General features: G+C 39.7%; 4 protein-coding genes and 1 long non-coding RNA gene across 12 annotated transcripts; 3 read left to right on the plus strand and 2 right to left on the minus strand.

Annotated features, from left to right (window-relative positions):
* The first annotated feature begins 8,050 nt into the window (after positions 1 to 8,050).
* Positions 8,051 to 15,809, plus strand: LOC148844909 (Integrase-type DNA-binding superfamily protein). Of its 5 annotated transcripts, none has more exons than XR_016102362.1 (10): positions 8,051 to 8,555; positions 10,613 to 10,695; positions 10,829 to 10,837; positions 10,939 to 11,027; positions 12,655 to 12,728; positions 12,803 to 12,853; positions 13,410 to 13,486; positions 13,728 to 14,356; positions 14,741 to 14,844; positions 15,459 to 15,809. XR_016102362.1 is itself a non-coding variant. In XM_088955426.1 (10 exons), the coding sequence occupies exons 2-10, from the start codon at positions 9,072 to 9,074 to the stop codon at positions 14,792 to 14,794; spliced, it is 1,155 nt and encodes a 384-aa protein (XP_088811552.1). In that variant the 5' UTR covers positions 8,051 to 8,555; positions 9,025 to 9,071; the 3' UTR covers positions 14,795 to 14,899. The 5 variants fall into 5 exon arrangements, 3 of the variants coding, with proteins under 3 accessions (XP_088811552.1, XP_088811549.1, XP_088811550.1); XR_016102363.1 differs by lacking the exon at positions 15,459 to 15,809 and adding an exon at positions 14,494 to 14,611 and having other exon boundaries at positions 14,741 to 14,899; XM_088955426.1 differs by lacking the exon at positions 15,459 to 15,809 and adding an exon at positions 9,025 to 9,160 and having other exon boundaries at positions 14,741 to 14,899.
* Positions 15,810 to 17,014: 1,205 nt separating this feature from the next.
* Positions 17,015 to 161,999, minus strand: ABCA1 (ATP-binding cassette A1). Of its 4 annotated transcripts, XM_088955396.1 has the most exons (41): positions 161,745 to 161,841; positions 161,290 to 161,369; positions 161,031 to 161,202; positions 158,537 to 158,931; positions 150,789 to 150,871; positions 148,789 to 149,005; positions 146,969 to 147,192; positions 146,765 to 146,825; positions 146,505 to 146,591; positions 141,630 to 141,862; positions 141,417 to 141,531; positions 141,241 to 141,330; positions 138,967 to 139,181; positions 138,777 to 138,889; positions 136,069 to 136,175; positions 129,207 to 129,269; positions 115,955 to 116,041; positions 115,341 to 115,439; positions 110,773 to 110,957; positions 108,507 to 108,561; positions 108,332 to 108,403; positions 97,484 to 98,194; positions 97,133 to 97,311; positions 90,993 to 91,203; positions 90,650 to 90,733; positions 81,684 to 81,725; positions 81,494 to 81,590; positions 81,109 to 81,236; positions 80,915 to 81,019; positions 72,740 to 72,886; positions 70,211 to 70,477; positions 69,960 to 70,095; positions 58,041 to 58,120; positions 57,816 to 57,923; positions 57,548 to 57,698; positions 38,182 to 38,318; positions 38,023 to 38,097; positions 37,570 to 37,873; positions 20,992 to 21,125; positions 17,497 to 17,555; positions 17,015 to 17,399 (listed from the first exon to the last, which is right to left on the minus strand). In XM_088955396.1, exons 6-41 carry the CDS (start codon positions 148,876 to 148,878, stop codon positions 17,318 to 17,320), a joined length of 5,133 nt encoding a protein of 1,710 aa, XP_088811522.1. In that variant the 5' UTR covers positions 148,879 to 149,005; positions 150,789 to 150,871; positions 158,537 to 158,931; positions 161,031 to 161,202; positions 161,290 to 161,369; positions 161,745 to 161,841; the 3' UTR covers positions 17,015 to 17,317. The 4 variants fall into 4 exon arrangements, with proteins under 4 accessions (XP_088811522.1, XP_088811521.1, XP_088811520.1 ...); XM_088955395.1 differs by lacking the exon at positions 158,537 to 158,931 and having other exon boundaries at positions 37,603 to 37,873; positions 161,745 to 161,999; XM_088955394.1 differs by lacking the exon at positions 158,537 to 158,931 and having other exon boundaries at positions 161,745 to 161,999.
* Positions 162,000 to 168,553: 6,554 nt separating this feature from the next.
* LOC148844911 (uncharacterized) lies at positions 168,554 to 170,700 on the plus strand. Its single transcript, XR_016102381.1, has 2 exons — positions 168,554 to 168,877; positions 170,415 to 170,700. It is a non-coding gene; the product is annotated as an uncharacterized LOC148844911 (long non-coding RNA).
* A 25,071-nt stretch (positions 170,701 to 195,771) lies between these two features.
* Positions 195,772 to 213,492, plus strand: LOC148844912 (protein TRAUCO-like). Its single transcript, XM_088955098.1, has 2 exons — positions 195,772 to 197,113; positions 212,923 to 213,492. Exons 1-2 carry the CDS (start codon positions 196,039 to 196,041, stop codon positions 213,186 to 213,188), a joined length of 1,341 nt encoding a protein of 446 aa, XP_088811224.1. The 5' UTR covers positions 195,772 to 196,038; the 3' UTR covers positions 213,189 to 213,492.
* A 1,719-nt stretch (positions 213,493 to 215,211) lies between these two features.
* HSFB3 (heat shock transcription factor B3) lies at positions 215,212 to 216,724 on the minus strand. The gene is made up of 2 exons (XM_088955099.1): positions 215,958 to 216,724; positions 215,212 to 215,815 (listed from the first exon to the last, which is right to left on the minus strand). The coding sequence occupies exons 1-2, from the start codon at positions 216,210 to 216,212 to the stop codon at positions 215,369 to 215,371; spliced, it is 702 nt and encodes a 233-aa protein (XP_088811225.1). The 5' UTR covers positions 216,213 to 216,724; the 3' UTR covers positions 215,212 to 215,368.
* Positions 216,725 to 233,244: the final 16,520 nt, after the last annotated feature.

Here is a 233,244-nt window from a genome sequence, read left to right on the forward strand (position 1 = left end):
GCAGAAAGGTTAAGGCTTAGCATTGCCCCAGTATCTTCTCTAATGATAAATTCTTTAGATTTACGTAATGAAATTAAGCAGTGAATATGGTCCTTGATATGGTGGAAAGAGGAAATAAGAACATTTATGTTGAGACAAAAGTAATGCTGAAAATTAGAGTTGCAATTCCGGTTGTTTGATTTAAGGTGTTCCATAACATGGTTTTGTTTTCGAAAACAAAAACAACTGTCACATGGGCAAAAGCATATTGTTTTTGTTTTCAAAGACAAAATCAACCATTTTGTCAAGCATCCCCTAAACTTAATTGGCTCGGGCCTCTTCAAAATTTAACAATTTCTTAACCTAAATCAACCCAAGTTAGGACTGTGGAATCAATGATAACACTCCACACCAGTTATAAAATACATGGAGCCCACACCTATAAATATTCAACCTCAAACTGTGGGCCCTATATATTTTACCACTGTTGCAGTGGTATGAGGCATTATCATTAGTTTCACAGCCCACTACAGAGTGTTTGGCTAATTCAAATTGGACAAAGTTTGAAGTATTGATACATTTACGTATTGTTTGAGGTTGTAGTTCGCACTTTACATATACTATCAAGGTATGCATTTCTTAAGTATATATACCTCACTTATAATCATCTAGATTTATATATAGTATCATTGATATAGTTTTGGGATTGATAGGAGTTTCTTACATGTATCCATGCATATCCTAATTTTTTTCATGATATCCATGTACATCTAAATTATATCCTGATATGTTTCTTAAATTTCCCTTCTTAATTTTTAGTATATATATATTTATACTTTGAACCTTATTTGTAGTCATCAAAAACCTTATTTGTAGGCTCAGTTTGAAAGGAGTTCAAATACAAATATGTAGAGTGCAAAATCTTATATTTTGTATTATCTTGTTTGTATTTGCATGGTACATATTTGTATTTATACTTTTTCCAAACTGAGCCTTATTATTATTGATATATGTATAGAGATTTATTTGAATTTTCCAAATCTATCCATGTTGTATTAATGTGTCCACTGCATCCATGTTTGTAGATATATATTAAAATTATCCCTGTGGTACTCTCTACATTTCTAATACTTATGAAGTTTTGAACCTTGGGGGTGTGGGGTGGTCCCTCATTTATAAAAGAGGTAATACGATCGAGTCTATCTTGTTAATAGAAGAAACCCAACCACCGTGATAATCTTTCATCTGAAGTATTAAAACTAGATTGTCAATGAGCTAGCCCAGTCGAAGGCAATAGTGTCACATTCATTGGAACCCTCCTACAACTTAATGGCTTGAGCTTAACACATAGCTTTATTTGGCCCGTCCTGGAAGTACATAGTTTGATGTTAAGGTTCAGAATTCTTCAACAAAAACAAGGAGGAGCAACCTTGTCATCCGCCATTGAAAAAGGGGAAGTATGTGTGTTCAAGATGGAGCGATTTTTTTTTTCTAAAGCTGCCCTTTTATATATGGGGTGCCAAAGGCCAACCCCAAGGGTCCGGTGCGAACATGTCATTCTTGAATCAGATTTGAAATCCACCCTGTGGCTCTGTCTCTTAAAGCTCGACATTGCACCAGCTGGATACTTCAATATCTATCTCTTGATTGATACTTTGGATTTGCTGGACCAATATTTTGAAAGATTTTGAAAATTGGATTGGATTGGATGGTCGGACTGGTTGATCTGGGAATCGTCTAGGCAATCGGTTCCATTTTTTTTCTTAAAACCACTCTTGGGCCAAAAATCATTGATTTGGTCAGTGACCTGTTGACTTGGGTAATCAAACTGTTGACCTGTTAACACAGGCAATGGTTTTTGGCCATTTTTTTATTTTAATATTTTATTTTTTAAATAAAAATATACCATCGGTTTGAACTGGACGGTCAAACCAGTGGCCAAAGTGGTTCTGGTTTTGGGCAAGGTTCAAAGTATTGTTACGTATTGGTCAATATGTATCATTCCGGGACCCTTCCAATACGCCTATACAATGGATGTATCGGGGGTCTGACCGGTTCAGGGGATGGAGGGGTCCTAGACCGGCTCCCCTGAACCAGTTTTGAAAAACAAAGAAAGTAAAAAAACAAGTATCGAAACGCCTGATACACCCCTACCGGCGTATCGGACATATCAATATTTTGAACCTTGGTTCTGGATCAGTTTTTAAGACATTATGCTGGAGACTAAGAATGGATATATTCTAGGTCTAACACTATTGTCCTTCGATAAAAGGAAAAAAGAATAGAAAAGAGCTAGTCTAAGAAAAAATAAAATAAAATAAAAACTAGACCCAAGAACAAGTTCAATTTTGAGAAATGGAAACCGAACTCCAACCTTCAAGCCAACCGATACAGATAAAAGAGCCTCGGCCGTGCCTGGCCAGGTTTGACATATTTTAGGCTCTGTAGGGTCTGCTAAAATTGGAAACTCAAAATTTTAATAGCTTAATTAAAGAAATCACCTAAGATGATCTTATAAATAAAGATCTATGAGAAGCTATGGGTTTAACCTAGCCACCTAGAAGATTCCTCAGTCATTAGGTTTGACATATTTTAGGCTCTGTAGGGTCCGCTAATATTCAAAACTCAAAAGTTTTAATAGCTTAATTAAAGAAATCACCTAAGATGATTTTACTTGACCCCATGAATAAATCTCTACGAGAAGATATATGGGCTCTAACAAACATAGCCACCTGAATCAGTCATTAAAAGGTTTGAAGTATTTTAGGCTCTGTAGGAACTGCTAATATTCGGAACTCAAACGTTTTAATAGCTTAATTAGAGAAGTCACCTAAAATGATCTTACTTGAATCCATTAATAAAGCTCTACGAGAAGTTACGTGGTCTCTAACAACATAGCCACTTAAGAAGATTCCTCATCATTCATTAAGGTTTGACATATTTTAGGCTCTGTAGGAAAATCAAAAGTTTTAATAGCATAATTAAAGAAGTCACCTAAGATGATCTTACTAGGCTTCATTAATAAAATCCTATGAGAAGCTACATGGTCTCTAACAACATAGCCACCTAAGAAAATTCCTCACCAGTCATTAAGGTTTGACATATTTTAGGCTCTGTAAGGTCTGCTAATATTCTAAACTTCAAGTTTTAATAGCTTAATTTAAAGAAATCACCTAAGATAATCTTACTGGAATTCATTAACAAAATCCTATGAGAAGTTGCATGGTCTCTAACAACATAGCCACCTAAGAAGATTCCTCATCAGTCATTAAGGTCTGCTAATATTCTAAACTTAAAGTTTTAATAAAGAAATCACCTAAGATGATCTTACTTACCCATGAATAAAGCTCTATTGAGAAGCTACGTGGGCTTTAATAACATAGCCACCTAGAAGATTTCTCAGTTATTTAAGGGCATGGTTTTGAAAACTGGACTGGACCAGATGGTCAAGCTGGTTGACCCAGGAACCGGTCATGGGTCTGGGTCCGGTTTTGGACCCCAAAATTGTCCACCCCGGGTTAGAGTGTTGGACTGGATGATTGGACCATTTGACCTAGGAGCCATGTCTAAGGAGTTGTTTTACAACATGAATGTTTTTGTTTTTGGTATGACCACATTAGCAAAAAAAAAGCAAAAATATGTTCTTGAACTTTATTTTTGTTTTCAAAAGGAAAAACAAGTTGGTTTTATTTTAAAAAACAATGCATGTTTTTGGAATCAACAAATAATGATTTTTATAACAAAAACAAATATTCTATTATAGAAATTTTATGATTTTTGTAACATGTCTTTTGTGTTTATGTTTTAAGAAACAAGTTGTTTTCAAATCAAATGGTTTTGATTTATTTTTTGAACCGACAACAAGAAAAGCAATTCACATTGTAGAACACCCCCTAAATTGAAGGAGTCTCCTATTTGTGTCAATGTTTTAAAAACCAACTCAGAGACCAAAAAAAACCTAGAGAACAAACCATTTTTGCTTCTGGGTTGCAAGTTACCGGTTCAATCGTATGGGTTGAATGGGTCAGATTGTGCCACATCATCACTCTATATTATAAGTATATATACAGTTATATACATACATACATGTGTGTATGTGTGTGGAAACACATATTTTATCAATAAATAATATATTATTATATTTTACATGATATATGCATTATTTATATTTTTAATTTATAAGAATGCTAAAAATTACAATTTGAGGCAAAAAATGGTTTTTTGGCAAAAATGGATGGATGTGTCTACAAAGCTTCCTCTCTGACCTTATCTGCCATATGGAGGATTTCAGTGGCCGATCCAGACTGCCCATAGATAGAGGACCCAATGGAAGGACTTTGTGTCCAAGTTTTTGTTCTGGTTTGACAACAAATTGGTTTTAAGAGAAAAACACAGATGCTTTCTTTTGAAAACTGGTTATATGTGTTTTGTTTTCAAAACTGATATCTGGTTATTCAATATCATATTCCCTAAATCATATTATTTTCTGTATTATAAAATTTGTTTTTTGTTTTAAAAACCACCATTTTGATAGTTTCGAACTTTCGATAATATTAATTGATTTTCTGAAATAAATTAATTTGTTTTTTCCTTTTCAAAACAATAACACAATTCAATAATGAATTTTTTTTGCTTTTATGCTGATATGAATACAAAAAATGCCTTTCTAGTTGTAGAAGACCCCTATATTAATCTCGTACCAACCCTATAGTGGCAATTAGCCTAATACTCAATTCAAAATTTAAGGACCTGTTTGATTTACAGTTGAAATTAGAATCAAAATCCTCTAGAATCAGAATCAGAATGGTCCATTCCCATAATCTGTCTGATTTAAATAGGAATGAGAATGAGAATTGGAATCAGCAAGAATGAGATTTTATTCCCAAGGAAGAGGGAGGGAATGGCCATTCCCTCAAATGGGGGAATACTATTTCAACAGAAATGAGAATGTGATTCTGATTCCGCCCAACCAAACAGTTGGAATCAGAATAGCCCATTCCGATTCTGATTCCAGACCTTTATTTATGCGAACCAAATGGGGCCTAACATTTTTTTAATTAAAGATTCACCAGTATAGAGTTTATTTTGAGAATGTGGTAAGGTTTGCTAACCTACCCACTTAACCCCATTCTATGTAAAAAGTCAAATTTCTAGTTAATGACCCTGTACTGAGTACAAGACAGTAGTGAAAGACATTATGCAAATTATGAGTAGTACCAATTTTGTTTGGGACCCATATTATTATTAGGCTTAGGGCCCATTTGGTTCATGGGAATAGAGGTTTGGAATTCAAATCGGAATGGATCAGTATGAGGGAATGACCATTTCCTACTCCTCCCTTGGGTTTGAAATCCCACTCTAGCTGATTCCAGTTCCTGTCAACAAACAGACTTCTGATTCCAACTATGAACCAAATTAACCCTTAGTTTTTCATTTGATTTAGGAAGGTCCATGGAATTTCTTTTCTTTTTCACTTTATCTAATACCACTCAAACCAATGTAACATCATGAAAAAGCCTTTCCATGTGCTGAGTAATTTTTACATTAGAAAACCACATTAGAGATTATTTATTTAATATTTTATACAAGAGATTATTTATTATTTAAGGATATGAACCAACATTCTAATTTGAATCAAGACACCACATTTGTTTGGACATATGGTTCAAAGTATCAATACCCAAGGTATGCACAAATCGAAAATCATGGAGAGTTTTTCCAACTTCCATATTACATCTCTTCCTTCCTCTTCCCTCCCTCTTAGGGGTGTAAATGGATTCTAGATCCCATCCTATTTTGTTGGATTCAGATCTTTGGATCAGATCGGATAAAAAATAGGATCTGATCATAAGTTGGACCAGATTTGGATCATTCCTATCTGATCCGAGAAGATCCAATAACACATCTATGTTATTTAGTTATTTATAAATATATTATTTATATTGTATTTTTGTAAAATTGTTATATTATTATTTTTTTTATAAAAAACATGTATATATATGATGAAAATAATTGAAAAGATACTTATATTTTTTGTTTTTCTTTTTGAAATTATTACATTTTATTTTCCTTTTAATAATTTATTAATTTTTTAAGAAATTTAAATCAGATCGAATTAGATCCGAAAAATTCAACTTTTTCATTGGATTCAAATTGATATCCATATTTACAAGATCCGATTTAATCTTCGAATCAGATCGAATTTAAATATACCCCGACATGACATAAATATGCTCCAATTTTATCTAAAGCAATGGGATACCTTGTGAAAGTTGGAGGCCCTCTAGGTATATAACACTTTGATACTTTTTATTTTTTAACTCGTATGTACTGAGGCCAGTTGAAAAAATAAATTGTAAGATGCCTTGCGTTGTTTGTTACTAGCAGATCGAGCCTTGTCAATTTGATTTTTCTTGTTACAATTGCTGCCTCCCTCTCTCCCAACACAAAGTTCTAGAGCCTCCCGTTACATTGGCATTTTTTGCATAAACGCGCATAAATAAACCCCACCACTTTTGTCTGTTTGACAAGAGGCTGATATGACTAATTATCTAAAACGCATCGGAAGATAAACACCACCCCTCCAAATGATCCAGCTAGCAAACCTGTGAACTTCTATTGCACCAACCACTCAAATTGAACATATGGTTCAGTGGAAGGTGTACACATATAAATACAAATTTGTAGAGTACAAAACCTTGTATTTTATATTATTTTGTATCAATTTATATTGTACATATTTGTATTTGTATTCCTTTTAAACTGAGTCTTAAGAGTTTTTACCACTCAGATCTACATCAGTGCTCTCTTAATCAGGACACAAAATACTAACAATTGCAGTCTTTAGGTCCCATCTTAATTTGCTATGTGATGGATATTCAGAAGATCAGGCCATGAGATAGTAGAAATAGGATTTTTTCCGCCATCCAATATTTCCAATGCACTGTCATAAATTTTGGATTAATCTTCAATGTGAATTGTTTTTCTTGTTGTGGGTCTCGAAAAATGAAAACAAGTAAAAATCAATCGGATTTGAAACTAAGAACATGTCATTAAATTTCTGGTTTGAAAAACATATTTTTTATCATTTGTTATACATCATTGTACTTCCAAACTTGTTTTCATTTAAAAAACCGTCATTTTGATGTTTTGATAAACGAAGCCAACTTATTTCTGCTTTCCAAAAATAGTTGGAATAAGGCATGGATGATGACGATGATGAAAACACAAATTTTCATGTAGCAAAACACCACATTGATGGGAGCCCAGATCTCCTGAAAGCAAAAGCCTAAGGTTAAATTTATTAGGAGATGTTCCCAATGTGTGGCTGGATTCTCATTCTTTTTATAGTGTGTGCAGAGTTTTTGCTTTGAGAGTATCTTGTCACCCATAATGGAGAATCACATTCATACCATTGAAGGTTGGACACATGGATAGTACCTGGCCATCGCCCAATGTTGGGTTCCTATAATGAGAAAATTAATGGATTATGAACCCAATGTTAGCATTTTTTCTCATACTTATCAGCTCAAGATCTACCATTTTACCACATACTCTTAACATATATCCATATATTCTAAGAAGGCCCAGGATTTATGGACCTAAAAATTTGTACCTACGCCCAGAAATTTCTCTAGCGGGCTGGGGTGGGCAATATGGGCTCGGGCAGAAATGATCCAGGTTTTTTATGTGCTAAAAGCATCCAACAGAAAAGGCCCAATAGTGTTGCACAATGACTGGGTGGCAAGGCCCAATAACATCAATGCTTCTCAAAAGAAGACCTCCGGAGCCTAGCCCAGCCCAGCCCAGTACTATTCAGAGATCTCTCCTCGCAGTTTGTGCATGTTAGTTCTCACTTCTTAGCAAGTAAAAGGGAATAATCAAGACTGACAAAGATGCTTGACAGGTGGCCAGCCTGACAAGGTGGCCACGTGGTCATTAGTCATCATAGATAGCCGTTAGGAGCCGGTGGTTATTAGTAGAGAATTTTCTCGAAATTACGGGAACACCCTCAATAATTATTACGTGAAATGAGTCCTAAAAGGGGGACAAAATATTTCAGGCTTCAGCTGTACTTACAGAGAACAATTTAGATTTAACTAGGATGGCTGTTTTAGTAATTTGACACACGAAATCCGTGCTGCCATTGTTCTTCCTGCCTGCCTCCGCACTCTGGAGCGAGGAACGAAGGAAATTTGAATAAAGAAGAGTAAGCTTTCGAGTGTTACTTAACTGCCATTTCTTTCAACTGTGCTTGTTATGATTCGTTTCTCTCTCTCTCTCTCTCTCTCTTTGGATCGCTTTGTTTTAAGAGGGTTGTTTAGTTTCGAGAATTGGAGTTAGGGTTTCGTTTGGATCATGGCTTCTTCTTCTTCCGAGCCTGGATTGAAGGCTGAGGGAGGGGGAGGGGGTGGTGGAGAAACTTCCGAGGCTGTAATGGCGAACGATCAGCTTCTGCTCTATAGGGGATTGAAGAAAGCTAAGAAGGAGCGGCCTTGTACGGCCAAGGAGAGGATCAGCAAAATGCCGCCTTGTGCTGCCGGAAAGAGGAGCTCAAAGTACAGAGGAGTAACCAGGTAAATCAATGGATGGAGAAATAAGTAGTTTTTGGATGTAGATAAATGTAATTGGATCATTATTTATTGAACTTGTTAACTTTTGAACTGTATATTTGGTTAAGAATTCTAAGGTCGAGATTCCATCGATAATTCGGTTCTGGGCATAATAAGTGGATGCTTGAAAGTGGAAGAAAGTAACGGTGTGGGAGACTGACAAATATCGCATGAGAAGAGAAGGAACATTCTTCCTATATATATATATATATATATATATATATATATTTACATAGATCAAGAATTCCTGTGTGTTTTTGAAATACTTCGGGTTTGTTCATTGTAATAACTCAAATGTTCCGGTTTGCTAATTACATTATAATACTATATGGCATAAAAGGAACCCATTCTATTATAGTTACAAGATCAAGATTTTCTGAGTGTTTTAAAAATTTTATCTTTTTTTTGATAGGTTGAAAATGTTTTGATTCAGGAATCGGGGAATACATTGTTTGGGATTTTCAGGAGTGACAGGAAATAATGTGCAGAGCCCAGAACAGTTTCAGTGAACTGAAGTTATGGAGTCTGTTACTACTTTTATTGGAATTCAAGAAGATTGAAGGCATCAGGTGTACTGATAGAAATAAGTTACTATGCTGTGGAGTGAATGTTAGAATTACTTTGGATCTTAACAGCCACAAAACTGTAAAGAAATAATGCAAGTGAATAATACGAAAATGTTTTGTTCTTATTCATGACTTGATCTAAATCTGATAAAAATCTTTGCTGCCTTTAGTTTGGAAAAGTAGTAACCAACTTTGATGGAATCTTCTTTATTTCTTGTCTAAGTTATATTCTTTTTCTTTGCAGCTTGTGCTCTAGTGATAACTTTTGGACCACATGTGCTTTTGTTCATTCCTACTAGTCTATAATTAGTTTTTAGTCTTGTTACTTCTAGATTTTGTATAGTTCATTTTGTTACTTCTAGATTTTGCTTTTTATTGGTTATCATGTTGCAATGTTGCTAATTGTGGTCCTATTTATTACTTGGTTAGTTTCTCCTATACTTTGTTTCTCTATTTAGTTACCTGTTGCCAATCTGTTAGAATTGCCACCTTTTCTCATCCTTAGGAAAATTATTGCATTAGATTTAACAAGGTTGAGGAAGGATGAATGAAGTCATAGAACTAGCTTGTTACTTAAGTGCTCACACGGTCAGAAGTTGGTGGTTGAAGTCTTTTCTATATGCATGCAGATTGCATAAATAAATGTGTGTAAACATGAAATACATATGCTTTAGATCATCATCTTCCATCAATTATACAAACTATATGTGATTATCCATGTGAATCTGTGAATCATTTTCATCATTATGTTCTATTTGGGGCTATATCTTCTGTTCATCTTTGCTCCTTCAAAGTCTTTTTCATTATCCTTGATTTTTGTAATTTTGGTTCATCACTTGTGTGCTTTTTCTCCCCTGGACCTCCATTCAGGAAAAAAAAAAATAATAACCAAAACTTTAAGAAAGAAAAAACACCAACACAAAAAGAGGAGGTCCCAACCTCCCACGAGAAAAAACACCTAAAACATCTAAACTCTCCTATTTAATTTTCTTACTTACAGGAGATATGCCATAGATTTTATCAAATTTCTTCTCTAATAAGTTTTCTATGTGGCTTATGTAATGATATACCATTGCTGATGGATGATTCTAACAAAATATATAGTATGTAATATCATAGTATATACCATGCGGTAGGGAAAACTTTTTACTATGTTGTGCTTAGAAGTTTAACTTATATGCCAGGTTCTCTGTGTGCCTGTTGGCCTAGATTCATTGTTTTTTTATCTGCTTTGGTGCCTAGGCAACAAAACACTTGGCGATATGAAGCTTTGTGGAACTGTGTTTTATCTATACAACTGTGTTTTTTGATCTAAGTTCCTTTTAAACCTATGAGGCTTTGTGGAACTTTGTTTTATCTATACAACTTCTATCATCTTCGTTTACTAGGTTTTCTCATTTAGTATTTCCTTTTGCATGTCCACTGATTGATGATTCTAGCTGTGCAAAATGGCAGGCACAGATGGACTGGGCGATATGAAGCTCACCTTTGGGATAAAAGCACTTGGAATCAGAACCAGAATAAGAAGGGAAAGCAAGGTACATGTGCATTTTTCTGGTTTTCACCCTTCTCTATGCATAATTATGTGTTACAGGGAACAACTACTTCTGAAATATCTGACACTGGTTTATAACTTGTGTGGAAAATGGTGGATGGATGATCATTTGCCAGTTTACTTGGGTAAGTTGGTGAACTATGAAACTTATTTATCTTGAATCTAATTGAACTCAACTTGTATTATTTGGTTTGAGCCCTTTTTATCTTCTGCCTATGTGTTATAGGTGCATATGATGAAGAAGAGGCTGCTGCTAGAGCATATGATCTGGCTGCTCTAAAATATTGGGGTCCTGGGACACTAATTAATTTTCCAGTAAGCTTAATGCAATATTGCCTTTTCCAGTTTTCCAAATCAAATTTTTTTCTAGAGGTGTCTCAATGGAGTCTGATCATTTTCAAGGACAAAGTGCTCTTGTATATAGATAGATGATGTGGCAAATCTGGACTATCCATCTGGAAGAGGAGTCTAGATTGGTTATGCAGATGGTGTCCATGTTGAAACCCCTAAACCTGTTGGTTTCTCTTTCCCTACAAATAGAAGTTCAATACCCAGATCTTCTGAGAACAAGGAGAAAAAGAATTCCCTTTTGCCATGTTTGGGAAGCCATTTCCTCCAAGTGAAAGCAATGGATCTTTACTGGTGCTAATCTACTTATGGTCCTTTGCCTAATTTGCAATGCTTATAGTAGAGGACCTAGGTCATGGTATTGGTTGATCTTTCCTATACATGTGGCCTTGCTCCTATTTGTGGGCTTGATGACCAAATGGGTGGTAGTTGAAATGTTGGATTTCATGTCTTTGCCACCTATTTGGGATCTTTTACATAGACTGGTTTCCTATGTGTGGCCAGACAAGCAGGATACCTTATATGGTGACAAAGGCAAGGACATTTTGGTCCTAGATGCTTCATTGGCATTAGCCTAATGTTTCAGCATGATTTGACAACTATGAGTGATCTCTCCTTCTCGTGGGAGGTTGAGGTTGTAAGCTTCACACTGTTCCTATAAAGAAGAAATTAAGCAGAACCAGGTGGTGTCATATAGGTACATTCCTTGGCTTGATATCTCAACAATCCTTGGTATTCCCTATATTGGCCAGTCTATACATTGTAGTAGGGGTAGTCTTGGCATTATCCTCCCTAGTTGTTGGACTTTCCAGGGACATTATCAAGTTGCCCAGATAGCAAAAACTCCATGCCACGGTGCAGTCAAAGGCTACATGTGCTGGCTTCCTTCCATGTTGAATTGGGTCAAGAAGTGTTGAGGAGTGGTGAAAACTTCTAGGTCATTCATTTTTGGATGAGTTATGGGTCAATTGACCTGTAAGTTGTGGTTGAGGGCTAGGTGGTCTAGGCCTGGTTTGAGATCTCATGGTCTGAGACCCCTGAAAGGCAAATTGGCAGATGGATGCTGGGGTCGCACTTGTCATATGAGGAGAGGGTAAGGTGGCTGAACAGTTTGACCCCTTTTGTCCAACTGCTTGCATTCCAAGTACAAAATGCAGACTGTTGAGGCAGCCTATAGTACATTTTCTTTACTAATTACAATGGTACACTTTATCTGCTGTTATATGTTCCTCAGTTCTTATTAACTCGTTGATTACATTTTAAAGTCTCAGGATATTAAGTTTAGTTTTACTTTCTAATTATGAGGTTCTGACCATAGACTTCCTTTTGACAACTGAATTTTGGTATTTTTTTATCAACATTTATTATTGGTTTTCTTTTTGTATGCATCTTTTAACAACTTTCTACCTTACCAATTTCAAAATAATAATAATAATAATAATAATAATAATAATAATAATAATAATATATTATTATTATTATTATTATTATTATTATTATTATTATTATTATTATTATTATTATTATTACATGTTGGCTTGTCAATGATTTCTCATTATGTAAATTACATGTATTTTGTAACTCTATGATGCAGGTTACTGATTATTCAAGAGATCTTGATGAGATGCAGCATGTTTCAAGAGAAGAATATCTTGCATCTCTCAGAAGGTTTGCCAATATATTGCATCTTAGATACTCAATTGGATCTGTCATTGCTGATATTAGATGATCACTGTTTGCAGGAAAAGTAGTGGTTTCTCAAGAGGAATCTCTAAATATCGTGGACTCTCTAGGTATGTTTTCATCCATGAATTTTTGTATATATAGGTGGCTTGCCAAAAAGAGATAAGAGGGCATTTGTATGTATGGAAATATATGGATAGATGAGACTCCTTGGAGCATGTGGATCCTGGAAGTTCATTGCCTCACATTCATGGAACACTATCAAGTTATAGTATTACCATTAATCAGAACTTTTGGAAGCTATTTCTCATTACATGTTTCCACTGCAATAATTACCTGTTATTCATTGAATAATTACTTCCTTTTGGTGCAAATACGAATTTATTTTAAGCTGATAAAAAAAATATGAATCTATTTTATAAAATGTTTACCAGGAAATTAGTTTTATCTGTTGGCATGCTTGATAATGCCAAATATACTTGGTCATCAAAACAAGTAAATTATCATCGGAAAGGAAAATGGAAGAAAAAGTTTACTTGATAATAATACATGGTATTTTTTTTTTTCTGGTGTTGATGCTTTTGTCTTTTTAGATCATGGATACCTGAAAATATGTAACATACTATTTTTACAATATCATGTTTACTACATTTTCCTTTATTTTAGGCCACCACAAAGCAGTCAATGGGAGTCATCCTTTGGCCGTATGGTTGGGCCTGATTATCTTAACAGCATACACTATGGTAAGTGCTCAACTATGTTAAATCAAGGTTCATATCTCTTAATTACCCAAATTCATGTCTCTTATTTGCTTTTACCCAAACAGCCAAGATTTATTAATGAAATAAAATATTTCAGTTGTTGGGGAATCCATACATATGTGAGGTCTTTGTTGACAATATATGCTGCCTTTGAACATTATATGCTGCCTTTTTTCACCTTCTAAATTGTTTACTTATCAGTTGATCTCTTTCTTGTAAAAAGGTACAGGTGAAGATGCAACAACAGAGAGTGAATATGCAGGTGGTTTTTCCATTGAGAGAAAAATTGATCTGACAAATTGCATCAAGTGGTGGGGCCCCAATAAAATCCGTCGTCCAGAATCTCTCTCTAAATCTTTAGAAGAAACAAGACATGGTGGTTCAGAAGATATTGGCAATGAGCTTAAAACATTAGAATGGACCATCAAACCTACTGAGCCATACCAATTGCCTCTTCTGGGCCTATCCTGTGAAGGCAAAAAGCATAAAGGGTCTCCAGTATCAGCATTGAGCATCTTGTCACGCTCTGCTGCCTATAAGAGTTTGCAAGAGAAAGCATCAAAAAGGAAGGACAACAATGACAATGATGAAAATGAGAACAACATCAACAACAGGAAAATGGATTATGGAAAGGCAATAGAGAAACCGACAAGTGGTGAGGGTGGGAGTGACAGGACAGCAATCACATTAGGCATGAGTGGGTTGCCACTTCATAGAAATTTGTACCCATTGACTCCTTTCCTTTCTGCACCAATTCTTACCAACTACAATGCCGTTGAGCCTATAGCAGACCCCATTCTTTGGACATCACTTGTTCCCATCTTACCAACTGGAATTTCTCGCCCTACAGAGGTTAGTATCCCAGCTATTTAGCTGTTGCTTTAATTTGGTAATTTGGTTACTTGGAAAGATGAAAAACAACAATAATTATCTTCATCTTAAGAACACAAGTTTTGGAAGTAATAAAAACCATTTCTATTTATTTGAAGATGCCAGGGAAAGGTATTAAATGATGAGACACCCAAGTTACAGGGCTCTTTGACAATGCAAGGCTAGAGCTAATGTTAGGTGGAGAGTACAAACCCCTGTGCACAGTTGAGATGAGGGGTATCCTCAATTGTTTTAGTATGATAGTTTCCTTTATGCATGAAGTGTCGTTCTATGCTGCTACTTCAAGGTGTAAATATGCTTCCCGTCAATTTATTTTGTAACAAAAATATATTATCCATATTGCAGGTTACCAAATCTGAGGCAGATCCAACATATACTCTCTTTCATCCAGGGGAATAAATGATGTTAAGTTTACTGAGTCACTGTAGCTACATATCTCCTTTTTGTATGTAAGTAAATTTTATCCATATTGCATAGAATTATTTCAGCCCATGTTGCATAAAATGATTCCAGTGTTGCGTCTGAACTAGAAGTCACGATGGTGTGTTTGTAAATTGTAAGGCATACCCAAAAAACCACAAATCTCTATCCTTAGCATCGCTCATACCAATGAACAATCCAACCAAATTGCTCAGTTTTACTCCGTTTAACATTGCACTTCCAGTAAGCAAGTTGGATGAATTTGCAGGCCAATAAATCAAAATTAAGGCATGGCCCACATACATACACATGCACTAACGCGCACACACACACACACACAAATAAAGAAAAGTATTAATTGTAACAGAAATATCATAATGGGGCCTTACAAAACTAACTTATTTCAATTTCCAAATCCTGTTAGAACTCTGAAGTTTGAACTGTGTAGTAGTAGGATGGATGACTTCCTGTGGAACAGGGTCATAAACACAAATAGATCAATACCCCTCACCCCAAATAGACCACACACACAATAGAAAAAAGGGGGAAATAAGAAAGATAGGATTATTATAAACACATATAACAAATCAATGCCCATCACGCCCTGCCTTAAACTTTTTGATAGTATCTTCTTTTTTAACAGGAACAAAAGGTTTTTCTTCACTTAGAGATTTCGAACAATCGGTGACAACGCTGAGGCCTCCTTTAGCCTCACGAAGACAACAGGCACCTTTGGTTCTTTAAGATACACATGTACTAGAGATGTCCTTCCCAAACAGCAGCTCCTTTTCTGCATCTTCTAAATAGGAAGCGAAGAACTTGAAAATATGGAAAAAAGCCGGAAGTAATTCTATAAGATTTACTGACTTGTTTGTGCCTAGTTAAGGGCTGAAGAACTATTGATAGAAGTATGCATTCATGTAATCATGTTGTTCTTCATTCAATGCATTGTATTAATTTGTTGTAAGATTAAAATATCGATGCAATTGTCTTACATATTGGAATCAATGTATCGAGATACATTTGGATACACCAATACAAAGTTTTTTTTAACAAAAAACTTTAAAATGATGAATGCTTAAAAAATAAAAAATAAATAAATGTTTTTATTGGGTTGTGTTAAAGCTATCGAAACATCTTTTTTATGTTTCCTCCAATGCCCAAGCATTTTTTCCACCTAATGATGCCTTACTGTTAAAAAACACTATGAAAATGTTTTTCATCATCTTCTCGTTTTTTTCAAGGGAGATGCACAAAACGTTTATTAAATAAACGACAATGCAACTAAACAGCCCCTATGTAGATATCGTCCATGAACACTCCCTATTTGGAGCATCTCATCCTACTCCGCTCTTTTTCATCTATTGCATCTTAATGAAATGGAGAATATACTGTTTTTATCTTTTTTTTTTGATAAATGAATATACTGTTTTTGTCTTTAAAAAACAAAATTCTTGGATTTTGATGCTTAAACATATATTGGTATATACAGGGAAACTGGTTTCAAAACCATGCAGGTTGTGGTTTCTTTTTCTAAGGCAAAATTTTTGTTAATGGAAGAGGGCGAGTTTCAGTTTCCCTCGCAAAAAGAATGATTACAAAAAGTAGGAGTGGAAACAAGTAAACATGGATACAACAGAGAACAAATCACGCTCCACTGACAAAAAAAACCCAATTCTTAATTATTTTAGCCATATTTTGATATAAAATAATTTTAAAAGACAATCTGCAATCTTTCGCCTTTTGATAATATTTTTGCATTTTTACTGAAGGATCAAACCAGATGCTCAAACTGTTTGGTCCATAACCCACTTAACCAAAACAATTTTGTATGCGACCCAAGTCTGACATTAGAAAGGGGTTCTGAACCTATCTCAACCATAATGCGAGTCTGTGACATTGATTTGATTGCAGCTTTTAAATGCTGTTTCTGCTTGAGTCACCAAGAAATTCAAGCCCGATTGACGGGTCAGTTATCCAATAAAGATGGTGTTTGGTATTGATGTAGCTTTTGGAAGAAACGGTACCAACTCAGTATTGGAAATGCGTTTAACAGAAAAACGCCTAAAAAGCTATTTGGTTGAGCCGTTTACGGCTCTCAAAAATCGTGTAAACCATTTATTTAAAAAACATCAATTTTGATGTTTTTCATTTTCAAGACTGATTTTCACTGTTTAGCGTTGAAGTGTAAAAAAATCGTACAAAACGTTTATCTTATAAATGCCATCGATAAAAAGCAACATCAAAATATCCTTTCAAGCAATTCAGTCATCAGGATTTGCTTATCAGGCCACAATGAGGAAAAATTTACTTTTAACGTGCGAAGAGCTTTTGATTTATATGAACTGTTCAACCATTTACAAATGACTTACAAAAAACTGAGGTGGACTATAATTTCCCCAGATGATAAGACGATGCCAGTGGTGAATGGTGATTAATCGTACATCATTGACTTGCTGCAAACTGACATCACCTTTCTCTGTTTAAGTGAACGACTGTACATTATGGGTTTGCGGCAAAATGGTTAAAAATGGTTTCAAGTGTTGATTGGCTAATGCTGTATTCAGCCACTCCGAGTCTACTCCTGAAGATATCAAATGGAGTTTAGGTAAAAGTAAAGAGATGACTGATAAAACTAGAAAAATTATGGCAAGAATATCAAAGAAATTAATGTATTGCACCTGTTTCGCTCCAGGTGTCCAAAAATATCAGCTAGCGAGGAATCCTCTCCATATGGCAACTGTAATAACATTTTGGATCAAATAAAGCCACATTGAAGTAAGCAGACGCAAATTTGTGTTTTTTCTCAACTAACCACCATAAACTGGCACAATATGATTCAATGTAACACACTACTGCAGTAATTTCTTTCTAATTATAAGTTCATAAAATGAAATAATTGAATATAATGCAAAAAGTTAAAGTTACTAAGGCTCTTTCTAAAAAGTATAGATACAAATATGTACAGTGCAAATACATACAAAATAATACAAAATACAAGGTTTTGCACTCTACATATTTGTACTTGTACTCTTTCCAAACTGAGCCAAAGGTATGCAATATTTAATAGAAAGGCCATTTAATTTGCAATTCATTAAACTATAAAGTAGGATTACAAGAAATGCCTCTAAACAAGATTGAAAACGTCTAGTTAGGCACTAAATTCCCATGAAAATGATAATTAATTAGCAGAAGCTTATCTATACTAATATTAAAAGTGTGAATGAGGTTTAGATTATGAAATTGTTTTGACTAAAATACTCTAACTCTATAAACTTGGGCTCCAATTTGAGCTAATACTTCTATTAAATTCGTTAAATCTTATATTTAAGGTATTAAGTCTCATTTACTTTCATTAAATCTTATATTTCAAGCACATTAAATAAATGAGCTTTGTGGACTTTTCTTGACTAAAACACCCACCCCTAATTATGAATTTAATTTCTTTAATTATGTAGGCAAAAAATGTAATTTAAAGTACTATCACTTTCCACTTCATTAAATTTCCTCTCATTAGGGTATTAACCCTCATTCCCTCACCTCAGATACTTTATTTGAAGTAATTTTGTTTCTCACAAATAAATTCTGCAAAGTAAATCTATATCTAATATTTTTAATAATGTGAAACCTATGTTCAAAACCAACATGAAAAATAATTAAAAAAACTACCCTTTTGCCTAATTGGCAAGTAAATAGTTCAACCATCGACATCAAAGGGGTCAACCAATGTTCTCATAGTTAAATGATGAAACTCTAAAAACAAATATAAATATAAATATTACAAAAATTATAAAAAAATACGAAAAAAAATTTAGGGCACATCTCTAATATAATATATTTATCGTATCAAACAACATTAAGCATGCTAAATAAAAATATTTTTATTCGATGGAAATGAAACGCAAGATCTAAAACTAACCCAAAAATGAAACCATTTTCCTATTCAAGTGGTGGGTCAATGATTCAACCTTTTTTAGGTCAAATGGATCAACCCGTGATGTCATAAATGAATAATAAAAATTAAAAAAAGATATACACAAAATTTATTAAAAACATAGAAATTTTGTAAAAAAGAAAGAAACATTTGGATGCATCTTTAATATTATGTATTCATCATATTAAACAAAAAAGAAAACTGTTTTTACATCTAATTAATGGTCAATGATTCATAGGGAGGCAAATTAGGTGGACTTAACACAAGCTTGAATCGACCTAGCTCGTAATTTTAGACAGGCTACTTGACTTGGGCCTAAGCCTAGGTTCAAAAGTTTGTGCTCTTTTATTTTTCGAGTTGGGCCCAAACCTATCCCTTAGGTAGCTAAAACCAAATCTGATTATATACATAAAATCATAAATACATATATAGCACATATTTGCATACATGCATGTATATACAATTATACACATACATTTTATGTCAAATTTTGTCATAATTATATAATAAAAACTCAAAAAATAGATAGAAATAAAAAATAAAAAGAACACTAAATTTTCTCAATAAAATTTGTGTACATCTGTAATACCATATATTTATCATACTAAACAAAAATAAATATGATAAATAAGAAGTATCTTTATTAACAATGAAAATGAAATATAAAATCTAAATAGACCAGCACACCCATGCTTTTATTACTTATCCTTTTTAAATGCTTCTAATAAGGATATTGGAATTATTAATACTATCTGAAATTACCAGTGCAACACACGTGCGCATTTACCAATAGTTCATAAAAATGTTATAGATAAATAGAAACCATGAAAACATTAGTAACATGTCTACGATTTGGACAGAACTGCAGAAATGATAAATAAACATCACTAGTAGCACTCGTTATACAACAAAAATATAAAAGACTAAATACAAGATATATCATATTATGTTCCTAAACTTATCTGACACTTTATACTGATTAAAAAAATAAACTTGTCTGGCACTGTAAACCAATGTTGTCAGTCTCAGAACAGATAAAAAACTGGAATTCTTACTGGATCATGGGTTTTATAATTAAGTGGCTGTTAACCCATTCAAACCATGAAAACCATCATTTAATTGGGACCTAGAAAGGTCACTCATTCAAGAGATCACGAGGTCAACTATACAGAACTATACAATTAGAGCTGTAAAGTGGGCCGGCCCACCCACGGCAGGCATGGCCCATATACACACACAGATCTCTCTCTCTCTCTCTCTCTCTCTCTATATATATATATATATATATATAAATTTTTATTTTCAATTTTATTATACTATTTTATTCCAATTTTATTGTATTTTTTTTTTCAATTTTATTTTATTATTTCATGTATAAACAATTGTATACATCAAAATTCATATGGATTTTTTTTTTCAATTTCTTGTTTATCTTATTACTTTATTTTAACATTTTCATTATTTATTTTTCAAAATTTCTAAAAAACTGCCCATGACCCAGCCCGACCCAGCATGATCCACCTGGGCTTGTGCTGCGGGCCATGCTAGGTTTCCCTTTTGAGGGGTTTCAGGCTAGGCAGGCACGGCCCACCCAAGACCTTAGATAATCGCAACGAACATTGGGTAATGCCCCTTGGTTATGCAACATTTATTCGTGTATAAATTAGAGTTTAAAGTAGTTTTGTTCAAAATCGGAACCCCTCAAAAGGGAAGGCTACTGGATATGGAACCACAGGCATTTTTAAACCAAGCGGCCACTTTCAGACTTGAACCCATGTTGTCACGCTTCTAAGTCTGCAATTTTACCATTGCACCAAGCAATGAGCCCTATAAATAAATGTTCCATAACCATGAGAAAAAAAAGAGTAAAACATCCTCCATCTTATAGATATCCTATAAAAAGATTTGTTTCTATTCAGTATATTCTTGATCAAGAAAATGAAATCTAAGCCAAAGTATGATGATGTTGTACATTAAAAGTTACAAAAAGTTAGCTGTCACCTATGATAACCAGAGAAATCTGTACATGCCTAGCGAACCGCTATCAGACAAGATATGTATCCAATGACACTGGATATTGCATGGACAAGCTTGAACAAATGTTGTCATGCTAGTTGGCCTGAGATTTTACTATTACACCAAGCAATTGCCCCTAGGTTGTCATGAAGATGTTGGATGTAATAATGGAACATTTAAAACAATCACCTCAAAACATAACCATATACAGTTGCATCATTTTTACCTGATATTTAATACTCAGCCCGTTGCACCCATGCAATGTTGCTCCAGGAAATGAAGATAAAATAAACGAATCAATTTTGGAAAACTTTTCCTTTGCCAACCACCATTCTGAAAATATCAGCAATGGAATGCCACCTGTATAGAAACACAAAAACTAAGCCAATAATGTATTGAGACATTAAATAGAAAGAACAATCCAAGAAGACCCTCAAAGAACAATATCACGATATTCAGTATTTTATTTTTGTGAGCATAACAGCATGTAATAACTTCCCTCATGTACAATCTACAACACTTCAGCTATCAGTTTAACAGTACTGAGGGTAGGAAAAGGAAACCAGTAGAACAATATATTGTCTTCAGGTATAAATGTATGCGGTAAGTACAAAGCAATATCTTAAAACTTGGAGCAGACTCGTTGGTTAGACCTTCTGAAGTTTTAACTGGATATGCTGATCTATGAATAGGCCCCCTCTATGGCTCAATCCAACTTAGAGTTAGGACATAGATAAAAAACCAGATTGAACCATAAACTTTCTGATAGCATGAACAAACTACTAGCAGATTTGTAACTACATCTATTTTAATTTCTTTGTAAACTAATCCGATGTCTTGAAAGTAACATCATTGGACTTCGGCTTGACCTGAACTCTACGATTTGCTTTTCTTTTTCAATTGGCAATATATCATCCCTTCCCCACAGAGAAATCAGCACTAGTTCACTGCTACTTCAAACATACAATCAGTAAAGAAAGCATTCTAATTGATATAGAGGGCAGGATAAGTGAGAACAGGAAACAATGAAACCTAGATTAAATTCATTTTGGCAACCGGTGAACCAAAGCTTTGAAACTCATATTGGCTTGTCTGATTGAACCAGGTTAGACATGAATCAGGACCTTTCCAGGTCAGAAATATGAACGACCAGAAATATATTTAAAACCCATTAACTTATGTCAAACCAACAGTTGAACTGTGAACCATCCAACCAGTTTAACTATTCCAGTATTTTTTCATAGTTTCTCTTGACAGTGTGGCCGGCCAGAAATAAGAGGAAGAGAAGAGAAGAGAAGAAGAAGAGAGAAGGGAGAAGAGAAGAGAAGGGATTGGCAATTTAACAGTGCTGGCGGCGCCAGCTTTTATTATAATATATATAGGGCAGCAGAAATAAGAAGGGAAAAGACCCTTGTGCCCCTGCTATAAGTGAGTACAATAACAGACATAACAGAAGTAAAAAAAAAAAAATAGAAATAAAAAACGCTTTAACTAGCCAAGCAAACCCTAACACCAACAACTAAATTATTTCAACACTCCCCCTCAAGTTGGAGCATAGATGTCAATCATGCCCAACTTGTCACACAAATCTTTGTGTGGCACATGATGAAGACCTTTGGTGAAGATATCTGCAAGTTGTTCTTCTGAGCTGACTGTAAAGAACACTGATGTGGGCCCCACAGCTGTGGTCCCACTGTAGAATGTACCTAGTCATCCTAGGGTTAGCTGATGGTCAATCTGTTATTCTAGTTGTTATTTATATTTTAGTTTTATATTGTTTTGTGTTATGTAAATACCAAGGGCAGATGTGTCCTTTCATGTAACTAGCATAACCTATAAATATTAAATAGAAGTGGCAGCGGCAGAATATTGAGATTATGTCCTTCCCTTCAAATCTTGTGTTCTACTGCTCTCTCACTACTCTTTCTCCTCTTTCCTCTATCCTTTCTCTCCTTTTTCGAACCTGAAATTTATTAGTGCTCAAGACTGATAGCAGTCTTGAACATCTACATGGTATCAGAGCAAAGTTAGGGTTTCTCATGTGAGTCTAGTACCAGCCGACCACATGAGAATCTCCTAGGACTGGAAGCTGAAAAGATGGAGTTCGCAGATTGATTCTTGGAGATCACCAAAAGGTTTAGCAGCTATTGAAGGCTTGTCACGGTTGTAGAGTGTTGGTGGTCAGGAAGAACCAGAGAAGACTAGGGTTCAGGTAACCTTGGAAGGCAGCGAACAGTTTTTTCTTGTAAATTATTTACTTTCTAAGAGAAGTTCTATCAGAGAAGATAGTTTGGACCTATCTGGAGAGGGCGGCCGAACCATTCTAGGGTTTTCTCCCTTCTATTCTCTAGGGTTTTACAGCAAACCCTACTGTTGGGCCGAACTGCCTTAGCTTTGTTTCTCTCTACTCTAGGGTTTGAAAGTGATCTTGCGGCAAGCCCTAGTGTTAGACTGAACCTTGCGATCTACCTGGAGCTGTCCTCAAGTTTTTTGTTAGCACTGATCAGATTTTAGGGTTTCATATTAACCCTATTGCAAATCTATCTGTACGGTACTGATTGAAATGTGCAACTGAAATGTTCACTTTAAGGACTGATTAAAACCCTAAATCTGCCAAGCATATCAGACCTACTTCTAAGCTGTTTTTTCATATCCTTTTGGGGTTTTCGAACTCTCTTAAGGGGTGAGAACTGTACGGACAGCTGCTGTTGTGTTTGCTAGTTGGTTTCAGATCAGAGTTATACTAGTTTTGTGCACATACACTGTGAATACAGATCGGTCCTACACTGTTTTGATTGTGATTGGTAGTCCAAGTTCTGTTTTTGAGACTTGACCGAGATGGAGTTTAAAAATCAGGCAGAAGGCAGCTTTGGGAACATCAGTTATGGTAGTGTTTCTGAGACGGGTGGTCAGATTACAACCGTAAAGTTTGATGGATCAAACTATTTGGAATGGGCCCCATCAGCCGTGATGGCTATTGGGGGAAGAGGTAAATTAGGGTACCTCTTGGGAGATGTGAAAGAACCCCCCAAGGGAGACCCTACGTATACCAAGTGGATCCAAGAAAACTACTTGGTTATGACATGGCTGTGTAATTCTATGCAGCCTCATATTAGCCGAAATTACTTGTGGGCAAAGACAGCTAAAGAGATATGGGATGTTATGAAAGAAACTTATTCCCAACCCCTTAATGTTTCCAAAGCATATGAATTGAAATGTGAAGTGAAAAACCTTAAACAAGGAGAGAAACCGATTTCAATATACTTCTCTACCTTGCAGTCCCTGTGGCGTGAGATTGATCACTTAGAGACTCTTCAGGGGGAGAGTAGTGAGAGTGGGGCAGTTCCTTTACCTATTCCATTGGGTGATGAGAGCTGCAATGGTGAGGGTGGTCAGAGGGATCAGGAGTTGAGGGTCTATCAGAGGCGGTGCAGGCAGGTTGATCCCGATCATCAGCAGTCCAGGCCAGCTCCAATCTCATCTACAACTCCAAGTCCAGGTATTACAATCCCAGGGCCCACAAAGACTTCCTCTATTGTTGCCATTTCACCTCCTACATATGACCTTGACCTTCCAATTGCTGTCCGTAAAGGGAAACGACATTGTACCACATCTACAGCCCACTGTATTTCCCAGTTTTTATCCTATGATCGCCTATCTCCTACCTACAGGTCCTACCTTAGTTCCGTTTCCAATGTCTCTATTCCAAGAATAGTGCAAGAAGCCCTATTCGTCCCGGAATGGAAAGATGCAATGCAGGTTGAGATGGATGCCCTGTTGAAAAATAACACCTAGGAGGTAGTTGATCTGCCCAAAAGAAAGAAACCAGTTGGCTGCAGATGGGTATTTACTGTGAAGCATAATGCAGATGGATCCATTGAGAGGTATAAAGCTCGGTTAGTTGCAAAAGGGTTCACCTAGACTTATGGCATAGATTACTTGGAGACCTTTGCCCCGGTAGCCAAGATGACCACCATTCGAGTTCTATTATCCCTTGCAGCAAGTCACACTTGGACTTTATACCAAATGGACGTGAAAAATGCTTTTCTGAATGGAAACCTGCAGGAAGAGGTTTACATGCGTTTGCCTCCTGGATTCTATGATGTAGAAACAGGTAAGAAGGTCTGCCGGCTCAACAAGGCTTTGTATGGTTTGAAGTAGTCACCTAGGGCTTGGTTCGATAGATTCAGACTAGCCCTTGTGAAGTTTGGTTACGTACAGGCCCAATCAGATCATACTCTATTCATCAAGAGGGTAGAGTCTTCCTTGACACTACTGGCAATATATGTTGATGATATTGTGGTGATAGGGAATGATAGCCATGAGGTTGAGTCCCTCAAACAACTCCATCAAGAATTTGAGGTGAAAGACCTTGGTGTATTCTGGTATTTTTTGGGTATTGAGGTTGCTAGATCCAAATAGGGGATCTTTATTTCTCAAAGGAAATATGTCCTAGACTTGTTGGCAGAAACTGGAAAGTTAGGTGTCAAGCCTGCGGATACACCCATTGAACAGAACCACAGGATTAGTGCAGAGAGTGGGGAGCCTCTTGAAGACAAGGTTATGTTCCAGCGGTTGGTAGGAAAGCTCCTATATCTCTACCTCAATTGGCCAAATATTACTTATGTTGTTAGTGTTGTCAGCCAGTACATGCATTCTCCTAGAACCACACATCTTCTTGCGGCAAAAAGAATTTTAGCCTACTTGAAGAGATGCTCGGGTAGGGGTATACTGTTCAAGAACAATAACCACATGAAGGTGGAAGTCTATGCGAATGCCGATTGGGCTGGGAGTGTTGATGACAGAAGGTCTACCTCAGGATATTGTGCCCTTGTGGGAGGTAACCTTGTCTCTTGGAGAAGTAAGAAACAAAGCGTTGTCTCCCGATCTAGTGCTGAAGTAGAATACATGTCCATGGCTAACGGAGTGGCTGAAATCCTATGGCTAAGATCTCTACTTGAGGAGTTGGGTATTGAGTATGAGAAGCCCCTGATGCTGTATTGTGATAATCAAGCAGCTACTAATATAGCACATAATCCAATGCAGCATGACAGAACCAAACACATTGAAGTTGACCGACATTTTTTACAAGAGAGGGTCTCATCTCAAGAAGTATGCCTCCCTTACATCACATCCAGTATGCAACTAGCAAATATCCTCACTAAAGCCGTATCAAGAAAGAAGCTAGAGGCGGATCTATCCAAGTTGGGAATGATAAACATTTACTCTCAACTTGAGGGGGAGTGTAGAGAACACTTATGTGGGCCCCGCAGCTGTGGTCCCACTCTGTCCATAGGGTAGAATGTACCTAGTTATCCTAGGGTTAGCTGATGGTCAATCCATTATTCTAGTTGTTATTTATATTTCAGTTTTATATTGTTTTCTGTGTTATGTAAATACCAAGGGCAGATGTGTCCTTTCATGTAACTAGCATAACCTACAAATATTAAATAGAAGTGGCAGCGGCAGAATATTGAGATTTTGTCCTTCCTATCAAATCTTGTGTTCTATTGCTCTCTCACTACTCTTTCTCCTCTTTCCTCTATCCTTTCTCTCATTTTTCGAACCTGAAATTTATTAGTGCTCAAGACTGATAGCAGTTTTGAACATCTACACTGACATATGGAGTACACACTTCTCCATTTACAAGTTTCTCTCTAATAAAATGCTTGTCCAACTCAATGTGTTTCATCTTATCATGCAGGACTGTATTAGCAGCAATATTGATGGCAGCTTTATTGTCATAGTAGAGTGACATAGGATTGCTCACCGCAAAACCCAGTTCACCTAACAAATTTCTTATCCACATGATTTCAGCAACCCCATGAGACATCACTCTATACTCTGCTTCAGCACTAGATCTAGCCACCACACGTTTTTTACTTCTCCATGTGACAAGGTTTCCTCCTACAAAGGCACAATGCCCACTGGTAGACTTTCTGTCATTGACTACTCCTGTCCAATCTGCATCAGTATATACTTCCACCTTTAAGTGACCATGTTTCTGGAACAACAAACCAGCTACGGGAAAATTCTTGAGGTATCTCAGGATCCTCTCTACAGCTTCAAAGTGAGTTGTCCTAGGATTGTGCATGAACTGACTAAGAACACCCACTGCATAAGCAATATCAGGCCTGGTCATAGAAAAATACAAAAGTCTCCCTACGAGTCTCTGGAACTTCTTCACATCTTTTAAAAACTCTCCCTGACTGTCTCCCAGATGATGATTAGATTCAATTGGTAAGTCAATTGGTTTTACCCCCAACTTGCCTGTATCTTCTAGTAGATCTAGTACATATTTCCGTTGGGAAATAAAGATGCCCTTGTGAGAGTGGGCAACTTCAATTCCAAGGAAATAATGTAAGGGGCCTAGATCTTTCACCTCAAATTGAGTGGCTAAGAATTTTTTTTGGTCTCCATATTTCAGCCTCCCAATCTCCTGTGATCACTATGTCATCCACATACACAATAAGAGCTGCAATTTTCTCTTTACCTCTTTTCACAAATAGAGTGTGATCTGACTGGCATTGTTTGAACCCCATCTGTTGAACTGCTAAATGGAACTTACTAAACCAAGCCCGAGGTGATTGTTTCAACCCATATAAAGATTTTTTTAACCTGCACACCTTTTGTTCACCGTCTTTGGCACAAAATCCTGGAGGTTGGGTTATGTACACTTCCTCTTCCAAGTCACCATTCGAGAAAGCATTTTTGATGTCCAATTGGTGAAGTTCCTAGTCAAGATTTGCTGCCAATGAAAGAAGGATCCTGATAGAGTTCATCTTGGCTACTGGAGCAAAATTCGCTGCATAGTCCACTCCATATACCTGTGTAAAGCCTCTTGCTACCAGTCTAGCCTTGTACCTTTCAACAGTTCCATCGGCCTTGTGTTTCACTGTGAACACCCACTTGCAACTCACTGGTTCCTTCCCTTTAGGAAGGTCCACTAGCTCCCAAATGCCATTTTTGTTTAAAGCATCAATTTCTTCCTACATTGCATTTGTCCATTTAGGTTTAGATAAAGCTTCTGCCACATTCTTAGGAACGGGGACATTGTCCACAGAAGAGAGGAATGCATGGAATGAAGGTGAAACATGATCATAGGACACAAAATTAGAGATAGGATGATTAGTGGTACAAGACCTAACACCCTTTCTCTTAGCAATAAGAATATCAAGATCATTGATGACAGGTGAATCAACATTTAAAGGAACAAACATATCAATAGGAGCAAGTGTACCTAGCTGATGAGACGGATCTGCCTCTGGTGAATCCGACGATGTTGGTTGCATAGTGTCAGGTTCCACGGCTCTTGAACTCTGCTAGCTTTTATGGCGACGATGAATAACCCAAAATGGAGGAAGATTGGGTAAAGGAGGTAGTTGAGTTTAAGCCGCCTGTTTCTCCTCAACCCTACTCTCCCCCTGAGGAGAAGCCGAGAAAAAAGGTTGATTCTCAAAGAATGATACATCAATGGAGACATAGTACTTGCGAGAGGTAGGATCATAGCAACGATACCCCTTTTGAGATAAAGGGTAACCAAGAAAAACACAGGGAATAGCCCGAGGATCAAGTTTACCTCGAGTAGGGGACAGGTTATGGACAAAGCAACGACACCCAAAAACACGCATCAGAATGGTGGACACCGGAGCTGTAGGAAACAAAAGCTGATGTGGGGCCTTATACTCTAGTAACCGAGAGGGCATGCGGTTGATGATGTATGTAGCACACAAGACTGCATCCATCTAAAAACGTTTTGGCACATTCATATGAATTAATAAGCCACGGGCTACTTCGAGAAGGTGACGGTTCTTTCGTCAGCAACACCATTTTGTTGGGGTGTCCTGGCACAAGAGCTTCGCTGAAGTGCCCCACTCAAAGCAAAAAACTCTGTGAGATCACTATGGAAGTATTCCTTCGCATTGTCGGACTAGAAGATATGGATTTCCGTTTGGAACTAAGTGAACACCATTCGTTGAAAGTCTTTCACAATTTCTGGCACTTCACCTTGAGATTGCATAGGGTAAACCCAAGTGTATCTAGAATAATCATCAATCAAGGTAATGAAGTACTTATATCCTGTCTCAGTGAGTAGAGTAACAGGGCCCCAAACATCAGAATAAACAATATGAAATGGAAATTCAGATCTTTTATTTTGCAAAGGTAAAGAACTTCTACAATGTTTACTCAATTGACATGTCTAACACTGTAACTGACTCACTGACAAGGACTCAAACAACTTTGGAAACATAACTTTTAATGACTCAAAAGAAAGATGACCTAGACGACTATGCCATAAATAGGCTTGACTCTCACTTGACAAACTCATGAACTCTGTAGCCACAAGACCAGCTTTATTCTCCAACACGTAGAGACCATCCACCATGCTTTATCAATCGTCTTCCCCGAGGCCAAATCCTGAAACACACATGAAGACGGAAAAAAAGTGACTGAACAATTCGAGTGAGTTATACTACTAATGGACAGCAAATTAATAGGTAATTTCGGAACATGCAGTACATTAGGAAGGGTAAGGCCAAGTGGGAGAGGTATGGTGCCTCGGCCAGCTATGGTAGAAAAAGAACCATAAGCTAGTCTCACCTTATCTCTCCCTGAGGGAAGGTTATATGTATGAAATAAATTTGACTTACCGGTCATGTGGTTTGAGGCTTCGGAGTCAATAACCCAAGGAGAATCAGTGGTATGAGATGACACATGGAAGGCAGTGGTAGCATTACCTGATGTAGACGCAAAAGAGGTAGAGGGAGTAGGACCAGAATCTATCTGGCGGAGAGTCCTACCATACAATTCCAAATGTTCACAAAAGGAGTTGATAATTTCTTCCTTAGGGTTAGAACTGGGATGCCTCTCCTGAGTTACCAAAGGACTAGTCTCTATCGACGCCATATTAGCTGAGTTATACTTTTTCTGATTCTGCTGGCTTGGTTTCTTGCCCTGATCAGGTGTTGACTTCTTACCCAAATCCTGTGCCCATTTAGGTTTTCCATGGAGATCCCAACATGTATCTCTCGTGTGTCATGTCTTCTGGCAGTGAGTGCACCAAAGTTTACTCTTATCATCTGTTTTTTTTCTTAGAGCCACCTTTTTTAAAAACACCTCCGACATTTGTATCTGAATTTCGTCGGACAGCTAGGGCAACTGACTCCCCTTCTACACAATTCATCACACTTCTTCTACTCTCTTCTGACTGCACTAAGGCATACACCTCCTGAACTGATGGCAAGTCTTTACTACCCAAGATCTGCACCATGATGGACTCATGTGAAGGATTCAGCCCTAGGAGAAAGGCAAAGACTCGTTGCTGAGATACAAGTGACTTATACGCCTTTGCATCTTCATCACACTTCCAATTCACATTCTGATAGTGATCAAGTTTCTTTTACTCGCAGCCGCCTCTTCTTCTACTCGCAGTTAACTCTCTCATCCTTCTTTCTTTTTTTTTGGTTGCTGCAAAGAAACCCTAGGGTTGGTCGTAAAACACAGCTAGACCTACATCTAGGGCTTCCCTTGGTTGTAGGGCCCAAGGGGAGGTAGACCCAAAGGCTGATGCCCTAATAGACGCAGTACAACAGACTGTAGCCATTCGGCTAAGATAGATCTGTGTAGAACAGATCTAGGCGGAAGGACTAATCTTAGCAGTCCTAGAACTGTTCGTGGGTGAGGTTATAACCTGCGATAGCAGTGCTTAGCACACAGTAGAAGCCAACACAGCAAGTTGCAGGTTGCGGCAGCAGTGATTAGAACACAATAGAAGGTAGCACAACAGAGTATGATCTGTGACAGCAGTGATTAGGGCACAGTGTGCAGCGTAGTACTCGGTGTTTCAGCTCTGTGTCGGGTTCTCAGGACTGAGTTTACAGTGCAGCAAGTTCCGTAAGTGTGAAACAGTTCACTATATATTGCGTTTATTGTTTTGACATTTACGAGTAAGTGAAGAAGTCTTCCATATCCGGGGAAGTGTCTTCTAGAGATGTTAGGGCTTGTGGGAGATCTCCTAATCTGGAGAATCCAAATCTACACAGTCTACAGATCACAAGTGTGTTGTTGGATGAGTACAACTTCAGGGAATGGTCTGTCTCAGCCTTGCTTTTCATCACATCCCGGGAACGCACTGGTTACTTGGACGGGCAGAAGAAGGAACCAGAAGTGGAGAGTGCTGAATATGCAGCTTGGCACAAGGAGAATGCTACAGTTATGTCCTGGCTACTTGCCTCAATGACTCCAAAAGTAGCTAGGACTGTTCAACATTTCTCCACGGCTGCCAAGATATGGGAAAAAGTTTCTAAAACCTATGGGCAGAAAAAGAATAATGCCAGAATTTACAGACTGAATCAAGACATTGCTGCCTTGAGGCAGGGAGATATGCTTGTTGCAACATATTTTGCTACACCAGAAGGACTATGGGAAGAGTTAGATCACCACCTTATTATTGATTGGGAGAGTGCCGGAGACAAGGAAAAGCATGACAAACAAATTGAAGAGGGTAGAACATTTAAGTTTCTGGCTGGCTTAGATCCTATATATGAGAGCATAAGGTCCCAAATTCTAGGAAGGGATGAAAGCCAGACTTACATCATGTTTACTACCTTGTGAGGAATGAAGAGGTGAGAAGAAAAGAGATGCAGGTTGATACTCAAACGAAACTAGCTGAACAGTCTGTGGAGCATTCGGCCCTAATCTCTACAAATCAAAGGGAAAATAGGCACTCTGACAAGAGACATCTGAAGTGCACCCACTGTGGAGGGGAAAGGCATGTGAAAGAGACCTGTTGGGTTCTCCATCCGCATCTAAAGCCAGCTGCATTGAGAAAAGATAAGAAGCATCTGAAGGGTCAATCTGCAAGTGTAAATCTAGCTACGGGTCAAAGTGATGATGGTTCAAAACACTCATCTACAGTTACTTCCTCTTCCATGGGACATACTACTAATTCCCCCCGAACCGGGTCCTTGGGTTTTACTGCCGATGAGGTAGAGGTACTTAGCCGGGCCCTAGCCCGTCTAAGGACCAACTCTCTTCCATCCTCCTCCCTTGCCAGATCAGGTATTGTCTCTGCCTTTAGTGCAACTAGTACTATTGATCCTGTCTCTTGGATTATTGATTCTGGTGCAACTAACCACATGACACACATGTCTTCTCTATTTTCTTCCTATCATTTAATGTCTGGTCAAGATAAAATGAGGGCTGCTGATGGTTCTCTCTCTACCATCTCTGGGAAAGGATTGGTTGACCTAAGCAAGGACCTCTCACTCAAATTTGTCTTGCATGTCCCCAATCTTTCTTCAAATTTCTTATCTGTTTCAAAACTTACCAAAAATTTGAATTGTAGCATAACCTTTTTCCCTACTCATTGTGTCTTTCAAGACAGATTGACGAAGAGAACGATTGGGAGCGATCATGAGTATGGAGGTCTCTACTACCTTGATGTAGACATCAGTTCGGCCTTGCAAACATCTGCTAGTTGTAGTCAGTCCAATGTGGAGTCAATAGCTAGGTTACATCTGTGGCATGCTAGGCTAGGTCATTTACCTTTTTCATCTTTGGAAGTGTTGTTTCCAGAATTATTCAAAGGTGTTTCAAGTCAAGAGTTAGTTTGTGAAGTCTGTCAACTATCAAAGCAATGTAGAACTGTTTATTCAACTTCGAGTAATGAAATTCGAGCTTCTTTTGACTTAGTCCACTCTGATGTTTGGGGCCCCTCTCCTATTATTTCTGTTGATGGCTTTCGATTCTTTATCAGTTTTATTGATCACTATTCTCGATGTACATGGATCTACTTATTAAAAGCACGAGAAGAAGTGCCGTGGGTAACCATGACATTTTGCAAAATGATTGAAACACAATTTGGTACGAAGGTCAAACAATTCAGGTCAGATAATGCTGTTGAATACTTTGAAAGGTCCTTGAATCTGTTTATGGAGGATGCTGGAATGATTCATCAGTCATCTTGTGCTAGTACCCCCAACAGAATGGGATTGCTGAGCGCAAGAATAGGCACCTATTGGAGACTGCTCGAGCCTTACTATTTCAGCACAAAGTTCCAAAAACCTATTGGTCTCAAGCAATCTTTACTGCATCATATCTGATAAATCGAACGCCATCCAAGGTATTGGGGATGAAAACTCCTTTCTCTGTTCTTTGCCCTCATCTTTCTGACTTTTCTCTTCCACCGAGAGTCTTTGGTTGTGTATGCTTTATACATGTCAAGGATCCGAAGAAGACCAAATTGGATCCTAGGGCTACAAAGGGAATCTTTTTGGGGTACTCTCCTACTCAGAAGGGATACAAGTGTTATGATCCAGTCACCAAGAAAAATATGTCACAAAGGATGTGGTATTCTTTTTTCTGCTATATCCCTATCCCTATTTATTTGTTTATTTGTTCCCGCATATTCTGATCTTTCTAATGATCTAGATTCATGTCATGATCTGTAAGTAAAGTATAAGAAAAGGAGTAAAGAAAGAAAAAAAGAGTTTTTTCCATTGATTATCAACCGATTTGGCAATAACCAAAGGATAGTAATCCATGTCGCCTAGCAGCACGACGCTTGTATTGCTCTCCCACAACCCCGTTTTCACAGTTTAGGCTGCTCCCATTTTGCTCGCCGCTACTACGGGAATCGCTTTTGCTTTCTTTTCCTCTAGCTACTAAGATGTTTCAGTTTGCCAGGTTGTCTCTTGCCTGCCCATGGATTCAGTAGTAGTTTGAAAGGTTGACCTATTCGGGAATCTTCGGATCTATGCTTATTTTCAACTCCCCGAAGCATTTCGTCGCTTACTACGCCCTTCCTTGTCTCTGGATACCATGAATTCACAGTCAATAGTTAATGGTTCCAACTTGCTCTGAGTTTTTCATTCTGTGACTGAAAATCCACATTTATTTTCTCTTTCAATAGAAAAGAAAAAGGGAAGTTTTTAGGCATTGTATGTTTTGAGATACTATACAATACAATCAATCGAAGGTAGGTCGAACAGAACACGTGTGTACCACCTTTCGAAGGAACAGGAAAAATTACAGTACATAATATATATTATTTCTTAGAATTCTATTATTTCTTATATAATAAATATAGGGTAAATAACCGGAGTTTTGGCCCTGATTAGGGAAGGACCTGAGAAACTTTCTAGTTATGAATCGGGTATAGAACCAATGGGCGATGCTTGGTTACAATTCCGAATCCGTTATTATATGTTTGCTCTAGTTTTTGTTGTTTTTGATGTTGAAACTGAGTCTCAATCTTATTTTCATTCTTCCCAGAATCCTCTTCAGGGGGAGACTAGTGGGATGGAAGAGGATTCTTCTGTTTCCCCATTCTTTGTACCTCTCTCGACCTCAGACCTTCCATCTTCTCCTCCTGATCCACCTAGTTGTGGTATCCCGGGTGAATCTAGTGAGGCTCTCATTGTACCAGCTACTACTAGTGATGTTGCAAATATCACTGAAGACTCCAGCAGGCTGCAAAGAGATCAGAATCACCTACAACAGAAGGAAGAAGGGTCCTCTAACGCATGACAACAACCAATTGGACTCGGATCAACCTGTCTCAGAAACTCAAGGTAATCCTATCAGTTCCTCTGACTTCGATCTTCCTATTGCCCTTCGTAAGTTTACTCGTTCTTGTACTATCAGACACCCCATTGCTGATTTTGTGTCTTACTCACATTTGTGTCCTCGCTATTGTTCTTTTGTGTCTGCTCTCTCTTCTGTGCATGTTCCTACCATGTATTCTGAGGCAGTATCTGACCCAAAATGGAAAGAGACTATGGACGAAGAAATGAAGGCCTTAATGAAAGTAAGGACTTAGGAATTAGTGGATCTACCAGAAGGGAAAGGCACTGTTGGATGCAAGTGGGTGTTCACTATGAAGCATAGGGAGGACGGGTCCATTGAGAGGTACAAGGCTAGACTGGTAGCAAAAGGGTTTACTCAAAAAGAAGGGATTAACTACAAAGAAACTTTTGCTCCGGTGGCAAAACTCAAAACAATCCGAGTTCTATTATCATTAGCTGCAAATTTTTCATGGGAGCTACATCAGTTGGATGTGAAGAATGCTTTCTTGAATGGCGACCTGCATAAAGAGGTGTTCATGGATCCTCCACCAGGTTATGGTTTTGGCAAGAAGGTATGTAGACTAAAAAAGGCCCTATACGGCCTTAAGCAGTCCCCTCGAGCTTGGTTTGAGAAGCTATGTGGGTCATGAAGAAAGGGGGTTACACTCAAAGTGGGGCAGATCATACCCTATTCATAAGGAAGGGAAATGGCAAACTTACGACACTTATTGTCTATGTGGATGATATGGTAATTACAGGGGATGATCAGGAAGAGATTAAAAGACTAAAGGAGGGTTTGGTTGCTGAATTTGAGATCAAAGACCTGGGCCAACTGAGATACTTTCTTGGGATTGAAGTTGCAAGGTCCAAAGAGGGCATCTATATATGTCAACGGAAATACATCCTTGATCTTCTTCAAGAGACAGGCATGATGGGGTGTAGGCCAGCAGATACTCCAATAGAACAGAATCATGGTCTACAAGAGTCAGTAGGAGAGGACTACCTTGATAAAGAAAGATACCAAAAGCTGGTGGGGAAGTTGATTTACCTGTCCCACATTCGCCCTGACATTGCTTATGCTGTACATGTTGTCAGTCAGTTCATGCACACTCCTAAAATTCCTCACATGAAAGCTGTGGAAAGGATCCTCAGATATTTGAAGTCTTGCCCGGGGAAAGGGATTCTGTTCAGGATAAACAGTAAAATTGAAGTTGAAGGATATACTGATGCAGATTGGGTTGGTTCTGTTGGGGACAGGAAGTCTACTTCTAGGTACTACACCTTTGTTGGAGGAAATGTAGTTACATGGAGTAAAAAACAGAATGTGGTTGTTAGATCTAGTGCAGAGGCCGAATACCGAGCCATGGCTCATGGTGTTGCTGAACTTTTATGGCTTAGGATCCTGCTTGGTGAACTTGGAATAAAGATTGAGTGTCCTCTCAGGTTGTACTGTGACAACAAGGCTGCCATCAACATTGCAAATAACTCAGTGCAACATGATAGAACGAAACATATTGAGATAGACCACCACTTTGTTAGAGAAAGAATTGTCTCAGGAGAACTCTGCATTCCTTATACTCCCTCCGAGATGCAGATTGCAGATGTTCTGACTAAAGGGCTAGCTACAGTGAAATCTGTGGACTTACTTGGCAAGCTAAACATGATTGACATCCATGCTTAGCTTGAGGGGGAGTGTTGGTTCGGCTGTCTTAATTTGTATGTTTATCTTTGTTGGGTCTTAAGTCATTAGTTATTGGGCCTTAGTTACTGGGCCTAATCTTATTTAGTGTTTATTTTGACTAGGTGTCCCATCACTAATCAGGGGCATTCTTGTCTGTTCATGTAACATTATGTAATGTCCTTATATATAGTAGATTAGGGCTGGCTGAGGATGATTCTGCAACCCATCTCATATCTTCTTCTTCTTCTCTACTTCTTCTCACATTCGACAGCCCTATTTCAGCAAACAGGCAATATTCGACAGATTTCAGACCTGTACTGTTTAACAGTCCTAACCTACCAGCCTTCCAGAATGTCTAAGAACATTAATCAGCAGGAGAGATCCTTAACACTTATAATCAAGCCAAATAATTGAGATAACAGGTCATCCTTGACCTACAGTTGCCTTAACACAGGAACAGGATCACACGATCCCAAAAAGCAAAGGTATAAAGATCTGACAGCATTCAGCAGCCCAGATTCATTTGGTTTTTTCACTTGGTACACGACCAAGGAGGGTAAGGAAGAGAAAAAAGGAAGGATTGTACCAGTTGTAGATCTGTTTTCCTCAGTCCAGATTCAGATCTCTGTTCTGCCCAGATTCAGCAAGTTGGAAGAGTGAAGTCTGTTCGATCTGTTCTCTCAGTGAAGTTTGTTCGATTTGTTCTCTCAGTCAGTATTCCTGCTCTGATACCATCTTGACAGTGTGGCCGGCCAGAAATAAGAGGAAGAGAAGAGAAGAGAAGAAGAAGAGAGAAGGGAGAAGAGAAGAAGAGAGAAGGGAGAAGAGAAGAGAAGGGATTGGCAATGTAACAGTGCTGGCGGCGCCAGCTTTTATTATAATATATATAGGGCGGCAGAAATAAGAAGGGAAAAGACCCTTGTGCCCCTGCTATAAGTAAGTACAATAACAGACATAACAGAAGTAAAAAAAATAGAAATAAAAAACGCTTTAACTAGCCAAACAGACCCTAACACCAACAACTAAATTATTTCAACAGTTTCATTATATAATTATCAATTTATTTTAGTGTTCTGCTGATGTAATGATCACCTGGTAGTCCATTTAGGAGACTCCATGCAAAACAGCCTTTATAAAGGGCTGTGAATTTCTAAAAGGCAATAAGATCTAAATCCAACTTCTGTTCTCTGTCACAAATTCAACTGGATACCACATCAGTGACCTGGTCATGTAAATATTTTGAGGAATTTGGTACATTAAATAGAAATTAATTGATGTGTTGACTTCTTGAAAACCTGATTCAGTGAGAAATTGGTCTTAATGTTCACCAATTCTTTCTCCAAATTATTGTCTTATAATCCATGACATTTATATCATATATGTCAGGTAAAATAAATTATATACAGAGCTTCCCTAACTAAAAGTGATGGAAACATTGCAAAATCTAGTTTATATTATCAGACACATCCAGCATTGATCAACTTTTAAAATACTTGGAAATAACAAAATAGCTATTAGAGAAGAATTTAAATGAAGGTGTACAGGATGAAAATACCATCACGTTTTAGTTGCTCTGATAATTGCTCACCAAACACACTATCAGTAACATGTATAGAAGATAAAAGCGCCATTATTCTTTCTTCATTCCCAAGCCAGTGTCCAATTATCATAATCATCTCTTGTGACAAGCTAATCTCCGCCACCGAAACATTTTCTGGTGTTATGGAGTCAATTGCTCCAATGCAGACTTCAAGGTCACTCAATATGCTTCTTGAATGGCATTGAACCTCAAAAAGCTTATCTTGAATTCTTCGGCACAGTTTCTCCAACTCTGTAGAACTGACCTCAGTAGGCTTCACCTAAATGAATGAACAGAGTTTTTTTTTTTTCTTGAGAAAGAAAATGTATAGTGTATGAACATTATATCTAAACATAACTTATCAAAAAAAAAAAAAACACTATCAAAACACATGAACAAAATAATAGTATAACCAGAGTCATTTAATACCTCTAGCTCAAGATGATTCCCAAAACGTGTTTTCAGATGCTGGGGACTTCCAATGCATCGAAGCCTACCGCCAACCTTCAAGTTTCATAATGAGAGAATGACCTTGTCAATATTTAATACCCTTGATCTAGGCTTATGCATATCAATGTAATGCCATACCATTATTCCAATCCGCGTACACAAGGCCTGAGCTTCATTCATGCTATGAGTAGTCAGAATAACTGCTGTCTTCCCCAGTCTGGTTGAAAGGCGGGATATCACTTCCCACATAAATCGTTTGGCAATGGGATCCATACCTATAGTTTATGAGTAACAGTAGAGAAACGATGTTCAACTCCTCAATAGAGAATGATTTCATCATGTGAAGAAGGAAAACTTATGCCTAATTGCTTATTGCCATAATAACTCAACATGCTAGGTGTTAGTGTGTTACTGTTCAGTTTCCTGCAACTTAAATATGCAAGCAGGATTTTCATTTATATCAAGCCAAATTTTTGTAGTTCAATAAAGTGAAAGTAACAGATGGCCTAAAATTGATCATAGCAGTCCATTTGAGATTCTAAAAACCCAACTCTGAGAATTGGTTTCATTAACATGTTTACTGATCTTGGTATTCCAACAGTATAATGTTCCAATAGCACCACGCCTTTGAATGGCAGAAACTACTAACTCAAGCATTTTTTTTTGTGAATAATGAGAAGTTTTATTAATAGAATTATAAGAGGTACACAGAGAAGGTTCCCAAAAAGAGGCGAGAGATGCAGCCTCAGATCAAAACAAAGAATTACAGCTTAGCCCAAAACATCTGATTCCTATGCACCCCTTGTTTAGCTAGTGAGTCTGCTAACCCATTTGCAGATCTTTCCCATTGGAAATGGACAGACATGTTTGTAGTTAACCATCTGAATCTTCATAAAACCCCCCAATAGGACCAGGCTACTGTTTCTGGCTCTTTTAACCATTGGATCACCAGCTTGGAATCATCTTCAATTAAGAGCTGTTCACAATTCAGCTCCTTGTAACACTGCTTGAATTTCTGCATTAACTGAATCCCCTACTCCTATAGGGCCAGAAAATAGAGTGATAATTAACCCTTCTGCATTTCTAAACACTCCCCCAATACCAGAGGTTCCTGGATTGCCTAGGCTGCTGCCATCAAAGTTGAGCTTAATGATACCTTCTTCAGGAGGTTTCCATTCTACAAGCGGCTTACCATCAAAGTTGAGCTTCCCAATTTCTCAATAAGTCATCAAAGGACAATGGAGACAAGAGTTCCAAAGTCTGCACCCAGTTGATGGCTCTATTAAGAAAGCATTCCCAAACATTGACCTCATTCCTTTCCTTCTCATAAAAATTTCTGGAATTTCTTTCCTCCCAGACAGTCCAAACCAGTGCAGCTCTAACACACCTCCACATTACTCTACCTCTTTTCTTAGGCCACCTGAGGGTTGTAGGTTCAAATAGATCACTAATTTGCATCGACATTGTCCACCTGCACCCAAAAAGACTAAATATCTTTTCCAGAGACCTGCAACAAAAGGACAGGATATTATTAGATGGTAGCAACTTTCTCCATTTGCTTTGCAGAGGACACACCAATTGGGGGATATTTGTAGGAAACTGTGGACCCCAGATTAGTTTACTCGTGGAACAGCATAGATTTAATTAAGTCTTGATTAGGATTAGCTTTCCTAGTAGGATTAGTTTCAATCTTATCTTATCTTATCTTATCTCATCTTGCCATTTAAACATTTAGTCATAATACAATTATGAAAGCATGTATATAAATTCAAAGGGTGGGGTGGCTGTTTAACACAATCAACCACTCTCTTCTCCTAAAACCCTTCCACGAGTTCTTCTCCATCTCTCTTCTTCTCTTCTAATTTTCTTTTATTTTCCGTTCAAATCTGTAGACTTGTACGACTACTTGGTATCAGAGCTTGGATTAGAGATTCTCATGTGAGTTTGATCCAGCCGACCACATGAGAGTTGCCTAGGGCTGGAAGAATAGAGAAAGCTCTCTTCGGCTGATTCTTGGAGGTTATCTACAGCAGCAGTCCAAAGATTGGATCGTATCTTTGATAACAAGGAAGAATCAGAGGAAGAGAACAGGATCAAGATCAATAGAGGTGGCGATCAGAATTTCAAAGGATTTCTGTTCGATCAGTACTAGAGGTTGTGATCAGAATTTCAGAGTATTTCTGTTCAAGATCAGAATTTCCCCTTCAAGATTAGAGGATCAAGATCAGTTCTTGATCAAGACTAGAGGTGGCAATCAGAATTTCAGAAGATTTCTGGTTCAAGATCAGTTTTTTTTCTCTTCAAGACTGAGAGAGACGATCAAAACTCCAGAAGTTTTCATCAAGATCAGAGCTTTTCAGAATTTTCTGGTAAGTTTTTCAATCTTTCTTAAGATCGGCAGTAAGAATACCTTGATATAAGAGGTACGGAAAAAACTCTAGAAGATTTCTGTTAGGCCTTTTTAGGGTTTAAGAGAAAATCCTCAAGTTTCAGGGCTGTTATTGCTTCAGGACTTGTCTCCCTCAATTTCTTTGCTCTCTGGAAGATCCAGTAGAGCTGTTTCAGCAGGACTGTTACAACAGAACTGTTACAGTTTTTTTACTGCTATCAGTCTCAATAGGCCGACTGTCACAGAAATTAGGGCTTCTTTTACTACTATTACCTGCTGCAGACCTAGTAGGCTGACTGGTACAGTTACAACTGTAAAGTTTGATGGTTCAAACTACTTAGAGTGGGCCCAAATCAGCCATGATGGACATTGGGGGAAGAGGAAAGCTGAACTACTTGTTGGGGGATGTGAAGGAACCAACTAAGGAGGATCTCACTTATGCTAGGTGGATTCAGGAAAATTATTTGGTGATGACATGGCTGTGCAACTCCATGCAACCACACATCAGCCGAAATTACTTATGGGCAAAAACAGCTAAAGAAATATGGGATGTTGTGAAAGAAACCTACTCTCAGCCCCTTAATGTTGCTAGGGCTTATGAGCTGAAATGGGAAGTTAGAAATCCCAGACAAGGAGAGAAACAAGTCTCTGTTTATTTTTCAACCCTAAAATCTCTGTGGCATGAAATTGACCATCTTGAGACAATAGAATGGGAAAGTCAGAGAGATGCACAGACTAAAAGAAGACAAGTTGAAACTAACAAAGTATTTGAGTTCCTAGCTGGTTTAAATTCTGAGTATGATATTATAAGACAACAGCTGTTGACAAGAGAGGGTGTGACTTTGTCTCAGGCCTATTCCCTAGTGCACAGAGAGGAGACCAGGAGAAAGGTTATATTGCAGCAGCAGCCTTTCGAATCTGCCCTGGCAGCAATTAAACCCATGTCTGGGGGAGATAAGGAAAGGGATATGAAGAAAGAGGCTAAGAAGGACCTAGTGTGTGAAGATTGCAAGAAACCTAAACACACTAAAGACACTTGTTGGAAGTTGCATCCACACCTAGTTCCAGCAAAACTCTGAAACAAAAAGGAGAATGCTAATATGGCTGTTAACACTAATAGTGCAGCCTCAAGAGGCACTCCTCTAGACACCCTAGCTGCTGTCCGAGCTATTCTGAAACAGTTGGAAAGTGAAGTTAGTAACTCAATATCATCTCCTCAGCCACCATTAGCTCCTTCAACCTCATATTTTGCTCAATCAGGTAATCGGGCCTCAGCTTATCATGCTTCAGCTTCAGGTAATACAGAACATTATTGGATAATAGATTCAAGAGCATCTGACCATATGACGGGCTTGCCATCACTTTTTTCTACCTATCATTTGTCTTTTGGCAAAGACAAATTGTCCATTGCTGATGGATCCCTTGTCCCTATTTCTGGCAAAGGAGACGTCAAGTTGTCTAATGCCATTTCCCTATCCTCCGTCTTGCATGTTCCTAAGCTTAATACTAACTTGCTTTCAGTTAGTGCTCAATAACCTTTTTTCCTGATCGATGTGCTTTTCAGGATCTGGAGGCAAGGAAGGTGATTGGGACTAGCTGTGAGATGAATGGAATCTACCTACTTGGAGGAAGTGCTCATTAGGAAGATAGTGAAACTAAGAAATCCTTCATTTCTCAGTCTATTGATCAGGTGATGCTTTGGCATAATAGGATGGGTCATTCATCCTTTTAGGCCTTGAAAAGTTTGTTTCCTAGTTTATTTGAATCTGTCCAAATGCCTAATTTGAAATGTGAGAGTTGTGAGCTTGCAAAACATTGTAGGACAACCTATTCGTTAAGTAATAACATGAGCAATATTCCTTTTGAAATTGTGCATATTGATGTTTGGGGACCCTATCATACCACTGCCATGGGGGGGAGGGTACAGATATTTTCTATTATTTGTTGATGATTATACTCAGTTTTCCTGGGTTTACCTTATGCGTTCTCGAGATGAGGTCCTAGCATTAACCCAGGTCTTTAATAAAATGATTTTAACCCAATTTGGGGTCAAAATTAAAGTTTTTAGATCCGATAATGCAAAAGAATATTTTGCAAACCCATTAGCCTCCTACCTGCTTGACCATGGGATTATCCATCAGAGTACCTGCCCACATACATCACACCAGAATGGGGTTGCTGAAAGAAAGAATAGATACATACTGGAGGTAGCCAGAGGCATTATATTTACCTCAAATGTGCCTATACGTTACTCGGGGGATGTTGTTCTTACAACAGTATATCTCATCAATCAGATTCCCTCACGGGCTCTTGACATGAAATCTCCATTTACCCTTCTATACCCTGATTAAGAATTGTTCACCATTCCACTTAAAACCTTTGGTTGCACTTGCTTCGTTCAGATCCTTGGCCCTCATCGTTCCAAATTTGATCCTAAGGCCTCCAAAATGTATTTTCCTTGGTTATGCACAAATTCAAAAGAGATATTGCTGTTATGAACTCACTTCTGGAAAAATATTTGTCTCAATGGATATCAATTTTTTTGAGGATAAACCCTATTATCCACGGGTTTCTCCTCAGGGGGAGAATAGTGAGGCTGGGATTAGCACATTAGAAGTTCCTTTACCAATCCCATTAAGTGAAGGGTGTAATGGGGAAGGTTGTCAAAGGTGCAGGGAAATGAGAGTCTATCACAAACGATGGAGAAGGTTGATTTCGGACATCAACAATCCGGGCTAGTCCCAGCCCCCTCTGCAAATCCAGATCCTGATACCACAGTAGCCCCAATTCCTTCTGCAGATCCAAATCTAGGTACCACAAATACCATAGATGAAAGACATCCTGTCATGGAGCCTTCACCTTCATTAGATGATCTTGACCTTCCCATAGCAGTCCATAAGGGCAAGCGTTGTTGCGCCACATCCACAGCTCACTGCATTTCTCAGTTCTTGTCCTATGATCATTTGTCTTCCTCCTACAAGTCTTTTCTTGCATCCATTGCGAATATTTCTATTCCCAGAACAATACAAGAAGCATTGGCAGTACCAGAATGGAAAGATGCAATAAAAGTAGAAATGGATGCCCTCATTAGAAACAATACCTGGGAAATAGTTGATCAGCCCAAAGGAAAGAAACCAGTTGGATGTAGATGGGTATTCACTGTGAAACATAATGCTGATGGTTCTGTTGAAAGGTATAAGGCCCGATTAGTTGCAAAAGGATTTACTCAGACATATGGTATTGACTACTTAGAAACTTTTGCACTAGTAGCAAAGATGACCACTATCAAAGTCCTATTATCTCTTGTAGCTAGTTACTCTTGGCTGCCATTAATATGGCTCATAATCCAGTACACCACGACAGAACTAAGCATATTGAAGTGGACCGGCACTTTATCAGAGAAAGGGTTACATCTCAAGAAGTATGCCTTCCCTACATCACCTCCGACATGCAGCTTACAAACCTTCTCACCAAGGCTGTTTCAAGGAAGAAATTAGAGGAAGATCTGTGCAAGTTGGGAATGACAAAATCTACTCCCAACTTGAGGGGGAGTGTAGGAAACTGTGGACCCCACATTAGTGTACTCATGGGACAGCATAGATTTAATTAAGTCTTGATTAGGATTAGCTTTCCTAGTAGGATTAGTTTTAATCTTATCTTATCTTTCCATGTAAGCATTAAGTCCTATTACAATTATGAAAGAATGTATATAAATTCAAAGGGTGGGGTGGCTGTTTAACACAACCAACTATTCTCTTCTCCTAAAACCCTTCAACGAGTTCTTCTCTATCTCTTTTCTTCTCTTCTCCTCTTCTCTTCTAATTTTCTTTTATTTTCTGTTCAAATCTGTATTCTTGTATGACTACTATATTGAGACAAGGTCGTCTTCTTTGCAGGTTGTCCTAAGTGTTTAGTTTCTCAAGAGAGGCCTCCCAACAGAGAGCTCCCACTATAGGAGGAATGGGTTTAGACTAAACCTCTTTGCATTGGAAAGACTGAGAGTTAGGGTCAAAACACAAGGAGGAGAAGAATGAGGAACAAGAGAAGGTACCCAAAGAGTTAGGGGACCAAATATGTGCATCTAGTTAAAAGGGTCCAAGGAAATAAGATCAAGCAGGCTAAGTAACTGTTCGGTCTAGTCAAGCTCAAAATCTCTCAAATCTCTCCTGAAACCCAAATCCCGGCTAAAGCCAGAAAACAAAGAGAACGAGACAAACCTTTGAACTGGTTCATTTTTAAAGCAAGAGAGGGAATACAAGGAAAAATGTCCTTGAGGGTTGAGTTACCAATCCATAAATCCTCCAATAAAAGAACCCTATCCCTGGTACGAACATCATGCCTGATTAAGTTTAAGAATTGGGGAAGAATGCCACAGATTGCTTTCCAAAGAGAGTTCAACGTAGCCCTTTGAGAAATGCCAGCATCCCAACCATTGCCTTCTGCTCCATGTATACTCCCTACAACTTTGAGCCAAAGTCTTTCCTTTTCCAAAGCCATTTACCCAATGGTGCTGAACTTTTCTTCCCTAGGTTAACCAATCCTAGACCCCCTTGCTCCTTTCTCTTGCATATTAATTCCCATCTAACCAAATGATCCTTCCTTCTCCGGGCTCCCATAAAATGTCCCTCATCATCTTCTCTACTTTCACCACCTCCCTTTGTGGCATCCTAAAAGTAGAAAGGAAGCAAATTCGGAGGTTTGCTAGGGTGAATTGGATTAAAGTGTTTCGACCCCCAAGGGACACAACTTCTTTTCCAAGCCACAAGTTTCCTAAAACAACTTTCCACCACAAGGTTCCAAAAACTTCCCTCCCTAGGATTGACTCTTAAAGGTAAACCCAAATATCTCAAAGGCCAACTAGATGTCAAACAACCTAATGCCTCAGCTATCTCACCCAATTCCTCCTCCAAATTCAGCCCCACTACACAACTCTTTGAAGGTTGATTTTTAACTTTGACACAACCTCAGACAGTTTTATCACCCCTTTCAAATTCCTTGCTAACCGAGGGTCCCCAGACTCGCAAAACAGGATAGTTGTCATATGCAAATTGTAGATGTGTAACAATAGCACCCTCTCTTCCAACCCTCCAGCCTCAAATCAAATTCCGCTCTCAAGATAAGTCTGCTGAAAACATCTGCTATCAAGGTAAAAAGGAAGGGAGAGAGGGGATTACCTTGTCTCAGTCCTCTAATAGCTGGAAAAAAATCTCTAACCACTCCGTTAACCAGCACCGAATAATGAGCAGCTGCCAAACAACCTTCAATCCAACCACACCACCTCTATCTCCAAAACCAAAATTTCTCAAAGTTTCTTTCCCCTTCTACTGATGTCCTCTATACATTCGTTAGCTATTAGGACTTGATCAGTGATTTGTCTACCTTGGAGGAAAGTCCCTTGTAATTACTTATAGTAAGAGAGATAAGGAAAGAATTTGGGTAAATTCATGCTACGTCTATGCCATATAGACTTCATTACAAAAAAAGAATTCAGAATGCTGACTAATCTACCCAAGAGAAGTCACTAATAGAAACACTACAATGAATGGTCCCTACATAGAAAACAACAAGTTCAACATCACTCATGCTGGAGATTTGAAATGGAGAATGCCTCTATTTCTGATCTCTCATTTGAATTCTTGGGAGATGGCCACCATAAAAGTAGGGGACTTGGCAAACTCAATCAGCTGGATGTTGAAGCCTCAGAGTGGCCCTTGGTGACTGTCTTATCTTTTGAAAATCAAGGGAGATTACACTTGCAGATTCTCTGCAATATTAGCATTGGGTAGATCCCTAGGAAATTTAGTTCTGTAGCTGATGGGCTTGCCAAGTATGGTTTAGTGTTTTTTTTTTTTTATTTATGTTTTATTTTTTTAGGGTGATAATCCACTGCCTTTGTAATCTTTGGGCAGGACTCTAATACTTGTATACCTTGTACAACCTATGATGTACATTTGTCTTTCAAGAAAGAAAATAGCCACCTTAAAAGCTTTAATAACTCAGTTATGGGTCATTGGTAAAATGGCATAGTCTTTTCTCCCACATCGATTTGAGGTCAGATAGAATCCATAGGTTAAATTTAATAAAATTTGAAGTGGTATTATCCAGGGGATTGGAAATTCAGTTTCACTGGGTGAAGAGAACTGCAAATGCCTTTGCAGATAATTTGGCAAAGCAAGGAGTGGGAAGGGACCAAATGTTTTGGGATAATTTGTAATTTTCTTTTCTTGTTCTGTTGGGGAGAGTTAAATCATTTTATCTCTCCCCGGAGTGCTGTATGTAATCTTGTTTCTTATTAGTATTATGAGTTTCTGTTATTGATAAAAAAAAAATAAAATTGAAATGGTATTAAGGTGGTTTCTATATCCAAAGCTTATAGGTTCAGCTATGGTAGAGAACAGAAATAAAACTCCTCCATTGGAATAGCATGGAATACTTTGCAAGACATGTCAACCTCTACTTATAGACTAATAAGAAACAAAAAAAAAAGCAATTTTCTCTTTGACTTTGACCATGACCTGCCCTACCCAAAAATCAGTCATCTGCCTTTAGTTGAAGTACTTCCAGTTGTCTGACCGAGCTGAAAATTTACATTATTAAGCATTAAGCACTATAAGTGTACTTCACCTCCTCTAATTTTCAGCCAAATCACCCAAGGTTTGCCATCTGACCTCTTTTCTGGCTGATGGTGCATTCTGCAGGTCTGTCATCTGACCTCTTTTCCTCAATTTCTTCCTTTAAGACTTGCTGAAAACCTTCTTGTATCAGTTGGGCTCAGAAAGGACCATTCTGAACTTATAAACTTCACCTTTCCAGCTGTAAAAATTCAAACATACAGGCCCATCCAGCATTTCCACCTCCTAACTATGACTGAGAAGGTGGTCATTCTCAGCATAACATCAATTATAATTGACTATTTAGCGAACCTCGAAGCTAAGCATTTCAATGAATGACAATGTTGGACTCAACAACATAACATTTCATTTATTTAGGTCCCAAGTTCCTTCAATTCCATCCTCTTATAGCATTTCTAGAGGAGTGATGAGGAGAAATCTGCATTGTGGAAACTTCAAATTGTATTTATTCTGGTGTTTGTTTGAGGTTTCAGCCTTTTTTCCTTTGTTGCAGGATCTATGAACTTTAGATTTCCTATTCTCCTTATTAATAAAGTTTAGAAATGGACATAATAATCCTTGCATTCTAAAGTAATTTATTACAAGTACAAAACAGTATTTACAAGAAATTAGACTATTGTACAAATATATTTCTAGAAATAAGGAACAAATAGTAAAGTGATGTTAGTCATATGCTGATTAGAATGCAAATACTTGTGGCAATGAGAAATTCCAACTGAGGAAACTACATTACTCAGTTACTATCTGAAAATGGAAGGTCAATTCCTTGTTTCTCCATTTTCTAATGACATTAAAAGTTGCTCTTTTAGAAATTTTCTATAAGACTCTGTAATCAATATAAAAAAGAAAGGAGATGGAAAGTCTGAGAACATTCTGTATTTTCAAGAATCTGGCAGCCATGTCTGTCCCCATATGACTATCTGAGTAGGTTAATAGGCATTCATTCTCAAGTTAATTCATGGCTTATTAATGTTCACTGTGGAGATGTATGAGAGCAGCTTTTTCCTGGACAGTTTGGGAAGAAATAAATCAAAGAATTCCTCTGAAAAAGAAAGAAGGATGTCATCATAAAAACAATAACTATTAGGGTGGTTCATTGGGTCAAGACTATGAGAACCTTTGAAGGTATTTCAGCAGGAGATATTATCAAGAATTGCAAAGAAGTGGATTGTTCAGCTCCTCTTAAATCTGTGACTAGTCCAGTTTGGTCCCCTCCAGTTGTTGGGTTTACAAAGCTGAATTTTGATGGAAGTAGTGAGCGCAACCCAGGCCCTTCAGGTATAGGAGGAGTATATAGGGATGAGGAAGGAAAAATTATTGCTATGTATTTCGGTCCCATTGGAGTAGGAATCAGTCTTGAATCCGAAAGTAAAAGAAAGATTTCAGATGGAGAAAAGAAGAAGAAAAGAGGGAGAAAGCAGAAGCACACGAAGGGTTTTAGAAAAGGAGAGAGAGGGTCGAATAGAATCAATCTGCCGACCCACTCTTAATATTTATATATTTGTTTACATGGAAAATAAACTAATAATAAAGCTGAAATAACAAGCTGTAACAACAAAACTGAAATAACTACCAACCAACACTGACATAACTAACAAAGAATGCATGCTGTGCTGCCATACGAACACAGTGGGGACCACATCAGTGTTCTCTACACTCCCCCTCAAGTTGGGAATAGATATTTGTCATTCCCAACTTGCATAGGTCTGCCTCTAACTTCTTCCTTGGAACAGCCTTGGTGAGAAGATCTACGAGCTGCATGCTGGAGGTGATATACGGGAGACACACTTCTTGAGATGAAACCCTTTCTCTGACAAAATGTCGATCAACTTCGATATGCTTAGTTCTGTCATGCTGTACCGGATTGTGAGCTATATTAATAGCAGCCTGATTATCACAAGCTATGTTAATAGCAGCCTGATTATCACAATACAGCATTAAGGGCTTCTCATAATCAATACCCAACTCTTCAAGTAATGACTTCAGCCATAGGATTTCAGCCACACCATTAGCCATCGATCTATATTCAACTTCAGCACTAGAGCGAGAAGCAACACTTTGTTTCTTACTCCTCCAAGAGACAAGGTTACCTCCTACAAGGGCACAATATCCAGAAGTAGACCTCTTGTCATCAGCACTCCCAGCCCAATCAGCATCTATATAGACTTCTATCTTCATTAATCATTATTCTTGAATAATATACCCCTACCTGGACATCTCTTCAAGTATGCTAATATTCTCTCAACTGCAAGGAAGTGAGTAGTTCTAGGAGAATGCATGTATTGACTGATAACGCTGACTGCATAACTGATGTCTGCTCGTGTGAGACAAAGATATAGGAGTTTTCCAACCAGCCGTTGGAACATAGCTTTGTCTTCAAGAGGCTCTCCACCCTCTACACTGATCTTGTGATTCTGTTCAATGGGTGTATCTGCAGGCTTAACACCCAACTTTCTAGTTTCTGCTAACAGATCTAGAACATAATTCCTTTGAGAAATAAAGATCCCGTGTTTGGATAGATCCCTCTCCAACAAAAAGACTTCTTATCTTCATGATCTTTCCAATGAGAACTCTCTCCAACCAGATAGATCCCATTCGTCTCACGGCCAATCCCAATCACCTTCCTTGTCTCCAAGTCCTGAAAAACACATCGGTCAAGGAAGGTTACTGAACAGTTCTGATGTTTGGTAATACTACTGAGTGAAAGCAAGTTAGTATCAAGCTTAGGAACATGCAAAACTGAGGATAAGGAAATGGTATTAGACAACTTGATGTCTCCCTTGCCAGAAATGGAAACAAGGGAACCATCAGCAATGGACACTTTATCTCTACCAGAAGATAAGTGATAGGTAGTGAACAGTGATGGCAAACTATTCATATGGTCAGATGCACCTAAGTCTATTACCCAACAATGTTCAGTGTTACCTGGAGCTGAAGCATGGTAAGCTGAGGTCCGAGTACCTGAATGAGCAAAGGCTGATGTGGAAGGAGCTAATGATGATTGAGATGACTGAGCTGAATTCCCAACCTCCTTTTCCAACTTTGTTAGGGCAGCCCGAACAGCAGTTAAGGTGTCTAGAGGCGTGCCTTTTGTGTCCGATGAGGATGCAGAATCGGTATTAACAGCCATATGAGCATTACCCCTTTTGTTCCTCAGTTTTGCTGGGACTAGATGAGGGTGCCGTTTCCAACATGTGTCTTTAGTATGCTTAGGTTTCTTGCAATGTCCACACACTAGATCCCGCTTATCTTCCTTCTTCATATCCCTTTCAGTATCACCCCCAGACTTAGGATTAACCGCTGCCAAGGCTGGTGGGAAGGGCTGATGCTGCATCATAACCTTCCTCCTGGTCTCTTCACTATTGCACCAATGAGTAGGCTTGAGAAAAGGTCACACTGTCCCTTGTTAGTATCTGCTGTCTCACAATACCATAATCAGAATTCAAACCAGCCAGGAATTCAAAATCCCTATTAGTCTCAACTTACTTTCTATGAGTCGGCATCCTTTTGACTTTCCCACTCAAGTGTTTCCAGATAGTCAATTTCATGCCATAGAGATTTCAAAGTAGAGAAGTAAACGGTGACTGGTTTCTCTCCTTGCTTGAGGGTATTAACCTCACACTTCAATTCATAGGCCCTAGCAACATTAAGGGGTTGGGAGTAGGTCTCTTTCATGACCTCCCAGATCTCCTTGGCAATTTTTTCCCACAAATAGTTTTGGCTAATATGTGGCTGCATAGAGTTGCACAGCCATGTCATAACCAAGTAGTTCTCCTCAATCCACTTGGTATACATTTGGTCTTCCTTGGATGGTTCTTTCACATCTCCCAATAGATAGCTAAGTTTTCCTCTACCCCCAATAGCCATCATGGCTGATTGGGCCCATTCTAAGTAGTTGGATCCATCAAACCTCACAGTTGTAATCTGAAATGCAGTCTCAAACATATTACCAGAATTGCTAGTGATCAAAGGCTTTTAAAGCTATTGTAATAGAAAACAACACTTAAACAACTGATAACAGCCAGCCTAGGTCTTCCACAAACAAGGGGAAAACAGAATTCTGCATGAACTCGGTTCAGATCAAATCTGAAACCAATCGACAGTTCTGAGTGTAAGCAGTCCAATTCTTGATAAAGGTTCTCACCCCCAAAAACAGGTTTTGAAGCTGAAACAAGTCTAGAACTCACTTAGAAAACAATCTGGAATACTGAAACAGATTAGGAATTACCCAAAAGGTGAAAAATATCAGGTTTGATTGTAGGGTTAAGGAAAACTTGGAGAAATCTTTGTGAGAACAAAAACAATTCTCAGCCGCACCTTCCAAATAGGTCCACAGTCAAGTCTAGTCGTAGGGTTAAGAACAAACCCTAGAAAAAAACCAAAGAACTCTGATCGCCTCTGAGAAAATAAGGGAAAGCTCAACCGCTCCTTCTAGATAAGTCCAACCTATCTTTGACTGATGACAGTCTCAAGAAAAGATAAAAAACTTACCCAGAAAACTCTGATCACCACCTTCAATCTTCGCCTGAACCCTAATATTGATCCTTTTAACCTTCTCTGATTCTTCCTGATTACCAAAACACTCTCCAAGCCTCTACAAGCCTTTGGACAGCTGCTAAACCCTTCTAGTAACCTCCAAGAATCAACTAATGAATAGTTTGTAGAGAAGATGGGCCGAATGGCCCATAGGTTGTTTATTCTTTCTTGTTATTTATGTTTTTCTATAATGGGCCTTATTCTGGGCCCATCCTGTCTATATTAAGTTCATTGTAAATTCGCCCAACTAAGGGCCTCCTTGTAATTATTGAAATATATCTTAATAAAATAGTGTTAGAGTGCTGAGTGAGGGTAGGTTCAAAACTCTTATTCTCAGACCCTCATTGCCGAACTCTCAAGCTCTCCTCTCTTTAGTTTTCTTCATGGTATCAAGGCATACCTGAACTTCAATATTCTAGGGCTGGAAGCTTAGGCTCGTATTGCTTGATTCTTGGAGGTCATTGGAAGTGCCCAAGACTAGAATCTCTTGGAGAAGTGGTTCGGTGGCCAGGAAGAATTAGAGAAAAAAAGGAAGGGGACAAATCGGTTCTGTTTTGAAGCTCGAACTGTAAGTTGTGCTCAGTTTTTTGGTTGTTCTGTATTGCTTTCGGCTGTGTTTGGACTGTTGAAGTGTCCGAAAATCTCTGGTTGTTCTGTATTACTCTCGGCTGTGTTTGGACTGTTGAAGTGTCCGAAAATATCTGGTTGTTCTGTACTACCTTCGGCTGCCATTGAATCTGGTTTAACCCAGAAATTTCTGGGCTGTTTTTTCTCCTTCTTGGACTGTCAAAACTACCGAAACATCCTTGTAACAAGGTTGTGGATTGTTTTATATTTGGTTGTTTTGGGGAGGTTGTACGAACTGTTCTTGAGGTCCTTTTTTTCTTTTTGACAGTGGGGTTGTCTCTATTGCCCACACTGTGTTTGTAAAAAGGGCTATTTCAGCAATACCAAGTGGTATTTACCTTGAAGTCCAGATCTGAAAAGGTACTTCGGCTGAATGCCTAGAAGTTTTTGTTTACTTCTTGAAGGCTGAACTCAGTGTATTGCGTTCTTGTGGTCGGCTGAACTCAGTGTGTTACCTTCTTGTGGTTGGCTGAACTCTGTTCTTGCTTGTCCTCATTCAGTATACTTGTAGAAGTCATCTGAAATCATATTTGGAGTGTTTACATGATGTACTCCTCAGAGTTTGAAAACAAAAGTGGTACTGAATATGGACTGGTTCAGGGGACTCCAAGTGATTCCTTATTGACTGTGGCCATAGTTAAACTAGATGGAACTAATTACCTAGCATGGTCACAATCAGTAAAGATTCATGTATGTAGTAAAGGAAAGTGGGGGTTCATTTCTGGGAGTAAGAAGGCTCCCCCAGAAGATGATCCATCCTACGAGAAGTGAATGCAAGAAAATTACACTATCATTGGGTGGCTTGTGAACTCAATGCAGCCACAAATCAACCAACACTACCTATGGATGAATTCAGCAAAAGAAATTTGGGACAGTGTTGCAGAAACCTATTCCCAAAAACTCAATGTGGCCCGAGCATATAAATTGAGAAGTGATGTAAAGATTTAAGGCAAGGGGAGAAACCTCTATATGTATATTTCTCAACCCTGAAGTCCCTATGGCAAGAGATTGACCTAATAGAAGCTGTAACTTGGGACACCACCAATGATGCAGAGACCTACAGAAAATTGGTTGAAAGGAACAAGGTATTTGAGTTCTTAACTGGACTAAACCCAGAATATGATATCACAAAACAGAATATTCTTTCTAAGGAGTGTGTCTCTGTCACAAGCTTATGCATTGGTTGAAAGAATGGTAGGATCCATTTAATGGATGCCAAGAAGGGTGCGGAATGGGGGGCGAATTTCAAAAAAATTTCCTACCTTCTTCCAACTGGGAATCATATTCCCTAAATTTAGAATACATTATTCAAGGATCCTACTTGAACCATAAACAAACCAGATCTGAACCAAAAGGAAACAGGAAGGATTATACATGATCCGAAGAAATAATATCACCCAAAGTTGGTGTTCACGCCCAAAGAAGTGACCATGATCCGCTCCTGCTAAAGATGACACAGCTGTGGATGGAACGGAACCAGCAGGGTGTGTCCTACACACTGGATTCTTCACAAGAACCCTCTGGAAACCTTGAACACCGAATCCTAGTGTCTTTCTTGCAAGACTATTGTCAAGAACTGCTTTCTTGACTTCCTGTTGCTGCAAAGATCAAATCTTCCAACAGGTAGTGGCAGCGGCTGAAGGAGGAGAAGTCCAGGGACGAAGAGGGCAGAATTGTCTCTTCTCTCTGGAGTCTATGAGAGATCAAATCTCAGATTGCAGGATGTGTTTCTTGCTTACTCAAACCCCCTAGTTCGAAATCTGATATTTCTGCTAGGGTTTTCTCCTCTTTCTTCTTGATTAAGAAACCTCCCAATATTTTGGGAGTTATCCCAATCCAAATCAGTATTTGGATAGAGGTTAATCTTAATCCTATCTGCAGATTAAGTTAGTTAACTCCTGATCTTATCAGGAGGTTACCAGATTCAAATCTAATTTGAATTTGGTCTCTTAGAGTGGAAAAGGTCAAAGACCCAATCCTTTTACTAACACTAATCTCAGATTCGCCCTATGAACTGGTGATCATATCAGCCCAGTTTGAAATGGGCTTTTGGCCCATGAAGTGTTCAGTGTTTAACTAGTTTCCAACATGTTGCCCAGTTGGGCTTCTTTGTATGGCGTGGGACCCAAGCATTGATCTACACACCAGCCACATGGGTTCGGCCCAGCCTTTATTACAAGGCCCAGCCGAATTCACTGAAAGACTCAGTGACCCCCTTGAGCCCATCACATGGACCTTATAGGCCCAACACTTACATTAAGTGGTCCCTGGGCCAAGCCATCTTATAAAAACCCAGGGACTGTGGGCAGGTGCAAGATTAGCCCATCAGGTAATATCCTAAATGGTCTTACACTTAACCTCTCAGCCCTTAATGATCAAGCACTGCCCGACAAGAGAAGACCTCTCCCTCGGCTGCAAGGAATAGTGCCGCACTCTCTACTCACATGGATCCCGGGAATTAAAACCTTTTGCAAATCTTTTGAAACCGTACATATACATATATATATATATCTTATTTTGCAAAACAAAATTCCAACGATTGAAATCAACTGCCAGCAGTTTGGTTTCCATTATAGAGAGTGCATTACCGATCATTACCATTGTTCGACAAAGGGACTGATCCTGTCACTATGACCACTCACTCAGATGAATTCTCAGACTGCCCCAACATGTCCAGGTTTTGACCCCCACTAAGGATCTCACTGATTGACACATCAAAGACAGCCCGATCCTGTCACTATGACCACTCACTCAGATGAATTCTCAAACTACCCCAACATGTCCAGGTTTTGACCCCCACTAAGGATCTCACTGATTGACACATCAAAGACAACCCGATCCGACACCTAGTGATGTGTCATAATCAAGTCTAGGGGTCAGGTGTAACTTTCCAGTTTTGCCCATCTATCTCCAAAGTCTAGGGCAATACTAGAAATCTGGTCCGGTTCAAGGGTTCAAGCAATCCCATACTGCATGTGCCTTAGGTCTTACCCTGATGGCCGAAACAAGCCATCCCAACACTTGGTGGCACACCAGTATCAGCCTTGGCAGGATAAATCTCCCCAGACTTATCCAATGGCTGTGAACATTTAAAACTAACACAAGTTTCTATAAGTGTCCAGTTTTAGGGTCTTACATAGAATTATACCAAACAACATGAATCAAACATGCACTTTAATTTATTTCCACTAAATAACAAAAGTACATCAAATCCGATTGAAGCTAAGGGCATACAAGACTGTCTAACATTGGTAAGTAGTGAAGAGAGCAGAAGGGCTGTCCAAGTTCAAGGAGCTGATATTAATGATCACTTTGCCAATATGGGGATTAAACCCAAAGGGAATACTAGAACTTCTGGTGGCACAGGAAAGAAAGAAGTTATATGTGAGTACTACAAGAAGCCGAAGCACACCAAAGACAAGTGCTGAAAATTACATCCTAATCTTGTTCCCATTCAGTTTCAGAAAAAACATGATAGTAAAAGATCAGGAAGTGCAAATGTAGCTGTTGGGCCAGATAGTGAAGAGATGTCTGCTTCTGCACAATTGGTAGCCATGAGAGCATAATATGAAAAGTTTGGGAAGATGATCAGTCAGCTGAGTGATGTGACCTCTCCTTTCCAACCCTTCAGGAAATCCTACTACTTCAGCATTTGCTCATTCAGGTATAAGGGCTTCTTCCAATCATGCTACCACTTCAGATAATCTCAAGATACCTTAGAGTTGAATATGACAAGCCAATGATGTTGTACTGTGATAATCAGGCTGCCATCAACATTGCTCACAACCCAGTGCAACATGATAGAACCAAGCATATTGAAGTTGATCGAAACTTCATTAGGGAAAGGGTCTCTTAGAGTGAAGTGTGTCTTCCTTTCATCACATCTGAAGGACAGTTGATAGATTTTCTCACCAAAGGCATTCCCAAGGCAAAACTTCAGCATGATACCAGCAAGCTTGGCATGATTGACATCTATGCTTAGCATGAGGGGGAGTGTAGAGAAGATGGGCCGAATGGCCCATAGGTTGTTTATTCTTTCTTGTTATTTATGTTTTTCTGCAATGGGCCTTATTCTAGGCCCATCTTGTCTATATTAAGTTCTTTGTAAATTCTTGCCCAACTAAGGGCCTCCTTGTAATTATTCAAATATATCTTAATAAAATAGTGTTAGGGTGTTGAGTGAGGGTAGGTTCGAAACTCTCATTCTCAGACCCTCATTGCCGAACTCTCAAGCTCTCCTCTCTTCAGTTTTCTTCACAGTTCTTTCTAAGCTTCCAGCCCTAGGCAATTCTCATGTGGTCGGTTGGATTAGACACACATGAGGAACCCTAGATTGGCTCTAATACCAAGTAGTCGATCAAGACTACAATCAGTCTTGAATCCAAAAGTAAAAGAAAGACTTCAGATGGAGAAAAGAAGAAGAAAAGAGGGAGAAAGCAGAAGCACACGAAGGGTTTTAGAAAAGGAGAGAGGGTCGAATAGAATGAATCTTCTGACCCACTCTTAATATTTATATGTTTACTAATTGTAATAAAAAGGCTGAATTGCCCTTAATGCTTACATGGCAAATAAACTAATAATAAAGCTGAAATAACAAGTTGTAACAACAAAACTGAAACAACTACCAACTAACACTGACATAACTAACAAAGAATACATGCTGTGCTGCCATACGAACACAGTGGGGACCACAGCCATGGGGTCCACATCAGTGTTCTCTACATAGGGGATTCCCTAAGAACTGAGGTAATGGCGGTTTTGAAAGGGATAAAGAGAGCAAAGGAATTAAATATCAGAAAATTGGTTGTGGAAGGTGACTCAATGTTGATCATTGGCTGGCTGTAAAAGGAAGAGAAAGGGATATGGAAGTTTTCAAATGAGAAAAAGAGGTTTAAATGGCCGACCCAGGACATGGAGATTAAGCTTCAGTGGATTAAGAGAAGTGCAAACTCCTTTGTGGATGCACTTTCTAAACAAGGGGTACGAAGGGTCAGTCTCTGTTGGGCAATGTTGTATTATAAGTTTATTCTCAGGGAGGGTTAAGAGATTTTACTCCTCCCCTTGCTTTGTTATGTTTGCTCCCCTTTTTATTAGTTTTAATAAAATTTCAGTTAATTATCCAAAAAAAAAATAGAAATTATTGTAGTAGAAATATATTAGAAATATAATACTGGCAGAGCCTAAATGTAAGTTCATAAAATGTCCATATAATCAAGCATGACATGTCAAAAGCAACATTATGGTTTGCTTTAGAAACAAATTGAGATATTAAACATCATTAAAATTTTCTCTAAAAAGCAATAATTAGTGAGGACAAGACCTGTAGATGGCTCATCGAGAATAACTATAGGAGGATTTCCAATCATAGCAATTGCAACAGATAGTTTGCGTTTGTTTCCTCCACTAAGAGAAAATGATGGTTTGTTAGAATGCTTGAACAAATCAAATTCCACCAACTTTTCCATGACAACCTGCCCAGTCAGATGGATGTCATTATAAATATGGGAAAGATAGAAGAAATTCTGTTGGTGTAAGCATTTTACGATAAGGATGAGATTAGCAAAATATTAGGTTTTGGTATTCCATACATCTTTCATTCTGTTTTCTGAAACTCCTTTAATTCTTGCATAAAGCTCAAGATGCTCTTGGACTGTTAGAAACTCCAGCAGCGCATCAAATTGTGGGCAGTAACCAATCTGGGCATGTAAAACACAATAGGATCATTTGATCTAGGTTTCATCCTAATGTTTTTAAATAATGATTAATGACCATGTCATTGCAAAAATAAATGGAGTGATGACGTTAAAAAATACATGTCGACGAGCAGTCTTGGGCTTTGAACATATATCATTGCCAAAAATATAAGCAGTTCCATCTGTTGGACACTCTTCCCCTGTATGCAACATTCAGAAAAATATTAGAAGCAAATAAAATTTTATAATGGATAATTCTGATTACAAAAATCTAAAAATCCCATACTTGTCTAATGATGTGAGAATTTTCAACAGTTATATATAATATGTATTAAGAAAGAATTAATATCCTCTTTCCAAATTTAGAAGACTAATGCTTCTGCTTAGCAGGTGGACCTTGGCACAATGGTTGGGTTGCTCCGTTGCGACCTCAGTTACCAGGATTCAAATTTTGGAAACAGCTTCTCTGTGTATTTGTAGGGGGTAAGGCTGCATACATCTGTCCCTCCCCAGACTCCACATTGGTGGAAGCCTCATGCACTGGGCTGCCTTTTTTATGTTTCTGCTGAGCACACCCCAGATTTATAGCCATTTATAGTCTTCTTTGACTTGGAAGTTGGAACCTCTAATGCATATAACCACTTGGATGGGTTGAAAGAGGTCCTTTATATGGTGGTGGGTCCCACTCAGATCGCTTTTGTACATGGGCGTCAGATTTTGGATGGGATTCTGATTGCAAGCAAATGTGTGGATGCAAGGATAAGAAGTGGGGAAGGTGGAGTAATTTGCAAAATGGATTTGGAAGGCATATGATCATGTAGAATGGGGTTTCTTGGAGGAAGTGCTAAGTAGGATGGGTTTTGGGGAAAAATGGAGAAGTTGGATGTTTGTGTGCATCTCATCAGTATCCTTTTCAAATTTGGTTAATGGAGTGTCAACAAAATTCCTTGAGGCTTCAAGGGGTTTGAGGCAGGGGATCCTTTATCCCCCTTTCTATTTGCCCTAGTAGTGGAAGTATCGAATAGAGTAGAAGTAGATACAGGTTTGTCGGCTAGTTTCAAGATTGGATTTGCTAGTTTAGCCATTTCTCATCTTCAATATTTTTATGACACTTTGATCTTCATGGATGCATCTGTAGAACAAGCTTACAACTTGAGAGGAATCCTCAAAAGCTTCCAATTGCTCTTGGGGTTAAAAATCAACCTAAGTTTGATGATTGGGGTGGAAGATATTCAGCAGGCCTGTTTGGAGGAATGTGCTGGGGCTTTAGGATGCCTCATTGGGGAGTTCTCTTTATCATATCTTGGGCTCCCCATTGGGGCTAGGGCAGCAGCTCCACATGTTTGGAAACCTGTTATTGATCACATTGAACAAAGGTTGGCAGGTTGGAAAGGAAAATACCTCTCCTTTGGGGGAAAAATCACTTTAATAGTGTGTTCTATCCATTACCCATTTACTACTTGTCTTATTTTCAAAAAAAATAAAAAATTTATTACTTGTCTTTGCTTTAGGCTCCAGCTTCGGTTCAAGAAGAAATTGAAAAATTACAGAGACTTTCTTTGGAATCTAAAGGTGGAGAAAAAGAAATACCATTTGGTGAGTTGGAACCTGGTTTGTAGGGCGAAGAAGGATGGGGGATTGGGAGTGAGAAGGGTGGGAACTTTTAATAAGGCCTTGTTGGGGAAATGGGTTTGGAGGTTTGGTAAAGAGAGGGAAACACTCTATGGAGAAGGATGGTGGCCTGAAAATATGGAGTGGTGAATTTTGGGTGGGATGTGAGGGAAATTTGATCTACTTATGGAGTGAGTTCTGGAAAGGGATCATGAAATTTAACTCTTTGATTCAGCCTTTTCTTTTATTGGAAGATGGGGAATGATTCAAGTGTGAGATTTTGGGAGGATAACTGGATTGGGGTTGAAAAGTTGTGTGAGCTATGTCCTAAGCTTTACAGTCTAAGTAAGAAGGGTGTACCTATTTCTCAATGCTAAATTTTGCAATGGGGCAGTGGTGTGGTGTCCTGAATTCAGAAGACCTCTGTTGAATTGGGAGACAGAGGAATGTGTGGGGCTGTTGGAGAAGCTTCAAGAGGTGGAAGTAAACCCATCACCTTCCAGATGCTAGATGGTGGAAAGAAAATAGAAACGGAAGATTTTCTGTCAAGTCTCTACATAATGCTCTGTCCAGAAATCAGGTAGAGCCTAATTCAGTTAAAGGGGTTTAGGGGAAGTCAGTTCCCCCAAGGGTGGTGGCTTTTGCTTGGCTCATTTCAATGGGAAGTATCCGTAGAGGAGATGGGCCGAATGGCCCATAGACTGTCACTTCATGTTATGTTATGTTTCTCTCTGTTATGGGCCTTATTCTGGGCACATACTCTGTAGTGTTCTGTTTTTGTATTTTTCTGCCCACTCAAGGGCCTCTCTGTAATTTATCAAAGATTAACTTAATAAAAGAATATTAGAGTGTTAGAGGGAGGTTAAGTTCGAACTCCTCATCCTCTAACTCTCCTTGCCGCAGTTCTCTCTCTCTCACTTCTTCTCTAATCTTCTCTAATCTTCTCTTGTTAGTTTTTATGGTTTTCTAGCACGGTCTCATACTTCTAGGACTGTTTTTCAACTTGGTATCAGAGCGGGTCGTTACTTGACGTGTCCCTCATGTGGTTCTAGTTCAGCCAACTGCTTGAGGAGGTTCTAGGGCTGAATGTTTACAGTCATTCGCCTGGTTCTTGGAGGTCATTGGAGGGTGCCCAAGTTTCTATACACTTGGAGAAGGGTTCGGTGACCAGGAGGAATCAGGGAGCAAGTTTTTTCAGCCTGATTTGAAATCAGAGAAAAGGGATTTCGAAGCTAGCTCAGAGAGCAAAGAGTTCGGCCTGGTTTGAAGTTCAAACCAAAGATACTGTAAGTTGTTTTCTCAGTTCTTTGCTGAGTTATTTTTTGTTATTTGGGAGGACTGTTAAAACATTCAAAGCACCCCTCCATTCGGCCCACTATTGCTGGACTGATTTCTGGGTTATTCTGGAAGTGTTGTTCGGCTGTTATTGGGCTTCCAAACTGAAAGAAGGGTAGGATCCATCTAATGGACGCCATAAAGGTTGCGGAATGGGTGGGCGAATTTCAAAAATTTCCTACCTTCTCCCAACTGGGAATCATATTCCCTAAGTTTAGAATACAATATTCAAGGATCCTACTTGAACCATAATCAAACCAGATATGTACCAAAAGATAAATGGGAAGAATATACCTGATCCGGAGAAGCAGTATCTCCCAAAGTTGGTGTTCACGCCCAAAGAATGCTCCAAGATCCGTTCCTGCTGAAGATGACACAGCTGTGGATGGAACAGAACCAGCAGGGTGCGTCCTACACACTGGATCCTTCACAAGAATCCTCTGGAAACACTAAACACTGAATCCTTTTAGTCTTTGTTGCAAGACTAATGTCAAGAACAGATTTCTTGACTTTCCTTTTCTGCAAAGATCTAATCTTGCAAAAAATATGGCGGCAGCAGGAGGAGAACTCTAAAGGCGAAAGGGCTGAACTGCCTTTTTCCTTTTTTTTGGAGTATGAATGAGATCCTATCTCTTCAAGGTGGTTCGAAATCTGATATTTTCTCTTTCTTAGTTAGGGTTTTTCCTCCTTTCTTCTTGATTAAGAATCCTCCTAATTAGGAGTTATCCCAATCCAAATCAGTATTTGGATAGGGGATAATCTTAATCCTGTCTGCAGATAAAGTTAGCTTACTCCTGATCTTATCAGGAGGTTACCAGATTCAAATCTAATTTGAATTTGGTCTCTTATAGTGGAAAAGGTCAAAGACCCAATCCTTTTACTAACACTAATCTCAGATTCGCCCTATGAACTGGTGATCATATCAGCCCAGTTTGAAATGGGCTTTTGGCCCATGAAGTGTTCAGTGTCTAATTACTTTCCAATCTGCTGCCCAGTTGGGCTTCTTTGTATGGCGTGGGACCCAAGCATTGATCTACACACCAGTCACATGGGTTCGGCCCAGCCTCTAAAACAAGGCCCAGCCGAATTCACTGAAAAACTCAATGAACCCCTTGAGTCCATCATATGGACCCTATGGGCCCAACACTTACAATAAGTGGTCCCTGGGCCAAGCCATCTTATAAAAACCCAGGGACTGTGGGCAGGTGCAAGATTAGCCCATCAGGTATTATCCTCAATGGTCTTACACTTAACCTCTCAGCCCTTAATGATCAAGCACTGCCCGACAAGAGAGGACCTCTCCCTCGGCTGCAAGGAACAGTGCCGCACTCTCCTCTCACATGGATCCCGGGAATTAAAACCATTTGCAAACAATTCGAAACCGTACATATATATATAAATATATTAATTTTGCAAAACAAAATTCCAACGATTGAAATCAACTGCCGACAGTTTGGTTTCCATCAGAGAGAGTGCATTCCCGATCATTACCCTTTGTCCGACAAAGTGGCTGATTCTGTCACTATGATCACCCACTCAGATGAATTCTCAAACTGCCCCAACATACCCAGGTTTTGATCCCCGCTAAGGATCTCACTGATTGGCATATCAAAGGCAGTCTGATCCAACACCTAGTGAAATGTCATAATCGAGTCTAGGGGTCAGGTGTAACTTTTCAGTTTTGCCCATCTATCTCCAAGGTCCAGGGCAATACTGGAAATTTGGTCCGGTTCAAGGATTCAAGTAATCCCATACTGCATGTGCCTCGGGTCTTACCCTGATGGCTGAGACAGGCCATCCCAACACTTGGTGGCACACCAGCATCAGCCTTGGCAGGATAAATCTCCCCAGACTTATCCAACGGCTGTGAACATTTAAAACTAGCACGAGTCTCTATAAATGTCCAGTTTTAGGGTTTTACACAGAATTAAACCAAACAATATGAATCAAACATGCACTTTATTTATTTCCACTAAATAACAAAAGTACATCAAATCAGATTGAAGCTAAGGGCATACAAAACTGTCTAACACAAACTGCTGAAAAACTGATTTAAATTAAGTGGTACAAGCCTCTACTTTAGTTCAGCTGCTTCTTGGACCTAGACAAAGTGTTCTTGAAGTGATTTCTGCTTGTTAACAGTGAAGTGTTGACTGTTGCATACATAGTGTTTGTAAAAGGTCCTCTTAGGTACTATGGACTGTTTCTTTGTTCTCCTTGGGAAATTATTGTTGGGAACCAAGAATACATATTGTTTGGAAGCCTGTTGATTGTTCCTTGAAGGCTGAACCAGGGTTTCTTCTCTTTGAAAGTGCTGCCACCGAACTTGGTTCTCACGGCTGTCAGTTCTGAACTGAGTTAGTGTGTTGCTGTGTTTGCTATTATTTCAACTCAATCTGAGTTCTTTGAAGTCAGATCACTTTTAAAGGCTTGCCGAAACCCTAATTGAAGTTGTTATATAATGGACTACTCAGAAATTGAGAACAAGAGCACTGCTGAATATGGACATAATTCGGGAACTACAATTGATTCCTTGTTGGTTGTAACTACAGTTAAATTGGATGGAACCAATTATTTGGCCTGGTCACAATCCGTAAAAATTCATATTTGCAGTAGAGGAAAGTGGGGGTTTATCTCTGGGAGCAAAAAAGCTCCCCCAGAGGAGGATCCCTCCTATGAGAAATGGGTGTAGGAGAATTACATAGTGATTGGGTGGCTTGTGAGCTCAATGCAGCCACAGATTATCCAACATTACCTGTGGATGAACTCGGCTAAAGAAATCTGGGATAGTGCTGCAGAAACTTACTCCCAGAAGTTGAATGTTGCCAGAGCCTACAAATTGAGAAGTGATGTGAAGAATCTAAGGCAGGGGGAGAAGTCACTTGCAGCATACTTCTCAACCCTGAAATCTCTATGGCAAGAGATTGATTTGATAGAGGTTGTGACATGGGATACCCCCAAGGATGCTGAAACATATAGGAAATTGGTTGAAAGGAATAGGGTCTTTGAGTTCTTGACAGGCCTGAACTCTAAATACGACATTACAAAGCAAAACATCTTGTCCAAGGAAGATGTTTCATTGTCACAAGCATATACTTTGGTTAGCAGTGAAGAAAGTAGGAGGCAAGTGCAGGTTCAAGGAGTCGGTATCAATGATCATTTTGCAAATATGAGAATTAAACCCAAAGGGGTTACAGGAGCTCACAGTGGCACAGGAAGGAAGGAAGTGGTGTGTGAATATTGTAAGAAGCCGAAACACACAAAGGACAAGTGCTGGAAATTGCATCCCAATCTTGTACCTATCAGATTCCAGAAGAAGATTGATAGTAGAAAGATAGGAAGTGCACATGCAACCACAAGCACAGATATAGAGGTTGAGCCTACCAGTGCACAGTTGGCAGCCATGAAAGCTGATTATGAGAAGTTTGGAAAGATGATCAGCCAACTTGAAGGTGTAACTTCATCATCCATCCCTTCTAGAAGTCCAACCACCATTGCATTTGCTCACTGAGGTATAAGGGCTTCCGCTAACCATGCATCCACCTCAGGTAATCACAAAACCCCTTGGATCATAGACTCAGGTGCTTCTGATCACATGACCAACCTTTCCACTTTGTTTGTTTCATATGATTTACTTCCTGGTCGTGACAAAATCACCTTAGCTGATGGTTCTCTTGCCCCTATTTCTGGCAAGGGAATTGTCAAGGCAACAGACTCCTTACTCTTATCTTCCACTCTTCATGTGTCTAAATTAAATACCAACTTATTATCTGTAAGTAGCCTGACCAAGTCATTGAATTGTTGTGTAACCTTTTTCCCTTCTCACTGTGTCTTTCAGGACCTGAAGTCTTAGAAGGTGATTGGGAGTGGCCATGAAGCGAATGGAATATACTTGCTCGACACGCATGGCCAATGCTTTGATCATCCCAAGAATGTTGCTTTTGGTTCTACTTTTTCAGAGTCTGTTAGTCAAATTATGTTGAGTCATTGTCGGTTGGGTCATTTACCTTTTTCTGCTTTAAGCCATTTGTTTCCAAAACTGTTTAAGGGAGTCAGTGTGTCCAGTCTCAATTGTGAGTCCTGTCAGTTGTCAAAGCATTATAGAAAAAATTACCCTGTGAGCAATAAAAGATCATCTTTTCCTTTTCATATTGTGCACTCTGATGTGTGGGGGCCTTACCACTTATCCTCTATGGGGGGTTATAGATATTTTATCTTATTTATTGATGACTTTTCTAGATTCACTTGGATATACTTAATGAAATCCTGGGATGAAGTCCCAAAACTTGTGAGGCAATTTCGTGAGCTTGTTTTAACTCAATTTGATACCAGAATTAAGGTTTTCAGATCTGACAATGCAAAAGAGTATTTTGAGAAGAGTTTATCCTTGTATCTCTTTGACATGGGGGTTATTCATCAAAAATCCTGTGTTAAAACCCCTAAACAAAATGGAGTTGCTGAGAGAAAAAATAGACATATTGTTGAAGTTGCAAGGAGCCTTTTGTTTGCCTCACATGTTCCCACAAGATTTTGGGGTGATGCTATACTTACTGCTACCTATCTCATAAACCGTATGCCATCCAGGGTTTTAGGGTTTAAATCCCCCTTCTGTCTTCTTCATCCAGACAAAGATCTCTTCCCAATTCCTCTTCATGTGTTTGGTTGTACCTGCTATGTTCACATTCCAAATGTGCAGAGACATAAGTTTGAACCGAAAGCCCACAAATGCATCTTCCTTGGTTACTCCCCCACACAAAAGGGTTATTGTTGTTTTGATCCAAAGACAGGCACCCGACATGTCTCTATAGATGTTACCTTTGATGAACTTTCTCCTTTTTATGGTTCCTCTCAGGAAGGACATTGTCCACAGGGGGAGAGTATGTCACAAGTTTTTGCCCTTCCTCTTCCTGTCCCAGTTGAATCTCTTGACAAACCTGTATCCTCACCAAATGAATCAAAGGAGGATCAATCACTTCATACATCATGTCCTAGTGCCCCTATTTCTTTACCTCCTCGTCCTACCATAATCCGAAAGTGTATTAAAGGCAGAGATCCAGGAATGAGCAAGTAGTTTCCCTTACAACAGATGAGGCTCATACATTCCCAATCACAGATGAGATAACAGGTACTGCTTCAGCTCCTTTGGAATCATCCTTCCCAGACCTTGATGTCCCCATTGCTGTTAGGAAAGGGAAGCGGAAGTGTACTGCACACTGCATTTCCAAACACCTTTCTTATGACCTGCTTTCTCCTTCATACTTTGCCTATCTCTCTTCTGTTGCTTCTAACCCCATTCCTAGGTCTGTCTCAGAAGCCCTTGGGATTCCAGAATGGAGAGATGCCATGGAGATCAAAATGGATGCTCTACATGCAAATGATACTTGGGAGGTGGTGGATTTGCCTTAAGGGAATGATCCAATTGGGTGCAAGTGAGTTTTTGCCATTAAATACAGGGCTGATGGAACTATGGAGAGGTACAAGGCCAGACTTGTTGCAAAAGGCTACACACAGACATATGGGATTGACTACCTGGAGACTTTTGCCCCTGTTGCCAAGATGACATCTGTGAGGGTTCTTTTATCTCTGGCAGTTCACTTTGATTGGCCTCTCTATCAGTTAGATGTAAAGAATGCATTTCCGAATGGTGACTTACATGAGGAGGTCTACATGTGTCTTCCTCCAGGGATGTATGGGAAAGATATGCAAGGAAAGGTATGTAAAATGAAGAAATCACTTTATGGTCTCAAACAATCTCCTAGAGCCTGGTTTGAGAGATTTAGAACTGCACTTGTTAAATTCGGCTATGTTCAGACACAGTCAGATCATACTCTGTTTGTGAAGAAAAGTAGTGGTCTCAAACAATCTCCTAGAACCTGGTTTGAGAGATTTAGAACTGCACTTGTTAAATTCGGCTATGTTCAGACACAGTCAGATCATACTCTGTTTGTGAAGAAAAGTAGATCTCTAGCAGTGTATCTCATTGTGTATGTTGATGACATTATAGTGACTGGTGATGATGTCTCAGGCATTCTGGCCCTTAAGTCTTTCCTCTGTACAGAATTTGAGATTAAGGATCTGGGGGAGTTGAAATACTTCCTTGGCATAGAAGTTGCTAGATCCAAGGATGGGACTCTTATTTCCCAAAGGAAATATGTTCTTGATTTGTTGTCTGAAACTGGAAAACTGGGTGCAAGACCAGCTACAACTCCCATTGATATGAGTCACAAACTTTCAGCTTCGGATGAAACTTTGTTGGAAGACAAAGGGGTCTTTCAGAGACTTCTTGGGAAGCTTCTGTACCTGGGCATGACTAGGCCAAATATTGCGTATGCTGTCAGTTGCATTAGCCAGTTCATACATGCTCCTAGAGATACTCATATGGCAACAGCATAACGGATTTTGTGTTATCTGAAAGGCTCTCCAGGGAAAGGAATTCTATTTACCAAGCATAATCATCTGAAACTTGAAGCCTATACTGATGCTGATTGGGCTGGAAATTATGATGATAGAAGATCTACTTCAGGGTATTGCAGTCTGGTGGCTGGTAATGTTGTCTCTTGGAGGAGTAAGAAACAATCTGTTGTGGCCCGATCCTTGGCAGAAGCAGAGTATAGAGCCATGGCACATGAAGTCTCGGAATTGTTGTGGCTAAGGTCCTTAATAGAAGAACTTGGGATTGATCATGACAAACCCATGATGTTGTACTATGATAATCAGGCTGCCACAACATTGCTCACAACCCGGTATAACATGATCGAACCAAACATATTGAAGTTGATCGACACTTTATTCGAGAAAGAGTCCTCCGAAGAAGTGTGTCTTCCATTCATTACTTCTGAAGGACAATTGGCAGACTTTCTCACCAAGGGCATTACCAAGGGAAGGCTTCATCATGACACTGGCAAGCAGGGCATGATTAACATCTATGCTCAGCTTGAGGGGGAGTGTAGAGGAGATGGGCCGAATGGCCCATACACTGTCACTTCATGTTATATTATGTTTCTCTCTGTTATGGGCCTTATTCTGGGCCCATACTCTGTAGTGTTCTGTTTTTGTATTTTTCTTCCCACTCAAGGGCCTCTCTGTAATTTATCAAAAATTAACTTAATAAAAGAGTATTAGAGTGTTAGAGGGAGGTTAAGTTCGAACTCCTCATCCTCTAACTCTCCTTGCTGCAGTTCTCTCTCCCTCTCTTCTTCTCTAATCTTCTCTTGTTAGTTTTTCTGGTTTTCTAGCACAGTCCCATACTTCTAGGATTGTTTTTCAACTGCATCCTTAGCGGTGTCAACGGTATTCGAAAATCCAATTTCGAATTCAAGATTCGACATAATCGAATCAAATTCAGATAATTCGAATATCTAATTGGTCAAATTCGAATATTCAGAAGACCTCTGTTGAATTGGGAGACAGAGGAATGTATGGGGCTGTTGGAGAAGCTTCAAGAGGTGGAAGTGAACCCATCACCTTCCAGATGCTATATGGTGGAAAGAAAATAGAAACGGAAGATTTTCTGTCAAGTCTCTATATAATGCTCTGTCCAGAAATCAGGTAGAGCCTAATTCAGTTAAAGGGGTTTAGGGGAAGTCAGTTCCCCCAAGGGTGGAGGCTTTTGCTTGGCTCATTTCAATGGGAAGTATCCTTAGCGGTGTCAACGGTATTCGAAAATCCGATTTCGAATTCGAGATTCGACATAATTGAATCAAATTTGGATAATTCGAATATCTAATTGGTCAAATTCGAATATCCTTTTCATACTGAATAGCTAATTGGATTCAAATTTGGATATGACCTAATTCGATTCAATAAATATCTGAATTTGACCGATTATTTAATTCTTATATATAATATATGAAATATTTAAATGATTTATATAATTTATATATAAAGTAATTAAATTATATAAATAATTTATATATTTATATACTTTATATAAATAAAATATTTATGTTATATATTTATTAATTACCCTAAAATAATTAATTGGTCGAATTCGAATTCAAATTGAATCGAATAGTTGGATATTTAATCGAATTTGAATTCGAATATTAATTTTCAATATCCGTCGGATATCGAATCGAATTCGAATATTGCCTTATTTTATTCGAATTCGATCCGTTTACACCCCTAAGTATCCTGACTCAAGACAATCTAAAAAAAGAAAGGCCATCAGTTTTCTAGTAGAAGCCCGCTTTGCTTGTCTGAAGAGGAACCTATCCTTCACCTACTGGTGCACCGCAGATTCATTAGGAGTATTTGGGCCTATTTTTTCAAGCTGTTGAACATGGATGGATGGGATCCTAGTGATTGTATGGAGATATTTGGCTGCTGGACGAGGGTGAATGGAAGCATCAAAATAAAAATCATCTGGAGCTGTATTTCTTTTGCTATATGCTGGGAAGCCTGGGAGGAAAGAAATAAGAGAATATTCGAATGGAAATCGAGAAGCAACAAAGAGTTAGGGGTTGCAATCAGTTCAAGGATTGTAGGGTGGGTTTTAGTTTTGCTAGAATTCAAAGGATTAAGCAAAGCAAATTTCGGAGATGACTTCTGGAACACTTTGAATGTTCAAGTCTAATTGTAATCTTTTTGTTTCTTCTTTGGCTCTCCTTTGTAAGAGTTGGGGTGACTTCTTGTCACCAAAACATTGTATTTTTTCTGACCGATTGAATGATTGTTTTCTTTATTGATCTTCAAATATATATATATATATATATATATATGACTATATGTATGTATGTATGTATGTATGTATATACGTAACCACTTGGAACAGCAATTTTCTATGTGCACGGCTAAAACTATGTTAGACTAACCCTCATTTCATCACCTATAGAGATTATATCTAGGTTTCCATGAAAGCCTCTAAATTCTAATTCTATCTTAGTCCTGCTTCTCATCTATATTGATATCATAAAATCCTTAACACTCATTTTATGGGTGTGTTATTTCTTGATTACCCCAAACCCCATTCCATACAACATTGTTGTTCCTGTAGCCATCTTATAAAAATCATCAAAAACAAAAAAATATATATATATTTGTGAGACACTTTTACTTGATGGAGAAAAAAAATAATAAGAAATCTCATAATACCAGATAACATTGATAAGGTGGTAGTTTTCCCAGCTCCATTTGTTCCTAGAAAACCAAAGCATTCTCCTTCTTGAACAGAGAAACTTAATGAATGAACTGCAACTTTTTCAGTCTGATTCCTTCCTCCAGGATAGACCTGAAATTGGAATTAGAGATTGGCTACATCACATGAAAAGTTATATCACAAAATCAGAAGGAAGATGCTCCAATTTGATAAAAAGTTTAGTTACATAAACCACAAAATAAAGTACCTTCCGAAGATTTTGCAAGTAGATTATAGCATTTTCAGCAGAACCAGAAAGCACTCTGTGTCGTTCAGCCTGCACATCTACATCTTCATCAACATCAAAAGCAGAAACTTGAGATGATGATGAATTCAGAAAGGGTTCTAAAAGACTCTGGGAAGTGCCATCAGGGTGATTTCTAAAAATCCTCCACCATTTCTTCATTGTGTAAGATGTTAACTTGTGAGGAGGCAAGAGTTCAAGCCCAATTGTGAAAATGAAGTAAACAATACTCTGTTGCAGATGACAAAATTTGAAAGAGATAGATTTAATTCATTGTATGCAAGTAAGAAAATATGACAATGTTGAAACAGATTGTAAATATCAAATGTTAGACTACAACAGATGACATAGAAGGTATCTAATTCCAATTTCGTAGGCAGACATACCAATATAGGTATTAACTGACACCATATAGTTTGGAAGTGAATTAGTTAAGTTGAGCTGACATACAATATGGGTATTGAATCTAACAATATGTGCATGGACACTATGTACTGATACCAAATTGCAATTATTTTTACTTTTTTTCATTGCTTTGTGTTAATATAAATTGATATTAAGCATTAAAGACTGATGTGCGGAAAAATCAATATGCTTTTATGCAGTAGTCAACTTTGTCATATATCCTCCATTTGTCTTGATATTCCTTTACTGAATTGTACCACAGCATGTTGATTCAATTGAAACTAAAAAATCAGTTAAACATTTTATGCAAATCTCTCATTTTTTTATTGATAGTCATACAGTAATATCTTTAACCACAATAGTTCACAAGCACCCAAAGCCATGGCATGGCATGCAGCTTCTGCACTAGATCTTGTCATCACTAATTGCTTATTACTCCTCCAAGCATCCAGATGTGGAGCCCTAGGAGAGTGCATAAACTAGCTCAATAGATTTGTAAGAGAGATAATATTAACTTCCCTGTAAGTTGTTGAAATCTTCCCACATACTAAACAGGCTCTCCACTACAGTCATCTAACTTCAAATTCAGATCCATGGGTATACCTATTGGTCTTGTTCCAAGCTTTCTTGTTTCTTGTAGAGGGCTTAATTCTCTGGAAAATAAAAATGTCCTCTTTTGATATGGATAAGAAATATTTTAGAGGACCTAGAGACTATCCCATTACACGATAAGGATGGTAGCGGCTTCTCTCTTCTTCCTTACAAAGAGTGTATGATAGGCATGACTTTACTAAATCCTCACTTTTTAACAATATGACTCCCCAAACTAGAACCTTAGAGACTGCTTCAGCACATAAATTGCTTTCTTTAACCTTCACACTTGCCTTCCTGATTAGGAAGAGTCACTTTTAGGAAGAACAGACATCTTCTTTCTTCCTTTAATTTGCATACAGTGATATGTACTTTATATCAAGTAAATGAAGTGGCCAAGCTTTGTTCACTGAGAGAGTATAATTCTGATGGTATTCATTTTGGCTATTGGAAAGAATCCCTTCTCATAATCAATTTCATAAGTTCGAGTGCGACAATACCTTGTACCTATTCATAGAACAATTGGGCTTCTTTTTGATAGTAAAAGCTCATTTATAGCATATTGATATCTTAGCAACAAGGAGAGAAACCAGATCCAAGTACCATTCTTGATGAGAGATTTCTTAGTCATTGCCTTGTTTTACTTGGGGTGACACAAAGCAACACCGATAATGGATGGTAGGGGTGCAACTTGGTGTGGATTATCTGGTTAGCCTGAACCCATTCCAAAAACGTCAGGTTGTATTAAAGGGTTAGGGTTTAAAAACGTGAATCCGGCTTTGGGTTAGGTTAGGGATGAGGCCTTGAGCAACCCAACCCAACCTGAACCCAAGAGAAAGGCCCTTGAGCATTCACATTCATTAACAAAAATGGCCAGATTTCCACATACTAAATTGCCAGTGGGGATTCAGCCCCATATTTCCTCTCTTCCTCTTCTTTCATAGTTTCGTTAAAGAACCAATCATCCAAATACCCCCCCCCCCCAATATATTTTAGGTAGTTCCAAAGCCACATATGTTATAAAGTTATTAACAGGAATCCCTCCTATCCCTTTAAGAGTCTAAGAGGTTAACTCTTACAATGCTAGTGCATTGCATGTCCATGTAGATATTTTACATTGTACAAAAATATCAAATTTTACATAAGAAGCAAGGGGTAAAATCAATAATGTGCAAGTTTTTTTAATAATATAGCATTCCAACATTAAAAAAATAAAGGAGGCACACTATATAATCTCGCATCTGTAATTGCAGTATATTACCAAACAAACACAAACTGGAAGATATAGAATTCAAGAAACTAATCTAGTTAGCCAACCTAAAATAAAATTATATGTCTTGTTTAGAACAGTATGGTTTCATATCAGGCACACTGATTGTTCCTCAACCACTAGTTAGATGGGAGAGATATATTATGTTGTTGGTACCTATCTAATCTATCTATGAAAGAACAAAAGAGGAAAAAAGACATGCACAATGTACAAGATCAAGACAGCACCTCAACACCTAAATAACAGATAGAAGCACCAGTCACATTCCAGTTAAGAATTCCATCATCAGATCCATGTTTAAATCCTTGTCGTCGAAGAGCCAATGAAGCAAGCCCATCCGCAAAACAGAACCCTGGTGATAATCTAAAAAAGTTCTGCCATAAATTATACAAATATCAGTAAAAGAGGTTATGCATTTGAAGATTAATGAATGATTGTAGCAGTTGAGGCAGCTAGGCAATGTTAAGGCATTATGACATGGCAGGGTAAATTCATGTTAAGATGACAAGGCATTGTCTAGGTGAGAAAAATGAATAAATAAACGTGTAACAATATATAAGATTATCATAATGTATAATTATATGTAAATTGTAAAATATTAAACTGCAAATTGAATTACAAAATGGTTAAATGAAAACTTACACTTGATTTTCATTAAAAGACAAGATTTTTGAATAACCTCCCTGGTTCAAAATGAGGTATACACAATCATATTAATAGCCGTGGGGAGGGGAATAAAGAGTTTTTTGTACTAAGGTTTTGATATCTATACCACCCAACTAGTTTGTTTGCTTAGGTGGTAGGCCTCCGAAATTCCTACGCAATCTTTAATTACACTGCTTTGTAGTATCTTCAAGGGAAAAGAAATAACAACGTTGAGATGTGATTAAGACTAGGCCCTAGGGAATCCCTAACTTCTGGAGAGAACTTTAGCAGTATTTTTAAATATGCGCCTTTTGCTTAAAAGGTCCAAAAATCCTCTAATAGCTTAAAAGGTCCAAATTTGGAGGGAGAATATATGCTGATAAGTACTACAAAAAAGGAATACAAGCTGATAAGTTTGTATCCTTCGGTATCTAATGTGACACTTTTGTTAGTAGTCATTTCTCTACAAATGTTCATACCTTATATTTTACAATCTTCTCCTTGCTTACTAGAAATGAAATAGGTAATCATCATCGGAAGCTGATTTTGAAAATAATATGGAATTGGATTCAAATGAAGGATATATTGACAAGAGAGGTATCTATATGTGGATATTAATCTCTCAGTGGAGGGTGTCTTGTCCTCACCCTCACTTTTCAGTTTCATACTGATTAGAGATACTTGGCATGCCTCAGATTGCACCACATGGCATGGACCAGATCAAATCCTAGCCACACATCACCAACTGCTTCCAACCACTCCTAAGGCAAGGTTAGCCTTAAAAGGGGGCACTCACTTCAAGGTAAAGATCTAGATTACCATTCTCGACTATTAAGGACTAAACTCTAAGCTCTCGTCTCTTGCCTGGTCCGACCCCTCTCTAACTAACTTGACTGTTAAGAGTCTCCGTCCCTAGGATAACACCTAGGGCCTCTAACGTGTGTTCTTCTCTTATTTACAGGTTGGACCAATCGGCCTTGGACACTAAGGAAATTACCTTGTTGCCCTCGGTCCCATATATGGTAGAAACAATCGGTGTCGTCTGTGGGAACGTTTTCAAGACTTCCCTTAAAAACAACATAACTTAATCCACCAAGTTTCCGACATGGCTGATAAGCAAGACAATACTCCTAACACTCAGAACTTAGTTATGATGGACCAATTCAAGTTGGTCCTAGACAGGCTGGATAACCTAGCCCAGTAGTTAGACGAGGTAGAGCATCCGACCGGAGGCTGCCCACAAGGTGGCTTCCTCGTCAGGAGCCAGGGACAATATAGTGGGCGATCCACCCATACGCTACGGGGCCAACACCTAGTCAGCCAGGGGAAGGCCAACCCCTCAGAATCCAACAACAGTAGCCAATGGGCTAGCAAGCCCCCGTCAAAGACCTCTTTTCTCCCCAACCCGAGAGGTGAACTTGTGGGGTCCCACGTCAACTGTAAGGACCACGATCACCACCATCGTCGTGCAAAGAGCAACCGGGATGACAACGGGCGCTTTGGCCACTACAATCCTCCTTCGAGGGCTGAAGGCCGACGCTACACCTCTCCCCCACCAATGTCTGACCTTCACGATCTCATTAACAATTGCTGAGCTCGCAAGGCTCAAGAGGTACCAATATCTAAGTACTTCAGGAACAAGGCCAACCCGTCCCACGTGAAAGAGAACCTAGACAAGGTCAAGGTCCTGATTGACCGACGTCTTGGTGACATTTAGGCGCAAAAAGGCGCCATTCAAGATCAGATCTGACAGGTGAAGGTGGGCTGAGGTGATGCCTCCACCAATTAGAACCTCTCATCTACCCAAATGGAGGCCTTCACCGACTCCATCACCTCGGAGCCATTCCCACCTAACTTTAAGCCTCCCACCTTAGAGACCTATGATAGGAGCACAAGTCCGGACGACCACTTGAAGAGCTTCAGAGCCCTCATGCTCCTCTACGGGTACTCCGATGCCTTGATGTGCCGAGCCTTCCAAGCCACCTTCAAGGGAGCAGCACGTAGATGGTTCTCCACACACCCCCCTCGGTCCGTCAACTCTTGGGACCAGTTTGCAGATCTCTTTCTCTCCCACTTCGTCAGCAGTCGACGATGCCAAAAGACCGTCGTCTCCCTAACGTCCATCAAGTAGAAGCGCAAGGAAAACCTTCGGGCATACATGGACCGATTCAACCAAGTGGAGCTTGAAGGGGCCTTGACCCCTCGGTCTCTATGCATGCAGCCATTAGCGGCCTCCAACCCGACCCTTAGTTGGTCCATCTCCAAGACACCGCCCAAGAATAAAGCCAAGTTCTTGAAGAAAGTCCAAAAATGCATCGCCACCGAGGAGACCGAAGCCAACAAGTTCTCCAGGAACTAGAGGCCGAGGCTAGCCAAGGGGTCACCTACAAGAAAATGAAGGAAAGGGATGGTCACGACCACAACCACATCAGGAAAGACAATGAGAAGAAGCTGTCGATTCCTTCCTTCAACAAATACACACCACCAAGCTCTACCTGAATGCATATACTAATGCAAGTAGGGAAAGAGGAATACGTGAAATGGCCGGCTAAGTTGAAGAGGAACCCTAAAAGAGATAACCCCAAGAAGTATTGCAAGTACCACCGCGACACCAATCAAGATACCGAGGACTGCTACAAACTCAAGAACAAGATCGAGTCCCTCATCCACCGCGGGCGCCTGAAGGAGTATGTCGGGGGCGATGCCGGTGCCTCGTCCTCACAGCAACAGCAACAAGCCAGGACCCAGGCCCGTCACCCCCTAGCTGGAGTCATTTAAGTCATCATTGGGGGCTCGGCCTCAGGTGGAGCATCTGCCTTGGCCCGGAAGGCATATGCCAAGCAGTACAACATCCAAAGCCCAATGCCTAAAAGGCCTTGGCCAAAAGACTCCATCTCCTCCGACGACAACCTGCAAAGGGTCTCACTACCCATGACGTGTGTTGGTGGTGTCTATGACCATCACCAACTACATGGTGAAGAGAATCCTCTTGGACAGCAACTCTTCGGCCAACATCTTGTTCTATGACACATTTGAGAAGATAAAGTTGACGCCAGATTGATTGCAACCTATGGACATGCCACTAGTCAGGTTCTCCGGAGCAGTCATCAAGACTGAAGGAAAGATAACCCTACCAGTCAGAGTAGGAACCACGCCTCAGCAAGTCATGGCTGGGTTCTTGGTTGTGAAGATAAGCTCCCCATATAATGCCATCATAGGGAGGCCAGCCCTTCATGCACTCAAGGCGGACATCTCATCCTATCATCTCACCATGAAGTTCCCCAGCGAGCATGGCGTGGGAGTAGTCAAGGGGAACCAACAAGCGACCAGACAATGCTACGTCGCAGCACTAAAAGGCGAGAATAAAGAAGCCTTATTATTGGAAGGGCTTGACCTCAGGGATGAACCAGCGACCCGAGGCCAACTGGTTGAGGACCTCATCTCAATTCCCCTGACAAAGCTGAGCCCAAGAAGTGTTAGATAGTGTACGCTCTTAGCTCCGATCACATTGATGTATAGATACATTTATTGTAAGTGAATAAAGTACATTATTGTTTCATGTTGTCATTGGTATGTTTCTATGAAATTACCCCTTAAACTGGACGCGTATGAGACTCCTATTAGTTTAGAATGTTCTCAGCCATTGGATAGACTTGTGGAGTTTATCCTGCCAAGGCTGACACTAGCGTGCTACTAAAGAAGTTTGAGCAATTTGTCTCAGCTGCTAGGGTTAGACCCGAAGCACATGTAATGTGTGTTTGATTGAAGCACTAAACCCGGACCACTTTCGAGTTATGCCCTGGACCTTGGAGACTGATGGAAAAAATTGGAAAGTTACACATAACCCCTAGACTTGATTATGGTACTCCACTAGGTGTCGGATCGGGCTATCTTTAATATGCCAATCATTGAGATCCTTTGGGGGTCAAAACCTGGGCATGTTGGGGCAGTCTGAGAATTCACTTGAGTGTGTGGTCATAGTGATAGGATCAGCCCCTTCGTCGGACAAAGTGAATGATCGGGACTGCACTCTCTCTGATGGAAACCTAAACTGCCGGTAGTGGATTTCAACCATGTTTAAGATTTGTTTTGCAAAATATATTTATATGTATATATATATATATATATATATATATATATATATATATATATATATTATGTTTTAAGAAAAGTGTTTGCAAAAGGATTTAATTCCTGTGATCCATCTGAGCAGAGAGTGCGACACTGCACCTTGCAGTCAGGGGAGAGGTCCTTCCCTGTTGGGCAGTGTTTGATCATTATGGGCTGAGAGGTTAAGTGTAAGAAACCATTAAGGACTAATTACCAGATGGGCTATATCTTACTTAAGTCCATTATTCTTGGGTTTTCATAGGATGGCTGGATTCAAGGATCATTTAATAGTAAATGTTGGGCCCATTTGAGCCCATAGTGATGAGCTTAGGGGTTCACTGCATTTGGTAGTGAATTCAGCCAGGCCTTTTCACAGAGGCTGGGCCGAACCCATGTGGGCTTATGTGAGGTCATTGTTGGGGTCCCATCCCATACAAATTAAACCTAAGTAGGCCAGCAACACTCTTGGGTTGTGAGCCATACATCCAATGGGCCTAAAGCCCATGATTAATATCATTAATCAAGATGTCACATGACTGCTTAAGCTGTCATGTGACATGGGGTGAATCTAGGTTTGGATCTGGGTAATGGAGCACCTAATCTTATAAGATAAGGTCTATCTCTAAAGAGAGTCCAAATCTGATTTGGACCTGGATTATCTCCTAATTAGATTAGGAAATAGCTCCATAAGAGATTATAAAAGAGGAGGGGGCGGACCAGTCCAAGACAGCTTCATATTTTTGCAATTTATGGTCCTCTCTGCACCCTTGTCTCCTAGTTTTCTCCCAGTTCGACTACAACTTGGGACTGATAAAGATCAGTTCTTTCTCTCTGATTTTTGCAAGAAAAATTCAGAGAAATCTCATGCTCACCTCCCTAGTTCGATCCAAGGTGTTGGATTGTAGTTTTGCTCAAAACTGCATTGTTGAACTGGCTTCACTCCAAGCTGCGCCATCTTCAGTGGAAGTTGGTTTTGGGATTTGATTTGGGCGTGAACTACCACTTTGGGAGCTACATTTGTGGAATCCGTATTAGGTATACATCTCCCTCTTGTTTGGTTTCAAATCTGATCCGGTTTCAGTGCAAGATCGATCCTAGAACAATGCAGTTTTTCTAAAACTGGGAATACGATTCCCGAAAGGTTGAAAGAAAATTTTTGAAATTTCACCCAATCATCCAACATGGTTTGGCCATCCATATGATGGACTCCACCTTCCTTCAAGAAGGCGGAACGAGTCAGGTCACGCAAGACACTTTCTGAACTGGCTAAGCGTAGACCCGAGCTGTAGGCCAGTTCAGAAAAAGAAGAGGAACTTTGCACCAAAGCGTTGGAAAGCCATTGGAGAGGAGGTGGATAAGTTACTCGACGTCGGCTTCATCTGAGAGATCTCAACAAGGCCTACCCCAAAAACAGCTTTCCTTTGCCGAGGATTGGCCACCTCATCAACGCCACCACAGGGTACGAGTTGTTAAGCTTCATGAACGCTTTCACCGTGTACAACTAGATCAAGATGCACCCCGGTGAGGAGGAGAAGACCTCATTCATCACCGAGCACAGCACCTACTGCTACAAAGTGATGCCTTTTGAACTGGAGAATGCCAGGGCCACCTACCAATGGCTAGTGAATAAGATATTCAAGGACCAGATGGGGAGGAACGTCGAGGCCTACGTCGACGACATGGTGGTGAAAAGCCTAAAGGCTAGCTAGCACACCTCGGACCTCGGCTAGACCTTTGAGGTGCTAAGGAAGCACAACATTAAATTGAACCCCAACAAGTGTGCCTTTTGCATCACCTCGGGCAAGTTTTTGAGCTTTGTGGTCACCCAACGAGGCATAAAGGCCAACCCCGAGAAAATACAAGCCATACTTGTCATGGAGCCCCCTTGGTCCATCAAGGAAACTCAAAGACTCGTTGGTCGAGTCGCAACCCTCAATCGATTCATGTCTAAGTCAGCCGACCGCCGCATACCTTTCTTCTGAGCTTTCAAGAAGCTCAAGGACTTCCAATGGATTGAAGAGTGTTGGAAAACCTTTGACGAATTGAAGTTCTACCTCACGTCGCCTCCTTTGCTCATGTGGCCCCTCCTAGGAGAGACCCTATTCTTATACCTCTCAACCGGGGACGAGGCCGTCAACTCAATTCTAGTATGATAAGACAAAGGAATTCAGAGGCCAGTTTATTATATCAACAAGGTCCTTTGTGATGCCGAGACCAAGTAACTGAGGCCCTACTTCTAGGCTCACAGCATCTCGGTACTGACCAACCAACCCCTCAAGTCAGTGCTCTGCAAACCTAAGACCTCGAGTTGGCTAACCAAGTGGGCCGTCGAGCTATCAGAGTTTGACTTACACTATCAGTCGAGGCCTGCAATAAAAGCACAAGCGTTGGCAGACTTCTTGGTCAAATGCACTTTCAGTCGTGCCCCCAGCCAGGCCCCCGAAGAGGATGAGAGGCCTCGGCCTACTTGGATTTTGTTCATGGATGGATCCTCCAATGCCAAAGGAAGTGGAGCCGGCCTCATATTCCCACCCCAAACAACAAGTTGGAATATGCGTTGCGGTTCAACTTCCCTACCTCCAACAATGAAGCCGAGTACGAGGCCTTGAAGCGAAGGTGAACTAGGCATGCGCCTTTTGAAAGTGTTGTGTCTGGGGCCTAGGCAAGGTGAATACCTTAAAATGTGCCTCATCTATGCACCTAGGCACACTTTTTAAATCAATGGGTTTTATGAGGTTTGGTGTAGTTGATAGAGAATGTAATGGACTTCATTGCAGAAAATTCAGTTTCCAGCTTGGCTGCAGCTGAAGCTCTGTAGATATTATGAAAGGAGTGATCCTAGCAAAAACTTGCTTTAAATAATACAATTTTGGAGACTGATAGCAAAGTATTGGGTAAATTCCCTTGTAGGATGCCCTGTTTAAGTATAGTTTATTCTTTGTGATGTCTTATAGATGGTTAAAAACTGGGGTATTATTTTTGAAACAGCTACATGTCCTGTAAAAGCTTCTCATATTGTTAACGGTATGAGTGTCGTTAATCAAAGGGAGTTTTGTGGAAACCCTCCAATTTGGTCTTGCTACTCTGTCAGTGTAATTGTGTGTTTGTTTGTCACTTTTTCTTAATAAAATATTTTCTTCAAGCAAAAAAAAAAACGGTTTAAAGGGGAAAAGGGTAGAAGAAACACACAGAGACTAGTCAACATGAATAATAATATTAATATTAATATTAATAACAACACCACCAACAACAACAATAATAACAATAACAATAATAGGGAATTTACTGTAGGCCTAATCTTTTCTTTTCTTTTCTTTTATGGTAAGCACTCTGACTCTTTGTTTTCTTTGTCTTTTTTTTTCCTTCTAGGGGTGTTAACAAAGCAGTAAAAGACTAGTGGCATAATTATGTAAACAGCAATTCTTGGATATAGAGGTTCTCTTTCTCAACCTTACACAGCAGACAAATTAATATGCTTCTGTAGATACCCAACCCAAAATAATAGTAAATTTTAAATATATGACAAAAATTATTTGAAAAAGACAAAGGAAATATATGTAAGAGTCATAAGAGAAAACTAACATTCAGTGTCACACTAAACTACAGTCATAAATGCAATGATTCTAAAATGTTTTAAGTAAACTAACCTTAAGAAACAAGTTTGCATGTTCAGTTGCTGGAATAAGCCCCATTATGAATGAAATAACCATGAGAATGAGTCCAGTAAACAGGTGTACCAAAAGAACCACATTCTGCAATAATTTTAGATTTGTTAGCATGCCCATGAGGGTGTGAAGTAGGAGGTGTCACAATTATATGGGAAAAGAAAAGGAAGTGCAACCTGCGCAATAGAGTGCTCAGAAAAGAAAAAAGTGAGACAATATGTTGATGCTGCGATTGCTAATCCATATTCTAGAAACAAGAAGATAGTTGGCAAGAAACAACCATTTCCTATGAACTGATCCAGACCTATAGACAAAAAGTAAACCCATGAATTCCCTTTGTTCTCTTGGTTAAACTATCAAATAAGGTTTAAACATAACCATGAGAAAGTTGGTCAAAAGATGTTGCGATACAGAAAGGAAGTAGCTACTATAATGTAATAATTCTGATAACATCAAACAAAATGAACTACAATCATCAGGTCAGTCTGACAAGCACCAAGAATACAAGATGATTGAAAGAACTGCAATATTCTGGAGAGAAAGTCTAGTTAAATTGTATACCAAATATGTAAAAGAGAATTATAGCGAAGGATGAAGGAAACAAGAAGCTGATAAAGTCCCATATGTACGTGGAAGTCCAATATGACAGTACAGACACCTGAGGAGATATTAATCTTGATTAATACAACAATATAAAATAATATAAGAACTATCCTTGAGAACATATAATTCTTTAAATGAGAAAACATACCCCACTAATAAGTTGCTGATGCTTTGCTTTTACTTCACGTTCCTGCATCAATTAATACCATATACTACTATGCATTAAATTTACTAACACGCCAACTATGATACAAGATCACTACACAGTAAACTTGTAATAGAAAATATTTTAGTTATCTTAAACTATACAATGTATGTCCAGCTTGAGCTAAATTTATGAAATAATATTTGCAACCAACATAATATGTAATTAACAACATACATTTCTTCACTAGAGCAAAAAGAAGCACATTACCTTTATTAAATCAAATTAAATATTTCAAAGAAAAACCCTAAGCACAACATAAGAATAGCAGGATGCCTGTATTAGGAATTCCTGTATCAACCCTAAGCACAACCCAATCAGTTAGCCAATATCCTTATAAAAGGAGTTCCTGTTCCTCATCATGTTGAACTTTGTAACAAGTTCAGAATGATTGATATGTATAACCCAACTTGAAGGGGGACTCCAAAAAAAAAAGAAGCGGGACTATGGGCACAAATCCTAGATTCCTAAGTTGTGAGGTGAAAGAGTGACCCCTAAATTACCTTAGCCTACTGTTGGGAGGAAACCCAAGAGCAGAGAGTTTCTGGAAACCTATCCTAGAAATATTTTGTAAAAAACTGGCTATGTAGAAAAGGAGCTATATTTCTTTAGGGAGAAGAACAACTCTAATTAAATCCACTCTAGCAAATTTACCTAATTATTACCTATCCACCTTTAGGATCCTGGTCAAAATAGCTAAGCAGTTAGAGAAGATTATGAGGGACTACCTTTTGGAACCGGGGGAGGAAAGAAAGGGTCACTTGATAAAATGGGAGCAGGTATGTAAATCAAAGGAATACAGCGCTACTAGGAAAGTGGCTCTGGAGATTCCCCCTAGATGGAGATAGGTTGTGGCACACAGTCATTGAAAGCATACATAGTTTAGGGGAGAATGTCTGGGATGCAAAGATGGACTCTTACACTTCTTCAAAATCACTGTGGAAAGAAATAATAGAGGTACTCCCTTTATTCTTAAACTCCATTTGCTTTCATGTGGGATGTGGGAGTAAAGTCCTCTTTTTGGGTAGGTGGCATGCCCCTTTGCCAACAATTTCCAATCCTCTATTCCCTGACAACTTACAAGTTTGAGTCTGTCTTCAAGTTTGGTGCTTTATCCCCAACAGGGATTAACTGTGACTTTGGTTTCAAGAGGAGCCTAAGGGAAAATGAATGTGAGTCACTCATTTCTTTGTTGTCCTCTTTGAAGTCTGCTTACTTGGACCAAACACACCTGATGCTAGGGTTGGGATCCCCTCCCTTGCTGGCTTGTTCTCTTGTACTTCCTTCTTTAATCTTTTAGTCCGCCCCAACTCCGCAGGATTATCTTTTCCAGTGAAGAAAATTTGGTATAAACCTATCCCACCTAATACAAGCTTTGTGTTGAGAAGTATTCCTTGGTAAAAAAAACACATATGACATGCTACAGAAAAGGAGGCCAAACACTTGCCTTTCTCCTCATATGTGTGTTCATTGTAAGGCTAGTGATTAAGCCTTGCCTCACTTATTAATCTTCTGTCCTCTTGTGGTTTTCCTTTCGGAATATTTCTGTTCTCTCTTTGGTTGCAGATGGACCCCCCCCCCCCCCTCAGTAAGAAGTGATAAACCTTTTCAACCCCAATTTCCTGAGACCCAAGGAAAAGAGAGGGAAAATCATGTGGAGGATTTTAAGAGCTGCCTTGGTTTGGAGAGTTTGGGAGGAAAGAAACAGCAGAATTTTCAATGAGAAAAGCAGGTCCAGGGAGGAGATTGTGGAAGCTATTTCAGTGAGAACTGCTCTCTGGGTAAAAACATTGGAAATGTTCAAAGTCTTTTCAGTTAATAATATTATAAGAGCTTGGTATGAAGTGGCATAATTAGATAGATGCACTGAAGAGGTGAGGATGGAATGGAAGCCCCCAACTGTAAACAAACTGAAGCTAAACTTTGATGGTAGCTCTATGAGCAACACAGGAAGAGCAGGTATTAAAGTTATCAGAGACCATCAAGGTTCAATGGTGGTTTTGTGTTCAGGACCAATCGGCATGGGAGATTTGATAAATGCAGAAACTTTGGCATTGTTACAAGAAATAAGAAAAGCACGGCAGCTTGGCATTAGAGATTTGGAAGTGGAAGGTGACTCACAACTAGTGATCAATTGGGCAAAGCATCACAAGGCAGCACCTTGGAAATACAAAATGCTCTCAGGGAAATTGATGTTATTGCAAAGCAATTGAATTCACAGTTCAGCTGGGTGAGAAGGTCTGCAAATAGGGTAGCAGATGTATTAGCCAAACAGGGAGTTGATGGGCAAAACCTTTTTTGGGCAAACTTGTAAAATGTTACCAACGGGTGCTTGTATTTTCAACAATTGTATTATCCTTAATTTTCATCTTTAAAGAAATTATTTGCTGATCAAAAAAAAAAAAAAGATTGAAGGGGGACTAGTGGAGGGGGGGGAGGGGGGGTAGTTCAGTCTTTTCCCCTCTTGTTATGGTTGCCTATTATAGGGACTACCACCCACTTACTTTTTGTTAGAATGTTAGAGTGATGTTCGGCGGATAAGAGTTCTTATTAGCCCATTCTTATGTTTAACTTATCTTGTAACTAGGCTTGTGTTAATGGGCCTGGGCCTAATCCTGTTTAATGATTTAGGTCATCTGGGTGTCCCATCACTAATCAGAGGCATCCCAGTAATTTCTTGTACCTTGTACCATATTCATCTATAAATAAAGGACTGGTCGACTGGATAGAATAGTTCGACATTCTCTTCAGTTCTGTGGTTCTCTTCTCCTCCTTGCTACTTCGAGTATAGCTCTTCAGATTACATGGTATCAGAGCATTAGCTCCTTCCTGTTTCAGCAGGCGTACTCTTTTCTCTTGCTGTCCTTTCATCTTCTCTCTTCCTTTTCTGGGTTGCTGCAGTGAAAACCTAGGAGTGTAAGAGAGTAAAGCAAGTTCGAACCTAGGGTTTCTCTTGGTTGTAGGACTCAAGGGAAGTAAGACCCAGAGAGGTCTGTATAGGACAGACCTGGTTGAGGGCTGATTCAGCAGTCCTAGCACTAGCCGAGAGGGGGAGAACTTCCTCTACAGTTACAGCTTCGTGCTCCAGCAAGACTTGTGCAGAACAAGTGGTAAAGACTTAGCTCCTTCAACTTCAGTTGCAGTCTTGATGCATCAGAACAAGTGGTAAAGACTTAGCTCCTTTAGCTTCAGTTGCAGTTTCGGTGCATCAGCCTCTACAGTTGCAGTCTTAGTGCATCAACAAGACTCTTACAGAACTGCGGCAACTTCAGTTACAGATTTTCTTCAGGTCGGTTATCAGCCCTACTCTTGGACTGAACTGGTTCAGTTACAGACCTTTACCTTTTACCAGAACTGCGGCAACTTTTACCAACACTGTGAACTGGTTCAGTTACAAACCTCTACTTGCTACTGTACCCGTACTGTGAACTGACCAATTTGGCCAGTCCTTAACAGAATCACCTATAGTACTGTGAACAACTCTTGGACTGAAGTTAGGATGTCCTCACTATCCGGTGAAGTTTCCTCTAGAGATAACAGACCTGTTACAAGGTCCTCAAACCTGGAAAACCCTAATCTGCACAGCTTGCAGATTACAAGTGTGCTGCTAGATGAGTATAACTTCAAAGAGTGGTCTGTCTCAGCAATGCTGTTCATTACCTCTCGTGACCTCACAGGCTATTTGGATGGAGACAAGAAACAACCAGAAATTGGCAGTCCTGAATACACCGTGTGGTGCAAGGAAAATGCCACAGTCATGTCTTGGTTGCTGGCCTCTATGACTCCTATGGTGGCCAGAACTGTTCATCACTTCCCCACAGCTGCTAAAATTTGGGAGAAAGTATCTAAGACATATGGCCAGAAAAAGAACAATGCTAGAATCTACAGGCTGAACCAAGACATTGCAGCCCTAAGGCAAGGAGACATGTCCGTGGCAACCGACTTTGCAACACTAGAAGGCCTCTGGGAAGAGCTTGACCACCATTTGATCTTGGATTGGGAAAATGCTAATGATAAGGGGAGGCATGATAAGCAGATTGAGGAGGGCAGAGCCTTCAAGTTTCTGGCGGGTCTTGACCCTGTATATGAAGGTATAAGGTCACAGATTCTAGGGAGAGATGAATTACCTGAGCTTCACCATGTCTACTACCTGGTGAGGAATGAAGAAGTAAGGAGAAAGGAGATGCAAGTTGACTTCCAGACACAGTCAACAGAACTACCTAGAGAACATTCAGCCTTAGTCTCCACTAAGGGGAATAGATTTTCAGACAAGAAGTCCCTCAAGTGTACACATTGTGGTGGTGAGAAACACACAAAGGAGAAATGTTGGGTCCTGTACCCTCATCTGAAGCCAGCTGCTCTGAGAAAGGACAAAAGGCAATATAAGGGCCACACAGCAAGTGGGAATCTTGCCACCAACAACAGTAGTGACAACTCACAGAGTATTCAGACAGTGTCATCTTCCACCGCAAGGCAGGCTGCCGACTCCTCTGGACCAAGTACTTTGGGCTTCACAGCTAGTGAGGTAGAGGTTCTCAGCCGGGCATTAGCCCGTCTGAAGAACAATTCTTTAGCTTCCACCTCTCTTGCCAAATCAGGTACAACCTCTGCATTTAGTGCATCTAGTTCCATTAATTCTACCTCTTGGGTGATTGATTCAGGAGCCACTGACCATATGACACATATGTCCTCCTTATTCTCCACATATCATCTGTTGTCTGGCCAGGATAAGATGAGAGTAGCTGATGGGTCCCTCTCCACCATCTCTGGAAAGGGGGTGGTTGACCTAAGCAAGGATCTCTCTCTTAAATCAGTCCTACATGTTCCTAGTCTTACCTCAAATCTGTTGTCTGTTTCAAAGCTTACAAAAAACTTGAACTGTAGTATAACTTTCTTTCCTTCTCATTGTGTCTTCCAGGACAGATTGACGAGGAGAACGATTGGGAGTGGTCATGAGTATGGGGGCCTCTACTATTTTGATGAAGATGTCAGCTCAGCCTTGCAAGCTTCTACTACTAGTCCGGAAAGTGTGGAGTCAATAGCTAGGCTGCACTTGTGGCATGCTAGGCTAGGTCATTTGTCTTTTTCTTCCTTAGCAATGTTGTTTCCCGAATTATGTAAGGGCATTCTGAGTCAGAGTTTAATTTGTGATGTGTGTCAAATGTCAAAACAATGTAGATCAATGTATCCAATTTCTAGTAATGAAATTCAAACCCCTTTTGATTTGGTTCATTCTGATATTTGGGGTCCTTCACCCATTGTTTCCATTGATGGCTTCCATTACTTTATCAGTTTTATTGACCATTATTCTCGGTGCACTTGGATTTATCTGTTGAAAGGACGTGAAGAAGTTCCCCGGATAACTATGATGTTTTGCAAGATGGTTGAAACACAATTTGATAAAAAGATCAAGCAATTCCGTTCAGACAATGCAGCTGAATACTTTGAAAGATTCCTGAACTCATTCATGGAAGATGCAGGCATGTTACATCAATCATCATGTGCTTACACCCCTCAGCAAAATGGGGTCGCTGAGCGCAAGAACAGGCATCTATTGGAGACAGCTCGAGCCCTTCTTTTCCAGCACAATGTGCCCAAGCAATATTGGTCTCAAGCTATTCTTACTGCATCTTACCTGATAAATCGGATGCCATCTAAGGTACTGGGTATGAAGATCCCTTTCTCTGTTTTGTGTCCCACTCTTCCAGAATTTCCTCTTCCCCCGCGGGTTTTTGGTTGTACATGCTTCATACATGTGAAAGATCCAAAGAAGACCAAGCTGGATCCTAAGGCTACAAAGGGAATATTTTTGGGGTACTCTCCTGCGCAGAAGGGGTATAAGTGTTATGATCCTGTCTCCAAGAAAAAATATGTCACTAGGGATGTAGTCTTTTTTGAGTCTCAACCCTATTTCCAGTCTTCTCAGAATCCTCTTCAGGGGGAGAGTAGTGGGTTGGAAGGGGATTCTCATTCTCCCTTCTTTTTTGTTCCCATTTCATCACCTTCCACTACTACTAGCTGTAACATTCCGGGTCAACCTAGTGAGACTTCCACTGAGCCAGTTGCTTCTCTAGATTCGGCTGATGCTCCTGAAGGTTCCAATAAACAAGAAAAAGAGATACTTACATACAGTAGAAGGAAGAAGGCCCCTCAACCTCATGACTGCAACCAGTTGAACTCAGATCAATCTGTCTCTGCAATCCAAGGTAATTCTGATTCACTCAATTCAGATTTGGATCTTCCTATTGCTCTCCGTAAGCCTGTACGTTCTTGCACCACTCGGCATCCCATAGCCGATTATGTTTCTTACTCACACTTATCCCCTGCCTATCATTCCTTTGTGTCTTCCCTTTCCTCTGTATGTGTCCCTTTCAGGTATTCAGAGGCGGCATCTGATCCGAGGTGGAAAGAAGCCATGAATGAGGAGATGAAAGCCCTAATGAAAGCAAGGACATGGAAATTGGTGGACCTGCCAGAAGGGAAAGGCACTGTTGGGTGCAAGTGGGTATTCACAGTAAAGCACAGGGAAGATGGGTCAATTGAGAGGTACAAGGCCAGACTTGTGGCAAAGGGATTTACACAAAAGGAAGGAATTGACTACAAGGAAACCTTTGCCCCAGTAGCAAAGCTCAACACAATCAGGGTTCTACTGTCACTAGCAGCAAAATTCTCTTGGGAACTTCATCAGCTGGATGTGAAGAATGCCATCCTAAATGGTGATCTTCATGAAGAGGTATTCATGGAACCCCCACCTGGATATGATGTTGGAAAGAAGGTATGTAAACTAAGGAAAGCATTATATGGTTTGAAGCAATCTCCCCGGGCATGGTTTGAGAGACTTTGTTTGGCCATGAAGAAAGTAGGGTACACTCAGAGCAGTGCAAATCATACATTGTTTACAAGGAGACAGGATGACAAACTTACAGCACTCATTGTGTATGTGGATGATATGGTGATTACTGGAAATGATGTGAAAGAGATGAAGAGGCTGAAGGAGTTCTTAGCTTCAGAATTTGAGATCAAAGACCTGGGAAATCTGAGATACTTTCTTGGAATTGAAGTTGCTAGATCAAGAGAAGGAATCTACATATGTCAAATAAAGTATGTGCTAGATCTCCTATAAGAAACAGGCATGATGGGGTGCAGGCCAGCAGACACTCCAATAGAACCAAGCCATGGATTACAAGAATCAATGGGTGAGGAATACTGTGATAAGGAAAGGTACCAAAAGTTGGTAGGAAAACTGATATGCTTATCCCTTACTCGGCCAAATATTGCCTATGCAGTGCATGTTGTCAGTCAATTCATGCACTCACCAAAGGCCCCTCATATGAGAGCAGTGGAAAGAATCCTCAGATACTTGAAAACTTGCCCAGGGAAAGGAATTCTATTCAGAAAAAACAGCAGACTTGAAATTGAAGCCTACACTGATGCTGATTGGGCTGGGTCCGTTGGAGACAGAAAATCAACCTCAGGTTACTGTACATTCTTGGGAGGAAACCTAGTCACATGGCGTAGTAAGAAGCAGAATGTTGTGGCTAGATCAAGTGCAGAAGCAGAATACCGGGCTATGGCACACGGAGTTGCTGAACTCTTATGGCTCAGGACTCTCCTTAATGAGCTTGGTATCAAGACTGAGGGTCCTCTCAAGCTGTATTGTGATAATAAAGCTGCTATCAACATTGCCAACAATCCTGTGCAGCATGACAGGACAAAACATATTGAAATTGATCGACACTTTGTCAGAGAGAGAATTATTTCAGGAGAACTTTGTGTACCTTATACTCCATCAGAGATGCAGATTGCAGATGTATTAACTAAAGGGCTGGCATCAACGAAGTTCAGGGACATACTTGGCAAGCTAAACATGATTGATATTCATGCTTAGCTTGAGGGGGAGTGTTAGAATGTTAGAGTGATGTTCGACTGATAAGAGTTCTTATTAGCCCATTCTTATGTTTAACTTATCTTGTAACTGGGCTTGTGTTAATGGGCCTGGGCCTAATCCTGTTTAATGATTTAAGTCATCTGGGTGTCCCATCACTAATCAGGGGCATCCCAGTAATTTCTTGTACCTTGTACCATATTCATCTATAAATAAAGGACTGGTCGGCTGGATAGAACAATTCGACATTCTCTTCAGTTCTGTGGTTCTCTTCTCCTCCTTGCTACTTCGAGTATAGCTCTTCAGATTACACTTTTGAATCTCCAAATCATTCTTTTCTCTTGTCTATTTTCTCTTCCACTTACAAGATTATCCTAACCCCCTAGAAAAATATAAGACTTCTTCCAAGTTGCTACCTTCTTAGAAAACCTATCCATAATTGCATCCAAAAAGGCTATGGATTTGGGTTCCTCCTAGCGGCAAGCCTAAGTACCATAATTGACAAAAAAAAACCTGTTTATTAGACTAATTTTGGTTTTCTGGTTTTAACTTTGGATTCTGAAAGAAATACTATGCTTCCCTGACTTCAAAAAGTTGTTCAACTTACCTGGATTTAGACCAACTGGATTCCTTCAGATTAATTGTGAAACTTACAAAATAGTAGCAAGGATTATATTATATTTCTACTCTGTAAATAGAAGTCAAAGGTTGAAGTGCAGTACTTGCATGAAACAAGGAAATGAACAGCCATGTCTTTCACACCCAAAAAAAAATATTAAATCTTCTCTGGAAAAATCAAAATCAGCTATTTATTTCCAATCACTAAGGCAATACACTCTTAATTGCATGAAACCAGCAAGATATGCAATCAAATGAACAGGGTAGCCACTCTTAATGATAAATTTGCACACATAAACAAGAACAATACATTACAAACCATAGTAGTAACCTAGGATGAAATGGTGAATGGACAAATTGAATGACAGAATATCAAAATGTATCAATCTTTCGCTAAAAGACATACCTTAACAATGGACACTGCAAAAGAGGCAGGAATGAAGGAGAAGGCAATATTAACAATAATTGCAGCAGAGAATGCATCAAGATCCTACAAAAATGTTGATGAAACAACAAACTTTGAAATTTTTAAGATTTACATTTATAACTAGTGATAAAAGTTTCCAAAATGAAATGAAGCTTAACAACAGTTTGAAATAAATACATTTTACATATTAGGGAACTCATCTTCTGGTTATCCTCTCTGTAACCTAGATTTATTGTATTATCTTGCTCACAAATATATGAAAGGAATGACAATACAGAATTAGTTAAAAGTTGTAAACATAAATGTAAAGATAGTAGCATACATGACGCTGTGCATGCTGACTCTTTGTCATTGGCAATGGATGATTGCGTGTCTGAAGCCTCATACTTCCATTACGAGCTGAAAGCCTTAAAATTGCAGCATTCATCAAATTTATATAGGTAGGAGCTGCATGCTGGCAAGAACTGTTGTGAAGTACAGTATATCCTAAACTTCCATCAGCATTCTCATCATCCATAACAATTGCCCCATACCTACAAATAAATACAGAAAAAAAAAATGAAAGAGAATGTATTACCACCCTATCACTATAAATGAGATAATTTAAATAAAATAGCAATTTCATAAACTTCAAGCACAAACTTTACCAGATAAAGAGGTCTTACATTGGGTGTTAAAAGTTCTCAATCATAAAAAGTCTTTGATACAGGTCAAGTGGGAGACTCTTCATGCGAAAAATAAAATGTAAGATTCAAAATGAAGAATTTTTGTTTTTATCACCTCACATGAAAATAAGTGTGTAAAATTTTCATAAGTGGTGAGACTATCAATCATTTCCATATTTCCTGTGGCTATGCTACTGATACTTGAAAATGCTTTACCACTTGTTTTTTCAGAAAAAGGTGATTGTGTTGTATTAGATATCAAGAAGTACAGTATATGAAGGGATGTATAAAGTATCATAAAAGCAATAACGAGCAGCTCCACTGATGCAAAAACTATGTAGGCACAGATCTGTCATAATACAAAAATGCTCTCTGTAGAGATAATGGGCCTTAATTTCTTTATTTTTCTTTAAGTATTGTTTATGACTTGTGTTAGTAGGTAGTGGGCCTGTTTTTCTTTTTTTATTGTCGTATTTAGTGATGGATGGCCTACTAAGGACACTCATGTAATTGTCCTTATTTTTTACAACAAAAGAATAAAACAGATCATTTTGGGCTGAGTAGAGATTAGAACTCTCTCACTTCTTCCTTCCCTTTCTTCCTCTTCTTCCTCTACATTTCTCTCTCCCATCTTCTTCAATCTTCTTCTTCTCTTCTGTTTTTTCCCTTCTTTAATTCAGATTATTGCAGGTGGGATCTACAACTTGTTATCAAAGCGGCGCTCCAGCCTTCTCTTCTCTTCTTCTTAATCCCATACACAAGTTGTATGGAAAGTTGATTGGTTAATTGGTAAACAAGTATCCAGCCCACTTAGAGGAGGTTTCTGGAGAAGATTGCAGTGCTGGTTTGGGGCCCAAAGCAGGTTCTTGGAGAGTTTCCCGAAAACCCTAGCTAATTGGAGAGCCTTTTGATTACAGGGTATAGAGGGAGTCTAGAAGTGGCGCTTGGAGATAAATTAGAAGCATTCTAACTATCTTTGAGATCGACCGAAGTTGGAAAGGTTTCTGAAGCCTTTGGTAGGAGTGGCTAGACTTTCTCCCTTTCTCCTGTTTAACGGGTCTGGTGAAAACCCTAATTTGGTTGTTTGAAGAGCAGTTTTTGAATTAGGACAGTAAGTCTTGACTCTGGAATTTTTCGGGTGATGCAGTTCTTACAGTGGTTTTCTTGGTTAATTGGGTGCATTCTCATGTTCTTGGATATAGCACTCCATTCATCCTTCTTTTTCTTAAGGGGGAGATGTTCCATATTCCTCTAAGAGTGTTTAGATGTGTATGCTTTGTCCATGTTCTTGGTCCTCACTACTCAAAGTTCGACCCTAAGGCGAGAAGTGTGTCTTCCTTGAGCATGCAGGAAATCAGAAGGGGTATAGTTGCTATGACCTAGTCTCTGGGAGTCGGTGTGTTACTATAGATGTCACCTTTTTTGAGTTCACATCTTTTTTTGTAGAGGGTTCTTCATCTTCTTAGGGTGGAGTGTTTTGGGGAAGGAAGTGAGCATTCTATACCACTTCCAGTTCCAGCCCCTTTGTCCACTCCAGTGTCTAACCCACCTATTTCACCCACTTTAGAACCTCCCTTGCATCCTGTTTCTCAGTGTTTTACACGACAGTGCCTATGACTACATAGGGAGGTTGATTCCAAAACATAGGAACCCACATCACTCCCTATCGGCGCATCAGAGATTCTAGGTTCGACTGACACTGACCCAGATATGCCCCTTCCTTCCTCTGATGGTTTAGTTCTTATTGATACTGCTACCCTTGCTCCTAACCCCATTGCAGATGACCTTGATCTTCCTATTGCACTCAAAAAAGGAAAGAGAAAGTGTACTGCTCATTGCATCTCACACTATCTTTCCTACAATGGATTATCTCCTTCCTATCGAGCCTTCATTCCCTCCCTCAACTTCGTGTCTATACCCAAGGGTGTTTGTGAGGCTCTCTCCAAACCTGAGTGGAAGGCAGCTATGTACGAGGAAATGAAAGCCTTGATAAGAATCAGACGTGAGAGATTGTGGATCTATCAGAAGGCAAGGAGACAGTTGAATGCAGATGGGTTTATATAGTGAAATACAAGGCTGATGGGAGTATAGAAAGGTTTAAGGCGAGGCTGGTTGCAAAAGGGTACACACAGACTTATGGCATAGATTACTTGGAAACTTTTGCACTAGTGGCAAAGATGAGCTCAGTCCAGATTCTTCTATCACTAGCAGCTACGTACTTTTGGCCACTCTTCCAAATTGATGTGAAGAATGCTTTTCTCAATGAGGATTTGCAAGAGGAGGTGTATATGAATCTTCCTGCTAGTTTCTACTTTCTACAATGATGTGGAAAAGAGAAAGGTATGCAGGTTGAAGAAGTCTCTATAATGGTTTGAAGCAATCACCTAGAGCTTGGTTTGACAGGTTTAGTGCATTGGTTGTATTTGGATATACTCAAACTCAATCTGATCACACATGCTTGTGAAGAGGAGGGGGTCACTGGTGTCAGTTTTGATAGTGTATGTGGATGACATTATGGTTACAGGAAATGATTTGAGTGAGATTGATGCCTTGAAGAAAAAATTGCACAATTAGTTTGAAATTAAGGATCTTGGGGAGTTGAAGTACTTTCTGGGTATGTGGATGACATTATAGTTATAGGAAATGATTTGAGTGAGATTGATGCCTTGAAGAAAAATTTGCACAATGAGTTTGAAGTTAAGGATCTTGGGGAGTTGAAGTACTTTCTGGGCATTGATGTGGCAAGGTCCAAGCATGGGATCTTCATCTCACAGAGAAAGTATGTTCCAGGCCTACTATAGGAGACGGGGAAACTTGGGGCAAAGGCAGATGATACACCTATTGATCAAAACCACAGTACAAATGTTTCAAAAGGTGGACTAGTGAAGGATGTTGGGAGGTATAAGTGATTAGTGAGGCGATTGCTATACTTACGTATGACACGACCAGACATCTCTTATGCAGTGAGTGTGGTGAGTCAATACATGCATGCCCCACGAGTTCAGCATTGGGAGGCTATTAACAGGGTACTTTCCTATTTGAAGGGACACCCAAGTAGATGCATATTGTTTTCTAACCATGGACAATTGAAGTTAGAGGCTTACAAAGATGCTAATTGGGTAGGGTGTCTAGATGACAGGAGATCTACATCAAGAGTTTGCACTCTTTTTGGAGGTAATCTAGTTTCATGGAAGAGTAAGAAACATACAGTTGTGGCAAGGTCAAGTGCAAAAGCTGAATACAGAGCCATGGCACATGGTGTTTCAAAGCTCCTATGGATCTATTCCTTGTTAGGTGAGACTAGGATTGAGGCATAAGAACCTATTGTGCTATATTGTGACAATCAAGCAGCAATTAACATTGCCCACAACCCAGTTCAGCATAATAGGACGAAGCACATTGAAGAGGACAGACATTTTATAAGGGAAAGGGTGACCTTCGGAGAAGTTTACTTTCCATAGCTTGCATTTGACTTGCAGCTTGTTGATGTTCTTACAAAAGGTGTTGCAAGAAACAAGCTGGAGAGTTTATTCCCAACTGAGGGGGATGGTTGAGTTGTGGGCCGATTTTATTTGTTTTTTATTTGCATAACTTAGTTAGGTAGTTGTCGGGCCTTAGGCCCATTAGTTTACATTTAAGTTAAGTGTGACTTTTCAGCTTCTTACAAGTAGCCGACTTACTAAGGGCACACTTCTACTTGTACACTCTTTATTTATGAGTATATAATCTAATGGAAGGGGTAGCCAGATTAGATTTTTGGCTTCTCCTCCATTCTCTTCTATCTCTCTTCTCTCTCTTTCTAGCAGAAACCTTTTCTTCTCTTCTTTCTCTTCTTTCTCTTCTTTCTTTTACAGATTTTATATCAAAACAAGTTATCAAAACTTTTCTACTGAACCACTTCTTGTTATTGCACTAACTCTTGGCCGACCACTTTTCTAGAAAGGACCATACCTTTTGTAGTCTGTATGGAAAAGAAGATGATAGATCAAGGTTATTGTCTACTAACACCTGATAATCCCCTCTTTTCACATAGCCATTTAAGTCGCTACATGGGTTTTCCCCTTCAATTCTATCGCCACATGTAGTTGAAACATTCCCCATCCCTTTAAGATTTTCAAACCGCTTCCATCTGGAAGTCTTGAGACTTGCATAGGTCTATCTTTTTTAATTAATGAACTTAAATCCATAGATGGCCTTTCGTCTTCAACATGACAACGCTCTGGTCAACATCCTTTCAACTTCCCTACCCCTTTAGCTTCCTTAGAGAAGAAGTTAACAAGGAATTTGAAAATACCCACCAATTGAATGCCATGTGGCTGCAGGCTAGCCACACATACATTTCAACCTCGAGTTGTTCCTTCCACATATGCAACTCTACTGTTGAAAAAACCCAGACTTTGAAGCAACATCCATCATCCATCATGTAGAACTTCTACCACTCACATATTACTCTCCAAGCTGTCCCTAACCACTCAATTAACTGCAAACCACAGCTTTTTTAGATGCAAGGAGCTCACCAATACAAACCACTACACATCTCCCCTATCATTCTAAACAACTCCGGAGGGTGAAAGGAAGCCCTACAAGACCTACTTCAACAACTTTCAGCTGATGATGAATCTGAACCATGTTTGCTTCCGGATGCCAACCTAATAACAAGAGAGTGTCTGCTTAAAACGGTTTCAAATTGACTTCTCTATACAGTTTTCTTAGCCAGGACTTTCTAAACTTCCAACCAACTTAGTTGAATCTTCCCTTTGGAGACTACTATCGTCACACTCCAATCTCCATACTTTGTACCAAGGCTTTTGGCCTCGGAATACTTATAGCACAGCCCTCCCCATTCTTCTCAAACCCATCCTTCCTCGAGCCAAGTCTTGAAATTTCAAGTCCGAAACCCTCTATATCAAACCCAAGAAACATATCCACCCAGTTGACCTCCAGCCCTCAGGGATACAAATGGTCTAATGTTCACACATTTCTCCAAATTCCATAACACTTGGGAATCTCCCTTCCCTTTTTTTTCTTGGCGAAAAACTCCTCTTACCTCGATCATACTCTTTTTCCCAAACCCTATTTCTGTAGAAATGCACTGCCCCATCGATAAAATCTTTGAGCCACTCTGCTTCGTTTTTGTTTATATATATGGGCAGTCCAATGCACGACGCTCCTACCAATGTGGGGTCTGGGGAGGGACAGATGTATGCAGCCTTACCCCTGCACATATGGAGGCTATTCCCAAGATTTAACCTCTGGTTGCAATGGAGCAACCCAACCGTTGCGCCAAGGCCCACCCTCATTTTTGTTTATATAAATAGAAATCCACAATTCAAATTGTTATGTTCATAAACATAAGGACGAAATTTTGACTCAAACTACTTCACAAGGAACCAGTTTGCGTTCACCTAGTGATTTGAGAAACCATGTGTAGTTGTATTTTTCAGGGAATATTTACCAAGGGAAATTTTTTAGGCCTGCAGTAGTACACTTTTGGATGGTGTTTTGTGTATCTTATTATGTTTTTTTTATTAACCAGATATGTTTTCATATTCCATTTGGAATTGGTTAACGTTCTCCAAAAACTTGCATTATTAGCATTTTAACCTTTGTCTTACAGACAGAAAAATAAACTGGGGAAGAAAAAAGATTTGAAGACCATGAATAGTGAAATCCTACAAAGGTGAAAGACAAACCATCTTGCAATTTTGACAAATGGAAAAATTTTTAACAGATATTAGAACCTTCAACAGAATAAATAGATTAAGAATACTAGGTGCCAGAATTCAAGATAACACACCTTGACTGATATGATTCATTCAAGCTAGTCATTAAAAATCCACTCATAGAAATAAGAATTGGGCCCAATATTGGTCCAGCAACTTCAATAGCGTCAACAAGAGCCTTATCAGAATTGGGGAATTTGTATGAACTTGGTTTGAACCTCTGAATCCAACCCCCTTCCACATATTGTGCAACCTGCAAGTTGATGACACTTTAGGTTGGAAAAATCATCAGAAAAGACCTACAATAATTTCAATGATGATGAATGTGGAAGAGAATTCCACAACGATAATGGCATCATGCATCAAACAAGATCAGAAAATTTATAGAAAACAAATTGTGCAAAAGTCAACTAAGATCAACAAACCTTTCTTGCAAGAGGCCAAGACAAATCAAAAGGAATTGGACCTCCACCACCCCCACCTCGTAACAGAGGGTTAAAATGTGACGTTGTGAATGTCACAGACTGCTGATCAGGATGTGGCTTAAGCTTGAGGAAAAGAAGTCCAAAAAGCAAGAAAACAGCAGGAATAAACAGTTGGAAAACAATTGTTCTACGGTCTCTGCGAGCAGATATTACCCTCTTTATGATAAGAGCTTTAGAATGCTGCCAGAATGTAGATTTTGTGATAAAACAAAAGCTACAGCATTGCATACTTAAGAAGCCTATGAAACTGAAAACTGTAGCAAGAATCAAGAAACATGCTCTGACAATTGTACTACACATTGTTCCAAGAATCTTAACGAAATTTCCACAGGGTATTTTGGAACTTAAGGTTTTTGATTGAAGATGCTGATGGCAGGCATTAGAAACCACAGAATTAGAACTGACAAGATCCGTATTCCGCTCAATATGCTCAATTTTGTCAATGTCACATCCAGCAACTCTCAGGAAGACCTCCTCCAAAGTTGTGACTGAGATACCATAACTCTCAATGCCTAGACAACACACTTCATCAATAGAACTTGTTTCAGAGATATTGGCTGGTCTTCTCATACAACTTTCAATCTCACGGAACATACTTTCAAAGGAAGATGAGGATGCTATCGGAAGTCTGAAGGAAACCTCTGTACCAACCTGAAATGTTAGACAATACTGTTAGCAATTCTAATAACCAAAAAATGAACAAAAAAAGAAGTAAAAGAAGATCAACATTAATTGCATGAAAGTAGAATGAGATCATCCTGGTTAAATAATTGTACAAACAGAATCAGTTACATTAATCTCAAATCATATCAAAATCAAAAGATTATTATTTTGGTAAAAGAAAATATCCCAAGCAAATAGAAACAAAGTGGCTAAGACAGTGCAGGTCACAGACCGTATATTATCATGAAATTCCTTTATGCCCAAGACTATCACAATTCTAACCAACCATATCAAACAGATATTTTGATGAGCGCCCCAAAAAAGGAGGGAAATGTAAATATTTTCTTAATTTCTTTGTTTTCTTTTCTTTTTCTTTTGTAGTTGGATCCCAAATAGTTGTTTGAGGTAGCTTTGAAATCAAATTGGATCCAGAGGTATTTTCATCATTTTATAATTTACATTCTGGTCGGGGGCAATTCGGTGCACCTTTGTTAGGTTTTGGTCCTTTAGGTGTTTTGTAACTGAAGTTCTTTCTTTATTTTATTTTATTTTTTTTTTGTGGGGGAGGGAGAGAGGGGGGTTGTTTTATCTTTTAAGTTATTTTTGTTCTTAAGGCTGTGTTTGGTTGCAGTGCAATTTTATTTGCACCAGTACAAATGCATGGAAGTACAACCGAAAAAAATGCAAATTCTTGCTTGATTTTGTTTTGGGTTTTACTCTATTCTGTTTCATGTCTTAATATACTTCATTTGTACTGCAATAAAAAAAAAAAAGCTAAATTTCGAAACAAGAATAGGTCAGAATTTACACTCAGATCATTTGCACTGCCATAGCTTTGCATCAGTGCAAATGTATTTGCTTTACAGCCAAACACAGCCTAAGGAGTTGTTATTTGTAAGGGGGGTTCTAGGGGATATTGGTTGGCTTCTCCAACGAGTCATTGAGTCTTGTAAAAGAGATGGGGGTTACTTCTGTGGGGTCACTTTGGTTCTTTCTCTTTTATTTGAGTTGTAGTTCAACCCTAGGTAGGATTTTCAAGTATTGGGAGCTTGGATTTTGAGGAGTCAACGCATTGGGCACCTTCCGATCCCTCTATCATTGTGTCAGCAAAAGAGGCCAACTTGATGCCATTATTAGTGTAGTAGAACAATTCCAAGAGAAGTTCTACATCTGGTTCAATTCTGAAATCCATGAAAATTTAGTTTGTGGTTTTCAGCTCTCTATTACTTTGCTTACTGTTTTTCACTTAAAAGTACTGTTTGTATTTTGTTTGCTTGCCCACATCATATTTAGTGAATATAAGGACTTCCAGTTCTACATTTGCTCATTCAGGTATACGGGCTTCTGCCAATCATGCAACTATCTCAAGTAATCGTAGGATCCCTTGGATAATTGATTCTAGTGCTTCTGACCATATGACCAGTCTTTCCACCTTGTTTATTTCTTATGATTTGCTTCTTGGCCGTGATAAAATCACCCTAGCCGATGGCTCTCTTGCTCCTATCTCTGGCAAGAGAATCATCAAGGCTATAGGTTATCTGTTACTTCCTTCTGCTCTTCATGTACCCAAACTAAATACAAATTTGTTAACTGTAAGCAACCTAACCAAGTCTTTGAATTGAAATGCAACCTTTTTTTCCTTCCAATTGTGTTTTTCAGGATCTGGAGTCTCAGAAAGTGATTGGGAGTGACCATGAGACGAATGGAATATATCTGCTGGATACTCCTGGACAGAACCAAGGACAACCTGGGAAAACTGCCTTTGGATATACATCTAAGAATCTATCATTCGTGTCATGTTATGTCATTTTCGTTTGGGTCATCTTTCTTTTACTACATTGAGTCATTTATTCCAAGAACTATTTAAGGGAATTAATTTGTCCAATCTTCATTGTGAGTCTTGTTAGTTGTCAAAACATTGTAGAAGCAGTTACCATTTGAATAATAAAAGATCTTTTTCTCCATTCCATATTGTGCACTCTGATGCGTGAGGGCCTTACCACTTACCCTATATGGGTGGCTACAAATATTTTATCTTGTTCATTGACGATTTTTCACGATATACTTGGATATTTTTTATAAAGTCCCGTGATGAAGTTCCCAGACTTGTGAAGCAGTTCCATGAATTTGTTCTAACCAAATTTGATACTAGAATCAAAATTTTCAGATCTGACAATGCAAAAGAATATTTTGAGAAAAACCTAACCTGTTATCTCACTGATTTGGGGGTTATTCGCCAAAGTTCCTATGTTAGGACTCCAGAACAGAATGGAGTCACTGTAAGAAAAAACTGGCATATTGTTGAAGTTGCAAGAAGTATCCTGTTTGCCTCACAAGTCCCTACAAGATTTTGGGGGGATGCTATCTTCACTGCAACCTACCTAATCAACCGTATGCCATCCAAAGTGTTGGGTTTTAAGTCTCCTTTCAGTCTTCTTCATTCGAGAAAAGACCTTTTTCCTATTCCACTCCGTGTATTTGGCTACACTTATTATGTACACATTCCAAGTACCCAAAGACATAAATTTGAACCAAAGGCCTACAAGTGCATTTTCTCAATGGATGTCACCTTTGATGAGTCGTCTTCTTTCTATGATCCTTCTCAGGAAAGACATTGTCCAAAGGGGGAGAATTTGTCACAGTTGTTTGCTCTCCCCCTTCCTGTGCCAGTTGAGTCTTTTTTTGAGCCTCTTTCTACCTCAAATGAGTCAAGGGAGGAACAGTCATCTCATTCTCATTCCAATATTCCTATTCCTCCGTCGTTACCTCCTTGTCCTCTCTTTAATCCCAGGCTATACCAATGGCAGAGAACTAGAAGTGGGCAAATTGTTTCCTCTACACCACATGAGACTCCTACACTTCTAGTCACAAAAGAGACAACAGGTACTGATACAGTCCCTTTGGAGCCATCCTTCCCAAACCTTGATGTCCCTATTGCTATCAGGAAAGGTAAAAGGAAGTGTACTGCACATTGCATTTCCAAACACCTTTCTTATAGTTTGCTCTCTCCTTCATATTTTGGCTATTTTTTCTTTTTTTTGATGAATAATAATAAGTTTATTGATTCAGAAGCAACTTTAGAGTGAGTTCATACATCATCCCAACGAGAGGCACGAGCTGCAACCCCTCCTTGAATCTTACAAGTAAACTAGGAAAGAAAAAAAAGAATCACAACTGAGCCCAAAATAAATCTTCCCTATTTACCCCTTGCTTAGCTAACACATCTGACAAAGTATTTGCTGATATCCCCACCCACTGTACAATGACCAACATATTCCTCGTCAACCAACTAAATTTCTTCATTTCATTCTTGTATCGCCACATAGCCTCTTCAGAATTTTTCAACCAACCCACCACCACTTTGGAATCCCCCTCGATTATTAGGTGTTGTACCACAAGCTGGTTTGCAAATTGCAGCCCTAGTACAGCAGCTAAAAGTTCTACCCTGATGGAGTTCCCAATTCCCAAGGGACCTAAGTAGAGCAACAAAATCTCTCCCTTCTCATTTCTCCAAGCACCCCCCCACTCCGGATAATCCTGGATTACCCATGCTACTTCCATCAAAGTTCAACATTATTGAGCCTTCGGGTGGAGGAGACCAACTTGTAATTGATTTGTCCTTTAAAGATGAGCACCTTGCTACTGCTGACCAATTTCTCCAAAGGTCATTAAAGGAGAATTGATGGAATATTTCCAAGGTCTTCAGCCAATGTATTGCCCTGCTTAACACATAGTCTTTCAAATCTTGGTTGTTCCTTTCCTTGTCTTGAAAAATTCTGAGATTCCTTTCTTTTCAAAGAGTCCAAGTCAAAACAGCACGAGCACATCTCCACATAATTCTCCCTATTTTTGTAGGCCAATAGAAGGTAGAATTGTTGAAGAGCATGTGAACTTCTACTGGTAGACTTCAACTACCCCCAAACAATGAAAGTAGCCAAGCCCAAAGGTCTGCAAAAAAGGGACAAGATACTAGTAGATGGTAACAATCCTCACGTGAGCTCTACAGAGGATACGCCAATTAGGAGAAATACAGAGAAAAGGTCTTCTCTTTTGTAGGTTGTCTAAAGTGTTTACTTTCCCATGGAATACTTCCCAACAAAAAGCCATAATTTTTGGGGGGACTGGCCTACACCAAATTTCTTTTGATGGAAAGGGTTGGTTAGTAGAAAGTTGAGAGATGGACTTGAAGAAAGAAGCACAAGAGAATGTTCCATTGGGTCTAGGAGTCCAAACTCTCTTATCTGGCTTGGAGGGATCCAAACAAACCTGATTAAGACAACCAAGCAAAATAGAAAGAGACTCAATTTCAGCATCCCTAAGTCCTCTACGAAACCCAAAATCCCAAGTAGGATCTAAGGGTGTTCCCAAAGGTGAAACAAATTTTGAAACCACCTCCTTTTTGTACAAAGAAATAGAAAAAAGCGAAGGGAACAAGTCCTTTAACGGTGAGTCTCCTACCCAAATATCCTCCCAAAAAAGAACAGAGTTGCCAGAACAAACTTACCTGATAAAATTGAGGAATTGAGGAATTGAGGAAGGGTGTTGTGAACTTCCACGGTGCTGCTAGGTTAGCTTGCCTTGATACACCAGCATCCCATCCAGTCTCTGACCTCCCATGAATGCTTCCCACCACCTCATGCCACAATCTCTCTCTTTCCAAAGGCCATCTCCACAACCATTTCCCTAACAGAGCTTGATTCTTTCCAATAACCCTCCCAATTCCTAATCCCCCCTCTTCTTTACTTCTGCACACAATTTCCCAATTAACCAAGTGATCATTTTTTTCTTGTCCCGACTCCCATAAGAAGTCTCTCATCAACTTCTCTAATTTCCTAGCTTCCCTAACTGGTATCCTAAAGACAGACAAATAATAGGTAGTTAAGTTAGCCAAGGTAGCTCTTATCAGGGTAATTCTCCCTCCTAAAGAGATATAGCTCCTCTTCCATGAGGCTAATCTCTTCTCAAACTTTTCTATCACTAGGGTCCAAAATCTACTCTCCCGAGGATTTGCCCCTAAAGGAAGCCCTAAATATGAAATAGGCCAAGTAGAGGTGGAACACTCAAGACACTCCGCAATAGCCTCGACCTCCCCTACCTCCAAATTTATGCCCGCTATGCAGCTCTTTTCCAGATTTATTCTCAAATTAGAGACACTTTCAAATCCTTTTACTATCTCCTTTAGGTTTGCCACCTTTTCACTAAGACCTTCTTCACAAAAAATCATTAGGTCATCTGCAAACTGAAGGTGGGTGACGGGGACTTGGTGTCTCTTTATTCTCCAACCCCTAATGGCATCTTTGCTGTCAGCCTTAGTAATGATCCTACTAATCACATCAGCTACTAAGGTAAAAAGGAAGGGTGAAAGTGGACCCCCTTGCCTGACACCCCTGCAAGATGGAAAAAGGTCTCTCACCGTACCATTTACCAGAATAGAGTAGTGACAAGTATTGATACACCCAAAGATCCAACTACACCACTTGTCCCCAAGTCCACAGTTTTGCATAACCTCCAATAGAAACTTCCAGTCCACCAAATCATAGGCCTTTTCAAGATCCAAATTACAAATGAATCCTCTCTTACTAGACCTTTTCATTTCCTCCACACACTCATTCGCAATTAAGATCTGATATGTTATTTGTCGCCCTTGAATGAAAGCCCCCTGGGTTTCACTAATGATGGTAGGGAGGACTGTTTTGATCCTCAATGAGAGCACTTTAGCCAGAATTTTATAGATGCTTGTCACCAGACTAATAGGCCTATAATCTTTTGGGTGGTTGGCATCATTCTTCTTAGGCATCAAGGCCAAAAAGGTGGCATTAATTCCAGGGCCTATAGTGTGATTGTCTGCAAATTCCTTAAAGACTTCAGCTAGATCCTCTTTCAACACCTCCCAACAATCTTGATAAAAACCCATTGTAAAGCCATCTGGACCCGGAGCCTTGGATCTATCCATTAGAAAAACAGCTTTCTTAATCTCTTCTTCCTCGAAATCCCTTTCCAGCCACCTTGCCACTCCATCAATTCTTGGCCAATCTACCCTTTCCATGACCGTCCTCTCTCTCAAAGGCCTTCTATAAATCGATTTGAAGTGGTCCACAAATTTTTTGGCTATGTCATCTTGGTTGGTAAACACCTCCTCTCCTATCTCTAGCTTGGTCACAAAATTCTTTCTTCGTCTCCCATTTGCCAAATCATGGAAGAATCTAGTGTTCCCATTGCGTTCCTTAATCCACTTGTGTCTAGATTTTTGTCTCCAACTGATTTCTTCCCTCAATAACACCTCTTCCAAATCATTTTTTAATTGTCTCCTTAACACTCTGTCCTCCTCAGTCAGCCCATTATGAGATTCCTTACATCCAAGTTCTCTATTCGAGAGATTAGGCCCAATTTTTGCTCCTCAATTCTACCAAACTGATATCTATTCCACTCTTTTATTTTGGCTCTCAACCTTTTTAATTTCTTGTGAAACTTGATCCCCTTCCATCTTACTCCCCTCTCCTCACCCCACCACTCCTTCACTTTTTTCACAAAATCCGGATGGGTAAGCCACATATTTTCAAATCTAAAAGGTTTGGGTCCTATAGGAAAAGACTCAGTACCTATTTGGATAGGACAGTGATCGGAGGTGACCCTGGGTAACGCCCTAACAACCAAGTTTTCCAAACTATTCTCCTAGGCAAGGTTAAATAAGAATCTATCCAACTTCGAACACAAAGGGGTTCCGGAAGATTGGACCAAGTGTAACTGGCTTGCAGCAGAGGTATTTCCTTCAAATCATAATCCTCAATAAAACCATTAAATTTCCTCATGCTTGTTGAGATTACCTGTTGGGGATTACTGGTTTCATCAGAGAATCTAATGACGTTAAAATCCCTGCCCAGGCACCAAAGACCATCCCATAGCCCCTTGATTGCATATAGTTCCTCCCACATCTCATTCCTCTCTCTATAGGATTAGGGCCATAAACATTGGTTAAAACCCATACACACCCATTCTCTACATTCTTGCACTTAATGGAAACTGAGAATCTGCATATCAATTCTTCCACTACTTCCACCACATCCTCCCTCCACAGTGTTACAATCCCCCCCGAGGCTCCCCAAGAAGGAGACGAGTTCCAACCTAAACCTCTAGACCACCAAATACTCCTCACCCATCTCCCATCTAATTCCATCAATTTGGATTCTTGTAGCAGCACAATCTCAGGTTTTTCCCTTCGGAGTAGGTCTTTGATCACCATTCTCTTCCTTGCACTCCCTAACCCTCTTACATTCCAGCTAATAATTTTCATCAACACAAAGTAGCAAAAGAACCCAAGAAGAGGCCATATTCTCCTTATTTTAGGCCCTTCCTCCTATCCCCTCTACCACTGAATTCTAAATCCCCCTCAATGTCTGAAATTAGCCTTTCCACTTCAGATCTTTTTTTCTTATTTGTTCCTTCCCCCCCCCCCCTTCCTAATACAGCAGTCATCCTCTTTCTTTTCTCCATCCTTTCCAGCCAATGTCTGAGGAAGAATTTTACCCTGCTCACACTTATTTTGGCTACAGCATCTTTCTCCGAGTCCTTCCTTTTTATTTTGTTCCTCCATCATTGTACAGATGAACTCCCAAATTCTGTCCGCCTCCTCCTTACTACTTCCTTCCAACACCCTCTCTCCTCCTTCGACTATCACCCTCTCTCTTGCATCAGAACCTCCAGGATGGGAAAATGGAATATCTGTTACAGGCAGAGCAAACAAGTCAGTACCTAAAACCCAATACCCAATACCTAGGTCAGTGTCAGAAATTCTTACTATTCCAGAATGGAGGGATGCTATGAGAACGAAAATTGATGCCCTGCATGAGAATGACACTTGGGAAGTAGTTGATTTACTTGAAGGGAATGAACCACTGGCCTGTAAGTGGGTTTTCACCATTAAATATCATGTTGATGGCACCATTGAAAGGTACAAAGCTGGGCTGGTTGCAAAAGGTTATATACAAACATATGGGATTGACTATTTGGAGACCTTTACTCCTGTTGCAAAGATGACCTCTGCAAGAGTTCTGCTATCTTTAGCTGCACATTCAGATTGGTCGTTTTACGAGTTGGATGTAAAAAATGCATTCCTGAATGGAGAGTTACATGAGGAGGTCTCTATGTCTCTTCTTCTGGGGATGTATGACACAGATATGGAGGGAAAAGTATGCAAGCTGAAGAAATCTCTTTATGGACTTAAACAGTCACCTAGGGCATGGTTTGAAAGGTTTAGAGCTGCCCTTGTTAACTTTGGCTATATATAGACTCAGTTTAATCATACCCTCTTTATGAAGAGGAGAAACTCTTTGGCAGTATATCTTATTGTCTATGTTAATGATATAATCGACTGGTAATGATGTAACAAGGATTAATTATCTTAAATATTTCCTTCATACAGAGTTTGAGATCAAAGATCTAGGGGAATTGAGATATTTTCTTGGCATAGAAGTTGCTCGATCTAAGGATGGGATCCTTATCTCTCAACGAAAGTATGCTCTTGACTTGCTCACTAAAACAGGGAAGATAGGTGCTAGACCAAATGCTACTCCTATTGATGTGAGTCATAAACTTTCTGCCTCAGATGGAGTATTGTTGAAAGATAAGGGAGTCTTCTAGAGGTTACTTGGGAAGCTGCTCTATCTGTTCATGACTTGGCCAAACATTGCACATGCTATCAGCTGCATTAGTCAGTTCATGCATGCTCCTAGGGACACTCACATGGCAGCAGCAGAATGATCGGTGTTATTTAAAGGGTTCTCCTAGAAAGGGAATTCTATTTGCTAAGCATGGTCATATGAAACTAGAGGCTTACACAGATGCTAATTGGGCCGAAAACATTGATGATAGAAGATCAACTTCTGGTACTATAGCTTGGTGGCTTGTTTCTTGGAGACGCAAGAAACAATTAGCTGTTGATAGATCTTCAACCGAAGCTGAATAAAGAGCCATGGCTCATGGAGTTTCTGAACTATTGTGGCTTCGATTCTTGATGGAGAAACTGGGTTTTGAGTATGATAAGCCATTAATGTTAATAATCAGGTTGCCATCAACAATGCTCACAATCCAGTGCAACATGACAGAACCAAACATATTGAAGTTGACAGACATTTTATACGAGAAAGAGTGGCTTCTGGAGAAGTTTGTCTACCATTTATCTCTACTGAAGGACAGTTAGTTGATTTCCTTACCAAGAGCATCCCCAAGGCTAAACTTCAGCATGATACTGGCATGCTTGGCATGATTGACATCTATGCTCAGTTTGAGGGGGAGTGTAGAGAAGATGGGCTGAATGGCTCATAGACTGTTGTATTATTTCTTTTCTTTATGTTCTTTGTTGTAATGGGCCTCAACATGGGCCTTTCTTATGTTATGTCTTTTTTAAATTATTCACCCAATTAAGGGCCTCTCTGTAAATTACTGAAATTAAGTTAATGAAAAGGAGTTAGGGTGTAAGAGGAGATTAGATTCGAAAATCTCTCTCTGAACCCTTAGTGTTGCCACCTTCTTCTTCCTCTTCTCTCTTCTTGATTCTCTGTTTCTGCTGTTTTTTATCACTTTTCTGCACCTTTTCAAACAGTCTATTTATTTCAGAAGGTTGTTTTTCTTCTGTAACAAAAGAAACTTCGCTTGAATGATGAATTTCCACAGGCTGGTATCTTAGATGTGGAAGCATAGGTTGAAGTAAAAAGGATGCTCATGCATCCACCACTTCAACTACAAAATGTGGAAATTTACATTCAGCTTCTTCTTGCCATATTATTCAGAAGGAAATATGTCATCCAGAAGATAATATGCATCAGATATAAATGGCAGCAAGCCAGCAATTTATGAATGCTGAAAATCAAGAAGCTCTTTATTAGGTATTAGGCTTTTTTGCCACTTCATCTGTTCAAAGTACATGTTTAGAGAAAACCCTACAAGACCAACTATAAAAACCTTCATCCCTTTCAGCATCCATTATCCAATAGTTTACTTCCAGATTTTAAACATTCTCACATTATAAAGAGCAAAATATGCAAGCACCTGATAGAGAAAAAATAATTAACTAGATAAATATTAAAACTGACAAAAGAAACTAATGAGAACATAATGAAAGATGAATACATCGCTCAAGCGTGTTGCATCTGGAACATGACGATAAACAACGTCAGCAGCTACAGAAGCACAAGCTGATGTCTGAAGAATTCAGGGAAAGGCATATCAGTCATCATCAGTTAAATATTATAATAAAACCTACTCAAGGAATTTCATGGTGAAAGATATCAAAACATGAGCAAACCTTGACCAAAGTAAGAGTATAACCAACACCATACTGATGCTTCAGGAAAAGAGAACTGCGCCAACAGGAAAATGATAACTGAGAAATAGATGCCATGGATTTAATAAATCCAAAAGAAAAACAATTAGAACATCCTATTAGTGGAAAAGCTAGTTAAAAGTAAGCAAATTGTAACACTCAAAAACACAAAAATAACCTCCTTTTTGCCCAAAGTATTACAGGAAGCAAAATGAAGAACAAAGAGCAACCCAATCTGTTACTGTTTTTCCAAATGTCAATTCCTTCGAGGCAATCCAACCCTAGCCTTCAGGGGTCATGAAATTTTTTTCTAGTCTGCTATCTCTATCTTTCTTTCTTTCTTTCTTCTTTGCAAGTAATTTAAGGACAATGCAATCTCACACAGCAATGTGTACATCAATCCACTAGAACCATGGGGGATTGAAAGCAGAGAACAAAGAAGAAAAGCAAGAGCATCAGTCAAAGAAATTGTCAGGCAATTTTTTGTAAAATCCCCAGACCAGTTTGAAAGATCCCATATTTTAAACACATCTACTGGATCCTCTGGAATATTGTATTCTGCTGCTTTTTTGTTTGAAAGAAGATAAAGCACATATTGTTTTATACTAGTAAATGCGCATGTGCATTTGCATGTGATAATTTCAGAAAACAAAAAGAATTCCAGTACCCTTATCAATAATCCATGAGACTAAAATAAGTAATCAAAGCATGATGTGATGTGGATTTAAATTCTTTATTCCATTTCCACTGTTAATAAAAATACTTCTTATTTATCATATTTATTGTTTTTTAATATGATAGATATTTCATATTAGAGATGTGCACAACTTTTATCAACAACTTTTTGTATTTTTGTATTTTATTTCTTTCTATTTTTGAGTTTTTATTATTTAATTATGGCACCATTTGTTGACCCATTTTACCCAAACAACTGGACGGTGACCAACCACTTAGATGGAAAAACAGTTTGTTTCCAAGTTGTATTTTTATTCCATTTTGATCATTAAGAAAAATAGTTCTCATTTATCACACTTACTGTTGTTTAATATGATGAATACATAATATAAGAGATGTACCCAAATGGGTTGAACCATCAATTACCTTACCCATTTGACCAAAATGGGTTGAACTATTGACTCACCACCTGAATAGAAAATGTATCATTTGATTATGACATCTTATTTTATAATACTTATTTTCGTTTAATATGACAAATATAAAATATTAGAGATGTGATCATGGACTGACCCATTTAACTTGACAGTTGAACTACTAACTTGCCACTCAGATGGAAGAAATGTCTAATTTTCAGGTTGGATTTAAACACATAGGTTTTGCATTGTCAAAATTATTGGATATAAGTTAATTAGTAGAACGATTCCATTCCCTTTAGATAGTAAAGGAAGAACAAAAAAATGACGCAACCCCACTCCTTCGGAAAATGATCCTGCCTGAACCCCAAAAAAATCTTTGAGAATAATTACAATGTATTACATTAATGGCTCACAAGTTCCTCCTAATTTCTGTTAAAATAAATCCACTTCATAAGCATAAACTCCTTCTGCAACTATGCCTCACCCGTAATGAACAAACTGGTATCATTGCAGACTCGGTGTATGATCCCATCATGGTCTTTTTAGGATGCTCCAACTTCATATCATTATCTGATCAACTTATGTTAATAACAAGGTTTGCTTTAATAAACAAAAAAAAAATCCAAGCAAATTCCTATATGTCAGCACTTAGTACATGGTTTTCCAAGAGCACAAGTATAAGTAGATTCGAATTCTGCTCATATCACTCTTTAATTTTTTACCAATGTAAACTCTTAATTAGCACCCACCCTTTTTTCTTCAAAAAAAATGAATTTAGAAAGTTTGTTGTTGAATAGTTTTATTATCCTTTAGCATTATGAAGATTTTCATATAGATAGGATAGGAGTAGGAAAGTTGTAAGAGAATTGAAGAAAAGTGAAAAAAGGGAAAGATTTGGCATCCCAAGGCATTGGTACTTATTTAAATAAGAGCAGGAGATGTCTCCCATACACACAAATATATGGAGCATGCTTTGGTTTCCTTACATTGTTTTTCTTTATTTTATTTTTTCCTTCTTTTTCTTGAGTAGGGTGGAATAATTCACATGTAAAACATATAGCATGCATGATGCTAACATATTTGACTAAGAATGGAGTTAAGTTTAAGTATATGCTTCTTTTATTAATTAAGAGAAAAGTTAAAATGGAAAGAACCTTCCACAGCATCTCAAAGAGCCATTAGCCATTATAGCAATCCGATCTCCTAGCACATCAGCCTCATCCATAGAGTGTGTTGTCAATAAAATTATCCTCCCCTTTTTTATCTTCTTGATCAATTGCCATGTCGAACGCATTGAATATGGATCCATTCCACTAGTAGGCTCATCAAGAATAATAACCTGAAAAAATGCAATGACAAATGCCTCAATAAATGTCAACAAAAATGAACTTTGGGCTTTAAGCAGATGTGACATGGATAAAGAATTAACAGGAAAATGGTTTTCGAGGTTTGCTTTTGAGAGAGATTCCCTTTGGATAAAAGAGATAGTAAGTATGAGTTAGGCACGGAATGGAATTCTAGAGAGGTGCATTGTGCATTCCTCTTATATGTTTGGATCTATAAAGGAATTATAAAATTTCACACAGTTTCCTTCATTGCTTATTGTACTAAATTTCTAGTTGGGAATGGTAGATTGAGATAAATCACTCCAACATAACTGTCAGTCAATGCTTTGAGATAAGGTTCCTAGGTGGTTGAGTGTTCAGGTTTTAAAGGCCGGAAAAGAAGTTTTAAGAATGCATTTATCTGTTTTATAGGTAGGCAGAGTTGAAGAATAATTCACGTAAAGCTGAATGTAGGGTCTAGATGCTGAAAGAGTGTTTGGTTAACAAATTTACTGTTAGGTCTTTGTATGAAGTGCATGTTAGAAATCAAGTAAAGCGTTTTTTTTTTTTTTTTGTATTCTTTTTGAAGAAGATAAGTATTATATTAAAATAAATAAGAAGAAAGTATACAAGAGTATACAAGAAGAAGCAACCAACAATCAAGTAGAGCAATTTGATTTCAAAAAAGTTTGGGGAAATCCTATACTTCCTAGAGTTAAGCTTTTATGTGGTTATTATCAATGAATAGTATTCTGATCCTTATTCATCTAAAATCAAGAGGATTTCAGTTGGCTAATCAATACATCATGTACAGGAACTATGAAGATTTGATCCATTTATTTAGCTAATGCAAGGTGTTTATCTCAATTGGGTCATTCTTCTTTTAACTGTTCATAAGACTGCCGGTAATGCCATCAGCAGCAACGTTGTAATTTCAATGTCACCATCAATATCGATTGGTAAGAAAGCTAGGGAATTGTGGAGTGCAGTTTTATTTTCAATTCATTGCAGTATATGGAGGGAGAAAAAATAGAAGGGTTTTCTTTTTTTTGATAAAAAAGAGTTGAGTTGCTAACTCATCTAGGGTTTTCTTAGTTAGATCCTTCTGTTTAATTCTTTATCAAGCCAACCCCGGCTTCCCTAACAAGGCTATTTGGGACACTGTTGTACCCTCCAGTATTTCCATTTTATCCTGGATTGCCACATAGGGGAAATGTTTTGCCACTGACAATTTAAATAGAAGAGAGATGGCACCGGACTCCACCACCTGCACCCTCAGTCAGTCAATGAGGGACAAAGTGGAAAGAGATGAGGGAGGTAAGGAGAAGGAAGAAGGTGAGAAGACTAATGAAAAAGAGAAGGAAGATTCTGTGGCTGATTTTGTAGGAAACTGGGGAGACTGAAAAATCTAAATGAATTAAAAGTCTTTCTGAGAAGAAAGGATGAAGGAAAGGTGAGGAAAAGGAAGTTAAATGAAGCTGAAAGATTAAAACTTGATGTAGAAGGGGAAAGGGAATTTAGAGAGAGAAGGGGGAGGAGCAGAGGGAACAAATAGAGGGTAGAGTAAAAGGGGCTGATTGTTAGGTGAAATGAAGATTTTAAGTTGGAATGTAAGAGGGCTGGAGAATGTAAGAAAGAGGACTATAATAAAGGTAGTATTAAGGAAAGAACGCCCAGATGTAGTGATTTTCCAGGAATCTAAATTGGCAGAATTTGACTCAAGGTGAGCTAAAAGTGTATGGGAAGCCAAGGGGAATTAATTGGGTAAGGTGTCCATCTTGGGGGACATCAGGAGGCATGGTGACCTTGTGGAAACAGGAGGCAATAGAAGGAATTAAAGAACTTATTGGAAACTTTATTGTTTCCATTAAGTTTAGACAGAGGTCAAATGGATTTGAATGGGTGTTGACAAATATATATGGCCCAAATGGATACAAAGAAAGACAGGGGATGTGAGAGGAAATTGGAAGACATTAGAGGACTTTGGGAAGGACCATGGTGCATAGGTGGAGACTTCAATGTTATTACTTTTATAGAAGATACTAACAAATTGAGGCAAAGAATCAATACAAGCATGAGGAAATTTAAAACCTTTATAAACAATTTTGAGATAAAAGAAGTGCCTCTCCTGCATTATAACTATACCAATTCCAACCTTCAGACTACTCCCATATGTTCTAAACTTGACAGGTTTTTTTACCAAAAAAAAACTTGACAGATTTTTGTTCACTACAGATTGGGAGGAACATTGCAAAACCATGATTTCCAGGGCTTTTCCTAGGGTAACATCTAATCATTACCCTATTACTATTACTAAAGAGTTGGGTAGTAGAGGTTCAGCCCTGTTCAGATTTGAGAACATGTGGTTGTCTCACCCTAGATTTGTCGAGAAGGTAAAAGACGGGTGGAACAACAACAACTCAAGGGTAAATTGGTAGGGAATGAAGTTCTTTGGAAATTAAAGGAATTAAAAGCCAAGATAAAAGAATGGAGCATCCAACAGTTTGGAAGGATTAAGAGAGGAAACAAGAGATTATTAGTCAAATTGAGGATTTGGATGCCAAGGAAGAGGAAGTGACATTTAAGGAAGGGGATAAGGAGATGAGACGGGCCTTGAGGAAGCAATTGGAGGATCTTTTGTTTGAATAAGAATTAGTTGGAAGAAGGAGAAATTCATATAGAATTGGAGATTAATACAGTGACTCACAACATTTGGAGATTGCAAGGGCATTTGTGAAACATTTTAAATCCATATACAGGAGACCCCTAGAGAATTAATTGTAGTTATATGGATTGGATTGGCCCAAATTATTTGAGGAGTTGAAGTTATGGATTGAAAGGAGTATTGATCTAGAGGAAATAAAGGAAGCAATATTCTCTATGAATAGATCTAAGTACCGGGTCTAGATGGTTTTACAATGGCTTTTTATCAAGATTGTTGGGACATTCTTAATCTCATGTACTTTTGCTTTTGCTATTTGAGATTGGTTCTTTTCTTTGTTTGGTTGCTGGTGGACTCCCCCTCCAAGTGTACAAGGTTTGTTTGCTTCTTCCTTTGTTAGGTGGTCAAAGAAGATGGACAGTGTAATGTGGACATGTGTACGAGCTGCTATTTATTAGACAATATGGGAAGAAAGAAAGTCATGAATTTTTACTGAAAAGGGAAGAAGTAAAGAAGCAATAATTGATGTTGCAACTATCAAAGTGATGTAATGGGTAAAATCATTAGAGCTGTTTAAAGATATATCTACAGAGGTATTTATTAGAAACTGGAAGTGGCTAATTCAGCCCCTAAATTTATCAAATTCAACTTTGATGGGAGCAGTCAAGGTAATCTAGGACCTTCAGGTATTGGAGGAACCTTTAGATATGAGGAAGGGAAAGTTATTGTGCTGTATTCCGGACCTATTTGGGTGAGGGGTTCTCTTAGAGCTGAAATCATGGCAGTATTGGACGGGCCAAGGAAGGCTAAGGAATTGAATGTACAACAGATTATTCCAGAAAGAGACTAATGTGGTTATAGAAAGGTTGCAAAAGGAAAAGAGAAGAATATGGATATTTGCTAATGAAAAGAGGGAGCACAAATGGTTAACTCAGGGAGTAGAAATTCAGATTCAATGGGTAAAGAGAAGTGCCAACTCATATGCGGATGTACTTGCTAAGCAAGGGGTGGGAAGGGAACAAATGTTCTGAGCAGTATTGTAACCTGTTTTTTCTTTCTTGGGGAGGGTTAAGAGAGTTTACCTCTCCCCATAGCTTTCTGTTGTACCATGCTTATTTTTCATATTAATAAAATGTAATGTTATTGATCCAAAAAAATCAGCAAACCATTTGCTCCCGTAGGGCCTGTTACATAGAGAATTTTCCCTTTTGTCATTATATGGGCTATATTGAGGAAAAGGAATTGTAGGATTTTAGAGAAAAGATGCAAATCTACTGAAGTTCTCAAGAGCCAGGAATGAGTAGGAATTGTCTCTTCCTGACACTATATGCACAAAGGCTTAAGAGGAGTAAGATCTTGCTTGTTCTTTGATGATCGATCCTTACTCAGTCTTAGCTGATCATCCTTTGTTTTTCCAAAATGATTTTATTGACTTGGGCTGTGCCGTGCATGGCATGAGGTAGGAATTGTCTCTTCCTGACACTATATGCACAAAGGCTTAAGAGAAGTAAGATCTTGCTTGTTCTTTGATGATCGGTCCTTACTCAGTCTTAGCTGATCATCCTTCGTTTTTCCAAAATGATTTTATTGACTTGGGCTGTTCCATGCATGGCCTCTACATGTACATGGGTAGGAGATAACAATTGCGTATGATTCCATTAAATCATTCTTCATGATTAATAATATTTCCACATTTTCTTCAAAAAAAAACATCATAAAAGAAAATGCCGTGTACCTTACTATTTCCTATGAGTGCAATTCCAAGAGACAGTTTTCTCTTCATGCCACCAGAAAGGGAACTTACAACTGTGTTGACTTTATCTGCCAAACCCACCTGACAACGGTATCATCAGTATAAACTTATTAAAAGAGATAAAACAAAAAAATAAATAAAAGCTTGCAGGATTGAAGAGCAAAAGAAAAGAAAATATTGGGTCATTGAAATTGTTTAATTAACAAAAACTTCTTGAAGATAATATGCTTCTAATTAAGTCCACAGACTGAGTAAGAATTTTCTTCCCCAAGGCATGCATATCCATGTGCAAGGCATGTATATTTATGTATCAGTGAGGCAATTTATACAAAACACTACCATATCAAATAAATAAATAAATAGTACCAATATAAATTATTGACTCTAAATAACTTCTACTGAGTTCAAATATTCAACCCACCCATCAATTATTTGGTTGCCTAAATTATCAACAGAAGGGATTTCACTGTTTAGTACATACTAGCAAAGGGGCCTGTAGTCAACTCATCTCAACCAAACTTCATCCAATGCACACACATTTTAAACCACAGCAATATTTCATGGAATAATTGGTTACACAAGTACTACAAACTTACTTCATCAATCATTTCAGTCACAATGTTGTCCAATGACCCTTCATCACCCCCCTTCAAAATGGCAAATATTTCCAAATGTTCCTTGACCTGTAAGGTACAATTTCTTATGTAGATTTAGTGTCACTATACAAATAAAGTGCTACCAGAATCACACATAATGCAAGCCAACCCAAGAGAAAATACCTATTAACAAATTAGAGAAGAAAAGTAGAAGAGAAAGAAGACAATGAAGGGGAAACACTGATGACAGTACCACTATGGCAAAAAAAACAAAAATTTTTATTGCAAAACCCTATAGACACCAATGCATGCTCAAATCTAATTTTATAACCTTTTAATAACTGTAGTCCCCAAACAAGTTACAGGACAATTAAAAACTTGCTAAGACAGACAAACATAATTTAAGTCCTGTTGTGGGACCCAAAAAAAGTAACACCAATAATCCACTAGCCTGGAAAAAGATACCAAATCAACCCCAAAGCAATGAAATTAAATATGAAGACATTAAAGGCTGGTACAAGACTGGACAAAAGGTCAATTGTTCCTCTTTCCTAACAAAATGTGACCACACATATATGTTAGGAGAGCAAAAGTAGTGCAAACAACAGGTGAGAATGTTCATGATCAAAGATGAACCCAAAATTCCACATGTTAACCAGCCACTATTCAATCATCTACAGAACTAATTCAGCCATCTAATGGGATAAAACTATTGTCAGAGTTATATTTCTTTAGTGTTCATTTAAAACTGAACCATTGTAATTTTGACTTTTTTGAACTTGATTACTTATTTAGAGACCTTTTTATTTCCGTTGTCATGAGTGGCATGGGAGAAGAGAGGAAAGAAGAGAATTATGGAAAGATAAAGAAAAATTGGGACTACGAACCAAAGCAAATCTATCTGTCTCAAATGAGACTATGAGAGAGATGCTTTATACTACAAAATAGTCCTCAATGGGGAAAATATTACATTAAAATCCCTGATTATGAATTTTCTTCCTAAATTACCCTCTTTCATCATACATAATAGAGCTTCAACACTCCAACAATTTCATATTTTAGGGCATTAGGAGATTTAAATAAGCTCTAACACAAGATATCCAATGACCAAGTTCCATAAATACAACAAACTGTCCAACTTAAGATGAGCTTCGACAACTGATTTGTATGGTTGGCAGATATATGGTTACCATAATATAAGGTAGTAAAATTGCAACCACCAGGATGGAGACTCTAAACTTGTGAATAAAATTGCAACCATAAGATAAGATATGGTTAACGTAAGACAGTTGTGAATAACTTTTGTACCAATAACATAAACCCTTTTCGAATGAAAAAGATAAAGAAAGTCAAAAAAATACAGAAACAAAAAAGAAATAGAAACTTGTGAATAATTTTTCTCAAACAAATTATCGTCTTCCTCATTGCTGTGTACAGACAAAAATTGTCATTGTTTCATCCTAATTTTATAACTATGAATCTTATTGTCCCTTTGATTGATTTTTAGATGCTTTCAAGTGGTATTATAGTAAGGTTCTTGTCCATTTGAATTCACATTGATACCCAAGAACGAGATACATGCCCCCAACAGTACATTCATGACTCAAAGTACTGAGGACACTACAATGTTGAGGGTAGGACTTCGATGGAGGATTCTCCAGGCTGTGGTAGTCCATAGATTATGTTGCTGAGTACTTTTTTTATAGATTATATATTACGCTGCTGATTGGAGAAGAATAGAATCTTTGAGAACAATGGTAGGGACAGAAAAGCTAATGAAAATGAATATAAAATTTATAGGTCTGGCAATCAAAGGGGACAACAGTAGAGACAGCAAAGCCCATTAGATACATGCTCCACACAGTATACTCATGACTCAAAGAACAACTCAGGATGCTACAATGTGCAATGCGAGTGATAGGTACAAGATGTGCAATGGTGGTGAAGATCTAAGATAATGCAGCAACAAATCAATAGTTAATCACAATTGGAGCCTTGCAAACCTTGGTGGATGGGCAAAATTACTTCTTCTAATGACAAAGCCAAACGAAATCAAGAGAATCTATGGACATGTAGAGTATCAAAACATATACAGAAGATTGATATTGTTAGTGTAGGGGTATTTCTGTCTTTATACTTATGTTGAGGTTTATGATCTGTAATATTATATTAGAACTAGTGTCCCTCACTTAAATAAGGGCACATGTGTCTTTTCCATTATGTTAGTAATATAAAACATGTCTGGCCGAATGGGAGATGTGATCTTTCCATAATTCGAACCAAACTTTTCTTCTCGACTTTTCTCCTCCTTTCTCTCTCTCTTTCTTTCTTCCTTCTTCTTCTCTCTTCTTGGCTGTTATCAGACTAACAGAACTCAAAGGCAGGCCGAATTATAATATGGTATCAGAGCACAACAAAGCAACTCGGATCTGCCCAGATTTCTGTTTTCTGCGCACTCAATCTAGGGTTTTCCCTTGATTTCTCTGCCACCGATTGGAGATAAGGGAAAGGGCTGAAAAGGAGTGGTCGCCCTCTTCCCTTGGAGGTTTCTATGCCTCCAGTTGTGCTGTTCATGGTCGGTTGCTGTGGTTTCTAAGAAGCCCTCCCCTAATCGATGAAGAGAAGAGGGCTGATTCATGTGGTGCAGTGGGTGTCTTGTGTGGACAGATTTTCTTCTTGTGTGATTTGTTTTTCGGGTGATGAGGTAAGAGATTCCTATGCATATTTTTGTTATGAATCAAATAGGAAGTATGTTTCAGAACGTATGATGGGATTTCAGACTGTAGTGTGCTAGGGTTTATGCTGCTTTTTATGTGATTCGAAGGGGGAGTGGTTCTCATATAGTGGTGATTTCAGGTAGTCGTAGGGTAGGGTTTGTGGTGTAAAGAGTGCAACCTTTAGCAATAACAAGTGCTGAAACCAGTGTGATCAGTGTGATCAAGTAGTATGCAGTGTGCCGAATTCAGTAATAACAGAATTCAGCAATGGGAGATAATAGTGATAGCAAATCTAATGTGATGATACCTACTGACTACCTGAATGTTCAAATGACCCCCATTAAACTAAATGGAGAGAATTATGTACATTGGGCTAAATCTGTAAAAGTTTTTCTGAAGGCAAAGAAGAAGGTGAAACACATAAGGGAGGAGAAACCCTCCACTGATTCTCATGAGTATGAAGACTGGGAACAAGAGGATGCACAGATTATCACGTGGTTATGGAACAGTATGGAACCCAAGATTAGTGTAAATTTCATGTTTCTTGACACTGCCAAAGATGTGTGGGACCAGGCTAAGAAGTTGTATTTTGGTCAAGACAATACAACCAGAGTATATCAGATGTATCAGGAATACTTTAATCTACAACAGGGCAATCAGAGTCTGGAGGAGTACTATGCTAGTATGAGAAACATTCGTAATGAGTTGAATGTTTATCACCCCCTCACTTCTGAGGTCAAAATTCAGCAACAACAGAGAGAACAGCTTGATGTGACTCGATTTTTGGTGGGCTGAAATCTGAGTATGAACCAGTTCGGGCTCAGATACTAGGAGGGTCAGCTCTCCCTTCCTTAGAAGAGGTGTTTGCTCGACTTCGGAGGACTTCCATTGGATCTACTGAGAACTCTAATGTCTCTAATAGATCAGCCTTTGCAGTGTCAAGGAGTCGTGGTGTTAGAGGTGGAGCTTGAGGAGCTCAGTCTGGCCGTGGTGGTAGCAGTGGCCCGTTATATGGCCGGAGTGATGGTGGTGGACCTACATATAACCGTCGTGGTGGTCGTATTGGAGGTAGAGATTCATGGGGAGCCCGTGGCAGAGGACGTGGCTCGGGTCCGAGGAGATGTACTCATTGTGGTATAGATGGACATACCATTAATTATTGCTATGACTTGCATGGTCCACCCTCAACTTGGGCCAATCATGCCCTAACTAGTGATACCAGTTTCAGACAAGAGAATCGTTTAGCTGATCAGATGCCTCCTACATCCACAGATGTTCCTGGGAAGGAGATGGTGAGTGTTCCCCGTGATGAGTATGAGAGGTTTGTCCAATCCACATCTCAGCAGAACACGGCTACTTTCGCACACTCAGGCATCGCTTGTTTGGCATCCACACCCAATCCCTAGATTATTGACTCTAGAGCCTCCGATCACATGACTGGAACTCCAGGTGTGTTTTCTTCCCTCTCTCATTGCTCAACATCACAATCTGTTACCCTTGCTAATGGTTCCACATCCTCGATTTGTGGTGTTGGCAATGTTAACTTGACCCCCTTATCTTTATCCTCAGTTTTGTATGTCCCTAAATTTCCGTTTAACCTTATGTCTGTTAGTAAGTTGACCAAGTCACTCAATTGCTCTATTACTTTTTACCCTTCTATGTGTGTTTTTCAGGATCTCAAGACAGGGATGAAGATTGGTGGAGGGCATGAAGCCGGTGGATTGCATTATCTTGACGATGGTGGAAGAACATCAACAGCTCTCCAGTCATCCCTCTCTCCTCTCTAGTGGCACTATCGATTTGGTCATCCTTCACTGAAAGTTTTGAAATCTTTGATTCCTTCGTTGAGTCAACTTTTTGTTTTAGATTGTGAGTCGTGTCAGTTGGAGAAACACCATCGTGTTCCCCTTAGTCCTAGGGTTGATAATCGTGTGTCGAGTCCTTTTTCTTTAGTTCATTCAAATGTTTGGGGTCCTTATAAAGTGATGTCATACGATGGATATATATATTTTGTCATTTTTGTTGAAGATTTTTCAAGGATGACGTGGCTCTATTTAATGAAAGAAAGAAGTGAATTGTTTACCATCTTCCAAAAATTTTATGCTGAGATTTGCAATCAATTTGGTGTTCACATTAAAATTTTTCGTTTTGATAATGGTCGTGAATATTTATCTTCATCATTTATAGAATACTTGGACCAACATGGCATTATACATCAAACCTCATGTACCTACACCCCACAACAAAAAGGGGTGGCTGAGAGAAAGAATCGTCATCTTTTCGAAACAGCACGACCCCTCATGCATCTTGGTTGTCACAATACAGTCTCATAGGTTTATCCATGTGAAACCCAAGTTCTTGTAGAAGATTCCTCAACCACACTAACTCACAGGTAGTATGTGCCATGGCCCTATACTCAGCTTCAGCACTACTTCTGGCCACAACCGTCTGCTTTTTACTCTTCCACGTCACAAGATTTCCTCCAAGAAATGTGCAATAGCCCGTAGTAGATCTTCTATCATTCACTGAGCCTGCCCAGTCTGCATCTGTATACCCCACTACTTCAAGTTTTCCTCCTGGTTTATACAATAGTCCACGGCCTGGAGCTCCTTTCAGATACCTCACAATTCTAAGAATTGCATCCCAGTGAGGTATACGAGGGTCCTGCATGAATTGGCTCACCACACTGACTGCAAAGGATATGTCGGGTCTCGTGATAGTTAGATAGTTCAGCTTCCCCACTAGTCGTCTATACCTTCCAGGATCTTCAAATACTTCTCCTATATCACTGCTCAACTTAACATTTGGTTCCATAGGGGTCTCAGCCGGTTTTGCACCTAACAGTCATGTTTCTTCCAATAGATCAAGAACATATTTTCTTTGGCACAGATTTACACCTTGTTTTGACCTGGCAACCTCTATTCCCAAGAAATATTTCAATGTTCCAAGATCTTTTGTTTGGAAATGGTTTTGCAAAAATACCTTTAATTTGCCAATCCCCAATTTATCACTGCCAGTAATGACAATATCATCCACATAGACCACTAATAGAATCTTCCCAGCTTCTGAGTCATAGTTGAACACTGAGTGATCTACCTGGCACTGCTTCATTCCAAAACTCTTCACCACTTCACTGAACTTCCCAAACCAAGCACGCGGCGATTGTTTCAACCCATAAATTGCCTTTTTCAATCGGCATACCTTACCATCCTCCCCCTGAGCAACAAACCCAGGTGGTTGCTCCATATATACCTCCTCCACAAGATCACCATGGAGAAAGGCATTCTTGATATCAAGCTGAAACAGAGGCCAATCATACATAATTTCCAGGGAAATTAGTACACGAACAGAACCAATCTTAGCCACCGGAGAGAATGTCCCCATGTAGTCTACTCCATACAACTGGGAGTAACCTTTAGCAACAAGTCTGGCCTTCAGACGCTCTACACTACCATCTGGCAAGTATTTCACAGTATACACCCATTTACATCCCACAGCATGCTTACCAGGTGGGAGAGTAGTAAGTTCCCATGTTTGAGTATGTTGAAGAGCAGAAAGTTCCTCCTCCATTGCCTGCCGCCAATCAGGTGAACTGAGAGCTTCTTGGACATTGTTAGGTATGGAAATAGAGGATAAAGGGGAAACAAACTAGCGATGTGATGTAGAAAGACGAGATAATGAAACAAAATTGGAAATGGGATGGAGGGTAGAACTGCGTTTACCTTTCCGTAAGGCAATGGGTAGATCAAGGTTTGAGGGTTCAACAATAGGAGCCATGAGAGGATCCGCAGATGAGGTAGAAACTGGAGGAGGGGCCGGTGCCGTTCGACGTGTATACACTTGCCGGATTGGTGGACGTTCGGTGGTGATCTGCATGGGATGAGGTGATGAGTCTACTCCAACAACAACATCTGGAACTGGATCACTGACAGGGAGAGGAAGAGGAAGTGCGGGTGGAGACGAGGGTGCTTCAGGACTTGAGAAGAAGGGGACTGACTCAAAAAATGTGACATCAGGACAGACATAGCACTTCCGGGTAATGGGATTATAACACTTGTACCCTTTCTGAGTCCGTGAGTAGCCAAGGAAGACACATTTAATTGAGCGTGCATCTAGCTTGTCTATTCCAGGGCTCAGATTGTGGACAAAGCACACACAACCAAAGACACGAGGAATTAATGGGAATGGAGATAAAGTGGGAAACAAGATAGAGAAGGGGGACCGACCATGAAGAATGAAGGAGGGCATCCGATTAATGAGAAAACATGCAGTGAGTACAGCATCACTCCAAAAACGTTTAGGAACATTCATGTGGTGAAGAATAGACCGAGCAGTTTCAAGAAGCTGACGGTTCTTCCGTTCAGCTACCCCATTTTGTTGAGGGGTGTATGCACATGATGTCTGATGAATAATGCCATGCTGTTCTAAATACTGTTGAAATGAAGTAAGAAAGTATTCACGACCATTATCTGAACGGAGAATTTTGATTGGAACACCAAATTGTGTGAGTATTTCAGCATGGAATTTTTGAAAAATAGAAAACAATTCACTTCTTTCTTTCATTAAGTAAATCCATGTCATTCTTGAACAATCATCAATAAAGGAGACAATACTTGTACCCATTATAAGACTCTATTTTGATTGGACCCCAAACATCTGAATGAACCAAAGAAAAAGGACTCAACATACGACTCTCAACTCTTGGACTGAAGGACACACGACGATGTTTCCCAAACTGACATGACTCACATTGCAAAACTGACAAATGACTCAATGACGGGACCAAAATCTTGAGAGCCTTGAGAGATGGATGTCCCAGTCGGCAATGCCATTGTAGAGGAGTAAGCGAAGTCTGAAGAGCAATTGAAGATCCACCACCGTCAAGATAGTACAGTCCACCAGCTTCATGCCCCCCACCAATCTTCTTCCCCGTCTTGAGATCCTGAAAAACACAGGTGGAAGGAAAGAAGGTAACGGAACAGTTAAGAGCTTTGGTTATTTTACTAACAGACATAAGATTGAATGGAAACTTAGAGACATATAAAACAGATGATAAGGGCACAGGAGCCATGTCAATATTACCAACACCACATATGGGAGATGAGGACCCATTGGCAAGTGTAACAGTTTGTGATGTGGAGGTTTCAGAGAGAGAAGAGAACACACCTGGAGTCCCGGTCATATGATCTGAGGCTCCAGAGTCAATAATCCAGGGAGAGGTTTTAGATGACATGCAAGCAATACTTGATTGGGCAAGTGTGGCAGTGGTATGCTGTGAAGTAGTTTGAAGGAACCGTTCATACTCATCACGCGGTACGCTCACCATTTCCCTCCCAGAGGTAGATGTAGATGTGGGATGAGTTCGGTCTGCCGGTTTACTGTCACAGATATAAACCTCACCCGCTACAGCATGATTAGCCCATTTAGAGGGAGGGCCAAGTAGATCATAACAGAAATTCACTGTGTGTCCCTCTCTACCACAATGAGTGCATTTCCTTGTAGAGTTATTCTTCCCTCTGCCACGACCTCCCCCTGAGTCACGACCACCCCGACTAATCATGGAACTGCCACGGCCTCCTCGGGGAGCATGACCTCCCCCTCTTGTACTATATCCAACCCCTCGAGCTGTCACAAGTGCTGATCTATCAAACTGTGTGGAGTTCTCTGTCTGTCCCAAAGAAATTCTACGAAGCCTTGAGAATACTTCCTCAAGTGTAGGAAGAGTAGAGCCCCCCAATATTTGGGCTCTAACTGGTTCATATTCCGACTTCAGCCCCACTAAAAATCTTGTAGCATCTAGTTGCTCCCTTTGTTGTTGCTGAACTTTAATATCTGGAGTAAGGGGGTGATAGACATTGAGTTCATTCCTTATATTCTTCATGTTGGCATAGTACTCTTCTAGTGTTTTGGTTCCTTGTTGTAAATCAAAATACTCCTGATAAAGCTGATACACTCTTGTTGTGTTATCTTGTCCAGAATATAGCTTCTTAGCATGCTCCCATATATCCTTAGCCGTATCAAGAAACATGAAGTTGGCACTAATTTTAGGTTCCATACTATTCCACAGCCAAATCATGATTTGAGCATCTTCTTGCTCCCAATCATCAAACCCTGGAGAGTCCTCCGATGGCTTTTCATCTCTTACATGCTTTACTTTCTTCTTTGCCTTGAGAAACACTTCCACTGATTTGGCCCATGGAACATAGTTCTCCCCATTCAGCTTAATTGAGGTCATTTGTACCCCTAGGTAGTCGGAGGAAATTACCACATTAGGTTTCTGATCATTGTAGCCATCTCCTATTGCTGCCATTGTACTCTTTCACAGTTGCCTCTAACCTTACTTCTCAGCTACAAGCTGATTGATGTTGTTCACAGTTTGATACTTCAACACCTATTGCAGTCCCTAAACACAACAGTGGGAGCACACACTTGTTCTTCTTTACACTACTGCTGACTTCACACACCTACGACCCACATAAGCATCACAAGCACCACAACACAACAGTAGGCCCTCTTACAACCACTCAATAAAAAAAAATTGCGCATCACAAGCACCACAACACAGTCAAACTGCTACACCCAGTTCAGATTTGTTTAACACACTCAAGAGGGCATTACATGACCACAAGGAGCTTGGCAAGGTCACTGCATTCCACCTTACACCACTCGGCCACCTACAGCAGCCCTAACACCACTCAACAACTCACAGCAGCCCTACACCATTCGGCTACTGCACACACAGCCCTTTTTAGGGCAACAATGAACCTAGTTCTCTAGGTTCTAATCAGTACTAACTGATTCTTGAAGGGTTCCTACCCAGAAATACCAGCAACACAAGAGGACTAAATAACCAACCTTCCTTTGAGAGTATCAGCCAACCATTCACTGCTGAAATCACCTTCCTTGATGAAGAAAACTGTGCGCAGCAGAGAACAACGAACTGTGATGTCTCAGACCTAGGGCGAACCAGCTCTCTCCATTAACCAACTAGAAACGAAGAGGAGGGTGTCACGAACACAGCTGAGATGCTTTGCAAGCGGAAGCAGGTCAGAAACCTTGCTCTGATACCATGTTTTGGAGCAGCTACAGTAGTCCGAACCAGTGAAGAAGGAAGAAGAAGATGAGGAAGAAGACAAGAGAAAGAGAGAACAGGAGGGTTTAGTCGAACTGATTAGACTCCCATTCAGTCGACCCCCTTGTGTTTATTAGGTTCTAATTACACTTACAAAGACTAAACTGCCCTCACTTAAGTGTGGGGCAGAGTACTCTAATAAAACAGCCACATAAGCAAAGTACTTAACTGACATAAGATTACTAAATTACCCTTATTCGGCTCACTCTAACAACATGAATGTTCCCAAACCCTTTTGGAGTGATGCAGTGTTTACTTCTTGCTTCTTCATTAATCGGATGCCCACGTCTATTCTTGATGGTCATTCCCCATTCACTACCTTGTTTCCCACCTTGTCTCTGTTTCCTCTTTCTCCTCGAGTTTTTGGGTGTGTCTACTTCATCCATAATCTGGGCCCCGGGAAGGACAAGTTAGATGCACGATCCATTAAGTGCATCTTCCTTGGCTATTCCCAGACCCAGAAAGGGTATAAGTGTTACCATCCTAGTTCTCGATGTTCCTTTGTGTGTGTTGATGTTACCTTCTTTGAGTCTACTCCATTTTCCTTGGGGTCCGGTGATGCTTCTTCCCCCTCATCACCTCCCCCTCTTCCATTTCCAATTGTCGATTATGTTCCCCTTGTTCCAGTCGTGACCAAGTCCTTGCCTCGAGTGCCACCACATATTGAACGCCCACCTATCCAACAAGTGTATACACATCGCGCACATGTACCGACTGCTACTCGTCCAGCTCCATCACCGTCAACAGATCCGGCAGTTGTCTCCACACCAACCCTAAACCTAGTATCTAATCTTGATCTTCCCATTGCCTTGCGGAAAGGTAAACGCACTTGTACCCTTCATCCTATTTCTAATTATGTTTCACTCACTCACCTTTCCGCTTCCCATCGCCAGTTTATCTCTTTGTTATCCTCAGTTGTTGTCCCTAAGGATGTCCAGGAAGCCTTTGCCTCTCTAGGGTGGTGTTGTGCAATGGAAGAAGAACTCTCAGCTCTAATTCATAATCATACTTGGGACCTCACCACTCTTTCTCTTGGGAAGCAGGCTGTCGGTTGTAAGTGGGTTTATACTGTTAAGTATTTACCTGATGGTAGTGTTGAGCGCCTTAGAGCTCGATTGGTTGCAAAAGGGTACTACCAAACCTATGGTATTGACTACACAGAGACCTTCTCCCCAGTTGCTAAGATAGGTTCGGTTCGTGTTGTGATCTCTCTTGCTGCTATGTATGATTGGCCCCTCTATCAGCTTGATATCAAGAATGCTTTTTTGCATGGTGATTTGCTCGAGGAGGTCTACATGGAGCAACCACCGGGGTTTGTTGCTCGGGGGAGGATGGTAAGGTATGCAGACTAAAGAAGGCTATATATGGGCTTAAACAGTCTCCTCAAGCATGGTTTGGTAGGTTCAGTGAGGTGGTAAAGAAGTTTGGTATGAAACAGTGCCAAGTTGATCCTTCCGTCTTCAGCCATGACTCTCAGGCAGGAAAAATCCTATTGGTGGTGTATGTAGATGATATTGTTATTACCGGGAATGATAAAATGGGCATTGATAGGTTGAAGACTTCTCTACAAGAACATTTTCAAACAAAGGACCTTGGTAAATTGAAATATTTCTTGGGGATAGAAGTAGCAAGGTATTAATTTGTGCCAGAGGAAATATGTGCTTGATTTGCTGGAGGAAACAGGTTTGTTAGGTGCTAAACCAATTAAAACACCTATGGAAACAAATACTAGGCTGAGTAGTGATATGGGTGAAGTGTTTGAAGACCCTGGCAGATACTGGCAACTTGTAGGTAAGCTGAACTACCTAACCATTACCCGGCCAGATATTTCATTTGCAGTTAGTGTGGTAAGTCAGTTCATGCAGAAACCTCTGGTTCCTCATTGGGATGCGGTTCTAAGAATTGTGAGGTATTTAAAAGGGGCCCTTGGTCATGGTTTGATATACAAAAGTGGTGGAAAACTTGAAATAGAAGGGTATACTGATGCTGACTGGGCTGGTTCTATGTCTGATAAGAGGTCTACCACAGGCTATTGCACTTTTCTTGGGGGTAATCTGGTGACATAGAAAAGTAAGAAACAGACAGTCGTGGCGAGAAGCAAGGCAGAGGCAGAATATAAAGCTATGGCACATACTAGTTGTGAATTAGTGTGGCTAAGGAACCTTCTACAAGAGATAGGATACAATATTAACACTCCAATGAAGCTCTATTATGACAATCAGGTTGCAGTTCATATTTCTTCTAATCCGGTATTTCATGAAAGAACCAAGCACATAGAGGTTCACTGTCACTTTGTGAGAAAGAAGGTGCTGAATGGAGTGATAGACACTGCATACGTTAACACAAGGAACCAGTGGGCAGACTTATTTACAAAAGGGTTGAGCCGGGGAAGAGTGGACTACATATGTAACAAGCTGGGATTATATGATATATACTCAACAACTTGAGGGGGAGTGTTAGTGTAGGGGTATTTCTGTCTTTATACTTATGTTGAGGTTGTTGATCTGTAATATTATATTAGAACTAGTGTCCCTCACTTAAATAAGGGCACATGTGTCTTTTCCATTATGTTAGTAATATAAAACATGTCTGGCCGAATGGGAGATGTGATCTTTCCATAATTCGAACCAGACTTTTCTTCTCTCCTTTTCTCCTCCTTCCTCTCTCTCTCTCTCTCTCTCTCTCTCTCTCTCTTCTTTCTTCTTCTCTCTTCTTGGCTGTTATCAGACTAACATAACTCAAAGGCAGGCCGAATTATAATAGATATAAATGTATTTTGGCTATTGTCAAAACCTCAAGTGTCTTCCAAAGAGAAAAAAAAAGGAAACTATACCATGAAGTTAAAAGACTCACATAGCAAACTGAAAATATAAACTTTGGTTGAAATAACATGGAATGTAATAAAACATTAAGAAGCATTAAGAAGAAAACTACATCGATGTCAGAATGTCACAAACAAAAACAAAAAACATTTTGCTTAGAGTACCAGCAGAAGTGCTGATTTCTTAAGTCCTATTCGGGTTTTACTTACAATCAAAAGTATAATTAACATAGATCAAGAAAATTGTCTAAAAAAGAAAAATAAGTTGGAAAAAAGTGGCTCGTATGACTACTCCATCCACAATTAAGATCACAAACCAGAATTTTCAATAAATAATAAAAATATGAAACACAAATAGAGGCACCATTAACTACTACTAAACCCTCCAGTAATATTCAACAAAAGAAAATTTTAGTGAAATCCATCAAAAAACTTAAACATGGAACTTCACCTTCTCAATTTTAACTTTGAAGCAAAAGAAAACAGGTAAAACTCCAAAGGCCTCTACCTAGTTAGCATAATAAAAAAATAATAATAACTGATACAGAATCAAACATAAGTCAGAACCAAAAAACTGCTTACAGTAAGCTCTGGAAAGAGAATATCATGTTGCGGGCATATGCCCAAACTCCTCCGTATCTCATCCTACAGCACAAATATTAATTGTTAATAAAACTAAGAAGGAACCCAATTCTTCAAGAAAACTATACATGACAAAAAATAAATTAAAGAGAGAGAGAGAGAGAGCATTTGTGCATACTAATTCCAATATACATATTGTGGTATTACAATAAAAATCATCTTTTATAATAAAAAGAAAATTCATTAATAGAAAAAGATAGAAGAGATAAACAAAGATAATAACGCATCACCAATCCAAATATGAACAGCCAACATCCCATCCCACTTTCTAATCAGAGTGTCTACACCATATAAAATGCCCACCAAAAAGAGAAAAAAGAACCTATACAACCAACAATCAAGATCCTATCAGACATTCCTTTTCCCGACACACTCCAAAAACCCTCCAAACTCCAACTCTACCAATCAAACTTCCCTCCTAGCAAACAGCTGTGCACCAGACTCATATCTCCTTTTTTCTTCCTTGCACCTCCTCTCCCCAACCTGCTAGTTCAATCTTGTCTTAATAGAGTTCAAGCTCTTCAATTCTCCTTCTCTTCTAAGTCACCAAACACCTATTAAGGACCTCAGTTTAGAGTTTAGACAACCAATTGGGGGTGATAGCTCATCAAATGGTGAAGCCAGCTAAGGAATGTATCTGTCAGATATGATGGCCCCAGGTGTACTGTGCAATTTCACATATGCTTCAGCCACTTGGATGGCACTGTATAGGTGGGATAGGGCTACAAAATGCCCGTATTTAGTTAACCGATCCACAACAACTGAGTGTGATAGGTTTGTGGCGATCTTATGGACAGACTGATGGAAGCCCTTGTGGCTCCTAGAACACATCTAAGAACTGCTTCTGTGAGGTTTACAATTGGGTGCCATAGGGGGCATTACAGGTTTCCTGTTGAGAGCTAGACTAGGTGAGGCCCATAGGGTCCAGGTCATGACTCATGAACACAGGTTGCTGAGACTGATGTCCGGTCTTGATAAGGGCCTGAATGCTTTCAGATCGGGAACACCTTGGCCCATTTCCCTTCAAGTAAGATGGATTCCCATTTAAGTAGAATTCCATGGTCATGTTCTCCCAGTTTGTGCAACCATTGCACCCCTAAGATCACATCAGCCCCTGAGAACTGTAGTGGGTACAAGTCCACCTCAAACAAGTTTATTTGTATTTTCAATTGAAACCCCTTACATAGGCCATCACAAGCAATTCGGCCTCCATTGGCACCTGGACTAAAAAAGGTTAAGAGTGGTGAACTGCCAATCCTAGTTGTTTAGAGAGTAATTATGTCACAAGAATAAGCAAGCTACTGCTATCAATAAAAGCTAACACCAGTCGATCCATAAGAACCCACTTAATTCATATTGCCTAAGAAGAGATTTTTTTTTTTGATAAATGAATGGTAATTTATTCAAAGGAAACAAAGTGATGCTTACAATACAGACTGCCCAAAGAGAGGCACGAGCTAGTTCCTCTCCTCAACAACAACAAGGTACTACATTAGGCTCGGAAATGAAAGTTTACAGAGCTGCCCAGAATAAATGTTCCCTTGATACCCCTTGCTTAGCTAACCCATCCACTATGGCATTAGCTGTTCTACCCACCCACTGAGAACCAACAGTCATGTTCCTTGAAAACCACTTAACTTTCCTCATAATGTCCCTGTAGCACCAAATAACTGAATCTGGATTTTTTAACCAACCCACAACAACTTTGGAATCTCCTTCAATAAGAAAATTCTGAACTCCTAACTGATCTGCAATCTGAATGCCTTGTACCGCCGCTAGAAGCTCAGCTCTAATAGTCTCCTATACCCACGGAGCCTGAGAATAAAGCTAAGATATTTCTGTCTTTATCTCTCAGTACCCCTCCTATCCCTGATGGACCTGGATTTCCTTGGATGCTACCATCAAAATTCAGCTTTGTCCAGCCTTCAGAAGGAGGCACCCACACAGCTGGTACCCTGCTCTTCCTAGTACTGCTACTAGCCATAACTATCCAATTCCTCCATTTGTCATCAAAGGAGTATATTTTAAAGGATTCCAATGATCTAAGCCAATGGATTGCCCTGGTCAAAATGCAATCCTTTATGTTCTGAATATTTCTCTCATTCTCTTGGAAAATCCTCGCATTTCTTTCTTCCCCAATTGTCCACAGAGCAGCAGCTCTAATGCATCTCCACATTGTTTTACCAATCTTTGTGGGCCACACAAAGAAGGAAGGGTCAAAGAGATGATCTACAGTTGTAGCCAAATTCCACCTGCACCCAAACAAGGCAAAGATCCAGCTCCAAATAGCATTAGAAAAAGAACAGGTTAAAAGTAAGTGAGAGAAATCCTCACCATTAGCCCTGCAAATTACACACCAATTAGGAGACAAGCACATGGAAAGCCTTCTCTTCTGCAGTAGGTCTGAAGTGTTGATTTTCCCATAGAACACCTCCCAGCAGAAAATAATAATTTTAGGAAGTACAGGTCTAGATCAGATCTCCTTAGTTGGAAAACCCAACTATCCCAAGGAAGAGCAAAGGGACTCAAAGAAGGAGGCACACGTGAAGTAACCTTTTGGATTAGGGGACCAAATTCTTACATAAGATCCGAGAGGGTCCAGACAAACACTTCCAAGTAGTGACAAAAGGTCCGAAACACAAGAAAGCTCATGATTCCTCAAGCCCCGACGAAACCCAAAGTCCCAATTCAGAGAGGAAGGAAAAACAGATGTTGGAAGAAAGTGTGAGATTGCTTTATTCTTGTAACAAGAAAGGGAATAAAGAGAAGGGAAACTGTCCTTCAGGGCAGAACTGCCCACCTAGATGTCTTCCCAAAATAATACATAAGTACCAGAATTGACATCATACCTGATAAAGTTGAGGGAAAAAGAGAGGATACTCTGAATTGCTTTCCAAGGAGTTGCCAACGTGGCTCGACGAGATACACCAGCATCCCATCCATTTCGCGAACTGCCATGTATTCTTTATCACCTCATGCCACAGCCTCTCCTGTTCTAAGGGCCACCTCCACAACCATTTACCTAAGAGAGCTCTATTCTTCAAAACTAAATTCCCTAATCCCTTCCATTTACCTAAGAGAGCTTTATTCTTCAAAACTAAATTGCCTAAGGAGAGATTTTGCCTATTAAGGCCTGTAAAGAAATTTCAGGAACCCCCATCCACATTAACTCACCATCACCCTCCTTTTTTATGGGTTTTTAGGCCCAATTGGGCATTCATGTATGAGTCTTCCTTCTCAAGTAAGTAGACCTATTAGGCCTTGCACTTGTACCCAGGCCCAAACTTGTCATCACAATTGTAGCATAAGCCCTTCACCCTACGATATTGCATCTCAACCCGATGAGACATTTAAAGGGTATAGTGAGTTGGGCTGCTCCCTTTGGGTTGTTTGGAGTTTGGACCTATATGGTCTGATCTCAAACCAGGGTTTTTAAGTATTGGTTCAACCGGTCAGGTGAGCTTCTTGGCCCGGTTCAACTTTTCTTCCTATAGTTGAGCTAGGCCAGTTGTTGCCATGATAATGGTCGGCCTCCAGGCCTTCACTTCCAGTCCGATCTCCTCCTTCACCACACCTCCCCAAATAAAATTCCCCACCAAGGCCTTCTCAAACCAATCGGAAACCTTAATTGATATTTTCTCAAATTCAACCAGGTCTTCCTTCACCATCCCCATTTGTCTAAGTTTTGACAAAAGCTCATCAAAGTCCTCATAGGTTGTTGGTCCAAATCTAGCACAGAATGCCTTTTGTAAAATCAGCCCAACTACATTGGGGATTAGATGATCTAAACTACTGGCATCTCCTTCTAGGTAAATGGAAGCCCCCGAGACTCCTTGATATCCCAAAGTCTGATGGTATAAATATTTCTCTAATTTGAGTATCTAGGACAGAGGGTCCTTGCCTGAGAAATAGGCAAAGTCAAGTTTGACGAACTTGACAAGTGTTCTTAGGTTTTGTTTGCGGCCCTCACTACAAGAAGCCTCTTACTCATTCCCATGGCTTGCCATCAAAGAAAACTTCTCGAGCTAAGTCATCACTGCCACCAAAGCCACCTTAATCTCCTTCATGTCCCCTTCAAACCAAGCAAGCTAACCTCAAGTTGGTCAACCCTGTCCTCGATTGTCAACACCATAGTGTTCAACATGGTGGCTTTGATACCAAATGATGGGTTACTACCCACTAACAAGTGCTCCTTCGAGGATAGCACACCTCCTACAAAAAAAAGGAAGATGGAAAGGAAAATGCTTGTATTTATGCCCTCATAGGGATCTCTCCCATTTATACTTTTTATTGCAAAGTTGCAAATCGCAACTAACTTTTGATTCCCATGTGCAGGTCTCAACAGATTAGTTGATGTGGTGTGAGAATCTTCTAGTGTATACTCAGCCGTAGGATGTTGACCAGTGCTTCTAATGCTCAATCATTGTAGCTTTCTCCCCATCCAGTATCAGGACTCCTTTGGAATGGACCTAGGCTTCTAGGTTGGCTGATGGGATCCTAACACATTGCTTCGACCACCTATTGTTGTTGTTGAATTCTTTCAACCATATCATCCAGTCTAAGTTGTCCAAAAAAACTGGAGTCCTCAAAATTTTTTAAAATTCCCTTCCGTTCTCCTCGGATATTAGTGGGATGAAGATAAGGAAAAAAGTTCTATGGAGATGCACAAGAGCTGCTATAAGTTGGATAGTTACGGAAGAAAGGAATCAAAGGGTATTCCAGGATAAGGAAAGGAGTTTAAGTGCAATTCTGGAGGTTGTTACAATTAGAGTGATGCAATCGGTGAAATCCCTAAAAATGTTTGAGGATATTCCAATAGGGCTGCTATTGAATAGCCGGGAGGAAGTGACCGAATCAGCTCCAAGGAAAGTTGTCTTTACTCCATTGTGGTCTCGACTAGCTGAAGGGTGTCAACGAACGTAAAAAATAGAATAACAAATCAAGAAGAAATAGAGAAAACACCAAGATATAGCATGGTTCAGCTCAGTAGCCTACATCCACGGGAAGAGAGGGAAAAATATCCACTATGAGAACAAGAGATACATGGATGACCTCTCTATAGACTCACAACAAAATATCCACTCTCACTCAACCCTAATCCCACAACCAATGGCTTAAATAAGCAAAAGACCCAATTATATCAGAATTTCACATAGGCCCCTCTTCCTCCCATAAATACATACAAGTCCCTAGAATTTATCAACATTACAAATATACCCTTGTAACCTCCAGCACCCTCCCCAAAAGAAAACCCAAACACAACCAAATACAATAAATCTCTCTACAAAGGGTTTATAAAGTTAAATTTTGATGGAATCAATGAAGGTAATTCCGGGCCTTCAGGTATTGGAGGTGTATTCAGGAATGAGGGAGGACAAGTCTTGGCTTTATTTTCTGAGTCATTGAAGGTGACTCTAAGATAGTTATTGGCTGGTTGGAAAAAAAGAAGAGAATGGACCATGGGAATATGCAAATGAAAAAAAGAAGTTCAAATGGCTTTCAAGGGGTATGGTAGTGAGACATCAGTGGGTTAAAATGAGCGCTAACTCCTTTGTAGATGCCTTAGCTAAACAGGGGTGAGAAGGGCTCAATCTTTGCGGGCTACTGGGCTTGCTTGTAATTGTTTGTGCTTTTGTTTCTGTTGTCCTTGGGGAGGATTGAGAGAGCTTACCCATCCTCTTGGAGGTTGTAATTGTTGTTTTCTTTAACTATTAATAAAATTTCTGTTATTTATCAAAAAAAAAGATGGTGTTACACTACTTCTTCACTCCCATCCCATATATTTTCCCATCAACCCTTTTCCATACTACACCTTGCTCCACCCCAAAGTAACATAACAATTTACGTAGCAATGCAATAGTCATTTGCCCAAAAAATCATAAAGACCACAAATTGAATTGAAAAGTTCTGGGTAAGGTAAATGCAAATGTCGCTTTGAAGATTGTCCAATGGAAATCTAGCAATTGTGCGTTTCATGACCAATCAAAACTAGAATCCTTTTTGCCTTTTCTAATTCCATCAAGTATGGTATGGTTTCCTGCAAGAGTGTAAGATTATGAGAAGATCTTGGTTCTATGACTTCTATCAATGATCTCTTGTAAGAGTATAGTATTTATTTTTTGTGTTCCACCATACGAAATCATACCTGGATGGAGTGGGGATATCTGAGTCGTACTGGAAGACCATTATTTCAGGATAATATATTATTTCTTGTTTTTTGTTATAAATTTGCAGTTTTTTTCCATCTCTGTTTTATTTTCAAGTTGACAAACAAATATGAAAAGGATATATTAATAATGTGGAGAAGGAAAAGAATACAAGAAAGCAGGGACAGCAGAAGAAAAACAACTTTCAGGCCAGCATTACATCCACCCACCAGAACACCCCATCCCCCTCTTAGCCCATTGGAAAATCTTGGAACCCATTGGGACAATATGTTCACTCTGAAAGCCAAGACTGTGGCCTCTATAATATGAAACCATAAGTACCAAGATCCATCAGATTTATAGCATAGCCACAAACCAACTATAATTAACTGGATTGTAAACTTGATTTGATCCATTCACAGTCCTAATCATGGATGCCTGAAGAAATAACTATATGAACCATCAACCATGTTTGACCATAGAATTCATATATGGATAAACCATCAACCATATTTGATCATAGAAGTCATGTATGGATAACATGCAGCACAAAAACTAGTAATTTAGAAAAAGATTATTTGACAAGATTTAATAGGCACTTATATACCGGGGCAATTAACAAGGAGAAAAGTAAGCTTTCAAAAGATAAAATATACCATGTCAGTTAGGATATTCTTTCCAAAAACCAAAGCATCCCCTGAAGTAGGAGGCAAAAGGCCAACAAGCATAGAAATGGTTGTGCTTTTGCCAGCTCCATTGTGCCCTTCAAAGTAAAACAATCTAATCAGTGCAACCAATGCAAATAAAAAGGATAGAAATCTTATGTCATTTTTTTGGTAATAAATAAAAAAGAAAATTTTATTAAAGAAAAGAAAGGCAAATACAAGCAGGTAATAAGATATCACCCATAAAATTTCAAAGCCCAAGACCCATATGTCAGTCTCACCTTATCTCTCCCAAAGAGGAGGTTATATGCCTGAAATAAAGTTGATTTACCAGTCATGTGGTTTGAAGCTCTAGAGTCAATGATCCAAGGGGAATCAGATGTATGAGATGACACATGGAAAGTAGTGGCAGTGTTACCTGATGTAGACGCAAAGTAGGTAGAAGGAGTAGGGTCAAAATCAATGTGGCAAAGTGTCCTACCATATAATTCCAAGTGGTCACGAAAAGAGTTGATGATCTCTTCCTTGGGGTCAAAACTAGAGTGTCACTCTTGGAGTACCATGGGACCAATCTCTTGAGATGCCACATTTGCTAAGTTATATTTCTTCTGACTCTGCTGGGTTGGCTTCTTACCCGGATCAGATGCTGATTTCTTACTTAATTCTTGAGCCCATTTAGGCTTGCCATGGAGTTTCCAACATGTGTCTCTAGTGTGCCTGGACTTCTAATAGTGAGTGCACCAAAGCTTGTCTTTGTCATCCACTCTCTTCTGTGAATCACCCTTTTTAAAAGAGCCTCCAACATTTAAATTTCTACCTCCTCAGATTGCTAGTGCAACCAGCTCCCCCTCTGTACAATTCATCACACTTCTTCTACTCTCTTCAGACTGAACTAAGGCATAAATTTCCTAAACTGAAGGTAAGTTCTTACTTCCTAAGCTTTATACTATCATGGACTCATATGTAGGATTCAGCCCCAAAAGAAAAGCAAATACCGTTGTTGGGAAACAAGTGACTTGTAGGCCTTTGCATCTTCATCACACACCCGATTCACATTTTGGTAATGATCTAATTCCTTCCAGATTGATGTCAGATCTGAGTAGTACACAAAGAGACTCCTCTCCCCTACTTGCAAGTGGAGGATTCAACTTGTAATTGGTAAATCTTCGCATAGTGCCTCTGCTCTGAATAGGTAGATTTGGCTTGTTTCCATATTTCACAAGCTGTTTCAACCGACATAAATGTCTTTCTTACTTGTGGCAGCATGGAAACCAATAGCCATGACATCACCATACTATTTTCTTGGTCCCATCTGCCATGTTCAGCACTTCCAGTCTTTGATTCCTTCACTTAACCATTAATATACCCTATTTACCCTCTAGCAGTAATGTAAAGTTTAATTCCCCTAGACCATTCAAGGTAGTTTAATCCATCAAAGGGGATTATAGAAAGAAACTCATATCCATCCCCCCATTCATTCCATTTTGACCTCCTGAAGTCCCAGAAGTTGTGGAATTCTCAAAGGACATGATTCAAACACTTTTCAGTTTCAACACGCACCTTATGATCCCTCTAGAAGCGCACCAAAGATGCAGCCCACATGCACACACTGCAATCTGGACACAATCTGAATACAGACCAGCTTTAATTCTCCAAAAAGAAAAAGATTTTAGGTTGATTTTAGTGTTGTACTGCCTTAACAGTCACAATTCAACAACTTCTAGACCATCCAAACACATCGACTACCAGGAGGGGTCATAAAATAGTACCATCACACCATAAAGGTTAAAAAACAGGTCATCCACGACCTACAGGTTTTCTGTTTTCAGGTATGGGATCACACGATCCACAAAAAAGAGATTAGAACCTCACAACTTCACTGACGGCATTCAGCAGTATTGATTCATTTGTTTCTTTCTTGGTACACGACCAAGAGAAAAGAAAAAATAAAAAAAAAAGAACAAGTTTGTACCAGTCGTAGGTCAGCCTTTCTGATCTCAGTTGAAGAAGGCAGCAAGATAAGGAAGAGAGAACTTGTTTGATCTGCTCTCAGACCTAGTAGAACCGCTCTGTTACCATATTAGCAGAAGAGGAGCGGAGAAATAAGTAAGAAGAAAAGGGAGAAGAGAAGAGAAAGGTTTTGGAGTCTTCAAATCTGGCTGGCGGCGCCAGATTACATTATCATATATAGGGTGACTTTAATTAAAAGGGAAAAGACCCTTATGCCCCTGTTGTAGTTAAGAGTACATAAACAATGATAAAAAAACTATTTTAACTAGACCAAACAGACCCTCACTCAGCAGAATACAAACATAAAAAAATAAACATTCCAACAGGATGCAAATAGTTTGTCTAGAAGTTCTAAAGGATTGTTTGGAATACATCCATTTGGGTAATATGTGGGGCTGATGACTCCAATTAATAAAGTCAGTGGAGATTTAATATCAAATTAAATATTAATCATTGATAATAGTTAAAAGAACAAGATTTTTTTATCAGAAAAAAGAACAAGAAATTTATTAATTTGTGTCCTGAAAAAAAGGGAATGGATAGACATGGAAACTCAAACAAATTATCATCACTTACTAGTTAATGAACAAATTGCATCAACTCGAAAAGAAATGCAGTTAAAGAGTCACCTAATAACAAGCATAAGAAATGGAATCTATCCATCACAGAAACAATGTTAGTAAGCATACCCAGAAGAGCAAGAATCTGATTTTCGTATAAGGTAAGCTGTAATGAGTTCACAGCACAACATTTGCCCTTTTCAGTAACGTATACCTTATGCAGATTCCTGATTTGAATACATCTGCAAAACAAGTAATATGTATCAAAGGTAAGAAAGATGAACATCCAAACATGGAAGTCATAAAAATCAATACATACCTTCCATCAAGCTCTTGTTGTTTCATATCCAAGCTTATTGCTTCAATAGTAGGCATAGAAATATCATTAAACATGACACCATTATTGCAAAACTTATTGTTTACTTTAACCCCTAGACCAGATGCATCATCTTGCATCATGCTTTTCTTCTGCCGGTACCGACTCTTGAATAAAAAGTTCCATGGATAATGAACTCCATTCTCCCTAGGAAGTACCTGATTTGAAAATACAAATATTCCAAAGTTTCTCCATGTACAAAGAAGATATGAAGCATGAATAGAAATTTCCTTTCTTTTTTAATGCATATATCAAATTTATTGAAAGAAAAGAAAAGAAGTTAGAAATTACATATCAAAAAAAAAGGAAAGTAATTAGAAACATGTAAACAAAAGAAAATTTAACCAATCCAAAATAGACAAAACCAAACAAAAGAAATGGACATAAAGAGTCCAAAAGTTTTGAACTTCCAACTCTAAAGTAGCATATGAGTATATGACTAAACCTAATAAAAGTAATTTCTGTTACTGATCAGAAAAAAGTAGCGTAGAACTAAATGCTTTGAAAACTTATTCATGACAGACAACAACCTGATTAACAGTCATTTTGTAATAGCTTTTTCTATTAATAATGAGGATTCAGTCAAGATCAAAGTAGGAAAATTACAGAAAACAAAAACAAATAACAGAAAAATCAGACAAAAAACAATGAAGTTTGAACATGATCAGCAATGCTAGAGGATCATGCCAAAGAATACAAGCAGAAATTCTCTGGGTTACAGGATCTCCTAATTCTTTGGCAGATACCCCAGCTCGTAAAGGGGTGGGTAGAAAATATCTGTGTTGGGAGAAATATTCATTGGGTTAAATTTGTGTCAACTGTGGGGCTCTTAATGGAGCACAGGAATGGAAATATGTTAAGCTACTATGGGTCCTTGTTCTTGTACAGAAACATGTACTCCTTGTACATACAGCATCGTTTTCTATTTTCAGAATAAAATTCGACTTTGCTGATCAAAAAAAATAAACAATATTACAAGGCCAAGTCCAAGCAAACATGACAATTCTGACTCGGACATATTAAGAAATATAGTAAGACAACCACCAGAAAACCCAACAACCTTGCATGTCTAGAACATAAGATAAAATAAAAGGCCCACATCCAGATAAAGGAGAGTCATGTAAGTGGTAGCAAACGTAAAAACTGTTAGCCAATTCAATATGAACAAAAGGACTAGGTTGTGGTGATGGTAAAACTTAGTTTTAGGCTTATAACCTTAGTTTCTTTGCTTTGTTTAATGATTTGGAACAAGGTAATAATTTAAAAAGGTGTACCTATGCTTCTTTTGTCATTTTATAAAATATCATTCCATATTATTACATGTTTTATAATGTTTCCACCATGTCTATAACTTTTACAATATTTCCATACGTTCTGACATTTGACATGTTTCCTAAATCTAGATGACCAACAATTCTACTGACACTGACATTTTAAACCTTGGGTGGAGGTTGGAAATACCACTAATTTTTTAAGTTGAGAAAGCCGTTTGGAGGTGGAGGAAGATTCACAGGCAGTCATTGAGCGGATAATCAGAGAAAATATTCTAAAAACATAATAGACAGAAGAAGTCTATTTGTGGTGAATAGATATGAACTATTTGCTCATTCCCCTGCACTTATGGTTAGCCCTCCCCTCCAGTCTTTCCATGTACCCCTGTTAGTCTTCGGAAGTCATTTCATTTTTATCCTTTTCAAAGAATAGTTTCATAGATAGACTTCCATGGAGTTGTAAAACATAACCAGGTGCTGAACTGAACCCAGGTTCAATGGTAAAAGGTTTTAAAGATTTCATACAGTTACCCATCAAGTAAAAAAATTCATACAGTTGGATAACTTGGATAGTTTGCATTGGATGTCAATTATTATCCTCTGGCTTATTCTGAATAAACATTCGCCAGATTATTTATAAAGTTGTTCAACAAAGCCATACAAAAGGCCATTACTCAATGTTGGTCCCAGTTATCTGAGGTCTTAGGAAGGGTGGACTGGATCAGAAGCCTACACAGGGAGGCTGCTCCTTGGATATATTCCAAGAGACTGAAAAAGCTGGCCAAACTAGACAATTTGAATTTCTGATTACTGTACTAAAGGAAAATACTTTCAGCCCTGTGCATCATAGAGAATTCCCTTCCAAAGACAAGGAAGAATTGGCTCCAGACATCATGATGAAAGCATAAGCACGTGAAAAAGAAAAAGAAAAGCATGAAAGAAATACCTTATCCAGGTATAGACCAATTGCGCAGTATAAAATTGAATCAAGTAACATCATAATGAGAGAAACCAAAAAGTTAACTCCAGATGATGCCTACAGGACCATTGAACAGAAAGTTTAGAAAATAGAAATAACAGAGGAAAAGAACTGTGAAAACAAGATCATATGTAAAGATGTACCCGCCATATATTGCTCCAACGAACTCCAACATGAGCACGCTCATAATCAGCAAAATTAACCGTCCCAAGAGCAAATGCAGTAGGTGAAAGCAAAGAAGCAATAACTTTTAATATCCTAAGGCAGAGACTCTCCATATGAGTACTAATTGAAGCATAGAACTTTTAAGTACAAAAAAGAAATTTTAAGAAATTTGTATTAACATGAGTACTAACATAGGGACATCTGGATCATTGACTGTATAATAAGGGAAGAAGGCTCCAAGGAAAGCAAGCGTCCCAACTGCAACAGCTGTCTTTGCTCGAGTGAAGAATGTAGAGATCAAAAAGGAAAGCATGATTGCACTGAGTCCAAACAAAAAGAAGTACATGAAAACCACCGACTTATCACTATACTTGAAAAGGCTCCCCATTGTACTGATTGTTATGACACCAGAAGAAATGGCAAACTGTAAAATGAAGCAAAGTATGGAAAAGAAAAATGAAAACCCCATCAAAATGTCCTGAAATATAAACAAAACCTGAAAAAAAAAAATCATTGCAATATAACAACCAATGTAGAAGGAAGCAAAGCATGGAAAGGGAAATCACATCCCCCCTAAAATTTTATAAAATGGAATGAAAACCAGGAATTTATTATATTACAGTTAACAGCATACATGTGAGATCATAAACATCCTTGTCAGAAAAGACAACCCAAAAGAATATGATCTTATTAAGAAAATGATAAGTTTAGGGCTCATATTCTGGGTGCAATGCCAAGCTGAAACATATTCAATAGTCAGATGTGTCGAGAGTGGGAAAAAATAATATGTTCAAGAATTGCCACCACTAGCATGTGTTATTTCTGATTTCCAATAATGGTATGTCAAGCATTATTGATTATAATAGAATAACAATAGGTGCCTTTTTTACAATAGTTGCTTTGAACATTTTTAGTATGCCAAAGTTCCTGTAGTTCTTCATGATATCAGTTGTAGGATGAAAAATCCCATTATAAGATTTGTCATAAAGATTAGACCTATAAATGAACAGGAAACTATAGCCATTACAATAAAAATCTTAGTTTAACAAGAAATGGTAATTTTCCTTCCTCCAAATGAATAAGCAGCAGAGTACTTCAGAAGGCTTGAAGAATAATTACTTTGATGCTGTTGAGGAACAACCCTCCAAATAAGATCAAGAGATCAGCTCTTGGGGCTTGTGGCAATGCAAAAGTGACAATTCACAAATGGAAGATGTTAGTGTGATTATGACAATATTCTGAAGACCAGACCCACCAAACTGCTTGCACAAGAACCAGGCCCCAATACAGTTCAATGAAAACCAGCAGGTTCAAACAACTTTTATATTGAAACATCCAGTTAAACGGGAAAAATAAACGAAGTGGGCTCCTTTTCACTTCTATGCTGGATTAAGTTCTGAAACTAATACAAATAGTGGGAGTTTCTATTGAGGAAAGACAAACAAAGGGTGCAAGTCGGGTACCCAATTTGAAGAACTTACATTGCATTGGTACCCGATTTGAAGAATTTACAATGCATTGGTACCCAATTTAAAGAATTTACATTGCATTGGGCCCGAGTTTTTGGGCAGGCTAATCAAATTTGACTAAAAGCACAGCCCAAACCCACCCAAATTGCACCCCTATAACAAACAGAAGACAATGAAAGGCTCATCCTCTTTGCTCTTTGTTAGACAGTTTTGTATGCCCTTAGCTTCAATCAAAATTGATGTACTTTATGCGTTTATTGTAAATGAATAAAAGTGCATATTTGATTCATGTTCCCTTGGTATGTTTCTGTGTAATACCCTTAAACTGGACACTTATTGAGACTCGTGTTAGTTTAGAATGTTCACAGCCAGTGGGTCGGTCTGGGGAGACCTATCCTGACAAGGCTAACACTGTGGTGCCACCAAGTCGGTTCGGGTGGCTTGTCTCAGCTACCGAGGTGAGACCCTAGGCACATACAGTGTGGGATTAATTGAATCTTTGAACTAGACCAGATTTCCAATATTGCCCTGGACCTTGGAGATTGATGGGCAAAACTGAAAAGTTACACCCGACCCCTAGATTCGATTATGATACTGCACTAGGTGTCGGACCGGGCTGTCTTTGATGTACCAATCAGTGAGATCCTTAGCGGGGGTCAAAACCTGGGTATGTTGGGACAATCCGAGAATTCATCTGAGTGGGTGATCATAGTGACAGGATCAGCCCCTTTGTCGGACAAAGGTAATGATCGGGGATGCACTCTCACTGTTGGAAACCAAGACTGCCGGCAGTCGATTTCAACCGTTGAGATTTGTTTTGCAAAGTATATTTTATATGAGATATAAAAGTATATATATTATGGTTTCTAAAATGTTTGCAAAGGTTTTAATTCCCGGGATCCATATAAGTGGAGAGTGCAACACTGTTCCTTGCAGTCGAGGGAGAGGTCCTCTCTTGTCGGGCAGTGTATGATCATTAAGGGCTGAGAGGTTAAGTGTAAGACCATTGAGGATAATACCCGATGGGCTAATCTTGCATCTGCCCACAGTCCCTGGGTGTTACAAGGTGGCTTGGCCCAGGGACCACTTAGGGTAAGTGTTGGGCCCATAGAGCCCATTCGATGGGTTTCAGAGGGTGCACTGTCTTTAACAGTGTATTCGACCAGGCCTTGTAACAAAGGCTGGGCCGAACCCATGTGGTTGATGTGTAGATCAATGCTTGGGTCCCACGCCATACAAGGAAGCCCAACTGGGCAGCAGTTAGGAAGGTTAAGTGAGCACATAAGCTTAATGGGCCTAAAGCCCATTTCGAACTGGGCTATTTATTTAGTTAATTAAAGGGACGAATTCTGAGATGGATTAACAGATAGGATAGGGTCTTAATCCTATCCACTCAGAGAGTCAAGATCTGAATGTGATTCAGATCTAGAAACCTCCTAATGGGATTAGGAGAAAGTTAATCTAATCTGCAAATAAGATAAGGGTTTATCCTTATCACTAGAAGAACTAATGGGATTAGAAGCCGATCTTTTAAGTTAATAAAAGAATGAGGGGGCAGCAGCCTTTAGGAGATATACATCAGATCCTCTTTAGTGCTGAAATCAAGAAGAGAGAATTCTGCACCCTGCGAATACTCTCTTGCCGCCTCCCTGTTCTTGCCGCCCTATTTGCCAGTTTGATCTCCAGTTGTGGGAGAAGTCAAGATTGGATCTTGACATCAGCTCTTTGAGAAATGATTGAAAAGGAAGCTGTGCTCACGTACCATTCTACTGATTCTTGCGAATGACAGAGTTCTTGGGGAAGAACACTGCTGATTCTGCTCCATCCTGCATTGTGCCATCTTCAGTGGGAGCAGTCTTTGGATCCTTCCTTGGGCGTGAACACCTTTGTTGGGAGATATTACTTCTCCGTATCAGGTATAATTCTTTCATATTCCTTTTGGTTCAGATCTGGTTCAGTTTAAGGTTCAAGAATGATCATTGAAAATATGATTTTCCAAATAGGGAATGTGATTCCCAATTGAAGGGAGAGAAAAATTTTTGAAATTCGCCCCCTTATTCCGCAATCTTTGGGCGTCCATGGGATGGATCTCTCATCCCTTCACTCTTTCCCTCTGCCCCTTTTCTCTTTCTTGTTCCTCCTTGGTGTAAACTTCCTGTACACTTTTGTCTCAAGTTTAAGTTGTTATAAATCAAATAAAAAGTACAAGTGATAGCAAACAAGGCCAGAGACATTTTAATTTTAAAATTTAGGAGGCAGCTATATTAGAGGGACACTTCAAAATGGATGTCATAGCAATGTATCAAACTATCAATGTCAGACATGTGGACACCAACACCAAGAATGACACTTTCTTTTTATCAGTAACAGAAGATTCATTAATTAAGAATAAAAATACAGAGGAGAGGAGTTAAAATATCTTAACTCCCCAAAACAGTCAAAAATACACCCAAAATAAAGAGAACAATTACAACTGAGAGTCTGAGACCAAAAAAACAGAACTCCTATTGACCCCTCCCTAGCTAAGCCATCTGCAAATGAATTTGCACTTCTCTTTACCCATTTGCATCAAATTTCAATGTCCTTAGTCAGCCTTGAGGAGACTCTTTTTTTTCACATCTATAATATCTCACTAAAGAATTCCAAAATCTTAGGGTAGAATTGGACATTGATTCATTGAATGAGAAATTTATAATGTTTCACAATTTAGTGCAATCAACTTTTATTGGTTTAGTGTTGTTTGCATTAACATAACCTTTTTTCCCTTTTTCATTAATTATTCCACTATCCATGTAATATAAAAGATATATCATTCAAAATATAACTTCAAACTAGAGAACAGTAGCCAAGTCCCTGAATCCTTTTTTTCAAGATCGCCAAGTTTGACACCACATACCCAGGTCAGGTTCCATCATTTGTACTAGTATCCATGTAACAAAGCAAAAGAAACTAAGATCATACAACAAGAAAGGGGAAAGCAGGTCATAGAATGTAGGGTTGACCAAAGTCCTGAAAAAAAAAATTCTTTAAGAGAAAGTATATAGCATTAAAAGAGAGGAAAAATAGTACAAGAGAATGCTCAATGAGGAGCGAACATGCAAAAAAGACAAAGACCCAAGAACACCTAAGCCACAACCAGGACCAACGGCAGATAACAACCGTGACACTCAAGAACCAAAAAAAGACATTAGCCATGCTGGGACACCGAAAACAAGCCAAAAAAAGGGCCAAGCCGGGTCCCCCCTACTCAGGCCCAAGGAGGCAAGGAACAACCCTCCAAAAGAGAAGTTAAAGCAAGACACTTTCCCCCCTAACCCTGCCACGAGAGGTAATGGAAATACTCCTTGGTGTTACTGAAATCATGCCCTCTCTCATAGAACTCTGCCAAAATCCTGAAAAAATTTACTTATCTAAATTCGAGAATATGAAAATATATTAGTCATGAAATTGTATGATAATTTCAATTTCTGCATCTAGTTATATTTGTATGGACCCACATCCCCTTTTCGTATATGAATACTCGCTAATAGAAGTTACAAGTATCTAATATGAAGAACAACAAAAAAGGCAAAAAAAAACGCAACAGGAGAACTTTACCTGGAAAAAATATGTAATAAACCAAGAAAGATAGAATATCTCCTCTTTCAAGCCCATCATATAAAGACCTTCTTTAATCTTCTGTTCCTGAAACACAATAATTTGAGATATATAAATAATAAAAGCTGATGGTACAAAGACAATGATTAATAAATTTTAACATCTCAAAAAAATGTGAAAGCAAAACTCTAAATAGTTAGCTATGTTAACATATACTATTAAAAAATCACTTATATTTTATCTCATACTCATTACCAAACCTTCTCAAACACAGAATAGCTGATCAGACGAGAAATTGGGTAGAGAAATCCTAAAAGGTACCTGTAAATAACAATTTATTGCAACCAAAATAACTCATTAGAAATTAGAGGCTCATAAACATAGATTTTTATTCCACAAAATAATGCAACATTGCTGAAAAAATCAATGAAAGTGCAGGGATATGAAAGTTCAAAGTTACATACAGTACACCCATAACCTTCTTGATGATGAATTGAAACTCATCATCAGTGTATGCCCGAGTGGGAAATGGAGCAATCCTTATGTTTGAAGGACTAAATTGTGTCCAGGGAAGCTTGACAGAGGCAGTTCCAGATGAATTTAAAGACGGTTCGTTGTCTTCCAGGGCAATTTTAGCTTCATCTTGTTGAGAAGCAAATATAATAAATGAATCTATTACCTGCTGTAGCTGCAATAAGAATTAAAGTTGAAATGAAATTAAAATAAAACAATAAGTTGTCAAATCACTACCTGAAATACAGATTCAAACTTTTAAGAGTCACCACTTAATAATGTCATCATTAAATTCTATTCTAGAACTGATATAAACAGTTTTAAGCTAGATTTTGCAATTTAACCAAGCTATAAAGAATCAGATTAGAGAAGCTCTGCAAATTAAAATTTTATTTACATCATGTAGCAATTTTGTCAGGCTTGATTTAATAGATTTGAAAAGCAGTCAAGAAGACTGGATGTGTCCAAAAGAATGTCCATCATACACTCTTTGTTACACATGCAAATAAATTTACAACCACTCTAATTGTTTATTTTGGAACTAAAACTTCTTTCTGTTGCTAATACATATACAGACACACCATAGTTTTCAAAGTGCCAAGACAAGGCTAGGCAATAGAGACGCCTTGTGGCCTAGCCACCTAGGTGGGCACTTAGGCATCACCTAAGCAATAGGATTTTTGTTAATAAAACCCTAGGGTAATTCGCTATATTCCATAGCAAGCAGTCTTTCACTATTAGTTATCTATAATCTTCATAAAATATATAAACTTCATTGAAAACATAGAAAATCAACATAATCATGAAAAAAAAAAAAAAGTAAGAAAGAAAAGAAATTTCAGAAAATAGAGGGGTTGAGCCTCTATATTTCGTCCTAGGAAAAGAAGAAAAGAAAAGAAAGGATGAAAGAAGATGAAGAAGAAAATCAATATGTGTTGATTGGATAAAATCTTGAGCTCTTCCATGCTCATTGGTTCAGGTTTTGAAGTCTTTGAGTGTTCAAGACAGTATACATCTTGCTTGAACCCTAACAAATAAGAAAAATAATAAAAAGAAAATAGTATTTTAACTTAAACTGAATAAGTTAGTTTAATAATGTCTGTTTTATTATTATAATATCAGAAAGCTAAGAATATTGAAGTATCCAAGAGCACCGTGTAAAAAATATCATGGTGATTAAGCGAGCCGACCCTCCATGAGTGCATTGTCGCCTACATGTCACTTTACATGTTAAGCTACCTCGTTATTACCTGATTTCCAATGGTTAGGTAGTATATCCTTGAGGTAGTCTAATTTTTCCTATGATTATAGGTTGTTCTTGTATACCAAAACTAACTCTTTCATTAATAAAATTCTTTCAGTTCACTTATCAAGAAAAAAGTATATTAAGGGTCTGTTCGTTTCCTCTTAACTCTTATCTCTTAAGAGAAATCTTTTAACTTTAAGAGAAAATTGGTTGTTCATTTCCTCTTATCTCTTATCTCTTAAAGTGCAATCATACAACTTTTTGTTTTCCAATGATACCCCCAAAAAGGCAAACAAAAACTCTCATATATGGGATCAAAATGGATATTTGATAGTTTTCAGAATTCAGAACAACATTCTCTGCATTCAGAGTTTAGAGGAAAGAAAGTTTCACCAATACCAATATACCTCTTAATGTAATTATTACACTTTCAAATGTCAGACTTCAGAACAAATGAACAGGCCCTAAAACTAAAACTCTTTAGATCATCAGCCAAAAAAGAGGGGAAGAGAGAAGAGATCATACGGTCAGAAAACCACTGAATCCATACTGAAGAGTTGGTACAGTGTCAACACCCAATTCCAAATCATTGAGATAGGGTCCATTGGTGTCCATGATAGTTTTGACATCAGGAAATCCTGAAAAAGCCCATGAATGGTTAAGGCGTATACTGTAGTCAAATAATTGAGGGCCTTGTTCATGAAATATAATTGCTCCTTTGATTTTAGGATTTGAACAGTTCCTGGACAAAGAGGAAAAAATGTCCTTTAGCTCTCTCCCTGCGTCAAGTTCTACATCATCAACCTCCACAGAAATACAATAATGTGCATATTAAAATGTTCAGAGTCAAAAAATTGCAGAAAGAATAACTGTACGGCTATGGTGTAATTAATACTGTTTCTAAGGTTGACAAATAGGAAAAGTATTTAAAAAAAATTAATAGTAGCTCATCAGGCAAATTTATCAAACAAAGGAAAAGAAGGTACCAAGAGATAAATAGTGCATGGGCACCCCAAAAAATTCTAAGGGCTAGACCCATTGCTAATCCACCCAAGAAATCTTAATAGCCTACAAATACAGAATACAATCCTAGGAACATTTAAAAGTTAAAATTTGATGCTTATGGTTTGTCTTTCTTATGGTCTTGTTTCTAGTATACTGATGTACTGCTTTTTTATAATTAAGAAATTTCATTTAAAAGACAAATGGTACATTTACGGCTAAGAGTTTTTATCCCTCCCCTTTCTTATTGTACTAAAGTTCCTCTTTTTTAATGAAATTAAAATTGATTGGCAGATTTTTAAGTTCTTCCTTGCTTATTGGTTCAGGTTTTTGAGGGTTCAAGACAGCACACACCAATATGTGTGTTGATTGAACCCTAACAAATAAGAAAATAATAAAAAGAAACTAGTATGTAAACTCACAAAACGAATACTTTAGTTTAATAATATCTATTTAATTATTATAATATCAAAAAAGCAACAAATATGAAAGCATTTCATAGAAGGCATGTACTAACTAGGTAGGCGATTAAGCAAGGCAACCATCCATGGGCACCTTGTCGCCTAAACATCACCTACGCAGGTGCCTAGGCATCACCTTGACAACTATACCATAGTTTAGAATGTCAATACATTTCCTAATATTTTCACAACATATGTCTATTTCCAGGAGTATAGATAAGAATTATAACTAGAATTAGCATATTCCCCAATGAAAATTACTGGTAATATCCGGAGGAACACATGAGAAGGTATTATAACATGATGAGTTGACAACAATATTGTAAAAAAAGTGGAGCAGCAGTCACCTAATGGAAACGATGACCACTTTGAGCCAGCTTGATATACTTTTTGAAACATTTTGCATATTCTGAGTTTAAATTTTGTTTGAACTTACTTTTACAAGACAACTTTGCAGCATTTGTTTTTGTCTATTAACCTAGCTTCTTGGTTTTGTTTGATGGTTTGGAACAATATAATAATTTAAACGGATCTATCTATATTGTTTATCATTTCATAAAATATCATTGCATATTTCAACATATTTTGCAATGTTTCCTCAATGTCTATAATTTTTACAGCACTTCTGAAGCTTCCTTAAATGTTTCCTATATTTTCACAACCGACATTTCCATCAACATTGACATTTTAAACCTTGCACATAGAAAAGGTAGAACAATTGGAGAACATCCTTGGATGGGGGATCAAGCTTCCTGGTTAGACACCCTTATTTAAAGCAAAATCTTTCCCAATTAAATTGCTCCTACAAAAAGTACCTTAGGGGTGGGGGTGGGGATAAGTGCCTTGAAAAAGGATTATCAACACAAATAGGGTTATAAAAAAAACAATTAGATTCCAAGGGAAAGGTAAAGAATAATCACCCTCGTCGTCTCTTACAACTCCCAATCCCAAGACAGGAAAAGGAGGTAAAAGAGTAAAATCTTGCTTAATTATTTCAAGCTTAATGTGATTATGACACTGAAAGAATAAAGAGCATTCAAAATTGAAAGAAAGATGGCTTACTTGTCTTCATTACTAGCGCCATAAAGATCTGAACGTATATATGTTTCCAGCTCTAGCTCATCTTGGTAAACCCTGGCAACCGTCTGTATAATAGGGGGAGAAGCACCTTTTAATAAATTATACATCATTTTTATGAAATAAATTATGCATTGCCAAAGTGTTATTCCAAGATTTCTTTATCTTTTTTTCATGAAAAAGAATATCTTAAGGACCATACATCCAGTTCCACACCTCTCTCATGAGCAACAGAATCTTTCATTAACAAAGGACAATGTTGTGTACAATACTAAGAATTTAATAACAAAAAAGGTCCACTCCACAAGTGGACTAGTTGAGTGACTAGACTTAGAGTCTTGGACTTTCTTCTAACACTAATTTGCCCTTGGTTTTCCAAGTTAAGGCTGTTTGGATGGAACAATACCATTTCCCACCCAAAATTAGGGCATTCTGTGGGGAGGCAATACACAAGAAAATTAACACTTGTAAGGTTTTTTCTTGCTTTTATTTATCAGTGCTGTTCTTTTTTTTTTCATCTTTTATTAGGTTACAAGATCATTTTTGCAAAAGAAAACCTGCTGAAACAGAAGCAGTCATTAGCTACCTCTCACATGAGGATTGCCCTTCGCAGTCCAACAAAAAATAATCCACAACAGGAGGAAAACATTCTACTTTGTTTTCAAAGCTAATTTCTCCTTTTCTATGAGTTTGTATAATCCCTTCAGAGGCAATTCAAGACAAGGGAAAGAAGGGGAATGGAATCTATTTATATATCAATATAGATGGACTTTTTTTTAACAATCTATCTATCAATATAGATAGACTAGTTGTTGGAAAACGTGGGGTTCAGATCTGAAAATAGAATTGTATATATTCCTAGGATTGTGGAAGGATTGATTTAGAAAGTTTTTTTCCTTCTATTTCTTTCTTTCTATTTTTGTACTTTCTATTTTCTCTTCTTTCTATTTTTTCTTCTTTCTATTTTCTTTTCTTTCTATTTTTCTTTCTTTCTATTTATTGCAGCAGCTTACTGTTAAAATACGCCCATTGGCAATAGAATGAAATATATCAGTATTCTACCATTCCAAAACATGGTATCAGAGCTCTAGGTTTGTCAACCTTGAGATTTTTTCGGCCTTCATTGCCAGTTTTTTGTGTTTTTCTCTTTTGGCCTTCAGTGTTGATCTGTAACCAGAAGTGTTCCTTTATTCTCCTTTCCTGCTGGCCTTATTTGTCCTCCATTAACAATGTCCAACATGACTGCAACGAGTGCTCCCGTCCAAACCGATGAAGGAGCAACAAATTCTCATCCTCACACTGGTGATTTGCAGAATATTCAGGCAACATATAGACTGAATGGCCAGAATTACTTGAAGTGGTCACAACTAGTGTGTACCTATTTGAAGGGAAAAGGAAAAATTAGTCACCTCCTTGGAACAGGACCAAGGTCGGGCAAGCCAAATTTTGATGCTTGGGACGAAGAGGACTCCATGATTATGTCATGGTTGTGGAGTTCAATGACACCCGAGATCAGTGATACTTGTATGTTTCTTCCCTCTGCAAAGGCTATTTGGGATGCTGTCCGACAAACCTATTCCAAAGCCCATGATGCTGCTCGTGTCTATGAGGTCAAAGTGAAGACTATGGCGGCCAAACAAGGGAGCAGGAGTGTTATAGAGTATGCAAATCTGCTGCAAAATTTATGGCATGAGCTTGATCATTATCGGGTTCTTGAGACAAAGTGCGCAAATGATGCTGTGATCTTGAAGAATTTTATTGAAAGAGATAGGGTGTATGATTTTTTGGTCGGACTGAATGCTGAATTTGATCAGGTCCGAATACAAATTCTTGGCAAAGAAGAAGTGCCTTCATTAAATGAAGTCATAGCCCTTGTCAGAGTTGAGGAAAGCCGCTGTGGAATCATGCTTGAGCCTAAAGATCCCGAAGGCTCAGCCATGGTGGCAAGGGGAGGAAGTTACAGTGGTTCAAAGGGTGAGAACAATCTGGCTCGTGACACAACCACCCGTGACTCTAACAATAACCTCTGGTGCACCTATCGCAAGAAGCCCAGACACACGAAAGATCGGTGCTGGAAACTTCATGGGAAACCTCCCACATCCATCAAGGAATGGGGAAATTGAGGAGTTTCAAAAGGAGTTCAACAGGCCCATAATGTCTCCACAACCCCGCAGCAAGAACACTCTCTCAGGTGAGTCTTTATCTCTAGGATTACATGCCTCGACTAGTGTTTTTCCATGGATTCTTGATTCTGGAGCTACTGACCACATGACACCCTCTTCACTACATTTTCTCACCTATACACCCTATCCTAGTAATAGAAAATTTTCTGTTGTTGATGGTTCTTTCACCACAGTGGCAGGGATTGGGAATATTCAAATTACTCCACCCCTATTACTTAAAAATGTGCTTCATGTTCCTAAGTTATCCACTAGCCTTATCTCTATACATAAACTCACCCAGGATGTGAACTGCAATGTTGTGTTCTTCCCTTCTTACTGTGTATTTCAGGACCAGGTTTCGGGAAAGAAGATTGGACTTGCTAAGGAAAAAGATGGACTCTACTACCTTGAAGCAACCAGCAAATCATCTCACACTGTTATGCATGTCACACACGAGTCATTCTTATCTACCTCCAATAAAGATTTAATTTGGCGTCATCATTTCCGTTTTGGTCATCCTTCATTTCCTATTTTAAAAACAATGCTTCCTTCCTTGTTTAAAGGAATTGATGTTGAAACCTTTCATTGTGATGTTTGTGAACTTGCTAAGCACAAAAGGGTTTCTTTCCCAATCAGCAATAAAAGATCTTCAACTCCTTTTTATTTGATTCATTTGGATATATGGGGCCCTTCTCAAATTCCCAACGTTACTGGTTCCAGATGGTTCGTCACCTTTATTGATGATTGCACTAGGGTCACATGGATTTTTCTTCTTAAGTCTAAATCTGATGTGGGTACGACTCTTCCCAACTTTCATAACATGGTCCAAACTCAGTTTGGTGTGAGAATTAAAAGGTTCCGATCTAATAATGCTACACATTATTTTAATCAGAATTTGTCCCCATTTTTTCAGAAAGAAGGCATTGTGCATGAATCCACCTATGTTAACAGTCCCAACAGAATGGGGTAACTGAGAGAAAAAATGGCCATCTTTTGCAAACCACCCGAGCCTTTCTCTTTCAAAATCAGGTGCCAAAACAATATTGGGGGGAAGTTGTCCTTACTGTTGCCTACACCATAAATAGACTACCATCTAAAGTTCTTGACAACCGAAGCCCAATACAAGTCCTTTCTCAATTTTACCCTGATATTCGAGCCTCAAATAATCTCACACTAAGAATTTTTGGCTGCACTGCCTTTGTTCATGTCCATAACAAGGGAAAATTAGACCCACGAGCAATCAAGTGTGTCTTCTTGGGATATTCCCCAATTCAGAAAGGTTATAAATGTTATCATCCAGCCACCAGAAAATTCTACACCTCCATCGATGTCACATTTAAGGAAGGAAAATCTTTTTTCACTCAACCTTATCTTCAGGGGGAGCCCTCATTAATGGAAGATAAGGCCTCGGATCTACTCTCCCTAGATGTATTACCCTCCTCACAGACATTCAATCATCAAGAATCACATCTCTCTAAGTCACATTCCTCTGAGCCCCACATTGAACCAAATTCGAACACTATTAACCCCACGAATGATGTGCATCATAATGTGAGATATATGCAGGTTTACTCTAGGAGGAAAAATCCAGATCCTCAACCTGTGCAAGTCCAAGATTCAACTCCTAATCCTAGAACTGAGGGATGCTTAGATCCTGAACCTACACCTTCACAGTCTGAGTATGAGTATGACCTACCTATTGCACTGAGAAAAGGAACCAGAGAATGTACCAAACGCCCATCGTACCCTTTAGCCAAATATGTATCATTCCAAAGATTCTCTAAATCCCATAAAAGTTTTCTAGCCAGCCTTAACACCATTCCAATTCCTAATGCTCTAGCCGAGGCACTTTCTAATAAGGAGTGGGAAAAAGCCATGAGAGTGGAAATGGAGGCATTAGAAAAGAACAACACATGGGAAGTTGTGGATCTACCAAGAAACAAGAAGACAGTAGGTTGTAAATGGGTGTTCACAATTAAGTACAAATCTGATGGGTCATTAGAAAGGTACAAAGCACGCCTGGTAGCCAAGGGATACACACAGACTTATGGGGTAGATTATCAGGAGACTTTTGCCCCAGTAGCTAAAATGAATACAGTAAGGGTGTTACTGTTGTTGGCTGCTAACTATAATTGGGATTTGCAACAGTTTGATGTAAAAAATGTGTTTCTCCATGGTGATCTAGAAGATGAGATATACATGGACATTCCACCGGGTTTTGGAGAAAGCATTGAAGGGAACAAAGTTTGTCAGTTGAAGAAAGCACTATACGGTCTCAAACAATCTCCGAGAGCATGGTTTGGAAGGTTTACGAAGGTAATGTTGAAACAGGTTACAAGCAAAGTCAAGGTGACCACACATTGTTTATCAAACACACAGCCTCAAGGGGAGTTACTGTACAATTAGTCTATGTGGATGATATAATCGTTACTAGGAATGATAAAAAGGAGAACGGAGCATTGAAAAACTGCCTTGCCAAAGAATTTGAGATAAAAGACTTGGAGAGACTAAAGTATTTTCTCAGAATTGAAGTTGCTCATTCTAAACAAGGCATCTTTATCTCTCAACAAAAGTATGTTGTTGATATTTTGAGAGAAACGGGAAATATGGCATGTAAACCAGCTTCCACGCCTATAGATCCCAATCATAAACTTGGAGAAGCAAACGAGAATGCAAATGTAGACAAGGAGATGTTCCAAAGACTAGTTGGAAAACTCATTTATCTTGCACATACACGACCGGATATTGCATATGCTATAAGTGTAATAAGTCAGTTTATGCATAATCCTAAAGAAGTCCATCTGCAGGCTGCTCATCGAATTCTGCACTACATGAAAGCCATCCAGGAAAAGGAATTTTATTCAGAAGAAATGGAGGACTGACTCTTGAAGCATATACGGATGCCGGTTATGTAGGATCTCCAGTAGATGGACGGTCCACTTTTGGTTATTGTACCTTCTTAGGAGGAAACTTAGTCACTTTGAGGAGTAAGAAGCAAAATGTAGTGGCTCGGTCAAGTGCAAAGGCAGAATTCAGGGCTATGGCACAAGGAGTGTGTGAATTACTCTGGTTTTAGAAGACCTGAAGATTCCACGAGAAGATCCTATAAAACTATATTGTGACAACAAGTCAGCCATCAATATTGCTCACAATCCTGTTCAACATGACGGGACAAAGCACATCGAAATTGACCGACACTTTATAAAAGAGAAACTGGACAGCAAGTTGATTTGCACTCCCTATGTGTCTACAAAAGGACAACTGGCCGATGTACTTACTAAAGGGCTCAATAGTACAGACTTTCGGAGAATTATAGCCAAGCTGGGAACGGAGGATCTCTATTCACCAGCTTGAGGGGGAGTGTTGGAAAACGTGGGGTTCAGATCTGAAAATAGAATTGTATATATTCCTAGGATTGTGAAAGGATTGATTTAGAAAGTTTTTTCTTTCTATTTCTTTCTTTCTATTTTCTCTTCTTTCTATTTTTTCTTCTTTCTATTTTCTTTTCTTTCTATTTATTGCAGCAGCTTACCGTATAAATATGCCCATTTGCAATAGAATGAAATATATCAGTATTCTACCATTCCAAAACACTAGCAAGTGCACATGTGCCTTGAATGTGGCGTTTTTTTTATGATGATAATGATGATAGTAAATAATATATTTCCAAAATTTTCTACAATTTTTTATATTTCTGTCTATAAAAATTAATCTTATTTGTCACATTTATTTTTGTTTAATATGATAAGTATACAATATTAGAGATGTGCCCAAATGTTTTCTACAAAGTTTTTTGTAATTTTTATACTTTTATATGTTATTTTTTTATTTTCTATTATTATTTAATTATGGCATCAAGGGTTCACACATTTTGACCCAAAAGGTTGAATTGTTGACTCACCACCAAACAAGAAAAAAACTCCATTTTTGGGTTGGTTTTAAATTTATAATTTATTTGCATCATCAATAAAAATATTATTCTTTGTCACACTTAATTTTCTTTAATATGGTTAATTAATATAAAATTCAATGAAAAAATGGGAGTTAATACCCTAAATATAAGACTTAATGACAAGGAATTGAATGAGGAGAAATGTATTAGTTCAAACTACATTTTATATGCCCTCACAATTAGAGAGAGACCAAATTCAAAAATAGGGGAATTCAGTGAATGTAAATGGGAGCTAGCACCTTAAATATATGACATAATGAAAGGGATTTGAACGAGGAGGAAAATGGTTGTTCAAATTACATTCTGTCCTTACAATTAGAGAGGGACCAAATTCAAAAATTGGGGTATTTTAGTCAAACAAAAGTTCCAAACTCTCATTCACACTTTTAATAATAGTATAAATATAGATATAGATATGATTAGTTTTTTTCGAAAAAAAGGAAAGGTAAAAACATTCTTAAAAAGAAAGAGAGTTTGCAAGAGGTATACAAGAAAAAAGAAGACAGCAATGAATAGGAGCCTAAACTAGGGGTGCTCACGGTTCGGTTAACCAAACCATGGGCCTAATTTTAAAACTGAACTGGGGTAACCGGTTTTTGCAAAAACCGGTAACCGAAACTGATCAGTTAATCGGTTGACCGGTTTGGTTCACCATTGGTTCGGTTTGTTAGTTTTTTGGGTTTTTTATATTTACAATATATATTATAAAAAATATATATATAATAAAAAACTAAAAATATTTTATATATAATGCATATTTACTAATTTATAATATAAAATATATATATAATATACATAAATATATAGAAATATATGTCTATCAGTCGGTTCGATTAACTGCCGGTTTTCTATATTGGTAAACCAAAACCAAACCAGTACCTTCAGTTTTTTTAATAACAATCCAACTGGTTTGGTTTTGGTCATTTTTCGGTTCGGTTTTTCTTGCTCACCCCTGGCCCAGACTAAGAAAAAGAAACAAAATCTCAGGCCCAATCCCGAGCCTATCAAACCTCAGCACCTAAGACCAACAACCTAAAAGGAAAACAGCCAGCAAACCACTCACACCCTGCCAAACCAGAAATGCAAAAGAAACTCCAAAAAAGTAGAACCCAACCCAAAGTTTCAGGCTGCAGAATTTCGACCTTTTCTGCCTTGGCTCATGCCACAAATACAACAGGCACCTCTGTTACAAATCAACACCACCACACATCACCATAAAATTTATGCCAAGATATTTGACTTTCTGCAACCAGAAAGACAGTCTAGGCCATTTGATAAGTAACCAGAGTCACTACTGCTGTCTGAAAATTTCTCCAAACATATCTCTTTCTTCTTTGCGTTGGAGCAGACCTCTTGGTCCATGATCTCCATAGACCTGAACCACTCCCTCGCAAAATCCTCTCCATAGGAAAAGAGACACCAAGCACTTTCCTGAAATTCATCCTGAGCCATTGGTAATTAGGCCCAGTAGGCCCACGTCTTGCGAGCCATGCAGCCCATGCCCCCTACGTGACAGAACGACACTCAATTAACACCCAGACTCACATTAGTTGAGTTCAAATAGAACTCAACTACTCTATGTACCAAAATACGATTAACTAAAAATAATACAATCATACCACTGAATCTGGTGTATTGATTGGTTTCTCTCTCAAGCTCTGGTTCTTTATTGTATCAGAGCATCAGGAAACATCCATGGCATCTGAATCTTCAATTGATACTGCATCCCTCAATGGTACATCCACTCAACTGGCCTGTGCATCATTAAGTTCAACAGTAATGTTGAACGTTCCTGCTATCACCACCAAGCTGGATGGAAACAACTATATGCTGTGGAAGCTCCAGTTCATCCCCAGAACGACAGAACTCAACATGGAATATCCACCATCAGCCCACTATGATAGCAACTGACTGGTCAAAGGGTTCCCTCCTCCACCACTCCCTCTAAAGAGTCAGCCAACAAGGGCAAGACTCAATCTGCTTCAACTCAGAAGGATACGCCTTACAAAGGTACCTGTCAAATTTGCAAAACTCAAGTATGCTCAGCCTTGTATTGTAAAGAAGATTTAATGAAAGTATTAAACCTAAATTTCCTGTGGCCCATACTGCTAATGTTTCTACCTCAGATGTTGACAGAGTGCAGTACCCGGATTCCAGGGCCACTAATCACATTACCTCAGCCCATGATAAACTGAAGTTCCATAATGAATATCATGGGCCAGAGCAATTTCATGTTGGAGAAGGAACAGGTTTGAAAATTAAAAATACTGGTTTTTCTTTCTTATCTACTCCATCATGTGATTTTGTTCTGTGCAATTTGTTGCATATTCCTCAAATTTCAAAGAACTTGATATCTGTACACCAGTTTGTTACTAACAACAATGTGTTGTTTGAGCTTCACCCCTCTGTTTTCTATGTGAAGGACTGGATCACAGAAACAACTCTCCCATAGGGTGTGAGTAAGAACGGACTCTATCAACTACCAGAGCAGCCAGCAAGTTTGCAATTAAATAAAGTAGCGTTTTCCACTTCGGCCAATGTTGATGACAGATCCAGTTTCAACATCTGGCACCAAGTTAGAATTGTGTTCATCTTGTCAACTTGGGAAAGGTCATTGCCTTCCTTACCGTCAGAATCAGTCTAAAGTTACTGCTCCATTAGATGATTAGAGTTAATTGTATCCAATGTATGGGGTTCTTCCCCTGTACCGTCCACTTCAGGATTCAAATATTATATTCATTTTATGGATTGTTTTAGTCGGTTTACATGGATATTTCCATTGATGCAAAAACATGAGGCTCCCCACACTTTAATCTTGTTCAAAACGCAAGTTGAATATCCATTTGGCACCAAAATTAAATGTTCCAATCTGATGGTGGAGAGTATTGCAAATTCTCTCCCTTTCTTGTTCAACATGGCATCATATACCAGCTCTTCTGCCCTCATATGCCACAACAAAACAAGACGGCAGAAAGAAAACACAGATACCTCATTATTCTTCTTGCAAATGCTTCTATGCCGCAGTCATACTGGTTTGATGCATTTAGTACAGCTGCATTCCTTATTAACCGACTACCCAATCAAGTGTTTGGTTTCAAATCCCCATGGTCCTTTTGCCATCAACACTCCACCCACCGTCCCAGTGCTACCATCCTTGCAGAAACCCACCTTCAGCCTCCACCATCTCCCACATTTCTTCCCTCCATGAGACACCCCTATCAGGTGTCCCTTTCCACCACTGGAGATGCCCTCAACCTTCAACCTCTCCTGGACTGCACCATCTTCATTTAGAACCACCTACTAAGTCTCAGATTCTCTCCATCTTTGCATACCCACCCCTTGAGCAACCTTAGCCTTGGACCGGAATTTGTAAGAAGAGTGAAAATCAAACAGGGAGCCTAGCCTTCCACCACCACTCTGACCACAAAAGTGACACCTTCAACCTCAGAATCATTAATTTGGCCCAAATTAAAAGATGAAGAGAATCAACCCACCTCCAAACCAGGTTCACTGCTAAAATGTCCATGAAACTGCTCAAGATGCCTCTAAGTTCTTTAAAAGCCATCCAGGACCAGACTTGAAAGAGAACGCCAATTAAACAGACTCACCACTTCCAATAGTAGTCCACCCCAACCAACATCTCAGATGAGGAGCTCCACTGCTGCAGCTTGATACAACACCCATTGAGACAGGGTGGGCAGGATTTTGAGAACCCTAAGCACTTCTAGCTCAGATTCCTACATGAAGAGAAATCTCCCTCTGGCCAAAGAACACACCGCCAGTCTTGTATGGCAGTTCCAGCAAACAGTAACCCACTCTTCCACCCTATGTGGCTCAAGGCAATCACCATCCATCTCGCCTACAAGATGTCAACAGAGGAAAGATTCTCCTTCCACCACTCCGCACCCCTGTACCAAAACTCTAATCTCACCATTAATAACTCTTACCCTCGCCTTGCCTTCCTCAGATAAACCCAATTTTGCCATAGCTCCATGGATGGAGAACATTCAAGAACCATGTAATCCAATCAATAATGTGAAAAACCTACCGAGGAAACAAAATAGAGAAAAGGAAATAAAAAAGAGAGGAAAAGGAAGAGCCAATTAAATGTACCTTTAGGAGAGGAAACCTTAGAGACAATAAATCAAGCATTGTCCTCGTCTCAACTGTGTCCGGTGCAAAGGCCAGATACTCACCCTTAGCCATTAATAATCCAAGAATCTGATTGAAACTAGGAGAAATATCACCTTTACCCACTTCTACAAACATCCCCCTCCGAATGTACCTGAACTCATAATACAACACCATAGCAACATTACATATAGAAAAAAAAAAACATGAAAGGTGAGGCAGCGGGTTGTGGATGGCATACGGTTGTGCGGGATGAATCTGCGTATCAACTCTGGTTCTTACTACAATTAGCAACAGCATGACTACAGTCGGAAGTATAAGCTGCATAAGAAAAAAAAAGTTTTCAAACTTCCTCCTACTTCAGTGACAAAGTTTATCAGACGTAGTGCCAAATTTTCGGTAAGAAACATATAAAAAATTCAACTTCCAACAATTCTAAAACGCATCATTCAATTTCCCGCCAAATTCACAAGCATGAACAACACCAGAAACCAATAATACATCCCTTGATAACTGATGACTAAACACGAGAAAACATCAATAACCTGTAAAGTAACAGGTGCAATTATCTCGAATTAATTAAGTTCCATGATGATCATCATCATCACCATCAAAACAAAAGATCACCATCCCACAGAACAAGCGTGAAAGAAGGCATGATATGATAGCAATAAACATCCAGAGCCAGTTTCTGACCTCGGCCAAAGTAACATAAGGATGACGTATCTTGAGAAGCCAGTTCTTCCGAAGCATGGCTACCAACTGTCGCCTGAAAGTCCCCATCTCCACCCCCAAAGCCCTAAACCCAGAAGACAAAAAACCAGGGAGAGCCTCTGTTTCAGGGTTTCAGAGTTTTATTCTTCAAAGACAATCAGAGGAGGTGGCTGAGGGGGGCAGCATCTCATTCAAGTCAAGACACTTGGAAAGAAGAGGAGGCTGAATGGAAAAGACACTCAAAATCGATGGCCACAGATAAAAAAAAAAAACGAGGCAAATGAACTAACCACCAAGGACGTCCACTCTAACTCCCAACAAATTTCTCTGCAATTTATCGTGTTCTGAGATATCAAAAGAAAAGTTGGCGTAAAAAAATCATCTGAGTCATGATACCGTAAACAAAATACAAAAGTCCCGGTTCCGGGTACTGTTATCATTAGAAGGTGGTCCAGTGGCCCCGTACCCGGATTGTTGGTCCAAGTACGGTGATGGCGCCCTCCTTTGAAGACCATGGTCTTTGGCCACGCAGAGTCCAAACAATCTCAGTCAGAGAAAAAAACAAGGGCTCGAGAAAGAGAACCTTGGATGATGGAAAAGCAGGACCCATGACCAGTCAGTGGGCCCATCACTTCCCATCTATCCTAGATTAGATGATCAGGGTCCAGTCCACCATTTCAATGGTCCTACTCCCACATTGAAAATCTAATAGGCCAATGATTGGCTTAAATCCCAAATGTGTATCTTGAAGTAAAAAAAAAAAAAGTAAGAACTCTGGAAATGATACAAGTGCAGATGGTTTAGAGATATCCAATTAGGCTAAGTTGTTTGGTGTAGGCCCTCTTTAGTATCTATGACATGGTGGGCGATATCCATTGACATTAGAAACTAACCCAATTGGCACCTTCTTGTATCATCTGAGTAGATGATTTTTCTGTCAACCAAACAATGCTTAAAAAGCAAAATAGGTAAAGATTCCAAACTTAATGGCAGATCAAATTCAAGGTATTATTGGTGTATGATAGATTATTTTAGGAACAATAAATATAGTTACTTCAATGCCCACGCTTCCATCATTCAGCAAATAAAAGTCACTGAAATGTTGAATGGAATGCTATTTTTTTTAATGGGATCTTTCTTTATTTATTTATAGTACACCATCTAAATAATCCACAAGCTTCTAGTGGGACATCAACCCTACTGAGTATCCTAAATTGGTAATCTATGAAACTATTCATATTTGAATTATCATTTCAGGGTTTGATTAATATAAATGAGATAACCATGACACCCAAATGAATTTAATTCATCTATCAAACTTAGCCTATTTGGCATTCCTTGACATCATAGCTCATTCTATTGTTTGAGTAGAATAGTAATGAAGGAAAACAAAGCCATGGTGATCATTTCAGATATACATAAATTATAAGCAAAGAATAGATTAATTTCTTTGATTTCCACTCACCTAAGCCAATCAACTCTTCTATATTCTATGTCGCAGGAAAGAAAAAAAATATATATATAGTCATATTTATTTGATAAGCTATTTTGAATAGAGTATTTCTCACATATTTGTTAACTTTCAAATAATTCAAAAATTAAGGAATATTTGTATTTGCAATTTGAACTGCATTCATCCCACTTATATTTTTGGCCCCCACCTGGACCACCCATGTTTATTAGATTTTACCCCCCGCCCCCAAAAAAGAAAAAATTCATCATGGCTTGCTTCACTCTTTCCAACTAAAAGCCAATTCCAACTTTGTTTTCAATAACACAATCTGAAACTTTGATCAGTAGTTTTCTTTGATAAGCCAGGGAATACGGGAACAAAATTAATGAGCATGGTGGACTAGTAGTTTTCTTTCTTGTCTACCTAAAACAGGTAAAGATCAAAATCAGAATAGTCCAACCTGTATTGGTGCAATTCATCTCATAATCCTTAGTTCCCATGTTGTATCTCTAATGAGCAACCGATTTCATAAGTAGTGCCACAAATGGATCAAATCATAAGATATATACCTAGATCCAATTTGATTTTTTTTTCTTGAATTTGAACTGAATATTATTCATAAGATTTAAATCGCCATGCTAAATAACATTAAGCCTGCTTTTGGAAATGATGCAAACATGTATAGTGTAAAACAGCTCATATAAAATGCAAAATCGAGTTAGTTTTGCATTGACAAATTTACCTCCTTACCAAACAGGCATTTAGTTGTAGAGGATGCAAGCATGAATTCCAATAAAGCATCTGTTTTTTTTTATTTTATCAAAAGCTCACTTGAATGCAAATTTACTTCTTTTCTATTGATGTACTTTTACATCTTATTATCAATGTAAATATGCATTGGTCTGTCATTTATCAATGTATAAATGTAATATTGTCAAACACATGCAAAAGTGAACCAGAGTGCAAATTTACCCTGAACCGGGATTTACACTCCAATGCATAAATGTCATTTGTCATTTATCAATGCATATATGTGAATAAAAACATAAAATGTGAATGCTTAAATATTATTGAATCAGATCAGATTGAACAGATTCATATTCATTACAATCATAATTAAACAAATCAAATCCAGATAGCCTTAAAGCTGATTGTACCTGAATTCAAATTTGAATCAGACAAACAGGTACGACTTTGCAGTCATATTAATGTGTGTATATTGGCCTAAAGCCCTTTCTTTTTTGGGTAAATTATTTATACCTCCCCTAGGGTTTTGATCAAATAATAAGACCTCCCCTCATCTTTACCTATCAACCTACGCCTATATAGTCTGGGATTAAGTTGCTTTTACCACCTCTCCATTAACATACCTCCAGTTTTAATAATTCGAGTGCCCCTCTGAAGTATACTGTCCATTCTGTAAAGATAAAAATGAAATAGCCCCACATATTTTCTTTACATGCTCTTTCACAAGGGCGGTTTGGTGCAAGGCACAGGTGCGACTAAACCCAAATGACATTAATGAGGAAGAGGAAGTCTACATGAGACTATTCATTTTATTGGGAAAGACTGCATCATACTATATTTTCTTTAGAGAGCCAAAAATGATCTGGTTTTTTACCACAAAAACACCACCCTAAGGGACATCATCATTTGAATGTGGACGTATCAATCCACTCAAGGACCGTGCATCGAAACCGTAAGGTATAGCACCTCAATGAACGCCACAAGGAACACTCTTACCTCACTTCAAATTGATGGGTTGTATGACTTACTCTCAGGTCTTGCAAGACGAGCTTTCATCATCAAATGCCATGGCGGAGGCACAACTCTTGCTGAAGGAGAACTATGTTAGGCCATCGACAGTTATGATGTGGAATTCTGAGCTTTAATCTTAGGGTTAAAACCAGCCAACCAACTCAAGATATCTAGGATAATGATACACAGTGACTCATTGCAGTTTATCGACTTTTTGTAGGATAAAGGTCGACCAAAGAAATGGATAGAACAACTACATTGTGCACAACTGATAAGACTTTTATTTACTTTTGAACAACTAGATTTTGTACATATAAAAAGAAACTACAACAAGGCTGCTCATACGCTAGCCTATCTAGCATGCAAAGGCGAGGTTAAGATAGCTTACAACCCACTGTTATCTTCATCTGTACAGCTATCTTTACATTAATGAACTGTTGGCTGCTTAAAAAAAATAATAATTCGAGTGTTTAGATAACATTTGGAACTTTACAAAATCCCACTCGACCTATTTTATAAACCATCTTGTATTTTATATAGATAAAATATCCTTATTTTATACTTTTTAAGGGACATTTGTTTGCCACAAGATTATGGTGGGAATGAAAAATTAAAAGAATAAATTAAATTAACTGAAATAAAATAAATAAAAAAGTTGAGATGGCAAAAAGTGTATTCATTGTATATAAATGGGGGTACTTTGATCAACCAACTACTTTCTGTTAAAAATTCCAAACTCAATTTTTAAAAAAGTTGGCTTAAAACAAGAATTACTTTTGCTACACGTCAGGGGCCGCCATCATAAAGACTAGCTAAGTTAAAACCAGCTTGAAACATAAGCTATGGTGTGCTTTTGATGTATAACACATACATTTGGTTGGTGGATCCAGTACAGGAAAAAAAAATAAAGCCATACATTTTCACCTCTCCCAATTTCTCCTTTGATGTATAACATATCCCCTACATTTTCACCTCTCCCAATTTCTCCTTTGACATTTAGCAGAAATTATACAAACAAACCCTTCCATTGGATTGATATGGGGAAGCTGATGGGAATTGATAATGCCATACTTCTAGATACTTCAATTTGTCCATGGATGACAACATTTAAGCGTCTTTTGACCAAAATACCCTACAAAAGCTCTTTTTGAGGCAAATATTTTTGTAGGTATTTCAGTCACCAAACACTCTAAGATTGTCTTAGGTTCCATTTGGGAAAATGCAAATACAAATATACATGGTCCATGAAAATGACAACATTTGTATTTATCTTGAATGTATTTATATTTCCAATCTTCCCAAATGGAGTCTTATGGACGAATTGGAAATTGGAAGTGTTTAAAAGCATGATATTGTCATTTCAATTAAGTTCTTAGGCTCAGTTTAAAAGGAGTATAAATACAAATATGTAGGGTGCAAAATATTGTATTTTGTATTATTTTGCATGCATTTGTACTGTATATATTTGTATTTATACTCTAAGGCTCAGTTTGGAATATAAAACCTTGTATTTTATATATATTTATACCATACATATTTGCATTTATACTCTTTCCAAAAGAGTACAAATACAAATTTATTTGCATTTGTACTTTTTTCAAAAGAATACAAATGCAAATTTATTTGCATTACAACCAAACACAGCCTTACAAAGGTACCCAAAAAAAAAACTTTAAAATGAATCCAGGTCCAACCCGCTCCATTTAATGTATGTAGCATTGTAATGCCCGTGATTTTATTAAATAGGGCCATACCCTCTGAGTCCTTGTGCCCACGCACGGGCTTAAAATACAGACGAGAAATAACAATTGGCTACAATTACATTGCCGGATAAATTGAAAAACAAAAAACGACAAGCAGAAGCAAATAAGCAAAAGCTTCCATTTGGGCCTTCTGAAAAACAAATAAAAAGAGCTCCTATCTGCTTCCATGTGGCCCTTGAAGAAAAGGATCTCACCTCATTGTGCTTAAATGCAACTTCACAAAATATCTTAAATATTTCTGTCGCTCTCCCATCAATAGTTTTCAACTTTCACCTCCTGTGCCCAATTTTGGAATAAAAAATTCTTAATTATTCTTTAATCAGTCTATTAACTGAGTTCAAATCAATTCCCTACAAAACTTCCCCCTACAACGTCTCACACCACATTTTCACCCGTGAATTGGAAACATCTGCCAATAATAATACAGGAATGATAATATCATCGTTGAAAAATATTTTCCATCGCGGGGATGTATTGTGGGAAGTTGTGAGTGCCTGATTCGATCTCCTATTAACTTAATACAACGAAAGGTATATGGCCCAGGGCAAGGTGGGCCCAGACGCCCTAAGGATAAGATGTGCTTATTGTACGCGTGTTAGTTTCTCGATGGCCGATATATTATTAAACGGTGAACTGCGAATATTCTGGGCATAAACGAAACAAAGCCGGTCCACTCGTGGGCCTTGGCCACGCAAAAGATAAAAGGAAGGAAAAAAATGGCCCAAAAGGGGCCCACTTAGCACTTCGAGGAAACTAAGTTTGGATTTGGAGGATATTTGTCTGTTTGGAAGGTGACAAATAGGTAAGCCGTCGGTGATGGATATGCAATCACCGGATTCTTGCTCGCCCAAATTCACAGTCCCAACAAGCTATGGCAGCCATGCATTGGAAATATCTTTCTTATCTTTCATGGCGAGATGCACCCGGTGCACGGCTGTAATGCTTTGCCGGGATGTGGTTGGGATAGTGTGTTGGAATTAGAACCGGATTCTTGTATTTCAACTTCTGTGGAAAGTTTATATGGCGACCGTTGTGGCAGACTGGCTGCCATTGCCTTCGCGTGGCCATCAACGTAGACAACACGCTATGCTATTAGAGAGAGAGAGAGAGAAGAGGGGGCTTAAAAAAATAATATAGAGAGAGAAGGGAGGTCAAGGAAAGTCCCAAAGTAGGAAACCAAATTTATTCCCATTATTCTTTAATGTTTTTGTTAAGGGTCTATTTGTGGGGTTTAATATATTATTAGTGGGACAATATAGGCAGTTTTCTATTGTAAAAGCTGTAATGGTACTGCTTATATTATTTTTAAATTCTAATAATAACTAACTTTTCTGCAGTTTATTAAAACCTAACTTTTAGATGGTGGATAGGTGGTCAAAATAAGAGAGCAATTATATATGGTTGTTATGATGAGGGCATTCTTATTGTACGAAGCCTCTCTATTATTTAATTTATGTATATATTATTTGGTTCTTTTGTGTGAAATTAGCTTTATTGGGATTCATTCTCAACCACTTTATTTATCCTTATCTTGAATTATGAGCAAGGATCGCTTTTTTTTCCTGTTAAATCATGGAGCACCCTAAAAAATTTCATGAGATGATAAAATTATGGGTTGGGGCACTTGGGGTCCGGATGAGCTGAAGACAATAATTTACAACGCGGGCTGGTCACCCAACTGCGTTGTAACACGTAAGCACCCCATTTTAACGTTTGAAGTTAACGGAAGAGAAACTCCTCCCTCCGTTACTTTTAATATTTCTTTTAAATTAAATAAAAATAAATAAATAAATAACCCCACTTCCTCTTCTTTCCTATTCCCCGTTATTTTTCTAAGGAGACAAAATCCTTTTTAAACTGAATGAGAAAAACTAAGCATTGAAGCTGGTACCGACGACCAACAATAGATTTCCAACAAGCGACATCCGACGTTGGACGTAAAGCAACATCGACGATTGAATCCAACCCGGTTTTTCAACACCAAACTCTCTCATTTTTTTCTTTAGCTGCAAATCTTTCTGAGGGGAGCTTAAAAACGAAGAGTTGAAGCCGGCACCGGCGGTTGACTATTGGTTTCCGACAACCGATGACCGATATCCAACATCGAACGAAAAGCAGCACAAACATCTGAATCCAACCGGGTTTGTCAACATGCACACCAAGCCCTCTCATTTTGTCACAAATCTTTCTGAAGCTAAGTTATTCACAGTGATTATAGTACAGGGTTTTTGCAAAAACTTAGGCCTAGAAACAACAAATCTAACTATTGTCTTTGAAAATAAAATCTGGTTGAGTGAGCAAACCATTACAGAGAGACCTAAAAACTAATTCTGATTCCAAGAGCAAGCCATTACAGAGAGAACAATCTAACTGTTGTGTTAGAGAGGTCCAACCTAAATAGAAAACCTTGCTCAAAAAGTTAGAAACAGAGTCATATCTAGTTATTGACCCCTAATTCCCTTTTCACTCTCTCCTTGTCTTCTCTTTTTCTTTCTTTTCTTTTTTTTTTTCACACTTCATAGCCGTAATAAAAATTTGCAATATTTGATTTTATATGATGGATTTTCTACTATTGTATAGCCACATGAATGTTCTTGTTGATGCAAGAAATGAATAAAAGTTTAGGACTGATTATCTGTAAAAGTTATAAGGAATTTGGTATTCTATCTTTTATTGTAAAGATCATTTTTTTCCCATCATGGACATAGAGAAAAGGTTGATCGATAATATTCTTTTTTTTTTTTTGTATTTTTTACTCATAGGTAGGGTAAAGATTGAAAGCAACAAATAAACCCTCTTTGATTTTTTATTGTTGATTAAAAGAATATATACATATATGATACATGAAAAGATTGTATTTAATATATAAAATTGTTATGCTTTACAAAAAACAAATAAAAATTTCTTTGTATTGGTATTCTGTTTATTGATATATTATTATTATATATTTCTTATATCTATAAATATTTAATAAATTATGTACATGCTTTTTTGCTATTTTAGTCTAGGCTAGAAAACAGAAATGTACTTTGGCAATTTGACTTTATAAAAAAGTACAAAAACAAAAACAAATCACCTCAATTTTGATAGAGTTATTGGCCATTGAATTTCTAAAACCTTTTCAAAAATAGCTATGCGGAAGTTGAATACAAAGAGGACTTAATTGATATAAGTTGAGTTCCAGAAAAAATTAAATCATTTTAGAATCTGAAAATGCAGACTTTTCTTCTTAAAATCTAAAATGATCTCTTAAATTTATCCTTATATTCAATAGAAAATGCACAATAGGATCATTTCATTGCAGGTTGCGTCTTAACATTCCATTCGATTTATATAAGTTAATCATATCTAAGCTATATCAGTCACCTAATGGTATTTTTTTTTTATGATTAATTACCACCTGAGCATTTATCAAGATTTTCTCCATTTTAATTTCAAAAATTCCCTAAAAGGGCCTTCTTTTGGGATGTAGTTCGGGTGATGGTGCCAACTTGAAATCTCAATTTTTAATTATTGCATGTAATTGATTCACTAAATTTAGTGAAATATATATGGATTATGAATTTTATAGTGTATTTGTTATTAGAATAGGAATGAGTTTCAATCCATATGTTATATACTTGTCAAGATGATTTATATCATCATTGCTTGTCTTAACTTGCATTTTTGTGTATGTAGGAAAAACAAAATCAATGCAAATATTTTGAATGGATTGTTCCAAACAATGATTCAGATGAAGCTACTTCGTTGCAAACTATGAAAAAAATCCAAGAAAATTGTGTTAGAGAGCTCGATAAACTAGTAGCTGATTTGGATAAGCATGCTAAATAATTGTTGTGTTTGAAGTTTTGTGATCAATTATTTGTTGAAGGGTTGAAACCATGTTCATATTAAAAATTATAGTTGTAATTGGTTTTTTGCTATTGGTGTGTTATTTAGATTTATGTTGGATATGTTTTTGCTATTGTTTGGACCTCCTAATTCTTGTTCTCATTTACTATAAAAAAATTATACTAAGGGTGCCCCTCAAAATGGCAAGTGACAATAAAAGTTCAACAATTCAACCTATTATCAATGTAGGAATATTATTATGTTCCTTCCCAAAACTACTAAACCCCCAACTCTTTAGTATTCATTGATTCGTTCCTATTATTATTAGGGAGACATAGGTATGAGTAATATTTGCAATAATAAATGATTAACAAAGCTTGGTCTAACGTGAATAGGACCACATATACCATGGTCTATTTCCAAGCAAGTTGTAAAGATGACACTTTTCCCGTTGAGGTTGTATTTGTGTAAGAAGTTAAGAAATTGCAAGTGGGTCCATTCAAACCACTTAAACAAGGTATGCTTGAGCCATTTGAGGAGACCATGCTTCAATGGTGCATACTTTCATATGTGGTCCCACATTTTTGCATGTCATGATGTTTAAAAGGGGAATAGTAACCTTTTAAGTTTGAGCCAATAGCTGAGTAACAATGCAATCTATTCAACCTTAGCAAAATTTTGTTTCGAGAGGTTGTAGCCCAACATTTGCAGGATATTGTTCCAAATTTTCATTTAAATGTATAATTATGTGTAAGGAAACATTGTTCTCTAGTATAGATAAAAGTCAACTAAGGAACTCCCTTAGCAGAAAAAAAAAATCCATAAAAAAAATAATGTATGAAAATACCCTAACTCGTTCTCAATTGACCAAATTGTGGGTGAAAAGAAAAGTGGTTTCCTTCACCAATGAAGAACCAAGAATTAGTACAAATGACATGGTCTATGCCAAAATCTTCATTTTATGATAGCTTTTGTTCCAGAATTTGCAACTAAATAGTTGAGATAACTAATAGCTATAAGAAATTGAATATCCAATCCATTGATGAGTTCAGCCTACCCTTACCATGACTTGACACCAGCATCGGTGATTATGTCATTTTTTTGTCACAAATTCCTGATTCGAATATTTTTTATATTAGAAATATCTCAGGTGTTGAATTGATCCAATCTTACAGAATTTATTATCAATCATCATGTTGATATCGATCTCTTTATTAAACGTTTGTGCTGCTTTTCGTTCCATGTTAGATATTGACCGTCGTTTGTTAGAAATCGATAGTCAACCGCCGATGCTGGATTCAACTCTTCGTTTTTAAGTTCCCCTAAGAAAGATTTATGGCCAAAAAAATGAGAGGGTTTGGTGTTGGCAAACTGGGTTGGATTCAGTCATCGGTGTTGTTTTACGTCTGATGTCGGATGTCGGTTGTTGGAAATCGACCGACAGAGTCGTTGTGACCAACTTCAACTCTTCGTTTTTCACATTAGGCTTAAAAAGGGTTTTGTCTCTTCAGAAAAAATAAGTTAATATCCGAGAACAGGGAAGAAGAGGAAGTGGGGTTATTTATTTATTTATTTTTGATTAATTTAAAATAGATAGTAAAAGTAACGGAGAGGAGAGCTTCTCTTCCGTTAACTTCAAGCATTAAAGTGGGGTGCTTACGTGTTACAACACGGTGAGGTGACCAGCCCACGTTGTAAATTGTTGTCTTCAGCTCATCCGGACCCGGGCACTTGTGGCTTAAAAACTACAGACAGCATGAGGTCAAGCTAACTCTATGCTAGGTATCCATTTCTTTTTGTGAGAGTGAGCATCTTGGGTTTGGGGACACAGCACAAGTAGTCAAAGTACTTGGCCCGCCCATGTCTTGGTGCAAGCATCTATTGGATTTTATTTGTTTTAGTGGACCTTGAATTGCTTTTCAGGGTTTTGGATTTGTAAATCCATGCTACTGACTGTTACAGGGGTTGGAACTGGAAAATACTAGGTTGGCCCTAAAGTCTGGAACTAGAAAAAGGATAAATTACAAGGACCCCTCTTGTATTATAGGGTTAGTGATAATATCCCTTCAATTTTCATTTATAACAAAGACTCCTCAGTTTTCACTTTGTGATAAATATCTCTCTGACCAAATGCATTAAATTATTAAAATATTCATCTAAATTTTTTCTTTTCCTCAATCCTTTTTTTTCTATTAAACCCTAAATGACCAAAAATACCTCCATTTTCTCTAAACAAAATCAACTAAAATAATAAGAATCATTTCACTAGTATAGGAACAAGTTTTTTTTTTTTTAATTTTTGATTCATTCTACTCACATGAATGTTTCTCTTCATCTTAAAATATAAAAATTATCCACTCATTTCTCGAATAAATCAAGAGAAAAGCCAACCAAACAAACTCATAAATTTATATCTATTAGAAAGAAACCTCTTCCATTTCATTTGGAAATTGAGAGGACTTTAATGTTATATTTAGAAAATTTATTGAATCATAAATCAGTCAAATAAATAAAAAATTATAGATTAAAATTTAAAAAAAAAATTAAATAAATAAATGAGAATCTTTTTCGAAGTTTAACTAATGGAACTTTAAAGAAGGGGGCATTTGTCACAAAGCAACAATTTACAGTGGTCTTTGTTGCAAATGAAATTTCAGTAGGGTATTGTTACTAACCAAGGGGGTTTTTATAATTTACCTAAAAAACATCTCGATACTAGAGTTACACTGAAACTAATGTTAGAAATTGTCAAAGTGGGGTCGTTTCTAGCTCAGCCTAGCCCATAATTTTATATTATATATGGGTGATTATCTTATAGGCACATGCATTACATCTATACAAGTTAAGGGTAAATATATAAGTCACAGTTATATAATTAAATTTAACTTTTATGATTTACACCAAAACCAAGCAATTATCCATTTTATAATAGTATAGATTATAAAGGATAAAAGACTTGGACCTTCTTGATATTTTTCTTAGATACTAAAACCTCCCATCTTCTTTTCAAATTGGACAAAGACTCCCATTTTAGTTGATATCAACTTTTATATCTCATATAAAATATATTTTGCAAAACAAATCTCAATGATAGAAATCGACTACCGTCAATCTTGGTTTCCATTAGTGAGAGTGCATCCCCAGTCATTACCTTTGTCCGACAAAGGGGCTAATCCTATCACTATGATTACTCACTCAGGTGAATTCTCAGATTGCCCCAACATACCCAGGTTTGACCCCCGCTAAGGATCTCACTGATTGGTACATCAAAGACAGCCCAATCCGACACATAGTGTAGTATCATTATTGAGTCAAGGGGTCGGGTGTAACTTTCCAGTTTCGCCCATTAATCTCAAGGTTCATGGCAATACTGGAAATCTGGTCTGGTTCAAAAATTCAATTAATCATACACTGCATGTGCCTTGGGTCTCACCCTGGCGGCTGAGACAGGCCACCCCAACCGCCTTGGTAACACATCAGTGTCAGCCTTATCAAGATAGGTCTCCCCAGACCGACCCACTGGCTGTGAACATTCTAAACTAACACGAGTCTCATTAAGTGTCTAGTTTAAGGGTATTACACAGAAACATACCAAATGAACATGAATCAAATATGTACTTTATTCATTTACAATAAACTCATAATGTGCATCATTCTGATTGAAGCTAAGGGCATACAAAAATTGTCTAACAGGCACTCCGATGCTTAAGTCAACAAGCTGGAGTTTTTTTTTAGAGATATGAAACAAGAGAGAAAGCTAGAGAGCTTGAATGCTAAATCGTGTATACCTTATATATAGGCAGGCTACCATGAACCTCACGAAACGCATATGAAATCTTCGGCTCATCTAGTTCGGAGGTGATTTCATGCCTGGAGGTGAACTTCGTGCAAGCAGGTAATGTTTATCCAATCCCGCCCAAAGTGGGCAGGGTGATAACCAGCTCTTCCAATGTAGTGTCGTGATCTCGGGGAATTCGGAGGTGATAGTTTTCTTAAGTGGGAGGTCACTCAGCACACCATGCAGGTCACTAACCGGAGTGAGGTCAGATTGGTGGAAGTAGGTTGCCTCTTATGTCGACCTGAGGTCCTACAAAGCTGTTTGCAGTTCGACTTATTGGGGTGGTGTCGAGGTCGCTAATGTGTCTAAAGTGGTATGCTTATGTGGTGTCGAGTTGATACTATGTTGTTCTACAATGCCACGTGTTACAATATCATTGGAAGACCAAATTACCCCTCATCAATTTTCCCCCACTGCCAAGTCCAGCATGGTCACTCCGACGAGGGAGTAGTTTTAACCCGAGGTGATTTGGTCTGATTTTCGTCCTCATTCGCGGTCTGACCAATGGCTCGAGATCGGGTTGGTTTGGTCAATCTGGGCTAGGCACAAGGTAGCATATTGGGGATGCGCGGACATAAAATGCACGCTAAAGTAATTTCTCCTTAGAATACGAATCGTCGCACCCTTGCAAATCGTTAGATCCAACAGATCTCACTCGTCCATAGTTTGGTTCATCTATCTATAAATAGGACCCTTAGGGTCCCATTTCTCTCATCCTTATCTTTGGAGTTGTGGTGAGATCACGGAGCTTGGCATTGTTGGAGTGATTGGTGTTGTCAGCGAGGTCGATTATTCGTCTAGGTGAGTCATCTCTCTTAGTTTTGTTTCATTCATAATGTCTAATAGTGAGTCTGGGGGAGAGAGGGGTCCATCCTTCCAGGCCAAGGAAGGGACCTTGACTCAAGACCGATGAGGTAAAAGGGTCTCATCTTCACTTAACGCTAAAGCATCAGATCAGTTTGGTCCCATCGAGCTCTCTACTAAGAACGTCTATGAGCTCACAACTCGATATAAGATTCCGAATCAGTTTGGATATTCCCTTCCCCTTGGGTAGTACCTATGGGAACACAAGGAAGATGAGGTTGTTGTCTTCAAGGAGGCCCTAAAAGCGGGTCTTCAGTTCCCCCTTCATCCACTTGACCTCAAGGTGTTGAACTATTATAACATTAGCTTAGGCCGGTTTCATCCCAACTCCATTAGGACCCTAGTCGGCACCATCTCCTTTTGTCACCACATCGGCTTCCCCTAGATATTAAGACCTTCACCGACATATGCCACATAAAGAAAAACCCCTCTAGTACTTCCGAGATGTACAATTATTACTTGTCCTACTGTCCTGGGTGTAAGCTGCAAAACGACTTCCCCTTTAAAATACCAGCCTGGAAGAAGAAGTATTTATTCCATGACCAAAGTAGCAGATGGATATTCTTGATGACTTGGAAGTTGTAGGGGGACATGCTACACTTTGGTGACTTGCTCTTCCGACATTGTTTGCTACTCCCAGGTTCATCTCCTGACCTCTTCCGCTTGTCACTCAGCTCCAATCGGGATCTGAGCACTTCTTTGGCCTTCGTAAACTTGGCCTCTTGGTTGAGGAGCCCCTTCATAGAAGCCGAAGGGTTTAACTTGACCTCCTAGCGCAAGTCAGGATGATGGATGTCGTTGATCGCTATGGTGAACTGGATGATTAAGTTGATGCTGGGAATGTGAAGTCGCTCCAGGTTGAATCGTTTGATGTAACCTCAGAGCTTCTCGTTAGGTTGTTGGGTGACATTCAACAAACAGGTCACCGATTTCGAGCACTACTTACTCGCCACGAAGTGCGTAGTAAATAGGTTTGAGAACTGATTCCAACTTTTAATGAAGCCCGTGGCCAACCTCGAATACCACATCTGAATTGTGCCCCAAAAGGTAGTCGGAAAGGCCATGCAAAGGCCCACATCGTTTGCCCCGTGTAACTACATCAGGTCTTGAAAGTTGTAAAGGTAGTCAACCGGGTTGATCATCCTGTAATAGGATTCCAAGCTAGAGGCCTTGAAGTCTTTCGAACATGGGGCCATGAGGATCTCAACAACCAGTGATGAAGTTCGGGACACTAGCTATGCATATGAGATGTTGATCTGACTCACCTCCTCCTTCTCTTTCTGTTTCCTTTTTGTCTCCTTGTTGTCATTCGGAGCGAGGAAACTCCTTCCTGTGGCGTGGTGTGTGCATCTGCGGCTCCTTCTCAGTGACCCTTTGGTCGAGCTGGTGGCCTCGATCCCGATCTGTACTGTGGCCTGGCTCAATTCCTCAACCAGGACCTGGTTTTGGTTGTCATAGCAACAAGGTGGTTTAGGTACCAGGTTTTGGTTCTGGTTACCGGGTTGGGCTGCTAGTTCTAGTTGCTAGCGATATACCTAGCAGCCTAATCTCGTTGGTGTTGTTGTTGTTGTTGCATCCTTGCTAGGGTGGAAAATCGTCCTTCTCATGTCCTCATCTGTAGGTCTATCCCATGGATGTACTACATCCATTCATTGAACTGGTGCCAATCAATCTCAACAAGACCACTAAGGGTTCGATTGGTGGAAGAGGCGTGTTCACGTTGGGTAGAGGAAAGTTGGGATTCTACATGATGGGGACACCTGGTAGGGTCAAGGGCACGGTAAACTGCCCAATAGTCATAGAGGAGATCTCGGGGTGCAATGCAGGTTGGTCCTACCCCCCTTTGACTAAGTTGTTATTGACAGAGTTGTTGACTGGGGTGTTGCTTGAAGATGCCATTGAAGATGTACTTGGAAAAGTAAGTGTGAGAGTATGGCTTTTGTGTAGCGTTTCCCATAGAAGATACCAATTAATGGTGTGCGATCTGGTAACTCCCCATTGGAGGACAACTCGGGCACCGGACTAGGTAGGTCGCTTGGTTGAGCTGCAAAGAAAAAGAAAAGATCTGAGTACCTAGGCTACTTTACCCAGTGTGGGCACTTTGATGCTTAAGTTAGTTAACTAGAGTTTTTTCTGAGAGCTAGGAAGCAAGAGAGAGCTAGAGAGCTTGAATGTTAAATCACACATACCTTATGAGGTTGGAGGTGAGGACCTTATATAGGCAGGCTGTTGTGAGCCTCATGAAATGCGCCCAGGATCTTTGGTCCATTCAGTTCGGAGGTGGTTTCACACTTGGAGATGGACTCCATGCAAGCAGGTACTTTTTATCTAATCCCGCATTAAGCGGGCGGGGTGATAACCATCTCTTCCAACGGACATGCAAGCAGGACCGTTCGGTTCGGAGGTGATAGTCTGCTTAAGGGAGAGGTCGCTTAGCACACCATGCAGGTCGCTAACCAGAGTGAGTTCAGATTGGTGAAAGTAGGTTGCCTATTATGTCGACCTAAGGTCCTGCTAAGCTATTTGCAATTTGGCCTACCGGGGTAGTCTCAAGGTTGCTGAAGTGTCCAAAGTGCTACGGTTACGTGGTGTCAAGGTGTCACTCTGTTGTTTTACAATGCCATGTGTTGCGATATCATTGGAGGACCAAATTTCCCCTCATCATTAAGGATGGAGATGCAATAGGAAGAGTGAGAGCAGTGTATAAAATGCCTAAACTAGTGTCATTACCTATGAGAAATTGCTCAGGACCATGTCGCCACTATAAATCCATAGATTCTTTAGAACGGATGTAACATGGGAAATCGGCTTCAATGCTCACACCGTTTGTACAATACCTTGCACTAAAAATATCTCCCCATAAAAAAAATACAAGTATAAAGATATTTTTAATGCACGGTGTAAAAGGCTGTGCGAATGGAGTAAGCACAATCATATGAGCACTAAAGCCAATCTCGTAACATGACCGGTGGCACCGGATTTAGGGTACCACAATTTGTCATTGGTTATGGCACATCCCACATTGTATACAAATGGTGTCTTGGGTTCATATTTGATACTTTTATCAAATCTACCACTGTGTGTAAGAGCAGATGGTTTAGTTTCTAACATATTTGACATGGAGCACCTTTTATATCTGTGTTGGGTTTGAGGACATTGGCTTATAGGTACCTTTGCACCATCATAAGATTGTGAAGTGTATTCAATGGATGTTTTCTTGTTGGATTGTGTTCTGACTATAGTGTTGTCGGAGATGGATTCCACCTTAGGTATAAAATGTATTCTTTCAAGTTTGATATCTTGATTGAGCAAGAGAGACCTTGAAGTTTGTTAAAGCTGAGAGAACCAACCCATGTTGTTATTGATGTTGCTCGATCCGAGGTCACAGACAGATAATCCTGCCAACTGGGCGGAGCCAAGGTGGAAGGATGAAGCCACGCTCCAAGATTTGAAACCAAGAAAGTGGTCAAAGGCCCGAGGAGTTATCCCCGGGTAGGTACTCCAACGCTTAAGTCAATCGAGAAAAGTGGGCGGTTGGGCCGAGTAGTTAGAGAACGATGCTGATCCGAGCAGAGTAATGGTATGGAAGCCAAAAGTTGGATCCCTTACCCTGAGCAGGATGTAACTTTGTATAGCCGAAGATCCATGTCCTAGTTAATTCAGGCTTTCGGGGTTGTCGAGATGAGGTTACCGGCCAAGGTCTTTGGGATACGACTTAATCCCAGTGGAGTTGTCCTCATCCATACGATGATTTCATGTCTTGGTCACACTTATCTTTGTGACATGGTGCCGACGTAGCTGAGGTGATGAGGTGGTTGTGGAGGTGACATGTGGCACCCGGGGCCAGCTTAAACATAACCCAAATAGTTATAGCGATGGTAAAGGCTTTATAGTCAAGTACAAGGCCACTAATGTGCTCGAGGATCAATTTAGAAAGAATATAAATACAATATATATATATATATATATATATATATATATATATATATATATATATATATATATATATATATATATATATATATATATATACAAATTAATACAAAATAAAAGGTTTTGTACTCTACATATTTGTATTCGTACACCTTCTAAAGGGACCCAAAGAATAATTCAGACTCAAAAAGAGTGCCCAAGACTACCATCCATGAACTGGTTAAGCCAACAATTTAGAGCTAGTGATTACCAATTGTGTGTTCGGTTATGTGCTTAGTTTGAGAAGAGTACAAATGCAAATATGTATGGTATAAATACATACAAAATACAAGATTTTGCACTCTACATATTTGTATCTATACTTCCTTTCAAACTGAGCCTATGCAATTCATTCCTTAGTTGCATCATTTTTGATGCCGCACCCTACCACTCGTGCCATGACTGGCTCTGTTAATGAAGAAAAGAATTAGCTGAGCTAAAATTAATCTTGAACCTCCCATGAAGTATGCTTGGCTTTTCACTTTTGGGGGAGGTTGAGTTGATAGTACTTGAAAATACTTCAAGAGATATTGTGGAAGTTAAGAATATGAACTGATGGAGGACGATTTGGCTCTACCCCATGAACCTAGGACACATGCGCATAACCTGGCTTGGTGAACAGTCTAGCCAAGCAGCATGATCCCGACTCGGCATGGAGGAAACGCCAAGTCAAAGAAAGTCAACTTGTCGAGGGCTAATACCTCGGTGAGTCAATCCCCCACCTAGCTCGGAGAGCCCGGGCTCTCTTCTAAGGGACGCCAAGCTTTTACCCACTTGGGAAGGAGCACCTCGGTGCTTCGAGGCAGGGACCCATATGCTCTGAGGCACCTCGATTTGTGGCAGCTTAGCGAGCCGCATGAGGGAAGGTAGGAAGATCTCCTGCCCGACCGCCGTGCCAGACAAATATGGTGACAACAGTCATGTCCCTCGTCAAGCAGAGTCATGCCTGCCACCTTTAGAAGGTGTCCTACACTTGACAGACACGTACCTAGTGGTGACGGCCCAGCGCGTGCCTCCTCAGCCCTGTCAATAACGGCTGTGGCAGGTTGGCAATGACGGTTATACCCGCCCTGTCAGAGGCCAACGGAGAGAGGTAATGGATTTCTGCTATAAGGAGTTTAGCATCAAGGCGAGAGGGGGATTCATCTATGGTACACGCGCTATTTCCACTCTTAGTCTTCATCTTCCTCCTTGCTTCTCCTACCAAGTACTAACTTAATCATTGGAGTGTTCCCGCCGGGTAACTCCCTCTGGGAATTTTCTTCTCAGGTATCTTCCAGGAGCCATGTGAGCGTCAGGTAGGAATGACTGGATCGCGTTGCATCATTTGACGCTATCTATGGGAAACGCTTCGGAAAGCCTTTCTCAAAACTTTCACATCTTTTTACTCTCCAAAAACTCAATGCTCATGGTATCCTCAAGCAATATCGGGCGAAGCATGGAGATGAATAACTCCAGGGAATAGCCCCAGTTTCCTACTGTATGCGTTAGACAGTTCACTGTCTCCCTCTCAGCGGACAGGATCCCTGGTTTGGACGTGCTTCTTGCAGGGGCACCCGTCGTTGCTCCACTCCCTACCACAGCCGAAGAAACCTTCACTGAACCCTCGATTGTGCCCCCAGCGGCCAGCCCGAACTAGTTGGAAGATTTGGTGCAGTGCATGCGGACCATGCAGGCTCAAATGCAGCAATTTTAACAGTTTCAGATCTATCAATAGCACGTGCTACACCAGGTCTCCTAGTACCAGTATCAACAGCAATTCCCTCAACTGACCCAACCTCAGCTTCAGCAGTCGCAGCTCCCTCCTCGACACCCGGCCTCACAGCAAGCCAGGTCTCACCGCTAGGAGGAGCACCTTTCTCACCAAGGAGAGGCCCCCCAGAACCCTCCTAGGAGCCAGACCTCCTCCCGTAGTAGACACGGAAGAATAGCCACTCTGGCCTCACCGTGGGTAGTCAGGTTGGGAGGACTCCAGCTCGCCAGGTCCACGCTTCCTCAGCCCTCGAAACCCGATACCCCATTCCTAGAGAACCGGTTCGAGATCCTAGTCACAGGCTCCAAGCTGGATCCCTTTGTCCACATCCAGCACCAGCGGCCTGAGCTACTTTCGGCACACACCATTCCTGACAGCATGGAGGTGAGAAGCACCAATGCCAAGCTTGCCAAGAAGCATAGACGCCGCCGCCGAGCTCGTCGATCTGCCACCCACGACCTGCCCGAGCTCGGGGGCAAACAAGAGGTAAGCTTGGGCGAAGCCAAGGCACCCCTCCTTTCAATCATGTCTCCCCAATCTCCTGAGCTCCTAGCAGTCCCAATGCCTAAAGACTTCAAGCTCCCCCCTCTTGACAAGTATGACTGGTCGTTCAACCCAAACGATCACGTGGACGCCTTTCAGTCGTAGATGCACCTGGCGAGAGCTAGTGAGTCGTGCATGTGCATGGCCTTCTCCACCACTTTTAGAGGAGCAGCCCATACATGGTACCGGAACTTGGCACTTGGATCGAAAAGAAGTTGGGCGCAATTCGCGCAAGCCTTCGCGTCCCACTTCGTTACTAGCAAGCGGTGTCTGCGAACTGAAGAAAGTCTCCTCAGCATAGTGTAGAGAGAGGGAGAATCCATTTGAAGTTACATCAAGCGGTTCAACGATAGATGTATGCAGATGTCACGCCTGGACCTCGTCGTACACCTTGCAGCAGCTAAGAAGGGCGTGACACACAAAGAGTTTAAGTGGCACATGGTCGTCAACCAACCAGCGACCATAACCGAGTTCCTGAAGCTTGCGGACAGGTTCATAGCCACCGAAGAGGAGATCAACCAAAAGGGTGAGGGCGCGCCCTTAAAAAGGAAGAGAGAAGGAGAGCTTTTCAGCCAATGGGACAACCGAAAGAAAAAGGACACAGCTCGAGGCGCAAAGCTGGGTCAGCTTTTCCGACCTCCTATAGCGGACCGAGCTTATTACACCCCACTGAACCTGAAGCAGGCTAAAATCTTGATGGCAATCAAGGACGCCCCGTACGTGAAGTGGCCACCCCATCTGAGGGGTCATCCCAATTAAAGAAATAAGAATCTGTATTGCACTTTTCACAAAGATCACGGTCACAGTACCGAGAGTTGTAAAAACCTTTGCGACGAGATAGAGGATCTCATCCGTCGCGGATATCTAAGAAACATTGTACAGAATAATAATAATAGTAATAAAACTGGTCGGCAAGGGGAGCACGGTAAGGATGCCCCCAAGTCCAATGGCAGGCCGGTTGAGCAAATGTAGAGGCAGCCTCCGGAGGAGAGGCCAGTTCGGGAAACCATCCACATGGTAGTGGGAGGTTCGGTCGTTGCGGGTTGCACTTCAGCGGCAACTTGGACGTCGGTTCGTGAGGCCACCCGGGACGAGAAGAACCCCCCAAAGCGGTTGAGAACAAAAGAGCCAATTTTCTTCACATAAGATGATGCGCGAGGAGTCCACTACCCCCATGATGACCCACTCATAATAAAGCTAAGAATCAACGACTTCGATGTTAGGCGCATACTCGTCGACTCAGGTAGCTCAGTTGACATCCTCTTTAAAGTTGCGTTTGACCAGCTCCAGTTGCAGAGAGGCGACCTGAAGTCTACAGACACTCCTTTGGTAGGCTTCAGCGGAGAAGAAGTCTGGCCCCTTGGGAAAATAACAGTACTTGTGGAAGTCGGCACGTGGCCTTGTATGGTCAGATTCAAGCATGACTTCCAGATGATCGTGACCCCCTCCCCTTACAAGGCCATAATAGGTCGATCAATCATCCATGTCCTACGGGCGGTGGTCTTCACTTACCATTTGGCTATGAAGTTTCCAACAAACTTTGGTGTGGAGTTAGCGTGGGGCGACCAGCTTGAATCCCGTAAGTGCTATGTCACCGCCCTGAAGGCAAAAATCAAGGTAGCTAATGACCTCGAGCTGGAGCGGCCTATGGAGCAAGGCAAAGAATGAGCCGCACACACAGAAGAAATAGTCGCAATTTCGACCTCAGCAGCAGACCCAGCTCGGATGCTTCAGATCGACGCTTCCATCCAGGAACCTCTATGAACTCATAACTCACAAGCTGAATATTGATCCTGTAGTTAGGCCCGTTAGAGAGAAGAAACGCAACCTAGCCCCGAAGCGGTGGAAAGTGGCCGACGAGGAGGTCGAAAAGTTCCTTGCAGCTGACTTCATAAGAGAAGTCCACTACCCGAGCTGGGTAGCCAACCCCGTCCTGGTAAAGAAGGCCAACGACACGTGGCGCATGTGCGTCGACTACACCGAACTGAACCGGGCTTGCCCAAAAGACTGCTTCCCTCTCCCCAGAATCGACCGCTTGGTGGATGCGACCTCAGGGCAAGAGTTGCTAAGTTTCTTGAATGCTTATTCGGGCTATAACCAAATCAAGATAGATCCGGCGGACGAAGAAAAGACTGCCTTCATCACGGAATTCGGCCTATACTGTTACAAGGTTATGCCCTTCGAATTGAAAAACACAGGGGCAAATAAGTTGTTTGCGTCGTTAATCGGCAGAAAAGTAGAATGCTATGTAGACGACATGGTCGTCAAAACTCAACTCTCATATGAATTAACACAAGATTTGCATTTTGTTTTTGAAATTCTGCATAAATTTAATATGAGATTGAACCCAAACAAGTGTGTGTTTGGTGTGACCTCGGGCAAGTTCCTAGGATACATCGTTAACCAGCGTGACATCGAAGCCAACCCGGATAAGATTAAGATCATTTTAGATATGAGACCACCCTGGAAGCTGAAGGAGGTTCAGAGGTTGAATGGCCGCATAGACACCTTGAGCCGCTTCATGTCTAAATCGGCGGACCGCTATCAACAGATCTTTAAGGCAATTAAGAGCAAAGGGTTCGAATGGACCCAAGATTGCCAGCTCGCGTTCGAAAAGCTGAAGAAATATCTCGCTAGTGTGTCGACCTTAACCCGGCCCGGGGATGGCGATGTTTTAGAACTTTACCTCTCAGTGTACGACGAAGTGGTCAATTTGGTACTAATAAAGGAAATAGATCGGGTCCAATGACCCATCTATTATGTTAGAAAGGTATTGCAGGGAGCAAAAACGAGATAACCAGAGATGGAAAAGATAGCATACGCACTGATAATCGCAGCTCAGAAGCTCTGCCCGTACTTCCAAGCTCATACTGTTATTGTTCTCACTGACAAACCTCTGAGGCAAGTATTGCTTAAGCCCGAGGTCTCTGGTCGTTTGACGAAGTGGGCCGTTGAGCTCAGCGAATATGGCCTCCAGTACAAGCTGCGAACTGCCATTAAGTCCCAAGCCTTAGCAGATTCATAGCCAAATGCACATTCAGCTCCGAAGTCCCCAGGCCGGTTGAGCACAAGGCTCCCAGCTCGGGTGAGCCTGAAGTTCCCAGGTCGGTTGAGTCCGAACCCTGTGAGGTAGTTGCCAGTGTGGCATCTCTCCTAGCTCGGCCAACCGCGATCAGGAGCCCTGAATCCTTCACGTAGATGGCTCCTCGAACCAGCAGGACAGCAGAGCCGGAATAGTTCTACACGGCCCAAGCGGCACGAAACTGGATTACACGCTACGCTTCGAGTTCGCGACGTCTAACAATGAAGCAGAGTACGAGGCGTTAATAGCTAGACTAGCCCTAGCTAGAGAAGCAAAAGTAAAGCACATTGTTATCTGCAACGACTCCCTGCTCGTGGTTAACCAGGTCACCGGTGAGTATGAAGCTCGTGAGCCAACCATGATTGCCTACTTGACCAAAGTTAGAGAGGCCCTACTCGACTTCTAGTCACACTTCATTAGACAAATCCCTAGGTCGGAGAAAGCTGAGGCTGATGCCCTATCCAAGTTTGCCAGCACTAGTGACATCACCGTGAGAACCGTGTACATAGAGGACCTGTCTCGGCTTAGCATTCTCAGGGGGGCAGAGGAGGTCTCTCCCATCGTTCAAGTAGAGCCGAGCTGGATTGACCTGCTCGCTAGCTTCTTGCTACACGAGACCCTCCCTGCAGATCGCAATGTAGCCAGAAGGGTGTAGCGCTAGGCAGCCAAATACGTCATGATAGACGAAAGGCTATGCAGGAGATCCTACATGCTCCCCTATCTGCATTGCTTGCGGCCTATCGAAGCCGAACTTGTACTCTGTGACACTCATGAGGGGTTGTGCGGTGAGCACTTGGGGGGCAGTGCCCTTGCCCAGAAAGCACTTCGACAAGGGTATTATTGGCCAATAATGAAGGCATATGCCATTGAACTCGTTAGAAAATGTGACAAATGCCAGCGACATGCCAATATTCACCACCAACCCGCTGTCGATCTCAAGTATCTCACCAGTCCGTGGCCCTTTGCACAGTGGGGCATCGATCTACTCGGGCCATTCCCGCCAGCAACGGGTGGAAGGAAGTTCTTAATGGTAGCAATGGACTATTTTACCAAGTGGGTAGAAGGTAAACCCATCGTAACGATCACAACCCGAAATGTCCAAAACTTCTTTTGGAAAAACATCGTATGCCGCTTCAGATTACCTCGTGTATTGATTTTCGACAATGGCAAACAGTTCGAAGACAACAAAAATCCAAGGCTGGTGCCAAGACATGGGAATCCGATAGAAATTTACTTTAGTCGCACACCCTCAAGCAAACAGTCAGGCAGAAGTAACAAATAGAGTCATCCTCTGCGGATTAAAGGCACGGTTGGACTGAACTAAAGGATTGTGGGCAAATGAACTACCCAGTGTTCTATGAGCATACCGGACCACGGAGAAGACCGCTACGAGAGAAACACCCTTCAATCTCACTTACAACACTGAAGCAGTAATCCCTGCAGAGATCGAAGTGCCTACGCTATGACTAGAAGAATATAGTGATCAAACGAACGAAGATGAGTTATGCACCAACCTCGATCTACTCGACGTAGTAAGGGACCTCACGTACATCAGGACCGCAGCCTACCAACAAAGAGTAGCTCGGTACTATAACGATAGGGTCAAGAGGTGGAAACTCTGTGTTGGCGACCTGGTCCTTCATAAAGTTATGGTACTTGAGCCTGGCGCTGGCAAGCTCGGGTCCAACTGGGAAGGTCCCTACCGAGTGAAGCGAGTGCTCGGGGAAGGATCGTACGAGCTCGAGACCCTTGAAGGGAAACAAGTACCTCGGGCATGGAATATTGTCAACTTAAGACAATACTATCTGTAGCAACTGAGTAGGCCATGGACCGCTCCCAAAGCCCAAGGGCAAAAATGCCGAGCTAACATGACCTTGACACAATAAGACCCGGTCGCCTTTGAGGGACGGGCAAACATCAAAAATAGACTATCACCCCCAACCTAAGGGCAAAAAACGCCGACTTGACATGACCTCGGCACAACAAGACCCAGTCGCCTCTATGGCATGGGCAGACTCCGAGAGTGGGCCACGATCCACTCCTCCAGCCTAAGGGCTAGAACGCCGAGATAATGAAAAGACCTCGGAAGCATACAATATCTAGTTCTCACATCGGCATAGGCTAAATGCTTGCAATACCTAAGGCACAGGCACTTCGGCCAGGAACCCTATGACGGATAGCCCTCCCTGGCATGCAACAAGTTAAATCCGTAAGAGACAACCAATGCCAACTTAACCTGGGTGCAGACAAGTTGGGAATGTACCCTACTATGTCACTCACCTCGGTGTACACAAGGCTACCCCTACTAAGTGTCGGAATACAGTTCGGGACCACGATAGTTGAGGAACCCACACTCCGGGTAATCGGCCTAGTAGTCTAACAGTTCAGAGTAAGACAACCACTTCGGCAAGTAAAAGAAAATTGCGCAAGTATTTGGCGAAACATGTTCTTCATTATATAGGCTCCACTACACTACATAAATACGTTCAATACAAAAGAGAGGGAAATCGAGCTCACAGGCCCAGAATACAAGGAGCGCCTGACTACTTGGGAGGCTCATCGGCCTTACTCGGGGTTTCTTCAGAGGTTTCCTCAGAAGAATCAGTCAGATCGGTGGCGTCAGCCTCCCCGTTGCTGCCATCGTCTTCAGAGTCTAAGTCATACGCGGCCTAACATGCTATGTCATCTGTGATGTTGAAAGAAGTGAAGATCGGGGTAGGTATGCCTTATCCACCATCGGCTGAGCTTGAACCCCCTGCGATAGGCCTATGACATTACGTTATCGAACCTCGAGGACTTGATGTAGTCGATGACGGACTGAACCTTGGTCTGTTTCAGAGCATCATGAAAGATTTTCGTCTTCTCCTCGATATAGACCTTGAGAGACTCCACCTCGCGCTCTAGGGCCTCCTTGGTTCCCTTGAGGGTCTACATCTCAAGCTGCGAAGCCTTCTGGGCCATTTTGAGGCTTTCCGCCTCGAGTTTTAGGGCTTCTTGACCAACTCAAAGCCCGTTCACCTTTGCCTTCAGTCTGTCTCGTTCCCAGGCCAGCTCCTCCTTCTCTAGTGCCAAGGTGTCGTTCAGACTTTTCTGGACGGCGGCAACACTCTCCAATTGATGGACCTTGTTCTGTGTTTCCTTCAGCTCGGCATGGGCCACACGGGATGACTCCTTAGTAGCCAAAGTGTGCCTCAGGTGTTTATCAGATAGGAAAGTTAAGGCATGCACGACGGTGTTCGCCTAACAGAAGGAAACTAGTCAGCAAAAAAAAAAAAAAGGAAGGGGAGAAAGTAGAGAAGTGAGATAAAGTGTTTGCTCACAAAAAATGAACTTACCACCATGATGTGGTTAGCCGTGCGACCTCCGAGCTGACTTGGAGAGAGTTCGGCCCAGTTCATGACTTCTGCATTGATGACGCTCCTCTTACTTCGGTCGAGGCTGACCTCGGGATCCAAGATGGACTCTTCCTGTTTGGTCCCCGAGCTAGATGCCGCGACGTCTGCAGTATGCTGAGCCGACCCCTCTGTAGCCTCAGTGGTCGCCTTAGCTGAGCTCGGGGCCTCAACAGTAACCCCCGCTGGCTCATTCTCCAACCCCCTCGCAGTCTCAGGTCTTTGGGGTGGAAAGTCACTCTCCAGATCTATCACCAGACACTGTTGAGCCCGGTCTCAGGGGCAGGAGCCTGGGAATGATCCTGTTCGGGGAGGGAGCCCTCGGTGACTCCACACGAACCCTTTTGGCGACCTTCTTTGCGGTCTGCTTCTTCCTCCTCTTCATTTGGTTAAGGAGCTGGGTAGCCGTGATTCTCTCTTCTTTGTCCATGGGGTCTACAACAAAGTTGGCGTTAGTAAATCCAAAAATGACAAGTAGATAAAAACAAAGTGCTAAAAGATAAAAATAGACCTACTTGAGCTCAAACCGGCCTGAGCGAGCTTCTCTTCGGTGATGTATTCTCGATGATCGAGCTCAGCCTGAGCCCACGAGTGGAAGGTCTCCCATGTCTGTTGGTTGAGGGCGATGCTGGTCGCCTGGGTAGCCACCCTCCAGCTGGTAAGGAAGGGCCATCTTGTGCTGGTCCGGACCACAAAGTAGTACCGCTTCCAAGCCGGGACCTTGCTCGGGAACTTATGCAGTAGCTTAAAGCCTGAGCGATGAGATAAGTAGTAGACCTGACCATGCTCAGGGGGAGCGCTAGAGGCGCTCTTTTTTATCAGCAGTATGGAGCATAGTATGTCCACATCCAAAGAGAACACCTCAGGGATAAGGGGATGAAGAGGGAGATGAAGCCCGCCAATGAGCTGTTCCCTGAAATTCACGACCTCATCTGAACCGTGCTCCTAGGGGAAATTATCGATGGGAAGGCTGTAGCCGTACTCAGAAGGAAGGTTGAACTGTTGGATGAGGTCTCAAAGCCTCTTTGGTGTCAGAGTAGAGGGACCGAACTGGTCCGGCACCCGACCTCGATGGGAGGTGGACGCCAACTTACCCGAAGCTACCCATGCTTCGCGGACAGGTCGGGCCGGGGAAGGGTCACCATGACCCAAAGTGCCCACCTCGGGCTCATCCAAGAAGCTGCTCTCGCTAGACATAAGGAGGACGGGCTAAGAAAAGAAGAAAGAAAAGGAAAGGAACGACTTAGAGACTCACCTGAAATAGGCGAAAACGAGCTGAAAAGACCCGAGCTAGAGACTTCAAACGCAAACTCAAAGCGAAAGATACTTAGCAACGAAAAGAATGCCAGAACCCCACTATTTATAAACGCAGGGCCCGGTGACCAACAGTCAAGATTGGATCACTCCAACGGACCTCAAAGAAACCGGCTGTGGGGCTCCCGACGTGAATTTAATTTAGTGCATTTTCTGACGTCCGCGCAGCATAAAGTGCCTGACGTCCACACGTGAGTTGCACGAGACATGGGTTTTTTCCCGTAAAGAACCAAATGCCCGACCGGTCCAGCCATTGAATCGCCTAGCACTGCAGTGTGAGTAACCGAGCCAAATCCGCCGGCGAACCATGAACTCCCCGCATTGGGGCCCCCCGTCCCTAGCACGGGGAGTGGGGGGCAATTGATGGAGGATGATTTAGCTCAACCCCATGAACCCAAGACACATGCGCATGACCTAGCTTGGTGAACAGTCTAGCCTAGCAGCACGATCCCAATTCGGCATGGAGGAAACGCCAAGTCAAAGACAGTCAACTCGTCGAGGGCTAATACCTCGGTGAGTTAGTCCTCCGCCTAGCTTGGAGAGCCCGGGCTCTCTTCTATGGGACGCCAAGCTTTTACCCACCTGGGAAGGAGCACCTCGGTGCTTCGAGGCAGGGACCCATCTGCCCTGAGGCACCCCAGTTTGTGGCAGCTCGGCGAGCCGCATGAGGGAAGGCAGGAAGATCTCCTGCCCGATCGCCGCACCAGACAAATTTGGTGACAACAGCCGTGTCCCTTGTCAGGCAGCGTCATGCCCGCCACCTTTAGAAGGTGTCCTACACCTGACAGACACGTACCCAGCGGTGACGGCCCCATGCGTGCCACCTTAGCCCTACCAATAACGGTTGCGGCAGGTTGGCAGTGACAGTTATACCCGCCCTGTCAAAGGCCGACGAAGAGGTAACAGATTTCTGCTATAGGGAGTTTAGCATCAAGGTGAGAGGGGGATTCATCTATGGTATACGCGCTATCTCCACTCTTAGTCTTCATCTTCTTCTCCTACCAAGTATTAACTTAATCATCGGAGTGTTCCCGCTGGGTAACTCCCTCCGGGAATTTTCTTCTTCTCAGGTATCTTCTAGGAGCCTCGTGAGCATCAGGTAGGAGTGACCGGATCGCGCTGCATCATGAACCATCAAAATAACCCATGAGATTTCGTCCATTGATTGGGACCTCCATACAAGATACTTGAGGTCATCTAGTTTGATAGTAATAATTGGCACAAAGTTGGTCCAAATGAGATAGAGGAAGCTTGAAAGTAGGAAGAGAGGAGAGACATGTTTGAGTGAATGTCACCAAGATGTTTGGTGAGTGAGGTTGTGTGTATATTGATTTGTATAACATTACAATGAATTTGAAATACGAATAAAAATTTAAATTACAAATTTGAACGCACAACATGGATAAGTAATATTAGCTAGTAGTTTGGTCAAAGAGATTTGGATGGCTTTATCAATTTGGCTGCATAGATAGGAGTTGATTCTTGATGGATCTTATGGAACTAAAATGAACCTAGGAGACAATTTAAACCTAATTTTAGGTAGCATTTGACTCTTTTTGTGTGAGGCCTTTGGCTGGTTGTAGCGGAGACTTGGGATTCGTTAACACCTTCACCAGGAACTTGGGAAAAATACCTCTTTGTGTCTTTGTGTAGCATTCATTTGATTCTATTCATGGTTAGCCTGCACTATGAGTTTAGTTGATTGGTTGAAAGAGTTAAAAGTTAGCACGACATACCATGAGCAAATTGAAGAACTAAAACTCTCTACTCCTCTAAGTCTATAACTCCTTAAGATAAATACAAGTCAAATTAAGACAATGAATAAATGAAGGCCAAAAGTCAATTAGTGGTAGAGGTCTTGTATGAAAGTGAATTAGGAAGACAGAAATTAGAAACAAATAACCAATGCCATAAAAATGGAGAGTTAGGGTATGCATGTACATAGTCTTAGTGAAGAATCAAAAGAAAAGCCTAATTAAGTTACTACAAATAGATATTAGCCAAAACACCAAACCTATGACACTTTATCACAAAGTGGTCTTCTTGGGGGAGGGGGTTGGAAGAGGAAACTCTCCCAAATTAGTCTTCCACTTATTTGTTCATCTTTCAAATAGAGGACACCAAATACATTGACACAATCAAATTAAGATATAATCTGATTCAGGATGTCATTTTAGTAGAACCTAACCAATTGAACAGGTGGGGTTGATGCGAAAGACATCATTGCTGCAGTCATTAAAACTGTCTTTGGTTTGAAGAAAAAAGTAGGGAAAGGTAAGGGAACCTTTACAAAGCTTGTATAGGTTTCCTTATCTTTCCATTACTTTCCTTATTTTTTCCTTCAAACCAAACATAGACTAAACCTCCCTTGCTTACCAACTGAAGGTGTTTTTAGCTTTGGCATGGATCTAGGTTTGCAAGTCGGGTAGGTTGGGCCGAGTTTATTGTCAATCCAAGCCCAACCCTAAAATTTGGGATTAAGGCCCAAACCTGAACTGAGCTCGAGGTCAAGCCCGATTTTCCCAGCCTGCCCTATAACTTGATGCACTTGGGTTGGGCTCGGGCTCAGGCTCGGGCCGGACTCAGGTTGGTCAATGAACCCACTCTAAAATTATACATATATAAATGTATTTATGTAAATATATATACAAATATTTATGTATGTATGTATGTATGTATGTAAATATGTATGCAAAATATCTATACAAATATATATAAAAATATGTATATATATATATATATATATATATATATATATATATATTATGCAACATTTACATATATACACATATATGTATAAATGTATATAATTGGGCCGGGCTCGGGCCGGGTTCGGGCTACCTAAGGGCTAGGCCCGAGCCCAACCCGAACAATAGAAAAGCCCGATTTCTTGGGCCCGAGCCTAGCTTGAAGACCGAACATCCAAGCCCAACCCATGTAAAATTCCGGGTTGGGCCCGAGCCCAGGCCAAACTCGGGTTGGTCAATGAACCCACTCTAAAATGATACATATATAAATGTATTTATGCAAATATATATACAAATATTTATGTATGTATGTAAATATGTATGGAAAATATCTATACAAATGTTATATATATATATGTAAATATGTATGCAACATTTACATATATACACATATGTATAATTGTATATAATTGGGTCGAGCTCAGGCTGGCTTTGGGCTACCTAAGGGCTAGGCCCGACCCTAACTCGAAAAACAGAAAAGCCTAATTTCCTGGACCCAAGCCTAGCACGAGGATAGAAAATCCAAGCCCAACTAATGTAAAATTCTGAGTTGGGCCTGGGCCTGGGCAGACTCGGGTTGGTCAATGAACCCATTCTAAAATTACACATATATAAATATATTTATGCAAATATATATACAAATATTTATGTATATATGTATGTAAATATGCATGCAAAATATCTATACAAATGTTATATATACAAATATGTATGTATATATATGTAAATATATATGCAACATTTACATATATACACATATATGTATAAATGTATATAATTGGGCCGGGTTCGAGATAGGCCCGAGTCTAGCCCAAAAAATAGAAAAGCCCAATTTCTTGGGCCCGAGCCCAGCCTGAGAACCGAAAATCCAAGCCCAATGTGTGTAAAATTCTGGGTTGGGCCCGTTCGGGCTCAAGCTAGGTCCACCCAAGTTGCACCCTACATGAACCATGACAAAAGGAGACAAAATTTATTAGCCCTAAATCCAATTGTTTCTAGACAAGAGCTGAATTTCCACAATAAAACATAATATGATAATACATCATATTGGCCCCTTCTGTATTTTCAAAGCCAGTGCCCTATATCCAATAATGCTACCCTAAGAAAGCTATTATGCATGTTTCCAATTGACTAGAGTTATCATGCACTCAGTGCCCTATATCCAATAATGCTATCCTAAGGAAGCTATCATGCATGTTTCCAATTGACTAGAGCTATCATGCACCTTTCCAAGGGGCAACAACAAGATGTTACTGTTGGCTTTATGAAATTCTCTTTTCAGTTTGGAAAGAATATAAGAACAAATTTATACTGAACCAATATATACAAAATACAAGGTTTTGCGTTCTATATATTTGTATTTGTGTTCTTTCAAATTGATATATAAAATGCAGAATCTTATATTTTGTATTTTTAAACCTATATTTTCTAGTAAGAGATTTTACAACACTGCACTTGGCAAAAAAAAAACAAGGCCAGGGCATGTTATTTGAGAATATACATGCATGAATATAATTCATAAGTAATTTTCTTTTGGAAAGACACTAAATAGTGCCCCCCTTCATTTTTCTACATTTTCCCCTTTCTCATTTGATGGAGTACTGTATTATCCACCTCCTTCTCAGCCACAAAATAATAATCAGTACTCATGAGGCGTCTCTTTCTCCAATTTTTATTTTTAAAAAAATCAAAGATGGAAATAATGGCCCTGATAAAACGAGGAAAATAGCATTTAATTTCATAAATAGAATTACATTTCATCAGAAACTTGGACCCGATAAAATGGGGCACTTTGGACCAGGTTAGCAATACATGTTTATCATGAAGCTAACCAAGCCCCGGATTGGATGATTCATGTAGCTTTCAGTAATGCGGACTCGACGCCTCCAATCCTTAGTGGTCTTTCACGTTTATTTGTTTTTGTGATTTGTGGACGTGCTGTCCCCCATCTTGTATAATACCATCTTATTTTTATAAAAAAAAATGTGCAATCTCATGAGTAAAAAGTGTTATAATGATTTTGCACCCTTAAACTGAGCCTCTAACGTAATAACCACTGATTTAGATTAGTCTATTTGATTTCTTATCTTATATTAAAAAATGCACAATGTGATGAGAGAGAATTTGGCCTTCCAATGATATTGTGAAACATGGTACCTCGAAATAAATAGGTGACATCTGGAATCATTTTGGCAATAATTTGTCTTAGCCAAGTTGATGATGTCCCACTTGGCAACCTGTCCCTGGCGTGAACTGGTGGCCTGGCCCTGGCACAACCTGACGACCTGCGAGATGTGTTTGTCGACAAATTCGGCATGCATATCCTAACACTCCCATGATCCTTGAAAATTGGCCCACGTGCCTAATGATCCGGAGGGTGGTCAATGTGCAACGCAGTTGCCTTTGAGAATCTCGGACCACTTAGGCGATCTCTCTGAAATCTCAAATGCGGTGCGTGAAGCCCACGCCAAACAACGCCTATGTAAAGGCACCAACCCTAATGGCAGGGGGGAGTAAGCACATTTAGCTCTCATACTTTATGATTTTTAGATCACAGTCTACTATGAGAGTATTGACTTAAGCATCAAAGCGACCTCACAGGGATAGCCACCCCGGGTCCTCTAACATTGGTTCCTCGCAGGTCCCTAAAGAACTACGAAGCTTAACAATCAATCCAGCTTGCCACCAGCCAGTTCGACACTCTAGTAAGTTCAGCAACTAATAGGTAGCTCGATACTTTGGCCAACTCGGCACCTATAGGCGGCTCGGCCCAGTCAGCTCGTCACCTAACCTGCCTAGCTCGACCTAGTCAGTTTGGCACCTAACCTGCCTATCTTGGCCCAGTTAATTCGGCACCTAATCTGCCCCCAGATCAGACCAAATGACGAGGTACTTAGCACAAAAAATTGATACTTCAAAAAAAAATTGATTCATCACAATGTATATGATCTTATACCATACACAATGTTTTGCACTGAACATATTTGTGGGGCTATTAATGGGTTAGATATTGGTTTAAGCCGACCCAGTCCAATATGAGTTCATTACAAATGGATATGGTCCAATCCAATCAGAAATATCTTGGTCTGGGCTGATCCAATTCAATATGTTTTATTGGACCATCCAATCTGTTCAAATTGATTTTAATTCAGATTGGGTCCAACCAAACCTGATCCGTTGAAATCCCTACTCTTATTTTCTATCAATTGACCAGATATTGGTTCAATCCAACCTAGTCCAATATAAATTCATTACAAATGGACCAGGTCCAATCTAACCAATAAATACATAGGACCATTAAGTCTAGACTGGTCCAATTTAGTATGTCTTATTGAACCGTCCAGCCCTTTCAGATTGGTTTTGATTTAAATGGTTCCAACCTAAACCTGGTTCGTTGACACCCCTGCATATTTTTATTTGCACTCTTCCCAAGTGGAGCCTAGGTAACGATCTTCTCTCTCAAATTTTATGATTATAAGTTATATCCCATTATATAATCAATGATATAACCAATGAATGTAGTTCCTACTAGTTTCAATTGATTTGGGACCGGGGCTGGATCTCCCTCCCTTCACCCTCCCCATCCTCCACTGCCATCATATATCTACTCAAACTGATCCAAGCCCATGTCTCTTCATCAGCCCAAGAGTTAGCCCACCCATTGTCACTTTATTTATGATCAAGCCCATTTGAGACAATAGGTAAAAGTCCATTTGACAAGTCCAGAGTCCATACGAAAGCATCCCAGCCCACTCTGCGCATTGCTCGAATGTCGAGTCCCTTTTGGTATCGTCTTCCTCGCATTCCTCCCTGCTGGAGGGGTGGAGAGGCAGGATAGGAACCCCAACCCTGAGAACTAAAAAAAGGAACGAACTTTAATGGCATTGTTGGATCATAAACCCTAAGAGTTAACAAACCCCTCGTAGTCCTTCGCCGTCGCTCTTCTCATCCTCTATCGCCTTTATTATGGAAAGCTTGAGAGCCACTTACAGAGACGACGACGACGACGATGACGATGATTGGAACAATAACGGAAATATCGATCAAGACCAAGAGGCCATTGCTCCAGCCACCATCACTACCACCGGCGACGACGCCACCGCCACCACCACTTCTCCTCTTGAAGATAACAAGGAAAACGGCGTAAAAGAATTACATGACAACTCCGAAGAGCTCTCCGAAGATGAAATCTCTGACGGTGACAACGAAAATGAAGAACCCCGACAAAAACATCCCCAAGGGCAAGAACCAGAACAACAATCACCAAAGCGCACTGCAGCTTCAGACGAAGACGAGAATCCCCCAACGAAGAAACAAAAACCCCTCTCTTCCTTGAATTCTCCAGCTCCCGAAACAATGCCACCGGAACAAGCAGCACCAAAAGCAACGCCACCTGCCCAGCCAACGGCTGCTGCACCAACGACGGCGGTGAAGAAGCCGAAGAAGAAAAACAACAATGTTTGGACGAAATCGACACGGAAGTCGAAAAAGAAGAGCAAAACCAATGCCCATAATGTTGCTAATGAAGACACTGTTCTAATAACACCAATTGCCCGGTTCCCTGACAAGAATGACGATACCCCTGAAATGAAAATTTGTCTTTCCAAGGTTTACAAGGCAGAGAAAGTTGAACTAAGTGATGATAGGTTATCTGCGGGGAGCACCAAAGGGTACCGGATGGTTAGGTCAACTAGGGGGGTTGTGGAGGGGGCGTGGTATTTCGAAATTAAGGTTGTAATGCTTGGCGAAACAGGGCACACGAGGCTCGGGTGGTCGACAGAGAAGGGGGATTTGCAGGCACCAGTGGGGTATGATGGGAACAGTTTTGGTTATAGAGATATTGATGGGAGTAAGATACACAAGGCCCTGAGGGAGAAGTATGGAGAAGAGGGGTATATTGAAGGTGATGTTATTGGTTTCTATATTAATTTGCCAGAAGGGAGTTTATATGCACCAAAGCCACTGCAATTGGTCTGGTATAAGGGACAAAGGTATGCATATACTCCTGATGGGAAGGAGGATCCGCCCAAAGTTGTACCAGGTGCGTGTCAGTGAATATATATGCCTTTTCTATAATGTGGGTGTTTCTGTTCTCAACTATTTGTTATTTGTGTAACGTTTGTTGTTGTCTTTGTCTTATGATATGACCTGAAATAATGATGAACTTGGGGGATCCATTTATGTTATTCTAATGTACATTTAGAATTTAGAATCCCTTTGTGTTTTCTTTGCTTATTTTAGAGGGGAGGAGTAGGGTCAGGTTGTCATGAGGAAATATATATTTCAAAATTGTAACTAATGAATGGATGAAAAGGAGAGAAAAAGGTTTAATCCATATTTGTGTGTCCAAAGCAACTCTGAACAGCAACTGGTGATTGACTATATGGTAGAAAGCACTGCTCTGTCATTTGGAATTTATCAGAAAGCATCCTTCTGGAGAAAGTTGCCAACAGATCATGTCATTTTAATAGATGCAATGAACAGTTTGGGAGACTGATGCAGAAAACATGTTATCTTATGGAAGTTGCCACACTAGTTAACTAGTTATACTTAATACTTATCAAGGTGCAGGGCAACTAGGATGTTTTGGGCAGATAAATGAGTAACAAAGAAGTTGGCCCCTACTCCACTGAAAATTAAGGCTTTTAGTTAGGGAGTGATGCATAAGAAAATCAACACCTGTGATATGCTTCAATTCAATGCAAGAGGCCAAGTTGGGCTCTTTTACTGCCTTGTTTAGGATTTGGTTAAATATCGCTATAGGATATTGAACAGTTTTGATGCAAACTGGTGCACACCTCCAACGAAGAGGGATAGAGTAAGGACTATTTGCGAAGAAAGAATTGCAAGGATTTTTCAGATAAACAATATGAAGGCAGAGCTGTAATTGACATAATCTCCATAAGAGTTGCACACTGGGTAAGTACCTTGGTGGAGTTCAAGTTCTTCACCATGGTTGACATTGTAGGAGATTGGTTAGCAGTGACATCCTCTTTCAAAGTGAAGGATATTCTGACTGAAAGGGCAACCCTTGCCAATCAAGTATATGAATTGTTAGAGATCATGATGGTGCAATTTTGTATGTCTACTCTGGCCCAACAAGATGGGGGGATTCCACTACAGCTGAGCTCTTTTCTTTGCTGCTAGGCCTAAAAATAGCAAGAACTCTACTGATAAAAAAAAATAAAAAAAAGCAAGAACTCTTGATTGTGATAATTGGAAATTGAAGGAGATTTAGATGTTGTTAAAGGATGAATGGAAGGAAATAGAGGGGGTCCATAGAAGTACTAGTACACCTTAAGAGAGGTTAGATAACTGATGGCATTCCTGAACCTTCTGTTTTGTTGGATTAGAAGATCAACAAATGGTCTGGCAGACTTGTGGATAAGGTATGTTGCTTCGAGGGAAGGGATATACTTGGATACAACACTTCTAGAGTAGAGAATTAAGAGTACATAGGAGGATCTGCAGTATGCAGTCCAAGGGTTTGAAATTTGTATCAAATATTGCAATATTTACATTTCATCATCAATAACAGTTTCAAGGACCAATCAAGAAAGAAAAGATAAGTAAAACAGAAGTTTGGGTTGAGGCTTTAGGGTATAACTGGATGGGGTAAAAATTTAGAAGTTTCCCATCTGCAGTTTGCTAATAATACCGATCTTTTCTTCCTGTGATGGTTACTAGATGATTCACAATCTTAAAGGCATCATAGATTGTTTTGAGTTATTTCTTTTGATCAGTTGTAGGCTGTTTTGTCTTGGCATCGGGGTTAAAAGGATCATGTAGCCGGCCCCATATGGTTGGGATAAGGCATGGATGATGATGATGAAGTACCTAAGCTAAGCTGCTGGTTTGTAGCAGAATGTGAGTGAAAAATCAGAGCAGTGGCAATAGAAAAAAGAAGAGAGAAAAAAGAAAGACAGAATAAGGAACTATATCAACCTGGACAAGAAGAATAAGCTGCAACTAAACTTTCATCTTATTTCTTATTCATCTTCCCAAATGACTATAATGCATCTCTTATTTACATTTTGGAGTTAATGTGCATGTCATTATCATCGTTGTAATCATCAAGACATATTCTTGTCCTGACTATATAGGGAGTTAATGTGCATGTAACTTCCTAAGTTTTGTTACTTATTTAGACATTACTTATCAATTGAGCAGTTTTCTTAACACTTTTAACCTATTTAGAAGTTACTTAGCAGTTAGCAAGTAACTTTCTTGATGCTTGCCATTTATTTAGAAATTACTTGAGAATAAGTGTGTTTTTATCATGGATTCAATACTTTATTTCTTCCTTAAAGATTTACTTGATATGAGCATATCAAGAAAAAGAAAGAAAGATTTACTTCATAGGAGAGTAACTTCTTTTGACTTTTTGACTATTAAATTAATGAAGTAATAAAATTATCAAATAAATTAATGAAATGAAAAAACATGTTGCACTCCATTTTAAATACAAATAGCATGATAATAACCCATACAGGACTTAGCCCAAGTACTACTGAACTTCCCTACAACTCTATTTGATAAATTAGTCTCTATAAATTTTAACAATCTAGATAACTCAATTGAAAGGTACTATCTGGGTTTCCCATTGGAACCATGTTGAGGGCCCGGGAATAGGATCTCGTCACGGGTCGGCCCACGGGGAAAACCTCCTGTTTTCCCTTGTTCCTTCCTGCTCGTGATGAACCTATCTTGGCACCTTCGGTGATTTGTCCAAGAGATCACCAACTCTCCTAATTCACTCTTGATTGAATAATTTGATATCTCATTCAATAATGGGGTCTCCTTAAATAGGAGATTACATGAGTCCTAATCAAAGGGAGTCTCCTTGCTGAATAGGGAGACTTCCAGTTTTATCTTGCTAAGGATAAGATAAGCTAATCCTAATCTGATAAGCTACTAACAAGATAAGATAAGCTAAGCTAATCCTAATCTGATAAGCTATTAGCAAGATAAGATAAGAGATAAGAACAATAAGATAAGAACAAGCAAAATGAGCTAATTTAATCTAGATAAGGCTACTGTTGCCGAACTGGGTAGGATGAGCATCACTGAATCCTTGCTGCTGCTGGCGGTGGGCCCGGGGCCTGTTGCTGCCGGCGGCAATGGTACGTCTTCCCGAGGAAGGCGTCCATAACATTACTCCCCTCCTGGACTACGAGCTTGTCCTCAAGCTCGAAAGCTGGATATGTGGCTTGAAACTTTGCCAATAGGATCCATGTGGCTTCTGTTGGTGGTAGATCACACCATTCCACCAAGACTTCAAGGATTCCACGATTAAAACGAGAGCGGGTGACAGTTTTAGGCCGGGGGACCGGTTTGCCATCTTTCAAGGGTGGCAGGGAGGGAACTTGGTTTGGGGGAACACCCGTAAATGGTTTCAGCAAGGAGATGTGGAAGACATCATGAATTCGGCTAGTCTCTAGCAATTCCAGCTGGTAGGCCACACTGCCAATCCGTCGCAGAGCCTTGTAGGGCCCATAGTACTTAGGGGCCAGCTTCGGGGCAGCCTTGTGGCGCAAGGAGCGCTGCCGGTAGGACTGGAGCTTCAACCAAACAAATTGTCCTGGATCGAACGACAGTTCCCAGTGGTGCTTATCATAGTGGAGCTTCATGCGGAGTTGGGCCTGATGTAAGCGAATGCGGACGTCGGCGAGGAGGGCGTCGCGGTCCTGTAAGGAGTGATCGATTGCATCCAAGCGAGTAGATCCAGGCTCGTAGGACAGCAAGCGGGGAGGATCCCTGTCGTAAACGACGCGAAAGGGAGTCATGCTGAGGGAGGAATGGTAGGCTGTGTTGTAGCAGTACTCGGCCCAAGGAAGCCATTCCAACCACCGTCGAGGTTGATCGCCTACGAAACAGCGGAGATACATCTCGATAGTGCGGTTAACCACTTTTGTCTGACCGTCGGTTTGTGGCCGGTAAGCTAATGAGTAGGCCAGGGTGGTGCCGTGTAGTCGAAATAACTCTTTCCAGAAGGCACTAGTGAAGACCGAGTCTCTATCGCTGACGATGGATTCCGGCAACCCATGTAAGCGAAAGATATGTGTAAAGAAGGCGAGGGAAACCGAAGTGGCACTGTACGGGTGTGATAGAGGAATGAAGTGCGTGTATTTAGAGAAGCGGTCGACTACCACAAAGAGAACTGATTTTCCCCTTACCTTGGGAAGTCCCTCAATGAAGTCCATGGAGATGTCAGCCCAGATCTGCGATGGGATGGAAAGGGGCTGAAGGAGGCCTGCCGGGTGTAGGTTTTCCCATTTGTGCTGTTGGCATGTGGAGCAATTCTGGACAAAATCTCGAATAGAAGTCTTCATACCTTGCCAATGGAAATCAGTCTGGACGCGGTATAGTGTTTTTTGAATGCCCTCGTGGGTGGAGTTATGGATGCTGGTGATGATGGTGGGAATCAGCGGGCAGTCTGTTGGAAGATGGACTCGTCCCTTATACATTACCAACCCGTCATGAAGTGACCAATCGGGGTCGGCCGTGCTGGTTTGGATCTTCTGCAGTAAAAGCGACCATTCTGGGGACTGTGGTGCTGCCTTCTTAATGTCGTCAAACAGAAAGATCCGAGGTTGGGAAATGCTACATAGAACCATCACGTCTTCTTCTCACCTAGACAAGGCATCAGCTACGCGATTAGAGGATCCCGCTTTATATTCCACCCGGAAGTCAAACCCGAGCAGTTTGCTAACCCAATGCTGCTGAGGGGAAGTGGTGAGAGGCTGCTCTAACAGGTATTTGAGGCTGTAATGATCAGTTTTGACGATGAACGACCGCCCCCACAAATACGGCCTCCAGTGCTGGATGGCTTGGGCAAGGCCGATTAGTTCGCGCTCATAGGCTGGAAGCTTCAGATGCCGGTCAGCTAATCTGCTGCTGAAGAAGGTGATCGGGTGCCCTTGCTGCTGTAGTACGGCCCCGATACCCACTCCGGAAGCATCGCACTCGACTGTAAATTCGAGGGCGAAATTAGGTAATTGTAGGACAGGGGTTGAAGACAGTGCATTTCGCAGTGACAGAAAAGCTTCATCAGCTGCGTCGTCCCACCGGAAGGAGTTTCTCTTCAACAGGTTGGTTAACGGGGCTGCCAACACTCCATAGTTCTGTACAAATTTGCGGTAGTAACCCGTTTAACCGAGGAACCCGCGTAAGGCCTTGGCGGATTGAGGTTTGGGCCATTTTGTTATAGCCTGAATCTTGGAACTATCAACTGTTACACCCTGCCCATGGATGATGTGGCCGAGGTAAAGAACCTGTCGCTCCCCGAAGGAGCACTTGGACCGTTTCAGGAATAAGCTGTGTTGGCGTAGGAGTACGAAAACGGTCCTCAGATGGTGGACATGCTCTACCCATGATTTGCTGTAAACGAGGATATCATCAAAGAAAACTAAAACAAATTTGCGTAGATGGGGCTGGAATACCTCGTTCATTAGTGACTGAAATGTAGATGGTGCATTGGAGAGTCCGAATTGCATGACTAAAAATTTGAAGTGGCCATGGTGGGTGCGAAAAGCAGTTTTCTTCACGTCACCGGGAGCCATGCGAACTTGGAAATATCCGGACCTAAGGTCCAACTTAGAGAAATACTGGGCACCATGCAACTCATCCAGCAGTTCGTCAACAACGGGAATAGGGAGCTTATCTTTGATCGTCCGGTCATTGAGTTCTCTATAGTCAACACAGAACCTCCACGTTCCATCCTGCTTCGCCACCAACAGAACCGGCGAAGAGAAGGGGGAGTGACTTTTGCGTATGATCCCTTGGTTCAGCATCGCTGTACATTGTTTTTCTATCTCATCCTTCTGTAAGTGAGGGTAGCGATAAGGCCTAACAACGACTGGTGCTGAACCTGCCACCAAAGGAATACGATGGTCGCAAGCTCGGGAAGGGGGAAGGCCCTTCGGTTCCTGGAACAGATCTGAAAACTCAGCGAGAAGTTTTTCCATGGCTGCTGGTTCTGTCTGGAGTGCATGAACCTGCGGTGTCTTTTCTTTAACCCTGCAACCGTGCCATGAAACTTGCTTGCCATTCAGATGGAAGGTCATGGTGAGCGCGCTGAAGTCCCACAAAATCGGGCCTAGGGTAATTAACCATTTGACCCCAAGAACAATATCGAACCCATCCAATGAGAGTACAAATAAATCAACAAGAATTAGTTCAGAATTGACCTGTACTGGGATGCCCTTACAAATCCCTGGACTGTGAACTTTTTCACCATTTGCGACGGCTACCTGTAGTCGCGGCCGGAGTTCCATTGGTAGTTTTAACTGCAGGGCTGCATGTTCACTTATGAAGTTGTGTGTGGTCCCTGAATCGACGAGAATGCGCACCGGCTGACCTGCGATCTGTGCCTGTAACTGCATGGTCTGAGAGGTTTTAATACCGGTGATCGCATGGAGAGAGATCTCTGGTTCGAATGTGACGGGTTCCCCTTCCTCCTCCTCTTGCTCATTTATGAGAAGGCAAAAAAGCCTCTTGCATCTCTGTTATCACAGTTGAAACATTGACCTCTCGCTTGGCGCTCTGCCATTTCTGCCCTGGTCAAGCGCTTGATGGGAGGAGTGACCATGTTACTGCCTGTACTTGTCACTGCTCTAGAGGTGGTGGTCGTGGGAGGCTTCATTTCCCGGCTGGTAGCAGAAGAGGGGGTCGTTGCTGCTGGTCTTGGAGGTACCCACGAGTTCGGTGGACGACCCACATTAAAGATTCCGCGGCTGAGCTGCAGCTTGCGCTCAAATGCGCGGGCTAAGTTCATGGCTGTGACCAAATTTGGGGGATTCTGCATCTCGACATCCACTCGCAGGGGTTCTGCTAACCCTGCTGTGAACATATCGACTTGCTGGTCTGGTCGCACGGAGGATGCCCTCGCGAGGAGGGTTTGGAACTGTCGCTGGTATTCAGCAATTGTTCCGGTCTGTTTAAGGTTAATTAGCTCGCCCAGTGGGTTGCTGGTCAATGGGGGTCCGAACCGAAGAAGGCAATAGGATTTAAACTGGGGCCAACTGAGCCCGGGTTCTTCTTGCTCTAACCGATAAAACCAAAGCTGTGCTTCTTCTGTTAAATGAAAGGCGGCTAGGCTTACCTTGTCCTGGTCATTTGTCCGTTGATTCCGGAAGAACTGCTCGCAGCGATACAGCCAACCTAGGGGGTCTCCGTTGCCGTTGTACGATGGGAACTCCAGCCTGCTGTACTTGGGGATGATGGTTGCTCCATGGCCGACGGACTGCTGTTCGCCGGAAGACTCTGGCAGATCTGGTTGGCGGTCGTTAGCTGCTGTCCCTCCGTCAGAGTTCCTTTCCCTGCTGGAAAGAAACATCTCCATTAGTCGTCACAGTTCTCGCACTTCACCTTTGATCTCACGAACTTCGGAGCTGGTCTCCACGAGTTGATGCTCGAGGTCGTGGACCCTGGAAGGCAGCTGTTCCAGATCTCCCATGACGCCTTGCTCTGATACCAAGTTGTTGAGGGCCCAGGAATAGGATCTCGTCACGGGTCGGCCCACGGGGAAAACCTCCTGTTTTCCCTTGTTCCTTCCTGCTCGTGATGAACCTATCTTGGCACCTTCGGTGATTTGTTCAAGAGATCACCAACTCTCCTAACTCACTCTTGACTGAATAATTTGATATCTCATTCAATAATGGGGTCTCCTTAAATAGGGGATTACAAGAGTCCTAATCAAAGGAAGTCTCCTTGCTGAATAGGGAGACTTCCAGTTTTATCTTGCTAAGGATAAGATAAGCTAATCCTAATCTGATAAGCTACTAACAAGATAAGATAAGCTAAGCTAATCCTAATCTGATAAGCTATTAACAAGATAAGATAAGAGATAAGAACAATAAGATAAGAACAAGCAAAATGAGCTAATCTAATCTAGATAAGGCTGCTGTTGCCGAACTGGGTAGGATGAGCATCACTGAATCCTTGCTGCTGCTGGCGGTGGGCCCGGGGCCTGTTGCTGCCGGCGGCGATGGTACGTCTTCCCGAGGAAGGCGTCCATAACAAACCATGTCAGCCCCATAAGCTTCTCCCCGTTCCAAAATTGCTTCTCTGCGTATCTTACTCCAAGGCTGCATAATTTTCCCTTTTGGATTGACCCTTTGATATTTAACATTCTGGTGTTTGGATTTGAAACAGTGCAGAAAGAAATTAGTGGCTTTGGAAATGATATCCTGTTGCTTGGAAACATTATGATCTGCCCCTGCCTTTTCCAGTCTACCTCTCCAAGACCCCAGATATCTGGGACCAATATCGGGTAATGGCCTTTTGGCCCTACTTTTTCTTGTTACATCAAATATGATGTGGGTATCTGAGAAAGAATAAGGTTCTCAAAGGGCATTTTGTTGGGTTAGAGTTAGACTGCCCTGTTTCAGCATTTCCATAGGTTCTTTTTCATTTATAGTCATGAGGGAAACACTATATCGAGTTGCTTTCCTTATTTGTTTTGGATTTATCTTTGTACTTTGGTTTCCAGAGGGGCCTGCAAGAGTTAAAAAGATGGAAGTGTAGGTGTCACGTGTATTATTTTTACTGAACATCTTAAAGAGATTATTATATTCCATTATGATCTTTGTCATAGGTATAGGTGCTAAGGCCCACTGCAACGGTGAAATAGGGTGTTTGGAAGGTCAATGCTTATTCTTAGCTGTTAATAAAAACTTTGTTGTTACAACTACCTTGGCCTTGGATCCTTCTCAGCTCCATCAATGACAGAAGTCACAAAGCCCTATGAAACTTTTTCTTTTTTGTCAGTAAAAGGGCTTCTATTAAAAATCAAAGAAGTCAGTCACAGGTACAAAAAACAGTACAAAAATAGTACAGAAGGACCCAAAAAAGTCACAACCAGTCTTCATTGAAGACTAACCCAACCAGATGGTCTTTTCATATTCAATCTTCCCATGAATCTTACCTTCTTGTCTCTGACGGTAAAGATTATTAATATTAACAGGAGTTAAAGTTTTGAATGGTCAAAATTAGCATAAGTTTGACCTGGCTTCAGAAGAGGGTTCCTTATTGTAATAGAGTGAAAATCTTTTTTATTAGTCCTTTGGAGAACCATACACTATCTAGATTGAGTTTGTTCCCTTATTAACTAAGTACCTACTTCCTTTGGAGATGGGAATTACCACCAATGCTTGTGATTTTGCCTTTACTTTCATTCCAGAACTGCAATCATTTCAATGACCTTATATTCTTTATTCTTTTGACATTTATTATAAAAGCTATAAGAGGATATTGTTGGGATATTGGCCTTTGTCAAGGACTTTGACTCAGGTTTTCTTCTCTTTGGGCTTCACAAGGATTGTGGTTGAGGTCTTGAGTGTGATTCCCATATGTTGGTTGGGTGAGGGATGTTCCTTTGTTGGTTGAAGGCTTAGACACTGTATTTCATTGACCAAGTCAGTTGGCTCCAAAATTATTTAGAATCCTTGACAAGTGCATGATCTGATCTAATCTCTTCCCTCAAGTGTCTTAAAGAACCTTTCCTTGCAGCTCCCTTGTTAGAAGACTCTCCACAACAATTTTGGAGTGTTGGAATCTAAATGATCCTATACCATTTTGTTCTTTATGCAAGAGCTCAGTATTAATGTTTTATTTTTATTTTTATTTTTGAGAAAAAGGAAACTTTCATTAAAAGAGGGAAGGATATACAAGATGTATATGAGAATGATCAATCAGAAGCAAAACAAAAAACGAAACAAAAAACCTTCCCAACCCATTAAAGAGGAATCTCTATATTGCTGTACAAAAAGTCCCTGCCCACCCCAGATTTCGCATGAGCATCTGCTACTGAGTTCAAATTCCTTGGAATCCACCTGAAGACACAATGGATCTGAGATTGAATAACCCTGATTTCATTGATCTGATGAGAGAATCTCCAAGGCCCCTCCTGCTGATTTAGCATCCAACTTATGACCACCTTTGAATCAGCTTTCAACACAGCGAAAAGATGTTCAAAGATTTTACACATCTCAGCCCCGTCAGCAAGGCCTGTACCTCAGCTTCAACAGCTTCAGCCTCTCCAATGGGACCACTGTAGGCCCAAACTTGAGTGCCTAGAGACGTGAAAATTCTACCACCTATACCAGCCTGACCTCTGTGATTAAGTCTACTATAGCAGCTGCCATCAAACTGGAGGATGAAGTCTGTAGGTCTGAGGGTCACAGGAAAAGTGAGAACTCTTTCTAAACTTGAAGAACTCAGAATCAGCCCCAAGTTTCTTTCTAGGTCTCCCATTGAGATGCCTCTGAACAAACTGGACACCTTCATCCAAGAGTTAATTCGAAAAAGCACCCTTCCTTTTAGCTCATCCAGGGGAGAATACTTATCTTCAAAAATTCTTTTGTTGCATTCCTCCCAAATACACCAGCAAACTGCATGGATGATCACCCTTCCGTAGAGAGCACCTCTTTTACTTGAGGTACATCCAGGCCATTGTAAGAGAAGGTCAGACACAGAATTGGTCCAGTGAAAACTACCTCTATAAAAGGTGTCCAAAAAGAATTGCCACAGGCTTCTGGCAGGGGCGGAGCCAGAAATTTTTTATGAGGGGGGCCAAAACCTAAAGTGGAAAGGGGGAGGTGGGGGGGAATAAGTATGAATGGACCCATGGGGGGGGGGCAACCATTGGGGTGGGGAGTTTGGGAGGGGGATTTTACATGGAAAACTCTATTCCAAGTGAAGAATTCTGGACCATAGGGGGGCCATGGCTCCCCCGGGTCCCCCCTAGCTCCGCCCTTGGCTTCTGGCTACTTCACAATTTATAAGGAAGTGACCACATGACTTCCCATCTTTCATGCACATAACACAGATATGAGGAGCAATATAAAGGTTTCCTTTTCTCTTTCTTAGGATCATACCACAAGTATTAATGCTGCTAGAATAAGCCTCCCAAACAAAGAAGCACACTCTTGGGGGAACAGCAGAAAGCCAAATCTTTCTATGCGGGGAAGGGGGTTAGTAGTCCCAGAAGTCAACACACTGTAGAAGGATTTAGTGGAGAACAAGCCATCCAGAGAAGGCTCCCAGATTCTTTTGTCCTGAGTCAAATGGGGGGGGGAAGACAACTAAAAGAGAGGACAGCAAGGAAGAGATATCTTGAGTTTCGGAATCTGTCAAGGCTCTCTGGAAGTTAAAATTAAAAGAGAGGCCATTGTCTCCTCTGAAGATAACTGAAGAGCCAGAGGCCTGTTTTTCACGGGTAAGACTAAAAAGGAGAGGGTAGGAAAAACAGAGAGGTTGCTGGCCCAACCACAGATCAGTCCAGAACTTGATACTAGAGCCACTGCCTAGTCTAAAACGTAAAAAAGGAGAAAACAGATCAAGGAGGGAAGAGATACCTTTCCAGGGGCTGCGAAGAGAGAAACGAGAAGAGAACTGATAGGAGTCCCATCCATTCCTGCTCCTTCCATACTTGCATATGATAACAGTAGCCCAAAGAGAAGATTGTTCCAAAGGGAATCTCCACAGCCACTTCCCCAGGAGAGCATAATTTCTTTCTAGAATATGACCTAGCCCCAATCCTCCTTCCTTCTTTGATTTGCAGACTTCTTCCCACTTCACCAAGTGATTTCTTTTCTTGCCTCCCCCATCCCATAGAAAGTCCCTTTCCAGGGGCTGTGAAGGCCGAAGGGATCACTATTAATGTTGATAACCTTCTCATTGCTTTCCTTCTTAAATAATAAAGAAACCTTGTAATGTCTGAGAAACTCAGCTAAGATAAAGGGCATGTGACAAGGTTTGGACACGTTTTCTTCTTCCACTTTATTAGGTTTTTATGACGATGTCTAAAATAGATTCTATATTATTGATGGTTACTTACCAAATGAAATTTGTTCAGTCATGAAACATTTAGTCTTCTATTAAGTAGTTTCATAATCATAGGTATCTTAGGTCCTGCTATAGGGCCAGATAAGATGATCAGCACTCATGTTTATGTACATATTGATGTGCGAATGCAAAGCTTCATTAGATAAAAGTTCAGTACAGGGACACAGTTTCCATCCATTGTGCTATATTTTTCTTGATTCATCCTTAGCAACCCAGGTCCATCATGGATTAGAAGGGTTTTTCAAGAACAATAATGACTTTGGGTCTAGAACTATCATTATCTATTTCCTAGCTGAGAGTTTTAGAAGAGATGATTCTAGAAATTAGCTTTATTAGGTTATCTTTGTACCTAGTCAAGGGTACACATTTCTTCTCTAATTCTGTATAGAGGAGCCAATTGAACTCATTGAATAGTTGTAGATATTTGTGGACCACTCTGTAATTGCAAATTTATCACTACACAGTAGCCAAATACATTTTTATCCAAGAAAAGAACCCAAAACAGGCAAAGTCATGTTTAGGATTAGACATGTTCTATCCTAACTCCCTATGTGTTGTTTAGATACTCATTTCTTATTCAATCCACCAATGACCCTCCACCCTGATGTACATGTGCTCACACACACACACACACATTTCACCTCTCCTGCATCCTCTGCCTCTGTCTTTTTTTGATCATCAACACAAGAAAATTTTATTATTAATTATAAAAAGGAGTACAAAAGGAGTTGTAGCAAAGATTAAGCCCAAAGCCACTTTCAATATTTACAAAACAGCCCAAAACATGGACTGTCTCTGAATTCCATGTTTAGCTAGCCCATCTGCCACACTATTTGCAGATCTTCTAACCCACTTCACTTGGATTATCATATCCTTATTCCTTAGAAACCTGCTTGAAACGTCTGAATTCATTCTTTAACTGCCATATTACTTCTTCCCCCCCTTTTCAGCCAGTCCACAACAATTTTGGAATCACCTTCAATAATTAATTTGTCGATCCCTAATTCTTTAGCTTTCTCCACCCCATATATAGCTGCCAACAGTTCTGATTCACCACATCTCCATGCTGAATAGATCCCAAAAACATAGCGACAATATTTCTATTTTCCTCCTTGATGATCCCACCAATACCCGAAGGTCCAGGATTGTCCATGCAGCTGCCATCAAAATTTAATTTCTTCCATCCAGCACATGGAGGTGACCAAACCTCAGTTGTTTTTTGTCTTCTAGATGATGAGTGAGCAATTGATCCCCATGAGCTAAAAATTTTTCAACTTTAAAGACTGCAAAAAGCCTTAAGGTTTTCACCCAATGTGTTTGTCTTCAAAGATTCTTAAGTTCCTTTCTTCCCAAATTGTCCATCTCACTGCTGCTCTAGTGCATCTCCCCAAAATCCTGCCTCTTCTTTTAGAGCAACTAAATAGATTAGAGTTAAATAATCCTTCCAAACTATCAGGAGAGAGCCGCCTGCAACAAAAAAAAAAAAAAAAAGAACTCCCAAATAGAGATGGCAAAAGGACAGGAGATTAGAAGATGAAAAGCAGTCTCACCATGCAACTTACATAAGGAGCACCAGTTAGGGGACAAGCACCAGTTTGGTCTCTTTCTTTGGAGCATATCACATGTATTAATAGAACCGTGGAACGCTTCCCAACAGAGAGCATTGACCTTTGGAGTAATAGGCCGGGACCACACTTCCATAACATGGAAAGATTGAGGCTGGGAGGTAGCAACAAGAGAGTTTAAAAAGGATTTGCAACAGTGATTTAAAAGGCATGCCTAGGCACACAAGCGAGGCGCATTTTATGGTAGGCGCCTCACCCAGGTCCTAGGTGTGCCTGATGCGCCTTATGCCTTGGCCTAGGCATGCGCCTTTTGAAAATTGTATGCTTTTTTGCCTTTCTTTGAACCTAGCAGCTGGGCTGGGTTTTTTCTGAACCTAGTGCATCTCCCCTATTTGCTAATGTTGTTCATTCATTCATCTTAATAAAATATCTTCTTAAAAGGCAAATAAAATTATAAAATCATTATTTTTGTGTGAGAAAAAAGAATTTAAGACCCTAACATCTTGTTTGAGCTTACCTCGAGTGGCGTGGCACAAAGGCAACTCATAGAATTAGGAATGTAATATGTTTTACATCACATTAGCTACTTGAAGTAATGCAATTGAAGAAAAGAGGGATTGTGGGCTTTACATGCTTGAAAATGTTTTATATGTTTGATTTTATTTTTAAATTTTCATTTAAATATGCTTTACATGTTATGTTTATGTATTTTAATTTTAGATAATAGGTTTTTTAAAACCATTAATTTTAAAAATTAAGTTTGTATTTCTTATTAATATTATGTTTACTATTTTTTTTAATTTTTTTTTGCATTTTTTGATTTTTTTAGCAAGTCTTTTTTTTGGTGTTTTTGCGCCTTGCTTCAAAAAGGCGTGCGCCTTGTCTTGCGCCTCTCACCTCGGGTGCAAGTTGGCCCTTGCAACTTTTTTGCGCCTTGTGCTTTTAAAACACTGATTTGCAAAAATAAACACCAAAATGATTAAGTGCCCACACTTTGGAATCTGAACCACCACCCCCCTTAGATCACTGAATTCAACATGCTAAGCAAAGCAGAAACACTGGGAATTTCCGACTCTGAAGATTTCCAGTAAAGCCCAGATTCCAATTCAAGCCTGATTGGGAAGAGGGCGAGCTGATAAAACTCTACCTCTGTCTATTTCTCAACATTTATTTTATTCCTCTGCCCCATTTTTAGCATTGCCATTGCCAATGGCTTAAGTCATCATTTGTTTCCTCTTGATAATAGATATCCCCATCCCTAATCATCCCATCTTCTTCAAACTCATGCAATCTGTCCATTTTGTCTCAAAATTATCTCTTTCACTCTGTTGGTGGGGTGTCCCCCCATCCCCATGCCATAAAACCAAATATTAGTCAATCTGATCAAAATTTCTTGTTTTCTATTATAGATCCCAAGGTTGAGAGTTCCCCGTGAAGAATTCTCTAGAGCTCCAAATATACTAGATCTTTTAGATGTACTCAACAGCATTTTTCTTGGAGCTATGGTGTTCCCAGACATGACTATTGGAAGCCTCATTGTTCACTTGTGCATGAATTCCATACCATTTTGCCTTCAGTTTCTGTACTTGTGGGAAAATTCTATGCCCAATGATTTCTGACATTTTATGTGGTGTTTGCTTTCTAGCGATTCAGTAGTAGGTGAATTATGTATGGCATGGCACTAGGGAATTTCAATTTTCAATCTTGTGCAAACCTGCTGTGGGCCTTATGAAAGAAAGTGCTACGGTTTCTGGTCACATTTGGTGTGGGATAGTTCATGTTCATCCTTTTTGTGCTATGCGAGCAGTTCAGTTAATACCTAAAAACTGTGGACAATGTGATATTTTGTATTGAAATCTATGATGCATGAAATTCTCTCTACTAGGTAGGGGAAAACCTAGCCAATACACCTTTAGCCAGGTCATTGTGGCATCCATTCCCATGCAACATGTCTTGAGTTTGGACCCGGGATTGACTTCATTTATGAAGTTCCCTAAATGTAATGCCAAGATTTGGTGTTCCTATGAGTCACAGTGCCTTGTGCTGGGGTCAGCCTGGTCTGGTTGGTATGAGTAGATTTTTTTTTTGACCAATGACAGAATTCATCTTATTAAAGGACAAGATTTTGATCTTGTGGCATAATTGGGATCAACCAATCTGCGCTGGGTGTTCACCTACCAAAAGAAGGGTAGAGGAAAACCTGTTTCTGGTCTATATTGCTGAGGTACCTTGCTGCCACTGCAATGATACCTGCTTTCTTCACATTCACACCAGGGAAAGGTCTTTGCAGAAAGTTTCCCAATAATTGGTGAGGATTGTTGAACTTATTCCTACTTAGGACTTATCCTCTCAAGGTTGCTGAATAATGGATTTAACTGATTCTAGTGGCTTCGTTTGGATGCTCTTTCTTTAAAATATATCTTTTTCTGCTGTACAGGAAGTGAGATATCTTTCTTTAAGAACGGGGTATGCCAAGGTGTTGCCTTCAATGATCTTCACGGAGGATGCTACTACCCTGCTGCTTCGATGTATACACTCCCCAACCAACCTAATTGTGTGGTCAAGTTTAATTTTGGCCCTGATTTTGAGTTCTTTCCCCAGGAGTTTGATGGCCGTCCAATACCCAGACCCATGATTGAAGTTCCTTATCATGGGTTTGACAACAAAGTTGGAAATGGTGGGTCCACCGAAAAGAAACAGTAGCAAAATCAATTTAAAACCAATTTTCTCTTGTTCTTGTTGCAAGTGGATAATGCTAAGGTGGGGAAGGATTCATGCAACTAATCTCTTTTAACTTTTTTCTGGTTTATTTATTGGCTGATGAACAAATGAGACTGCTGTAAAATGATGAAATTTTCTCCGGGAAAAGGGATTTGCATTTGAAGGTTAAGGGTTACTTCAAATAGACCAGAAATGTTGCCATTTGTTATTGTGTTTTTATGAACTTTTAGCTTGTAAACTTGTTCAATTCATTTTCACATATTGATGTGAAACTTCTTTCCCCGTATTTTCTGTTACCAGTTTCTTTTCTCTTGTCCTTCTATCCTGACACAGTTTCTCTTACTAGAATCAATTGTAATAAAAATGAAATAGATGTTTTTGTGTTTGTTGAAAGAATGAAATAAGAATTAAGTAGTCTGCATTTTTGGACACGCCCAAGAATTATGGAATTCAGTGACACAAGAATTAATGACCTACCTAAACAAAAGACTATCACATGTTGTATTAATTGGTCAAATTTCAAACAACCTCTGCAATTGCAAGATGACTTCAAGAAACAGAAAAAATTGACATTCTAAATGGGGTGAAGGAATCAAGGAAATATCAAATGGGTATTTTGATAAGATAATTACTCTTGAATGAAAAGAACCAACTGCTAAGTCTGCTATTAAATGCGAATTCCCAACAACTTTCGCAGTACCATCCGTCCTTGTGGCTCTTGGTCCAAAGGAAAACATCTAAGGCTTAGGCTAGTTCAATTCATCTTCACTTTCAAACATGAATAGTTTTTATTGAAAAGTAGAACCAGATGCGAAAACCGCTAGTTGCCAACAACTTAGACAAAAAGAAGAAAAAGAAAACTGATAATCTACTATATGCGTAGGCGTAGGTTATAGCTACTAGCATCTTGGTTCTTAATTGATGTAATGGGATTTTTTTATTTGCCTGGAGTAAGCATGTACTGAAATGGGATGTTCATCGCCTTTCGGACAGCTACTGCAACACGACTCACATTAGAAATTGTAAGTTGATTAATGCTCATGGGGATCACATTGCTAAATGCCTGAATGTGTTTCGTTTTCTGTTTCACAAGCCTGCATCTGCTGAAAGGAAAAGGCGTGCTGCGAATACTCTGAAAGCATGGCATGCAGCTGAACATTGCCTATACTTATATGTTAAATTTATAGGAAGATGTTTCCGATGTGCAGCTGGATGATGTGTTGTTCTCAGTGTGTTCACATGATTTTTGCTTTCAGCATGTTTTAGTCTCTTTGTTTGTCTCCAACGATCATCTCGGGGAAACATTCAATTCATTGAGTATTGGTTAAAATAATAACAATTTTTTTTTCTAAATTGATATTTAATTTGATCCATTTGAGGTTCCGCTTAACACGGTCTTTTCTTCTTATCAGCTTCTAAATTCAGTTATTCTCACGTTGTAATGGTCCTCATTGACCATAGACTTGCTTTTGTTTTGCCATCGTCTAGTCTTTGGTCATGTTCAAATTTATCTATCAAATTAAAGTTGGCGTCTGATTATTTCATCATTTCTTCCTTCGTAACTTGCAATTTGTTCTAACATCTACTGTCAGCTCCCATGTTGATATGATCCTATCTTGGTTCTTCTCAATTCTTTACAAATTCTTTCCCTGATATAATGATAACAAGATCATAAACCGCCAATTATCTAGCTAGTCCTTGCAAGGAAAAATCTTGTGAATTTTACTAATTTGGCTGGCTCAGCCGGATTAGAGCATGCATGGCTACGAAGATAATGCCCCCATCTCTCTTTCATCCAGTTTGAACATTCCATCATTTACAGTGTAAACTGTAAAAAAGGGAAAAAAAGGAGATGAAATTATATATCCAAGAAATTATCAGCAAATTGGGTTGATGCAATTGTTTGGTTAGTAGGTCGGAATGATGATAAGTCCATCATCATCTATAATGAATCATTCTCTTCTGGGTCCCGAAACCTTGTTCATCTGAGAAGAATCAGAAGATATATAATAAAGAGAGAACAGTAATTTTCTTTTTAAAATTAATTGTTTAAGCATATATACATGTAGCAGCTAGCTAGCCTCTAAAGATTCAATAGCCTATGATCAAAATGTCTAGAGCCACTTGATTCAAGCGGCTTCAATCTTTACAGTATAATTGTCTCATTTGCAGGATTGAGACAACAAGACAAGGATGCTTTCACTGAGCTCTGCTCTCTTTCTCTTCTCCACTGGAACCCCCAGCCTTACTCCGAACAACTTGGGCCTTTCATCCTCTTCTGTGTTCTCCGAACTCGTGTAATGAGCAACCAAATCGAGAAGCTCCTTGCACTTGTTCTTCATTCTCACCAGTTCACTGTTTAAGATATTATTCTCCCTTTTCAGCCGCTTGTTTTCATCGAAGAGGCTGCTGTAACCAGACGACGAAGACGTCGATGCCGAGCCTCGCTCTTCGTCGGACTCCTGTGGTACAGTTTGGATCGGTGCAATAGGATGAACCTTGCTTGCCCATGCTTTTTTTCGACGTATCTCACACAGTAGCTCCCTTTGGCCCCTCCTGAACATTCCATTGTAGAACTCCCACCGGCTCGTCACCACTTTCCGGAACCCCTGTAAACAATTATAGAAGTGAGTTTTTAATGGTTTCTGTTAATTCAGGGAAGAAAACAAAAGAGCCTTCTGCTTTTGATCTACTCTGCAACTATATCATCGATATTGGCGGGTTGGTCAAGGAGTTTGTAGCGTAGCTTACATAAGTATTGAGTTGTCGGACAAAGCTCGAGAAGTTGCTGTGCTTGAAGAGGGTTGGAAGGAGGTCTCTTGCGAACTCAGCTGGATGCCAAACGACGAAGGCCGTCCCGTCGGCGTTCCACGAAATTATGCCGTCGGTCGCCGGATCCTCGACGAGCATGTAAGTTTTCAGCAAGAAGGGTGGTGGAGAGGACTTCCTGGCATATTCTAACAGATCCTTATCACACTCATGCTCCACAGGAATTGGCTGAGACATGGTGATTTCCTTTTAGTTGCAGACAAAACAAATTGATCAAAGAAACAAAAACCTCAAAAAGAACAGTACTAAGAAGGAGAAAGAGAAAGAGTTTCTGCAAAAGAGGAGAAGAGAAGAAGGGCAGTTAAGAACTCCCAGCCCCAACAATAGAAACCCAACACGATTCCACAGTTCATGAGAAATGCAGGGCTCCTTTGTCTTGCGAAGAAGAAATGGTTGAAACGTCTGCACCAAGCCCACGTATTCTTATATATAGAGAGAGAAGCACTGAACCAGATGAACAAAGTTTCTAGACTCTCTGGTCATTCTTATTCATTATGTTATAGCGTAGTATCTCTACCATACACGCCATGCACACTCTTGTTCCCCCTTCACTGTAACCGTTTGATTTCACATCTGGTGACATGATAAATTGACAATTCCTTTGAAAATCTCCAAACTTCAAATATTCCATCGACAACACAAATGGCCAGACTTCAGTTCATCAGTGTCAGCTGGTTTTGGAAGGCTCCGGTTTGATAGACATGAGATGTATCTCTTATTATCAATGAGTCGGGTAAATGGGCCGGTCAAGTCAAATCCAGGTCCATGGGTCTACATCCCCCACTTCCTACACTAAGGGCTAACTTTGGTTGTGCTTGAAAATAAGTAATTATTTTGGACCCATCAATAAGTGATTATTTGAAACCCATATTATTTGAAAAACCCAAATTTTGGGCTTATTTTTAAGTGTTTATTTCCTTTCTTGCTGGCTACTGTTGATACGTAAACAGGGTAAGTCCCAGAATAAATGTGGTTTTAAGCCCTAATATGATACTATCGGCTCTCACCACCATTTGGAGAAGAGTTATTAAATAGTTGCTGAAAAAAGTGTTGTAATGTATCAATAAAAAAATGATTTACAGCCACTAGGGGAAGACTTTACCAACCCCCAACCTTATACTGCCCTGTTTAAAATAAGTGATTTTTCACAGAATACTTATAAACACTTATTAGAATAACTCATTTTTAAGTACTTATTGAATAAGCATTTATTTTTCAAATAAGTACTCCCAATTAAACTCCCGCCGAAAATCATAATAATTAGATAATACTAATAGATATGATTAAGCCAATCCGGTTCGGATGGGCTAAACTAAACCTGTACCCGGAAATGCAAAAAGTTGGCGGCATGTAATGTACATTATCTTAATCTATAAGGTGTGCTGGTCTAATCTGACATTCTTTATTGTTTGATTGTTTGATTGGATATATATAACGTGCTCATGTCTCTCACTTCTTTTGTCTGATTTCTTCTTGAATGATCTGAGGCCTTGGTTTATTTTTTCTTACCAGAGAAATGACTTTTTGACTTCTGTGCTTTCCTGTCCATTCGTTGTCTAATTTTCTCCATATAATAACTTCTCACAAATCACAGTTGAGAATGAAAGAGGGTTGTCGTTTCCATCTTTTTTTTCTCTAGATTGGGCCAACAGTAAGTAAAGGGGGTGATGAGTTGGGGAGAAAAATGCAGTGAAGGTAGACGTTTGGAAGGTTGTGAGTTTTGACTGATGTTTCTTTCTGGGTTGGGCAGCTGAACTTTCTTGAATCTTAACTGGTATGGGTCCTCCTTTCTTTTTCATTGTGGGTTTGTCTTTTTAAGGGCTTGTGTGAAAAGTTTTGCCAGCTGTACAATTTATGACCTTAAGCCAGAGTCATGTTTCTTTGTAGAGTTCGTCATCCAAATCCAAGTGCTAAATGGGCTGGGCTTGGATTAAGAGTGTCAATCCACCGGTTTTGGGTTAGATTTGTCTAAATCAAAATCAATTTGGACGGATTAGATTGACCAATAAGACATGTTGAATTGGACCAATTGACAATTAATATTGGTCCAAAGTTTTTTTTTTTTTTTTTTTTTTTTAATTGGATTAGACCTTATCCATCCACAATGGATTTATATTGGATTGGGTCGGATTGATCGGATATCTAATCTATTAATAGAAGATAAGAATACAGGTGTAAATTGACCAAAATTGATTGGAACCAATCTAAATTAGATATCCGATCCAAACATTGAACTGGACTAGTCTAAAATGGTTGGAAGTATTCATTGGATTGGATTGGACCTGGCCCATTACATGAAATGGATTAATATCCGGTCCTATTGGCACCCCTAGCTTGGATGGGTCGTTCATCGTGTGGGCCAATTTTGGACTGACTAGTTATAAATATCTAGTCTAAAGTCCAAACCAAGGCGTAATTAAGCAAGTCCTTTTCAGATGTGCTAGCGGGTCTGAGATAGAAAATCAGTCTGATGCTAGAAGAACACTGGTGGGTCTGTCAAATGGAGATCGTAACATGGGGGGCCCCTGCATTGGTAGGTGTACTCGGAAGCCATTGAAAGTTTTTGGTGTAAATTCCTGGAAGAAGGGCCTTCTTGAGAGGGGTATAGCAGAGTAGAAGTTTTGTCTTGAGAGGAGGCCCAGAAGGGCAAAGGATTCCCTGCAGAAAAAAAAAAAAATTCTCTCTCAACTTTCTGGTTCATCTCTCTTATTTTCTATCAAAAACTTTTCAAAAAAAAACATGGCATTGATATTTCAGCCAAGATTCTTGTTTCTGAGTGCCACCCTCCTTTCCAGGCAAGTTTACACCCTCTTGCATGTGGTCGAGGAAGCATATTCCACACCCTGTTTAATTATTTCAAAGACGAGTGATTAGGGTGCATTCCATTTTTGATGAACTGGTCACATCCCTGTGAAGAGATCAAGGGGTGAAAATTGGGTTAGAAATTTGTTAAACTTTCAATGGGTCTAAACCCTAACTTAAGTTCGATGTAGTTAAAATTCTTCAAAGTCAGACAACCTAACTTGTAGGCTTGTAGCGCTATCTGTATGTATCACAAAAGTCAATATATAGGGGTGCTTTTGAATTTGACAACTTATGGTTAGGGTCATGCATGCATTCTTTATCAAAAGTGGGTATAGCCATCAATGTGTTGGGTTCATTTGATAGAACCAAAACGACTGAATCAATTATGTCAGTTCTGATCTGATTCTGTGATTTGTGTCCCCATTAATAATTGGGTTAGGACAAATTTGTATCTCTCAGTCCGGTATGTTGTTGTCTAATAGAAGTTTTTTTCGAAGAATCTTTAACTTTGTTGATTGTAGATTAATTATCGTTTAAGGCTCTATTGTATTCTACAAACGGATTTGTTTGTAACTTAATAAAGTTTGTACAAATAACGTTCTAAAGATAGTGTCTTCAAATGCGCTTCATAGCTTCTCTTCCAATTTTAAGAGACCCAATTTTCCAACAAATAATATATAAAAGTTTCTTTGTATTCTTGTTATTTTGTTATGTTTTATATCTAAAAGGGTAAATTTCATAGACACTAAATAAGATATTTTTGATTAAAAACACTTATTTTATCAACATATAAACAGTTTAATATTTATTGCCATTTTTATTAAGATTATGTTCCAAATTATTATCATAGGTAATTAACCAAAGCTTATCCAGTGGAGATCCAATTATCCCAATTAATAATTGGTTTGGTTCTCTGTTTTTTTTTTTTTATAAAATCGATCAATTTGGGACTGCTCTACCCATGGTTTTCAAAACCGAATTGGACTGAACAGTCGGACAGGAAAAACTAGGAACAGGTCAAGTAGTTGGTTTCATTTTTCTCTAAAATTGGGATTTCTCAAAAAACCGTTGATTTTGGTCAGCAAACCGCTGACCTGGGCGATTAACTGTTCGAACAGTTTTGATTTTTTTTTTTATTTTTTTAAATTCTTTTGTCAAAATGGGCCAACCATTCAATTCAAATGGTATGACCGTTCGACCTTGTAACCAGACCCCTGACTGACTGGTTCGGTTTTAAAAACCATGGCTCTACCCTCTCCTCTCCTGAATCATACCCGACCGATTGACATCTCTAAAATGGGCGTGCCAAGACCGTTTCTCATTTCAAAAGGACTACTATCATCATTTGGAGCAGTAGTAAAATAGATAGTGGGTCTTGAGTTGACACTGTGAAGGCTCAAAGAGTCAAGCCAAGTGTAACTATAGGTTAGAGCTGACCAAGGGGTCTCCTGTTGGATGAATGGGCATAGTTTGCCATTCTATCCACGCTGTGGAAAACCCCTGTTATTTCAGGGTTTAAATTTCATCATGACTTCAAAAAAATGACTTTTGAAAACAACTATACTACTTTTGAAAACAGTTCAGTAGCCTCTTCACTAGATAATCCCTCTTATATTTTTTCCACCTGATCAAGATATGATGTGACATATCCATGTAGTTTATTTAGAAAGGGAACTAATTAAGTTCATATTCTTTGTTGATCGTTTGTGGAAAGAAGTGATTGGCTTCGATTAATTCTGTCCCATCCATCTACTCTATCGTTTATTGCTTGACTTTCCAAATGAAAGGCTTTTGAACCAACACGGATCCTATGTTTTTCTTACCTGCCGTACGTGTGGGGATAGAAGTTTTTATCGGTGGTTATCTATTTTTTGAAACAATAATTCCTGGGTCACCTTAGATTTCTTTACTAGGTGATGAGTCCATCTTATATTAACACAAGAACATAATCACTTACATAGATAAAGTATATATTTGTAAGCAAATGACTCATCATCATCATCATCTTATATTAACTTGTTTTTGTAAGCAACGGTTTAGAGCTTTGGACTCAAATAAATGATGGGCTTCATATGACTGGGCCTCATATGACTACCCAAACAATTACATTAACTATAAAACTTTACCCAACGATTGCCCATGATGCTAGTGAAAAATTAAAAAAAAAAAAAAAGGTAAAATACAAAGACCTCTCCTGAAGTGTCTTACAATCATAAAAACCTCCTTTATAATTTTAATTTAACAAATATCTTTCCTGAATTTTTCAGAAATTCGAAAAAGCCTCCCTTCCTACACCATCTCAGATGGAAAACGTTAGAGTGATGCATCAGTTTTTTTTTTTTTTTTTCAAATATCCATTCTACCCTTTTATAAATTATTTTACATACAAAATTACTGAAATAATCCCATTTTAACTCAACAAAGAAACATATTTCAGTAATTTTGTATGTAAAATAATTTATAAAAGGGTAGAATGGATATTTGGAAAAAAACTGGTGCATCAATCTAACGTTTTCCGTTTGGGACAGTGACGGAAGGGAGGTTTTTGTTGAATTTCTCAAAAGTTCAGGGGAGGTATTTGTTAAAATGGAACCAAGGTTTTAAAAGTCGACACGGAAACAAAACCGTTTTAGCTACTGGTTTCTGGGTCAGCGGTTCAACCATCCGAGTCAAACGGTTTGAACGGTTTGCGTATTAGGGCAAATGTATATATGAGATTTGCCCTAATATGCAAACCTCATATAAGAAAGAAGAGATGTCGGCTGAGAAGCAGGAGGAGAAAAGGGAACTGTTGTTGGCTGAGAAAGAAAAAAAGAGAAGAAGAAGGAAGGAGGGAGAGAAGGAGGGAAGAAGAAGGAAGAGGAGGAGGATGATCGGATGGTCACCGGCGACAGCGAGGCGGCGACAACAGATGCAGATCAGAGATTGATTTCTCTAAAACACCTGTAGAAGAAAGTCTTCTTCTTCTTCTTCTTCTTCTTCTTCTTCTTCTTCTCTTTGTGCTAGATCCTAGATCTGAGTTCTCTTCTCTGCAACTTTATATTGTGAATCACTGGTCGGGCCAAACGAGTTGGCAGTACAACTGCCTGGGTCAGTAGTTTTTGACGAAATCAACGGGTTTTGACCCAATAACGGGTTAGGGTGAAACGGAACCGGTTGTCTGGATGGTTTCCAAGTTGAACAGTCCAACCATCTGGGTCAACAATGGTTCAAAAATATTGAATGAAACTATAGGGGAGATTTTTATGATTGTCAGAAACTTCATGGAGGTTTTTGTATTTTACCATGTTTTTAGTTTTTCATTAGCATTAGGTGCAACCTTTGGGTAAGGTTTTGTAGTTAATGCAAATGTTTGGGTAGTCATATGAGGCCCATCATTTATTTGAGTCCAAAGCTCTAAACCTTTGCTTACAAAAACAAAAGCAGAAAAAATAAAAGCAAGCCTTTTATTCATTCTCAATTTGCCTTACCAACTGCTAGTGGTGGATTTGAGCCGAGCTGAGCGGAATTTGAGCATCTGCTTGGCATCGCTGTCGTTGCTCTAGAAAACGGCGCCACAGCAGTGCCGCATCGAAAAAAACAGTGCTCCAAGAAATGAGCATTTGTTTGAAACCATTTTTCCATAAAAAACGGTGCTCCAAGCCACGACTTGGAAATTGGGAAGGCATGGCTTGGAGCAATGCCGAATTTGGCGTTTTCTAGAGCTACAGCTTGTTACTGTCAACAGGGATGCGAGGTGGCAGTGATGTGGCACTGGATAATGAGTATCAGTACTGAAAATATTTCTTGAAGCATTGGTATCAAACAGAAAAAGTTGTTACTACAGGAAATGTCCTACTTGGCAACAACAATTTCAAACAAAAATAAAAAGACATCATTTTCTTCCAACCTACACATCAACAACATCCTTTTCTGAGAAAATAGTGCTGCATCTGCAGCATCGATGCCAAACACATACTGCTTCTTTCTGAGTTGAGATCATGTGTTGGAAGGGGCAAAGAAGACCAAGGAGATGGAATATTCAAAAGCTAATCCGTGTAAGAATTGTCTTTGATTTCGGTGAACAAATAAATTAGTAGATTTTTTTATCATAGCATGGTCACCAAAAGACTTTTAGGTGACGAGAAGTCAAATTTCTCAAAGCTGTAAGTTGGGTAATGGGTGTTGATGAGATACGGGATACAATAGTGAACTGGATTGCAATGATCGAAATCTGAATCTTGTCTAAGGGATAGTCTTTGTCGAAATATAAGTTAAAATACACAAAATAAGGTATAGCTGTATAGGGTAATAAGGGGATAAACTTGGATTTTTAAAAAGTTTTACTTGCACATGATGTCACATGAAATAGATCTTGACATATTACTGACGGAGGAAAAGTTTTTGTTTGAAAACCACATAGGGAGGTCAATATTTAAAACGGTTTAATTCTTTAATAAATACAAATGTGGTGTGGATATATCAAATTAAATAACCAGTTGTGTGCCCATATCAAATTAAATCATTTCTAGTATGCCCGTATCAAATTAAATGACCCCTGATAATGTGCACCAATCAAACATGGTGGTGAAATGTGCCCAAATGGTTTTTGTTGTGGATCAAATTATTTATTTTTGATCAAATCATTACATCATAATAACAAGTAAAATCAATGGGCAAGAGAATGCCCCCAAAAGAGCAAAGCTTTTTCTCATGGTAATTAAATTTTAGAGATAGGAAAATTTTATTTAATAAATTATAAATAAGAACAAATTTTCCAAATTCAGAATATATATTTTGAAAGGTAAAGCAAATGCTTCTATCTAAGAACATAATTTGGTTGAACAGTTTTACAGTTTGAACTAAGTTAACAAAGATATAGGGCGTCTGTCGATGGGCCAGCTCTGGGTTGGGTTCCGATTGCAAATGATTATAAATTAAGACAAAATCATAGACCCAAAACCTCCTAATTAATAATAATAAGGTCTGATCCAATAGACCAGATTATATAAATATTATAATATAAAACATTATATAAAAAATATAATATGTTTAATGTCATAAGATTGAAAGTTGAAACCGAACCCATGTCGGGCTGGGTCGGGGCCAGAGTCCTTTGCATGTTAGCATAAGCATAGATACAAACTTGAAAAGCCAGCCCAGGCCCGGCCTATCAAAATTGGAGCTAATTCATTGTTGATTTGTCATCTCCACGTTAACGGAGCTCAACATCCCACAGCACATCCCCAATCCAAAACTGATGATGTCATCATCGGGAGATGTTTCAAATACACGGCGGGGATATGCTGTGGGACGTTGTGGGGCGCCTCCTTGTGGAACACAGATGTGAACTCTATGGAAATAGAAAAATTTTAGCTGTTGGGGCCCAACAGCCTATGCTGTTGAGAGAATTTCTGGAAGTGCCACATTATGAGAATTGATAAATTGGGAAAATCTATGATGCGGAAAAGATATGGTTTGGGAAGAACTTTGATCAATCAAAACCCACCCATGGATTTTGATAAATAACACCTGATTGGCTACCACGTTTATGATTCCAATTGATTGGTCAGAAAATTTTTAAAAACCAAAGCATGGGCGTGAATAGGTGAACTGCCCAAAACATGCCCAGCCCAGAAACTGTCTCAACAGCCTATGCTATTGGGCCCCAACAGCCAAAGTTAACCCGAATTCATTTAACTTGCAAGCAAAGTAGCAAACTATTTAGTTAAGAGGTGATGGGATCTGCTCCTCACAAATGGGCGCCTCACAAGCACATCCACCATGCATTGAGAACATCTCTCGAGAATAATAATTAACAAGTAAGGGAGATGTTCCCAATGCATGGCAGGGTGCATGTGTGAGACACCTGTGAGGTGCCAGGTGTGAGGAGCAGATCCAGTTTTTAATTGTCACTTCGGGTTAACTTGTCCGGTTAATGACTTCCAATTAAATGTGATCTGTAGTTGGTGGGTCATTAATTTATTGCAATACATACCTAAAAAAAAGGTTTATCAAACTTTGTCCAGTTAATGAAGTGAAGAACTCGAATGAATTTGCAATTTGATAGTTAAGTTTATTACATGTTTTGATATAAAGTCATTGGATATATTGAAGTTGTTTTAGATGTGAATGTTCCTATTGATATGTATTGAAGTGTGTCATTGTAAGTTGGGTTGCCAGTCCAATCCAAAAGGTTTATTATATGTTATTTGATATGCTTTTATTGATATATTTTGACAGTTAAGTTTATTATATGTTCATTGAACTTCTTATTAAATTGTTAAGAAAACCATTATAAAATCTTACAATTATTGTATTCTACATTAATTGAAAAGCATGGACCTGTCTTGCTGTTCAAATTCACAATAAGCAAAGATTTTTGAACATCTTAAAAAATTAGGCCCTTGTAACTAGCAACCCATCAAGTTAACTTTGGGTATTTATTGTTTGGATTCAGTAAAGGTTCTAGCATTCAATATGTTTGGCTCAACTTTATTGGTCTTGTTGTTTGAGATCTTTGGTATTTATGGTGTTGGAGAAAGAGAGAGCTCAAGTGGTGTTCATTATAACTGTCTACTTGTGGCTTCAATTGTATTCATTTATCTTTAAGACTGTCTTGTGAAAAAAGTAGAGAAGAGAAACATCAAATTTTCACTTCCAAATCCTTTTTGTTTGGCACACCCAAGGTTGGGCAAGAGGGATACTATCTCATTCAACTCCTAGTTTTGTAAGTTTAAGCTTGGAAAAGAGGGATACTATCCCGTTCAACTCCTAGTCCAAGGTTGGGTAGTAGCCTTAGAAACCTATAGACTATCTTCTAAAAGAAATCACACCTATGGCCTGTTGAATATATTGAAACATGATGAGAGCTTTTCATTGGTCCAATTGTGTTGGTGCTTCCAAAGATGTCATTATCGGATTGAGTTGTGGAGACAATTTCTAATTGCCATTATATATGTAATGAGCAATTGAGCATAAAAGGGATCCTTGGATATATGGTTGCAGAGGCTCAACCTTCAAAAGGACCCTTGGACATGAACATGTGACTTGTCTCCCTTTTTATATGTATTTGACAATGTAGCTTCAGCCATCTAGAGAATTGATTCCAAGAAATTGGTTGCTATCGAACGTGATTTTGTTTTTGAGAAACATGAAATAGATGACATTTGACGATTCTCTTGGACATGAAGCTAGATTTGTATTATGGGTGATAAAGCTCTTTTGAACCTTTTTGAGTCAATTGAATTTGAATTTGTACAAAGGGTAGCTAGTTTTGTAGTTGACTTGTTATTGTAGAGTCTTGTGGGGGATCATGGTGTAGAAGGAAGATCCTCTAGTGATCTAGTTGATTTCTTGTTTAGAGGTGTAAATCGGATAGTATAGGGCTAATATGACATGACTTTACCTATTGCTTGTGCTTGGTGGACCGTGCCATACTAGCCTGCAGGCCATGCTGGGCCGTGCTTGCCTCGTCTAGGATACTTTAGAGGTCAAGCACGGCATGCCCCATGGCATGAGCCCAAGTAGGCCAAATTCCTCGGATCCTTTTTCAATACAACATTCTTGCCAACTATATACTACTCATCTTGATGCTGCGCGATCTGACTACTCCTAGCTAGAGGGCGATTCGGACTCCAGGTGGATGACGAGCTGGATCGGTCTACAAAACAATCTATCAGAGAACCCAGGGTAGCTAACCCGGTGAGGTCGCTCCGATGCTTAAGTCAGTAAGTATGTCGTAAATGCGAGCTGAATGCTTAAGAGCTTGAGTGATAGAGAGTAGAGTAATCATGCATACATCTCTTTTTTTTTTTTTTTTCTCCTCCCCTCTTTTTTTCTCCCCCCCCCCTAGGTCTTTGGGGTTGGTGCCTTTATATAGGCATTATTCAATGTGGGCCTCATGCACCACATCCAAGATTTCTGGGAGATTGTGCCTAACTGGTCCGGAATCCTTGGAGGTAAATATCATGCATGTTGACCACCCTCCAGAATGTTCGGTACGTGGGCCAACTTCTAAGAATCGTGGAAGTGTTGGGATATGCATGCCGAATTTGTCAGCGAACATGTATCGCAGGTCGCCACTTGGACCTCAGTCAGGCCGGCACGCCCTCAAGGGAGGTCGCTCCTTGCATTGAGGTCACTTCGACCAGTGACGAGGTGTTGTAGGTCGACCCTGGACGAGGTGCTTCTAGCCGACCTGAGTTGTGGTCGAGGTCGCCAGGTTGGCGGTGAAGGCAGGTCGCCAGGTCTAGGCGAAGAGAAACCATGATCTGGGACTCCAAGTCATTGCTTAGGTGGTGTCTATGTGTCAACTATTTGTTCCAAGATGTCATGTGCCTTGATGTCATTGGAGGGCCAAATCCGCCCTCATCAATTGCCCCCCATCCCGAGTTGAGAGTAGCTTGGTGAAGGGAGGAGATTGCCCCTTTTGGCCCAAGATGATTGATTTGATCAGTTCGTAGTCACAAGCGTTGGTTTGATTTACTTCTCAGATCGGAATAGTTCAAGTGTTTGCTGCCTTACACAAGACCTCGCTGTCTTTTTTCTTGGGGCACGAAAGTGAACTCATCCTCTCGAGGAGAGGCGAAGCAGGTACCCCGAGCACATCTACCTTATTAGGGATGCAACCGTTAAGGGGTTCTGCAATCCGACCATTACCTCGAGAGCAAAACTTACCATGATATCCTCAAGGGGGTTCTAAATGTGTAACTGCTTTATTAGGTCGCTCCACCTAGGTAGACTTCAATGTAGTGTCACTCGAACTGGTTCTCAAAAGAGTAGCCAGTGAGTTAGACGTGAAGCCTAAAACCGAGGTAGAGGTTGACTGTAAAGAGATCAACCAAGTTTGCATTTGTTGTGGTGCCGAACTGGTATGCCGAATAGCTGTTGTATTTTGTCATTCACTCCATTGCGTAGAAGTTTTCTAAGTGTGGATTACCCCGGGGTGCCAAACTATATGCACACCGACAAGGCTAAACATGAACTACTTTTTTATTTTGCCCATATTGAAGAGGCGACTAGGTATATGCCCGAGTCGACATGGATAGGTGTGGATTACTAATGAAGTGCAGAGCTGATGGGCTAGGCTCTAATAGGAATAACCCGATCTCAATGTACACCGAAGTGAACAGACATTGTAGGGTATGTGCCCGTCCTACCTACACACAAGCTATTTTTTTATTTGCTCGTGCCGAAGAGGCGATTGGGTCTCATATGGTGCCAAGATCTTTTATCAGCTTGACACCTTAGCCCTTGGGCTCTGGGAGCGGCTCATGGTCCACTCTCCTTATCCTTATTTAGCCGACGTGCGACCTGACCTTTCCGCCCAAGCAAGTGGTCATTCTGTAGTAACTTCTCATATGGATGCTTATACGTCATCCCGTGGGATTATCTTCTTGGGTGAGTGCTTGTGAGACCACAACGTACATGTTCTGCCCCACCTTGCAGGGCATAATGTTGTGGTCGATGTGAGTCGGCAGTTCAGGGCCACGACTGTACTTCATCAGCCTCGTTAGTGACGTCGGTCATCCACTCCTACAAGAAGCCATTGGGAGCTTGACCTACAGGGGGTAGCACTACTGACTTCAGGTCACCAGCTTGCACGAGAGCCTTGGAAGGCTCGACCTACAAGGATGTCCATGCAGTCTGTTGGCCGCCAACTCCCGCCGAAGCCACAAAGAGCTCATCTTCTAGAGGCGACCTCACGAAACTGGGCTGATGAGGCCTCGTCCTAGCTGACTATTGTTGAGGATGAGTTGAGGATGTTCTGTTGTTGTCTACATCTGGCTTCTCCCATTCTCAGATCTAGAAATTCATGCTTCATCTCATAGAACTGCTATGCTTCAATCCCGACGGGAACCACTGATGGCTCTACCCGGGGAGAGGAGCGTTTGCATACAATAGTGATGTATTTATTTAGGGCACTGGGGATGCTGAGTTTGGCCTGAACTTGTCTGCTTGTCAAAGGGGAGTTCTCTAGGTTCATCATAGATGTTTTTCCCCCCAATAATCGGTATTCGTTTTGGGTGTTGATGCTGCTCAAAGGTGAGATCTTAGCTTTCTAGAAGAAGAGGACTTAGCCTTTTAGAAGGTGAGAACTTATCTTCTTGTAGCGTTTCCCACAGACAACGCCAAATGATGGTGCACGATTTGACTACCCCTAGTTGAAGGGTGATCTGAACTCCAAGTGGACGGTGGTCTGGATCGGTCTGCAAAACAATCTATCAGAGAACTTGGGGTATCTAACCTGACGAGGTCGCTCCGATACTTAAGTCAGTAAGTATGCCGTAAATGCGAGCTGAATGCTTGAGTGCTAGAGAGTAGAATAATCACGTGTACTTCTCTTTTTTTTCTCCTCCCCTCTTTTTTTCTCCTCCACCCCCCGGTTCTTTGGGGTTGGTGCCTTTATATAGGCATTATTCAGTGTGGGCCTCACGCACCGGTTCGAATCCTTGGAGGTAAACATCATGCACATTGACCACCCTCCAGAACGTTCGGTATGTTGGCCAACTTTCAAGAATCGTGGGTGTTGGGATATGCATGCTAAATTTGTCGACAAGCACGTCTCGCAGGTCGCCACCTGGACCTCAGTCAAGCCAACACGCCCACAAGGGAGGTCATTCCTTGCGTCGAGGTCACTTCGGCCAGTGACGAAGTGTTGTAGGTTGGCCCTGGACGAGGTGCTTCTAGCCGACCTGAGTTGTGGTCAAGGTTGCCAGGTTGGCGTTGAAGGCAGGCCGACAAGTTTGGGCAAAGAGAAACCATGATTTGGGACTCCAAGTCATTGGTTAGGTGGTATCTATGTGTCAACTAGCTATTCCAAGATGCCATGTGCCATGACGTCATAAGAGGGCCAAATCCGCCCTCATCACATCTCAACTAAACTTAAGAGATCTTATTCCCAATTATATGGAATTGGCTACATAAATCTGTGTATGTGTCTGTTTGCTTGATTTTGTATGTGAATGTGACTATATGTATTTAAGTTTAGTCCGTGTTGGAAGTGTTGATAAGTGGTTCTCAATCTGTGAATCATGTCATGCATAATATGCTAAATTGAGGAAAAATTTTAGTTAACATAGATTCAATTTTCATCTTCACTGAAGTTTTACTCTTTCATCACCCAAAAACAACAATCAGTCTTAAACCTTGCCAAGGTAAGCTAAGCTCTTTCATAGTTATTGGTAATTTATTCTTGTATTGATAACATGCTGCAGAGTGCAGAATCTGTTGAGTGACGATAAAAGCGAAATCATTACTGATGGCAAGCACACGAGCTCAAAGGTAGTGGATCCTTCAAGATGAAAATACGGACATTCGCCATAAAGGTATTACAACATTGTCATTATTGGTTTCATTTTATGTTGTCAACATGATGAATTTGGTTATACATAACCAGATTGAAAATTTCTTTTCTAGGGCTTGTTGTTGATGGAAGGAACATAAGTTCTAAGGCAACTATCAAGAAAGGCAAAGGGGGCCTTGGCAACCAGAAAGCTCTTGGAGAAGAATCATCCAAAGGAATTCAATATAGCCAAGAAAGCATTTTTACATGACCACAGAAAATGCATAGAGAAGCAAGCAGCAATGATGGACCATTATTTTTTGGACATATTTCTTTTAGATCATGATCATTACATGACTTTGACACATTAGTATTTATGGGGGAGTGCTAGTAAATGAGTTTATGCAACTGTTGTTAGTAGGGTGAAGATCAGGAGCATGGTTCACAAGTAGACACTCCTCCTTCCTCCCCTTTGCAATTTGAGTGAGTCGAATTTAGACTAAAGCCAGATGATGATATCAGTGTTGGTTCTCCTAGGTTTCTCTAAGAATTTCTGTGTGGTATGCCATAGTGGTCTCTCAATCATGAAGGGTTATGAGCTCAACTACCTCTTCAAATTTCAGCCCCAACAATTGCAGATATTAACTGAACAATTTGTTTTTCCTTGTTATGAACCGTGCATGACACTTAAGCATGCCTTTTGAGTAGAAGCCAGTATTACATTGCAAACTTGTGACTTTTTTGAACCGTCATTAGATCCATTTACATACGTGAGTGAAAATGTGATCAGTCAATTTCTCTCATTTGTGATTTGTCAATTTCCTAGAAATTATACAAACTACAATGACCTGGATGGGACATAATGCATATATATATTTGACCTATCAATTGCAAAGATCTGAAACCTTAAGAAAAATTAATAAGGCAATAACAACAGTTATGTTGTAGAGGCAACTATGTCTAGGCAACTTTATGTTAGTCTGAATCCATTTTACATGAATTGTTTTTCCCCTCTTTTGTATTTCATACATCCTTTTAGGCTGCATTTGGTTGTGGTGTAAATCTGAACTGGATACAAATTTTGCTCTTGGTTCAATTTTGCATCTGATACAAAACCTTGTTAATAATTGACGCGTAGGTTGTCTGAACTCACAATTCATCAAGATTCGCAAGACTCCAGAGTCTAGACTTGCTTGCATTTGAATTCACTTGAGCCTAACTGTAGACTGAACTCCCAGGTGGAAGTCACAAATCCCAGAAATGTTTGATCCATGACTTGACAAGCATTTCAGTTTTGTATTGTATTCGAGTCTTAAAACATTGATTTATACAGAAAAATTGGGCAAAAGAATAATGATCCAAACATTACCAAATATGATATTTACCATTGTTAATTACTTAATTACTCAATTTTCATGTTTACAAGAATTGATATTTGAGGATATAGGCTTTGGTTCCAGTAAATGGGCTTAAATTATTCCTAAGTTTTAGTAAATGGACTTATACACTCCTACTATTTGCAAAATCCTTTAAAGTACCTTTAGATCCTTTACATTCTAACAATTGATTAATTCTATCAAAACTGTTACAATTCCATTTGCGTGAGTGCTATAACTTTTTAAAACCCAATTTTCTCCATTTTAACCTTTCTAAGCTAGTAGAATCTGGTTCCAAGTATTTACATTCGTTGATATTCTTTTGGCAGGCTCCTCTTTTCCTCTTTCCCTATTGTTGTCTTTAAGTTGACCATGGCATCTGAACCACAACCAGTGGTGCCTATTAGCTCGTAAAAACATGATCCACTATGGAAGTATTTCCAAATGTTCATAAATTGTGATCGTTACTGACTCCGGGTGGCAGATCCATAGGGATTGTAGCATAGAAATTGGGTCTTTTAGGGTTTGGGTTAAATCTTTATACTATTTTTCTAGGTTTTGTTTTGGACTGATTCGTTACCTCATAAATCACACTAAACCATTGTTTTCAAAATTGGAACAGACTGGACGGTTGGACCAGAAAAACCGGGAATCGATCAGGTGACCGGTTCTGTTTTCCCCAAAAATTGGATTTCCCCCCAAAACTGTTAATTTTGGTCAACGAACTCTTGAACCAGGCAGTTAATTGTTTGAACCATTCAAACGGTTTTGACCATTTTTTTTTTTTGAATTTTTTTAATTTTCTTGTCAGAACGGGTCGAGCATTTGGTTTGAATGGTTGCACCGTTCGACCCGGTAAACGGACCCCTGACCGAATCGATTTTAAAAACCATGCACTAAACTTGAGCCAAATCCATGTATTGTTTTGCCAAGGCTCCACTGTTTCTAATTACTTATAATTTGCTTACATTGTTGATTCCCATCTTTGTTGAACGGCTCTCCAGCAAGTTTGAGCTTGATATGCAAATAACTCGTGGTGATATCTGGTCCAACAATGCTAACTCAAGTTTTGCTTTTTACGCAAATAAATAGAGATGTCAATGGATCGGTTTTGGGTTGGACCCATCCAAATGAAAATCAATTTGGATAGATTGGTTAGACCAATAAGATATTGAATTGGACTAGTCTTGACTTAATGGTCCAAAGTATTTATTGGATTTGATTGGACATGGTCCATTCATAATAGATTTCTTTTGGATTGGGTCGGATTATATTAATATCCGATCTAGTGATAAAAGATAAGAATACAGGTGTTAATGGACCAGGTTTGAGTTGGAATTCATCTAAATTAAAACCAATTTGAACAGATTGGACAATCCAGACATTGAATGGGACTGATCTAAAGTGGTCTGGAATATTCATCGGATTGAATTAGACTTGACCCATCTGTAATGAATTCATATTAGATCAAATCGGATTGAACCAAATCTGGTCCAATTGACACCCCTACAAATAATGCCGGTAGTGCCTTGATCAATCTACAAATAAAAAGGTTTAACTTTTACCTTTGTACTCGGCCAACATCTGCTGCAAACCTGCAACTAGTCCGTCACTTTATATTTATATAATGAAATTCCCTGGCCTAAACTTATTAATGCATTTGAAATAAAGATGGAAAGTTGTATATTGAGAACAATACATGCTTGAGATCAATTGGACCAAATTGAATTAGGTAATGAGAATATATTACAGCTTTAGAGCA

Source organism: Nelumbo lutea, chromosome 7, assembly GCF_056320005.1.
Source record: "Nelumbo lutea isolate HS-2025 chromosome 7, American lotus-T2T, whole genome shotgun sequence".
Taxonomy (NCBI): Eukaryota; Viridiplantae; Streptophyta; class Magnoliopsida; order Proteales; family Nelumbonaceae; genus Nelumbo; species Nelumbo lutea.

What these genes read in the sequence shown, in the direction of transcription:
- LOC148844909 (XM_088955423.1), top strand. Translation starts at nt 8,338, where the DNA reads ATGGCTTCTTCTTCTTCCGAGCCTGGATTGAAGGCTGAGGGAGGGGGA. An exon ending in TATCTTGCATCTCTCAGAAG is followed by an intron (nt 12,729 to 12,802) that starts GTTTGCCAATAT and finishes CACTGTTTGCAG; the next exon opens with GAAAAGTAGTGGTTTCTCAA. An exon ending in TCTTAACAGCATACACTATG is followed by an intron (nt 13,487 to 13,727) that starts GTAAGTGCTCAA and finishes TCTTGTAAAAAG; the next exon opens with GTACAGGTGAAGATGCAACA.
- ABCA1 (XM_088955394.1), bottom strand. Translation starts at nt 161,831, where the DNA reads ATGGGGACTTTCAGGCGACAGTTGGTAGCCATGCTTCGGAAGAACTGG. An exon ending in CTGAGCACTCTATTGCGCAG is followed by an intron (nt 81,020 to 81,108) that starts GTTGCACTTCCT and finishes AAATTATTGCAG; the next exon opens with AATGTGGTTCTTTTGGTACA. An exon ending in CACCTTATCAATGTTATCTG is followed by an intron (nt 58,121 to 69,959) that starts GTATTATGAGAT and finishes TGTTGCATACAG; the next exon opens with GGGAAGAGTGTCCAACAGAT.
- LOC148844912 (XM_088955098.1), top strand. Translation starts at nt 196,039, where the DNA reads ATGGAAAGCTTGAGAGCCACTTACAGAGACGACGACGACGACGATGAC. An exon ending in TCCGCCCAAAGTTGTACCAG is followed by an intron (nt 197,114 to 212,922) that starts GTGCGTGTCAGT and finishes TCTGCTGTACAG; the next exon opens with GAAGTGAGATATCTTTCTTT.
- HSFB3 (XM_088955099.1), bottom strand. Translation starts at nt 216,212, where the DNA reads ATGTCTCAGCCAATTCCTGTGGAGCATGAGTGTGATAAGGATCTGTTA. An exon ending in TCCGACAACTCAATACTTAT is followed by an intron (nt 215,816 to 215,957) that starts GTAAGCTACGCT and finishes AATTGTTTACAG; the next exon opens with GGGTTCCGGAAAGTGGTGAC.